The 288,358-nt window shown below is 44.0% G+C and overlaps 4 protein-coding genes across 7 annotated transcripts in view; 1 reads left to right on the forward strand and 3 right to left on the reverse strand.

Annotated features, from left to right (window-relative positions):
- Window positions 1-60,820: 60,820 nt before the first annotated feature.
- Window positions 60,821-168,093, forward strand: LOC139407212 (tyrosine-protein phosphatase non-receptor type 14-like). 2 transcript variants are annotated; one of them, XM_071150779.1, is made up of 19 exons: window positions 60,821-61,281; window positions 96,074-96,456; window positions 108,368-108,543; window positions 134,304-134,401; window positions 135,659-135,726; window positions 137,936-138,006; window positions 142,667-142,754; window positions 142,840-142,928; window positions 143,238-143,325; window positions 153,113-153,195; window positions 153,428-153,488; window positions 154,094-154,172; window positions 154,940-156,609; window positions 157,916-158,053; window positions 158,874-159,092; window positions 163,653-163,781; window positions 164,211-164,445; window positions 164,703-164,866; window positions 165,093-168,093. In XM_071150779.1, the coding sequence occupies exons 2-19, from the start codon at window positions 96,283-96,285 to the stop codon at window positions 165,219-165,221; spliced, it is 3,759 nt and encodes a 1,252-aa protein (XP_071006880.1). In that variant the 5' UTR covers window positions 60,821-61,281; window positions 96,074-96,282; the 3' UTR covers window positions 165,222-168,093. The 2 variants fall into 2 exon arrangements, with proteins under 2 accessions (XP_071006880.1, XP_071006878.1); XM_071150777.1 differs by having other exon boundaries at window positions 60,833-61,045.
- On the reverse strand, window positions 168,081-196,414 carry LOC139407213 (N-lysine methyltransferase SMYD2-A-like). Its single transcript, XM_071150780.1, has 12 exons — window positions 195,970-196,414; window positions 178,177-178,240; window positions 175,675-175,785; window positions 173,292-173,352; window positions 172,032-172,156; window positions 171,814-171,881; window positions 170,939-171,041; window positions 170,289-170,399; window positions 170,045-170,180; window positions 169,666-169,840; window positions 169,007-169,115; window positions 168,081-168,844 (listed from the first exon to the last, which is right to left on the reverse strand). The coding sequence occupies exons 1-12, from the start codon at window positions 196,137-196,139 to the stop codon at window positions 168,761-168,763; spliced, it is 1,317 nt and encodes a 438-aa protein (XP_071006881.1). The 5' UTR covers window positions 196,140-196,414; the 3' UTR covers window positions 168,081-168,760.
- Window positions 196,415-197,265: 851 nt separating this feature from the next.
- LOC139408043 (proline-rich protein 36-like) lies at window positions 197,266-205,445 on the reverse strand. The gene is made up of 7 exons (XM_071151871.1): window positions 205,136-205,445; window positions 202,564-202,741; window positions 201,669-202,113; window positions 200,926-201,068; window positions 200,349-200,756; window positions 199,053-199,843; window positions 197,266-197,489 (listed from the first exon to the last, which is right to left on the reverse strand). Exons 1-7 carry the CDS (start codon window positions 205,443-205,445, stop codon window positions 197,266-197,268), a joined length of 2,499 nt encoding a protein of 832 aa, XP_071007972.1.
- A 78,988-nt stretch (window positions 205,446-284,433) lies between these two features.
- Window positions 284,434-288,358, reverse strand: part of LOC139407214 (prospero homeobox protein 1-like) — a 39,635-nt gene continuing 35,710 nt past the window's right edge. For 2 of the 3 annotated variants that reach the window (XM_071150782.1, XM_071150783.1), the window contains exon 5: window positions 284,437-286,148. In XM_071150782.1, coding sequence (XP_071006883.1) covers window positions 285,963-286,148 — 186 coding nt within the window. In that variant the 3' untranslated portion in view covers window positions 284,437-285,962. Of the gene's footprint in view, window positions 286,149-288,358 lie in introns of all 3 variants that reach the window. The other variant, XM_071150781.1, reaches the window with a different exon arrangement.

Here is a 288,358-nt window from a genome sequence, read left to right on the forward strand (position 1 = left end):
AGTCATCAGTACACCACATCAGGGTTCAACTTTGGTTTTAGAAGTGGGGGTTGGATAAACACTCCAAACAGCCTACCCGACCGCTTGGAGAATTCCGAATGGTCCGAAAGCACCCGTTGCCTCATTTTGTATCACATTCCAATGATAAAACTGGTCAAAACTGGACAAAAATGCAATTTCAGAATGTGGGGTGGTGGTCCGTCCCTAGTGAATGTTGCGCCCCTGTATCACACGACCATGTTATTGTGCTTTCAAAACAACTGGGAATTTGGAAAAGAACGAGGTCAAATCATGACGTCAGTGATCTTCAGGTCAGAAAATCAGTGCTCTAGAAAGATGTCAGAGTTTCCAACTTGGAATTCTGAGTTGGAAGCTAATTTCTTTCTGAGTTCCCAGTTCTCTTGAATGCACTGAAGTTGGAGATTTCTGAGTTCCCAGTTCCCAGGCATCATAAACATGGCATTAGCTTCTGTAACAACCCCGTAGGTGGAAGTTAGTGTCACATGTGTGGTAGTGCAAAACCAAGATTTAATTTCCAGTTCGCAAATGGGGATATATTAACACATAAGGCTTAAGAGTTAGTTTGGGGAATCTTCATGTCCCAAAATAAAGTTCACTCAAACATGGCAAATACTCCCAAATCAAACATTGGCCCTTTAACACAATACCTAAAGTAAATGTAAGTACTGGGGAATATATTATTCAACCAGGGCAGACAGAGCTTCAAACCATCATATTGGGGTTCTGTTCTGGCTGGTCCAACGACCGCAACAGAGCTTTGGCTCCTTCAAGATCGCTCTCTCTCACCCATTTGAATACCACTCCATAGCCTTTGTGCTGCTGCTGCTGCCCTAATTGCAGCTCTTGGGGCATTGGCCACTACAACCCACAGGTTGAAGCTGAGGTGGGAAGTGTGTGAGCACCTGAGGTGTGTGCAACTGCAGTCAATTAAGTCACTGTGGAGAGCTGCCACACCTAGCCACCAGATGGGGACAAAAGCAGGGCTTTCCCATCCCTACATGCCTCGTGTCCTCGCACACCTCCGACCGAAGCTTCAACCTGTGGGTTGTAGCGCCCAATGCCTCTAGAGCATTCTCGCTTGAGGGCAATCTGATCCAAAGCCATTGAGGTACACCCCTGGACCTAGAGGGTCATACACTAAAGGCTGGTATTCAGCCTCACCCTGGTTCACCCTGGTTCACGAGTCGGGGTTACTGCCATTTTCTGTGAGACACAAATGATAACTAGTTATTGAGAGGGAGGAGCTTCTCACCTCCATGCGTCTGTGCCTCCTCACCAGCCTTCCTATTCTCCTTGAATGCCCAGCAGGTGTCCTCCTTGAGCAGCTTGACTTCATCCAATTGGGGCTTAGGGTTTCTGCAGAGTCTTGTTCTATCGTCACAGAACTGTTCTTTTTTAGCGCAAGGCTCTTTTCCTTAACAGATTATTTTGCTTTATCACCTCCTTCAAACTACTTCTCAGAGTAGAGCAGGTGTCTTCAACCTTTTCTTGCCCAGGGATCGCCTCCCAGGCAGCGACCCAGGAATCCCCCATCATATGTAAGCAAAGAAAACATTTTCATGTCTTGTCTTATCATCAGGTGAATGATAATGGAACATTCCCTTGTTGACGGGCAACAATTGCTCCTTCCATTTCGCTCTATCCTGTGGCACCCGGCAAGGCTGTTCACTCTCTCCTCTGTTATTTGCCTTATCATTGGAGCCTGTTGCCTAGACAGTCCGCCAATCCACTATTCACAAACCAATCATTATACAGGACACCAAGGATTACATCTACATATATGCTAACAATATACTGCTAATCCCCCAAAACACCCAGCATTCTCTACCTCATATTTTTGACATCTTTAATGAATTAAGCCAAATTTCAGGCAATGAAATCAATTGGGTCAAGTCTGCCCTTTTAACTATAATTGACATGGGAGATTATCCAATGGTAACACTTGGTACCACTGTAGTAAAACAGTTTAGATACCTGGGAAATTATATCCACTCACAATCCAATCCATAGTTGACCCTGCAAAGGCAAAAAAGCGGCCAAGGCCTTCCAAATTTGTGGTATTATTTCTGGTAATTTGTTCTCCGCCCTCTCTCCACATGGTTTGGTCAAGATGCTCAGGTTGCTTGGCGTCCCATAGAGGAGTGCCTAGTATATTTGCACAGGATCTGGTCAACTCCAACATCTCCTTGAGATACTCCCCAAAACAATTTGGCGCCTTAATAACACAGGCCTCTCTATGTAAGGGACCACCGAAAAGTTATCCAAAACCAATTGGCACAATCACGTATTATATATATTCACATAAGTCACTGTATTTAGATGACTCTCTAAGTTTGTGTAATTTAGAAAAAACAGCAGAGGTGGGACCAAGTCATTGTTTTACAAGTCACAAGTAAGTCTCAAGTCAAGACAGGCATGTCCGAGTCAAGTCTCAAGTCAAGACCGTCAAGTGTCAAGTCCTAAACTTTGAGTTTTGAGTCCTAAACAAGTCATAATGTGCTCTTCATCAAATGTAATACCATTTCATATTTTTAAAAGGGAGTAATAGTTAGTATATAACATTTACTCAAATCATGAACAATAAAAATAACTACCGTGGGGAGAACAAGTATTTGATACACTGCCAATTTTGTAGGTTTTCCTACTTACAAAGCATGTTGAGGTCTGTCATTTTTTTATCATAGGTACACTTCAACTATGGGAGACGGAATCTAAAACAAAAATCCAGAAAATCACATTGTATGATTTTTAAGTAATTAATTTGCATTTTATTGCATGACATAAGTATTTGATCATCTACCAACCAGTAAGAATTCCGCCATGACGGCGTAGTGTGTTACCTATGATAAAAAATTACAGACCTCTACATGCTTTGTAAGTAGGAAAACCTGCAAAATCGGCAGTGTATCAAATACTTGTTCTCCCCACTGTATATATTTATTACTTTCCATATAAATATTATATATCCATGGAAATACATGGGTAGCCATGAGAAAGACTAGTGAGAAAGCCCGTAGTGATGGACTATCGAGGATCGCTATGGGGCGCAATCGGGCAATGTAGGCTTGTGCACAATCACCCAACCTTAACACACACACACACTCTCTGTGTGGTTGCAGTATTACAGTCGGCTAACATATGTTAATGATTTTAGGAACAGCAGTAACATCAGGCAGGATTTAGGCTACCAACTGCCTAGCTAGTTGTAGCTCAATCTTTGGTGCAATGATCACGTTCCCACACTGACTGACTGTGTGGAGGCGCATTGATTTAATGTTAGGTTAGCCTACATGCTACGCTAGTAAACGTATAAATGATATAGCTGTTGGCTATATTAGCCACGACTTACCGTTCTTTGTGCAGCTTCAAATGTCGAACAAAGTTGGAAATTGTTGCGCCTACATCTGTCATTTTCTTCCCGCATGTTTTGCAAGTTGCAATCTGTTGTTTGTTGATACAGCATCCTCTTTATATCCAAAAATAATAATTTTGGCTATCATCTTTCCAAGGGCTCCATCTGAATTCACCTGCCGACATTCCTCTGCACTGCCACGCACAACTTTTTCTCAGCTGGCACAATTTGATTGGCTGCTGTCCGATTCAAACTGTAATCCGTTAAGTGAAGAGTTGATGCAATGCACACTTTTTTAATAGCATCATTTCATATTTGAGCTTGGGGAGGGTATCAAGTCAGGTCGGTGTCAAAAGGCTCAAGTCCAAGTTAAGTCACGAGTCATTAGTGTTAAAGTCAAAGTCGAGTTGCAAGTCATCATATGTGACTCGAGTCCACACCTCTGCAAAACAGTCACATTACCCAACGAGGTGCAACCCATGTCTAGGGCACAAATAAATATTGGATCCAGCTATGGTGGTACTAGCTAACTCATGTCTGACTACAACAGTATACTAACTAGCAGCAACAAATTCAAACCAACCCAGAGCCATAGCAAAACATGCCAAAGTTGGTTGCTTAGTGTAACGGCATGAATCTGGCCTGAATCTAATCCAATCTGGAGCCAGTCAGTCAACATCTGTAAAACATAGAATTAACTTCCAAAAGAGATTACGTTAAATCTCGAGCTATGCTTATAATTGAGGGATGGGAACAATCGTTGACCCTGTTTTTCTGTTAGACAAAGTACACAGTATGGTGCCAGACTGATCTCCTGGTCATGAATGGGTGCCGGGACGTGCCAGAAGGAGTAAAGGTGTGTCCAGCAATGTGATTGCAATAGTTTAGTGACCTCCAAAATTATTTTCACAGCTTGTCAGGTAAGAATAAAAGTGTGTCATGTGACACATCCTCTGTTGCTGCCAGTCTCCTTCAACTCCTATGAAAAGAACACGCCATCATGAGGCCTCTGATAGTGAACCGAGTTACAGCCCTGATGACACAGACAGCTTCATCAACAACGATAAGTAATGTGTTGTATGTGAAAAGTAAAAAGTTGTATTAAAAATATCAGTCTTGGTAAACTAGTAGGTTAATTCCCAAGCCAAGCAAATACAACTCGTCAAGTCATTTTGAATGTGAAGTGCATAAGCAAAAATCTTTGTCCTTTCTTTAGAACAAATGCAATTTACCACTTGGCTGCCTATTATATCACCCTGACACAGGCCCTCCTAGTCAACACCACTTCATAAGATTGCCTGCTGCAGTTATTCGATAGATGTCCAGTTTGCATCCGAACATGCAGCATAGAGAAGACCAGCAGGGGGGCCCTCATCAGCATCATGCAGACATGCCCTCACTGTGAGCATTCCTATGAATGCAACAGTCAGACACATGTTGGCAAGTATCCAGCCAGCAACCTTCACCTGTCAGTGCCAACGGCTTTCACAGACTCATCATTTGTACAGAAGATAACACATTTCATTACTTTGATACATTTGATAACCCAATTGTGAAACATAATTTATGTAAACAGACATTATTTGTTGCTTATTTTCTACTTTTTAGATGCATATAATATCCCATGTCTATTTAGCTATTTCTGAATGTGTTATTCAATGCGTTTCTATGGGCTATAGTAGTAAAGAAGAAATTCAATATTTTATCCCCAACAAATTACATATTTTTTGGGGATACCTAAAGGGGTTCCATGTTGATCCATGTGATCCATGTTATGACCGTCTTAAAATATTCCCCCTCCCCCAATGACTTACACTTTTAGAGGTTAACTGACAAACTGTATGGTCTAACTTAATTCTCTCTTTTAGAAATCCTAATCAACAAAATATCCATTTAAATTTTGTCCACAGATCTTATCATACCCGCAGAGACCAGGACCAGATTCCAGAACGGGCACACAGGACAAGCTCCCTGGAGGTTGTGGTCCCCTAGATAGCTTATAAACATGTCATAAGCAATGGCAAAATGTGTAGAAAAGCAGGACATTTGCTTTAAAACTGCACAGTTTTCTCTCATCCTCATGGCAAAATGTGTAGAATAGCATGAGATCAGCTATAAAACAGCAATTTTTTCACTAGAATTGCAGAAAACTATCTCTCAGCTGCATGACAAAATGTGTAGAATAACATTATTATAAAACTGCTTTTAGCTGTTTCCCCGCCCCCAAAAAATGAAATATTGGGGGGTTCAGGGGCCCCCTGGGGGTAGATGCCCTCCTGTCCCAAATGCAGTAGTCCGATGGTTCCAGATGTTTCCAAATGAAAATACATCCAACCCCGAAATGCTCTCTATGCCCTAAGGGTGCTCCCGGGACCTTTATTCATATGGTCTGGGAGTGCCCTGAGGTATCCCAATTCTGGAGACTCATCTCCAATGCTCTCCACAATTCTCTACACATATTCCATACTCAATGACACTCCAAATTGGATCTGTCTTTGCAGGAAAATCGATTATGTCTGGCTGGCCTCATGGCAGCCAAGAAAATGGTTACCTGTCGATGGAAACCTCCCCATTCACTGTCTAAACATGGTATTTTATTGACATACAGTATCTTAATTAGAGTTTTCGGTAGCTCAAATGCATGGCGCAAAAAGCCATACCATTCACTATTGGAGTTCCGCAGTGGTTAAGATAAAATCATACCTTTAATTACCTTGAGTACCTGTAGCGGTCCTGTGGGTGGTTGAGCCTGATACCTCCCCACATTATAATTGGAAGTTGATGTGTATACTTTAACATAGCCTATTAGCTAGAAAGGTAACTCCAAACACTTTTTCGCTAAGAGCAGCTGATTAGTTGGTTCAACAAAGGTTAGCAATGTGTTGGCAAAAATGTATGCCCATGTCAAGAAAGCTTACCAGCAGCCAGAGGCACTTGCTGCACTGGTTGCCTATTCACAGATGCTTCTTCAAAGCCTTTTCAGATACTCCAGTACTTGTAATTGGCTCCAATGAGTGTAAGTTGGACAGTAAATTAGTTAATAGATCAATAAGAAAGAGAGTTCCAAACCAATAACAGATAGTTTTCAGTTTCCTCTCCCCACTCAGACCACGGCCAGACAGTCCTAGCTAAATCCCTGCTTGAGAAATTGCTATTTGCTAAGAAGCTGCTTTTTGTTTCTTTTTGACCATTGAAGCAATCACAGTACGGTACTTAATTGTTAGTCAGAAATTATTTGACATTTAGATTTTTTTTAGACGGCTGCATTGGACCTTTCAGTTTACTTCAGTTGTTGCCTTAAAGGGCCAGTGTCTGATTTGGAGTGTTTGTCATGTTAGAGTGAGTACTTTCTTTTGGGAACTGTTAAGCCTTATTAAAGGGTAATTGCACCCGCTGGCCTTATTTTTTTTGGTCTTGCTCCTCAAGAAATGCTGCCAATCATGACAGAAGCCAAACGTGAGTTGGCTTGGGGATGTGGTCTGATGTGCGTGTTTCTTGTGTGTGTCCTTGCCACCACCAAGACACATACATCTGTCAGAACCTTGCCCGCAGCTGCTTCCCCCCACTCAATCACAACAAACAAACCTCCTGCATGTTGAATTCAGTAACTACATGCGGATGTATGGTGAGATGCCGGAGGAAGCTTTGAATAGATCAGAGTGATATGCAGTTTTTAATTTGAACAGCACCTCTCAGATTTGACTTTGTTTGTTCCGGCACCTATTTGTCTGGATCCGGTACCTCTCGCTGCATGATTATAAATTGTTTAACTGTTCGCATTGTAGACTTTCTAATAAAAGCGATCAGCGTTAAATCAAGTTGAACCCTGTTATTACTCCCGACCCCCAGAAAGAACATCATGTAAAAGCATGGTGATACTTCTGTGTAATCTTCTTATCCTGCCACAATGATTCCAGACCTGCTTTCTTATTAGTACATAGAGGTTTTGGGGAGGGCCGGTGGGGAAAGTAACTGATCTTGACACAGGTCTTGGTAGGGGGATTCAGCTGGTGAAGAGGTCCCTACGTAATCACGTCACGTAGCCTAGGCTAGTTCTCTCCCTACTGAATTTGAATCGTAGGAATGTCAAACAAAACATTTAGAAGAAAAAGCAACAGATTTTGATGACATTTTTCCAGTCCAAAAATCCAGAGGATGATGATGAATCGAACCCAGAACGAGCCAAAGAACTGTGCCGGAGGAGAGGAGTGAGGCAAACTGTTCCTGATGACGATGCTAATCCCGCCAGTTCAGCATCACCACTGGCACCCCCACTAGCTAGTAAGCCTACTAGCGAGGAGTCAGACTCGGGAGACGGGGAGCTGGGGGGCAGGGCATCCCCCGACGAAGTGCTCGGAGCAGGTGCAATTTGCAGTACAAGAACAAGCAAACCCTTGGCTTGTAATGCAGAATTCAAAGTTGGGCTTGAGTCTAGAAATGACTGGAGGGATTAAACTAGCAAAAGAGTGGGTGGAATGTACAGTAATTTACCATCCTATGCCTCAAAATAACAACAAAGAGCCCTCAGAAAAAAATGGGTTTTGAACATGCCCAAACCAAGGTGCATTTGGTGGCAGCAAGCCTTGTAGACGAGGCTAGAGAGGGCACCAGGTTATAGTTACCACTCAAAATGAAAAAAATAGACGCGACAGCTAGAGTCTTGAGAACAGCCTTAGGAGAAGGCTAAACATCACAGGCACATGCCCGCCCGCTCATGGCTTTGAGCAAGAAATTGACTTTCATGAGTTAAATGGACTTGACATGGGGAGAGTCATTGTGGGAGGTTTTAAAAACTAAGACAGGATTTTTTTTTCTTTACAAACTTGTTCTATACTGTGAAGGTAATTTGAATACGTGCTTCATATGATCACATAGGCAGGAGGCCTATATATTCTCATGTGTGTTCTGCTGTGATTTATTTTATTTGAAGTTATATTCCGATATTGTGATATTTGTTCTACTGCTACATTGATGTCTTGAAAATTATATGAAATTTGGGCCTTGTAAGCTCCACAGCTGAGTATTGTGCACATGCATGTTGTGGGTGTTCTTCAGTGTCGTCGAAAAGTGTTCCTGTACATTGATGTCTGGAAAATGAGGCTATAAGAAGTGTGGACTTGTGTAAGCCCCGCAGCTATACTAAAATATGTGGTCATACTGCAGTAACGTCTAAAATGCTTTGAATGAATCATCACCTTTGGAGAGTGCTGTCTGTGTCACAGCCATAGATAGTAGGCTACTTGGCTGTTCACTCTGTCTGCTGCACTGCTACGTTTTTCACAATGTGTTCTCGTACCTCAGGGCCCCCCGATACTCCCCCCCACCTCTCACGCTCACTATGTGTTCCGGGACCTCCTGATTTACAAATTAAGCACTGGTGATATGTGACCAGTTTCAGGAAGCTAGGCTTTTGTCGCACGTCACTACTTCACAGGAGAGGCATTTGAACGAAAACATGGCAAAAAATGCATTTTGAATGTAAACATAGCAGAAATGCATTCTGGAACATGTAAACTTTCACGTAGCTTAATAACAAACTTGCATGCCATCTGTAAATACGAATGCAATTTTGAATTATTCCTTTCCTCCTTTCCTTTGTTTGCTGAAGCTCGAAGGCCCACCTGAACAAATAAAAGCTGTGTCTAGTAAAATTGTAATTCCAAGTGCCAGGTCTCTCTTCATTTAGAGACATCAAAGATGTCTGTCAGTCTGGACTCCATCACATCATCTTGCAAGTATCCAAGTGCTGGCTCCATAGGCACATCTGTGAACACATACACTGTCACTGTTCTATTAGCTGTTAGGATAGGTGATATCTGACAAACAAACATATACTATGTTGAAGTTTGAAAAGGTCAGATTAAACCTACCTAATCCTGGTCTCCCCATCTATGACCTTTGGTGAGCAGGCAAGTGCTGAGGCTGGAGCTAAGGTCTTTGCCTGCATCCCATTGATTGGCATGGCAGCGTAGATCAGCTCCTGGCCCCTCATCAAAGATACTAGTTGGTCAAACACAACCACAAAAATTAATTTAGACAATACAGAATACACTTATATGAGCTACGAACTAAATTGCAAGTTGTAGGCTAACGTTAGCTAGCTAATGTTAGCTAGCCTGCCTCGCTACCATTATCAAATGATAACGTTACAAAACCAGCAGTATCTAGACAATACACAAACTTGTATGAGTTATGACCTAACTAAGTTGTAATGAGGTATCTAGCTAGCTATACTAACATTAACTAAAACATTAGCTAGCCTGCCTCATTGGAGTATGGTCAAGCAAGTAAAGATTGCCCGAAAGTTTTGGACCACTAAACAATTAGTGTTTTAGAACCACAGAGTTACGGCAAGTTGCAAAGAAAACAGGAGCTGCCTCCAGCACCTTTTCAACTTCAACATTTCATCAAATCACCTCTGCTTAGTCTAATACGGTGACAACTAAAATATAACAATTTTGTTCAATCAACATAAGCTAAATATGATGTGGCTGTCCATGGTTCTGATTTCTGTGTGTGTGTGTGTGTGTGTGTGTGTGTGTGTGTGTGTGTGTGTGTGTGTGTGTGTGTGTGTGTGTGTGTGTGTGTGTGTGTGTGTGTGTGTGCGTGCATGCGTGTGCGTGTGTGCGTGCGTGTGTGTGGGTAGAAAAACATGTTGACTCACACTACTTGTAGAGAAACGCCAATGCCATCCTCCTTTCTTTTATGTTGGCGAAACTGTCTATCACTCTGTCATACAGTGCGCACTTTTATTTTTTGTTGTCCTGGGCTACCTGGCTAAAATGCTAGCTTGCTAGCCTAACTTCCATTCATGGGGCAACATTAACTAGTTAACTAGTTAATAGCTACATATTGAACTTCCATCCTCTCAGGCCAGGGGCACAACAATGTATGAGTTAATGGTTGGATCAGAATCGCTGTTATAATCATTGGCCAGTACGGAGAATTAAGTAAAACCACAAGTCCAAATCCCTATCTCCATCCAGGAAAGAGAAAATCTTAGCTAGGGAGGACAACAACACAACCAGATACAACAATTCAAGTTTTTCTGTCAATGACTTATGCTCTCAATTGGATTTTATAGGAGTGAAGCCAAATCCAAGCTGGCTTCCCTTGACACTTTTTTTGCTGACCATTCACAGTTGAGCTTGCTCAGTTTAGCTCAACGCTGATTGGATAATTCTTTATACTTTTTTTTCAAGAGAGGCCAGATTCTTGCTGGCTTCGTTTGCCTTCAATGCTGTGGGTGGCAACAATGTAATACTCGTTTGGACCAGACAGCATCAGATAAATGGCCTAGACATAGAGAGACAGAGGGGCGCTGTTTCACTTACTCTGATGCTTTCTCCCATGATATACATTCAGCCTCTTGCGAATGGAAGGAAAATGATGAAATACAGAGAGATGAAAGATAAATCGTTTTGTTTTTATATTTTTCTTGGTAAATTTTGGGGGGAAGCCTGGCTTCCCTTGGCATCCATGTATACACAACACTGACAGAGAGGTCATTATATTTCAGTATCTCTGGTTATGCTCACCACCACCGGTTGTTGCCCACCAAGCTAGCGTTACTGGTGCAGATTTGGGGACCGACAAACTCCAAGCACCTATTCCACGTAGTAGCTCGGGTTCGTAGAGCTTGGCAAAAGGGGGTATGATTTGTTGGCACAATTGTAATCCAAACCCAACCTTTATCTACTCGCTGTGACGCCGAGGTTCCAAATTCCATTTTACACGAGACTGACTTTATGACCAAAATTTGTAGTCAATTTTGATGGTAGAATAAAGATGCCACATAGGCTGTTTTCAAAGGGATTAGTTGTTTTTTAGGGGAAGTCGCTCTTTAAGATTTTAATAATTTCCCATTTGAGAACTGAATTGCTTCTCCTGACTCTTGGTTACCACTACCAGACGTGACACACTCCTCCACATACGGAGTTGTTACACTTCCTAAAATAAAGCCTAGTTAACACCTAGTTTTTGGCATGTCTATTGAGGTACGTGGCTATTCATCACAACAGGTGATATGCAAGGAAACTCATCACACATGGCTGTAGTTATAGCTCCCCCAAACTACTGCCACTCTCTACCTCCACCACATACAGTGCCTTGTGAAAGTATTCAGCCCCCTTGAACTTTGCGACCTTTTGCCACATTTCAGGCTTCAAACATAAAGATATAAAACTGTATTTTTTTGTGAAGAATCAACAACAAGTGGGACACAATCATGAAGTGGAACGACATTTATTGGATATTTCAAACTTTTTTAACAAATCAAAAACTGAAAAATTGGGCGTGCAAAATTATTCAGCCCCTTTACTTTCAGTGCAGCAAACTCTCTCCAGAAGTTCAGTGAGGATCTCTGAATGATCCAATGTTGACCTAAATGACGAATGATGATAAATACAATCCACCTGTGTGTAATCAAGTCTCCGTATAAATGCACCTGCACTGTGATAGTCTCAGAGGTCCGTCAAAAGCGCAGAGAGCATCATGAAGAACAAGGAACACACCAGGCAGGTCCGAGATACTGTTGTGAAGAAGTTTAAAGCCGGATTTGGATACAAAAAGATTTCCCAGGCTTTAAACATCCCAAGGAGCACTGTGCAAGCGATAATATTGAAATGGAAGGAGTATCAGACCACTGCAAATCTACCAAGACCTGGCCGTCCCTCTAAACTTTCAGCTCATACAAGGAGAAGACTGATCAGAGATGCAGCCAAGAGGCCCATGATCACTCTGGATGAACTGCAGAGATCTACAGCTGAGGTGGGAGACTCTGTCCATAGGACAACAATCAGTCGTATATTGCACAAATCTGGCCTTTATGGAAGAGTGGCAAGAAGAAAGCCATTTCTTAAAGATATCCATAAAAAGTGTTGTTTAAAGTTTGCCACAAGCCACCTCGGAGACACACCAAACATGTGGAAGAAGGTGCTCTGGTCAGATGAAACCAAAATTGAACTTTTTGGCAACAATGCAAAACGTTATGTTTGGCGTAAAAGCAACACAGCTCATCACTCTGAACACACCATCCCCACTGTCAAACATGGTGGTGGCAGCATCATGGTTTGGGCCTGCTTTTCTTCAGCAGGGACAGGGAAGATGGTTAAAATTGATGGGAAGATGGATGGAGCCAAATACAGGACCATTCTGGAAGAAAACCTGATGGAGTCTGCAAAAGACCTGAGACTGGGACGGAGATTTGTCTTCCAACAAGACAATGATCCAAAACATAAAGCAAAATCTACAATGGAATGGTTAAAAAATAAACATATCCAGGTGTTAGAATGGCCAAGTCAAAGTCCAGACCTGAATCCAATCGAGAATCTGTGGAAAGAACTGAAAACTGCTGTTCACAAATGCTCTCCATCCAACCTCACTGAGCTCGAGCTGTTTTGCAAGGAGGAATGGGAAAAAATGTCAGTCTCTCGATGTGCAAAACTGATAGAGACATACCCCAAGTGACTTACAGCTGTAATCGCAGCAAAAGGTGGCGCTACAAAGTATTAACTTAAGGGGGCTGAATAATTTTGCACGCCCAATTTTTCAGTTTTTGATGTGTTAAAAAAGTTTGAAATATCCAATAAATGGCGTTCCACTTCATGATTGTGTCCCACTTGTTGTTGATTCTTCACAAAAAAATACAGTTTTATATCTTTATGTTTGAAGCCTGAAATGTGGCAAAAGGTCGCGAAGTTCAAGGGGGCCGAATACTTTCGCAAGGCACTGTATTCCTCTCCCCCATCTCAGATCCGTATCTCCTGCGTGACTCAGCGGCATGTCAGGATCCTCTGTTTGTCTTTCTCTCTCTCTGTAAATAACAGCTCCTTTCTCCTGTAAGTGGGTCATTTTGTGTTTTCCACACACGGCCCAGTAATTGAAATCTGTCCTGTTCATGTATTCACTCGTCAGTCCCTTTTTTTAACTTGCCTTGTAGCCAGAGAGAGAAAGAGAGAGAGAGAGAGAGATTAGAGAGAGGGAGAGAGGGAGAGGGAGAGGGAGAGGGAGAGGGAGAGGGAGAGGGAGAGGGAGAGAGAGGGAGGGAGGGAGGGAGGGAGGGAGGGAGGGAGGGAGGGAGGGAGGGAGGGAGGGAGGGAGGGAGGGAGAGAGAGAGAGAGAGAGAGAGGGAGGGAGGGAGGGAGGGAGGGAGGGAGAGGATGGGAGGGAGGGAGGATGGGAGGGAGGGAGGGAGGGAGGGAGGGAGGGAGGGAGGGAGGGAGGGAGGGAGGGAGGGAGGGAGGGAGGGAGGGAGGGAGGGAGGGAGGGAGGGAGGGAGGGAGGATGGGAGGGAGGGAGGGAGGGAGGGGGAAGGAGAGAGAGAGAGCGAGAGAGAGAGATGGGGGGGAGAGAGGGGGAGAGAGAGGGAGAGGGAGAGGGAGAGAGATCTTCCGTTATACAATGTTTATTTTTCACCCTGCATTACCTTGGTTTAATGGAAATGTGACACAGCCATTTCAGGGAATAGCTGAGAACATTGTGCCTTAGTGGATAATCAAACCCTGGTCTCCCAATTAAACCTGTACACCATCCAGCTTAACCCAAATTAGACTGAAGCATATCGTGACATATAGTTGAATTGGCTCCTTATTTGAACCAAGATGCAATACAGAGAGCCCCATCCCTCTGTCATTGCCTTACCATTATGTTTCTTTTTCAATATACAGGGTCCACTTGTAAATACTCAACCCTACTCCTTATTCGAGAAAAAATGGATGCCCATTACAGAGCGCTGCTCTCTGCTAAAGGTACAGTACTCACAGTTTCACCCTCACTACGGCACGCACAGTGCAAAACAGAACAGCTGGTCAGCACAAACACACTGTCTTGTTCTATTATGTTTTGCAGCTTGTGTGGACTCCTCCCCGCCTAGATCTCTCCTCACCAGTATCAAATGTAAGTGCTTTTGAAATAACCTCGCGGCTGATGTGCCATCTTAAATATACATATATACAGTAAATATACATACTGAATCTAAGTAGGTAGGACTGCAGAGGAGTCAAACAGATGGCAACATCACACTGGGTTCTAGAGCAGATCAACTTTAGAATTCTCTAAAGTGTATATCTCCTTTCTCTGCTTCCTCGCCAGAAGTCATTTAGAACCAGCGGAGGAGACATTCTGTCCGATTAGTGTAGTTCTGGTGTGGTGTTCACAACCCTGTCACTAATGCAGCGGTCTCTGCCACTGGCGGAGTCAGGACCTCTCTGAGACAATGTGGGCTAAAATTGCTCATACGTATATTCCCACAGATGCTACATTGTAGACACTCTCAAACAGCATTAGCTTGTTGGTAGTTGATTTAAGAGAGGATCAAGTAGGGATGTCCACTTTTGAGGAATTCTCTAGAGAATGATGGTATGTACTTTATCTTACACATTTGTTTCACGTTTGTAATTCCTACGTTTTATGCAATCAGCCATTTGGGAGTGACATTCCCTGAACTGATGTGAGTGCACTTATCCCAAGTATACTTGGGACGCCTTGGCTCATGATATGTTGATTGGGTCATCACTTCAGTATGATTGTGAATAGATTACTTCTATTTGGTATGATAACTGTCAAATGTAATAATATTGTTGTTGTCTATGCCACAGACTGTGACTGGCAGAGGAGAGAGAGATCCAGACAGAGGACAGGAGACCAGAATGACCACCATGCAAACCCAGCCAATCCCAGTGTACACACAGCTCTCAGGGTGAGACTTGTCTGTCTAGTCCCTTATCTAACACCAGACATGTATGGCCCAGACATCCTCAGACCTGGCTAACAGCTGCTTTTCAAAACAACTTCTCAAATCGTTCACGATGGACCAAGTTGACCGCAGGCATCATGTCTACACCTGGTATTACATTTGGTTTTTATCTAAATGCATCATCATCGAGATAAATACAATAGTGGTCCCCATGGACCGATCTCCATCCAGTCCCAATACCCCTTTGCCATGTACAGTTGAAGTCGAAGGTGACATACACCTTAGCCAAATACATTTAAACTCAGTTTTTCACGATTCCTGACATTTAATCCTAATAAGAATTCCCTGTCTTAGGTCAGTTAGGGTTACCACTTCATTTTAAGAATGTGAAATGTCTGAATAGTAGTAGGGAGAATGATTTATTTCAGCTTTTATTTATTTAATCACATTCCCAGTGGGTCAGAAGTTTACATACACTCAATTAGTATTTGGTAGCATTGCCTTTAAATTGTTTAACTTGGGTCAAACACGTTTTTTTGCCACAACTTTTGAAGTATGCTTGGGGTCATTGTCCATTTGGAAGACCCATTTGCGACCAAGCTTTAACTGATGTCTTGAGATGTTGCTTCAAAATATCCACGTAATTTTCCTCCCTCATGATGTCTTCTATTTTGTGAAGTGCACCAGTCCCTCCTGCAGCAAAGCACCCCCACAACATGATGCTGCCACCCCCGTGCTTCACAGTTGGAATGGTGTTCTTCGGCTTGCAAGCATCCCCCGCTTTCCTCCAAACATAATGATGGTCATTATGGCCAAACAGTTCTATTTCTGTTTCATCAGACGAGAGGACATTTCTCCAAAAAGTACAATCTTTGTCCCCATGTGCAGTTGGCTGTGCAGTCTGGCTTTTTTATGACTGTTTTGGAGCAGTGGCTTGCTGAGCGGTCTTTCAGGTTATGTTGATATAGGACTTGTTTTACTGTGTTTATAGATACTTTTGTACCTGTTTCCTCCAGCATCTTCACAAGGTCCTTTGCTGTTGTTATGGGATTGATTTGCACTTTTCGCACCAAAGTACATTCTCTAGGAGACAGAACGCGTCTCCTTCCTGAGCGGTATTACGGCTGCGTGGTCCCATGGTGTTTATACTTGCGTACTATTGTTTGGACAGATGAACGTGGTACCTTCAGGCGTTTGGAAACTGCTCCCAAGGATGAACAAGACTTGTGGAGGTCAACAATTTTCTTTCTGAGGTCTTGGCTTTCTTTTGATTTTCCCATGATGTCAAGCAAAGAGGAACTGCGTTTGAAGGTAGGCCTTGAAGTACATCCACAGGTACACCTCCAATTGACTCAAATTATGTCAGTTAGCCTACCAGAAGCTTCTAAAGCCATAACATAATTTTCTGGAATTTTCCAAGCTGTTTAAAAAGGCACAGTCAACTTAGTGTATGTAAACTTCTGACCCACTGGAATTGTGATAGTGAGTTATAAGTGAAATAATCTGTCTGTAAACAATTGTAGGCAAAATTGCTTGTGTCATGCACAAAGTAGATGTCCTAACTGACTTGCCAAAATTATAGTTTGTTAACAGGAAATTTGTGGAGTGGTTGAAAAACAAGTTTTAATGACTCCAACCTAAGTGTATGTAAGGGAATACCCCCCTGAATTGTACAAAAATGAATGGCAAGATATTGGCATTGGACAAACCATATACACGATGTCCAATACCACCCAAAGCGGCGTTGATTCGTGTAAAGTATATGGCAAATGCCATATGGCAATTGCCAATTGTAACACCTCAAAAATCCAACAGGGGGCGAGTGCGCTCCACCGGGGTTTTTCATATTGGAAATGTAACCCAAGTCAACATCCAAAAGAAAATTTTTGAAAAAAGGATATTTTTTTCAAAAACTTTTCACCCCTTAAAAAAGTGCTTTCTGGGCCTTTTTTCGAAATTCTTTCGATTTTTTTGTCAATTACACATGTGTAAGAGCTGTATGAATATACTTTTGTCCAATTTTTTTATCATATTTTTTTATTTTTTTAATTACATGCGCATAAGGCATATGTTTTGTACATTTGCAATATGATTTCATAGGAAGTCAAAAGTCAAAAGTCAAAAATGTCAAAATTTGGTAAAAAACTTCACACATCCTTAAAAAAGTGCTTTCTGGACCGTTTTTCAAAATTCTTTCAATTTTTATGTCAATTACACATGTATAAGAACTTTATCAACATACTTTAGTCATACTTTATTATCCTATTTTTTTTTTTTTTTACTTGTGCATAAGGCATATGTTTTCTCCATTTGGAATATGATTTCATAGGAAGTCAAAAGTCAAAAGTCAAAAATGTCAAAATTTGGTAAAAAACTTCACACATCCTTAAAAAAGTGCTTTCTGGACCGTTTTTCAAATTTCTTTCAATTTTTGTGTCAATTACACATGTATAAGAACTTTATCAACATACTTTAGTCATACTTTATTATCATTTTTTTTTTTTTTTTTTTTACTTGTGCATAAGGCATATGTTTTCTCCATTTGGAATATGATTTCATAGGAAGTCAAAAGTCGAAAATTTGATTTTTTTTTTAAACTTTAAAAACTAAAAAAAGTGCTTTCTGGACCGTTTTTCGAAATTGTTTCGATTTTAAGACAATTAATCATGTGTAAGAAGTGTATGAATATACTTTTGTAAAATGTTATTATCATAATTTTTTTTTTTTTACTTGTGCATAAGGAATATGATTTGTCTATTTGCAATATGATTTCATAGGAAGTCAAAAGTCAAAGTTACCCAAAAATGTTTTGGATGTTTTTTTGTTTATGTTTCCTTACTTTTTCAAAGTCACTGTGCATTTGCAATATGTTTCAATGGGCAGGTACCGTCACGAATTTGTCATGCTCAAAAATTTTTAGATGTATTTTTTTTTGTTTCTTACTTTTTCAAAGTCACTGTGCATTTGCAATATGTTTTAATGGGCAGGTACCATCACGAATTTGTCATGCTCAAAATTCAAGCTTTACTTTGCTCAAACTATACCTTTGTCATCTTGTGATCTAAAATATGCAACTGGTTACCCAAAAAATGTGTTGATGTTTTTTTGTTTATGTTTCCTTACTTTTTCAAAGTCACTGTGCATTTGCAATATGTTTCAATGGGCAGGTACCGTCACGAATTTGTCATGCTCAAAAAATTTTAGATGTATTTTTTTTTGTTTCTTACTTTTTCAAAGTCACTGTGCATTTGCAATATGTTTTAATGGGCAGGTACCATCACGAATTTGTCATGCTCAAAATTCAAGCTTTACTTTGCTCAAACTATACCTTTGTCATCTTGTGATCTAAAATATGCAACTGGTTACCCAAAAAATGTGTTGATGTTTTTTTGTTTATGTTTCCTTACTTTTTCAAAGTCACTGTGCATTTGCAATATGTTTCAATGGGCAGGTACCGTCACGAATTTGTCATGCTCAAAAAATTTTAGATGTATTTTTTTTTGTTTCTTACTTTTTCAAAGTCACTGTGCATTTGCAATATGTTTTAATGGGCAGGTACCATCACGAATTTGTCATGCTCAAAATTCAAGCTTTACTTTGCTCAAACTATACCTTTGTCATCTTGTGATCTAAAATATGCAACTGGTTACCCAAAAAATGTGTTGATGTTTTTTTGTTTATGTTTCCTTACTTTTTCAAAGTCACTGTGCATTTGCAATATGTTTCAATGGGCAGGTACCATCACGAATTTGTCATGCTCAAAATTTTTTAGATGTATTTTTTTTTGTTTCTTACTTTTTCAAAGTCACTGTGCATTTGCAATATGTTTTTTCACTATAGAATCATATTGCAAATGCACGTGCATCTGGTCACCCCCCCCAAAAAAATTTTTGATTTTTTTTGTTTATGTTTCCTTACTTTTTCAAAGTCACTGTGCATTTGCAATATGTTTTTTCACTATAGAATCATATTGCAAATGCACGTGCAACTGGTCACCTAAAAATAAAAATAAAATGTTTATGTTTCCTTACTTTTTCAAAGTCACTGTGCATTTGCAATATGTTTCAATGGGCAGGTACCATCACGAATTTGTCATGCTCAAAATTTTTTAGATGTATTTTTTTTTGTTTCTTACTTTTTCAAAGTCACTGTGCATTTGCAATATGTTTTTTCACTATAGAATCATATTGCAAATGCACGTGCATCTGGTCACCCCCCCCCAAAAAAATTTGATTTTTTTTGTTTATGTTTCCTTACTTTTTCAAAGTCACTGTGCATTTGCAATATGTTTTTTCACTATAGAATCATATTGCAAATGCACGTGCATCTGGTCACCCCCCCAAAAAAATTTTTGATTTTTTTTGTTTATGTTTCCTTACTTTTTCAAAGTCACTGTGCATTTGCAATATGTTTTTTCACTATAGAATCATATTGCAAATGCACATGCAACTGGTCATCCCCCCCCAAAAAAATTAGATTTTTTTTATGTTTCCTTACTTTTTCAAAGTCACTGTGCATTTGCAATATGTTTTTTCACTATAGAATCATATTGCAAATGCACATGCAACTGGTCATCCCCCCCAAAAAAATTTAGATTTTTTTTATGTTTCCTTACTTTTTCAAAGTCACTGTGCATTTGCAATATGTTTTTTCACTATAGAATCATATTGCAAATGCACGTGCAACTGGTCACCCAAAAATAAAAATTTTGGATTTTTTTTGTTTATGTTTCCTTACTTTTTCAAAGTCACTGTGCATTTGCAATATGTTTCAATGGGCAGGTACCATCACGAACTTGTCATGCTCAAAATTTTTTAGATGTATTTTTTTTTGTTTCTTACTTTTTCAAAGTCACTGTGCATTTGCAATATGTTTTTTCACTATAGAATCATATTGCAAATGCACATGCAACTGGTCATCCCCCCAAAAAAAATTTAGATTTTTTTTGTTTATGTTTCCTTACTTTTTCAAAGTCACTGTGCATTTGCAATATGTTTTTTCACTATAGAATCATATTGCAAATGCACGTGCAACTGGTCATCCCCCCAAAAAAATTTTAGATTTTTTTTGTTTATTTTTCCTTACTTTTTCAAAGTCACTGTGCATTTGCAATATGTTTTTTCACTATAGAATCATATTGCAAATGCACATGCAACTGGTCATCCCCCCCAAAAAAATTTAGATTTTTTTTATGTTTCCTTACTTTTTCAAAGTCACTGTGCATTTGCAATATGTTTTTTCACTATAGAATCATATTGCAAATGCACATGCAACTGGTCATCCCCCCCAAAAATTTTTAGATTTTTTTTGTTTATGTTTCCTTACTTTTTCAAAGTCACTGTGCATTTGCAATATGTTTTTTCACTATAGAATCATATTGCAAATGCACGTGCAACTGGTCACCCAAAAATAAAAATTTTGGATTTTTTTTGTTTATGTTTCCTTACTTTTTCAAAGTCACTGTGCATTTGCAATATGTTTCAATGGGCAGGTACCATCACGAATTTGTCATGCTCAAAATTTTTTAGATGTATTTTTTTTTGTTTCTTACTTTTTCAAAGTCACTGTGCATTTGCAATATGTTTTAAAGGGCAGGTACCATCACGAATTTGTCATGCTATAAAAATCTTGCAGGAATGTGAAATTGACTGGCCCGATGAACTCGGGATGGCTTTGCAGTGATTCTGGGTCATCTCAATCGCTCGTTTGGGTTGATTTCAGAATGTCGCTTTTGGTGATGTTTTTTCACTATAGGATCATATTGCAAATGTACAAGAGTCAAGTGGACAAGAGTCCATCAGTCAATTAGATATCATTCTGACCACCAAACTGATACAAACTGACACCAAACCCACTTTTTCCAACTCGTTTAGTAGCCAACTATTACATACTTCAGAGCTGGCCCAAAATTCACAACCCCTTCGGTTCAAACCATAAAAAAACCATAAAACACGTAGTTACGTTCTAGCTGCGGGTCCATTTCTTATGTTATGTGTTGGCCTAGCTGAGGCGACCCCGAATCCCAAGTTTCGGCTCGATAGGTCATTTGGTGTCCGAGAAAAACCCTAATTGGTGCTGAAAATCCACTATTTTCCATGACTTGCTACGGGGTCCTTGAATGAGCTATTGGACAGAAACGTTGGGGTCTGTCTATATGGGCCGAGACGTTTGCAATGCACCTAGTCTTGCGACTCTGGGACATTTCTAAATGTCGTCATTTTCGTGATGCAAAAATGAATTGAAGTTATTTCAAATGTACGAGGCTGTTTCTCGGTCCGAGAACCTTCTAGAGCCACGTAACTCACCACGCACCATCTACGGGAGGTCTAGAACAGGTTTCTAAAGTTTCGGAACTCTAGGTCCGACGGTTCTTTTTTAGCTCCAACAAAGCTAACTATTGGAGCCAGTGTCTGTCTCTACGCACCCCAATACGTCCCTCCTTCCAAGTTGTGTTTTAGTGTGATTTTTTTTTCCTTTGATTTTTTTTGGGAAAAATGACTGATTTACAGTTCATGGGGGTTGCCTAATCACACATATGAAGTTTTGGAAAGATCAGACTTTTTTAACCCTTCGAAACAGCCCCTAAGACACCAATTATGGCACTTCCGGTTGGCACAGGAAGTTATAAATCAACACATATCCTCATTGGGGTATGCTGTTACAGAATCCTGAGTTTTAAGTCCTTACGTTAAGAATTGACTGATCTACACAGGGTTGAATGCACTATGTCTATCAAACTGCATGCAGTGTATGGGTAAACACTTTTAGGGGCATTTTAACCACTTCCGGTTGGTCCAGGAAGCTTAGAATCAACACAGGTAGACCTCATAGTGGCCTGATGGACTGGTACCGAAGACAGGTTCATACGGCATTCATAACCCACATAGGCCTCAGGTTGAAATTAGGGGTGCAGGCAATGTATTCCTATGGGGAGAGATGACACTGTAATCTGTGAGATCAAAAAACACTGTTTTACTGTTAAGGGTTAATGCCACACGGTCAAGGTTAGGCTTGTTCAGATCGGGAGGACCTTAGGAACATTCATGTGGTGCAATTTTTCTTCTCACTCTAACGGTTCTCTCACTGTCACCCAAAAGCAAATGACATTGTGGTGCAGGCTTCATTTTGGGCCTACTATTCTAATGCTCGCTGCGCCTAGACCGAGCGAGCTACGGTCAAGCGGGATATCTCGCTGAACTCGGTACGGCCTAGGGATTATGGTAATGCCATTTCCTGCTCTCTGTGTCTTTAAGCACCGCACTTTATCACTCCATCCTTCCTGTGTGTGTGTGAGGGAGCTTTTCTTTGACATCTGTTGGGATTAATGACTGATTTACAGTTCAGAAGGGTTACCTAGTCACACATATGAAGTTTTGGAGAGATGTGACTTTTTTAACCCTTCGAAACAGAGAGTGTGACCCAATTAAAGGCACTTCCGGTTGGCACAGGAAGCTATAAGTAAACACATGTCTTGATTTACATAGCCACTTACAGAATCCCGAGTTTTAAGTCTTTACGTTAAGAATTGACTGATCTACACAGGGTTGAATGCACTATGTCTATCAAACTGCAGGCAGTGTATGGGTAAACACTTTTAGGGGCATTTTAACCACTTCCGGTTGCTCCAGGAAGCTTAGATTCGACACAGGTAGATCTCATAGTGGCCTGATGGACTGGTACCGAAGACAGGTTCATACGGCATTCATAACCCATATAGGCTTCAGGTTGAATTTTGTGGTGCAGGCTATGTATTCCTATGGGGAGAGATGTCACTGTAATCTGTGAGATCAAAAAACCCTGTTTTACTGTGAAGGGTTAATGCCACACGGTCAAGGTTAGGCTTGTTCAGATCGGGAGGACCTTAGGAACATTCATGTGGTGGAATTGTGCTTCTCACCCTAACGGTTCTCTCACTCTCACCCAAAATCAAATGACGTTGTGGGGCAGGCTTCATTTTGGGCCTACTATTCTAATGGTCGCTGCGCCTAGACCGAGCGAGCTACGGTCAAGCGGGATAGCTCGTTGAACTCAGCACAGTCTGGAGACTATGGTAATGCCATTTCCTGCTCTCTGTGTCTTTAAGCACCGCACTTTATCACTCCATCCTTCCTGTGTGTGTGTGAGGGAGCTTTCTTTGACATCTGTTGGGAGAAATGACTGATTTAAAGTTCAGAAGGGTTACCTAGTCACACATATGACATTTTGGAGAGATCAGACTTTTTTAACCCCTCGAAACAGCCCCTGAGACACCAATTATGGCACTTCCGGTTGGCACAGGAAGCTATAAGTCAACACATATCTTGAATGACATAGCCACTTACAGAATCCTGAGTTTTAAGTCTTTACGTTAAGAATTGACTGATCTACAAAGGGTTGAATGCACTATGTCTATCAAACTGCAGGCAGGGTATGGGTAAACACTTTTAGGGGCATTTTAACCACTTCCGGTTGCTTCAGGAAGCTTAGATTCGACACAGGTAGACCTCATAGTGGTCTGATGGACTGTCATAGAAGACAGGTTCATAAGGCATTCATAACCCACATAGGCTTCAGGTTGAATTTAGAGGTGCAGGCAATGTATTCCTATGGGGAGAGAAGTCAAAGCAAGCTGTTTCAAGTAAACACCTTCTTTTTACTGTGAAGGGTTAATGCCACACGGTCAAGCTTAGGCTTGCACGGATCGGGAGGACCTCAGGAACGTACCTGAGGTCGAATTGTGCTTCTCACCCTAACGGTTCTCTCACTGCCACCCAAAATCAAATGACATTGTGGGGCAGGCTTCATTTTGGGCCTTCTTTTTTTCAAGTTTGCTGCACTCAGAACGAGCTACGGTCAAGCGGGGCGTCTCGTTGAACTCGTCACAGTCTGGAGACTATGGTGATGCCATTTTTTGTGTTGATTTCAGAATGACATTTTGGTGATGGTCCCTCTCCGTTTAAACATATTGCAAATGCACAAAAGTCAACTAGCAAGTCAGTGTCCATCAGTCAATTAGATGTCATTATGACACCAAACGGATATCAATTGACACCAAACCCACTTTTTCCTACTCATTTAGTAGCCAACTATCACATATGTCAGAGCAGGCCCATAATTCACAGCGTCTTCAGTTTAAAACATAATAAAAAGGTAAAACACATAGTTACGTTCTAGCTGCGGGTCCAGTTCGGACATTATGTGAAGTCCTATGTGAGGCGACCCCGAATCCCGAGTTTCGGCTCGATAGGTCATTTGGCGTCCGAGAAAAACCCTAATTGGTGCTGAAAATCCACTATTTTCCATGCCTTCCTACGGGGTCCTTGAACGAGCTATCGGACAGAAACGTTGGGGTCCGTCTCTATGGGCCGAGCCGGTTTCAATGCACCTAGCCTTGCGTCTCTGAGACTTTTCTAAACGTCGTCATTTTTGTAATGGTCAAAATGAATTGAAGGTATTGCAAATGTACGAAGCTGTTTCTCGGTCCGAGAACCGTCTAGAGCCACGTAACTCACCACGCACCATCGACCGGAGGTCTAGAACAGGTTTCTAAAGTTTCGGAACTCTAGGTCCGACGGTTCTTTTTTAGCTCCAACAAAGCTAACTATTGCAGCCACTGTCTGTCTCTACGCACCCCAATACGTCCCTCCATCCAACTTGTGTTTTAGTGTGATTTTTTTTTCCTTTGAATTTTTTTGGGAAAAATGACTGATTTACAGTTCATGGGGGTTGCCTAATCACACATATGAAGTTTTGGAAAGATCAGACTTTTTTAACCCCTCGAAACAGCCCCTGAGACACCAGTTGTGGCACTTCCGGTTGGCACAGGAAGCTATAAATCACCACATATCCTCATTGGGTTATGCTGTTACAGAATCCTGAGTTTTAAGTCCTTACGTTAAGAACTGACTGATTTACACAGGGTTGAATGCACTATGTCTGTCAAACTGCAGGCAGGGTATGGGTAAACACTTTTAGGGGCATTTTAACCACTTCCGGTTGGTCCAGGAAGCTCAGAATCAACACAGGTAGACCTCATAGTGGCCTGATGGACTGGTACCGAAGACAGGTTCATACGGCATTCATAACCCATATAGACTTCAGGTTGAAATTAGGGGTGCAGGCAATGTATTCCTATGGGGAGAGATGACACTGCATTCTGTGAGATCAAAAAACACTGTTTTACTGTTAAGGGTTAATGCCACACGGTCAAGGTTAGGCTTGCACGGATCGGGAGGACCTTAGGAACATTCATGTGGTGTAATTTTTCTTCTCACCTAAACGGTTCTCTCACTGTCACTCAAAAGCAAATGACATTGTGGGGCAGGCTTCATTTTGGGCCTACTTTTCTAATGGTCGTTGCGCTTACACCGAGCGAGCTACGGTCAAGGCGGATAGCTCGTTGAACTTAGCACAGTCTGGAGACTATGGTGATGCCATTTTTTGTGTTGATTTCAGAATGCCATTTTGGTGATGGTCCCTCTCTGTTTAAACATATTGCAAATGCACAAAAGTCAACTAGCAAGTCAGTGTCCATCAGTCAATTAGATGTCATTATGACACCAAACCCACTTTTTCCTACTCATTTAGAAGCCAACTATCACATATGTCAGAGCAGTCCCATAATTCACAGCGCCTTTAGTTTAAAACATAATAAAAAGGTAAAACACATAGTTACGTTCTAGCTGCGGGTCCAGTTCGGACATTATGTGAAGTCCTATGTGAGGCGACCCCGAATCCCGAGTTTCGGCTCGATAGGTCATTTGGCGTCCGAGAAAAACCCTAATTGGTGCTGAAAATCCACTATTTTCCATGCCTTCCTACGGGGTCCTTGAACGAGCTATCGGACAGAAACGTTGGGGTCCGTCTCTATGGGCCGAGCCGGTTTCAATGCACCTAGCCTTGCGTCTCTGAGACTTTTCTAAACGTCGTCATTTTCGTAATGGTCAAAATGAATTGAAGGTATTGCAAATGTACGAAGCTGTTTCTCGGTCCGAGAACCGTCTAGAGCCACGTAACTCACCACGCACCATCGACCGGAGGTCTAGAACAGGTTTCTAAAGTTTCGGAACTCTAGGTCTGACGGTTCTTTTTTAGCTCCAACAAAGCTAACTATTGCAGCCACTGTCTGTCTCTACGCACCCCAATACGTCCCTCCATTCAAGTTGTGTTTTAGTGTGATTTTTTTTTCCTTTGATTTTTTTGGGAAAAATGACTGATTTACAGTTCATGGGGGTTGCCTAATCACATATATGAAGTTTTGGACAGATCTGACTTTTTTAACCCTTCGAAACAGCCCCTGAGACACCATTTAAGGCACTTCCGGTTGGCACAGGAAGCTATAATTAACCACATATCCTCATTGGGGTATGCTTTTACAGAATCCTGAGTTTTAAGTCTTTACGTTAAGAACTGAGTTATTTACGGAGGGTTTAGTATGTGTGTGTTATTTCAGAAAATCATAGAAAATCACAGAAATGTCGCAGAGCTCCGCAGCACACTTTAAAAAGATTCGTATGAACACCCTGCAACTGGATCTGTAACCGTTGAAAAAAAAAAACGCCTATTTGTGACCATCACCAAGATGTCATTGTTCCGTTTCTCTTAAATGACGATAGATAAATGGCTGTTTTTTTTTTTATTGACACCGGAGGCTCCTTGACTTTGACCTGAAGTGGAAAAATAATTTCTCTATTTCCATTTAGGACCTTTAATCCCAGAAAAACGGCCATAACTCAAAAACCGTCGAGGCCTAGACGCCATCTTGTTCGGGGCCAACTGCCCATTATGCCAAACCTACGCTCACCGAGTTTCGGCTTCGAAATATTTTCCGTTTTCGAGATAAGGCCCCGTCGTGATTCGTGATGTTTTGCCAAATTGCCATATGATTCCGTATGCCCTCTTGTGGGAAATTCCGGGACAGCGGAAAAACGGTCAAAAACTTGTTTATTTTTTAAAACGGAAACCGAATGTCCGACAAAGTTCATTTGATGACTTCCCGGTAGGTCTGGCCCTACCGCACGGCCCGACGCCGACCGCAAATTTTACAAACGATTTCGGACGTCTAGTAAGGGACCGTACATTTGCAATATGGACTTTCTCACTGATCATACACGAAATGCCGAAATGTTCCCTTAAGGTATGTAAACTTCCGACTTCAACTGTATACACCAAGTCAGAAACATCTAATCTCACTGAATGCAATGCCAACAATCCAATCACGGGATGCATTTTAATATAAATTGTAGGTGTTGCCTACTTGGCTGGGTCTAAACATTTTCAAGAATATACACACATATATATATATATATATATATATATATATTTATAGCCCTTTACCTTTGGGTTCTCTTCGGGGATTAAGCACATTGCCATTTTACGTCATTCATCTCATGTCAGTCATCCACCAATCCCTGCAGAGTCTCTTCCAATCTGCTTCTTGTGTCCTTCAATCAGTTGGTTGGGATTGAAATTGAGCATATGGAATGTTTCATATACACTGTACAGTACACAAGACCTCCCATGTTAGGAGTGTGTATTGGAGGTGAAGTCAAGTGCAGGAGAGCAGAGTATAGTGAACAGGCACACTATTTATTCCCGTCCAAAATGACAGCACAAAGTAACATAAAATGTGCCCAAACACGGAACATAGACAAAAAAGTGATGCGCGTAACAATATCCACAATTCCAAAATACATGTAACACAAACAATCTTACACAAAGACATGATGGGGAACAGAGGAATAAATACATATGGATTGATTGGGGAATGAAAACCAGGTGTGCAGGGAACAAGACAAAACAAATGGATAGATGAAATATGGAGTGGCGATGGCTAGAAAGCTGGTGACGTCGACTGCCGAACGGCGCCCAAACAAGGAGAAGAGACGACTTCTGCGGAAGTCGTGACACACCATATATTGTTGCATATTCTTATGAAGTGTACCTATGATAAAAATTACAGACCTCTACATGCTTTGTAAGTAGGAAAACCTGCAAAATCGGCAGTGTATCAAATACTTGTTCTCCCCACTGTATATATGCTGACTATTCTTAACCCGAAGTCCCCGCACGCACGCACGCACACACACACACAAACCCTTTCCAAGTCCCTGAGCACACATCAGTACGCTGAGGTCAACATTAAAACATGCAACAGCATCATTACGTGTCCTGCACAATCATCTCCCTATAGTACGGTAGCGTCTTGAAGTCCCATGCAGACGATGCAGAATGGAAGGGGAAGTGCTCAATGTTGCAGGTTGAAATTAAAATTAAAGACGGAAAAGAGATGCAGTTCTCCCCTCCTCTCTCCTGGTGTCATCCTTGTTATTCGTTCTGACTAACAATCCGCTTTCTTTTTTATTAGTCTTTTAGAGACCATATCAAGAAGTTCCACTGTTAGCTGTGTTGAATCAAATATGATCACTTTATAGTTTGATAATGCTGGGATTGTGCAGTGGTCTGGTCTTTCTCTCTCACACTTACTCACCCTCAATCCATCTCTCCCTCTCTCTCTCTATGTCTTCCTGTGGGACTGTTAGCTCATCCACTAGATTGAAGGGATTTAGTGACTCAACTGTGAGAGTCGGCTTGATTCTGTTCTGATAACTTGCTTTCCTTGATGTCCTTACGCCCTTGCAGATCTGAGAGAATACTTGCCATCATTTTCCTCCCTGAATGAAATTCATTTTTATATATCGGTTGAGAACACATTCTCATTTACAACAATGACTTGTAGCCAGCCATACTAGTCCTTTCAGACATTCTAGGGTCAGAAAGGCTCAGAAAATGTCGTTACCATCATACTGGAATCCAACCTTAGTAGCCATCTTTACACTCAGCATGACAAATTGAGTGTGCTATGTAATGGCCATACAGCGTTCCGTGCGAACAGAGCTGACCAGATGACAGTGACCGTTCAACCATGCAAGCGAGTGTTTGACGGTATCATAGGTGACCACGCTGAACACGTTGATTGAGCACGGTTGTGGTTATCGTGCATCGATTTCCATAGATAGCTTCACGCTACAAACCTTCTGCTGAGTGAGTGTGTGTGTGTGTGTGTGTGTGTGTGTGTGTGTGTGTGTGTGTGTGTGTGTGTGTGTGTGTGAGAGAGAGAGAGAGAATGAGTGAGTATCTTTCTGCCTGTGTATCAGGCCACATAGATGAGGAAGCTGCCACCCCCATAGTGAGGATTATACAGAACGACTTTAGTTCACTTCAAAGCTCACCCTCGGGCCACCCTTGGTGTGTCCTTTAAAGTGTTACTGTACAGTATACATCATTTCATTTATAGCCTACTATAGAATGAAACCATCATAATTGACAAATGTCTCAGACCAGACATACCCATGAGAACCTGTCTGACTGGAACTACTTCACCTTGACCTTCCCCATATAAAAAGAGTGGTATGACATACAGTAATGAAATAACATTAAACATTTCAGGTATGAGTTATTCCAAGACAAAGTGACGCTCCTCTTCTCCCTGTAGGCACCCCAGCCTGGCTACCTCACCTCTAGGGACCATCAACAGGCCCAGGGGCCCTACCAGGGCCCAGCTCAAAGGACCTACAGCGGGGACGTCCTGGACAGACACCCAGGGGTGTTCCACAGGGTCGGCCAGCAACCTTTCACCCCCAGGACCCACAGGAACCAGCATGACTCCTTCCTGTCTCAGTATCGCTACTACACCCCACCGCCAGGCCAGAAGAAGGGACAGACTGAGAGGTGATGTTAACTGCTTTTAGGAGACCATTGCTGCTGTAAAATATAAATGTACATAAGCCATGATTATAAAAGTGAACAAGCATATGCCTTACACCTCTGAGTCCATTGAATTATAGAGGTATTGAACGCTAGCCGCAGTGTTAAAATATATCTAACAAAAACACATTGTTCCGTAATCCTAATAGTTAGAGGCAGTAGAATGCATTAATTACAGAGTGAAAAGGAAGAGCGAGAGAAAAAAAGAGGGAGAAAGAGAGATAAAGACAAATGCATGCACAATTATTATCATAATGCAAATGCCAGTCCAGAATGCTTGCAGCGTGTTGTCGTTATTAGGCCCATCATCTACATGCAGTGTGCGATAAGCTTCATGCTAAGCAGACAGAGAGAGCTAGCTGCTAAACACTTCAAATGAATAAAAAGGACTGAGAATAAAAACAGTTCAAAGTACTTTATTTAGAACTGCAGTAGCAGAGCAAGTTAAAAACCACATGAAACTGGCACCTAAACACAGACATGGCTCACCGTAGTTAAAAGACATTCCACTGACAAACAATCTGGAAAAACTTCTTTAAGATGGCAGGTGACCCAATTACTGTACGGAAACACCTTTGTCAATGAACCACTTCCATTTGATGGACCAATAGAAAACAAGAAATCAATGAACACCTGATCGCAATTGGTTGAAAACGATGGAAAATATTTAGTAAATGGATTGTTTGATAAATGACAATGAAATAAGGACATACACAAACATATCTTGCTCTAAAAAATACTTGGAATAATTACGCGTTGAAATGTCTTTAGTGAAGGCCACTACTTCACACAGACCCAGAGGATTTTTTTAAAAATGTGAGGGATTAAGGAAACACACACTCACTTTCAATCATAAACACATAAACAGACGGAACTTGTTGGTACCTGTTGGTTTTCTCAATGGCTCATCACTATTCCTGTGCAGGCATCTGTCCTGACTCTCCTGACAATGATGATTAGCCCCCCCGTCATCTTCATTATCTCCATCTGTTTTCCATCTGTCTATTTCCTCCTCTCCCTCTTGACAGGAAGACGCATCCCTCTTCATCACAGAATACCTCTGGGGGTAGTTGCCATGGTCACAAGGTCAGGTCAACAAGGAAGCACCTGTGTTTTCTGTTACCGTTGCGTAATATGTTACGTTACATAACCACACACACCACCTTATATCTACAAGAGCTTGATTGACCCCATGTTGATATAAGGTCAATGATCCAGACATAGCATTGTGGCATACCGGCATAGCACCATCATCATTAATGCCCTTCTACCCTTTCTAGTATCCTGCACAGTGGTCTATGAAATACAGTGCGACAAACACAGGAGCCGATCAAGCTGGCAGGTTAGATAATAAGTAATTACTATGTCATTAATGAATAATTTACACAGTTATGTAATGTAATAGTGTATGTAGCCCAGACATGCATGGAAAAGCTGCTAATGCCCATAGCAGAAAGAGGTCCATCTGTATATGGAGTATTGAAGTTAAGACACCTGATAGACAGTAGAAGACACTGAGTTGTATCCCGTTACATTAAGCTGATATCAATATACATGAATACTGAAAATGTACAGATTTCCAATCCACTGTATTGATTGTGTGGAATTCTATTCATATTCCCTAGGGAGGGAGAGGAGAAAGAGGGGGATGAGGAGGAAGAGGAGGGGAAATATCTACAGTTCTTGGAAGATGTGACCAATGATATTTTACGCTACGGGTTCTACTCTGACAGGTGAAACGTTACATTCATGTTTTCCATTACATTTCCATGAATGTAAGGCGGGAGGGCCGACAAGCTTTGGAGTCCCCTCGGAGAGCGGGCCTCCCAGATGGCAAACAGTATGTACAGGTCATATGCCGTATTTTTTAATTTTTTATGACAGGACATAAGTTTTGAAACTCAAATTTCTTCCTCAACCTCATAATAATAATAATAATTTGTTCAGCTTCTATAGCTCTTTTCATTACAGAAAGAATCTCAAACCCCTTGAAAAGAAAAATAAACAAGCATTAAAAGAATAATAATAAAAATCAAATTGGATTGGTCACATACACGTGTTTAGCAGATGTTATTGTGGGTGTAGTGAAATGCTTGTGCTTGTGCAATAATATCTAACAATTTCAAACAATATCAAACAATTTCACAACAATACACACAATACACACAAATCTAAAGTAAAGGAATGGAATTAAGAATGTAAACATATTTGGACGAGCAATGTCAGAGTGGCATAGATTACAATGCAGTAGAATAGAATATAATACAGTATATACATTTGAGATGAGTAATGTAAAATATGTAAACATTATTAATGTTCCATTGTTAAAGTGGCCAGTGACTTAAAGTCTATGTATATAGGGCAGCAGCCTCTAAGGTGTTACTGTTGACTATTTAACAGTCTGGTGAACTTGAGATAGAAGCTGTTTTTCAGTCTATAGGTCCCAGCTTTGATGCACCTATACTGACCTCGTCTTCTGGATGATAGCGGGGTGAAGAAGTAGTGGCTCGGGTAGTTGTTGTACTTTAAGATATTTTTGGCCTTCCTGTGACATTGGATGCTGTAGGTGTCCTGGAGGACAGTTAGTTTGCCCCCCCCCCCCCCCCCCCCCCCCCCCCCCCCCCAATGATGCGTTGGGCAGACTGCATCACCCTTTGGAGAGCCCTGCAGTTGCGGGCGGTGCAGTTGCCGTACCAGGCGGTGATACAGCCCGACAGGATGCTCTCAATTGTGCATCAGTAAAAGTGTGTGAGGGTTTTAGGTGCCAAGCCAAATTTCTTCAGCCTCCTGAGTTTGAAGAGGCTCTGTTGTGCCTTCAGTTTGTCAGTGATGTGTACGCTGAGGAAATTGAAGCTTACAGTACTAGTCAAAAGTTTGGACACGCCTACTCATTCAAGGGCTTTTCTTAATTTGTACTATTTTCTACATTGTAGAATAATAGTGAAGCCATCAAAACTATGATATACACATAAGGAATCATGTAGTAACCAAAAAGTGTTCAACAAATCAAATATATTTCAGATTTCAGATTCTTCAAAGTAGCCACCCTTTGCAATAATGATAGCTTTGCACACTCTTGGCATTCTCTCAACCAGCTTCACCTGGAATGATTTTCCAATAGTCTTGAAGGAGTTCCCAAATATCCTTTAGTTGTGTTTTTTTGCAGCAATTCGACCAGGCCTGATTCATGCAGTCTCCTCTGAACAGCTGATGTTGAGATGTGTCTGTTACTTGGACTCTGTGAAGCATTTATCTGGGCTGCAATTTTTGAGGCTGGTAACTAATGAACTTATCCTCTGCAGCAGAGGTAACTCTGGGTCTTCCTTTACCCGTCACGGGTTTTCCGAATTGACTGACCTTCACGTCTTAAATTAATGACAGACTGTTGTTTCTCTTTGCTTATTTGAGCTGTTCTTGCCATAATATGGACTTGGTCTTTTACCAAACAGGGTTATCTTCTGTATACTACCCCTGCCTTGTCACATCACAACTGATTGGCTCAAACGCATTAAGAAGGAAAGAAAATCCACAAATTAACTTTTAACAAGGCAGCCCTGTTAATTGAAATACATTCCAAGTGACACCCTCATGAAGCTGGTTGAGAGAATGACAAGAGTGTGAAAGTTGTCATCAAGGCAAAGGGTGGCTACTTTGAAGAATCTGAAATAGAAAATATATTTTGATTTGTTTAACACTTTTTTGGTTACTACATGATTCCATATGTGTTATTTCATAGTTTTGATGTCTTCACTATTATTCTACAATGTAGAAAAGAGTAAAAATGAAGACAAACTCTTGAAGTTGTAGGTGTGTCCAAACTTTTGACTTATACTGTATATACAGTGCCTTTGAAAAGTTCTGACCCCTTGACTTATTCCACATACTTCTCATGAATCTACACATCAATACCTTCTAATGACAAAGCAAAAAGAGGTTTTTAGAATTTTTTGCAAATGTAATAAAAATATAAAAACGGAAATATAACATTTACATAAGTATTCAGACCCTTTAGTCAGTACTTTGTTGAAGCACCTTTGGCAGCGATTACAACATAGCATCATAGCCAAGAAAACTCTACAAGCAGCTTGGCACACCTGTATTTGGGGAGTTTCTTCCATTTGTCTCTGCAGATCCTCTCAAGCTCTGTCAGGTTGCTGCACAGCTATTTTCAGGTCTCTCCAGGTATATTTTATCGGGTTCAAGTCCGGGCTCTGGCTGGGCCACTCAAGGACGTTCAGAGACTTGTCCCGAAGGCACTCCTGCATTATCTTGGCTGTGTGTTTAGGGTTGTTGTCCTGTTGGAAAGTGAACCTTCACTCCAGTCTGAGGTCCTGAGCACTCTGGAGCAGGTTTTCATCAAGGATCTCTCTATACTTTGCTCCATTCATCTTTGCCTCGATCCTGATTAGTCTCCCAGTCCTTGCTGCTGAAAAACCTCACCACAGCATGATGCTGCCACCACCATGCTTCACCGTAGGGATGGTGACAGGCTTCCGCCAGACATGACGCTTGGCATTCAGGCTAAAAGAGTTCGATCTTGGTTTTATCAGACCAGAGAATCTTGTTTCTCATGGTCTGAGAGTCTTCATGTGCCTTTTGGCAAACTTCAAGCGGGCTGTCATGTGCCTTTTAATGAGGAGTGTATTCTGTCTGGCCACTCTACCATAAAGGCCTGATTGGTGGAGTGCTGCAGAGATGGTTGTCCTTCGGGAAGTTTCTCCCATTTCCACAGAGGAACTCTGTTGGAGCAGAGGAAGGGGTTTGTCAAAAGGGGGAATTTAGCAGGTCCTCTGCTGGCATGCAGGCAGCACAGTTCACTCTTCATTCAAGGCGTCCCACCAGTGCCTCGCAGTCCCCGCTGTCACCTTGCGGGGGGCCCCGCTACTGCTCAGACTTTTTACTCATTGAAGTGTTACATTTGAATTGAATTTGAGATTGTGTTGTAAATTCCAAAGTAGGCCACTGAGTATGACTGTCAAATAGGTAACTATAAGTGTCAAAAGTGATGCTCTCTCTTTTCCCAAAGTGTTCTGGAGTCCGTCTTCAGCTGGCAGATGACATGGAGACACGACCTGAGTCAGGTTAGTGCAAAGACACACACACACACAGAGAGCTTGACTGGGACTGAAATAGGTTCCCGGTACTCATTTTGGGTGCTGGTACTGTTTATATTTAGATGCAGGAGCTCAACAATACTTATGAGCTTATATTCTATAAGAGGAACAGGAGCTCAAACAGTAGAACATTTTAGGTGCCGGTACTCTGCTCCGGTGAGCTCCTGCCTCAGCACTGCACGCACACACACACACGCGCACGCACGCACGCACACACACACACAACTCTATCAAACACCTGTCTTACAAACTCCTCACATCTTTGCTGTGTAATTTAGTGCTTACTCTCATTTGCTTACTCTCATTTTGTATGCCAGTGCAGTATCAAAATCTGTTTCAGACTAGGCTAACTTGAGATACATACCAGTACCAGTCAAATGTTCGGACACACCTACTCATTCAAGGGTTTTTATTTGTTTTTACGATTTGCCACATTGTAGAATAATAGTGAAGACAACAAAAATATGAAATAATACATATGGAATCATATAGTAATCAAAAATGTTTTCAATGAATCAAAATGTAATTATTACTTCAGATTCATCAAAGTAGCCACCCTTTGCCTTGATGACAGGTTTGCACACTCTTGGTATTCTCTCAACCAGCTTCGTTAGGTAGCCACTTGGAATGCATTTCAAATAACAGGTGTTCCTTGTTAAAGGTTAATTTGTGGAATTTCTTTCCTTCTTTATGCGTTTTAGCCAATCAGTTGTGTTTTGATAAGGTATACAGAAGGTAGCCCTATTTGGTAAAATACCAAGTCCATATTATGGCAAGAACGGCTCAAATAAGCAAAGAGAAATGACAGTCCATCAATCCTTTAAGACATGGAGGTCAGTCAATCTGGAACATTTCAAGAAATGTAAAAGTTTCTTCAAGTGCAGTCGCAAAAACCATCAAGTGCTATGATGAAACTGGCTCTCATGAGGACTGCCACAGGAAAGGAAGACCCAGAGTTACCTCTGCTACAGAGGATAAGTTCATTAGAGTTACCAGCCTCAGAAGATGCAGCCCAAATAAATGCTTCACAGAATTCAAGTAACAGACACATCTCAACATCAACTGTTCAGAGGAGACTGTGTGAATCAGGCCTTCATGGTCTAATTGCTGCAAAGAAACCACCACTAAAGGATACTAATAATAAGAAGAGACTTGCTTGGGCCAAGAAACACAAGCAATGGACATTAGACCAGTGGAAATCTGTCCTAGCTGTGTCTTTGTGAGGTTCCTGTGTGGTTCCTATGCATGTGTGGTTCCTACTGTGAAGCATGGAGGAAGAGGTGTGGGGGTGCTTTGCTGATGACAATGTTGTGATTTATTTAGAATTCAAGGCACACTTAACCAGCATGGCTACAACAGCATTCTGCAGCAACATGCCATTCCATCTGGTTTGCGCTTAGTGGGGCTATCATTGTTTTTCAACAGAACAATGATCCAACACACATCCAGGCTGTGTAAGGGCTATTTGACCAAGAAGGAGAGTGATGGAGTGCTGCATCAGATTACCTGGTCTCCACAATCAACTGACCTCAACCCAATTGAGATAGTTTGGGATGAGTTAGACTGCAAAGTGAAGGAAAAGCAGCCAACAAGTGCTCAGCACATGTTGGAACTCCTTCAAGACTGTTGGAAAAGCATTCCAGGTGAAGCTGATTGAGAGAATGCCAAGAGCGTGCAAAGCTGTCATCAAGACTACTTTGAATAATCTAAAATCTAAAATGTGTTTTGATTTGTTTAACACTTTTTTGGTTAGTGCCTGATTCCATATGTTATTTTATAGTTTTGATGTCTTCACTATTATTCTACAATGTAGAAAATAGTAAAAATAAAGAAAAACCCTTGAATGAGTTGGTATGTTCAAACTTTTGACTGGTACTGTATGTGGAATTTAATGTCTCTACCAATAATTTACATGAACGTTTTGCATGCTTATCTAAGGTCAGGAGTCAGAGCCTAACGTGGTAGTATATGCAGACTTGACTTATTGTTTTACCAGCCCGTCTGTTGTGTGTGTGTGTGTGTGTGTGTGTGTGTGTGTGTGTGTGTGTGTGTGTGTGTGTGTGTGTGTGTGTGTGTGTGTGTGTGTGTGTGCTTTGTGAGTTAGATTAAATGTGTTGTGAGCCATCTGACCAGAACAGTTGGTTTGGCTCCACAGGAGTCCCTCAGGAACAGTGAAACATCTGCACTATCTGCCACTGTTTCAAATCAATAATTATCCCTGTCTTCAGTGTGAAACACACAGAGAGCAGGGAGTAAATAAAACCAAACAAAACTAAAACTGGAGAATTGATTTGGAATGGCTAGTTTGAAACAGATGGAAGTGTGTATGCGTGCCTGCGTGTTGTGCGTGAGTAGACAGGGTTAATTAGCGAGCAGGCAGAGATCCTATCTTTCAGTGACACAGTTTCTTCACTGTCTCGCTCTGATGCTCATACTGTTTACTTTTCTCTGGTGACAGAGCCAAGTTAGCATCAACACACACACACACACACACAATTTTCTGTGTGATCATATGACAGCAAGCTACTGCCCTGTTTAGGCCTGTACTTTGTTGTTGACTCATTCTTTATTTGTTATTTTATTATTAGTTGATCCCACTGACTGGAAATCTCTTCTACGTGTTCTAAGTTGGCAGCAAACAAACAGTGAGCTACAAGGCCTTTTTAGCCCTGAAGGAGAGAAAGAAAGCCACTTGACCCTGTTCTAAACATGTTTGTGATAAAGATTGAGCTAACGCGCTAGGCTCTGTGTTTGCCCATTCTTCCAGTTAGAAATTAGATGTTTGTAGTCAGAAAGCGAGATACTTGTTTGACAATGCGCTAGTTGGCCTTATTCTTTGAGCCAGAGTGTAAGAGATACGAGGCCCTGTTTGGTCGTATTACACGTGTCAGTAGTATATTACTGGACAGCATCACTTCCTTCTATATTGCCTTGCCCTCACCCCATTTGCCCTGTGTTAGTCTCTCTCTCTCTCCCTCTCCCTCTCCCTCTCTCTCTCTCACCCCATTTGCCCTGTGTTAGTCTCTCTCTCTCTCTCTCTCTCTCTCTCTCTCTCTCACCCCATTTGCCCTGTGTTAGTCTCTCTCTCTCTCTCTCTCTCTCTCTCTCTCTCTCTCTCACCCCATTTGCCCTGTGTTAGTCTCTCTCTCTCTCTCTCTCTCTCTCTCTCTCTCTCTCACCCCATTTGCCCTGTGTTAGTCTCTCTCTCTCTCTCCCTCTCTCTCTCTCTCTCTCTCTCTCCCTCTCCCTCTCTCTCTCTCGCCGCATTTGCCCTGTGTTAGTCTCTCTCTCTCTCTCTCTCTCTCTCTCTCTCTCACCCCATTTGCCCTGTGTTAGTCTCTCTCTCTCTCTCTCTCTCACCCCATTTGCCCTGTGTTAGTCTCTCTCTCTCTCTCTCACCCATTTGCCCTGTGTTAGTCTCTCTCTCTCTCTCTCTCTCTCTCCCCCTCTCTCTCTCACCCCATTTGCCCTGTGTTAGTCTCTCTCTCTCTCTCTCTCTCTCTCCACCTTTCTCTCTCACCCCATTTGCCCTGTGTTAGTCTCTCTCTCTCTCTCTCTCTCTCTCTCTCTCTCTCTCTCTCTCTCTCTCTCTCTCTCTCTCTCCCCCTCTCTCTCTCACCCCATTTGCCCTGTGTTAGTCTCTCTCTCTCTCTCTCTCTCTCCCCTCTCCCTCTCTCTCTCCCCATTGCTCTTTCTCTCTCTCTCGCTGACGACCATGTCTTATCTCTCCTCCGTAATCATACAGAGAAGACAAGGGAAGACAGTCGGTCCCAGAGAAAGATAAATGAATGACCCTGTATGGATAATAAATCAATTACAGTGGAAAGCCGGGAGAAGAACATGTGCAACACTTATGTCAGCGGTAGAGAGAGAAAACGGGAATGCTGTGTTCATAAAACATTTATTCAGCACTTCTGTCTGCTGGATGGGAGCTATAGCATTTATCCCTATATACACAGCCTTACTGTACCCTAATCTTACTTTCCCAAAAGTACAATTCTTGTTTTCCTGAATTTTTATGATATAGGCCATTTTTACTTTGTGGCTGTGGTATCTAGTGGACACCTTTTATCATCCTCACAAGGACATGAAAATCACACACCAGTTTAAGCACCATCTTTGCCCAATCCTGATTTGTCCAAATAATCAAAGCCGAAAACCCTAAAACAGGAACTATTTCTGCTCGTAATCACATAATTCTACATGCCTCTGAGAATCTGTCCACGAGAGATTATTGTAAGATGAGAGAGGTGTGTTCACTTTAAGATGGGGAGGTGTGTTTATTTGTGCTGCCTGTGCCAGTCTCATGGGATTTGTGTTTTTATGAGTTGTATTTGTTTTTCCATAAGGTGCACTATTACATTCTTTAATGATTTATGCGAGCAAACCTCCCACAGTTTTATCCTACATTATTACCCTGGATTTTGTATTGAGCTGTTTACCAACCAAACCAAAAAAAAGGTTGTTCATCAACATGTTGTCTTCAAATAGCCATAGTCTTCCTGCAGAAAATGAATAACTGTTTTCCAGACAATTCAGTACTTGAGGCTTTACTGGTCATGGGGAAACATACAGTGCCTTGCGAAAGTATTCGGCCCCCTTGAACTTTGCGACCTTTTGCCACATTTCAGGCTTCAAACATACAGTTTTATATCTTTATTTTTTTGTGAAGAATCAACAACAAGAGGGACACAATCATGAAGTGGAACAACATTTATTGGATATTTCAAACTTTTTTAACAAATCAAAAACTGAAAAATTGGGCGTGCAAAATTATTCAGCCCCTTTACTTTCAGTGGAGCAAACTCTCTCCAGAAGTTCAGTGAGGATCTCTGAATGATCCAATGTTGACCTAAATGACGAATGATGATAAATACAATCCACCTGTGTGTAATCAAGTCTCCGTATAAATGCACCTGCACTGTGATAGTCTCAGAGGTCCGTCAAAAGCGCAGAGAGCATCATGAAGAACAAGGAACACACCAGGCAGGTCCGAGATACTGTTGTGAAGAAGTTTAAAGCCGGATTTGGATACAAAAAGATTTCCCAGGCTTTAAACATCCCAAGGAGCACTGTGCAAGCGATAATATTGAAATGGAAGGAGTATCAGACCACTGCAAATCTACCAAGACCTGGCCGTCCCTCTAAACTTTCAGCTCATACAAGGAGAAGACTGATCAGAGATGCAGCCAAGAGGCCCATGATCACTCTGGATGAACTGCAGAGATCTACAGCTGAGGTGGGAGACTCTGTCCATAGGACAACAATCAGTCGTATATTGCACAAATCTGGCCTTTATGGAAGAGTGGCAAGAAGAAAGCCATTTCTTAAAGATATCCATAGAAATTTGTTTAAAATTTGCCACAAGCCACCTGGGAGACACACCAAACATGTGGAAGAAGGTGCTCTGGTCAGATGAAACCAAAATTGAACTTTTTGGCAACAATGCAAAACGTTATGTTTGCCGTAAAAGCAACACAGCTGAACACACCATCCCCACTGTCAAACATGGTGGTGGCAGCATCATGGTTTGGGCCTGCTTTTCTTCAGCAGGGACAGGGAAGATGGTTAAAATTGATGGGAAGATGGATGGAGCCAAATACAGGACCATTCTGGAAGAAAACCTGATGGAGTCTGCAAAAGACCTGAGACTGGGACGGAGATTTGTCTTCCAACAAGACAATGATCCAAAACATAAAGCAAAATCTACAATGGAATTGTTCAAAAATAAACATATCCAGGTGTTAGAATGGCCAAGTCAAAGTCCAGACCTGAATCCAATCGAGAATCTGTGGAAAGAACTGAAAACTGCTGTTCACAAATGCTCTCCATCCAACCTCACTGAGCTCGAGCTGTTTTGCAAGGAGGAATGGGAAAAAATGTCAGTCTCTCGATGTGCAAAACAGATAGAGACATACCCCAAGTGACTTACAGCTGTAATCGCAGCAAAAGGTGGCGCTACAAAGTATTAACTTAAGGGGGCTGAATAATTGTGCGCGCCCAATTTTTCAGTTTTTGATTTGTTAAAAAAGTTTGAAATATCCAATAAATGTCGTTCCACTTCATGATTGTGTCCCACTTGTTGTTGATTCTTCACAAAAAATACAGTTTTATATCTTTATGTTTGAAGCCTGAAATGTGGCAAAAGGTTGCAAAGTTCAAGGGGGCCGAAATACTTTCGCAAGGCACTGTGTTGCTGATCATTTGTCCCCGTCTTAGAAATCCTGCCCAGTCTTAGAAATCCTGCCCAGTGAACCTGTGGTTCAGGGTCTTTTGGGGTTCAGAGTGTGTGTCTGTGTGTGTGCGTGTGTCCGTGTGGGTGTGTCCCTCTGGGTCACGGTGTCCCTGAGGTGCCGTTGACCTGAGGGTGTGTATGAGTACAGGATCATTGACTAGGACAGAAATAGCAGCTAACCGATTCAATCAGCAGCCTTGATCTAATTTTAGTGCACGGTCTTAACTCTGTGTGAGTGTGTTTGTTGAGGTTGGGGGTAGGGAGTAAAGGTGTGTGTAAAAACTCCTTGTCCTAAAAAACGTTAATGGAGATTGTACTTCACATACAAAACCAATGTATCCAAAGTCAGTCTGTCATTTTTCCATGATAACAGAACATCCAGTTTATCGTACATCCCCTGTGCGACCACATCAGAGTGAAAACAGCAGGTTCAGAAAGGACATCCAAACTAATTCAACTGAACAACTAATAAGTCACAAAATCAATTACTCAGCCCTCAAATAGAAGCATAGCTTTAAAGTCATGGCCATCATGATTGGTCACACCCCTGACATCCCTAAATACCTTTTCTTTGCATGGGATGTTTTAGCTGTCAGGGAAGGGAGGAAAAGTCTCCAAAATGTTTTAATAAAACAGAAAAACTGAAATGAAATTGACCCAAAATGCTTCCATGCCACCAGTAGAACAGGTTTAAATTTATTCAAATTCACTCATTTGAAATCCATTTTATCACAGGGAAAAAGGGAGAGAAAAAAGTTTTCAATTTGTCAAGATGTTGCCAACAGGATCTCTATCCATTATTTATTTTTTTTACCTTCCTAGAATTGCTTCCTATTGGCATATTTCTCCTTTTTACAACTTCCATGGGGGCTTCCCACTTGGGACAGACGTCAAATCAATGTCTATTCCACGTCATTTAATATTGTTACGTTACAGCCTTATTCTAAAATGGATTAAATCGTTTTTTCCCCTCATCATTCTACACACAATACCCAATAATGACAAAGCAAAAACAGGTTTTTAGATATTTTTGCAACTATTTTTTTTTATTTTTTATAAAAATTAAATATTACATTTACATAAGTATTCAGACCCTTTACTCAGTACTTTGTTGACGCACCTTTGGCTGCAATTAGAGCATAGAGTCATTTTGGGTATGATGCTACAAGCTTGGCACACCTGTATTTGGGGAGTTTCTCCCATTCTTCTCTGCAGATCCTCTCAAGCTCTGTCAGGGTGGATGGGGAGCGTTGCTGCAGAGCTATTTTCAGTTCTCTCCAGAGATGTTCATGTCCGGGCTCTGTCTGGGCCACCTAAGGACATTCAGAGACTTGTCCCGAAGCCACTCCTGTGTTGTCTTGTCTGTGTGCTTAGGGTCGTTGTCCTGTTGCAAGGTGAACCGTCGCTCCAGTCTGAGGTCCTGAGCACTCTGGAGCAGGTTTTCATCAAGGATCACTCTGTACTTTGCTCCGTTTATCTTTGCCTCGATCCTGACTAGTCTCCCAGTCCCTACCGCTGAAAAACATCCCCACAGCATGATGCTGCCACCACCATGCTTCACCGTAGGAATGGTGCCAAGTTTCCTTCAGACGTGACGCTTGGCATTCAGACCAAAGAGTTCAATCTTGGGTTCAGCAGACCAGAGAATCCTGTTTCTCATAGTCTGACAGTCTTTAGTTGCCTTTTGGCATACTCCAAGTGGGCTGTCATGTGCCTTTTACTGAGGAGTGGCTTCCGTTTTGGCACGCTACAATAAAGGCCTGATTTTTGGAGTGCTGCAGATATGTTTGTCCTTCTGGAAGGTTCTCCCATCTCCACAGAGGAACTCTAGACCTCTGTCAGAGCTCTAGGAAGAGACTTGGTGGTTCCAACCACCACTTGGTGGTTCTTCCATTTAAGAATGATGGAGGCCACTGTGTTCTTGGGGACCTTCAATGCTGCAGAAATGTTTTGGTACCCTTCCCCAGATCTGTACATCGACACAGTCCTGTCTTGGCACTCTATGGACAATTCCTTTGACCTCGTGGCTTAGTTTTTGCTCTGCCATGCACTGTCAACTGTGGGACCTTATATAGACATGTGTGTGCCTTTCCAAATCATGTCCAATCAATTTAATTTACCACAGGTGGCCTCCAAGGATGATCAATAGAAAAAGGATGCACCTGAGCTCAATTTCGAGTCTCATATCAAAGGGTCTGAATAGTTATGTTAATAAGGTATTCCTGTTTTTTTTTTTAAATACATTTGCTAAACTTTCTAATACCTGTTTTCACCTTGTCATTATAGGATATTGTGTGTAGATTGCTGAGGATTTATTATTTTTTTAATCCATTTTAGGCCAGCATCCTGGAGTCGTTTCTTCACTGTTGAGCCAGGTGTTTTGCAGGTACTATTTAATGAAGCTGCCAGTTGAGGACTTCTGAGGCATCTATTTCACAAACTAGACACTCTAATGTACTTGTCCTCTTGCTTAGTTGTGCACCGGGGCCTCCCACTCCTCTTTCTATTCTGGTTAGAGCCAGTTTGCACTGTTCTGTGAAGGGAGTAGTACACAGCATTGTACGAAATCTTCAGTTTCTTGGCAATTTTTCGCATGGAATAACCTTCGTTTATCAGAAAAATAATAGACTGAGTTTCAAAAGAAAGTTCTTTGTTTCTGGCATTTAGAGCCTGTAATCGAACCCACAAATGCTGATGCTCCAGATACTCAACTAGTCTAAAGAAGGACAGTTTTATTGCTTCTTTAATCAGAACAACAGTTTTCAGCTCGGCCAACATATTTGCAAAAGGGTTTTCTAATTATCAATTAGCCTTTTAAAATGATAAACTTGGATTAGCTAACACAATGTTCCCTTGGAACACAGGAGTGATGGTTGCTGATAATGGGCCTCTTTACACCTATGTAGATTTTCCATTAAAAATCAGTCGTTTCCAGCTACAATAGTCATTTACAACATTAACAGTGACTAAACTATATTTCTGATCTCTTTGATGTTATTTTAATGGACAAAATATGTACTTTTCTTCCAAAAACAAGGACATTTCTAAGTGACCCCAAACTTTTGAACAGTAGTGTATATACTGAACAATTAGGCATATTTGGGCAGACTTGATACAACATTTTGAACAGAAATGTATTATATTTTACCAGATCGAATGTGTTTTATTCTCCTACAATAATTTCACATTTCCACAAACTTCAATGTGTTTCCTTTAAAATGGTATCAAGAATATGCATATTCTTGCTTCAGCTCCTGAGCTACAGGCCTATAAGATTTGGGTATGTCATTTTAGGCAAAAATTGATCCTTAAATTAAAGTCCCCGGCCACTAGCAGCCTCTGGATGAGCATATTCTTGTTTGCTTATGGCCTTATACAGCTCATTGAGTGCGGTCTTAGTGCCAGCATCGGTTTGTGGTGGCAAATAGACAGCTACATAGAATAAAAATAAAAATAATCTTGGTAAATAGCGTGGTCTACAGCTTGAGGTACACTAACTCAGGAGAGCAAAACCTTGAGACTTCCTTAATATTACAGACCACGCATCAGCGGATCTTATCAGAGGCTGCCGTTCTGTTTTGCCAATGCACAGAAAATACAGCTAACTGTGTATTATCAATGTACTTGTTTAACAATGACTCTAAAAAAATCAGATATTACAGTTGTTCATGTCCCATTGATAGGATAGTCTTGAACAGAGCTCATCCAGTTTATTATGCAGTGTTGGCACGTTCGCCATTTGAACAGAGGGTAAAGGTGGATTTTCCACTCGTCGACGCATTCTCAACAGACATCTGGCTTTTTGACCTTGATGAATAACACTTATGCAGAGTCTATATACAGTGCCTTCGGAAAGTAGTCAGACCCCTTCACTTTTTCCACATTGTGTTAAGTTTCAGCCATCTAGTGGCCAAATTCTAGAGTCCTAAGTCAGATAATGGCCTTTCTCTTGCATTAACATTAACAATGACTACAATGATCGATGTGATGTTATTTAAATGGCCAAAAAAATTGCCTTTCTTTCAAAAACAAGGACATTTCCAAGTGAACCCAAACTTTTGAACGGGAGTGTACATTTTAAAGTACATAACTGTGCACTCTTCTCAAACAATAGCATGTTTTCACTGTAATAGCAACTGTAAATTGGACAGTGCAGATAGATTAACAAGAATTTAACTTCTTGGCGCACCCATCCCATTAGCGGGATCATTTTCGTCAACATTCGCTGAATTGCAGAGCGCCAAATTCAAATTAAATTACAAAAATATTAAATTTTCATGAAATCACAGGTGCAATATAGCAAAACACAGCTTAGCTTGTTGTTAATCAACCTGGCGTGTCAGATAAAAAAAAAGCTTCACAGCAAAAGCTATCCAAGCGTTTACGTTAGGACATCTCTCTTAACAGACAAAACATTACAAACAGCTAGCAGCAAAGTAGATTGGTCACGAAAGTCAGAAAAGCAATAAAATGAATCGCTTACCTTTGTTGATCTTCGGATGTTTGCACTCACGAGACACCCAGTTACACAATAAATGTTCCTTTTGTTCGATAAAGATTATTTTTATCTCCAAAAACCTCCATTTGGTTGGCGCGTTTTGTTCAGAAATACACAGGCTCGTGCAGGTCATGACGGGCAGACTACATTTCCAAATAGTATCCGTAAATTTCATAGAAACATGTCAAACGTTTTTTATAATCAATCCTCAGGTTGTTTTTACAATAAATAATCGATAATATTTAAACCGGACCGTAGCTTTTTCAATAGGAGAGAGAGAAAATGTCTGCTCCAAGCTGTTGTGCATGCAAAACTCTGCTGGCACCCAGCCATCCACTGACACGATGTGATCCTTCACGCTCATTTTTCAGAATAAAAGCGTGAAACTATGTCTAAAGACTGTTCACACCATGTGGAAGCCATAGGGAACGGAATCTGGTTGATATCCCTTTAAATTGAGGGGAGGCATGCAATGGAACAGGGAGATTTGTTTCTTTTAGGCACTTCCTTGTTGGATTTTCCTTAGGTTTTCGCCTGCAATATCATTTCTGTTATACTCACAGACAATATTTTGACAGTTTTGGAAACTTTAGAGTGTTTTCTATCCTAATCTGACAATTATGTGCATATTATAGATTCTGGGCCCGAGAAATAGGCAGTTTCATCTGGGTACGTTTTTCATCCAAACATCAAAATACTGCCCCTACACTCAACAGGTTAAGCTTTCTGCCCATAAAGATATGTCTATGTCCTGGGAAATGTCCTTGTTACTTACAACGTCATGCTAATCACATTAGCGCACATTAGCTCAAACATCCCGAGGGTGAGACGTCGATCTGTAGAGATCTTTAAGAGGTTTAATACAGGAAAACTGAAATCCGTTTTAACTAATTTGTACCAGCATGTCACATGTGCAACTAGAGAAAAAAAAACTCTAGAACACCTTTACTCCACACACAGAGACGTGAATCATTCTACTTGACGCTGACAAATGACGCGAGCTAACCATACGAGCTAAAAGCCTTTGAAGTTCACTTCGAGGCAAGCAACACGGAATCATGCATGAGAGTACCAGCTGTTCAGAACGATTGTGTGATCACATTCTCCATAGTTGATGTGAGTAAGCCCTTAAACAGGTTACCATTCACAATGCCACAGGGCCAGATGGATTACCAGGATGCGTACTCAGAGCATGCACTGACCAGATGGCAAGTGTCTATCATTTTCACCCTCTCCCTGACCAAGTCTGTAATACCTAAATGTTTCAAGCAGACCAGAACAGTCCCAGTGCCCAAGAACACCAAGGTAACCTGCCTAAGTGACTACCGCCCCGTAGCACTCCAATCTGTAGCCATGAAATGCTTTGAAAGGCTGGTCTTGGCTCACGTCAACTCCATCGTCCCAGAAACCCTGGACCCACTCCAATTCACATACCGCAGATCCACAGATGACGCAATCTCTATTGCATTCCACACTGTCCTTTCCTACCTGGACAAAAGGAACACATACAGTTGAAGTTGGAAGCTTACATAAACTTATACTCGTTTTTCATACTCGTTTTGTTAACAAACTATAGTTTTGGCAAGTCGGTTAGGATCTACTTTGTGCATGAAAAAAAGTCATTTTTCCAACAATTGTTTACAGACAGATATTTTCACTTACAATTCACTGTATCACAATTCCAATGGATCAGAAGTTACATACACTAAGTTGACTGTGCCTTTAAACAGCTTGGAAAATTCCAGAAAATTATGTCATGGCTTTAGAAGCTTCTGATAGGCTAATTGACATAATTTGAGTCAATTGGAGGGGTACCTGTGAATGTATTTCAAGGCCTACCTTCAAATTCAGTGCCTCTTTGCTTGACATCATGGGAAAATCAAAAGAAATCAGCCAAGAACTCTGTTTGTGGACCTCTTGTGGACCTCCACAAGTCTGGTTCATCCTTGGGAGCAATTTCCAAACGCCTGAAGGTGCCACGTTCATCTGTACAAACAATAGTACGCAAGTATAAATACCATGGGACCACGCAGCCGTCATACCACTCAGGAAGGAGACGCTTTCTGTCTCCCAGAGATTAATGTATTTTGGTGTGAATAGTGCACATCAATCCCAGAACAACAGCAAGGGACATTGTGAAGATGCTGGAGGAAACAGGTACAAAAGTATCTATATCCACAGTAAAACAAGTCCTATATCGACATAACATGAAAGGCCGCTCAGCTAGGAAGAAAACCGCCATAAAAAGCCAGACTACGGTTTGCAACTGCACATGGGGACAAAGATCGTACTTTTTGAAGAAATGTCCTCTGGTCTGATGAAACAGAAATAGAACTGTTTGGCCATAATGACCATCGTTATGTTTGTTGGAAAGATGGGGATGCTTGCAAGCCGAAGAGCACCATCCCAACCGTGAAGCATGGGGGTGACAGCATCATGTTGTGGGTGTGCTTTGCTGCAGGAGGGACTGGCGCACTTCACAAAATAGATGGCATCATGAGGGAGGAAAATTATGTAGATATATTGAAGCAACATCTCAAGACATCAGTCAGGAAGTTAAAGCTTGGTCGCAAATGGGTCTTCTAAATAGACAATGACCCAAAGCATACTTCTTAAGTTGTGGCAAAATGGCTTAACGACAACAAAGTCAAGGTTTTGGAGTGGCCATCACAAAGCCCTGACCTCAATCCTACAGAACATTTGTGGACAGAACTGAAAACGTGTGTTAACAAGGAGGCCTGCAAACCTGACTCTGTCAGGAGAAATGTGCCAAAATTCCCCCAACTTATTGTGGGTAGTTTGTGGAAGGCTACCCGAAATGTTTGAACCAAGTTAAACAATTTAAAGGCAATGCTACCAAATACTAATTGAGTGTATGTAACCTTCTGACCCACTGAGAATGTGATGAAATAAATAAAAGCTGAAATAAATCATTCTCTTTACTATTATTCTGACATTTCACATTCTTAAAATGAAGTGGTAATCCTAACCGACCAAAGACAGGGAATTGTTACTAGGATTAAATGTCATGAATTGTGAAAAACTGAGTTTAAATGTATTTGGCTAAGGTGTATGTAAACTTCCAACTTCAACTGTATGTGTGAATGCTGTTATTTGACTACAGCTCAGCAATCAACACCATTGTGCCCTCAAAGCTCATCGCTAAGCTAAGGACCCTGGGACTGAACACTTCCCTCTGCAACTGGATCCTGGACTTCCTGACGGGCTGCCCCAGGTGGTGAGGGTGGTCAACAACACATCCGCCACGCTGACCTTCAACGATGGTAGGCCTGATCAATGACGACAATGAGACAGCCTATATGGAGGAGATCAGAGACCTGACAGAGTGGTGCCAGGACAACAATCTCTCCCTCAACGTGAGCAAGACAAAGAAGATGACTGTGGACTACAGGAAAAGGAAGGCAGAGCACTTTACTCATGCATGCATGTATATATTACCTCAATTACCTCGATAAACCCGTACCACTGCACATTGATTCGGTACCGGGTACTCCTTCAACAGTGGGGCAAATAAATTCATAAAAAATCCTACAATGTGATTTTCTGGATTTTTTTTCCTAATTTTGTCTGTCAGTTGAAGTGTACCTATGATGAAAATGACAGGCCTCTCTCATCTTTTTAAGTGGCAGAACTTGCACAATTGGTGGCTGACTAAATACTTTTTTGCCCCACTGTATATAGACTCGTTTTTGTTACTGTACATTATTTTGTTGATAGTTTTTTCTGTTTATTTAGCAAATATTTTGTACTTCTTTTTTACAACGTTGCATTGTTGGTTAAGGGCTCATAAGTAAGCATTTCATGGTTGTATTCGGTGCATGTGACAACTAAAATTGTATTTGAAATAGATGAGGTGTCGACTGCGTTTGTGCTGATCCTACACTACCACGCATCCATAATCAGGGATTGTTCTGGGAATATTATTTAAGAGACCAATATTTGTCATGGTACTTAATCTGTGGGATGTTGGGGCTCAGGCAACATTACTCTTATTCCTGAGAGTAACATTTTAGTGTGTGTGTGTGTGTGTGTGTGTGTGTGTGTGTGTGTGCGTGCGTGCGTGCCTGCCTCTAGGAAGTGCTAGACATTAGGTATGCTGTCTACCCCCTCTCTATATTCAATGTGTATGCGTTACATACAAATGACGTCACAGTTATCCATCACCTCAGTGTAGGAAGACATCTGTCTTTTATTCTGCTATCGGAAATCAGTAACTAAGGTCTGGAGGCCTCACTCCCCTGGTGACCTACTCAGACCACACAGGACAACTCAATCCATCTCAGAGCTCTTTTTTTTGTTGACCTATTAGTCTCTCTGTTAATTTATATTTTAAACCTTCGGCTATATAGTGCCCTGCTGTGAAAACCTTCCTTCCTGAGTTGTCTCAACACATTTGCAAAGTAAACTAGAAAGCGTATTGCAGCTGGATGCCTTGACTCAACTTTTGATTACGTCGTCACTACTTATGGATGTAAGGATATCATCAGCTGAACTATACAGAGTAAGTTGGATGAACTATACTGTAGATGTTTGCTCAACTGTGGAAATTATTTTGTTATCGACTGTTTAAAAAAATACAATTTCAGACAAGTATGTCAATTTTGCACATAGAGTCCCCTTTGACTCCTTTCCAGATTTAGACATGATCCAATTAATGGACTAAAATTAATTAAAAAACTTAAATACATGTTTTGTAGAATCATAGTGAAGACATCGAAACTATGAAATTACGCATATGGAATCATGTAGTAACCAAAAAAAGTGTTAAACAAATCAAAATATATTTTATATTTCAGATTCTTCAAAGTAACCACCCATTTCCTTGATGACAGCTTTGCACACTCTTGGCATACTCTCAACCAGTTTCATGAGGAATGCTTTTCCAAAAGTCTTGAAGGAGTTCCCACATATGCTGAGCACTTTTCCTTCACTCTGCGGTCAAGCTCATCCCAAACCATCTCAATTGGGTTGAGGTCGGGTGATTGTGGAGGCCAGGTCATCTGATGCAGCACTCCATCACTCTCCTTCTTGGTCAAATAGCCCTTACACAGCCTGGATGTATGTTTTGGTTCACTGTCCAGTTGAAAAACAAATGATAGTCCCACTAAGCACAAATCGGATGGGATGGCGTATCGCTGCAGAATGTTGTTGTAGCCATGCTGGTTTAGTGTGCCTTGAATTCAAAATAAATCAGAGACAGTGTCACCAGCAAAGCACCCCCACCACATCACAATTCCTCATCCATCACAGTGAGAACCACAGATGCGGAGATCATCGGTTCACCTACTCTGCGTCTCACAAAGACATGGCGGTTGGAACCAAAAATCTCAAATTTGGACTCATCAGACCAGAGGACATATTTCCAATGGTCTAATGCTTGTGAGTCTTGGCCAAAGCAAGTATCTTCTTCTTATTGGTGTCCTTCAGTAGTTCTTTCTTTGCAGCAATTCGACCATGAAGGCCTGATTCACGCAATCTCCTCTGAACAGTTGATTTTATTTTATATTTTAAAAATCTGAGATGACAGTGTGATTAACAAAAGGCTAAGCTGTGTCTCAATATATTTCATTTGTGATTTTCATGAATAGGAACATTTTCTAGGAAGATTTATGTCCGCTGCGTTATGCTAATTAGTTTGAGGCTATGATTACGCTCCCGCATGCGGGATGGGTAGTATCAAGAAGTCTGTTAAGCAATTCTTTGGACTGCAATTTCTGAGGCTGGTAACTCTAATGAACTTATCCTCTGCAGCAGAGGTAACTCTGGGTCTTCCTTTCCTGTGGCAGTCCTCATGAGTGCAAGTTTCATCATAGCACTTGATGGTTTTTGTGACTGCACTTTCCAGATTGTCTGACCTTCATGTCTTAAAGTAATGATGGACTGTTGTTTCTCTTTGCTTATTTGAGCTGTTCTTGCCATAATATGGACTTGGTATTTTACCAAATAGGGCTCAATAAATCCGATCACACCGCTACTGCTGATCAAATCAACAGCTGCAGTTCAATTAAGAAAATATAATAGGCAATAACCCTAAAATTAAAATGGAAATTCAAAATCCCCATCTCCATTACCTTGTCACAACACAACTGATTAGCTCAAACGCATTAAGAAGGAAATAAATTCCACAAATTAATTTTTAACAAGGCACACCTGATAATTGAAATGCATTCCAGGTGACTACCTAATGAAGCTGGTTGAGAGAATGCCAAGAGTGTGCAAAGCTGTCATCACGGCAAAGGGTGGCTACTTTGAAGAATCTAAAATATATTTTGATTTGTTTAACACTTTGGATACTACATGATTCCATGTGTTATTTCATAGTTTTGATGTCTTCACTATTATTCTACAATGTAGAAAATAGTAAAATTAAAGAAAAACCTTTGAATGAGTAGGTGTGTTCGAACTTTTGACTGGTTCTGTATATATCCTGACTAACCACAGACCAGATAAACAGGTACAACAATCTTACTAATGGTTAAAACAAATTCACTTATTTTTTTGGTATATCTCGTGTAATGCATCATATTTCAGCCTCTGAATACAACTTGCTGAAAGGCACTCTGGGAATTATGTTAATGAGGCACATGTATTTTAAGCCAACACAGTATTTTAAGTTGCGGGTCTCAGCAAACTAAATTCTCTTGTGTGATCACGCCCGAAATATGTGTTGCAAACGTAATTATTTACATTACTCACATTGTGCTAAAACATTGCGTTAGAGGAGAATTGCATGTCACCTCATCAATTTACCAAGTTAAGTCCAGCCAACTCCGTTTCATCCACAAAATAAAAACAATAACTAAGGTGCTGGGGCAGACAGCCTGCTGTTTCCCCTCATAAGGATTCCATCTTTAAGCTACAGTACATGGATTTTTTTCTTAGTTGCATGTTTTACAGTGTACTATATCAGGGTTTCCCAAACTCAACCCTTCCTCTCTTTTACTACTGTTTTCCTCTCATCACCCCTTTCCTAGCTCTCTCCCTCCTTTCTCACCTCCATCTTCGGTTAGCTGACTCTCTGTGTGTGTGTGTGTGTGTGTGTGTGTGTGTGTGTGTGTGTGTGTGTGTGTGTGTGTGTGTGTGTGTGTGTGTGTGTGTGTGTGTGTGTGTGTGTGTGTGTGTGTGTGTGAGAGAGAGAGAGAGAGTTTGTCGCTGGTTGAGGGTTGTGTGGGTGGCAGCTCAGAGCGTTTCCCAGCGTTTCCTGTGACCTACATGTATCCTAAGGAGCCTGTCTAACTGACAGACACAGCATGGTGTTAGTCCACACACGCACACACATACACACAAACACATAGGCACACACCCACTCATGCATGGACAGAGGATGAACTACACCCAACACACGCCAATCAAAAACATGCATATGCACTCACACACACATACTCGCTGGAGGTCAGTTGTATAGCTCAGAGCGCTGTTAAGCATGAAACCAGGAGATGGAACAGTTTTGTTATTTTAAGAACATGAACAATGAATAAAATCCATCAACTGACCAGATACAGGTATTTGACCTTTAACGATGGGGATTAGACTCTTATCTCCAACCATTTGGCCCTTAGAGACTAGTATGTAGCCCTTATCTATGTGCCCCCATCATAATGCATCGGTGTGACTGTTGGCACGAGAGGGAGATAATCAGCTCCTCTTCAGACCCTTGAGCTTCATCCGCCTCATCTGTCACTCGGACCACATCACACTGACTTAGCTTCCAGCCCTGTCACCATGGTGCATTATGTCTGTACCAGTGGAGGCTGCTGAGGGGAGAACGGCTCATAATAATGGTTGGAACGGAGCAAATGGAAGGGATCAAACACATGGAAACCATGGAAACCATGTGTTTGATGTATTTGATACAGTTCCACTGATTCCGCTCCAGTCTTTACCACAAGCCCGTCCTCCCCAATTAAGGTGCCACCAACCTCCTGTGGTCTGTACACTAGCTTAGCTTCTAGCCCTGTCACCATGGACCATAATGTCTCTACACTAGTTTAGCTTCTAGCCCTGTCACCATGGACCATAATGTCTGTACACTAGTTTAGCTTCTAGCCCTGTCATCGTGGATCATGATGTCTGTACACTGGCTTCACAGGGTGACAGCTTGACAGGGGGCTGATACTTACTCAGCGTCATATTGAATTTAAAAAATGCTCTGGCAAGATGCATGGAACTTCTATTTGATAGAAATACATACATTAGAGTTGTGATTGATGGTTGATGGTAAAGACTCAAATCACACAGACAGACAGACCTCTCTAGGTTGTTCTCCATGCTGGGTCCTGGAGGACTACAATTTTTTTTTTTTTTTTACCTTTATTTAACTAGGCAAGTCAGTTTAAGAACTAATTATTTTTAATGACAGCCTAGTGGGTTAACTGCCTGTTCAGGGGCAGAATGACAGATTTGTACCTTGTCAGCTTGGGGGTTTGAACTTGCAACCTTGCGGTTACTAGTCCAACACTCTAACCACTTGGCTACCCGGGCAGCCCGATGTGGGTAGCTTTTGTTCCAGCCCAGTCTAACACACCTGATGTTATTCAGCTTAATGAAAGTGTTGATGATTTGTTGACTAGTTCAATCAGGTGGTAAAGGGCAAGGCTGGGACAAACCCCTGGCCACACTGTAGCTCTCCTTGGTACCAGGAGAGAAGCACACTGTTGTAACTGTTTTAGTAGGTCACATCAGGCAACAGGAGCTCCAGTGGAGCTGTTTCATTTAGTTCAGAACACTTTAATCTAGTGTGTAGCCCAGCGCTGGTTTGCGTATTAACTGTACCTCGGGGGCATGTGTCTGTGGTTAGCCATTATTAGCAGTTAGCGGTGCTAGGAGATGAGAGGACTCCAGACCAGCCAGTCACTATTATGGTCTGTTTGGATGACTCAAACCCCTTCTCCCAACTCTTTATCAGATCAAACATGAGCACACAAACCGCCCAGGGCCTATGGGTGAATTAAGTATCTCTTTTTGATTTTATGAGCGTGTTATTAGTCAATTGTAACTGTTAAGTTAGTCTGCATGCAGGGAATAGCTGTTGATGCTTTGTTGTGTGCAACAGGGATATTTTATAAGCTGCTATGTGTTGCCTGTTCAACTGAGTCTGTTCACGGCTGTAGACTAATTAGATAGCAATGAAAAAAAGGCTATTTTCGAAGTTGTTTTGGTTGACATTAAAAGGGGAACTGGGAAAAGTAGAGAGAGAGAGGGGGGAGTGTGTGTGTGTGCGTGCGTGCGTGCATGCGTGCACATGTGTGTGTGTGGACCCCTAAAATGAGATTGGACCCCTTCAGCAATAAAGGTGTTCTCTCTCTCCTGTTTGGATTGATCTGTATTTCAAGGTCCAATGCAGACATTTTTATCTCAATATCAAATCATTTCTGGTTAAAATTAAGTACCTTACTGGGATTGTTACCAATTAAATTATAATAAATGTACAAAAATATCTTCTTAGTAAATATCAATTTATAAAGCAATAATGTAGCTAGGACTGTCTGGGAGTGGTCTGAGTGGGGAAGGGAAAACTGAAACCTAGCTTTTATTGTCCTTAAAACAGACAGCCCTGTGTGTGTGTGTGTGTGTGTGTGTGTGTGTGTGTGTGTGTGTGTGTGTGTGTGTGTGTGTGCGTGTGTGTGTGTGTGTGTGTGTGTGTGTGCTTGCGTGTGCATCAGAGCGTTGCAAAAGTGAATGAACAGTGAATAGAGGAAACAGTGAGACTATTTACTAGAACTTTATAGATTTTCTGGGAAAAACTATGCCTTTGGTTGTGATTTTATGGCCAGTTTCTCGGTTTGGAAAGGCCTTGGATATATACAGCCTCTGAGCATAACTGATGCTTTTCAGATTTAGCTGTATCATGGTACTGCACGCTTTTTAGAAGGCAGATAATAGTCACTGTATGGCAGACTACACTAATGTTGTCACTACACAGGTTCCAAAGGGGTTCTTCGGTTTTTGGTTTCAGGTAGAATACTTTTGGTTTCCATGTAGAACCCTCTGTGGAAATGGTTCTTCATGGAACCCAAAAGGGTTCTAACGGGAACCAAAAGGATTGTACTTGGAACAAAAAAGGGTTCTTCAAAGGGTTCTCCTATGGGGACAGCAGAAGAACCATTTTAGGTTCTAGATAGCACCTTTTTTCCAAGAATGTAGGATGATACATAGATTAATGGCTTCACACACATTTTTTTCAATAGGCACTATTCCTCCTGCCTCAGATTATCTCAAAGTGGCACCTGCCTCTCCATAATAGCTCCTTAGACGGTACACATGATACGGGTGTAGGTGATACCTTGATACTAGTGTACTACATCAAAACACTCACCTGTATAAGCATGTACTCTAAATCAAATTGAAGAGTTTTTGGCCAACTATAGTTGAATCAAATCTCACTTTAATATAAGTGTTTAGCATGTGACAGAGTTTCACGTTTTTGAAATACTCAAATCAAATCCAGCTGTGCAGATGGATTTGCCAGAGGCTAGACAGAGACGGTGGGCTAGTTGGCTTTTAATAAAGAGAATTTGGAATATCCTGAGATATTCATGTTATTACTAATGTCTTCAGAGCCAAATTGATTATTTCCTGTATGCTGTGGTGGTATTTCAACACATCATTCTCAATTATCCTTTTATCCTGAATACTTTTTATATTCTTATCTTCTTGCTTAACAGGTAAAGATGAGGAGGCTTACTGAGGAACTGAGAGCTTCCCTGAACTCCTGAGTCACCCTGGCTTGTCGTCGAGCAGAGCAGAGAAACCAGTGTTTTTGACGGCCCTTTTGGCTCATAGTTAAACATGGATCAGCAGCTAACACAATGCATGTAGTGCAGTAGAGAAGACAAATATCTGACCCTGTATCGGGAGAATGTCTGCCTACTGGAGGATGGAAATAATGACCTTTGGATTGCTAGGTTTAAAACCAAGGTGGAGTTGTCTGTTATTGTATGATACTTCAGTCAAATTTCATTAATAAAACTATTTTTAAGCTCAACCAAATTGCTATCTAGATTTCCTTTCTAATAGGTGTTCAAACGCTATTTAGAACAGTTTGAACGCACAGAAAGTACAAAGGCTATAAAGCCTAAATGTCTGCATTTTACCCCTTGCTGCACAATAAAAAATCATTAAAGAAGGATCTTTGATTCTTTGTACTTAATGTGTGTGAAATATTGGAGTATGTGAAGCTAAAACAAAACATTTGAATGATTTATATCTGAATCATTTCTGAATAATTTATTATGAAAATAAAGTAGAAAGTTGAAAATCGGTGATTCAAATGATTTGGTCTTGACAGGTAAGATGGTATTTGATTGGAGTCACTCCATCACTTCAACTTTACTTAAAGAGGGAGAGGGAGAAATATAGAGAGAGTAAGAGACAGAGACAACGAGAGAGAGAGAGAGAGAGAGAGAGACAGAGAGAGACAGAGCAAGAGCAACAGTGAGAAAGAGCGAGAGAAATAAGAAACATCCTGCCAGCTGCATTTGACACATCTCCACACATCCTCTTCTCTCTTGAGTTTTAATCAGGCACTGAGGACTGCCCTTAGCTCTCAGGGCTCAGAGGCTTGTCTGTCTACTGGGTGGTGAGAGGACATTTTTAACCCCTTTATCCTGTCCTCAACTCTGCCCTCTCCACTCCTCTTTTTCCTCCTCTCTTTTCCTCCATTTAGTAATATAATATATGCCATTTAGCAGATGCTTTTATCCAAAGCAACTTAGAGTCATAAGTGCATACATTTTACGTAAGGGTGGTCCCGGGAATCAAACAAATTATTCTGGCATTGCAAATGCCATTCTCTACCAATTGAGCTACAGAGGACCATCATTCTAAAGCAGTGAGTCAACCATTACAATTGCACGTAATGGGGCAAGAATTATGCACTCAGTAATGATCCAAATGAACCAGGGGGAACCAGACCTCAGTATAGATCCCCAGTATACACACCCGGGGAATATGTGGAGAAATATTCCATTGGGAAGCTGAGGGGATGAGTTGGCCAACTTCATTTACTAATCAAAATAAGAAACAGACAATGTGTTCGTTTTTCATGTTTATAATAATAATGAGAGTAAATAACACATGGTAAATGGTATATGTTTATATTATTATCTTGTACATATGACAAATAGCCTATACTTTAATTTGATTAACCACACAAAGACATGTAGACATCAATAAACTATAGGCTACTGGTGTACTACTTTTGGTTGAATTTACAAAACATTATACAGATTGGGACTCCACATAGTAGTTTTATACCTTCCCAACTAAATGTGCAATTATCTCCTAACACCAAAATAGACTCTGTAGTTAGCAGAGGTAGACCATTCTTTTGTCTTCTAGCTAGTGAAAATAAGTGCTTTGTCTCCCTCTGCAGGTACATGGGTGTTATCAAATCAAATAGTTTTTGTCAAGTACACATACAGTGCAGCAATACTAAACAACACAAAACAATACACGCAAACCCAAAAAAGAAAAAGAAAGGAATTAAGAAAGGTAGAAATATTAGAACACGCAATGTCAGAGTCCGGAATATAAATATATATGTATATGATGGTGTGTATAGAAAGTATGGACAGTATATGAATAGAAAAGGTGAGTACAGCAGTAGTTATATAGGATGAGCCTTGACTAGAATACAGTATATACATATGAAGTGGGTAAAACAGTATGTAAACATTATTAAAGTGACCAGTGTTCAATGACTATATACAATACAGGTGCAGGATTGAGTACCGGGTGGTAGCCGGCTAGTAACAGTGACTGAAGTTCAGGGCAGGGTATTAGTTCCAAATGTCCATGCTTACTTAAAAAAATAAAATGTCCTATGTGTTATATATATTTCCACATTATGAGGTTGGAATAATTCTGTGAAATTGTGAAAATTAGGATAATGCCCTTTTAGTGTAAGAGCTGTTTGAAAAGACCACCTGAAATTTCAACTTGTTTTGGTGGGATGGTGTTCTGGCCTGTCTGGTGACATCACCAGGTGGTAAATTAGTTAATAGACCAATTACAAAGAGAGTTTTAAACCTCTCTGCCAATAACAGTTTGTTTTCAGTTTTCAGTTTCCCCACCCAACCCAGACCACTCCCAGCCAGTCCTAGCAAAACTATTTGCTAAGAAGCAGTTTTGGTTTATTTTTTACCATTATATTTTAAAACAATCACAATAAGGTACTTAGTTGTTACCCAGAAATTATATGATATTGAGATAAAATGGCTGCAATGGACCTTTAAGTTGTCTACATGACCAGCATGTCACACAAAATGAATTGCCACCTAAAACAATGGAATTGGAATTGATCTCTAGAAAAAAAATATGTGAATGTTAGCTGTGTGTTGTTTTATGTTCCTTGTAGTCAGGGGCGGGCCTTAGGGGGCAGGACCTCCCTACCATACCTCCTTGCCCGTCCAAATAAAATATTGAAATATTGATCATTTATTTGACCGAGGTGCTCGCCAACAGAGGCGCATCAATCTCACATAAAGCATCCGAGCGAGCGAAACAACGCCCCTTCGTTATCCGTATGTGTAGACCGTATCTGATGCTGTCTGGACAAAATGAGTACGGCCAGACAGCATCAGATACATGGGCTACAAAAAGTAAGAAAGAGCCGCGCTTGTTTCGCTTGCTAGTTTCAGAAGAGAGGAAGAGGCAAAGCGAGAGGGATCACTCTCGCCTAAATCTGTCCTGAATAACCCAATGCGTTTCTATGCCAACTTCAGCTTGTCGCCTGCATTCCCGCCTTTGGAACGATTCGCATTGTTAGGGCAGAGACATGATAATCTCGTCATTATATTGAGATCTCTGGTTTCAGCCACTTGCAAATTAGAAAGGAAAGTTGGCGGGTGCACAGTGCACTGTTCTGATGCTGGCTTCCCTTAAAGTAAATTGATGTTTTGCCAAAATTATATAATTACTCCTGTCTAAGTAAAATCATTCAGAATACTTTACCAGAGAGCTTGAGTTAGCCACACAGGATCATAAGCTTATTTTAATTTTAAATAGCTGTGCAGTGTTTCAGAAGTGCGTTGGCCTATGTCCATTTGGGAAGCCAGCAATTTGGGCAGCGCACGTGGCAATATAGGGCTTGATTATTGAGTTGCGGTAGTCAGTGAAAAGCATCTAAAATGTGTGAAGATAAGGTGTGTTTGAGTATTATTACACATGTTGTGTGGCAAAGGTATGGGTGTCTCTCTGCAGAATGCATGCATTCAGCTCTCCAGAATGTGCTCGCCTGTCTCCCATCAATTCTTGCACATTCATTGTTTCATTGAATTGTTTGCCCTTTGATTGCTTGATCAATTTCACATTACATGTGTGACCAGTAGGCCTACATGTTTAACCGTCATTTGGTTACATTAATTTACACTACATGACCAAAGGTCATGGTGTTAGTTATCAATGTGTCCATATGGTAAAGTGCATGCACACAGGAGGCCCGTGAAAAAAAACGGGCCCGCCTATAAAAATTAAATAAAGTCCAACTGATTCGTTCTGGCGTCTGGCCTGCATGTACAGACCTAATGTTGTTTAATGCACTTAAATAGATATATTAATTCAATTGATTCTCAATGAATAGAGTCTAGGTAGTTTATATGACTGAAACTGAGTGAATATGCTTGGTAAGGCAATGATCAGGATTTGTTTTTCATCATATTATTGCTTTCCTCAAAGTCAATCTGAACCAGAAAGGATATGGCCACCAGAGGATGCAGTTTGGTTACTAATTCAAACTAACAGTCGCCAAAAGTCAGTTTTAGTTAATGGTGATACTAAAGCATCCGACCCATTTCTCATCAGATTATGTTGGGACATATGTTGATTTTAAAAAAGGCTAATGCCTATGACATATTAAATAAATAAATAGAGAAGTTCCAAATAAATTATAGTTTACTAAATTTCCTAAGAGAAATGTCTTTGTTGAATTGAAGGAGAAAAAGTAGCAGGAACTGTTCGGGAGAAAGGCTTTTTATATAGGCTAGACTACTAACAAAGGCGAAAGGACATAAATATATAAGCGGGTCCCCTTTGTTCCCAGTTTAGTCATCTCTCGCCTAAAACCATTAAACGAGGAGCCGCCACTTCTCCGTTAGCCTTGCATTCCTGAAATTCCTTGATGTGATGTCAGAAGGGACGGGACATAGGCTACGTATCTAAACCTATGCGCTGCTCTCGGCTGCTCCGGAGTTGTGGAGTCGACGTTATATCACAAAACCCAGGGTCTAAGGGAAAGTCGAACACCTACTTTTTTATATTTTTGGCACAACTTGGATAACTTTGCCGAATGTTGTTTTGCTTTTGGGGCTCATGAACTTCACTCAGTTGAAGACTAGGATATAGCCTACGACTCGCATCTTGAGGGGTAAAGTTCCTTTGGAGTTTTTTCTTTATTCTCCTTTTCGACAGATTTTGTGTATTCTGGAATAAAATACTTAATTAAAAAAAATTCAGACAGAATTTTGACAAATGGAAATGGAGAATAAAACTGTTTTGAGGATTAACTCAATTTTGCGGATTTGAGGAGGCCGTTCCACTCCGTCGAGCTCGCAGAATTTCCTCAGCGCAGACACAATTTCGGCATGTAGCAAAGGAAATACGGTGGGTGTCTCTACCAGCGATTGGCTGCTTTTTGTTGATTTGTTTCCTTTCAATGGAACGCTTTTAGTGCAATAAAATAACGGCGCTTTGTTACCATGTTAAAATCGCAATACTATTTTATGGGTTATTCTTCATTCAGCCAAGTCAAAAGCTTGCTTGGTAGGCTAAACCCATGTAAATAGTAGTTTTATGCAGGGTGCAGGCAAACTGAAGGCCATATGCGTTCGCCTCGCCTGCCTGCCTGTCCACGTAGAGCAACTTTTTTTCGTCAGCCAAACGGGAACATTCCAGGGGGTCTCGCGGCGGGGTTTCAGGGCAAGCCGCGACCTGCATTGGGAAAGGGTTCATCTGTTCAATGCGCTTTTGTGTTTGCTTCCAAAAACGAAAACTCATCAAAAACATCTGCTGTCTTGGGTAGGCCTAGGCTAGAAATAGGCTTTAGACCGTATTGCGTGTCTGGTTTTCTCTCCATGTAGGCTGCAATAGCTGTGTTATACCATGCATACAGCAGTTACCAGAGAGCACATTTTCAGAGAAGTGGAGAATTGAGATGATGAAACAGGCAAGGCAAGGCCACGAAAGAGAATGAAAGGAGAGGAGAGAGCAGATGAGTGTCGAGTCCAAGGTCTATGCAAGCGTCATATAGAAATACAAGCCAGCTCCATGGTGGCAACATCACTGTCTGCCTATGGCATGTCACATTACTGACCTCTGAAAAGAAGATAACATAATGAAGAAACCAATACTGTGTGTGCACGCAAGTGTTGATGCATGTGAAAAAGGGTTTGTATGCATGTGTGTTTGCATGTGTGTGTGTGTGGGTATGTAATTGTGTTTGTTTAAACATGTCTACCTCAGTCTCTGTCGTTTTCAAATTAAGGATATTTATTGGCATAGGAAACATTGCCAAAGCAAGTTAAATAGATAATAGACAAAAGTGTAATAAACACTAAAAAATGTACAGTAAACATCACACTTACAAAAGTTCCACAATAATAAAGACATTACAAATGTCATATTATGTCTATATACAGTGTTGTAATGATGTGCAAATAGTTAAAGTACAAAAGGGAACATAAATAAACATAAATATAGGTTGTATTTACAGCGGTGTTTGTTCTTCACTGGTTGTTGCCCTTTTCTTGTGACAACCGGTCACAAATGTTGCAGCTGTGATTGCACACTGTGGTATTTCACCCAATAGATATGGGAGTTTATCAAAATTGGATTTGTTTTCAAATTCTTTGTGGGTCTGTGTAATCTGAGGGAAATATGTCTCTCTAATATGGTCATACATTTGTGCAGCTCAGATTCCAACTCATTTTGTGGGCAGTGTTCACATAGCCTGTCTTCTCATGGAGCCAGGTCTACCTTTGGTGGCCTTTCTCAATAGCAAGGCTATGCTAATTGAGTCTGTACGTAGTCAAACATTTCTTTAATTTTGGGTCAGTCACAGTGGTCAGGTATCCTGGTACTGTGTACTCTCTGTTTAGGGCCAAATAGCATTCTAGTTTAGTTTGTCCTCCTGAGATGTACTGTCAGGACCCAGGTCTGACAGAATCTGTGCAGAAGATCTAGGTGCTGCTCTAGGCCCTCCTTGGTTGGAGATAGAAGCACCAGATCATCAGCAAACGGTGGACATTTGACTTCAGATTCTAGTAGGGTGAGGCCGGGTGCTGATTCGTTGATATATATGTTGAAGAGGGTGGGGCTTAAGCTGCATCCCTGTCTCACCCCCCAGCCCTGTGGAAAGAAATGTGTGTTTTTTGCCAATTTTAACTGCACACTTGTTGTTTGTGTACATGGATTTTATAATGTCGTATGTTTTTACCCCAACACCACTGTCCATCAATTTCTATAGCAGGCCCCTGAAATCAACAAAGCATGAGAAGACTTTGCCTTTGTTTTGGTTTGTTTGTTTGTCATTTAGGGTGTGCAGGGTGAATACGTTGTCTGTCGTACAGTCATTTGGTAAAAAGCTAATTTGACATTTGCTCAGTACATTGTTTCTGCTGAGGAAATGTACAAGCCTGCGGTTCATGATAAAGCAGAGGATTTTTCCAAGGTTTCTGTTGACGCATATCCCACGGTAGTTATTGGGGTCAAATTTGGCTCCAGTTTTGTGGATTGGGGTGATCAGTCCTTGGTTCCAAACATTGTATTTTTTATTTTATTTTATCTTTATTTAATTAGGCAAGTCAATATTGGGGAATATGCCAGAGCTGAGGAAGATGTTAAAGAGTTTAAGTATAGCCAATTGGAATTTGTGGTCTGTATATCTGATCATTTCGTTTAGGATACCATCAACCCCACAGGCCTTTTTGGGTTGGAGGGTTTGTATTTTGTCCTGTAGTTCCTTCCAATGTAGTTGGAGAATCCCGTGGGTTCGAGTAGTCTTTAATAGTTGATTCTACAATTTTTATTAGGTTATGTTTATGTTTTTCTGTTTGTTCTTTGTTATAGAGCCCAAAAGATTGGAGAAGTGTTTTATTGATATATCTCTGTTTTGGATAAATAACTCTTTGTGTCGTTGTTTGTTTTGAGTTTCCCAATTTCCCCAGGAGTGGTTAGATTCTATGGATTCTTCAATTGCATTGAGCTGATTTCTGTCTTTTTCCGTAGTGTATTTCTGTCTTGTTTTAATGATTCACCATAGTGAAGGCGTAGGCTCAGGTTTTCTGTGTCTCTATGTTTTTGGTTGGCTAGGATTCTCAATTACTTTCTTAGGTTTTTTCATTATTCATCAAACAATTTATCATTGTTACTCATTTTCTTAGGTTGTCTGCTTGACATTTTTAGATTTGATAGGGAAGCTGAGAGGTCAAATATACTGTTTAGGTTTTCTACTGCCAAGTTTACACCAAGTTTAAACATTTTGTCCAGGAAATTGTCTAGAAGGGACTGGGCCTCCAGCACTGTCTCCCACTCTTTAGTGATGGTGATGACATTAGCATTAGCACATTGCTGGGAAAAAGTAAGGCTCCAGCACTGTGTTCAAAATGGTGTTTGCGAGTGAGAGCAATCTGTTTGGACATGCACCTAGAATTACTACCACCGTAAAGTAGGAGAATACAGTAATGGCATATATAGCATAGCTGCAGGAGGCGTGCCCCCCACACACACATCTGGTCGCCTTTATAACCTCAATGGCATGCTGAGCAAATTATATGGTGCTAGCACAAGTGGACTGGGAATACACAACAGCAGCTTTTTAAACACTGGTAGAGGAGCTGAAGAGCTGGACTGTCAGTGGCTTTAAAGACATGCTCCAGAACATTGGTGACTAGCAAGTATTTTTTAAACCTCCCTCTTTGGGCTGGATGTATCAATGTGTCCTTCATACTGTACATGCATAATCTATGAGCAGAATAACTGTTTTACTTCAATTAGCCACAAAATCCCTATTTTGAAAGCTACTGTTTACTAAAAGCTGTGCTACGCCCCACGTGGGCCAGCCCCCTAGCAATTCGAGTTTCAACCAATGAAGCACAGCCCCTCACAATTTGATTGACAGCTAGCAGGATGCACACACAGCAGAGTATGTGGCGTAGTATGCAATTTTTGGGGACCACTTTTGGCTCTCGTGACCGCTACTTTCAAAACTACTGGCTTAAAAGTATTTTTAAAAAGCACAGGAGAATCTCTTTAAGAATGTTGCTAGTAGGCAGCTATATCTGTATGCTTGGGTTACCTACTTCTGTGCAGCCATATTCTTTATTTATTTTTATTTAACCAGGCAAGTCAGTTAAGAACAAATTCTTATTTACAATGATGGCCTACTTGTCAAGCCCCTCCGGCCAAACCCAGACGATGCTGGGCCAATTGTGTGCCACCCTATGGGACTCCTCTCACGGCCGGTTGTGACATAGCCCAGGATCAAACCCGGGTCTGTAGTAACACCTCTAACACTGTGATGCAGTCCCTTAGACTGCTGCACCACTCTGCGCTATTCGATTTCATTCTATCCTGTTATATTTTATTCTTTGGGAAGTGTACAGAGAGGATAGTACTGCTGTGTTTGTGAGTTGTGTAAGGCAGCTCTACAGCAGCACCTCACCTCAGACAATAACAGAGGCAGACATGTCTCAACCCGTCCCTCTGTATCCCAGGTACTCATTTCACTCACCTGCTGCTGCAAAGAAGCTGTCAGTCACTCTACAGCCCGCCCTTCTGGCCAGTCAGGTACACAACACACACACAAGCACACACACACACTCACTCACATACATTCACACACACATGCTCGCGCACACACACACACACACACACAAAAAGCCTCTTCTGTCATCATTCTCATTTCTTGCTACAGGTATCTCTGTATTGCAGAGAGAAATAGTAGACCGGAGAGAAAGCGGCATAGCAAAGTTGTATAGTGTTGTGTTGGGAAGCCCCTCGGAGGTTGAATGTTGACTGAGGGTTTGGCATGAGAAAGCACGCTTAGTGGTTTTTGGTGAGTGAGTTATTTTGTGTTGGGTGTGTGTGTGAATGTGCTCGTATGTTTCTGTGTGTGTTTGTGGGTTATTGCATTTGTGTGTGTATGTGTGGCCTACATGCTGCTTTTGTGTGTGTGTGATGTGGTTGGGGGGGGGCATGGAAAATCTAGCTGTAAAGTGGTGGCTGCTGAATTTCAGTAGACACAGCCTGTCCCATACTGTTGTGTTGGAGGTAGTTGCTCAGATACGGTTCCATGTTGATACTCCCTCCCTCCCTCTGTCCCCAACACTCCCTCAACCAACTGGACTAACATGATAAGAGCCTGGGATAGGGGTGACAGGGGTTTCACCAGCCCCCCTCTATCTGTTCTCTGTCCCTCTATCATTCTCTCCATTTTCTCATCCTCTCATTAGAAAGAATGTAGTGGTAGTGTTGGCTGGGTTAACTTTCTCTTTTCTCCAACTCTCTCTCTCTCACATACACAGACACACTTTCTCACTTGGCCTCCCCCCTTTTCTCTCTCTTTATCTCTCCCTCTCATCCGCTCCCTACTCTCTCCATGACATCAGCGACCGTTTCCTGTGGCACAGGATGAGTCGTGGTGCGGCGGTCCAGGTTCGGAAAAACGTCTCTGCCGAGTGTCACTGAGACTTATCCTCTTTGATCCTCCTCCTCCTGTCCATGTCAGGGTGACAGCTCTGTTTACATGGGAACTGCAGTCAGGAACGCTGAACATGACCAGTTCATTCCAGTCCAGAACACCAGGGCACTGATGCCAATATACACACAGGTTTCTGTTAGGAAAATATGGGGCCGGACATTTGACCGGCAGCATTTTAATTTCCCAGACATATGAGAAATTTACCGGACCCATATGCATTGGCTGTGTAACCTGATTAGGGCGTCCACCCACGGTGCTCAGAATGACAGAAATCACATTTAGATGATGGTCATTCATATTAACAGCACTTGTAAGTCGAGGATGCAACAATGTGCGGTTCTTCTTGCTGAGTTCTGACGCGCACTATGAAGATGTTAGAAGAACGGTCCACATTTACTCATATAGCAATGAGTCTGATGTAACAGGTCAGAACGGTCCACATTTACTCATATAGCAATGAGTCTGATGTAACAGGTCAGAACGGTCCACATTTACTCATATAGCAATGAGTCTGATGCAACAGGTCAGAACGGTCCACATTTACTCATATAGCAATGAGTCTGATGCAACAGGTCAGAACGTTTCGCTTAAAATGTCGATAAACTGTTATTTATTCACATTATAAGCGCAGAAGGCAGTAATGGAAAACACTTTTGTCAAAGCACACTGCACATGCGAGCGGTTTCATGTGACAGAGATTAAAATATCCCTTAGAAATGTAGAAAGAGGGGAGTTCTAATACGCAACAACTAGCGTGGGTTGCTAACAGTGTTCCCTCAAATGTTTAGTGGCACTGAGCAAATTTCTGGTCTGCTGAGTGCAAACTTGAACATTGTGAAAATGATGTGCAACTTCCGGCTCACGTTTACTGTGAACACTGAGGCTGTACCCGCTTTAAGTTACAGTTTTAACAGTGGCCAACTAGGCTACTGTGGCTATTTGATTATAATGTAGGTCTACTAGATTGGCTTCCATCAAAAACAATGTAAAAACACATCCCATAATATTTTGAACATGGAAATAGCTGCTCTATTGTTCAACCTACAGTAGCAGTCAATGTGTGGTGTTCAATGTAGGCCTACATTCCATGAGACTTGAAAAAAACATGCAGGGCTTGACATGAACCTGTTTATCCACTTGTTCTTCAGACGAGGAGGTGGCTGAAAATGTTGTTTTTGTGCTCTTGTTGGAAGCAACTACTCCTCCATTGTTGACTAGAAATGAGCTATAACTGGGCTAATAACTCACTAACTAGCGAAGAATATGAACCAAAGTTGCATTTGTGGCTACATGCAGATCTCAAAACAAGTGCATTTACTCATGACCGCGGTAGCCTAAACACAGTCCAGTTCAAAGTGAATGGCACAGATCCATATATGGCAAAGGCTATTTGCATATAGGCCTACTGCAGCTATGATTGGTTATGGCGCACTGGTCTGTGTAGAGTACTGCCTGAGTCATGCCTGTCAATGCAATAGAATCCTACTCCAATACGCTCTGCCTACAGGAACATTTCGTGCACAGTTAGTTCTGCATACTAAATCTTGCATAGTTGGCTTTCTTTCGGTATATTACATTGAAAGTGGCTAATATTGCATTGATTCTATCACAATTCCCACAGTAGAGCAAAACATTGATAGTGTTAAATACAATTTTCAGGTTTCAAACAATTAAGTATATTTAAAATAATAATCATAGTCTTACTGGCTTACTTACTGGCTCCAGCTCATTGCAAAGTGGTGTGTGCCGCGCTGATGAATCCGGCCTTCCGTTGCCTATGTTTGCTGTTTAAGATGCTGTAGCAGCAGCCTGACCGATTTTTATCTGCTCAAAGTCTCTGTGTCTGCATGCTTTACGAGTGTGATAAATAAGATACACAACTAATATACTGTATACTGTACACACGCCAATTTCATTCCACAAAATGATGCAAATGAACCTACAGACCAGTAAGCATGACTAGTCAAATGTATTTCCATCAACTGGTATGTCCATCAACGAATAGGCTAAGAAGTATTATTTCGCAATGGGATTTTTTCTTCTTCTCCCGGAAAATTGGCCTATTTATAGGGCGTTTCTAATTTTTCATCGGCCAAAAGACGGCTATTTCCGGCTAACAGAAACCCTGACGCAAATACACACACACACACACACACACACACAAATTCTATGTTTAGGGTTTAATTTAATTTTACAGTTCACTTATTTTCTTAGATTAGGTAGAATTCAAATCAAATGGGTAACTACATGATCATTGTGTAATAATCGTATTTTCATTTGTTTGAAATTAATCCACCGCTGGCACCAATGGTCACCACTACCATGGTCCCTAATGGCTAGCTACTTAATCACCGCTGGCACCAATGGTCACCACTACCATGGTCCCTAATGGCTAGCTACTTAATCACCGCTGGCACCAATGGTCACCACTACCATGGTCCCTAATGGCTAGCTACTTAATCACCGCTGGCACCAATGGTCACCACTGCCATGGTCCCTAATGGCTAGCTACTTAATCACAGCTGGCACCAATGGTCACCACTACCATGGTCCCTAAAGGCTAGCTACTTAATCCACCGCTGGCACCAATGGTCACCACTACCATGGTCCCTAATGGCTAGATACTTAATCACAGCTGGCACCAATGGTCACCACTACCATGGTCCCTAATGGCTAGCTACTTAATCACAGCTGGCACCAATGGTCACCACTACCATGGTCCCTAATGGCTAGCTACTTAATCACAGCTGGCACCAATGGTCACCACTACCATGGTCCCTAATGGCTAGCTACTTAATCACAGCTGGCACCAATGGTCACCACTACCATGGTCCCTAATGGCTAGCTACTTAATCACAGCTGGCACCAATGGTCACCACTACCATGGTCCCTAATGGCTAGCTACTTAATCACAGCTGGCACCAATGGTCACCACTACCATGGTCCCTAATGGCTAGCTACTTAATCACAGCTGGCACCAATGGTCACCACTACCATGGTCCCTAATGGCTATCTACTTAATCACCGCTGGCACCAATGGTCACCACTACCATGGTCCCTAATGGCTAGCTACTTAATCACCGCTGGCACCAATGGTCACCACTACCATGGTCCCTAATGGCTAGCTACTTAATCACAGCTGGCACCAATGGTCACCACTACCATGGTCCCTAATGGCTATCTACTTAATCACCGCTGGCACCAATGGTCACCACTACCATGGTCCCTAATGGCTAGCTACTTAATCACCGCTGGCACCAATGGTCACCACTACCATGGTCCCTAATGGCTAGCTACTTAATCACCGCTGGCACCAATGGTCACCACTACCATGGTCCCTAATGGCTAGCTACTTAATCCACCGCTGGCACCAATGGTCACCACTACCATGGTCCCTAATGGCTAGCTACTTAATCACAGCTGGCACCAATGGTCACCACTACCATGGTCCCTAAAGGCTAGCTACTTAATCCACCGCTGGCACCAATGGTCACCACTACCATGGTCCATAATGGCTAGATACTTAATCACAGCTGGCACCAATGGTCACCACTACCATGGTCCCTAATGGCTATCTACTTAATCACCGCTGGCACCAATGGTCACCACTACCATGGTCCCTAATGGCTAGCTACTTAATCACCGCTGGCACCAATGGTCACCACTACCATGGTCCCTAATGGCTAGCTACTTAATCACAGCTGGCACCAATGGTCACCACTACCATGGTCCCTAATGGCTAGCTACTTAATCACCGCTGGCACCAATGGTCACCACTACCATGGTCCCTAATGGCTAGCTACTTAATCACCACTGGCACCAATGGTCACCACTACCATGGTCCCTAATGGCTAGCTACTTAATCACCGCTGGCACCAATGGTTACCACTACCATGGTCCCTAATGGCTAGCTACTTAATCACAGCTGGCACCAATGGTCACCACTACCATGGTCCCTAATGGCTAGCTACTTAATCCACCGCTGGCACCAATGGTCACCACTACCATGGTCCCTAATGGCTAGCTACTTAATCACAGCTGGCACCAATGGTCACCACTACCATGGTCCCTAATGGCTAGCTACTTAATCACCGCTGGCACCAATGGTCACCACTACCATGGTCCCTAATGGCTAGATACTTAATCACAGCTGGCACCAATGGTCACCACTACCATGGTCCCTAATGGCTATCTGCTTAATCCTCCGCTGGCACCAATGGTCACCACTACGATGGTCCCTAATGGCTAGCTACTTAATCACCGCTGGCACCAATGGTCACCACTACCATGGTCCCTAATGGCTAGCTACTTAATCACAGCTGGCACCAATGGTCACCACTACCATGGTCCCTAATGGCTAGCTACTTAATCACAGCTGGCACCAATGGTCACCACTACCATGGTCCCTAATGGCTAGCTACTTAATCACAGCTGGCACCAATGGTCACCACTACCATGGTCCCTAATGGCTAGCTACTTAATCACAGCTGGCACCAATGGTCACCACTACCATGGTCCCTAATGGCTAGCTACTTAATCACAGCTGGCACCAATGGTCACCACTACCATGGTCCCTAATGGCTAGCTACTTAATCACAGCTGGCACCAATGGTCACCACTACCATGGTCCCTAATGGCTAGCTACTTAATCACAGCTGGCACCAATGGTCACCACTACCATGGTCCCTAATGGCTATCTACTTAATCACCGCTGGCACCAATGGTCACCACTACCATGGTCCCTAATGGCTAGCTACTTAATAACAGCTGGCACCAATGGTCACCACTACCATGGTCCCTAATGGCTAGCTACTTAATCACCGCTGGCACCAATGGTCACCACTACCATGGTCCCTAATGGCTAGCTACTTAATCACCGCTGGCACCAATGGTCACCACTACCATGGTCCCTAATGGCTAGCTACTTAATCACCGCTGGCACCAATGGTCACCACTACCATGGTCCCTAATGGCTAGCTACTTAATCACAGCTGGCACCAATGGTCACCACTACCATGGTCCCTAAAGGCTAGCTACTTAATCCACCACTGGCACCAATGGTCACCACTACCATGGTCCCTAATGGCTAGATACTTAATCACAGCTGGCACCAATGGTCACCACTACCATGGTCCCTAATGGCTATCTACTTAATCCTCCGCTGGCACCAATGGTCACCACTACCATGGTCCCTAATGGCTAGCTACTTAATCACCGCTGGCACCAATGGTCACCACTACCATGGTCCCTAATGGCTAGCTACTTAATCACAGCTGGCACCAATGGTCACCACTACCATGGTCCCTAAAGGCTAGCTACTTAATCCACCGCTGGCACCAATGGTCACCACTACCATGGTCCCTAATGGCTAGATACTTAATCACAGCTGGCACCAATGGTCACCACTACCATGGTCCCTAATGGCTATCTACTTAATCACCGCTGGCACCAATGGTCACCACTACCATGGTCCCTAATGGCTAGCTACTTAATCACCGCTGGCACCAATGGTCACCACTACCATGGTCCCTAATGGCTAGCTACTTAATCACAGCTGGCACCAATGGTCACCACTACCATGGTCCCTAAAGGCTAGCTACTTAATCACCGCTGGCACCAATGGTCACCACTACCATGGTCCCTAATGGCTAGCTACTTAATCACAGCTGGCACCAATGGTCACCACTACCATGGTCCCTAATGGCTATCTACTTAATCACCGCTGGCACCAATGGTCACCACTACCATGGTCCCTAATGGCTAGCTACTTAATCACCGCTGGCACCAATGGTCACCACTACCATGGTCCCTAATGGCTAGCTACTTAATCACAGCTGGCACCAATGGTCACCACTACCATGGTCCCTAATGGCTAGCTACTTAATCACAGCTGGCACCAATGGTCACCACTACCATGGTCCCTAATGGCTAGCTACTTAATCACAGCTGGCACCAATGGTCACCACTACCATGGTCCCTAATGGCTAGCTACTTAATCACAGCTGGCACCAATGGTCACCACTACCATGGTCCCTAATGGCTAGCTACTTAATCACAGCTGGCACCAATGGTCACCACTACCATGGTCCCTAATGGCTAGCTACTTAATCACCGCTGGCACCAATGGTCACCACTACCATGGTCCCTAATGGCTAGCTACTTAATCACAGCTGGCACCAATGGTCACCACTACCATGGTCCCTAATGGCTAGCTACTTAATCACAGCTGGCACCAATGGTCACCACTACCATGGTCCCTAATGGCTAGCTACTTAATCACAGCTGGCACCAATGGTCACCACTACCATGGTCCCTAATGGCTAGCTACTTAATCACCGCTGGCACCAATGGTCACCACTACCATGGTCCCTAATGGCTAGCTACTTAATCACCGCTGGCACCAATGGTCACCACTACCATGGTCCCTAATGGCTAGCTACTTAATCACCGCTGGCACCAATGGTCACCACTACCATGGTCCCTAATGGCTAGCTACTTAATCACAGCTGGCACCAATGGTCACCACTACCATGGTCCCTAATGGCTAGCTACTTAATCCACCGCTGGCACCAATGGTCACCACTACCATGGTCCCTAATGGCTAGCTACTTAATCACAGCTGGCACCAATGGTCACCACTACCATGGTCCCTAATGGCTAGCTACTTAATCACAGCTGGCACCAATGGTCACCACTACCATGGTCCCTAATGGCTAGCTACTTAATCACCGCTGGCACCAATGGTCACCACTACCATGGTCCCTAATGGCTAGCTACTTAATCACAGCTGGCACCAATGGTCACCACTACCATGGTCCCTAATGGCTAGCTACTTAATCACCGCTGGCACCAATGGTCACCACTACCATGGTCCCTAATGGCTAGCTACTTAATCACCGCTGGCACCAATGGTCACCACTACCATGGTCCACTACCAATGGCTAGCTACTTAATCACCGCTGGCACCAATGGTCACCACTACCATGGTCCCTAATGGCTAGCTACTTAATCACAGCTGGCACCAATGGTCACCACTACCATGGTCCCTAATGGCTAGCTACTTAATCACCGCTGGCACCAATGGTCACCACTACCATGGTCCCTAATGGCTAGCTACTTAATCACCGCTGGCACCAATGGTCACCACTACCATGGTCCCTAATGGCTAGCTACTTAATCACCGCTGGCACCAATGGTCACCACTACCATGGTCCCTAATGGCTAGCTACTTAATCACAGCTGGCACCAATGGTCACCACTACCATGGTCCCTAATGGCTAGCTACTTAATCACCGCTGGCACCAATGGTCACCACTACCATGGTCCCTAATGGCTAGCTACTTAATCACCGCTGGCACCAATGGTCACCACTACCATGGTCCCTAATGGCTAGCTACTTAATCACAGCTGGCACCAATGGTCACCACTACCATGGTCCCTAATGGCTAGCTACTTAATCACAGCTGGCACCAATGGTCACCACTACCATGGTCCCTAATGGCTAGCTACTTAATCACCGCTGGCACCAATGGTCACCACTACCATGGTCCCTAATGGCTAGCTACTTAATCACAGCTGGCACCAATGGTCACCACTACCATGGTCCCTAATGGCTAGCTACTTAATCACCGCTGGCACCAATGGTCACCACTACCATGGTCCCTAATGGCTAGCTACTTAATCACAGCTGGCACCAATGGTCACCACTACCATGGTCCCTAATGGCTAGCTACTTAATCACTGCTGGCACCAATGGTCACCACTACCATGGTCCCTAATGGCTAGCTACTTAATCACAGCTGGCACCAATGGTCACCACTACCATGGTCCCTAATGGCTAGCTACTTAATCACCGCTGGCACCAATGGTCACCACTACCATGGTCCCTAATGGCTAGCTACTTAATCACCGCTGGCACCAATGGTCACCACTACCATGGTCCCTAATGGCTAGCTACTTAATCACCGCTGGCACCAATGGTCACCACTACCATGGTCCCTAATGGCTAGCTACTTAATCACAGCTGGCACCAATGGTCACCACTACCATGGTCCCTAATGGCTAGCTACTTAATCCACTGCTGGCACCAATGGTCACCACTACCATGGTCCCTAATGGCTAGCTACTTAATCACAGCTGGCACCAATGGTCACCACTACCATGGTCCCTAATGGCTAGCTACTTAATCACCGCTGGCACCAATGGTCACCACTACCATGGTCCCTAATGGCTAGCTACTTAATCACCGCTGGCACCAATGGTCACCACTACCATGGTCCCTAATGGCTAGCTACTTAATCACAGCTGGCACCAATGGTCACCACTACCATGGTCCCTAATGGCTAGCTACTTAATCACCGCTGGCACCAATGGTCACCACTACCATGGTCCCTAATGGCTAGCTACTTAATCACCGCTGGCACCAATGGTCACCACTACCATGGTCCCTAATGGCTAGCTACTTAATCACAGCTGGCACCAATGGTCACCACTACCATGGTCCCTAATGGCTATCTACTTAATCACAGCTGGCACCAATGGTCACCACTACCATGGTCCCTAATGGCTAGCTACTTAATCACCGCTGGCACCAATGGTCACCACTACCATGGTCCCTAATGGCTAGCTACTTAATCACCGCTGGCACCAATGGTCACCACTACCATGGTCCCTAATGGCTAGCTACTTAATCACCGCTGGCACCAATGGCCACCACTACCATGGTCCCTAATGGCTAGCTACTTAATCACTGCTGGCACCAATGGTCACCACTACCATGGTCCCTAATGGCTAGCTACTTAATCACAGCTGGCACCAATGGTCACCACTACCATGGTCCCTAATGGCTAGCTACTTAATCACCGCTGGCACCAATGGTCACCACTACCATGGTCCCTAATGGCTAGCTACTTAATCACAGCTGGCACCAATGGTCACCACTACCATGGTCCCTAATGGCTAGCTACTTAATCACCGCTGGCACCAATGGTCACCACTACCATGGTCCCTAATGGCTAGCTACTTAATCCACCGCTGGCACCAATGGTCACCACTACCATGGTCCCTAATGGCTAGCTACTTAATCCACTGCTGGCACCAATGGTCACCACTACCATGGTCCCTAATGGCTAGCTACTTAATCACCGCTGGCACCAATGGTCACCACTACCATGGTCCCTAATGGCTAGCTACTTAATCACCGCTGGCACCAATGGTCACCACTACCATGGTCCCTAATGGCTAGCTACTTAATCACAGCTGGCACCAATGGTCACCACTACCATGGTCCCTAATGGCTAGCTACTTAATCACAGCTGGCACCAATGGTCACCACTACCATGGTCCCTAATGGCTAGCTACTTAATCACCGCTGGCACCAATGGTCACCACTACCATGGTCCCTAATGGCTAGCTACTTAATCCACCGCTGGCACCAATGGTCACCACTACCATGGTCCCTAATGGCTAGCTACTTAATCCACCGCTGGCACCAATGGTCACCACTACCATGGTCCCTAATGGCTAGCTACTTAATCACCGCTGGCACCAATGGTCACCACTACCATGGTCCCTAATGGCTAGCTACTTAATCCACCGCTGGCACCAATGGTCACCACTACCATGGTCCCTAATGGCTAGCTACTTAATCACCGCTGGCACCAATGGTCACCACTACCATGGTCCCTAATGGCTAGCTACTTAATCCACCGCTGGCACCAATGGTCACCACTACCATGGTCCCTAAGGCTAGGCTAGCTACTTAAATCACAGCTGGCACCAATGGTCACCACTACCATGGTCCCTAATGGCTAGCTACTTAATCACCGCTGGCACCAATGGTCACCACTACCATGGTCCCTAATGGCTAGCTACTTAATCACCGCTGGCACCAATGGTCACCACTACCATGGTCCCTAATGGCTAGCTACTTAATCACCGCTGGCACCAATGGTCACCACTACCATGGTCCCTAATGGCTAGCTACTTAATCACCGCTGGCACCAATGGTCACCACTACCATGGTCCCTAATGGCTAGCTACTTAATCACCGCTGGCACCAATGGTCACCACTACCATGGTCCCTAATGGCTAGCTACTTAATCACCGCTGGCACCAATGGTCACCACTACCATGGTCCCTAATGGCTAGCTACTTAATCACCGCTGGCACCAATGGTCACCACTACCATGGTCCCTAATGGCTATCTACTTAATCACCGCTGGCACCAATGGTCACCACTACCATGGTCCCTAATGGCTAGCTACTTAATCACCGCTGGCACCAATGGTCACCACTACCATGGTCCCTAATGGCTAGCTACTTAATCCTCCGCTGGCACCAATGGTCACCACTACCATGGTCCCTAATGGCTAGCTACTTAATCCTCCGCTGGCACCAATGGTCACCACTACCATGGTCCCTAATGGCTAGCTACTTAATCACCGCTGGCACCAATGGTCACCACTACCATGGTCCCTAATGGCTATCTACTTAATCACCGCTGGCACCAATGGTCACCACTACCATGGTCCCTAATGGCTAGCTACTTAATCACCGCTGGCACCAATGGTCACCACTACCATGGTCCCTAATGGCTATCTACTTAATCACCGCTGGCACCAATGGTCACCACTACCATGGTCCCTAATGGCTAGCTACTTAATCACCGCTGGCACCAATGGTCACCACTACCATGGTCCCTAATGGCTAGCTACTTAATCCTCCGCTGGCACCAATGGTCACCACTACCATGGTCCCTAATGGCTATCTACTTAATCACCGCTGGCACCAATGGTCACCACTACCATGGTCCCTAATGGCTAGCTACTTAATCACCGCTGGCACCAATGGTCACCACTACCATGGTCCCTAATGGCTAGCTACTTAATCACAGCTGGCACCAATGGTCACCACTACCATGGTCCCTAATGGCTAGCTACTTAATCACCGCTGGCACCAATGGTCACCACTACCATGGTCCCTAATGGCTAGCTACTTAATCACTGCTGGCACCAATGGTCACCACTACCATGGTCCCTAATGGCTAGCTACTTAATCACCGCTGGCACCAATGGTCACCACTACCATGGTCCCTAATGGCTAGCTACTTAATCACCGCTGGCACCAATGGTCACCACTACCATGGTCCCTAATGGCTAGCTACTTAATCACAGCTGGCACCAATGGTCACCACTACCATGGTCCCTAATGGCTAGCTACTTAATCACCGCTGGCACCAATGGTCACCACTACCATGGTCCCTAATGGCTAGCTACTTAATCACAGCTGGCACCAATGGTCACCACTACCATGGTCCCTAATGGCTAGCTACTTAATCACCGCTGGCACCAATGGTCACCACTACCATGGTCCCTAATGGCTAGCTACTTAATCCACCGCTGGCACCAATGGTCACCACTACCATGGTCCCTAATGGCTAGCTACTTAATCCACTGCTGGCACCAATGGTCACCACTACCATGGTCCCTAATGGCTAGCTACTTAATCCACCGCTGGCACCAATGGTCACCACTACCATGGTCCCTAATGGCTAGCTACTTAATCACTGCTGGCACCAATGGTCACCACTACCATGGTCCCTAAAGGCTAGCTACTTAATCACAGCTGGCACCAATGGTCACCACTACCATGGTCCCTAAAGGCTAGCTACTTAATCACAGCTGGCACCAATGGTCACCACTACCATGGTCCCTAATGGCTAGCTACTTAATCACCGCTGGCACCAATGGTCACCACTACCATGGTCCCTAATGGCTAGCTACTTAATCCACCGCTGGCACCAATGGTCACCACTACCATGGTCCCTAATGGCTAGCTACTTAATCACCGCTGGCACCAATGGTCACCACTACCATGGTCCCTAATGGCTATCTACTTAATCACCGCTGGCACCAATGGTCACCACTACCATGGTCCCTAATGGCTAGCTACTTAATCACCGCTGGCACCAATGCTAGCTACTTAATCCACCGCTGGCACCAATGGTCACCACTACCATGGCTAAAGGCTAGCTACTTAATCACCGCTGGCACCAATGGTCACCACTACCATGGTCCCTAATGGCTAGCTACTTAATCCACCGCTGGCACCAATGGTCACCACTACCATGGTCCCTAAAGGCTAGCTACTTAATCACAGCTGGCACCAATGGTCACCACTACCATGGTCCCTAATGGCTAGCTACTTAATCACCGCTGGCACCAATGGTCACCACTACCATGGCCCCTAATGGCTAGCTACTTAATCACCGCTGGCACCAATGGTCACCACTACCATGGTCCCTAATGGCTAGCTACTTAATCACCGCTGGCACCAATGGTCACCACTACCATGGTCCCTAATGGCTATCTACTTAATCACTGCTGGCACCAATGGTCACCACTACCATGGTCCCTAATGGCTATCTACTTAATCACCGCTGGCACCAATGGTCACCACTACCATGGTCCCTAATGGCTAGCTACTTAATCCTCCGCTGGCACCAATGGTCACCACTACCATGGTCCCTAATGGCTATCTACTTAATCACCGCTGGCACCAATGGTCACCACTACCATGGTCCCTAATGGCTATCTACTTAATCACCGCTGGCACCAATGGTCACCACTACCATGGTCCCTAATGGCTAGCTACTTAATCCTCCGCTGGCACCAATGGTCACCACTACCATGGTCCCTAATGGCTAGCTACTTAATCCTCTGCTGGCACCAATGGTCACCACTACCATGGTCCCTAATGGCTAGCTACTTAATCCACCGCTGGCACCAATGGTCACCACTACCATGGTCCCTAATGGCTAGCTACTTAATCACCGCTGGCACCAATGGTCACCACTACCATGGTCCCTAATGGCTATCTACTTAATCACCGCTGGCACCAATGGTCACCACTACCATGGTCCCTAATGGCTAGCTACTTAATCACCGCTGGCACCAATGGTCACCACTACCATGGTCCCTAATGGCTATCTACTTAATCACCGCTGGCACCAATGGTCACCACTACCATGGTCCCTAATGGCTAGCTACTTAATCACAGCTGGCACCAATGGTCACCACTACCATGGTCCCTAATGGCTAGCTACTTAATCCTCCGCTGGCACCAATGGTCACCACTACCATGGTCCCTAATGGCTATCTACTTAATCACCGCTGGCACCAATGGTCACCACTACCATGGTCCCTAATGGCTAGCTACTTAATCACAGCTGGCACCAATGGTCACCACTACCATGGTCCCTAATGGCTAGCTACTTAATCACAGCTGGCACCAATGGTCACCACTACCATGGTCCCTAATGGCTAGCTACTTAATCACAGCTGGCACCAATGGTCACCACTACCATGGTCCCTAATGGCTAGCTACTTAATCACCGCTGGCACCAATGGTCACCACTACCATGGTCCCTAATGGCTAGCTACTTAATCACAGCTGGCACCAATGGTCACCACTACCATGGTCCCTAATGGCTAGCTACTTAATCCTCCGCTGGCACCAATGGTCACCACTACCATGGTCCCTAATGGCTAGCTACTTAATCACAGCTGGCACCAATGGTCACCACTACCATGGTCCCTAATGGCTATCTACTTAATCACCGCTGGCACCAATGGTCACCACTACCATGGTCCCTAAAGGCTAGCTACTTAATCACTGCTGGCACCAATGGTCACCACTACCATGGTCCCTAATGGCTATCTACTTAATCACCGCTGGCACCAATGGTCACCACTACCATGGTCCCTAAAGGCTATCTACTTAATCACCGCTGGCACCAATGGTCACCACTACCATGGTCCCTAAAGGCTAGCTACTTAATCACCGCTGGCACCAATGGTCACCACTACCATGGTCCCTAATGGCTATCTACTTAATCACAGCTGGCACCAATGGTCACCACTACCATGGTCCCTAATGGCTAGCTACTTAATCACCGCTGGCACCAATGGTCACCACTACCATGGTCCCTAAAGGCTAGCTACTTAATCACCGCTGGCACCAATGGTCACCACTACCATGGTCCCTAATGGCTATCTACTTAATCACCGCTGGCACCAATGGTCACCACTACCATGGTCCCTAAAGGCTAGCTACTTAATCACCGCTGGCACCAATGGTCACCACTACCATGGTCCCTAATGGCTATCTACTTAATCACCGCTGGCACCAATGGTCACCACTACCATGGTCCCTAAAGGCTAGCTACTTAATCACCGCTGGCACCAATGGTCACCACTACCATGGTCCCTAATGGCTAGCTACTTAATCACCGCTGGCACCAATGGTCACCACTACCATGGTCCCTAATGGCTATCTACTTAATCACCGCTGGCACCAATGGTCACCACTACCATGGTCCCTAATGGCTAGCTACTTAATCCACCGCTGGCACCAATGGTCACCACTACCATGGTCCCTAATGGCTAGCTACTTAATCACCGCTGGCACCAATGGTTCTTTTGAATATCCAGTCTTGAAGTGTTTTTCATGAAATCGCATTGTCACACATTGTTATTGGTTTATTTTTAAATGTTTACCTTTATTTAACTAGGCAAGTCAGTTAAGAACAATTTTTAATTTACAATGACGGCCTACCAAAATGCAAAAGGCCTCCTGCGGGGACGGGGGCTGGGATTAGAAATAATAAATAAATACAATATAAATATAGGACAAAACACACATCACAACAAGAGAGACAACACAACACTACATAAAGAGATATCTAAGACAACAACATAGCAAGGCACCAACACATGACAACACAGCATGGTAGCAACACAACCTAACAACATGGCAGCAGCACAAAACATGGTACAAACATTATTGGGCACACCTACTTTATCATTAAGCAAGGCCTAACTATAGTAGCAGTATGTATCATATTATTGTGCATTCTTGTAAGTTATATCTGCTATGCAGTGCACTATAGATCACTATAAACACATTCCTTTATCTTTAACAGAGCTCTGTCAACCCTTAACTTGACCCTCTCATATGTTAACAAGGCTGAGGTGGCTCCCTGCTCCCTCCCTGTCTGAGTCTCACCTCAGTGTGAATGCTCAACACTGTGTTTGTCAGTGTCTCAGTGTTCTCACACACCAGAGCGAGAGAGGGAGAGAGAGAGAGAGAGAGAGAGAGACCAAATGAAGAGTGAAACAGCAGATGCGTTTCTAACAAGGACCCTGACTGTCTGGCTCTACAATCTGCTTGCAGCTGCTTGTGTCTGTGTGTGTGTGTGTGTGTGTGTGTGTGTGTGTGTGTGTGTGTGTGTGTGTGGTGTGTCTGTTTGTGCTTGTTTGTGTGTGTGATCTTTTGCACGGATGAGGAGAGTTAAAGCTATTGTCCTAACTGAGCAACATGATACGGCTAAACTATTAACAGAGAGTTTCTGAGTGGGTTTTCCGAGGCAGACAGAAACACACATGGCTAGTGTGTCAGGTAACAAAGGGGCACCCAGGGGTGTGTTGCATCGTCCAGTGAGGCATCCCAACACAACTCCTTCCTTCATTGCCCCTCAGGCAGTCTGGGGAATCTGAGATGCCGGAACCATAGTGTGTGTGTGTATGAGTCCACACGTGTCTGCTGGAATGTGTGTGTGTGATGGGTCCTTAAACTTTCCCCTTACTTGTTGAAGTCATATTTCTCTCAGGAGGTTTTTGAGCACTTCAACCAGCAATGAGCATCCAGACAGATTCAACACAACCCTTTGAAGAACAATCAGCAGAAACTGGAACCTGAAATAGTGAAGGTTCTTTATCTGAGTGAGGTGGCTTGTGGTTGTCTGTCTGTATGTGTTGTTAACAGTAGTCCTCAGAGGTACCGTAGCATCTGTGTGTGTGTTGGGTTGAAGAACACAGAACACGTAGTGAAAACGAAACTAGTGACAGACCAGCCACGGGCACTTAAGCACCAAACCTGTTTGTTTTGCTAAAGTGCTCGTGTGTAGCGTGGGACAGAGAGAGACTCAGACAGAGACTAAGAGAGAGAGAGAGAGGGAGACTCAGAGAGAGAGAAAGAGAGAGACTCGGAGAGAGAGAAAGAGAGACTCAGAGAGAGAAAGACTCAGAGAGAGACTCAGTAAGAGATACAGAGACTCAAAGAGAGAGAGCGAGAACAACCCGTATTTATGCTCATTTATTTTCCCTTGTATACCTTAACCATTTGTACATTGTTAAAACACTGTATATATATAATATGACATTTGTAATGTCTTTATTGTTTTGAAACTTCTGTATGTGTAATGTTTACTGTTAATTGTTATTGTTTATTTCACTTTATATATTCACTTTATATATTATCTACCTCACTTGCTTTGGCAATGTTAACACATGTTTCCCATGCCAATAAAGCCCTTGAATTGAATTGAGAGACAGAGAGAGACTCAGTGAGAGAGACAAGGAGAGACTCAGAGACAGAGTGACTCAGAGAGAGAGAGAGACAATGAGAGACTCAGTGAGAGAGACAGAGAGAGACTCAGAGACTCAGTGAGAGAGACAGAGACAGAGAGAGACTCAGAGACAGAGAGTGACTCAGTGAGAGAGACAGAGACAGAGAGTGACTCAGAGAGAGAGACAATGAGAGACTCAGAGAGAGAGACAGAGAGAGAGAGACAGAAAGAGACTCAGGGAGAGAGAGAGAGAGAGAGATTTAGAGACTCAGAGAGAGAGAGAGAGAGAAAGAGACTCAGGGAGAGAGAGAGAGAGAGAGAGATTTAGAGACTCAGAGAGAGAGACAGAGAGAGAGAGAGAGAAAGAGACTCAAGGAGAGAGAGAGATTTAGAGACTCAGAGAGAGGGAAAGAAGAGAAGCGCAAGAGATCAGATTGATTAAATTACACATGATACATTTACGTCCTCACTCCAAATGCCCTGCGTCTAATGGTTTTAACAGTAGGTGACAAAGTGCTGTTTTGTTCCCTCTTTTGTGTGAGCATGAATAGAGAAGAATTGTCAAAGGAGCCCTGCTTTGACAGAACACCCACATTACGTGTCTGAATTGAGCTTTTTGTAAGATGTGTTGTTTACTTTGGGGTGACTGGCGTTTTCCATCATGATACATCAAACAGAGTTTTTGAATAGCCACACAAGATTACTAGTTTTCTTCACTGTGTGTGATAGGGTTGTTTTACTACTGGTAACCTGATAGCTGGCGACTACAGAAATCATAACCTCTGTCCCTGTGTGTGGCATTAGGTTACAGATCCGATAAGATGCGTTTAATTCCTGAAGGAGTTGACATGGTTGACCGTCCAATTATCATAGGTCTGTTTACCTTACTTTTTCTGTTTAGTGGGGTATGAAGTTATAGCCGACTGGTGTGTATGGACACATTGTTCAGTAATAAGTTCACCGTGTGTATGTGTGTGTGAGTGTGTTGTTCATTTGACACTGAAGTGTTGTCATGTAATGGGAGTTACTAAAGACTTGTGCTGTCACTAGATTGAGTATGAGCATGGTATAGGACAGTGTTGTTCTTTGTTGACGTTCCAGGCGGTCTTTGTCTTGCGGGTGGAGAGAAAGTTGTATTGTATTCTACACAGCTGTAAGATGTCTGTCAGACAGATAGTATGATTTATGGTCAGTAGATTGATATGTGTGTGTGGGTGTTGGGGAAGTGTTTTACACAGTGTTTTACACTGTTACGCTACACTGGAAGCCAAACATCAAAAAGCTGTTGCTGCCTTTCTCTGTGTGCCTCTAGTAGTGGGGAGAAAAAAACATGCCCTAGACAAGATGGTCTCTGTTCTGCAGACTTGATTTTCCAACACACACACTACAGATCAGTATGCGTGGGGGCTGCCCAGAGTCTGCCTGTTTTTCAAAGTTCAGTGAAACACGATAATATGAATTGTCCTCGCTGCTTGTAGAGAACCAGTGTACAGGGTTTGGTCTGTATCATAACCATTTAAGACACTGCTTTGGTTTTCCAATATTAAAGGATTGTTATTTGCAGTATTCTGTAGAAAGCGTGTCAGTATGACTAGAATATTTAGGTGTGTAGTGAGACAGTAATACTGTGTTTTGGTTGTGCTATGTAAGCAGGTTTGGGTGTGTAGTGAGACAGTAATACTGTGTTTTGGTTGTGCTATGTAAGCAGGTTTGAGTGTGTAGCAGGCCGGTGTATTGGTTGTGTAATATTAGTCTGCTCTGGTGTGTAGGCTAGCGTGACTCTGTAAGAGCATTTTTTGTTTAGGATCATCTCCATAGGCCCTAACTGAAAATTAGCTGTTATTGGGAGAGAGGTTTGGAACACTCTTTGCTGTTGGTCTATTAACTAATGTACCTCGTGGTGATGTCACCATGCCACCCATGCAAATTCAACCAGCAACTTTTTAGGAAATAACACTGATCAATTTCTTTCACACTTTTACAGTGTTAGTTTCATCAGCTGTTGTACAATATGATACAACATTTTGACAGTACTGGACATTTAAACCAGTGGAAAGAGTTGTTAGCATCTTTTTGGGGCCTTTTTTGTTTGCCTCATGGTAGCTCCTGGTTGGGATGTGGATTCATATTTAGTCTCTTTTCACTGTAGTTAGGTTAGTTTGTCACTCATTCAATTCCAGAAAACTAAACAGCAGAGGAATCAATGATAAGACTATGTGAATATGACTCTCGTGTTTCTTTCTAAACAAATCCCCCATGAGGTCAGATAGACAACAAGCTGAGAAAGAGATAACTTCCACCCATCCTGTTTTTATTAGGATTTTACTCTCTTTTATTACATTGGAGCGACACCCCACAGTGGCACCTCGCGGTTCTCATCAAACTGACAGAGGAACAGCTGTCTCCCAGCCAGCACAGAGAGGGGGAGCGGGAAAAAGAGAGAGAGAGGGAAAAACTCTGGAAGGGTTTCATAGTAAACACTGCTATATTGGAAACAAAAAAACAACTCACTCTCGCGCTCTCTGTGTCTTCCTCTGCTACCCCTTGCATTTTGGGCACCGCAAAATTACAACGTGCAAATTCATAAATGTATAGGCTGTTTATGTGAGCCGAAGATAAACCCGCTGGCAGGGGGATGGTGTGGCTGCGTTTATGTAACGCTGTGCCTGAAGTGGGAAGGTTTGGTCTCAATCTATTGTCTGTCTGTGTATCTTCAACCACAGACAAAATGATGCAGTTGATTGCTAGTTTTATATTGCAATAACTGCTGTCTGGCCCCTTGGCTAACCTCTGAAGGGTGTGTTTACTGTGTGTATGTGTGTGTGTGTGTGTGTGTGTGTGTCGTTCGTGCCCGTGCACATGTGTGTTTGCTTGTTTGCTTAATCAGTTGCCATCCCCTAGTGATTTAGCTGGTCTGTGTGCGTGAGAACATTTCTATAGTGGTTTGGGTTAAGTGGGGTTTACTGTCAGCTGTTGATGTCACTTCCCCCAATCTCATGCCACAGTCAGGGTCAGAAGGACTGTGGCTCAGGTCCGGTGACCACAGTGCTTAACAGACCAAAGTCCACCAATCAGAAAACAAGGCCGATTTAGTCACCCATTGTTAACTAATTATAGTGAAAAACACATGAACAAGAAGCTACAATAGCAAGTGTTTGTTTTCTCAGTGAGATTCAGGATTCCAGGTAAGGAATGTGTAATGCCCCATCCATTTTGCCCAGTCAGGTTGGGGTTGTTGTTGTGATACCAACCTATTATTGGATTTTATTTTTACATTTTTTATTCACCTTTATTTAACCAGGTAGGCCAGTTGAGAACAAGTTCTCATTTACAACTGCGACCTGGACAAGATAAAGCAAAGCAGTGCGACACAAACAACAACACAGAGTTACACATGGGATAAACAAACGTACAGTCAATAACACAATAGAAAAAAATCTGTATACAGTGTCTGCAAAGGAAGTAAGGAAGTAAGGCAATAAATAGGCCATAGTGGCGAAGTAATTACAATTTAGCAATTGACACTGGAGTGATAGATGTGCAGATGAGAATGTGCAAGTAGAGATACTGGTGTACAAAAGAGCATAAAAACACTCAAATGTATTGTTCAGAAGTTCATACTGCACCTATTGGCCATACAGCCACCTCCACCAATCTCTCTCTTTATCTCTTACACACACACCATCCCTCCGCATACTTCTGTCAGGTGTGCTCTGTTTTTCTAGTCGGGGTAGAGAGGAATCTGGGCTTGGATCCAAACTGAGTATCAGCACCACACTGCCAGAGACCAGACAAGAAGCAACACATTCCCACTGTCTCTCCTCCTCCTCACCTTTTCCTCCTCTCCTTCTTCTCTCTCTTCCTTGCTCACTTTTACACTCCTTTTAATTCCTAGCCCACATCTTCTCCCCCCTTCCCTCTCTCTCTCTCTCTCTCTCCCTCTCTGTCTCTCCATCTCTCTCTCTCCCCCTCTTCCCTCTCTCTCTCTCTCCCTCTCTGTCTCTCCATCTCTCTCTCTCCCCCTCTTCCCTCTCTGTCTCTCTCTCTCTCCCTCTCTGTCTCTCTCTCTCCCCCTCTTCCCTCTCTGTCTCTCTCCCTCTCTGTCTCTCCATCTCTCTCTCTCCCCTCTTCCCTCTCTGTCTCTCTCTCTCTCCCTCTCTGTCTCTCTCTCCCTCTCTGTCTCTCCATCTCTCTCTCCCCCCCTCTTCCCTCTGTCTCTCTCTCTCTCTCCCCTTCCCTCTGTCTCTCTCTCTCTCTCTCTCCCTCTTCACTCTCTCTCCCCCTCTTCCCTCTCTGTTTCTCTCCCTCTCTGTCTCTCCACCTCTCTCACTCTCTTCCCTCTGTCTCTCCATCTCTCTCTCTCTCCCCCTCTTCCCCCTCTCTCTCTCTCTCTCTCCCCCCTCTTCACTCTCTCTCCACCTCTTCCCTCTCTGTCTCTCTCTCTCTCTCCACCTCTTCCCTCCTTGTCTCTCTCTCTATCTCCCCCTATTCCCTCTCTTCCTTCTGTCTCTATCTCCCTCTTCCCTCTCTGTCTCTCACTCTCCCTCTCTGTCTCTCTGTCTCTCCCCCTCTGTCTCTCTGTCTCTCCCCCTCTGTCTCTCCGTCTCTCCTTCTCTCTGTCTCTCTCTCTCACTCTGTCTTTTCGTCTCTCTCGTCCCTTTTTGTCTCTCCGTCTCTCTCTCCCTCTCCATCTCTCTCTGAGATCTTGGTTGACACTACTTCTCAGCATGTTTCGTTTTGGGCTGGAGGAGAGGTTGTAGTTCTCTACAGGAGGTTTGGGGGATTTTGATTGGTGTTGTGGGCCCTTTAGACTATCAATCCTGCATGAGGCCAGTTCATTCCACTGACTGGTTGCAGTTCCCAATTATCTGGAAGCCTCTAAACAATTGGAAAAAAATGTGCAGGATTCTATATTTTACGCACAGTCTCTTCTCTACTCCTTCGTCTGCCCATAGAACAGGCTACTGTCAAGTTTCAGTGATGAATAGAGAATGGTGCTAGTTTAATAAAATAAAAAACATGTCTGCAAGATCACATAATGATGGTATTCTACATAACAGAACCGATAATAGCATAGTATAACGTTACGTACTGCAAGACAAAAAACACCTCATTTTAGGATGATTGTGCGAATGTTCACATTTTTCTCTCATTTTCTATCATGCCAAAACTCCACAGTCCGCCACTAGGCAGAATATGTGCTTTGATTGAAACAAAACACAGGTATGCTACAGTTTGTTAACACCATCTGCTTTTACATTATTCAAAACAACACTGGGCTACTTCTAATCAACACTGTATAACACAAGAAGATCTAAATGCATATCCCCATGAAACTGATTGAGATCAAATGGTTGGTATGCAGATGCTGCATGGATGTTTTCAAAAACGTGTGTAAAGTACAGGTAAAGAAGCACATGTGCAGAATGTGATACATGTTTTTAGCTCTGGGGTAAAGACTTCCAGGGGGTCGGAACAGGGTGGTTACCTTTGGAACCGCAGCCTCTGCCTTAAACAGACAGTACTGTTAGTGATGCTAATGTTAATGCTAGCTCCCCACTACCTTTAGTGGTGCTAATGTTAATGCTAGCTCAGCTCCCCACTACTGTTAGTGATGCTAATGTTAATGCTAGCTCCCCACTACTGTTAGTGGTGCTAATGTTAATGCTAGCTCAGCTCCCCACTACTGTTAGTGATGCTAATGTTAATGCTAGCTCAGCTCCCCACTACTGTTAGTGATGCTAATGTTAATGCTAGCTCAGCTCCCCACTACTGTTAGTGATGCTAATGTTAATGCTAGCTCAGCTCCCCACTACTGTTAGTGATGCTAATGTTAATGCTAGCTCAGCTCCCCATTACTGTTAGGGATGCTTATGTTGTTGTTATCTCAGTTCCCGTCTACATCATGGAGGATTACCACTAGGTTTGTAACACTAGGATGGTTTGTAATGGACTTTTCCTAAATATGTGTATTTTACACTAGCAGAACTTTGAGATAAATATGCATATATGCATAGGTAATTAAAAACATGATACTAAGAATTTATTTCAAAAGAACAGAATAGCATGTTTTTAGTTTTTTTTAATCTGTGCTTAGTAGCCGAGGCTAAATGGCTTCGCCATGCCAATGAAATCAACTTGTTCATTTAGCAGACATCACATGTTTGTATTCCCCTGCCTTACCACAGTCAACGCACACATATTTTACAGTAATAATATAATGGAATATAGAAAGGATATTTAAACCCAAATGACTGTTGCTGATTGTCGCCAGTACTCACAAAGTTATATTTGGAAACAGAGCCCATCTGAGCAATTTTGATAGTTCATTAGAAACCTTAGATAGGGTATAGCAATCAAAACATCTGGCCTGCATGGACCTGTAAAAGTTGATTTGAAAAAGTGCTTTTTGGTAAGCTCCGTTCACTTCTATCCGAATGCACACTCGCTGGTCTCTTCGTTCTCAATTTGACAATTGACATTATTGTCACCCATCAGACTGTTGTCAATTTAATCGTGTCTTTAGGCCACATCTATTAATACATGTGTGATTATATGTGTTTAAATATAGTTTAGGTGTAGTTTGGACGGGCCATTAGCTGGGCAGGCAACTGTTGTCTTATAGTCAGAAAATACAGTATCGTCTTATTTTAATATCTACAGTCTATGCGCTTCTGGATCAATCAATAGATTTTCTTTCTCATTAAATTAACATTTGGTGTCCTGAGGTTTCTTATGACCTATTTTAACATAATAAATGCATTAATTTGACAATTTATTATTTATTATGGAATATTTACACAATTGAAATATCAAAGGTCAGAATGAACATCATGGCCATTCTAGTAGTTATGTAATTCCGGCTCTCCAAGTGTTAAGCTATATGATATTACCTCTAGGTGGTAACTATGTAATAACTCTTAACTTAATCATTACCAGTATGCTTTCAGTGTTGTTTATGAAATAGAGCTTGGTGAGAGCGTGCTTGTCCTAGGGTTATTTTGCTTGGCTTTGGAACATTCTCAGCATATTGAAGGAACTTCGTATATCAACACTTTAACATATAATTTCCTAAAAGTTCAAACATGGTTGCATTTAATACAAATGCTGGTAAGAAACATTCTCTAACTGGTTTGACATTGGGAATGTTCTCAAATAGTTCAGAGAACGTTAAGAAACAATTCCCTGCTGTGGGAATTTCAGTACTTCAGCATAACGTTTCCTCATGGTTTTATTTAAAGTCATGTTCTCAAATTGCTCCAAGAATATTAAGAAAACTTTACATAAAAACACAAGAAAACTGTAATAACATTCAGAGAATGTTCTAATGATGTTATTTAAAAACATATACTTTACATTCCATTCTCAGCATCAAAAAACCTCTATCCTCTATCTTCAAATCAAATTGTATTTGTCTCATGCGCCGAATACCGTGAAATGCTTACTTACAAGCTCTTAACCAACAGCGCAGTTCAAGAAATAGAGTTAAGAAAATAATTGCAAAATAAAGTAAATATAAAAAGTAACACAGTAGAATTAGTTAAGCATGTTCAAGTGTTTTGGCCGTTCCCATTAATTCTACACACCTGATCTTAATGAGAACTTATTTCCTTTTAAATGGGGTCGGTTTGAATAGACTCAAATGAACAGCTTTGTATGAGTAAAAAAACATGGAATTGTAGCTCCATCCTGGTGGCACAGCGGACTAATTCCATGGACAGAGGACAGAAGACAGGTTAGAATCTCACTGATGCTGTTTCACAATAAATAATACTTGTGTTTGTATGATTAATGCTTAAGGAAATTAATTTCCAAGTGTCCTATATCAGTGTTTGTTGTTCAAAGAGTTTACCCAAAATAGGCTAGCAGTGTTATTAAAAGTCTTATTGAAACATTCACTGAAACGTTTAAGGAAGTCGTTCAAAAACCTCAAAAAATAACCAATCATTTCTGTTCCCAGACCAACAAAATGTTAGCTTCTACCGGTCCGGAAATGTATGGCTTCGTTCCCACAACCAATGTGAAACCAAAAACATATGCTCCCAAATGTGCTAGCTGGGGTTTGTGTGTGTGTGTTTTTAGGGTTTCAGTTAGCCGGTAATAGCCGGCTTTTGACGGATTCAAAAAAATTGTCTGGAAGAAGGAAAAAAATCCCATTACAAAATAATAATTTTTAGGCTATTCATGGTTGTAAATACCAGTTGATGTAAATACATTTGACCGGTCATGCGTATCAGTCTATTGTTCAATGTGCCTAATTTAGTGGAATTAAATTGGCGCCTGTGTATATTATTTATCACGCGCACAGCATACAGATACAGAGCCTTTGAGCAGAGAATCTGTCAGACAGCACTTTTATATAACCAGGCAAGTCACTTAAGAACAAATTCTTATTTACAATGACGGCCTAAGAACAGTGGATTAACTGCCTTGTTCAGGGGCAGAACGACAGATTTTTATCTTGTCCGCTCAGGGATTCAATCCACCAACCTTTCGGTTACTGGCCCAACGCTCTAACCACTAGGCTACCTGCCACCCCAAGTAGCAAAGTGGTTGGGCTTTATAATCATTTTACAATCATTGTACAACAATTCTAAATGCAATCGGGTGTTAAAAATGTTTTTTGGACCATGATTAAAAATACATCATATTTTTATTTCTCAACTGGTAATTGAAGCGTGCTTCCCATTCGCCATTCAAATGCATAGGCAATGGAAGGCAGGCTTCAGCAACACATCACACACCACTGTGCAATGTGCTGGAGGCAGTATGTATTTTAAAAACATATAGCTTCTTAATTGTTTGAAACCTGAACGCTTTACTAGATTTTATGAGGCATGTTTTACCTTGCTTCAAAGTAGCCCAGGCAAAATCTGACCATATCTGTGGAGGCAATTCTTTTATAAAGACTTCCATATGCCATTGAAACCATTAGCCTATTTCTCTATCAGCTTTCTTTCATTGTCTGGTAGCCAAATGCACATTACCGCGTACCCTACTGCCTTGTGCACGTTGGTGCGCTAATTAGGTTTAGAATGAATAGTTTATCAATATTTTAAGCTAAATGATCTTATCTGTTGCAACGTACCTTTTTTATGTAGCCTAGGCCTACTGGTTGTATGAGTTTGGGATCTATCGTCCCACAAATGTCCTAGAGTCTGTTTGTGCTATTTCTTTCTCGACAAGCTGACCAATAGAATATGTCAACTTTTCTACTATGTTAGAGAGTAGATTGACATAGGCTCATAGGCGGCACGTCCATTGTTGGGTCAGTGCCACTGAAAAGTTTGTTTTTGGACATTAATTTCCTCCTCCAGTTTAGATGGGCGTCATATTCTATTTGTGTCTCCCCTTCTCGTAGGCTTATTATACATACGTCATTTTTATTGTCAGTGTCAGAAGAGTAGGCTACCCTGTAATTTGTCGTATTAATTAATATTATTCTAATGTCTGCAGTCATATAAAGTGTAGTTGAATTGCATGAAATGTGTTAAAAATGGCCCAATTTTTATCGTGCAAGGAAAGAAAACACTGCATCTAGGGACTAGAGGTGTCACTACAGACACCCTGGTTCGAATCCAGGCTGTACCACAACCGGCAGTGATTGGGAGTCACATAGGGAGGCGCACAATTGGCCAAGTGTCGTCCGGGTTTGGCCGGTGTTGGCCGTCATTGTAAATAAGATTTTTTTCTTAACTGACTTGCCTAGTTAAAAAAAAAAAAAAAATCTGATGTAGCCAAGGCCTCTACGCTATACGTTGTCAGCCATACACAGAACAGTCTTTTTTGCTAACAGTGATTGAGTTATGTTATTAGGCTACATTATGACTATCCAATCAACTCATCACATAAGATTTAGGGACATGACGATATAAACTCAGCAAAAAAAGAAACGTCCCTTTTTCAGGACCTTGTCTTTCAAAGATAATTAGTTAAAATCCAAATAACTCCACAGATCTTCATTGTTAAGGGTTTTAACACTGTTTCCCGTGCTTGTTCAATGAACCATAAACAATTCATGAACAGTCACTTGTAGAATGGTCGTTAAGACACTAACAGTTTACAGACGGTAGGCAATTAAGGTCACAGTTATGAAAACGTAGGACACTAAAGAGGCCATTCTACTGACTCTGAAAAACACCAAAAGAAAGATGCCCAGGGTCCCTGTTCATCTGCGTGAACGTGCCTTAGGCATGCTGCAAGGAGGCATGAGGACTGCAGATGTGTCCAGAGCAATAAATTGCAATGTCCGTGAGATGCTTAAGACAGCGCTACAGGGAGACAGCATGTATAACAGTATAACTTTAGACCGTCAACATACCCGGGCGCGAACCAGGGACCCTCTGCACACATCAACAACAGTCACCCACGAAGCATCGTTACCCATCGCTCCACAAAAGCCACGGCCCTTGCAGATTAAGGGGAACTACTACTTCAAGGTCTCAGAGCAAGTGACGTCACCGATTGAAACGCTATTTAGCGCGCACCGCTAACTAAGTTTGGGGCGGTGTGTCACAGCATCATCGGACTGAGCTTGTTGTCATTGCAGGAAATCTCAATGCTGTGCGTTACAGGGTAGACATCCTCCTCCCTCATGTGGTACCCTTCCTGCAGGCTCATCCTGACATGACCCTCCAGCATGACAATGCCACCAGCCATACTTCTCGTTCTGTGTGTGATTTCCTGCAGGACAGAAATGTCAGTGTTCTGCCATGGCCAGCGAAAAGGCCGGAACTCAATCCCTTTGAGCACATCTGGGACCTGTTGGATCGGAGGGTGAGGGCTAGGGCCATTCCCCCCAGAAATGTTCGGGAACTTGCCGGTACCTTGGTGGAAGAGTGGGGTAATATCTCACAGCAAGAACTAGCAAATCTGGTGCAGTCCATGAGGAGGAGATGCACTGCAGTACTTAATGCAGCTTGTGGCCACACCAGATACTGACTGTTACTTTTGATTTTGACCCCCTTTGTTCAGGGACACATTATTTCATTTCTGTTAGTAACATGTCTGTGGAACTTGTTCAGTTCATGTCTCAGTTGTTGAATCTTGTTATGTTCATACAAATATTTACACAGGTTAAGTTTGCTGAAAATAAACGCAGTTGACATGAGTTTATATCTTGTGCCGATAGATGTTTGTCTATCATTTCATATTATGCTCTATCGTTTATTTCGTTGTGTCGCAAATCACTCTTTACGGCAAATTTTTTCGCCTATTGGACGACTCTTTGCCGCGTGGAAGGAAATTTGCAACACAAACAAACATGGAGGAGAATGAACGTGACACAGAGCACGGAGACACTCAGCTCGCACCTAAAAGAGGGGCTACTTCAGTCGCATGGATGTCGTTAGGGTATGAAACATCTGACACGGACCAGAAAACCGTCCTCTGCAAAATATGCCGCAGGCCGGTCCTGACAACAGGCTCAAACACCACTAACCTCTTTTACCACCTACGCAAAAATCATGTGAAACAGTACAGAGAGAGTCTACGGATGAGACCCAAAAAAGTACAGTCGAGTGCTCAAAACAAACCTCAGACGTTGCAAGAGGCTTTTGCCCGCGACACACCATATGGCAAAGAATCACGAAGATGGAAGGAGATAACAGCTGCAGTTATAACTTACATCTGCAAAGACATGGCCCCAATTTATACGGTCGAGAAACTGGAGTTTCGTGAGTTGGTGCTAACACTCGACCCGAGGTACCAAATGTAAATTGATATGTGACACGTATTAATGCCAAAATAACATGCAAAACAGGCAAGCCCCCAAATATATATATATATATTTTCGGCCTATATTGATTTAGTTTTTCACCTATAGTTGAAGTGTTTTCTATTTACCTTTTTAGATTTTATACATTAATATTTTATATTTTGTTACATGCTTAATTGAACATTTGCGCCAAGGTTCTAAATAAAAGGAGAAATAATCAAATATGAGTAAGTATCTTTTTATTTGTTGAGTATAATTCAAAATGTAATAAGAAATAGGCCATTACATGTGGTAATTTTATATAAACTATTTATTCATTGAATTGACAGGAAATGACCTTTATCAGGATATGAGATTTTACATAAGTCAGCAAATGATTCAAATGATGCTTTATAAAGGTGGATGGTGAATATTAGCTTCCCAAAACTTTAAACTCATGTGTCGCTTATGCATGGGATAGTCATTTTGCTGTTTGTTACTCGTCTTGTTGGCTGAGGTAAAGTAAATGTGGAAAGTTGTTCTAACATCTTCAAAGTGCGCTGTAAGAAGGACACCAATTATTGCGTACTCGACGTGCATGTTCTGTGAAGAATAATTACCATCATCTGAAGTGATTTCTGTCATTCTGAGCACCGCGAGGGAACGTCCTAATCAGGTTATGCACCCTATGCAAAGGCCTGTGGGCCCAGTAAATTTCTCAAATTAAAATTCTGCTGGTCAAATGTCCAGCACCACATTTTCATAACGGAGACCTTGGTGTGTCTGTCTCTGTCTGTCTGTGTGTGTGTTGAACAACTTCAAAGCCCTTTTTCTCTCCTGATGGTAGGCTCTTCTACAGAACATGAAAGCCCAGACCTGATCATTAATCCAGGCATAGTGTTCAAACAGTTCCCATTCTAGTACTCTCTGAACCCTACTTAACCACACACTGAGTGTGTAAGTGTGTGTGCACGTGTGTGCGTCTACTTCGTCTAAAATATTCACGTTAGGGAGTCTACATGTACTTCTAAGCTGTAGGAATTGTTTGTTAGTGTATGAGAGTTATATTTGGAGTAGAGATCGCGTGTGTCTATAATGTAATGCTACACTGTATAATGTCTGGTGTGCTGTCCTCTTTGGCTGAGCCAGATAAAAAGGAAAGGACTCCCACTCAGGAGATATGAGAAGAGAAGCTCCATTAGTTCCTCCAAAGCCAGCTGCTGCCTCGCATTAATTCCTCTTTCTACTGTTTGAACTTGATCCATCCATGTCTTCACATCTTCCCCCAGACACAAACAACTCTCAAATGGAGGTTTAAAGAAGCCAGCTGCGTGGCTTGAAGCACCAGTACTTCTACTAGTTGGTTGTGCCATTTCATTATTATTTAGGCAGCTTACCCTCACCTAAAGCTTACCCTCACCTAAAAGATGTTGGGTTCTTTTGGTTCAGGGCTTTTGAGTTACATCAAAAGACATCTAGGGGAATCTATAACTGCTCAATCACTCACATGTACTGCACTGTCCTGTATTGTTATTTTAGCTGGTATATTTTTTTCTGATATTAAATCTTTCTTCTTTCCCATCTCTCCCTGCAGCTCCCAGTGATCTTCCTCCAGTCCTCCTCTCCTCTTTCTCCTCTTCCAGACGTCTCAGGGAATGGGCCAGCGCCTTCCCAGAGAGCACTGCTTCACCCTGGGGTGTGGCTGCCACGCGAGGGTGGGAAGAGCAGCATCAACGTCCTAAAGCCCCACCCCCTCATTCTCTCGTGACCTTTCACCTCTCACCGTACTGTGACCTCTGAGCCATGCCGTTCAGGCTGATGCTGCGTCGGACACGGCGCTACAACGTGCTAAGCAAGAACTACTTTGTGACGCGGATTCGTCTGCTGGACAACAATGTGATCGAGTGTACTCTGTCTGTGGAGAGTACGGGGCAGGAATGTCTGGAGGCCGTGGCCCAGAGACTGGAACTACGAGAGGTGAGGGGAAAACACACACTAGCTCTGCAACTACATTCATCTCTCTATCGCTAGCACACCTCTCCCACAGCTTACAGTACATTATGTTGATTCCACATAAACAGAAAGATATGCGTACACAAGCACACACACAATACTGTCCACAATGAGCAACGCTGAAGATCAGAAAGTGTTCGCACACCTTGACTTGTTCAACATTTTGTTGTGTTACAGCATGAATTTAAAATGAATTAAATATGTATATTTTAATATTTTTTCTCACCCATCTACACATAATACCCCATAATGACATAATACCCCATTATTGGATATGAAATGCAGAAATATCTCATTTACATAAGTATTCACACCCCTGAGTCAATACATGTTAGAATCACCTTTGGTAGTGATTACAGCTGTGAGTCTTTCTGTGTAAGTCTCTAAGAGCTTTCCACACCTGGATTGTACAACATTTGTCCATTATTCTTTAAAAAATATTCAAGGTGTGTTAAGTTGATTGTTGATCATTGCCATACAGCCACTCAGGGACATTCAATGTCATCTTGGTAAGCAACTCCAGTGTATATTTAACATGTTTTAGGTTATTGTCCTGCTGAAAGGTACATTAGTCTCCCAGTGTCTGTTGGAAAGCAGACAACCAAGTTGCCTGTGCTTAAAGCTGTATTCTGTTTATTTGTATCCCCCTAAAAACTCCCTATTCCTTGGCCACATTATATTCAGTTTTACTTTAGTGCCTTGTTGCAAACATGATGCATGTTTTGGAATATTTTATTCTGTACAGGCTTCTTTCTTTCCACTCTATCATTTAGGTCAGTATCCTCAGTTTTCTCCTATCACATTAAACTCTAACTGTTTTAAAGTCACCATGGTGAAATCCCTGAGCGGTTTCCTTCCTCTCTGGCAACTGAGTAAGGAAGGACTCCTGTATCTGTGTAGTGCAGGGTGTATTGATACACCATCCAAAGTGTAATTAAAAACTTCACCAGGCTCAAAGGAATATTCAATGTCTGCTTTTTTTTTTTACCCATCTACCAATAGGTGTCCTTCTTTGCGAAGCATTGGAAAACCTACCTGGTCTTTGAGGTTGAATCTGTGTTTGAAATTCACTGCTCGACATATAATTGTGTAGGGTACAGAGATGAGGTAGTCATTCAAAAATCATGTTAACCACTATTATTGCACTCAGAGGCCATGCAACTTATTAAGCATATTTTTACTCCTGAACTTATTTAGGCTTGCCATAATGAAGGTGTTGAATACTTATTGACTCAAGACATTTCAGCTTTTCATATTTGATTAATTTGTAAAAATGTATCAAACATAATTACACTTTGACATTATGGGGTATTGTGTGTAGGCCAGTGACACAAAATCTCAATTGAATCCATTTTAAATTCAGGCTGTAACACAACAAAATGTGGACAAAGTCAAGGGGTGGGAATAATTTCTGAAGGCACTGTAGGTGTTGTGTGTGTTTGACAGAGCCAGAGGACTGTGTGTGTGTAACTCTGCCACGCGTCTCTCTGCAGGCCCTGTGTATTTTTCTCTGCCCTCCGCTCCGTCTCTCCATAGGGGCTCTTGTCTTTCTCTAACGAAGCATAGCATCCCTTTGTCCTCCACTGCAGGAGAAAGAGATACCCGTCCCCAGACCCACTACCCCCACCTCCCCCCTTCCATCCCCCTCTCTCTAACTCTCACCACCTCCTCGTCATTCGATGATAAATATCTGCTGGTTTAGAGATTGAACTCGTGTTTTTATTGTCATTCCCTTCCTTTCTTGTTCTCTCCTTCCTCCCTCCTTTTCTCACTCTCTTTTTTTTTCATTTTCTTTGACCTCGGCAACTTTTCTCTCGCTCTCCTCTCTCCTCCTTTGCTCCTTTTCACACTATCTAATTTTTTCTCTCTCACTCTCTCCCCCTCCTCCATCTCCCTCACCCTCTCCCCCTTCTCATCCTGTTTGACTGTTCTGGCCTATATGGAGGTTTTCCTCATTACAGCCCAGTTCAGAGTTAACAATGCTTGTTAAAGCTTCAAACCCATTTAAGACAGACTTGGGCTTGGTCTGCAGTGTTAAGTATGTGTATGTTTGTTTGTTCACTGTTGTAAACACAGATGTATGTGTATGCCTGTGTGAACCTGTGTGTACTTGTGTGTGTGTGTGTGTAAGTGTGAATGCCTGCGTTGTGCATGCATGTATGTGAGAGAGGCAATGTAGTGCGTACTCACACAATGTTGTGATATTTCCCAGGCATCAGATATGTCATAAATACAGGGTACAGTCACACCCCCGCTTCGGCCTCTGTTTAACCCCCTTTCCCCTCCATTTACCCCCCTACCTCTATCTAACCCCCTCTCTTCCCCACCTACCCAAACACTACACCTACACGGCAGGCCTGACTATGGTCAAAATATAACTATCTTTCTCTCTTTCGCTCTCTTTCTCTCTCCTTTCATTGCTGATGTGTCTTTCACCACAGCTCATCCTGACAGTGCCAGGAGTGTGTGATTGATGGGTGTCTGAGACTGTGTGTATGTGTGTGTATGTACAGTTGAAGTCTGAAGTTTACATACACTTAGGTTGGAGTCATTAAAACTCGTTTTTCGACCACTCCACAAATTTCTTGTTAACAAACTATAGTTTTGGCAAGTCGGTTCGGACATCTACTTTGTGCATGACACAAGTCATTTTCCAACAATTATTTCACTTTTAATTCACTGTATCACAATTCCAGTGGGTCATAAGTTTACATACACTAAGTTGACTGTGCCTTTAAACAGCTTGGAAAAGTCCAGAAAATGATGTCATGGCTTTAGAAGCTTCTGATAGGCTAATTGACATCATTTGAGTCAATTGGAGGTGTACCTGTGGATGTATTTCAAGGCCTACCTTCAAACTCAGTGCCTCTTTGCTTGACATCATGGGAAAATCAAAAGAAATCTGCCAAGACCTCAGAAAAAAAAATTGTAGACCTCCACAAGTCTGGTTCATCCTTGGGAGCAATTTCCAAATGCCTGAAGGTACCACGTTCATCTGTACAAACAATAGTACGCAAGTATAAACACCATGGGACCACGCAGCCATCATACCGCTCAGGAAGGAGACGCGTTCTGTCTCTTAGAGATGAATGTACTTTGGTGCGAAAAGTGCAATTCAATCCCAAAACAACAGCAAGGGACCCTGTGAAGATGGTGGAGGAAACTGGTACAAAAGTATCTATATCCACAGTAAAACGAGTCCAATATCAACATAACCTGAAAGGCCGCTCAGCAAGGAAGAAGCCACTGCTCCAAAACTGCCGTGAAAAAACAGACTACGGTTTGCAACTGCACATGGGAACAAAGACTGTACTTTTTGGAGAAATATCCTCTGGTCTGATGAAACAAAAAGGGTACTGTTTGGCCATAATGACCATTGTTATGTTTGGAGGAAAAAGGGGGAGGCTTGCAAGCCAAAGAAGACCATCCCAACCGTGAGGCACGGGGGTGGAAGCATCATGTTGTGGGGGTGCTTTGCTGCAGGAGGGTGTGGAGCACTTCACAAAATAAGCAACATCTCAAGACAAGTTAAAGCTTGGTCGCAAATGGGTCTTCCAAATGGACAATGACACAAGGCATACTTCCAAAGTTGTGCCAAAATGGCTTAAGGACAACAAAGTCAAGGTATTGGAGTGGCCATCACAAAGCTCTGACCTCAATCCTATGGAAAATTTGTGGAAAGAACTGAAAAAGCGTGTGCGAGCAAGAAGGCCTACAAACCTGACTCAGTTACACCAGCTCTGTCAGGAGAAATGGGCCAAAATTCACCTAACTTATTGTAGGTAGTTTGTTGAAGGCTACGTTAAATGTTTGACCCAAGTTAAACATTTTAAAGGCAATGCTACCAAATACTAATTCAGTGCATGTAAACTTCTGACCCACTGGGAATGTGATGAAAGAAATAAAAGCAGAAATAAATTATTCTCTCTACTATTATTTTGACATTCTTAAAATAAAGTGGTGATCCTAACTGGCCTAAGACAGGGAATTTTTACAACGATTAAATGTCAGGAATTGTGAAGAACTGAGTTTTAATGTATTTGGCTAAGGTGTACGTAAACTTCCGACTTCAACTGTATGTACACCACATTACCAAAAGTATGTGGACCTGCTCGTTGAACATCTCATTCCAAAATCATGAATATTAATATGGAGTTGGTCCCCCCGTTACTGCTATAAAAGCCTCCACTCTTCTGGGAAGGCTTTCCACTAGATGTTGGAACATTGCTGCAGGGACTTGCTTCCATTCAGCCACAAAATCATTAGTGAGGTCGGGCACTTATGTTGGGCGATTAGGGCTGGCTCTCAGTCAGCTTTCCATTTCATCCCAGAGGTGTTTGATGGGTTTGAGGTCAGGGCTCTGTGCAGGCCATTCAAGTTCTACCACACCGAACTCGACAAACAATTTCTGTGTGGACCTCACTTTGTGCATGAGTGCATGCTGAAACAGGAAAGGGCCTTTACCAAACTGTTGCTACACAGTTGGAAGCACAGATTTGCCTAGAATGTCATTTTATGCTGTAGCGTTAAAATGTCCCTTCACTGGAGCTAAGGTGCCTAGCCTGAACAATGAATAACAGCCCCAGACCATTATGCCTCCTCCACTAAACTTTTCAGTTGGCACCATGCATTGGGGCAGTTACCGTTCTCCTGGCATTTGCCAAACCCAGATTCGTCCATCGGACTGCTAGATGGTGAAGTGTGATTCATCACTCCAGAGAACACTCCAGAGAACACGTTTCCATTGCTCCAGAGTCCAATGGCTGGAGCTTTACCGGCTCCAGCCATGGAAACCCATTTCCTGAAGCTGCCGACGAACAGTTATTTTGCTGAAGTTGCTTCCAGAGGCAGTTTGGAACTCTGAAGAGAGTGTTGCAACCGAGGACATACGATATTTACGCGCTGCGCACACTCAGCTGTCCCGTTCTGTAAGCTTGTGTACCCTTCTATTTTGCGGATGAGCCATTGTTGCTCCTAAAGGCTGAGACAAATTTTACGAACGGACTTTTTGGAAAGGTGGCATCCTATGACGGTGCCACGTTGAAAGTCACTCAGCTCTTCAGTTAGTCCATTCTACTTCCAATGTTTGTCTATGGAGAATGCATGGTTGTGTGCTCGATTTTATACTCATGTCAGCAACAGGTGTGGCTAAAATAGTCAAATCCACTCATTTGAAGGTGTATTCACATACTTTTGCGTGGATCTGGAATGTAATTTATTTAAATTCAATAGGCTGTGTGGAAGTGGATGGACTTGTGTGTTCTGTGAAGTGTGTGAGTGTGTGTGTATCACCTAAAGCGATACAGCAAGTTGAGGATTCCAGGTGACACATGCACACTCCACATATACAATTACTTTAAGGTCACACTCTGACGCACATAGCAAATAATTACTTTGCACCTGGTCCTGGCCTTTAGAAACAGGTGTGCTGAACACACACACACACACACACACACACACATAGAGGTATTTTTTTTAAATTTCAACAGCAGTACTGTTGGATTTGGAACATTCTATTCTCAATCCAACTGAAGTCCAACTAGACACTCCTGGGGCCTCATTTATTAACCATGTGTATATACACATCTGTGCGTGAACCATGTGTGGGGTTATTTCCATACAAAGTGTGAAATGTATCAATATGAACGTAAATGTATGCACTGCCATGAGCATGCAGAGGCACAGTGCCAAGTGGTAGAAGCTGCTTGTCAAGCATTGGGAAATATATGTTGAAATTGGGAGAGTATTGATTCAATTATTTTTCTATTTAATCGTATATCCACTTTGAATTCGTGAAACATCTTGAAAGGCTAGATATATTTTGTCCACGTCAGTGCATTTGTTACGATAATAATCCATATAAAGTACAGTAATTTGTTGAATTAGAGGCACATGTGAAAGTGAAACCTTTGTTGAAATACTATAAAAGACTGAGATAATGGAAATGGAAAGAGAGATGGCTGATCTTGCTGTGTTGGCAGATTTGTCACACGATGCTTTTTGCACAGTGCGTTTTTTAAAGATCGGTAGGACTTTTCTTCCAGAAAGTACAGATTGGCTCATCAGATATTGTTTCACAAAACCAATCATATAGGATCTTTGCGAGTATTTAATTCCTACTTTAGAAAGAGAGAACACACGCCATTCCAGTGCACATCAATTTGGGAACCATTTGATGTTTGTTTTACCATCAATTGGTTCAGAAATGCGAACGGAGCAATAGACTCAAGAGTCTACACACAGCCATAAAAGCACCATACCAAAAAGAGTTAAAATATGTGAACAGAAAAGGCTTCCACTCTTGAGGTGCTGGTGATAGGTTATGTGATGCGCAAAAACACTGCTCAATGTGGTGGCAAGGTGGAATGCACAACTTCATTCTGCAGAACAGCAACGTTGGCCTATAGGATGGATGGCTTGGGGGGGGGGGTGTTAACCTCAACTGAATCCTAATAAAACCTTGTGGTTGTATTCAGTTTCTTACACTAACACCTCACCGTTGTAGGCTATTTCATGGCATAGTGTTGTATTTTCCCACTGTCTTTAAAGGGATGGTTTTGACTCCCTGTTCACTCATGGTTAATTAGGGGCATTTTGAAATGCAAATAGCCAAGGACATTTGGTATTTATTAACATTTACCTCCTACCGATGTGCGCATGACGTGGATAGGATTGTTTGATAAATCACAATTGTCATTTTTTACGAACATTTAAAATTCAGATTTTTAAGTAGTATTGTAGAATAGTTTCTACACAATATTGATAAATGACCTGCCACTTTTTCCACATTTTGTTACATTACAGCCTTATTCTAAAATGGATTAAAATAATGTTTTCCTCATCAATCTACACACAATTCCCCAACTGACAATGCGAAAACAAGTTTTGAAATATTTTTTTGCAAATTAATCAAATATAAAAAACAGATATCGAACATTACAGGCTTCGAATCGTACTACCCCGGCTCCGACTCTCGTCGGTGTGGCAGGGCCTGCAAACTATTACAAACTACAAAGGGAAGCACAGCCGAGAGCTGCCCAGTGACCCTAGCCTACCAGACAAGCTAAATAACTTATATGCTCGCTTCAAGGCAAGTAACACTGAACCATGCATGAGAGCATCAGCTGTTTCAGACGACTGTGTGATCACGCTCTCCGCAGCCGATGTGAGTAAGACCTTTAAACAGGTCAACATTCACAAGGCCGCAGGGCCAGACGGATTACAAGGACGTGTACTCCGAGCATGCTCTGATCAACTGGCAAGTGTCTTCACAGACATTTTGCCACCTCTCCCTGTTTGTAATACCAAAATGTTTCAAGCAGACCACCATAGTCCCCGTGCCCAAGAACACTAAGGTAAAATGCCTAAATGACTACCGACCCGTAGCCCTCACGTCTGTAGAAATGAAATACTTTGAAAGGCTGGTCATGGCTCACATCAACACCAGTATCCCATAAACCCTAGACCCACTCCAATTTGCATACCACACCAACAGATCCACAGATGATGCAATCCCTATTGCACTCCACACTGCCATTTCACACCTGGAAAAATAAACACTTATGTGAGAATGCTATTCATTGACTACAGCTCAGCATTCAACAACATAGTACCCTCAAAGCTCATCACTAAGCTAAGGACCCTGGGACTAAACACTTCCCTCTGCAACTGGATCCTGGACTTCCTGATGGGCCGCTCCCAGGTGGTAAGGGTAGGTAACAACACATCTGCCACGCTGATCCTCAACAACGGGGCCCCTCAGGGGTGTGTGCTCAGTCCCCTCTTGTACTCCCTGTTCACTCATGACTGCATGGCCAGGCACGACTCCAACACCATCATCAAGGTTGCCGATGACACAGCGGTAGGCCTGATCACCAACAACGATGACACAGCCTATAGGGAGGAGGTCAGAGACTTGGCCGCGTGGTGCCAGGACAACAACCTATCCCTCAACGTGATCAAGACAAAGGAGATGTTTGTGGAGGACCGAGCACGCCCCCATTCTCATCGGCGAGGCTACAGTGGAGCAGGTTGAGAGCTCCAAAATTCCTTGGTGTCCACATCACCAAAAAACTAACATGGTCCAAGCACACCAAGACCGTCGTGTAGAGGGCACGACAAAGCCTATTCCCCCTCAGGAGACTGAAAAGATTTGGCATGAGTCCTCAGATCCTCAAAAGGTTTTACAGCTGCACCATCGAGAGCACCCTGACAGGTTGCATCACAGCCTGATATGGCAACTGCTCGGCCTCCGACCACAAGACACTACACAGGGTAGTGCGTACGGCCCAGTACATCACCAGGGCCAAGCTTCCTGCCATCCAGTACCTCTATACCAGGCACTGTCAGAGGAAGGCCCTAAAAATTGTCAGACTCCAGCCACCCTAGTCATAGACTGTTCTCTCTGCTACCGCACAGCAAGCGGTAACGGAACGCCAAGTCTAGGTCCAAGAGGCTCCTGAATAGCTTCTACCCCCAAGACTCCTGAACAGCTAATAAAATGAGTACTGAGAGTATTTGTATTTGTTTTGAAATACCTTATTTACATAAGTATTCAGACCCTTTGCTATGAGACTCTAAATTGAGCTCAGGTGCATCCTGTTCCCATTGATCATCCAAGAGATGTCCACCTGTGGTCAAATCAATTGATTTTGACATGATTTGGAAAGACACACACCTGTCTATATAGGGTCCAACAGTTGACAGTGCATGTCAGAGCAAAAACTAAGCCATGAGGTTGAAAGAAGAGCTCCGAGACAGGATTGGGTCGAGGCACAGATTTGGGGAAGGGTACCAAAAAATGTCTGCATCATTGAAGGTTCCCTGGAGCAAAGTGGCCTCCATCATTATTAAATGGAAGAAGTTTGGAACCACTAAGACTCTTCCTAGAGCAAGATGCCCAGCAATAATGAGCAATTGGGGAGAAGAATCTTGGTCAGGGAGGTGACCAAGAACCCGATGGTCACTCTGACTGAGCTCCGGACTGCCTCTGTGGAGATGGTAGAACCTTCCAGAAGGAGAACCATCTCTGCAGCACTCCACCAATCAGGCCTTTATTGTAGAGCGACCAAACGCAAGCCTGGTTTGATGAAACCTAGATGAAGTCTTTGGCCTGAATGCCAAGCGTCACGTCTGGAGGGAACCTGGCACCATTGCTACGGTGATGCATGGTGGTGACTAGAGGTCGACCGATGAATCGGAATGGCCAATTAATTAGGGCCGATTTCAAGTTTTCATAACAATCGGGAATCGGTATTTTTGGGCCCCGATTTGCCGGTTAAAAACTATAAAACTAGGCAAGTCAGTTAAGAACACATTCTTATTTTTAATGACGGCCTAGGAACAGTGGGTTAACTGCCTTGTTCAGGGGCAGAACAACAGATTTTCACCTTGTCAGCTCGGGGGATCCAATCTTGCAACCTTACAGTTAACTAGTCCAACGCAATAACGACCTCCCTCTCTCTCGTTGCACTCCACAAGGAGACTGCCTGTTACGCGAATGCAGTAAGCCAAGGTAAGTTGCTAGCTAGCATTAAACTTATCTTATAAAAAACAATCAATCATAATCACTAGTTAACTACACATGGTTGATGATATTATCAGGCGTGTCCTGCTTTGCATATAATCTGACTGAGCATACAAGCATACAAGTATCTGACTGAGCGGTGGTAGGCAGAAGCAGGCGCGTAAACATTCAAACAGCACTTTAGTGCGTTTTGCCATTGCCAACAGCTCTTCGTTGTGCGTCAAGCATTGCGCTGTTTATGACTTCAAGCCTATCAACTCCCGAGATGAGGCTGGTGTAACTGAAGTGAAATGACTAGATAGTTAGCGCGCGCTAACTAGAGGGACGGAAGCTATGCTGTTACACTGGCAATACTAAAGTGCCTATAAGAACATCAAATAGGTTAATGGTTAAAAGGTTAATGAAAGACAAATGGTATAGAGGGAAATAGTCCTATAATTCCTATAATAACTACAACCTAAAACGTCTTACCTGGGAATATTGAAGACTCATGTTAAAAGAAACCACCATATGTTCTGAGCAAGGAACTGAAACGTTAGCTTTCTTACATAGCACATATTGCACTTTTACTTTCTTCTCCAACACTTTGTTTTTGCATTATTTAAACCAAATTGAACATGTTTCATTATTTACTTGAGGCTAAATTGATTTTATTGATGTATTATACTAAGTTAAATTAGTGTTCATTCAGTATTGTTGTAATTGTCATTATTACAAATAAAATCGGTATCTGCTTTTTTGGTCCTCCAATAATCGGTATCGGCATTGAAAAACCATAATCGGTCGACCTCTAGTGGTGACAGCATCATTCTGTGGGAATGTCTTTCTGTTACAGGGAGTCTCGTTATGATCAAGGGAAATAATAAAGTACAGAGAGATCCTTGATGAAAATCTACTCCAGAGCACTCAGGACCTCAGGCTTGGGCGAAAGTTCACCTTCCAACAGGACAATGACCCTAAGCACACAGCCAAAACAATGCAGGAGTGGCTTGAGGACAAGTCTCTGAATGTCCTTGAGTGGCACCGCCAGAGCCCGGACTTGAACCTGATCTAACATATCTGGAGAGACCTGAAAATAGCTGTGCAGAGATGCTCCCTATCCAACATGACAGAGCTTGAGAGGATCTGCAGAGAAGAATGGGTGAAACTCCCCAAATACAGCTGTGCCAAGCTTGTATCCTGCCTGGTTGGCCCTTTCCTGATGTATCGTCGGACGGGGCCACAGTGTCTCCCGACCCCTCCTGTCTCAGCCTCCAGTATTTATGCTGCAATAGTTTGTGTCGGGGGGTAGGTACAGTCTATTATATCTGGAGTATTTCTCCTGTCTTATCCGGTATCCTGTGTGAATTTAAGTATGCTCCCTCTACTTCTCTCTCCCTCTCCTTCCCCTTCCGGAGGACCTGAGCCCTGGGACTATGCCTCTGTCTATGACTCCTTGCTGTCCCCAGTCCACCCTGTCGTGCTGCTGCTCCAATTTCAACTTTTCTGCCTGCGGCTATGGATCCCTAACCTGTTCACCGGACGTGTTACCTTGTCCCAGACCTGCTGTTTTCGACTCTCTCACTCTACCGCACCTGCTGTCTCTAACTCTGAATGCTCTGCTTTGAAAAGCCAACTGACATTTACTCCTGAGGTGCTGACCTGTTGCACACTCTACAACCATGGATTATTATTTGACCGTGCTGGTCATCTATGAACGTTTGAACATCTTGGCCATGTTCTGTTATAATCTCATCCTGGCACAGCCAGAAGAGGACTGGCCACCCCTCAGAGCCTGGTTCCTCACTAGGTTTCTTCCTAGGGTCCTGCCTTTCTAGGAAATTGTTCCTAGCCACCGTGCTTCTCAATTTTCATTGGTTGCTGTTTGGGGTTTTAGGCTGAGTTTCTGTAAAGCACTTTGTGACATCGCCTGATGTAAAAAGGGCTTTATAAAAACATTTGATTGATTGTAGCGTCATACCCAAGAAGACTCAAGGCTGTAATTGCTGCCAGATGTGCTTCAACAAAGTACTGAGTAAAGGGTTTGAATGCTTACATAAAGGTGATATTTAAGTTGTTTTTTTTATATACATTTGCTAAAATTTGTAATAACCTGATTTTGTTTTGTCATTATGGGGTATTGTGTGTAGATTGATGAGGAAAAAACGATTGAATAAATTTTAGAATAAGGCTGTAACGTAACAAAATGTAGAAAGATACTTTCCCAAATGCACTGTATCTCAAGCAGGACCACCATACCTTTCTCGACATGCTGCTGCTGTCTCTGTGGTAACCCTCTTTCAGATGCAATAATAATATGTATGTCTGTAATGTGTAATCATTACTTTCTTCCTCTGTCTCTCCCCCCAGACCCATTATTTTGGCCTGTGGTTCCAGGGGAAGGCCCAGCCCCAGTCCCAGCGCTGGGTTGAGCTGGAGAAGCCTCTGAAGAAACAGCTGGATAAGTTTGGCAACGAGCCACTGCTCTTCTTCGGGGTCATGTTCTACGTCCCCAATGTTTCACGCCTTGAGCAGGAGGTCACCAGGTAACACTATGTACTACAGCCTAAACCCTACATCCTACACACTAAACCCTTCACCCCAACGTTTCCTGCCTGAGCAGGTGACCAGGTAACGCTGCAACCGAAACCCATTCTTGCCTTAGCATCTACTGGTAGATATCATAACTTGGAACGTCTTTCCTACCGCTGTCGTTCTTTGCGCCATGCATCAACCAGCTGTTTGAGATCTGTGCGCTCTCTCTGCCTCACAGATTATCTCGGCTATACTGTATGTGTGCAGTGCACGTGTGATAAATAATCAACATAACGAACAGCTTTGGAATCAATCAGTTTTTAAAAATCAATGATATAGCCTAGATTTAAAAAAAATAGCATTATTACAATATTTTTTTCGCTGGTACAAATGGGCCACAGGCGGGGATGATTGACTGGCCCGGATATCGAGCCTTGACACACACAGACAGGGGCATTCCCATGCCATCCCATGGCATTCCCGTGCCGTTTATTTTGGTCAATTGCGCATTACCGTTTGAATAAAATTGTGAACCAAAAACTAACGTGACCAGGTCATTCTTTCACTGGCGTCCTTGAGACTAATTAAAAATGTGTGTCGCACTGCCAAGTCAAACAGTCGCAAATGTGGCTGTTTTGGTCGTAGTATCGAACTCTGGGTCACCAGATGACACTACAGCCTGAACCCTACACACTAAACCCTACACCCTCAACCAAACACTACCATGGCTCCATACCATACCCATCCACTGTCCCTGGCCTGTACCTTTTTGTATGTGCTCAATGTGTCCCACCTGGAGTAGGTCACCAGGTAACATACACTACACCCTATACCTTAATACCTTACACTCTACCTCTATCCTCTATCATGGCCCAATACCATACGGATTATCTGTCCCTGTTCCAAGGCCTCACATGCCTCATGACAGGCCACATGACAGTACCATACCACACCCTCTATTAGATGGTGTTGTATCACACCCTAGACACTGGTTAAGTAGTGTTATTGTGATGTGTTTCCTCTATAACCCAGGCTTGTTGTTGAGCCTGCTTCAGAGGACTGACTGTTAGTTTGGAGTGGCAGGGCAGGCAGTGGGTATCATAACAATGTCTAGACAGACAGAGAGAGAATGCTTATTAAAACAGGCCTCAGATCCTAGTTATAGGAACACATACTGACACACACACCACACATTCCTCCCTCTGTTTACTACGAGACATGAAACCGCAACCTAATTTGTCTAGCGTATTGTCTGCTGCAGTAGCAAGTGGTTTGCTCCCTATTTGAGAGAAAAATGTTTTCTCTGTGAGTGGTTTCATTGAATCTTATGCTACAGAGGCATAGCAGAAGATCAACCATTTCACTAACGGCTTTAGAATCGGCCTGGGGGCATTATGAAATGACATTCGATGTGTGTGGCTCTGGATGAGCAGATTGAGCTTGTCTAGATTTAGGTACAGTACAGTAGCTGCCTGGCTCTTTGAAGAGTTGGACTGAAAACTACACCAAATTCCTGTATATGTAAAAAGCTGCATGGCTTATTAAAGATGTTCTGTTGAGCTCTCTAAAGCCAGGCCTGGAGGTTAACTGGCAGGGGGCAGACAGACTTGTGATGTCGGTGAAATGTGTCCCTCTGATGTTGCCGTAGTGGGCTTGACCTCTGTGTAGAATTTCTCGGGGTCAGATACAGATGGGTCTATATCACCACAGGCCATTTTCAACTTACCATCAAAACATCAAGAGGTGTGTGTAGGGAAGGTAGGGAGGGGGGATTGTGTGTGTGTGTGTGTGTGTGTGTGTGTGTGTGTGTGTGTGTGTGAGATAATCTTGTCCAAAGCAACTTCAGCTAAGAAAAACAGTGTCCGACAGTGGTGGAAGTGGACACCAGCGCTTGAGTGAGATTGAGGGGTTTGTGTGTGTGTGTGAGAGAGAGAGGTGGGGTTTGTTGATTATCTATTTCACTTGCTTTGGCAATGTAAACATGTTTCCCATGCCAATAAATATAATTGAATTGAAAGAGAGAGAAAGAGACGGAGAAGGAGTGTTTGTGTGTGTGAACGACCTGAGAGACAAGGCAAGAAGGGACTTCTATGCCATCAAAAGGAACATAAAATTTGACATACCAATTAGGATCTGGCAAAAAATACTTGAATAAGTTATAGAACCCATTTCCCTTTATGCTTATGATGTCTAGGGTCTGCTCACCAACCAAGAATTCACAAAATGGGACAAACACCAAATTGAGACTCTGCATGAAAAATTCTGCAAAAATATCCTCAGTGTACAACGTAAAACACCAAATAACCCCACAGCCCCAGGACAGCAACACAATTAGACCCAACAAAATAATGAGAAAACAAAAAGGAGATAACTTGACACATTGGAAATAATTTACAGAAAACCCAGAGCAAACTAGACTAATATTTGGCCCTAAACAGAGAGTACCAGTGGCAGAATACTGTGACTGAGCCAAAATTAAGTAAATATTTTTACTATGTACAGACTCAGTGAGCATAGCCTTGCTATTGAGAAAGGCAGCTGAAGGCAGACCTGGTTCTCAAGAGACGACAGGCTATGTGCACACTGCCCACAAAATGAGGTGGAAACTGAGCTGCACTTCCTAACCTCCTACCAAATGTATGACCATATTAGAGAGACTCATTTCCCTCAGATTACACAAACACACAAAGAATTTGAAAACAAATCCAATTTTGATAAACTCCCATATCTATTGGGTGAAATACCACAGTGTGCCATCACAGCAGCAAGATTTGTGACCTGTTGCCACAAGAAAAAGGGCAACCAGTGAAGAACAAACACCACTGTAAATACAACCTATATTTATGTTTATTTATTTTCCCTTTTGTACTTGAACTATTTGCACATCACAGTGGCCTGCGAAAGTATTCACTCCCCGTGGCATTTTTCCTATTTTGTTGCTTTAAAACCTGGAATTAAAATAGATTTTTGGGGGGTTTGATTTACACAACATGCCTACCACTTTTAAAGATGCAAAATATTTTTTATTGTAAAACAAACAAGAAATAAGACAAAAAAAACTGAAAACTTGAGCGTGCATAACTATTCACCCCCCCAAAGTCAATACTTTGTAGAGACACCTTTTGCAGCAATTACAGCTGCAAGTCTCTTGGGGTATGTCTCTATAAGCTTGGCACATCTAGCCACTGGGATTTTAGCCCATTCTTCAAGACAAAACTGCTCCAGCTCCTTCAAGTTGGATGGGTTCCGCTGGTGTACAGCAATCTTTGAATCATACCACTGATTCTCAATTGGATTGAGGTCTGGGCTTTGACTAGGCCATTCCAAAACATTTAAATGTTTCCCCTTAAACCACTCAAGTGTTGATTTAGCAGTATGCTTAGGGTCAGACTGAATCAGGTTTCCCTCAAGGATTTCCCTGTATTTAGCGCGATCCATCATTTGTTCAATTCTGACCAGTTTCCCAGTCCCTGCCGATGAAAAACATCCCCACAGTGAATGAAGCATGGTGGTGGCAGCATCATGCTGTGGGAAACTGGCCAGCATCCCAGAGTCGCCTCTTCACTGTTGACGTTGAGACTGGTGTTTTGCGGGTACTATTTAATGAGGCTGCCAGTTGAGGACTTGTTTCTCAAACTAGACACTCTAATGTACTTGTCCTCTTGCTCAGTTGTGCACCGGAGCCTCACACTCCTCTTTCTATTCTGGTTTGTGCTGTTCTTTGAAGGGAGTAGTACATAGCGTTGTACAAGATCTTCAGTTTCTTGGCAATTTCTCGCATGGAATAGCCTTCATTTCTCAGAACAAGAATAGACGGATAAGTTTCAGAAGAAAGGTCTTTGTTTCTAGTCATTTTGAGCCTGTAATCGAACCCACAAATACTGATGCTCCAGATACTCAACTAGTCTAAAGAAGGCCAGTTTTATTGCTTCTTTAATCAGAACAACAGTTGTCAGCTGTGCTAACATATTTGCAAAAGGGTTTTCTAATGATCAGTTGACTTTTAAAATTATAAACTTGGATTAGCTAACACAAAATGCAATTGGAACACAGGAGTGATGGTTGCTGATAATGGGCCTCTGTACGCCCATGTAGATATTCCATAAAAAATCTGCCGTTTCCAGCTACAATAGTAATTTTACAACATTAACAATGTCTACACTGTATTTCTGATCAATTTTATGTTATTTTAATGGACCACAAAAATTGCTTTTCTTTCAAAAACAAGGACATTTCTAAGTGACGCCAAACTTTTGAACGGTAGTGTATATAAGTCACAAGGACTTATACAGGATACTACCCGCTACATCAAAACCTTTACTCCAAATCAAAATTCCAAACTGTATAGCAAACCAAAACCTGCAGAAGAAACATAGCAGAAACCTGGAAATACCATCTAACCCAAAACTGAGTGAGTAATATTCAGTCTGAAGCTACTTCTGAAGCCAAAAATGAAAAGACAATAATCTTTAGATATTTTGTTATATATAATGACTTGATGCTAATTGTAGGCTACTAAGCTACAAAGCTTGCTAGAACAGCACAGACGTCCCGTCCCGGCTGCAACTTCAATTTGCTCTGAGGTGTGAAGTGAGAGGTGTGAAACCCTTGAACCCAACAAAGGCAGCAGAGCATCACAGCCTCCCCCACCCAAATGCAGAGGCCTCTGATGCCCTCTGCTCCATACCTTCCTCCCTTACAGAGGTCATCACAGTACAGTACCCCTTAGATATAAAAAAAGAACACTGCATGGAATAAGTGTAAAAAGAAGCTCCTCAAGGACAATTCAGAGACACTATTTGCTGATTGTTAGAAAGAGGGGAAAATATGCAGTTTAATTTTCCACCCCTTCCCCTGGCATGGCACAGTGCTAAAAGAGCACACTACCCCTCTGTCAAGACAAACAGAGTAAAATCTATGAAAAGCTCAGTCACACAAATACATCTGTATACAGTACCTTCCAACTAGGCAGTCATCTCCTTGCATGTCTAAGATAGACACTCCTTCTCTGTTGTTAGGTTCATTTTACTGGTATTGTCATGGCCCTGCCTAAGTATAGGACCCTCATGGGTTTAGAAATGTGTGTGTGTGTGGCCCCCCCTCCGAGCAGTGTCTTCTCTCTTTAACTGTTGACCTTATCTCGAGTTGAGTTCCACGTCCCACATGGTCCTAGATCCTCAGCAACTGACCTGCCTTATCAGGAACTGAAACTAGACTGTTGCTCTTTGCCTCCTTCCAAATATTCAATTTGAACAGAATATTAACTTTCTACACTTCCCCTTGTCTCACTCAGTAACTTTCCATACAGCAAGTTCCTATTCACCCTTCATTGACTCCAACATATACATTTCTTATACATGTAAAGTACTCAATAAATTCTGAACATGAATAAGTATATTTTAAGCTATAATCCAACAGATTCTACAGATTTCCATGGTGGAAACTCAGAATAGTAGACATTGAGTACGTGTACAAGGCTTGAACAGGGATGGTGCATGGCAAACTCAAACAGTTTCAGCATGACTTTTATGGGATCAAAGAGAGAGCGCAGCAGGAGAAGCTCACTCTTGGTGACGACTCCCCCATCCTGAGCGAGTCTAATCACACCCCCACCGCAAATTGCCCCGCAGACGTGCAGCCCCAAAAGGAGAATCAACCTATAGCACTGAACAGACCCACTACTGCACTGCTCCTCTATTGTTGAGAGATAAATCCACAGAGCTGGAGAGAGAGATGGTGGAGCTCAGCGAGCTAGTCCACACACCCCAGACAGCACAGACTAGGGTTGAATAGCAGGAACCGGTTTACTGAGATTTACAGAAATTTCCCACCCAAACCCACTCCCATTTCCTGTGATAAATAACTGTGGGAATCCAGTAAATTCGAATAAATTATTTATATGAACGGCATGACATGAAATGTAACTGCTAAATGATATGTGATGTCTAAATCTGGCTTCTCTACAGCCCTCTCTCTGCTTTCTGCGTGATCAATCATCAACGCTCAGAGTGGGGACAGACAGCCCATCTCAGTGTGGAATGCAGTTCACAATGCATGTAGACATATCTCATCATGGGAACTTTTTGTCTTGTAACAGGTAGACCTACATTTGCTGCAGCACAGCCTATGCTACATTAATATAATGACTGAATGTGCATCTAATTTACCCATATCCATCTGGCTTTCCATCTAATTTACACATCTCCATCTGGCTTTTGGGGGTAACCTTATTTTTTAATTGTAAAGATGAACTAACGTGACCAGGTCACTTTTGTAAAGATAACGTCTTTTTAAATTGAAGCTGCATAGTTTTAAAACAGCCTATCACTCTAATGTCTTGCTTTAAATCCAACCGCCCAGTTTAAATTAGTGCATACGTGAGCACTCTCTCCCAGTCATTCTCTCTCTCCATCAATTCCATTCAGATTGCATCCAAAATAGAATTACAAAATAGATTACAAAAACACCCATCAATGGAGGAGAGGGTCCTCCATCACACCACCGTTCTTCACCGGATTGGGTCCGCCAAGGATCAGATGATGGAGAGGATGGACCAATGGGAGAGGGCCCCCTCCACCAGCACCACCTACCCCTGCTTCAGCATCCGGCTCCGGGGCCCTGCGTCTGGCGCTCCCCAGGGAGTATGATGGGACGGCGGGGGGTTTCTCCTCCAACTGGAAATATACCTAGCTACCGTCCGTCCGACTCCCTCAGGGGAGGAGAGCGTGAGCGTCCTCATCTCCTGTCTGACGGGGCGAGCCCTGAAGTGGGCAAATGCAGTGTGGAATGGCCCAGACTCGGCGAGGGATCACTACCCAGAGTTTACCCGCCGCTTCCGGGCAGTGTTTGATCACCCACCGGAGGGCAGAGCGGCGGGTGAACGGCTGTTCCACCTGCGACAGGAGACGAGGAGCGTGCAGGACTTTGCCCTGGAGTTCTGGGACCTTGGCTGCAGGAGCGGGGTGGAACGACAGGACTTTGCCCTGGAGTTCCGGGACCTTGGCCGCAGGAGCTGGGTGGAACGACAGGACTTTGATGGACCTCTCTGCTCTCTGCGCCTGATTCCTATCTACACACCTAGTCTGCCATGACAGTTACAATGAAAATGTGTACTTGTTGGGGGTACTGGAGGACTAGGGTTGGAAATCGCTGTCATAGACTGACCAGGTGAATTAAGGTAAAAGCTATGATCCTTATTGATGTCACTTGTTAAATCCACTTCAATCAGTGTAGATTGGGGAGTAGACAGATTAAATAAGGATTTTTAAGCCATGAGAGAATTGAGACAAGGATTGTGTATGTGTACCATTCAGAGAGTGAATGGGCAAGACACAATTTAAAAATATATATATTTAACTAGGCAAGTCAGTTAAGAACAAATTATTATTTACAATGACGGCCTACCCCAGCCAAACCCTATAACGACGGTGGGCCAATTGTGCGCCGCCCTATGGTACTCCAAATCACAGCCGGTTGGGATACAGCCTGGAACCGAACCACGGTCTGTAGGGTCTCTAGCACTGAGATTAAGTGCCTTAGACTGCTGCTCCGCTCGGGAGCCCCACAAGATTTAAGTGCCTTTGAACGGGGTATGGTAGTAGGTGCCAGGCGCACCGGTTTGTTTAGACTGCTGCTCCGCTCGGGAGCCCCACAAGATTTAAGTGCCTTTGAACGGGGTATGGTAGTAGGTGCCAAGCGCACCGGTTTGTTTAGACTGCTGCTCCGCTCGGGAGCCCCACAAGATTTAAGTGCCTTTGAACGGGGTATGGTGGTAGGTGCCAAGCGCACCGGTTTGTTTCAAGAACTGCAACGCCGCTGGGATTTTCATGCTCAACATTCATCCAGCATGGGATCTACAGGGTGTCGAAAGCATTCCACAGGGATGCTGGCACATGTTAACTCCAATGCTTCCCAAAGTTGTGTCCCGGTGTATAAAAAAATGGTCCACCACCCAAAGGACATCCAGCTAAATCGACACAACTTTGGGAAGCATTGGAGTCAACATCTGCCAGCATCCCTGTGGAATGCTTTCAACATTAGATCCCATGCTGGACGAATTGAGGCTGTTCTGAGAGCAAAAGGGGCGTGTGCAACTCAATAATAGGAAGGTGTTCTTAATGTTTTGTACACTCAGTGTATTTATATGCTTTTGAAAGACTCTTCCAGTTTTGGCGGGAAATACCTGTGCTATCCTGGTGCACGAGTACAGGACATTACAAGCCTGCTTCCTACCATTCTGCGACAGATGCTGGGGGCTGATGTTGTTGTAGTCCATGTGGGGTCTAACTACATTTGGATGGCTAGCTCGGAACTGCTGTAAATGGATTGTAAAAAACTGATACTATCGCTGAAAGTTTTCAGGCCCTGTTCCATTGTTGGGCCACAGCTGTGAAAGATTCAGCAGGCTACTGGCATTACTGTAAGATTACTGTAGCTCTGTTGGCAAAACTTTTATATATAACTTTCTGGAAACAGTAGATGCTCTACAGGAATGACAGAGTCCATCCAAATCATCTTGGCTCTTGGACTCTGTCCACGCATTTCAAGGCTGCGTTGAGACAATGATTTATCATCAATGACCCAAGCCCTGCTCAGATAATCCCTACCATTGTGTGACTGAGTTGTCGTAGTGCTGCAGCAAATGTACATTGTCCCAAGAGCGTTTGAAGTCATATTGTAAGTAACCTAATTTATGTCACTCTAACTCCCCTGAATGCCTCTGTCGATCCTATATCAATTGTATGTAGTAATCATGCATCTACGGTGTGCCCTAGTAGGAAGTTTGCTGTGTGCAGCTTACCCCTGCACAATCATAAATATCAGTGTGTGTACTTCCGATAAGCAGTTCAGTATAGCAATGAAAACGAACAAGCATCCCAGAAAAGTGCAAAAAATAGCCCACCTTAACATATGTCACCTAAGAAACAAGGTTCATGAGATCGATAACGTGCTAATAACAGATGACATTCATATACTGACTATCTCTGAAACACACTTAGATAACACCTGTGATGATAAACTGGTAGCAATACATGGTTATAACATCTGCAGAAAAGATAGAAATGCTAACAGGGATGGTGTTGCGGTCTATATTCAGAGCTACATTGCAGTAAAGCTTAGAGGGAACTCATGTTAAATACTGTTGAAGTAATATGGCTACAGGTTCACTTGCCTTACCTAAAGCCCATTCTGGTCAGTATCTGGATAATGTGTGAAATGCTTGATAATGTATCACCAGAGAGGTATATTTTCCGGGTGACCTAAATATTGACTGGCTTTCATCAAGCTGCCCACTCAAGGAAAAGCTCCGAACTGTAACCAGTGCCTCAAACCTGCTTCAGGTTATCAGTCAACCTGCCAGAGTATTTACAAACAGCACAGGTATGAAATCATCCACATGTATTGTTCACTTCTTTACTAATGCTGCAGAAATCTGCTTTAAAGCAGTATCCAAAGGCATTGGATGTAGTGATCACAATATGGTAGCCATATCTAGAAAAACCATAGTTCCAAAGGCTGGACCTAATATTGTGTAAAAGAGGTCCTACACAAGGTTTTGTAGTGATTCATGTGTTGATGATGTAAATCATATTTGCTGTTCTGTGGTCTGTAATGAGGAGCAACCAGATGCTGCACTTGACACATTTCTGAAATTGCTTACTCCAGTTACTTATAAGCATTCAGAAAATGACTGTAAAAACTGTTATATCCCCGTGGATTGATTGACACATTTTATGGTTGCGAGGGATGTGGCTAAAGGAATGGCAAACCTAGCTGCATAACTGATTTGCAAACCTACTGCATATTGAGAAATCATGTGACTAAACAGAACAAAAAGAAGAAGAAACTACAGTGGTTGCTCCACTAAATGTTTTGTGATTATGCTGCGGGACATAGAGGTCATTTGTGGTTTAGTACGGTACCCTGCGTCATCTCTTCATTGCGCCAGACCACCACAAGGGGGAGTGAGGGCACTGATTATGCTTTTGGGTTCTACTGTGTCTCTAACTGACATTGAATGGGTGACATAAACCAAAATAGAAACTGATAATTGTGCAAGACTTCAGTATTACTTACTAAAACTGCTGTTACACTAAAGTTTTTTTATTATTTTATATCTTACTGTAGTACTGTAGGCCACTCCCAACCGGTCACGTTATACAGCGCCTGAGTGGCGCAATGGTTGCTACAGATGCTGGTTCAATACCCGTGCTGCCCTCGACTGGGAGACCCATGAGATGATTCTAGGTTTTTGGTTTCTCACCCTCTAAAAACAAAAACAAATCATTCTAAATATCAAACTGGCTTTATTTACAAATTAGTAACAATGTCTTACCCCATGTCCAAGAATGGTATTTGTATCACTAATTTTACCTTATTTGAAAACAAAATAATCTCCAAAATATTGTTATTTTTTAAACAAAGCGATTATTATTATTATTATTAATTTAGAATGATATAAAAGCCCGTTGGATATTCTCACAGATATATTATTAACCCTGTTATTAGCAGGACAATATATATTGGTTATATTGTACATGGCTCCCGAGTGGCGCACAATGGGATTGCCTTGCCGTTCTCCAGCTGTATGCACTGATATGTATGCAGTGCGTGAGGTTCAAGGCACGAGGGCAGGGGGCACGGGATGGTCCGCGCACAGAAGACCGACCTAGCCCATGGGGAAGGGAGGAGGAGAAAGGGGGAGGAGCATTGCTGGCAACACTTTAAGGGGCATTGCACTAATAATGGAGCTGACTAGGGAAACGTTCCCGCTGTTCTGTTCTTAGTGCCAGTCTGCACGTTCAAACTAAAACAATGTAACTAATAATGGCATCTTTATGCTTTCATTAATAAAATAATGATAAAAATACTCTTTCCAAATGATGATGTTTATTTAGTTGTGGATCCATAACACACCTACTCATTCCAGGGTTTTTCTTTATTTTTGCTATTTTCTACATTTTAGAATAATAGTGAAGACATAACTATGAAATAACACACATGGAATCAGTTAAGAACAAATTCTTATTTACAAGGACAGTCTACTCCTTCCTCCCCATCGGGGAAATGAACCCTGGTCTACCGCGTGCCTGCATTCTCTAGTACAGCCACTATTGAAGGCTATCAAATGCTTTTCAAAGATGCCCTCTGGTGGTCAAAGTAGCACTAATTAGCATTATTGGTACCAGAGGTTCACGCTTAAATAACATGCCATAGAATTCTGCGGCACCACGCTAGCTGCGCCGCAGTACGCTGCAACTTTTAAGGGTCGAACCACTGTACACTATGAAATGAAGATAAATTATATCAAGAATGATATTAAATGCTTTGGGGCACCTTAAATAACATTTTGGCCAAAAAGGCAAACTCAGCTCTATCATTCATTGAATCAGTTCGCTCATTCCTCACAAAACCCACTGACTGATATTGCCAACTGTAATTTGAATTCAGTAAAATGAGTGTGGAAGAAATGATTGTTGTCTATCAACAATGACAAGCCACAAGGGTCTGACAACTTGGATGCCTCTCCTATTTGCCATCGCTTCAATGGCGGGGCGGCAGGGTAGCCAAGTGCAAATCCCTGAGCTGACAAGGTACAAATCTGTCGTTCTGCCCCTGAACAGGCAGTCAACCCACTGTTCCTAGGCCATCATTGAAAATTAGAATTTGTTCTTAACTGACTTGCCTAGTTAAATAAAGATAAAATAAAAAAAATCTACAGTAAAATGTGTTCCCTCAGGCCTGGAGGGAAGCAAATAGCCAGCCAATCAGCCTGTTACCAACCATTACTAAATCTTTGGGAAAAAATCTGTTTTACCAGATACAATGCTATTTTACAATGCTATTTTAACAACAGATTTTCAGCATGCTTATAGGGAAGGTCAATCAACAAGGACGGTGCTTACACAAATGACTGATGATTGGCTGAGAGAAATTGATAAAAAAGACTGGGAGCTGTTTTGTTAGACTTCAGTCTTTAGACTTTATCGATCATAATATGCTGCTGGAAAAACCTATATGTTATGGCTTTATACCCCCTGCTATATTGTGGATTGAGAGTTACCTGTCTAACAGAACACAGAGGATGTTCGTTAATGGTAGCGTCTCCAACATAATCCAGGTAGAATCAGGCATTCCCCAGGGCAGCCCCTTACTATTTTCAATGTTTACTTATGACATCCCACTGGCTCTGAGTAAAGCCAGTGTGTCTGTACACGTCAGCTACTACAGCGAGTTAAATCACTGCAACATTTAACAAAGAGCTGCAGTCCAGGGTTACTCCAAGCAGTTTAGTCACCTCGACTTTCTCAATTTCCATATTATTAATTACAAGATTTAGTTGAGGTTTAGGGTTTAGTAAATGATTTGTCCCAAATTATTTCTTGCCACCTATTCTGAAACTGACTGCAGCTCTTTGTTATGTGTCGCAGTGATCTCACTCGCTGTAGCAGCTGACGTAGTGCTGAGACCACTGTTATGGTCAAAACATATTGATATAACAGTAGCTAAGCTGGGGAGAAGTCTGTCTATAATAAAGCGCAGCTCTGCTTTCTTAACAGCAGTATGAACAAAGCAGGTCCTGCAGGCCCTAGTTTTGTCGCACCTGGAATACTGCACAGTCATGTGGTCAGGTGCCACATAGAGGGACAGGGCAGCATGGCTGGCCCTTAAATGTACATGTAGAGCTAACATTAATAATATGCATGTCACTCTCTCATGGTTCAAAGTATAGGAGAGAAGTGTTGACATGCTGAATGTACTGAGCTGTCTGTTTAAACTACTAGCACACAGCTCGGACATCCATGCATACCCCACAAGACATGTCCCCAAGTTCAGAACAGAACTATGAGAGGCACACTGTACTACATAGAGCCATAGCTACATGGAACTATATTAGAGGTCGACCGATTATGGTTTTTCAACTCCGATGCCGATTATTGGAGGACCAAAAAAATTAATTGATTGATTTTTATATACACTGCTCAAAAAAATAAAGGGAACACTTAAACAACACAATGTAACTCCAAGTCAATCACACTTGTGTGAAATCAAACTGTCCACTTAGGAAGCAACACTGATTGACAATATATTTCACATGCTGTTGTGCAAATGGAATAGACAACAGGTGGAAATTATAGGCAATTAGCAAGACACCCCCAATAAAGGAGTGGTTCTGCAGGTGGTGACCACAGACCACTTCTCAGTTCCTATGCTTCCTGGCTGATGTTTTGGTCACCTTTGAATGCTGGCGGTGCTTTCACTCTAGTGGTAGCATGAGACGGAGTCTACAACCCACACAAGTGGCTCAGGTAGTGCAGCTCATCCAGGATGATACATCAATGCGAGCTATGGCAAGAAGGTTTGCTGTGTCTGTCAGCGTAGTGTCCAGAGCATGGAGGCGCTACCAGGAGACAGGCCAGTACATCAGGAGACGTGGAGGAGGCCGTAGGAGGGCAACAACCCAGCAGCAGGACCGCTACCTCCCCCTTTGTGCAAGGAGGAGCAGGAGGAGCACTGCCAGAGCCCTGCAAAATGACCTCCAGCAGGCCACAAATGTGCATGTGTCTGCTCAAACGGTCAGAAACAGACTCCATGAGGGTGGTATGAGGGCCCGACGTCCACAGGTGGGGGTTGTGCTTACAGCCCAACACCGTGCAGGACGTTTGGCATTTGCCTGAGAACACCAAGATTGGCAAATTCGCCACTGGTGCCCTGAGCTCTTCATAGATGAAAGCATGTTCACACTGAGCACATGTGACAGACGTGACAGTCTGGAGGCGCCGTGGAGAACGTTCTGCTGCCTGCAACATCCTCCAACATGACTGGTTTGGCGGGTGGGTCAGTCATGGTGTGGGGTGGCATTTATTTGGGGGGGCCGCACAGCCCTCCATGTGCTCGCCAGAGGTAGCCTGATTGCCATAAGGTACCGAGATGAGATCCTCAGACCCCTTGTGAGACCATATGCTGGTGCGGTTGGCCCTGGGTTCCTCCTAATGCAAGACAATGCTAGACCTCATGTGGCTGGAGTGTGTCAGCAGTTCCTGCAAGAGGAAGGCATTGATGCTATGGACTGGCCCGCCCGTTCCCCAGACCTGAATCCAATTGAGCACATCATGTCTCGCTCCATCCACCAACGTTGCACCACAGACTGTCCAGGAGTTGGCGGATGCTTTAGTCCAGGTCTGGGAGGAGATCCCTCAGGAGACCATCCGCCACCTCATCAGGAGCATGCCCAGGCATTGTAGGGAGGTCATACAGGCACGTGGAGGCCACACACACTACTGAGCCTCATTTTGACTTGTTTTAAGGACATTACATCAAAGTTGGATCAGCCTGTAGTGTGATTTTCCACTTTAATTTTGAGTGTGACTCCAAGTCCAGACCTCTATGGGTTGATCAATTTGATTTCCATTGATAATTTTTGTGTGATTTTGTTGTCAGCACATTCAACTATGTAAAGAAAAAAGTATTTAATAAGAATATTTCATTCATTCAGATCTAGGTTGTGTTATTTTAGTGTTCCCTTTATTTTTTTGAGCAGTGTATATATAATGACAATTACAACAATACTGAATGAACAATGAACACTTATTTTAACTTAATATAATACATAAATAAAATATATTTAGTCTCAAATAAATAATGAAACATGCTCAATTTGGTTTAAATACTATCATTTAGAAAACAAAACATTTATTCTTTCAGTTAAATACGGAACCGTTCCGTATTTTATCGAACGGGTGGAACCCAAATTCTAAATATTCCTGTTACATTGCACAATCTTTAATGTTATGTCATAATTATGTACAATTCTGGCAAATTAGTTAGCAACGAGCCAGGAGGCCCAAACCGTTGCATATACCCTGACTCTGCATGCAATGAAAGCAAGAGAAGTGACACAGTTTCCCTAGTTAATATTGCCTGCTAACATGAATTTCTTTTAACTAAATATGCAGGTTTAAAAATATATACTTCTGTGATTTTAATAAAGGCATTGATGTTTATGGTTAGGTACATTTGTGCAACGATTGTGCTTTTTTTGCGAATGAGCTTTTGTTAAATCATCACCTGTTTGGCGAAGTAGGCTGTGATTTGATGATACATTTACAGGCACCGCATTGATTATATGCCACGCAGGTCAAGCTAGTTAACCTAGTAATATCATTATACATGTGTAGTTAACTAGTGATTATGTGAAGATTGATTGATTGTTTTTTATAAGAAGTTTAATGCTAGCTAGCAACTTACCTTGGCTCCTTGCTGCACTCTCGTAACAGGTGGTCAGCCTGCTACGCAGTTTCCTCAAGGAATGCAATGTAATCGGCCATAATCGGCGTCCAAAAATGACGATTACCGATTGTTATGAAAACTTGAAACCGGCCCTAATTAATCGGTCGACCTCTAAACCTTATTCCACATCAAGTAACTTACGCAAGCAGTAAAATCTGATTTTTAAAAACCGGATAAAAATACACTTTATGGAACAGCGAGGACTGTGAAGAGACACACACGTAGGTGCAAATACACATATAACATCCACACTATACACACATGTACACCTGGATTGTGTGTTGTAGTGGCCTGAGGGCACACACTTAATGTCTTGTGAAATATTTTGTCAAATGTATTTTAATGTTAACATTTTTTTATTGTAATGTATTATACTGCCTTAATTTTTGCTGGACCCCAGGAAGAGTAGCTGCTACCTTGGGAAGCATGGTGATGGCTGTATCATGTTATGGGTATGCTTGTCATCAGCAAGGACTGGGGGATATAAATATACGAAATACAGCTATAAGCACAGGCAAAATCCTAGAAGGAAAACTTGGTTCAGTCTGCTTTCCAACAGACACTGGGCGACCAATTCACCTTTCAGTAGGACAATAACCTAAAACACTAGCTGAAGCCTACACTGGAGTTTCTTACCAAGATGATTGAATGTTCCTGAGTGGCCTAGTTACAGTTTAGACTTAAATCGTCTTGAAAATCATCTATGGCTTGACTTGAAAATGGCTGTATGGCAATGATCAACAATCAACTTGACAGAGCTTGAAGAATTTTTTAAAGAATAATGGACAAATGTTGTACAGTCCAGGTGTGGAAAGCTGTTAGACTTACCCAGAAAGACTCACAGCTGTAATCACTACCAAAGGTGATTCTAACATGTATTGACTCAGGGGTGTGAGTACTTGTAAATTAGAAATGTATGTATTTAATTTCCAATACAAAAACTTCTAAAAACATGTTTTCACTTTGTTATTATGTGGTATCGTGTGTAGATGGGTGAGAGAGAAAAACATATTTAATCGATTTTGAATTCAGGCTGTAACACAACAAAATGAGGAATACGTCAAGGGGTGTGAATACTTTCTGAAGGCGCTGTATTTGTCTATTTTCTCTTTCATATTTCACATTTTTGCATATTGTTAAAACACTGCATATTGGCATTGTGTGAGTGTTATGTTTAATGTTCATTACTGATTGTTGATTTCACTTTTGTTTATTAGCTATTCCACTTGCTTTGGCAATGTAAACATGTTTCCCATGCCAATAAATCCCTTTGAATTGAATTGAGAGAGGGAGAGAGAGAGCGAGGTAGAGAGAGTGGGAGAAAGAGAGAGGGAGTGTGAGCTAGCTGTGAAAAGGGCATGCAGGGGTCAGGGTGTAGACAGGGCAGCAGTGTCTGCCATCTCAGATTCACACACACACACACACACACCCTACGTTCCCACCGTGAGTCTGATAGCACTGAGCTGCTGAATTTGCGGCTGCTGCTTGACTGGATGTGGGAAAGGTTGTTCGTAAGTGAGAGTGTGCTGTTTGACATGGGAGTCAGGCGTATAAACAGTTGAAGTCGGAAGTTTTACATACACCTTAGGCAAATACATTTAAACTCAGTTCTTCACAATTCCTTTTACTACAATCCTAGTAAAAATCCCCTGTCTTAGGTCAGTTAGGGTTACCACTTTATTTTAAGAATGTGGAATGTCAGAATAATAGTAGCAAGAATAATTTATTTCAGCTTTTATTTCTTTCATCACATTCCCAGTGGGTCAGAAGTTTACATACACTCATTTAGTATTTGATTGGCATTGCCTTTAAATTGTTTAACTTGGGTCAAATAGCTTTCCACAAGTAGCTTTCCACAAGCTTCCCACAATAAGTTGGGTGAATTTTGGCCGATTCCTCCTGACAGAGCTGGTGTAACTGAGTCAGGTTTGTAGGCCTCCTTGCTCGCACACACTTTTTAAGTTCTGCCCACAAATATTCTATGGGATTGAGGTCAGGGCTTTGTGATGGCCACTCCAATTCCTTGACTTTGTTGTCCTTAAGCCATTTTGCCACAACTTTGGAAGTATGCTTGGGGTCATTGTCCATTTGGAAGACCCATTTGCGACCAAGCTTTAACTTCCTGACTGATGTCTTGAGATGTTGCTTCAATATATCCACATCATTTTCCTCCCTTATGATGCCATCTATTTTGTGAAGTGCACCAGTCCCTCCTGCCGCAAAGCATCCCCACAACATGATGCTGCCACCCCTGTGCTTCACGGTTGGAATGGTGTTCTCAGGCTTGCAAGCCGCTTCCTTTTTCTTCCAAACATAATGATGGTCATTATGGCCAAACAGTTCTATTTCTGTTTTATCAGACCAGAGGAGATTTCTCCAAAAAGTACGAGCTTTGTCCCCATGTGCAGTTGAAAACCTTAGTCTGGCTTTTTTATGGCGGTTTTGGCTTCTTATTTGCTGAGCGCCCTTAAAAGGTTATGTCGATATGGGACTCGTTTTACTGTGGATATAGATACTTTTGTACCTGTTTCCTCCAGCATCTTCACAAGGTCCTTTGCTGTTGTTCTGGGATTGATTTGCACTTTTCACACCAAAGTACGTTCATCTCTAGAAGACAGAATGCGTCTCCTTCCTCAGTGGTAAGACGGCTGCGTGGTCCCATGGTGTTTATACTTACTATTGTTTGTACAGATTAACGCGGTACCTTCAAGCATTTGGAAATTGCTCCTAAGGATGAACCAGACTTGTGGAGGTCTACAATTTTTTTTTGAGGTCTTGGTTGGTTTCTTTTGATTTCCCCATGATGTCAAGCAAAGAGGCAATGAGTTTGAAGGTAGGCCTTGAAGTACATCCACAGGTACACCTCTAATTGACTCAAATGATGTCAGTTAGCCTATCAGAAGCTTCTAAAGCCTTGACATAATTTCCTGGAATTTTCCAAGCTGTTTAAAGGCACAGTCAACTTAGTGTAAACTTCTGACTTCAACTGTGTGTATGTGTGTGAGTGAGTGTGTGTGTGTGTGTGTGTTCACAGCAATCATTCTATGAAATCACTTCAGTGTATTTACATGTAGTTAGGGGTTGAGCAGTGGACAGGACTGAACATGCTACACATACTCTAGTATTATAGTATGAAATACCTCGTCAACAGTTCAATTCAAAGGGCTTTATTGGTATGGGAATCAAGTGAAATAGATAATACACTAAAGTGAAATAAATCATCAAAAATGAACAGTAAACAGTAAACATTACACAGTTTCAAAGGAATAGACATAATATAATATTAGTGCTATGTACATTGTTATAATGGCGTGCAAATAGTTAAAGTTCTCTCTCTCTGGTGTGTGGTTAGGAGTCCATGTGGAATGTTGGCACAGCCGTAGGAGGAGAGGAGGGAGTGGAGGAGGGAGGAGGACCACACATTCCTCCCAGCAGAAGTGCTAGGCAGGGGTTGGGGAGTCGGGTTGAGGTGGGGGGCCGTGGTAAATGTCTCCCTGACACACACACACCCTCCCGCTCGTCTCCAAGAATCTGTTCAGTAAAGCCAGACGATCAATTCACTTTCTTTAACAGCCTTCAGCAGCATCATTTGTAACTCCTCACCCCTTCCTTCTACTGTCATTATAATGCGTAGAACAGGTATGAGTGCCTTAGCAGCCAGCTGGGTCCTCCTGGCATCAGTCTGCTGCTCCAGGTACAAGTTGCCCTTGGCACAGATCCAAGATCAGTTTACCTTAGCCCAATCCTAACATTAATCATTAGGGAGGGGGTACACAAACTAACCTTAGATCAGTGCCCTGGGGCAACTTTATACAACTTTTAATCTGTTAGAAAGGCTTACAGATTCATTCACAGGATGAGAGTAAAACCAGTGACCCATGTCTTTGGTGTCGTGGCGTCTCCCATAGCAACGAGCTGGGCGGTCATTCTATTGCTTACACACCTGGCCTGGGGGGGGGGGAATAGAGGGTGAGGGGGGAGAGGAGTATTGAGGGAATGAGAAAGAGATGGAAAGAGGGAGAGGAGGAAGGGAAAAGGGAACTAAGGTTGTAACACACAGATAAGATTGGTTGGCTTCAGTTCCGGCAATGGTTTCAGTTGTGAATAGTGTCTTTGAAGTGAAGCAGGGTGCTTTTGATGTGAAACCTGATACTAATGCCCCAAAACCTCCCTCCTTCATTCCATCTCTCTCTGCAGCTGTGAAAATCACAGAGGCAGGGTTAACTAGGGTTAGGAGGTGGGGATGAGGTGTTGGGGCATTGGCTAATGTGAGAGTTCCTCTCATAAACCATGTTATGTGTAAACTCAGTCATCTCAGAGGAAAAGGGAGAAGTGTTCAACAGCATGGGTTGTGTCTGTTTGTCTTTTCCCCTCTATCTGTCTCCCTCTGCCTGAAGGAACCAAACTCACGATACACCAAATCACATTAGCTTCTAACTCTGCTAATGTCAGCCACTGTGTGTTCTCCAAACCCTATACACCATGCTGGAAATGTCCAACCCCTTAATCCAGACCAGACCTCATCACCTGGCCCCAGTGAGCCATGGGGGCAGCAGCATATATGGCCTTGAAATCCCATCTTTGTTCAGCTTGTTATCAGAGCTGTTCCCCCACAGACACACATTTTACCCTCTGTCGGTTCAATGATAATACCATGTAAAAGCACGGAATCCCCCCACCTCCCACACACACCGGCTGGCCCCATCTGGGGGTGCGGTGGTGTACGCGGCCTCTCTGTGTGAGGAGGTTGTCTGGATGTTTTTTTTGCGTCGAGGGGGAGTAGGCCTCTTGAGTTGAGGATACACTAGAGCAAACTGTGAGCTGAAGACAACAAACCTGTCTTTGCTGAAGGAGTGTGGTGAGGTGAAACAGACACATCTGATATTTGGGGGGCTGAGAACGTATGGGAATATAAGTATGGGAAAATAAGATTACCATAAATCTCTGAACACTGAATATCCACATTTTCAGGGCTGCTTTTATGGGAGTAAACAAACACATTATTGTGAAATCTTAAACCATTGCCAGAACACACGTGGGCATATAACGGGTCTTTGCGTTGTTATGTTGGGGGTTGGAACTCCAGTGATGTCAGTCCTACACTCTAACATTGTACAAGTCATCTGTAACTCTTATAATAGTGTCAGGGAATGTCCCAGTGTATGTTCAAGTATTATTACACCACTATGACATCATAATTGAGTTCAGGTGCATCCTGTTTCCATTGATCATCCTTGAGATGTTTCTACAACTTGATTGGAGTTCTCTTTGGCTTTCAGGCCAAATAGTTCGATCTTGGTTTCATAAGACCAGTGAATTTTGTTTCTCATGGTCTGAGAGTCTTTAGGTGCCTTTTGGCATCTCCAAGCGGGCTGTCATGTGCCTTTTACTGAGGAGTGGCTGAGGTCAGTCTGAGGTCCTAAGCGTTCATCAAGGAGCTCTCTGTTCTTCACTCTGTTCATCTTTGCCTCGATCCTGACTAGTCTCCCAGTCCCTGCTGCTGAAACTCATCCCCACAGCATGATGCTGCCACCACCATGCTTCACTGTAGGGATGGTGACCAGTTTCCTCCAGATGTGACGCTTGGCATTCAGGCCAAAGAGTTCAATCTTGGTTTCAGACCAGTGAATTTTGTTTCTCATGGTCTGAGAGTCTTTTGGTGCCTTTTGCCATCTCCAAGCGGGCTGTCATGTGCCTTTTACTGAGGAGTGGCTTCCATCTGGCCACTCTACAATAACTGCTTGATTGGTAGAGTGCTGCAGAGATGGTTGTCCTTCTGGAAGGTTCTCCCATCTCCCGTTCTCCCATCTCCACAGAGGAACTCTGGAAATCTGTCAGAGTGACCATCTGGTTCTTGGTCACCTCCCTGACCAAGGCCCTTCTCCCCCGATTGCTCATTTTGGCTGGGCGGCCAGCTCTTGGAAGAGTCTTGGTGTTTCCAATCTTCTTCCATTTAAGAATGATGGAGGCCACTGTGTTCTTGGGGACCTTCAATGCTGCAGACATTTTTTGTACCCTTCCACAGATCTGTGCCTTGACACAATCCTGTCTCGAAGCTCTATGAACAATTTCTTCCACCTCATGGCTTGGTTTTTGCTCTGACATGCACTATCAACTGTGAGACCTTACATATACAGGTGTGTGCCTTTCCAAATGATGTCCAATCAATTGAATTGACCACAGGTGAACTCCAATCAACTCCTTCTCAAGAATGATCAATGGGAACAGGATGCACCTGAGCTCAATTATGATGTCATAGTGGTGTAATAATACTTGAACATACACTGGGACATTCCCTGACACTATTATAAGAGTTACAGATAACTTGTACCATGTTCACCTTCTAACAAGACAATGACCCTAAACACACAGACAAGACAACGCAGGAGTAGCTTTGGGACAAGTCTCTGAATGTCTTTGAGTGGCCCAGCCAGAGTCCGGACCTGAACCCAATCAAACATCTCTGGAGAGACCTGAAAATAGCTGTGCAGCGACACTCCCCATCCAACCTGAAACTCCCCAAATACAGGTGTACCAAGCTTGTAACATCATACCCAAGAAGGCTTGAGGCTGTAATCACCACATCAATAATATGGCTTGATATCTTCAGATAAGGCCATCATTTTTGGAATAAAGAAGTGTACCAATGCATCATCAGGGTTTCAAACGTGGGGCAAGACACATCACATGGGAGTTGACCACTGGTCTGAAAACCAAAAATGTCTGTTCCTGGGACAGAGCAGCAATGCATCACATCAAAAGTGAGAAAATAGCTATTGTTTAACTGTGCAACCATTGAAAATAAGGTTGAATGAAGATACATAAGAGTTCAATATTATGCACATTTGTAAGTGCATTTATAAATGGTTAATAGCTGGAGGTAAATAGTGGCTCACTATTTAGCAAGCACTGACTGGCAATCGCACTATTTTGACCAATTTGTTATAATGCATTTACAAATGATTAATTAACCGTTAATAATGTAATTAAAAACCCTTTACAAATGGAAACATATTGTAAAGTGTTACCAATTTTGGTACATGTTTTTTAATACGAATAAAAATAATTTTGTTATCAAAACTATTCTTTGTTATGGGGTGGTTATCATCCTAATGTTAAATAAAACCCCAATTAGAAGTTAATTGGAATCTTAGCTGAGAATGTTCCCGGTTTGCTGGGGAATAATTTAAGTTACATTTTTTCCCAAAATAGAGGCATACAAAGACAAAACAAACGTGGTACAGTGGGGAAATGATAACACCTGAGTGAAGAAAATGCAGAAATGGTTGAAAATGCTGAAAATAATTTCGAGTTGAAGTTTGATGAACAGTATAAATTAGACCAGAAGAGAGAAAGACCCATTAAAATGACTTAACATATATGTGTTGCCACCTTAGTGTCATGCACTGCTCATTAAGTATATTTAGAACTTTATTATTATTATTATTATTATTAAAACATAAAATACCGTCATGCCGTCAAAAATGAGAAAAATATTGAGATAGGATATTTTGGCCGTATTGCCCTATACCAGGTGTGTCCTAAACACCCGGTTTTCTAAGCATGAGTAACCGACCGGGTGAGATAAAAATCAACCAGCAGACACTGTTGACTCTAAGGACTGTACAGGACCATTTCATGCTCTCTTTCAGTCTGATTCAATTCAAATCTATAAAACTTAATTTATCCTTGAAGAGATGTAATTGTGCTGAAGATGGTTTACTTTAAGAGGCCTGGCTTGCTTCTCAATCATCATGTCTACAGTTTACAGTCTGCCACTCTACCATGGCTGCTCACATATATAAATATAAACATCATAATGTTGTTATCCTTCTGCCTAAGAGAAAGAGACAACCACACCGAGACACCATTTCCCCTCTGACCCAAGAGGGTGTTAAGCATTGAGGGAACATTCACGCAACATAACTAGAACCCATTCCAGAACCTCTGCAGTGTGTTCCTGCTGAAGCACCGCCCACTTGACCACTGTGGGCTCCTCCCCATCCAGGGGTTAGCTAATTAGAGGGTTGCCAGGGGAACGGAATGGCAGCTCAGCCAGCCGGTGTAATGACAGGGTGAGAGAGAAGGGCGCGGTCAGATTATAGACCCCGAGTACACACAGTGGAGCTAAAAAAAGAACCAGAGAGACGAGAGGAAGAGTGCGAGGAGAGAGAGGGGGGAGGAGGGAGAGATAGGTGAGAAAAGAAAGAGAGAAAGAGAGATAAGGCAGGGGGGAGAGAGAGAGAGAGAGAGGGGAATAGAGAAGAGTTTGAAAATTATTAAGTAAGGTAGAGAGACAAAGATATGACCGTGCCATATTATAGTGGTTTCTAGTTTACAGGTGACTTTAGCAAGTGTTGCTCATGACATTCTCTCTCTATGGGTTATCACTGGACTTCCCCTGTGTGGCTGACTTCAACAGAACTCCACTTGTCTATAGCAGGCTGGAGTGACTAAGCATGCAGGGATGGCTTGGTGATTCCCAGACCACAGTTTGTAGACTCTGGCATGACCAACCTGATGCATGTTCCCCTATGAACTGCCGTGTGTGTGTGTGTGTGTGTGTGTGTGAATGTGTGTGTGTGTGTGTGTGTGTGTGTGTGTGTGTGTGTGCGAGTGTGTGTGTGCGAGTGTGTGTGTGTGTGTTTGTAAAGGTGTCTCACAGCCTCCAGTGGAAACACTCACTGTGGTAGCCATGGTAACAAACAGGAAACCAGCAAGTTCTTTGCAGCTGAAACTGGTCAGCTGGACTCACCCCTGACACTGCTCTGTTTTGATAATGGACCGTTTAGACTTTCCCTCACACTTTCCTTCTCTCCCCCTCCCTCTCATTAACTACCCTCTCTCTTTGCCTCATTCTCTCACTCTCTCTCTCTCTTCTCTCTCTTCTCTCTCTTCTCTAATGTGTGGCCTTGTGTGACTACTTCACCCTGCCCAAAAGTCAAACACAAAATTGAATCAAGGCCTAAAATGGGGGGGAAATGGTTTGGAATCCCTGAAAAGCTGGACGTTTCGTCCTGTTCTTTCACTTTATTTTGGCACTCTAACCACACGCTGTGAAGGTCGCTCTGGGCCAAGTCTGAAAAGTATCATATCAACTTACCTCTGGCAAACCAGTGGCCGAGCCACCCACAGTCATAACACTAGCCCAGCCCCACCGAGCCCTAGCTAGTAGTCTTTTTAGACCAGTGTTATTCAAACTTGTTCAGTGGGGACTCCACTTTTTCACAAAAGATTCTCACAACCCTACCCAAATCTAATAAAACAACCTTAAAATTGGTACATTTCAATTTTTACCCCCCCCCCAAAAAACCTTCAATGCATTACATTTTCATCATCATCAAAATGCAAAGAAACCAATAAATACATGTATTCAATAGAAGTGATCTTTCACAAAAACGTTGTATATTGGTCCCGTACATGAATATGTAATTTTCATTTTGTTTTGTTTTGTGACCCCACTGCAGTTCCTCCGTGACCCCGACTTTGAATACCAGTGCTCTAGACAGATGTCTTGTCTCCAATGTACCAATGTTCCAGCTTTGCTGCCCTAGGTTTGGGATTTCAGAGATGACCTAGCAAGCACTCTGCTCCAACCCCCAGTCATAACTCTAGTCCAGTCACAGCTAGACATAGCTGGTTCACTACTCTAACCCCCAGTCATAACTCTAGTCCAGTCACAGCTAGACATAGCTGGTTCACTACTCCAACCCCCAGTCATAACTCTAGCCCAGTCACAGCTAGACATAGCTGGTTCACTACTCCAACCCCCAGTCATAACTCTAGCCCAGTCACAGCTAGACATAGCTGGTTCACTACTCCAACCCCCAGTCATAACTCTAGCCCAGCCACAGCTAGACATAGCTGGTTCACTACTCCAACCCCCAGTCATAACTCTAGTCCAGTCACAGCTAGACATAGCTGGTTCACTACTCCAACCCCCAGTCATAACTCTAGCCCAGTCACAGCTACACATAGCTGGTTCACTACTCCAACCCCCAGTCATAACTCTAGCCCAGCCACAGCTAGACATAGCTGGTTCACTACTCCAACCAAGAACATGAGTCAGTACAACCCTCCATAGTAGTGATTCACTTATTCCTAGTATCAGTGTGGTAATATTTCCATTGCTAGTACTACCGGAGTTTACAGGTAACATTTCTACAGGATCCTCATTTGATCACCCTGTTGCAGGAGAACGTTCTTGCAATGCAGGAAATGTAAAACGTGTGTTTGAGGTTTCAAATGGCTTCTGATGTTTGTAATTTCCACTTAGAAATGTCAAATTTGATGAAGACCTACAATAAACGTTCATGAATTATAATCCACATAATAACTCACATTTCCTGTTGCTGCAGGATAATTTTCCTTCTGTAGCCAAACTGCCAGATCCTACATCTGTATGTTGCTTACTGTAAGTCTTTAAGTCCCTTACTGTGTGTTTTGTGCTCTCAGTATGTGACACTTCTCTTCTCGCTAGGTATCAGTACTACCTGCAAGTGAAGAAGGAGGTGCTGGATGGACGTCTCCACTGTACCGTAGAGCAGGGCATCAGACTAGCAGGCCTAGCAGTGCAAGGTAAGACAGAGTACACACAGGAGTATACCCCATAGCTTTACCACTAACCTCGTTTTATGTCCTACTTAAACCCTAAGTCCAGAGGGAGATACAGAGAGCGAGAGACTCACACTTTCTTAGCTCATCCTGGGTTCACTACCTAATATGGCTGCATACCGCCAGAAGAGCTGAGTCCACTTGAGTTCCTATCAGGATTCCTTTCCATAACACACACAGACACGCACACACACTTTCTTGGCCTTGTTGGTGACCCTGTAATCTTCCAACCCCGCAACACAAACACACACACTCTCTCTCTCTCTCCTGCTGTCCCTGGGCCCTGTGTCTCGGGGGAATGTAAACAGTCGTTAGCTTATCGCTAACACCAAGGTTAGCCATGGCAGGAAGAACCTTATCTGTAGGGAGGATGGATTCTACACTACACCCCTCTATATCAGACATACATTACATTACATTAGAGCAGCCCTAAAGGATGTAGCTACCTCTGTGTATCTGTAGATAGTACTCTACATTGTCCAGGCAGACAGTAGCTGTATGTCATTTCCTTTTATCAATGGAGGGTTGGGTAGGATGAACCAGGATAGACCCAAACCCCAACATGACATCACAGGGCCAGGGATATGTGTGTATTGCTGGGTTGACATGAGCATGCCTGCTACAGATACTGTAGGTGCTATTAGGGTTTCTGCTTTCTATGTTTGCTTTCTCTGCTTTCTTTGAGGTCATCCATCTACAGTTCCTGTCCATGCCTATTGAAGGTGTTTCTCCCTTGTGTTACATAGTTCATATATCCTTAAGAGTACACTCTTAGGGGGCAAAAAGAGTTCCAAAAGGAAAGGGTTCAACATGAAACCCAAAATAGTTCTAACTGGAACCAAAAGTGTTCTACCTATTGGGGAGAGACGAAGAACCCTGTAAGGTTCTAGATAGCACCTTTTTTTTCTCAATAACATCCTTAGATGATGTATGTGTTCCATGTGTAGGGTAGAAAAAGTCCATGAACTTTGCCTGAATTCCCAGGTTTTCCTGAAAACCCAGTTGGAAGATTGGAGGGAATAAGCAGGAAATCTGTCATTTTCCAACAAGGATTTCTGCAACCCTGGGAATCTGGTGGAAGTTACTGGAGCTCTATCCATGTGTTTCATGTCAATAAGTTGGTTAGTTGAGTGTAGATCTCAGTGTGGGTAGAGTTGAGTGTAGATCTCAGTGTGTGTAGAGTTGAGTGTAGATCTCAGTGTATTCTCTCCTCTCTTCTAGCTGACTTTGGGGATTTCACACAGTTCCTGTCTCAGGACTTCCTCAGGGAGTATGTGCTCTTCCCAGTGGTGAGTCAACTGTCACACTACACCTCTCAGTGTGTGTGTGCATGTGCTTGTGCATGCATGCGTGTGATCTTTTGTGTTTTTCAGTGCTCAGGTGTGTGTGCTCTCAGTCGGTTTTCTCAGGTGTGTGTTTGATGTTGCCTGTCTCAGATGTTTTTCAAGATCAGGAGAGAGTGAGTGAGTGAGTGAGTGCTTGCATGTGTTGCCGGAGGCCACAGATTCCTAGCTCTCCTGTGTACGTCCTCCTCCTGTATTCTACCTGAATCCCTGACTGACACAGAGACAAGACAGACAAGAGGCCCTGCTTAGAGAGGGGGAGAGAGGGAGAGAGAGAGGGAGAGATTAACTGAAAGGGAGGAAGAGGTGAGGGAGTGTGTGGGGAGTAAGGAGAGGTAGTAGAGAGTGAGGGATGAACTGAGAGGGAGGAAGAGAGGAAGAGGTGAGGGAGTGTGTGGGGAGTAAGGAGAGGTAGTAGAGAGAGTGAGGGATGAACTGAGAGGGAGGAAGAGGTGAGGGAGTGTGTGGGGAGTAAGGAGAGGTAGTAGAGAGAGTGAGGGATAAACTGAGAGGGAGGAAGAGGTGAGGGAGTGTGTGGGGAGTAAGGAGAGGTAGTAGAGAGAGTGAGAGATGAACTGAGAGGGAGGAAGAGAGGAAGAGGTGAGGGAGTGTGTGGTGAGTAAGGAGAGGTAGTAGAGAGTGAGAGATGAACTGAGAGGTAGGAAGAGAGGAAGAGGTGAGGGAGTGTGTGGGGAGTAAGGAGAGGTAGTAGAGAGAGTGTGGGATGAACTGAGAGGTAGGAAGAGAGGAAGAGGTGAGGGAGTGTGTGGGGAGTAAGGAGAAGTAGTAGAGAGAGTGAGGGATGAACTGAGAGGTAGGAAGAGGAAGAGGTGAGGGAATGTGTGGGGAGTAAGGAGAGGTAGTAGAGAGAGTGAGAGATGAACTGAGAGGTAGGAAGAGAGGAAGAGGTGAGGGAGTGTGGGGAGTAAGGAGAGGTAGTAGAGAGAGTGAGGGATGAACTGAGAGGGAGGAAGAGGTGAGGGAGTGTGTGGGGAGTAGAGAGAGTGAGAGATGAACTGAGAGGTAGGAAGAGAGGAAGAGGTGAGGGAGTGTGTGGGGAGTAAGGAGAGGTAGTAGAGAGGGAGAGATTAACTGAGAGGGAGGAAGAGGTAAGGGAGTGTGTGGGGAGTAAGGAGAGGTAGTAGAGAGAGTGAGGGATGAACTGAGAGGTTGGAAGCGAGGAAGAGGTGAGGGAGTGTGTGGGGAGTAAGGAGAGGTAGTAGAGAGAGTGAGGGATGAACTGAGAGGGAGGAAGAGGTGATGGAGTGTGTGGGGAGTAAGGAGAGGTAGTAGAGAGCGTGAGGGATGAACTGAGAGGGAGGAAGAGAGGAAGAGGTGAGGGAGTGTGTGGGGAGTAAGGAGAGGTAGTAGAGAGAGTGAGGGATGAACTGAGAGGGAGGAAGAGAGGAAGAGGTGAGGGAGTGTGTGGGGAGTAAGGAGAGGTAGTAGAGAGAGTGAGGGATAAACTGAGAGGGAGGAAGAGAGGAAGAGGTGAGGGAGTGTGTGGGGAGTAAGGAGAGGTAGTAGAGAGAGTGAGGGATGAACTGAGAGGGAGGAAGAGAGGAAGAGGTGAGGGAGTGTGTGGGGAGTAAGGAGAGGTAGTAGAGAGAGTGAGGGATGAACTGAGAGGGAGGAAGAGAGGAAGAGGTGAGGGAGTGTGTGGGGAGTAAGGAGAGGTAGTACGTCTGAGGCCTGCACAGAGTCATTTTTCTCTCCCGCTCTGAAACACACACACTCACTCACACACTCAGTGATGGAGTGTTCTAATGGAGGGGTAGTGAGTGGGTGTTGAAGGGGTGAATATGAAGGCTGTGTGTGTAATCTGATATAGCTCATTCTCTCTGTTCACTCAAATCCTGCAGAGATTAATGTCCACTTTCTTTTTCACCCCATCACTTCTTTCCCTGTCACCCCCCTTTACCTCCCTGGCTTGCTTTCTCTTTCACTTCTTCTATTGATCTCTCTCCCCATCTCTCCCTTTCTCTCCACCCTCTCTCTTTCTCTCCACCCTCTCTCTTTCTCTCCACCCTCTCTCTTTCTCTCCTCTCTCTCTCTCTCTCTCTATCTCTATCTCTCTCTCTCTCTCTCTCTCTCTCTCTCTCTCTCTCTCTCTCTCTCTCTCTCTCTCTCTCTCTCTTTCTCCCCACCATCTCAGAACTGGCCTCATGTAGATGAGGTGCTGGAGGAGTGGACTCAGAAGGTGGCGGAGGAACATAAGAGTCACTGGTAGGCTTCCTGTTCATAACACCAGCCTACAGTCTACCAAGCCCTACTATAAACTACACTACTCCTACAGGCTTCCTGTTCATAACACAACCCTACAGTCTACCAAGCCTTACTATAAACTACACTGCTCCTACAGGCTTCCTGTTCATAACACCACCCTACAGTCTACCAAGCCCTACTATAAACTACACTGCTCCTACAGGCTTCCTGTTCATAACACCATCCTACAGTCTACCAAGCCCTACTATAAACTACACTGCTCCTACAGGCTTCCTGTTCATAACACAACCCTACAGTCTACTAAGCCCTACTATAAACTACACTGCTCCTACAGGCATCCTGTTCATAACACCAGCCTACAGTCTACCAAGCCCTACTATAAACTACACTGCTCCTACAGGCTTCCTGTTCATAACACAACCCTACAGTCTACTAAGCCCTACTATAAACTACACTGCTCCTACAGGCTTCCTGTTCATAACACAACCCTACAGTCTACCAAGCCCTACTATAAACTACACTGCTCTTACAGGCTTCCTGTTCATAACACCAGCCTACAGTCTACCAAGCCTTACTATAAACTACACTGCTCCTACAGGCTTCCTGTTCATAACACCATCCTACAGTCTACCAAGCCCTACTATAAACTACACTGCTCCTACAGGCTTCCTGTTCATAACACTATCATAAAGACAACAAAGCCCTACACTCTTTGAAAATGGGTTCCAAAAGGGTTCTTTGGCCATCACCATAGGATATATAACTATTTTTGGTTCCAGGTTGAACCCTTTTTGGTTTTAGGAAGAACCCTTTTGGGTTCCATGTAGAATTCTGAGGAAGGGATTCTACATGAAATCAAAAGGGTTCTACCTAAAACCAAAAAGGCTTCTCCTATGGGGACAGTCGAAAAACTCTCTTAGGTTCTCTTTTAGGTTATTTTTCTACACTACACTGCTCATGTGTCCACTGCTTACCCCCTTTTCTCCCCAATTCCGTGGTATCCAATTGTTAGTAGTTACTATCTTGTCTCATCGCTACAACTCCCGTACGGGCTCGGAAGAGACGAAGGTCGAAAGCCATGCGTCCTCCGAAACACAACCCAACCAAGCCGCACTGCTTCTTACCACAGCTCGCATCCAACCCAGAAGCCAGCCGCACCAATGTGTCGGAGGAAACACAGTGCACCTGGCGACCTGGTTAGCGTGCACTGCACCTGGCCCGCCACAGGAGTCGCTAGTGCGCGATGAGACAAGGATATCCCTACCGGCCAAACCCTCCCTAACACGGACAACGCTAGGCCAATTGTGCGTCGCCCCATGGACATCCCGGTCGCGGCCGGCTGCGACAGAGCCTGGGCTTGAACATGTACAGAATGCGATGCAGTGCCCTAGACCACTGCGCCATGCGGGAGGCCCTTCACTGCTTATTAGTATTTGTATAGAATACCTGTATGTATATTAGTATAATGATTGTATGTCATATAAATTGAAATTGTATATCATTAGAATGATATAAGCAGTATCAATGTCTCATGAGGAGTTACTTGGTCCAAGCATGTGACCGGCCCTTAAAATCTTTTTATTTGGGTCCAATGTTTCAGTGCAATGCAGTGTTTTCAGAAAGTATTCACACCCCTTGACTTTTTCCACATTTTGTTGTGTTACAGCCTGAATTTAAAATGTATTACATATAGATTTTGTGTCGCTGGCCTACACACAATAACCCATAATGTCAAAGTGGAATTATGTTTTCAGAATTTTTACTAATTCATTAAAAAGGAAAAGCTGAAATGTCTTGAGTCAATAAGTATTCAACCCCTTTATTATGCCAAGCCTAAATAAATTCAGGAGTAAAAAAGTTTCTTAACAAGTCACATAATAAGTTGCATGGACTCACTCTGTGTTCAAAAATAGTGTTAACATTTTTTTGAATGACTTCCTCATCTCTATACCCCACACATACAATTATCTGTAAGGTCCCTCAGTCAAGCAGTGAATTTCAAACACAGATTCAACCTCAAAGTCCAGGTAGGTTTTCCAATGCCTTGCAAAGAAAGGGCACCTCTTTGTAGATGGGGGGGAAAACAGACATTAAATATCCCTTAGAGCATGGTGAAGTTATTAATTACACTTTGGATGGTTTATCAATACACCCAGTCACTACAAAGATGCAGGTGTCCTTCTTAACTCAGTTGCCGGAGAGGAAGGAAACCACTCAGGGATTTCACCATGGGGCCAAAGGTGACTTTAAAACAGTTACAGAGTTTAATGGCTGAAGTTATGAGAAAACTGAGGATGGACCAACAACATTGTAGTTACTCCACGATACTAACCTCAATGACAGAGTGAAAAGAAGGAAACCTGTACAGAATAAAAAAAACAAGGCAATAAGGCAATAAACTGCCAAAAATGTGTCAAAGAAATGTACCTCATGTCCTGAATACTAAGCGTTATGTATGGGGAAAATCCAACACACCCCTGAGTACTACTCTTCATATTTTCCAGCATGGTGGTGGCTGCATCATATTATGGGCATGCTTGTCATTGGCAAGAGAGTTTCTGAGGATAAAAATAAATGGAATAGAGCTAAGCACAGGCAAAATCCTAGAGGAAAACCTGGTTCAGTCTTCTTTCCAACAGACACTGGGAGACAAATTCACCTTTCAGCAGGACAATAAACTAAAACACAAGGCCATATATACACTGGAGTTGCTTACCAAGACGACATTGAATGTTCCTGAGTGGTCTAGTTACAGTGTTGATTTAAATTGGCTTGATAATCTACTACTTGAAAATGGCTGTCTAGCAATGATCAACAACCAACTTGACAGAACTTGAAGAATTTTATAAAGAATAATGGACAAATATTGTACAATCCTGGTGTGCAAAGCTTTTAAATACGTACCCTGAAAGGTTCACAGCTGTAATTGCTGCCAAAGGTGATTCCAACTTGTATTGACTCAGGATTGTAAATACTTATGTAAATGCGATATTTCTATATTTAATTTTCAATAGATGGGGTATTGTGTGTATATGGGTAACGAAAAAAATTGCAATTTAATCCATTTTGAATTCAGGCAGTAACACAACAAAATGTGGAATATGTCATGGGTATGAATACTTCCTGAAGGCGCTGTATAAGTATTCCGTGTGTGTGTGTGTGTGTGTGTGTGTACGTGCGTGCGTGTGATATTTTTATGATATGTGTGTGTATAAGGGGTGATATGGGGACTAAATAGAGCCTAACGTAGCTATTGATACATCTCACCCAGTCACCTAATGTGTCACTTAGTGCCTAAAAAGACATGTTGAGTTGACATGGACTGTCAATGGAGACACGTTGACACGTTCATACACCTTGTTGAACGCGTAAACGTGGCAGCGCACGTGTGACAGCTAGAATTGCCTCTGCCTTGTGTTTTTCATGTCACTGTTATCAGGGCTAAATCACAGTACAGGGTAGGAACAGACAGACAGACAGACAGACAGACAGACAGACAGACAACTTCGGGATTATATATTTTTTTGTCCCATCTTTCTATTCTTGTCATTATATTCCAGGCTATAAAATTACCCAGCTACACAGGCATTTAAAGTGATGGATAAAAGGCCTATAGCCTATGCACTGTGGTCGTTTCATTGTGTTTAGCTCTGTTAGGCTATATGTTGCTTGAGATGGTTTGTTTTGTTATAGCGAACATGGTTTTGATATAACATGGAAATAAAGGATATTGTTTCATTAAACAAGAGCCGTCGTGTTTAAATGAGATGACCTGTTATATCGAGATAGAAAAAAACAATTGAATATGTTTTTATTACATGTTCATCTCAATTACATAAAGGTGAAATATCTGTTTAAATAAAAGTAATCAAACTGTTTAAATAAAAAACTAAGCTTAAATTCAATTATATGAATGGTCTCTGTGTACGGCAACATGCGCTTTCATTATTATTGCTTTCAATTAAATATGTTTTACTTTAGTGGGAAACTAACAAATTGTTTGTGGGCACAGTTCGTTACACGTGCACTGATAACGTTTTACAAGTTTTACGTTTGAATGGGCTAATAAGCAGTTATTCTCATGTTCATTCAACAGTAGTCTAACCTGAAAATTGCAAAGAAAGTTGCATTTAGGCCTACGTTTACTTTCAAATGAAGTCCATTTGTCTGTCCTTATATCACTGATTGGTTCAATCAAATCATTCTGGATTGTGTTGGATGTATCCGAAAACATATACAATCACTCTAAGAATGTAGCCGCCGTTAGCTCAGCTGACACCGGAGGCCTGTCTCTTTCCTAAACAATATTACATTTCTCCGATGTGCTCACCAGAGATGGGGTAAATTATAAACAATTCTAGCTATTAGGTCGCTAACCAATTTTTTAGTTTTCTGTCATTGCAACCTATAATTTAGACTGGTTTATATTTACTTTCATAAAGCTGCCAAAATGTTGGTTTCGATTTATGGACACTATTTCTTGGATGCGTTGGATTTATCAAGATAGAATTCCGTTGTGATGCGACTCGTTCAACAAGGTGTTAGTAAGGCGTTCCCTTCGGTTTGTTTATGGCCTTTCTCACCCCCCCCCCCGTGTGTGTGTGTGCGTGCAAGTTTTTGTGTGTGGGTGTGTGATATTTATGATGTGTGTGTGTTTCAGTCGAATGCAGCTTGCAGAAGCAGAGTTGCTCTATATCAAGGAGGTAGAGAAGCTGGATGGCTTTGGACAGGAGAGCTTTGCTGCTAAGGTGTGTCTACATGCACACACACACACACACACACACACCACTACATGATTTCCCATACTTTAATACATAAGTATGTCTTTCACAGGACACCTACACCAATGACATCTTCATTGGTGTGTCCTTCATCGGAGTCTTCGTCAAACACAGGAATGGCAGGTCCATCATGCACCACAGGTGGGTCTTCCTCTCACCCCTCAACACCTTTTGCTATTGGTTGGGTTTGCCTTGCTAAAGGAAATGAAGTAACATTAACCTCTACTAAACTGTATGCATATGTGTCTCTGTGTGGGTGTGTGTGTTTATTTGTGGGTGTGCGTGCGTGCGTGCCTGTGTATCTGTGCACATGCATTGTGTGTGTGTGTGTGTGTGTGTGTGTGTGTGTGTGTGTGTGTGTGTGTGTGTGTGTGTGTGTGTGTGTGTGTGTGTGTGTGTGTGTGTGTGTGTGTGTGTGTGTGTGTGTGTGTGTGTGTGTGTGTGATACAGATGGAAAGACATTGGTAACATAGCGCACAACAAGTCGGCCATCACAGTAGAGATAACCAGTAAAGATGACACCATCATGTTTCACACGGTGAGTGTCATATCTAACAACGGAACAGGCCGTCTCACGGGACACGGATAAACATACACACACACGCACTCGGATACGATTTGTATCACATTATACAATCAAAATCATTTCCGAATGGGCCAGTCATAACACCCAATGTTGTGTGTAACCCTCCAATAAAGAAGCTGAGATGTTGACGTTGTGTGTTGTGGCGTGTTGACATTGTGTACGTGTGCTGACATTGTGTACATGTGTTGTGTGTTGACATTATGTACATGTGTTGACATTGTGTACATGTGTTGTGTGTTGACATTATGTACATGTGTTGACATTGTGTACATGTGTTGTGTGTTGACATTGTGTACTTGTGTTGTGTGTTGACATTGTGTACATGTGTTGTGTGTTGACATTGTGTACATGTGTTGTGTGTCATGGTGTGTTGACATTGTGTATGTGTGTTGACATTGTGTACATATGTTGTGTGTCGTGGTGTGTTGACATTATGTACATATGTTGTGTGTCGTGGTGTGTTGACATTGTGTATGTGTGTTGACATTGTGTACATATGTTGTGTGTCGTGGTGTGTTGACATTGTGTACATGTGTTGTGTGTTGACATTGTGTACATGTGTCGTGGTGTGTTGACATTGTCTACATGTGTTGTGTGTTGACATTGTGTACATGTGTTGTGTGTTTACATTGTGTACATGTGTACATGTGTTGACATTGTGTACATGTGTTGTGTGTTGACATTGTGTACATGTGTTGCGTGTTGACATTGTGTACATGTGTTGTGTGTTGACATTGTGTACATGTGTTGTGTGTTGACATTGTGTACATGTGTACATGTGTTGACATTGTGTACATGTGTTGTGTGTTGACATTGTGTACATGTGTTGTGTGTTTACATTGTGTACATGTGTACGTGTGTTGACATTGTGTACATGTGTTGTTAGTCGTGGTGTGTTGACATTGTGTATGTGTGTTGACATTGTGTACATATGTTGTGTGTCGTTGTGTGTTGACATTGTGTACATGTGTTGTGTGTTGACATTGTGTACATGTGTTGTGTGTTGACATTGTGTACATGTGTTGTGTGTCGTGGTGTGTTGACATTGTGTACATGTGTTGTGTGTTGACATTGTGTACATGTGTTGTGTGTTTACATTGTGTACATGTGTACATGTGTTGACATTGTGTACATGTGTTGTGTGTTGACATTGTGTACATGTGTTGTGTGTTGACATTGTGTACATGTGTTGTGTGTTGACATTGTGTACATGTGTACATGTGTTGACATTGTGTACATGTGTTGTGTGTTGACATTGTGTACATGTGTTGTGTGTTTACATTGTGTACATGTGTACGTGTGTTGACATTGTGTACATGTGTTGTTAGTCGTGGTGTGTTGACATTGTGTATGTGTGTTGACATTGTGTACATATGTTGTGTGTCGTGGTGTGTTGACATTGTGTACATGTGTTGTGTGTTGACATTGTGTACATGTGTTGTGTGTCGTGGTGTGTTGACATTGTGTACATGTGTTGTGTGTTGACATTGTGTACATGTGTTGTGTGTCGTGGTGTGTTGACATTGTGTACATGTGTTGTGTGTTGACATTGTGTACATGTGTTGTGTGTCGTGGTGTGTTGACATTGTGTACATGTGTTGCGTGTTGACATTGTGTACATGTGTTGTGTGTTGACATTGTGTACATGTGTTGTGTGTTGACATTGTGTACATGTGTACATGTGTTGACATTGTGTACATGTGTTGTGTGTTGACATTGTGTACATGTGTTGTGTGTTTACATTGTGTACATGTGTACGTGTGTTGACATTGTGTACATGTGTTGTTAGTCGTGGTGTGTTGACATTGTGTATGTGTGTTGACATTGTGTACATATGTTGTGTGTCGTGGTGTGTTGACATTGTGTACATGTGTTGTGTGTTGACATTGTGTACATGTGTTGTGTGTTGACATTGTGTACATGTGTTGTGTGTCGTGGTGTGTTGACATTGTGTACATGTGTTGTGTGTTGACATTGTGTACATGTGTTGTGTGTTTACATTGTGTACATGTGTACATGTGTTGACATTGTGTACATGTGTTGTGTGTTGACATTGTGTACATGTGTTGTGTGTTGACATTGTGTACATGTCTTGTGTGTTGACATTGTGTACATGTGTACATGTGTTGACATTGTGTACATGTGTTGTGTGTTGACATTGTGTACATGTGTTGTGTGTTGACATTGTGTACATGTGTTGTTAGTCGTGGTGTGTTGACATTGTGTATGTGTGTTGACATTGTGTACATATGTTGTGTGTCGTGGTGTGTTGACATTGTGTACATGTGTTGTGTGTTGACATTGTGTACATGTGTTGTGTGTCGTGGTGTGTTGACATTGTGTACATGTGTTGTGTGTTGACATTGTGTACATGTGTTGTGTGTCGTGGTGTGTTGACATTGTGTACATGTGTTGTGTGTTGACATTGTGTACATGTGTTGTGTGTCGTGGTGTGTTGACATTGTGTACATGTGTTGTGTGTTGACATTGTGTACATGTGTTGTGTGTTGACATTGTGTACATGTGTTGTGTGTTGACATTGTGTACATGTGTTGTGTGTTGACATTGTGTACATGTGTTGTGTGTCGTGGTGTGTTGACATTGTGTACATGTGTTGTGTGTTGACATTGTGTACATGTGTTGTGTGTTGACATTGTGTACATGTGTTGTGTGTTGACATTGTGTACATGTGTTGTGTGTTGACATTGTGTACATGTGTTGTGTGTCGTAGTGTGTTGACATTGTGTACATGTGTTGTGTGTTGACATTGTGTACATGTGTTGTGTGTTGACATTGTGTACATGTGTTGTGTGTTGACATTGTTTACATGTGTTGTGTGTTGACATTGTGTACATGTGTTGTGTGTCGTGGTGTGTTGACATTGTGTACATGTGTTGTGTGTTGACATTGTGTACATGTGTTGTGTGTTGACATTGTGTACATGTGTTGTGTGTTGACATTGTGTACATGTGTTGTGTGTTGACATTGTGTACATGTGTACATGTGTTGACATTGTGTACATGTGTTGTGTGTTGACATTGTGTACATGTGTTGTGTGTTTACATTGTGTACATGTGTACGTGTGTTGACATTGTGTACATGTGTTGTTAGTCGTGGTGTGTTGACATTGTGTATGTGTGTTGACATTGTGTACATATGTTGTGTGTCGTGGTGTGTTGACATTGTGTACATGTGTTGTGTGTTGACATTGTGTACATGTGTTGTGTGTCATGGTGTGTTGACATTGTGTATGTGTGTTGACATTGTGTACATATGTTGTGTGTCGTGGTGTGTTGACATTGTGTACATATGTTGTGTGTCGTGGTGTGTTGACATTGTGTATGTGTGTTGACATTGTGTACATATGTTGTGTGTCGTGGTGTGTTGACATTGTGTACATGTGTTGTGTGTTGACATTGTGTACATGTGTTGTGTGTCGTGGTGTGTTGACATTGTCTACATGTGTTGTGTGTTGACATTGTGTACATGTGTTGTGTGTTTACATTGTGTACATGTGTTGACATTGTGTACATGTGTTGTGTGTTGACATTGTGTACATGTGTTGTGTGTTGACATTGTGTACATGTTTTGTGTGTTGACATTGTGTACATGTGTTGTGTGTTGACATTGTGTACATGTGTACATGTGTTGACATTGTGTACATGTGTTGTGTGTTGACATTGTGTACATGTGTTGTGTGTTTACATTGTGTACATGTGTACGTGTGTTGACATTGTGTACATGTGTTGTTAGTCGTGGTGTGTTGACATTGTGTATGTGTGTTGACATTGTGTACATATGTTGTGTGTCGTGGTGTGTTGACATTGTGTACATGTGTTGTGTGTTGACATTGTGTACATGTGTTGTGTGTTGACATTGTGTACATGTGTTGTGTGTCGTGGTGTGTTGACATTGTGTACATGTGTTGTGTGTTGACATTGTGTACATGTGTTGTGTGTTTACATTGTGTACATGTGTACATGTGTTGACATTGTGTACATGTGTTGTGTGTTGACATTGTGTACATGTGTTGTGTGTTGACATTGTGTACATGTGTTGTGTGTTGACATTGTGTACATGTGTTGTGTGTTGACATTGTGTACATGTGTACATGTGTTGACATTGTGTACATGTGTTGTGTGTTGACATTGTGTACATGTGTTGTGTGTTTACATTGTGTACATGTGTACGTGTGTTGACATTGTGTACATGTGTTGTTAGTCGTGGTGTGTTGACATTGTGTATGTGTGTTGACATTGTGTACATATGTTGTGTGTCGTGGTGTGTTGACATTGTGTACATGTGTTGTGTGTTGACATTGTGTACATGTGTTGTGTGTCGTGGTGTGTTGACATTGTGTACATGTGTTGTGTGTTGACATTGTGTACATGTGTTGTGTGTCGTGGTGTGTTGACATTGTGTACATGTGTTGTGTGTTGACATTGTGTACATGTGTTGTGTGTCGTGGTGTGTTGACATTGTGTACATGTGTTGTGTGTTGACATTGTGTACATGTGTTGTGTGTTGACATTGTGTACATGTGTTGTGTGTTGACATTGTGTACATGTGTTGTGTGTTGACATTGTGTACATGTGTTGTGTGTCGTGGTGTGTTGACATTGTGTACATGTGTTGTGTGTTGACATTGTGTACATGTGTTGTGTGTTGACATTGTGTACATGTGTTGTGTGTTGACATTGTTTACATGTGTTGTGTGTTGACATTGTGTACATGTGTTGTGTGTCGTGGTGTGTTGACATTGTCTACATGTGTTGTGTGTTGACATTGTGTACATGTGTTGTGTGTTTACATTGTGTACATGTGTACATGTGCTGACATTGTGTACATGTGTTGTGTGTTGACATTGTGTACATGTGTTGTGTGTTGACATTGTGTACATGTGTCGTGTGTTGACATTGTGTACATGTGTTGTGTGTTGACATTGTGTACATGTGTACATGTGTTGACATTGTGTACATGTGTTGTGTGTTGACATTGTGTACATGTGTTGTGTGTTTACATTGTGTACATGTGTACGTGTGTTGACATTGTGTACATGTGTTGTTAGTCGTGGTGTGTTGACATTGTGTATGTGTGTTGACATTGTGTACATATGTTGTGTGTCGTGGTGTGTTGACATTGTGTACATGTGTTGTGTGTTGACATTGTGTACATGTGTTGTGTGTTTACATTGTGTACATGTGTACATGTGTTGACATTGTGTACATGTGTTGTGTGTTGACATTGTGTACATGTGTTGTGTGTTGACATTGTGTACATGTGTTGTGTGTTGACATTGTGTACATGTGTACATGTGTTGACATTGTGTACATGTGTTGTGTGTTGACATTGTGTACATGTGTTGTGTGTTTACATTGTGTACATGTGTACGTGTGTTGACATTGTGTACATGTGTTGTTAGTCGTGGTGTGTTGACATTGTGTATGTGTGTTGACATTGTGTACATATGTTGTGTGTCGTGGTGTGTTGACATTGTGTACATGTGTTGTGTGTTGACATTGTGTACATGTGTTGTGTGTTGACATTGTGTACATGTGTTGTGTGTCGTGGTGTGTTGACATTGTGTACATGTGTTGTGTGTCGTGGTGTGTTGACATTGTGTACATGTGTTGTGTGTTGACATTGTGTACATGTGTTGTGTGTTGACATTGTGTACATGTGTTGTGTGTTGACATTGTGTACATGTGTTGTGTGTTGACATTGTGTACATGTGTTGTGTGTCGTGGTGTGTTGACATTGTGTACATGTGTTGTGTGTTGACATTGTGTACATGTGTTGTGTGTTGACATTGTGTACATGTGTTGTGTGTTGACATTGTGTACATGTGTTGTGTGTCGTAGTGTGTTGACATTGTGTACATGTGTTGTGTGTTGACATTGTGTACATGTGTTGTGTGTTGACATTGTGTACATGTGTTGTGTGTTGACATTGTGTACATGTGTTGTGTGTTGACATTGTGTACATGTGTTGTGTGTCGTGGTGTGTTGACATTGTGTACATGTGTTGTGTGTTGACATTATGTACATGTGTTGACATTGTGTACATGTGTTGTGTGTTGACATTGTGTACATGTGTTGTGTGTTGTGGTGTGTTGACATTGTGTACATGTGTTGTGTGTTGACATTATGTACATGTGTTGACATTGTGTACATGTGTTGTGTGTTGACATTGTGTGCATGTGTTGTGTGTCGTGGTGTGTTGACATTGTGTACATGTGTTGTGTGTTGACATTGTGTACATGTGTTGTGTGTTGACATTGTGTACATGTGTTGTGTGTTGACATTGTGTACATGTGTTGTGTGTCGTGGTGTGTTGACATTGTGTACATGTGTTGTGTGTTGACATTGTGTACATGTGTTGTGTGTCGTTGTGTGTTGACATTGTGTACATGTGTTGTGTGTTGACATTGTGTACATGTGTTGTGTGTTTACATTGTGTACATGTGTACATGTGTTGACATTGTGTACATGTGTTGTGTGTTGACATTGTGTACATGTGTTGTGTGTTGACATTGTGTACATGTGTTGTGTGTTGACATTGTGTACATGTGTTGTGTGTTGACATTGTGTACATGTGTACATGTGTTGACATTGTGTACATGTGTTGTGTGTTGACATTGTGTACATGTGTTGTGTGTTTACATTGTGTACATGTGTACGTGTGTTGACATTGTGTACATGTGTTGTTAGTCGTGGTGTGTTGACATTGTGTATGTGTGTTGACATTGTGTACATATGTTGTGTGTCGTGGTGTGTTGACATTGTGTACATGTGTTGTGTGTTGACATTGTGTACATGTGTTGTGTGTCGTGGTGTGTTGACATTGTGTACATGTGTTGTGTGTTGACATTGTGTACATGTGTTGTGTGTCGTGGTGTGTTGACATTGTGTACATGTGTTGTGTGTTGACATTGTGTACATGTGTTGTGTGTCGTGGTGTGTTGACATTGTGTACATGTGTTGTGTGTTGACATTGTGTACATGTGTTGTGTGTTGACATTGTGTACATGTGTTGTGTGTTGACATTGTGTACATGTGTTGTGTGTTGACATTGTGTACATGTGTTGTGTGTCGTGGTGTGTTGACATTGTGTACATGTGTTGTGTGTTGACATTGTGTACATGTGTTGTGTGTTGACATTGTGTACATGTGTTGTGTGTTGACATTGTTTACATGTGTTGTGTGTTGACATTGTGTACATGTGTTGTGTGTCGTGGTGTGTTGACATTGTCTACATGTGTTGTGTGTTGACATTGTGTACATGTGTTGTGTGTTTACATTGTGTACATGTGCTGACATTGTGTACATGTGTTGTGTGTTGACATTGTGTACATGTGTTGTGTGTTGACATTGTGTACATGTGTCGTGTGTTGACATTGTGTACATGTGTTGTGTGTTGACATTGTGTACATGTGTACATGTGTTGACATTGTGTACATGTGTTGTGTGTTGACATTGTGTACATGTGTTGTGTGTTTACATTGTGTACATGTGTACGTGTGTTGACATTGTGTACATGTGTTGTTAGTCGTGGTGTGTTGACATTGTGTATGTGTGTTGACATTGTGTACATATGTTGTGTGTCGTGGTGTGTTGACATTGTGTACATGTGTTGTGTGTTGACATTGTGTACATGTGTTGTGTGTTTACATTGTGTACATGTGTACATGTGTTGACATTGTGTACATGTGTTGTGTGTTGACATTGTGTACATGTGTTGTGTGTTGACATTGTGTACATGTGTTGTGTGTTGACATTGTGTACATGTGTACATGTGTTGACATTGTGTACATGTGTTGTGTGTTGACATTGTGTACATGTGTTGTGTGTTTACATTGTGTACATGTGTACGTGTGTTGACATTGTGTACATGTGTTGTTAGTCGTGGTGTGTTGACATTGTGTATGTGTGTTGACATTGTGTACATATGTTGTGTGTCGTGGTGTGTTGACATTGTGTACATGTGTTGTGTGTTGACATTGTGTACATGTGTTGTGTGTTGACATTGTGTACATGTGTTGTGTGTCGTGGTGTGTTGACATTGTGTACATGTGTTGTGTGTCGTGGTGTGTTGACATTGTGTACATGTGTTGTGTGTTGACATTGTGTACATGTGTTGTGTGTTGACATTGTGTACATGTGTTGTGTGTTGACATTGTGTACATGTGTTGTGTGTTGACATTGTGTACATGTGTTGTGTGTCGTGGTGTGTTGACATTGTGTACATGTGTTGTGTGTTGACATTGTGTACATGTGTTGTGTGTTGACATTGTGTACATGTGTTGTGTGTTGACATTGTGTACATGTGTTGTGTGTCGTAGTGTGTTGACATTGTGTACATGTGTTGTGTGTTGACATTGTGTACATGTGTTGTGTGTTGACATTGTGTACATGTGTTGTGTGTTGACATTGTGTACATGTGTTGTGTGTTGACATTGTGTACATGTGTTGTGTGTCGTGGTGTGTTGACATTGTGTACATGTGTTGTGTGTTGACATTATGTACATGTGTTGACATTGTGTACATGTGTTGTGTGTTGACATTGTGTACATGTGTTGTGTGTTGTGGTGTGTTGACATTGTGTACATGTGTTGTGTGTTGACATTATGTACATGTGTTGACATTGTGTACATGTGTTGTGTGTTGACATTGTGTGCATGTGTTGTGTGTCGTGGTGTGTTGACATTGTGTACATGTGTTGTGTGTTGACATTGTGTACATGTGTTGTGTGTTGACATTGTGTACATGTGTTGTGTGTTGACATTGTGTACATGTGTTGTGTGTCGTGGTGTGTTGACATTGTGTACATGTGTTGTGTGTTGACATTGTGTACATGTGTTGTGTGTTGACATTGTGTACATGTGTTGTGTGTTGACATTGTGTACATGTGTTGTGTGTTGACATTGTGTACATGTGTTGTGTGTCGTGGTGTGTTGACATTGTGTACATGTGTACGTGTGTTGACATTGTGCACATGTGTTGTGTGTTGACATTATGTACATGTGTTGACATTGTGTACATGTGTTGTGTGTTGACATTGTGTACATGTGTTGTGTGTCGTGGTGTGTTGACATTGTGTACATGTGTACGTGTGTTGACATTGTGCACATGTGTTGTGTGTTGACATTATGTACATGTGTTGACATTGTGTACATGTGTTGTGTGTTGACATTGTGTACATGTGTTGTGTGTCGTGGTGTGTTGACATTGTGTACATGTGTTGTGTGTTGACATTGTGTACATGTGTTGTGTGTTGACATTGTGTACATGTGTTGTGTGTTGACATTGTGTACATGTGTTGTGTGTCGTGGTGTGTTGACATTGTGTACATGTGTTGTGTGTTGACATTGTGTACATGTGTTGTGTGTTGACATTGTGTACATGTGTTGTGTGTTGACATTGTGTACATTTTTTGTGTGTTGACATTGTGTACATGTGTTGTGTGTCGTGGTGTGTTGACATTGTGTACATGTGTACGTGTGTTGACATTGTGCACATGTGTTGTGTGTTGACATTATGTACATGTGTTGACATTGTGTACATGTGTTGTGTGTTGACATTGTGTACATGTGTTGTGTGTCGTGGTGTGTTGACATTGTGTACATGTGTACGTGTGTTGACATTGTGCACATGTGTTGTGTGTTGACATTATGTACATGTGTTGTGTGTTGACATTGTGTACATGTGTTGACATTGTGTACATGTGTTGTGTGTCCACAGGATGACATAGAGCTGTCCAAGTACATCGCTCGGCTCTTCACGGCCAGACACAAGTTCTACAAACAGAACAAGATCTGTGCAGAGTGAGTCTTAACATTAAGTTATACTGTCAGGTTTCCACAGTGGCGAACGTGCATGAAGATGGAAGAATTCAGATATGACGTCATTGTTTTAGCACTATCCACTGAGTTTTATAACTATGGTTCAAGGTGCAAATAAATCAGCATTATCTACTTTTTCTCTGTCTCTCTTTCTCTATATATATCTCTGTTTCTCTCTTTCTCTCTCTCTCTCTCTCTGTCTCTCTTCCCTTAGACCCGCCCACTCCCCTGCACCTATCAGGAGGCGCCCCACCTGGACCCACCGCCTCTCTCTGGTACTGTCAATCACTCAGTCATGTCTCGTTTGTTTGGCTCCTCTTGCATGTTAGATATATTAATTAGAAATGCAATAGAAGTTCCTTGCCATCTTTGCTTGCCACTGGTTGAGCTCTGAAGAGTAGCTTGTGTATTATAGGGTTAAAGTTTGAATTCAGACTCTAGGATGATTTAAAGCCCCTCTCTATCAGCCCTAACCCAGGCGGTGGTGGTGGTGGGTGGTTAGGGCGTTGTTTGAGTGTTGTGTGGCCGTTGTGTGGGCGTTGTTGGGGCGTTGCGTTTCCGATGTGACTGACAATAGAGTCAGTGATTTCCCTCTCTCCCTCCCTGCTGGTGGGACAATGAGGAGGCTATATGTGGCACAATGGTGGTACAGTCCAAATCAGACTCTCTGGAGGACCACAGTCCACTGTCCACCCTTAGATCACAGGTTTGAATTAACTTCTCTCTCTCTCTCTCTCTCTCTCTCTCTCTCTCTCTCTCTCTCTTTCTCTCCATCTCTCTCTCTCTGTGTCTCTCTCTCTCTCTCTGTCTCTCTCTCCATCTCTCTCTGTCTCTCTCTCCATCTCTCTCTCTCTCTCTCTCTCCCTCTCGCTCTCTCTAGCCACGGCCACAGTCCTGTATCCTCCAGCCAATGCACTCTCAGTATGCAGAGCATTACCAGGACACACAGAGCTCTCAAGGTACTGGACAAAAACACATTTCCATTACTTTTACATTTTGGTCATGTAGGTTACAATTCAACATGGTGCTCATGTATGACGTATATCTCCTTTATACTGAATAACATTCACTTATATCATCAGTTACAATCACTGCTCCATCTCTCCATATGGCGTGTAACCTGAAGTGGTCTTGATATGATTTAACTCATTCAAGTGTTTTCTCCTTCCACACTTTGTAGATGTATCCATCTACACAGGAAGTCCTTGTATGGTCATAAAAGTAAACCGTTAAATCAAGCTAACTATGCATTTCCCAGCAGTAGTATGAGTCCGTGTCTATTTCGGTTTCAACAATCTCTCAGCCAATCAGATCACTTTGATTGGAGTGCTGAGAAACTGAGAAATGTGGTGGCGTTCACTCTTTCATTCTCTCGTTCACCCACTTCCTCTGCCCTCTAATCCAGAACACTTCCATCATGATCTCTGACACTTCGGAGAGAGTGGGAGAAAACACTGTGTATATGTTACCCAGTGTGGGTAACCCAGTGTGGGTATCTCTGTGTGGGTAACCCAGTGTGGGTAACTCTGTGTGGGTAACCCAGTGTGGGTAACTCTGTGTGGGTGTGTAATAAGCTCTTATTTGATGGGTGGCATTGATCATTTTGATCTGAGTGTGTTTGATAGTGTATGAAAACAGTATGTGAATATGTGTGTTTGGATTCTTTCTGTATGTGTGTGAATCTGTAACGCATTGCTTCTCCTATGTCTCCCCCCTCTCTTTACAGACAGCATATTCCATGAAGACCCCTACTACAAGTCTGAGACTAGTCTGGACCGGTGTCCGGTCGAATTCGGCTTCCGCAATGGAACTGTTCCCAATGGCAGCATGTACAGTAGTCCTAGCCTCAGCTCCCTTAACCACTCCCAAACCTTCGTACAACCTTCACCCATCTCCTCTAACCTCAGTATCCCTGGCAGCGAGCTGATGCGCCCCGACTACATCCCGAGTCATCGCCATAGCGCCATCATCGCCCCTTCCTATAGGCCCACGCCAGAGTATGAAGCTGTGATGCGCCAGAAGTGCCACATGCTCCCCGCCCACCATGACCTTCACAGCCAATCACTGAGGAGTCTCAATATTAGTAATGCCTATGCATATCGTCAGCCAGAGGCGTTGGTTTATAGCCAGCCAGAGATGAGAGAGAGGGGCCCCTATCCAGGACCTAACCCTTATGGCCCTCAGGTCAGCTACAGTAAGCCTGTGAACCCTGCTCCTCACCTGGGCCCCGGAGCCAGTCAGGGCCACTGCCAGTCTGCATGTGGAGGAGGAGGGGGTGGGAGCTCCATCTCTCACACGGTCAGCACGCCTGAACTAGCCAACACCAAACAGGGGGCTACTACAGGGAGCTACGGCGCTACGGCTAACATGCTGAGGAACCACATGTCGCGGCCGCCCCCACCCTACCCATCCTTCCGACCCGCCACAAGTACCCCGGACCTGGCCAGCCACCGGCACCGCTGCATGGGCGGCAGCAGCCCCGAGCTGGTCACCCGCATGGTGCAGCTGTCGGTGAAGACTTTCCAGCCGGACAGCTCTGCCGTGGTGCACCAGTCTCTGCAGGAGGTTAGCGAACCGCTAACTGCGGCTAAGCACCGATCAGCCCTGGGGAAGAGACACAGCATGGAAGTGACCAGCAGCATGAGGGGGGGAGGAGGGGGAGGAATGGAGGGCATGGTGGTTCTGAAGGGGATGGCTGCCCCACTAAACAGGAGGAATACTCTCAGAGAACACGTGATGCCACCCCAGACCCAGCCTCAATCACAACCCTCCCAATCCCAATCTCACCAGCCCAAAGAGCTGCCTGTGCAGAGAGCCCCAGAGACCCCCATCCCGTCCTCCACGGCGCAGGGAGTGGGCGGGGCCTACCAGCACCAGAAGACCCTCTCCAACGCCACCATGCTGATTCACAGCAGTGAGAGCGAGGAAGAGGAGGAGGAGGAGGAAGAGGAGAGGCCTGAGCTGGACGTTCAGATCCCAGGTCTGAACGAGGACATTAATGCCCAGCTCCAGGCCGCCCTTGCCAAGCTCCCCAACAAGCCCCCTCCGGAGTACCCCGGACACCCTAGACCATCCACCAACGCCCCCCTCCGCTCCCGCGATCACAGCCACCCTCACCACCACAACCAGGGACACCAGACCCAGGGAACCAAGGACCCAAGCCAGGCCCGGGTGCTGAAAGCTGGGCAGAGTCAGGGCGGTGTAGGGGGTGGTGGTGGTACCCTGACCCGTGGGGATCAGGCTGGAATGAATGGGGCAGTGCTGGGGCCGTCAATCTCTGAGCCAGACCTGACCAGTGTGAAGGAGAGGGTCCGGAAGGAGCCAGTCAAAGAGAGGCCAGTGTCTGAGATGTTCTCTCTAGAGGATAGCATAGTGGAGAGAGAGATTGCACAGAGGGTAAGATACACGTTACTCCAATCTATTCTATTCAATCTTTTCTATTCAATCTATTCTATTCAATCTATTCTATTCAATCTATTCTATTCAATCTATTCTATTCAATCTATTCTATTCTATTCTAGATTCCATTCTGGTGTGTTCGATACTGAAACATACCGTATGTCTATTATGTGGGGAACATGTATTCTGTATGAACCCATTGCTATAGCATGGCTTTACAAATTGTTACAACCATCACATGTCCACTTCATCAATTCACTTCATTAAGTCCTCCTCAACAGTCCAAGGCTTTGAGGAGGTAAACACAGTGAACAGTGCCTAAAAACAAGATTTGTTAAAGATGTGTCTAAAACATCATCCTTGCTGTAAACAAACAGTTTGGGTTTTGTCTGCGGTGTACTTTCCCAGTAAGTGATTAACACAGTAATCTGGAGTTCAGCACCTGAGGGTAACATTAGGTTCCAGTCCTTACAGCTTACCACCATTAATCCATTAGATTACCCTTTTTGTGGGGGGGGGGGGTGCATGCGTGTTTGTTAGCATGTTGAAAGCATGTTGAAAGTCCCAATTTTAAAGCCTCCCTGTCCAGTCAGCCTTTAATTTCCATATGGCTATATGCCCCTATATGTTTTCCCCATTATACTTACCCCCTCTCATCCGTAAGCCTATAGCGCCCATACGTCTACCCACCCCCATTCTCCCCTACCTGCTCCCCTATAGATTTCGGTCCAGACCCTAAGGGTTCCCCCCTGACCCCCAAGCTGTTGTTTGGGCTGATCCAGGAGGGCTGAAGGGGGGAGAGGTGGAGGGGTGGAGGGAAGATTAGGATAAGTAATCCTGGAGGGAGGGACCAGGCAATGTGGGCCAGGGTTTGGTGTCTCAGAGAGAAGGAGGAAAAGAAAGGAAAAACGAGAACGAGAGAGAGAGAGAGGGAGACACAGAGAGAGACAGGGAAAGAAGGGGCGAGAGGGAGAAAGAAAAGGTGAGAGAGAACAAAGGAGAGAGGGAGAAAGAAAGAGAGACAGAGAGAGAGAAGAGAAGCAACAGGTCTAGTCTGTAACGAGCTCAGACAATGTGGTCAGATAGATCAGGGGTGTGAGTGTTCTGTAGGATCCACAGACAGACAGTCTACAGCTAGCAAAGCATCACTTCTACTCCCCCACCAAGGGCACCCAGGACAGATCAAGCAAAGTTTAGCGACAAACAGACCTAATCCACACACTCACCAGGGCGGGTACGGTTCAGTCTTTGCATCGCTACGGTAACCTTAACCATGACAGCGGGCTTGTCCTCTTTCCTGAAGACGCTGGAGAGACAGAAGATGTCGGTGGACTCAATAAAGAGACCTCTGATGATGGCGGCCCTCAACGGGCTCTATGTCGCCAGGGTGCCTGTACCAGAGAACCCCCGGGAGGATGGGGCCAAGGCTGCTGATGAACGGGTAAGACAACACCACCACTATGCCCAACAGGGGAGGGGGGGACAATGTCAGAAAGTACCTGAGATTCCAGGCGTCTGGTTTTCTACTTACTATACGTAAGCCCCATAGTTCTGTTTTTGCTATTTCATTAGGATCCCCATTAACGGTTGTGAAAGCACCTGTGCACATTATCAACCACCTTGGCTAGTGTTATTAACTAACATATTGTTGTCCTTTACCATTGTTTGTCTATGTAAGTGTAGGTTAGGCTACAGTAGAGCAGTATTTCATGACTAACACAGCTAGCTGTGGTTGTCGGTCTTCTTCATCAGTCCAGACAGTTGTGCTGGGAGGTGTGAAACACAGCCTTTGTCCCAGGCGTTGCTAGGCTAGCGGGGGCTAGCAGAGCGCTAAGTGGGCTGTGGAACGTGTGGCATGACCGTGCTTATCGCCTCTAGGCCCGCTAATATGTCAGGAATGTGACCCAGGGGGGAGAGAGAGAGACAGACAGACTCCCCCAGCCCCTGGCTGCATACCCTCTCACTCACAGCCCAGCCACAATAAGCCCCAGCCCAACAACACATTCCACTGACTCCACTACACATAGACGACTGTGGGGATGGAGAACAGGAATTCATAGTGTAGGTAGGGTCATATGGGTTGGAATGTTTTAGGGTGGATGATCAAAAAGTTGCATTATAGACATTTTGGAATTGAGTGAGAGTCCTATCACTCTTGAATTCAACTAACTAATTCCACGTCCTTTCCTCTCTCTTTTATGAACTCTTTCGACCCCCCTCCTCTTCTATCTCTCCCGCTCTCACCCTCTCTCTCTCTCCAGTGTAAGACCCTAGAGTTGAAGTTGGAGGAGGAGAGGGTCTTCACGGAGTACGAGCAGATCCCAAAGAAGAGGGCCGACTGCGTGGTCACCACGGCAACGCTGCCCGACAACGGCGAGCGGAACCGGTTCCGTGACGTGGTTCCGTATGAGGAGAACCGGGTGGAGCTGGTTCCCAACAAGGAGAACAACACAGGCTACATCAATGCTTCACACATCAAGGTGGGGTCAGGACACAGAGTCTACACAAGTAGACTGATCAGAGTTAACCAAAGCCCTTTTCTCTGACGCTCACTCAGCTATTGTTTAGTGTGCTGCTGTCACCAAGTATAAGTGTGGAAAAACACCACTGCTTTTCATCTATCCAGGCCATTTACAGTTGAAGTGGGAAGTTAACATTCACTTAGGTTGGAGTCATTCAAACTCATTTTTCAACCACTCCACACATTTCTTCTTAACAAACTATTTTTTACATTTAACTTGGCAAGTCAGTTAAGAACAAATTCTTATTTTCAATGAAGGCCTGCGTATTCAGGGGCAGAACGACAAATTTCTACCCTGTCAGCTTGGCGATTTGAACATGAAACCTTTTAGTTACTAGTCAAACACTCGAACCCCTAGGCTACCCTGCCCTATAGTTTTGGCAAGTCGGTTTGGACACCTACTTTGTGTATGACACAATACGTTTTCCAACAATTGTTTACAGAGAGATTATTTCACTTATAATTCACTGTATCACAATTCCAGTGGGTCAGAAGTTTACATACACTAAGTTGACTGTGTCTTTAAACAGCTTGGAAAATTCCAGAAAATTATGTCATGGCTTTAGAAGCTTCTGATATGCTAATTGACATCATTTGAGTCATTGCCTGCAGCATACCACCCTGCACACTGCACACTGGCTTGCTTCTGAAGCTAAGCAGGGTTGGTCCTGGTCAGTTCCTGGATGGGAGACCAGATGCTGCTGGAAGTAGTGTTGGAGGGCCAGTAGGAGGCACTCTTTCCTCTGGTCTAAAAAAATTAAATTTTGAGGTTTACCTGTGGATGTATTTCAATGCTTACCTTAAAACTCAGTGCCTCCTTGCTTGACATCATGGGAAAATCAAAAGAAATCAGCCAAGACCTCAGAAAAAAAATTGTAGACCTCCACAAGTCTGGTTCATCCTTGGGAGCAATTTCAAAATGCTTGAAGGTACCACGTTCATCTGTACAAACAATAGTACGCAAGTATAAACACCATGGGACCACGCAGCCATCATACGGCTCAGGAAGGAGACGCGTTCTGTCTCCTAGAGATGAACGTACTTTGGTGAGAAAAGTGCACATCAATCCCAGAACAACAGCGAAGGACCTTGTGAAGATGCTGGAGGAAACAGGTACAAAAGTATCTATATCCACAATAAAACGAGTCCTATATTGACATAACCTTTTAAGGGCGCTCAACAAGGAAGAAGCCACTGCTCCAAAACCGCCATAAAAACCCAGACTACGGTTTGCAACTGCACATGGGGACAAAGATTGTACTTTTTGGAGAAATATCCTCTGGTCTGATGAAACAAAAATAGAACTGTTTGGCCATAATGACCATCGTTATGTTTGGAGGAAAAAGGGGGAGGCTTGCAAGCCGAAGAACACCATCCCAACCGTGAAGCACGGGGGTGGCAGCATCATGTTGTGGGGGTGCTTTGCTGCAGGAGGGACTGGTGCACTTCACAAAATAGATGGCACCATGAGTGAGGAAAATGATGTGGATATATTGAAGCAACATCTCAAGACATCAGTCAGGAAGTTAAAGCTTGATCGTAAATGGGTCTTCCAAATGGACAATAACCCCAAGCATTCTTCCAAAGTTGTGGCAAAATGGCTTAAGGACAACAAAGTCAAGGTATTGGAGTGGCCATCACAAATCCCTGACCTTAATCCCATAGCAAATTTGTGGGCCGAACTGAAAAAGTGTGTGTGAGCAAGGAGGCCTACAAACCTGACTCAGTTACACCAGCTTTGTCAGGAGGAATGGGCCAAAATTCACCCAACTTATTGTGGGTAGCTTGTGGAAGGCTACCCAAAACGTTTGACCCAATTTAAACAATTTAAAGGCAATGCTACCAAATACTAATTGAGTGTATGTAAACTTCTGACCCACTGGGAATGTTATGAAATAAATCAAAGCTGAAATAAATCATTCTCTCTATTATTATTCTGACATTTCATATTCTTAAAATAAAGTGATGATCCTAACTGACCTAAGACAGGGAATTTTTACTTGGATTAAATGTCAGGATTTGTGAAAAACTGAGTTTAAATGTATTTGGCTAAGGTGTATGTAAACTTCCGACTTCAACTGTAGATTAGGGGTCACCTTTAAGGAAGGAGGGAGGGAAGGAATGAATCAAGGAAGGAAGTAAATAGGTCCTTTAAAGACTATTTATACATATCGCCTACATCTACAAATTATAGACTCAATGGAATTCCCTGGGAATGTGGTCCAAACCCCAAACCCTCTTAAATGAGCTTGAGCTGTTCTCTCACTCTGTGCCCATGCTCTTAGCTCCTTGTGTGTGTGTGTGTGTGTGTTTGTGTGTGTGTGTGTGTGTGTGTGTGTGTGTGTGTGTGTGTGTGTGTGTGTGTGTGTGTGTGTGTGTGTGTGTGTGTGTGTGTGTGTGTGTGTGTGTGTGTGTGTGTGTGTGTGTGTGTGTGTGTGTGTGTGTGTGTGTGTGTGTGTGTGTGTGTGAATGGAATGGAATGCTAACTCAGTACTGAACCATGGCCTAATAATGTGTAACCCTCTTATTTCAGTCATCTGAGGAAGTTGAGGACAAAACCCCTGTTTGTTCCTGAACACTGTGTTTATGGTCACGAGGTGGCCTGATCACTCAGCTGGTTGCATTGGGTTTGGGTTGTGTTGGGTTGGGGTTGTGTTGCGTTAGGGTTGTGTTGGGTTGGGGTTATGTTGGAGTTGTGTTGGGGTTGTGTTGGGTTACAGTTGTGTTGGGTTGGGTTGGGGTTGGGTTGTGTTGGGTTGGGGTTGTGTTGTGTTGGGGCTGTGTTGCGTCGGGGTGGGGTTGCCTTGCGTTGGGGTTGCGTTAGGGTTGTGTTGCGTTGGGGTTGCGTTGCATTGGGGTTGCGTTGGGTTGGGATTGTGTTGGTTTGGGATTGTGTTGGGTTGGGGTTGGGTTGTGTTGGTGTTGTTTTGGGTTGGGGTTGTGTTGCGTTGCGTTGCGTTGGGGTTGGGTTGAGTTGCGTTGGGGTTGTGTTGGGGTTGTGGTTGGGTTGGGGTTGTGTTGGGTTGGGTTGTGTTGGGTTGGGATTGTGTTGGGTTGGGTTGTGGTTGGGTTGGGATTGTGATGGGTTGGGGTTGTGTTGGGTTGGGGTTGTGTTGGGTTGGGATTGTGTTGGTTTGGGGTTGTGTTGGGTTGTGGTTGGGTTGGGATTGTGATGGGTTGGGGTTGTGTTGGGTTGGGGTTGTGTTGGGTTGTGGTTGGGTTGGGATTGTGATGGGTTGTGTTGGGTTGGGGTTGTGTTGGGTTGGGGTTGTGTTGGGTTGGGGTTGTGTTTAGTTGGCATTGTGATGGGTTGGGGTTGTGTTGGGTTGGGGTTGTGATGGGTTGGGATTGTGATGGGTTGGATTTGTGTTGGGTTGGGATTGTGATGGGTTGGGGTTGTGTTGGGTTGGGGTTGTGTTGGGTTGTGGTTGGGTTGGGGTTGTGTTGGGTTGGGTTGTGGTTGTGGTTGTGTTGGGTTGGGTTGGGGTTGTGTTGGTTTGTGGTTGGGTTGGGGTTGTGTTGGGTTGTGGTTGTGTTGGGTTGGGGTTGTGTTGGGTTGTGGTTGGGTTGGGGTTGTGTTGGGTTGTGGTTGTGTTGGGTTGGGGTTGTGTTGTGTTGGGTTGGGTTCATGGCCTTTACGTAATGGCACTCCATTTCCAGCCCTTAGTTAATATGGGCTTCCTGAAGTGTTAAGGGTGAAAGTGTATTAAGGAATATACACTACATGTCCAAAAGTATGTGAACGCCTGCTCGTTGAACATCTCACTCCAAATCATGGGCATTAATATGGATTTGGTCCCCCTTTGCTGCTAGATGTTGGAACATTGCTGCAAAGACTTTCTTGCATTCAGCCACAAGAGCATTAGTGAGGTCAGGCATTGATGTTGGCCGATTGGGCATGGTCACTGTCGGCGTTCCAATTCATCGGCCATGGAAACCCATTTCATGAAGCTCCCGACGAACAGTTCTTGTGCTGACGTTTCTTTCAGAGGCAGTTTGGAACTCGGTAGCAAGTGTTGCAACAGAGGACAGACCATTTTTACGTGCTTCAGAACTCGGCGGTCCCGTTCTGTGAGCTTGTGTGGCCTACCACTTTGCGGCTGAGCTGTTGTTGCTCCTAGATGTTTCCACTACACAATAACAGCACTTACAGTTGACCGGGGCAGCTCTAGGAGGGCAGAAATGTGATGGACTGACTTGTCCTATCCACTAATTTGAAGGGGTGTCAACATGCTTTTGTATATATAGTGTACCACCAAGCCCTATGTGAAACATGGCAACATTGCCCTCCTGTGGTAGACCATTATATTGTACAGCTCTCTTTGTGCTCAATACACTTTCTGAAAAATGAATATGATAGTATAGTCTTAACTGGTTTGGTTGTTTGTTGTCTATTTGTGTGCATGTGTTTTTTGTTTCAGAAGATGGATGTGTGAGGGCATTCCTGTGTGTGTTTAATTGATTCTAACCGTGTGTGTGTGTGTGTGTGTGTGTGTGTGTGTGTGTGTGTGTCATGCAGGTGATGATCAGTGGGGAGGAATGGCACTATATCGCCACCCATGGACCGCTGGCCAACACCTCTGCAGATTTCTGGCAGATGGTCTGGGAGCAGGGAGTCAACGTCATCGCCATGGTTACTGCCGAGGAGGTACACTACACACACACACACACACAGTATGAAGAGAAACATCAGTGGATTGAAGGCCTTGCCAGGTTTCAGAACAGTGAATTATTGAATGCGTGAATGTGTGTGATGTATTATTGATATGCAGTGAGAACACAGTGGTGTGTGAATAATGAAGGAACAGAGCTTGGCGGATGTTTTAATCCATACACACCCTGTGACCTCTGTCTTCAGCCCCTCAGAAGTCGTTTCATTTTGTTCTCTATGTTTCAAAAGGGAGTGATATGGCACCAATATCTCATAGTAGAATGGTGTTTGTGCCTGCATGCATGCATGTGTGTGTGTGTCTGTGTTCCTGTGACCATGTACGTTTTTCCTTGTCGGTGTCCACCCCACATGTACACAAACCTTCCATTCAACCTGTCTCTGCCTCCTCCCTCTCCTCTCTCTCAGGAGGGTGGTAGGTCAAAGAGCCACCGGTACTGGCCCAAGCTGGGCTCCAAGCACAACTCAGCCACCCACGGCAAATTCAAGGTGACCACCAAGTTCCGTACGGACTCAGGTTGCTACGCCACCACAGGGTTAAAGGTCAAACACCTGCTGTCGGGCCAGGAGCGCACCGTGTGGCACCTGCAGTACACTGACTGGCCGGACCACGGCTGCCCCGAGTACGTCCAGGGATTCCTCTGTAAGTCACACCTAAAGGACTTTAAAAGTCTTGAAAAAATGTAGATTGTTTTGTTAATTCCACAAAGCTAATGGAGTAAAATGGAGGCTTCTGCCCTGTGTAGTGGTCCAAAGGCAACACTGAAACTTAGATGTGAAAACTGAATATTGATGAATATGCATTGTCCCTGACAACTAAATGAGATAAGTATGAATTAATAGGACTGTTCTGGCCTGAAATATGGACCACACTAACCCCCTCCCCCTTCTCCCTCCCAGCTTACCTGGAGGAGATCCAGTCAGTGAGAAGACACACTAACAGCATGCTGGACACCTCCAAGAGCCTCAACCCCCCTGTGGTGGTCCACTGTAGTGCTGGGGTGGGCCGCACCGGGGTCGTCATCCTCACCGAACTAATGATCAGCTGCCTGGAGCACAACGAGGTGAGGGGCCTCCTGGCACTGACATGAACTCTGTCACTTACTCTCCAAAATGTTACACTGTTACAACAGCATGTATTGTATATCATCGCCTCCTGATATTTTGGTATATTTGTGAGTGAACGCCTCTCATATGGGCTAAAGTATGTTCCTGGTTTATAATGCTATTGCACTGTACTTAACTTGACTGGGATTCTTCTCTCTCTCTCTCTCTCTCTCTCTCTCTCAGAGGGTAGAGGTCCCTATGATGTTGAGTCACCTGAGGCAGCAGAGAATGCTCATGGTCCAGACCATCTCCCAGTACAAGTTTGTTTACCAGGTCCTTATCCAGTTCCTCAAAAACTCCCGCCTCATCTAAACCCTCACCTCTGACCTTGTCCCACATGAGCTGACACAAGGGCAATGGAATACTGGTGCCGCAAATAACCCTCCTCCCCGCAGTCCTAGAGGGCTGGGTAAGTGTGAGTAGCATGGTGATGGCCTCACTCAGCCCTCTGGTATGGTAGGAGTTTCTGACATATTGCTTACATCTATCTAGTCCTATCAAATGTTTTCAGATTTGAACACAGCCAGGGACAACTAATATATCCTAACAGTAATTATACAGTGTGTATATTTCAGACCTCCAAATTTAATCTGAAAAGTGACCTACTATTCAGTCTGTCTCTCTTCTTTATCTTGGAGAGTGAGGCTTTTCCGTTGTATTAGTGATGGCCTCTCTGTCCTATGTCTTGTCAATGGAGAAACCTGAGAGAGATACAGACCAGACTAGCATTCTAGATGTTAGTGTTTAAAGTCACATGCTAAATGATGAGTGTTGGTCGTTTCTTACCTGAGTTTAAACCAGGTAAACCCAGGAGACAATTATCTCAGCATTTTCACATTTATTCCTTTAAAACAAATGCTAATTGAATAACTTTTTGGAATATGGTTCCCCATATTAATAATGGCATTTCAAATGTAAGGCTAATGCACCCTTGTTAATCAAATTGAACTGAAATCTAGGAAAAGGTTCATGACATGGCATTGTTTTTCATTGAATATAATGCAGAGCTGAGAAACTGTCATTTTGTCCACTAAATTAGATGATAAAGCTAACGTTACATAAATGTTTTTTCAGGTGCCACTTAGAAAATTAAAAAAAACAGGACATGGCACTGTTGGTTGTTATTTCAAGTGTTGTAGAATCATATGTTTTTCTAAGCTGTCAGAAACCTTTCTAAATCTATGGTGAGGCAGACAATTGTAAGATACAGTGAAGACTTGTCTCAACATTTCAATATTTAATATTGTTGTATTTTTTTTATTTTTGACTTTTATTTATTTATCCTAACACCATCCTCATATTTTTCCTGAATGTGGCTCATTGGAGTGCATGTTGACAGTCGGATGATCTTTGCAAATAGTTCTGTGGACATTTGAGTAGGATGTGTCTAAAATTGTCATTGCCCTTCAAGTATTCCACTCTCCACTCACCTACTTCCAGATATCTCAAATTCCTCATTGTCTTGACTGGTAGTACATCTATTGTTCTTTTTCATCCTCAGCCAACTTTTCATGTACATTACAGTATGTCCATTTACAGAGGCATGTCAAATACATATATGTTTATCCCAGACATTTCCATTGTGATTATCTCCTGTGTTCTCTCCCAAGTAGTTTGACATATTGTAGGCATTGCTTTGCCTTTCTTTTCATGAGTCTAATGTACAACGCCCAAAGGTATTTTAGTTCTAGATCCTACATGTGTGTAGCCCCAGATGCCAGTATGTCTCTGCTCTAGTTGGCTAAAGCAGACTGACACTCAGGCTGCTGAATGTTATGTAGGCCCCAGTGTGTCACACTGTGCCACTCTACAGAGGGGTCCATGAAAGTTCATGTGGAATAGAGAAGTTTGTGTTCTGATATGGTGGCAGTGAGCCACATCCAGAAGGACAGATAGAGCTGATCCCTAAGACGGAGGACAGCGCAGGGATGGGCTACCCGGATGTTTGTTTCCATAGGGAGGGACTGGTAGAGACCAATCAGATTCAGAGCTATAGATCTACAGTTTGGCAAACTTCCATCTTGGCACCAAAGTTTCCATTTAGATTTGGTCTATTTGATATAATGTTATTGTCTCTTGGTGCCAATATAGTGTCCAATGTGTTTTTTAAGTTTGCCAAACGGTATATCAATGGCTCTGAATTGATGTTATAAATCTATTTTGATATTATAGACCAGCTAGATATGATCTGTTTTAGACCGTATATTTATCGACCAACGTGGGTTGTGTCTAGGGTTACAAAATTCCGGGAACTCAATAAATTCCCTGGTTTTCCAGAAATCATGGTTGGAGGATTTCCTGCTTATTCCCTCCTTATTCTGTGGATTTCTGGAAAACCAGGGAATTTATTGAAAGTCCCAGGAATTTTGCAACCCTAGTTGTGTCCCAAAAAGGTTTCAGTGACCAACCAGTCAAAGCCTCAATGGCTGCCATTTGTTTTTGTATAACTGTCAAATCTATCCCTGTAAGGATCTTAGGGCTCAATTCATTCTGTATCGCTGAAGCTCTACAGATGGCGTGATTGAAATTCAATTTCCGATTGAGCCGAAATCTGCAGCGTTTACCGTGAATGCAGTCTCCTCTAAAGCAGGAAAATTGCCATTAAATTTCAATCACGCAGTAATGCTGAACATCCGCACTACAAATTGAATCCAGCCGTTAGTGTTCCTATGTGCCTAAACCCAGCTATGGCTGCATCCTCCATAATCTGTGTTGTGTTGTTTTTCTATATCTGTGAGAGTTGTGATGCAAAGCCAGCCATGTCTAAATGAATGTGTGTATACCGGGCATGCCAGAAACATTTCTACAAATGTTTAGATTTTTTTTGACTTGGTACCCTTAAAATACCGTAAGATAATGAACTATGCATGCTTTTTTTTAATATTCCAATGTATATACCTATACTCAAGATACGTATATACGCTTTATGTTCTCTTGACATATGAGTGTTCTATTGCATTCTCTTCTGTTTGTGAGTATTTTCCCACATTGCATTCATGTTAATGTGTTATTTTCCATTTCATGTTTCTGGCATAATTCCTGAGAAACTTTCAATATATGTCGTGTATATATGTTTTGTATATGCTTTTGCCAGTGCATCAAGTCTTTTTTTCCCTCCTACTCCCAGTTATGTATGAAGCTGTCATACTTGCTTATTATGCAATAAAGCATTATTTTCTCTACATGCCTGTTCTTGCCGAGGACATTTCTGTACAGTAACTATGACATTGTTTATGTGATTTTAAAATCCTCCGTTGCTAACAGACATGTGTTTTCTCCTCTCACACCATTTGAAATGGTAGTTAACACCAACCAACCACACACAGCGTAAGAACACGGGGCGACGTGCTAATGTTTTCTAACCGCCCTCCATTGTGACAGGGTCACTTTCACCAGCGTTCTTTAGACCCACCACGACAAAGCAGCGGTCACCACCCAGGCAACGGCTCATCTCATTGGCTAAGAATAACTTTGTTGACACGCAGAGCCCGCCCACATGTAAACAATTGGTGAAAGACCACAAACAGCTGAGATGTCTATTTAATGGCAATTCTGTGGATGATCTATTCTCATAAAACGCGTATCAAACAGTTTGACAGAAATCAAAAATCTGCTCAGTACAAAGGTATTCCGTATTTAATAACTGCACTCGTAGTCAAGACCTCAAATGTATAAAATATTTTAACCACATAATTAAATAGATGATATCTCCATGACTTTACCATTCTCCTCCTAATGTGCTTTAAAACCAAGGAGAAGGGAAAGTGCCATACACTGTAGCCCTTTGTGTGTGAGAGAGAGACAAAGAGAGACTTCATTTCTGTTACTCCCAGTGTGTGAGGTCACGTTGTTTATTTCTGCATCTCGATCTCTTTACGAAGCTCTATCAGATACTGATGATCCTTCCCATGAGCCACCTCCATTATGGCCATCGCCTGGACGCACGCACACACACAAAGAGAAGAGTTTAACGGTCTGCTATGTCTTTCACTCAAATTGACAGATTCAATAGAAGCATATATGTTCATATCTCTCACTACATGTTATAACAAGTAGCCGCTATGGAAATGGAACTAACAGGCTTCTAGTAATGTTACCTTCTTCAGGGCGTCGATGCCAGATAACTTTCTCTCCAGGCCCAGGTACAGACGGCCCAACTTCAGATACATGGAGGCCACATTCATGGAGTAGGGAGGGTACAGTATGCTAGAGAGGTCAAGAAAAGGTATATGGTTACTATACAGCCATCAGCTGACCTAGACAGGTAAGAATCATCACGGTACAAACCTGGGGAGATAAACATTACAGCTATACTGTATCAATTTGACAGGTGAGGAAACGGATCATAACCTAAAGGGTTCTAGGTGAAAATGGATCAGTTTCTGTAGGGTTCTAGGTGTTTGTATGGATCAGTCCTTTAAGGGTTCTATGTGTATGTATGGATCAGTACTTGAAGGGTTCTATGTGTATGTATGGATCAGTCCCTGAAGGGTTCTAGGTGTATGTATGGATCAGTCCTTTAAGGGTTCTAGGTGTCTGTATGGATCAGTACATGTAGGGTTCTTGGTGTATGTATGGATCAGTACTTGAAGGGTTCTAGGTGTAAGTATGGATTATTCCTTGAAGGGTTCTATTTGTATGTATGGATCAGTCTTTGAAGGGTTCTAGGTGTATGTATGGATTAGTACGTCAAGGGTTCTAGGTGTAAGTATGGATTATTCCCTGAAGGGTTCTATGTATATGTATGGATCAGTACCTGTAGGGTTTGAGGACCTTCTCTCCATAGCGGATGGCTTCGTCCCAATCCCCCATGTAGAGACACACTCCCATGGCCTGGTACATCATGTGCAGCATGTACACGTTGGAGTCCTCAAACACCTCACCCATCTTGTCCAGGCTCAGCTGGCACATCTCCATCAGCTCTCCAGGGGGTGCTCAAGAGTCAAGGTCAAGACTCAATTTACAGAATCAGGAACTTAGCCAGTGAAACTGTAAGCCAACTTCCACGCTGTAGATATTTGAGCTGTTGGGCAGAAATTAAAACCTATAATATAAGACACTTATTTGCATCTCTAAACTCGTCCACTTTAACCCAGATTGAGAGGCTACATGGAGAGAAGGACCACAAAGGATATTTTTCTGATGTTTTTCTGCTATTTGTTTGGCAGAACGGAACTCTTTGATGGTGTTCCTAGCGTAGCGCATCATGCTACTGATCTCCTCCGGTCCTGGAGGCTTGTTTCTCTTACGCACCTTCAGCTTCAACTTGTCCTAAAACAATTAACATTTGGGTTTAAAATCTTAATTATTATATTATTCAAATATGAATATTCAAGGTTTAGGAAGTAACTGATGATCATACATCAATCAGCCTCTTACTTTAGATTTGGTTTTACACTCTTTGCAGTCGCAGGTGAAATAGTAGGCGTCTCTCAACCTCTCATTTCTGTCTGCTGTAGGGTAGAGGAGGTCTATGTAGCTGGTGAACACCTGGGAACACACACAATACATGTATAAACATTCACCATTTAAGTTACTATTCATACAAGTCGTATATTGAGATCAGTGAGATCTATTTCATATCGGCTCAGCTTTTTTGATCAGCAGTCCTCAGAACAGGTTTTAAAATAACCCTGCAGAGCTGTTTATTCAGCTGCTGCTGTGTCTGCTCCTTCTCGTCCTCCCTCCCTTCATCTTCTGAGACGCCACTAAGCCACACACTCCACTATCTACAGTATGTTCCTCAAAAGCCTCCTTGCCAAGATGAGAGACACAGACGAGACTACTGCAAGCCACCTATGACCTAACTTCCTGTCACCTGTCTACAACCAACCCCGGTCATGACAAGGTTCATTCCCACTATGCACTTCTCTGACTCAGCAGCGTACTAGCAATTCAATACATGACACTGTTGCCCACTTCTACCTGCCCCTTCCCTTAACCCCTCAATACTCTCCCCCTTCCTACCTGAAACATTGAACCTTGACACCAACCCACCACTGCCTTCCAACAGCTGTCCCCATCCTTACCTCTTCCCCAGGGGTCATGTCCTGCACAGCCCGGACCTCGGCCACATTCCCCTTGTACGTCACTATGACGTTAGGGCAGCAACTGTGGTTTACCAGGGCCACACTGAGAGAGACAGAAAAGGAGATAGATGGGGGGTGAGCATGGGAACAAAGAGGGAGAGAAATGGGAAATAAATGGGAGACAGAGAGAAGGGGAAAAATACGGAAGAGAGATGCTAATAACATCGCCATAGGAACGACAAACACTCCCAGAGGGAACAACTTCATCATAACTGTTTACATGTATTTTTTTGTGTTAACATTCACTATATAGACTATACTGAGGTCACAGAGGCCTCTCTTTTTGGTTAGCGGTCTAGTTTACCCAGATGCGAATAAAATAAACTCTCTCATAGCTAGCCAGCTGTGCCATGGCACTGGCCCACTCATCAAAGGGAGTGGGATATTATTTCTTCCAATGCCTTAAGAGTATGCGCTTAGCTGTTGTGGTGGCCAGGATAAGCCATCTCTTTTCAAAGGAAACATACAGTAGGCCTCTCTTAAATGTGTCGGGCCCTAAATAGTGAGCTAGGCATGGGCCTATGGAGAGAACGAAGGACTGAAAAGAACTACCACAGGCTGAGTGGGCAAATACAGACACTTTACTACACACTCACTATCCAAGGAGATTTATAACCAAACAGCCCGTGTGTGCGTGACACCATTTTCAAATTGCCCACCACCACAGAAGGGAGTTTCCTTTTTATGCAGGTCTAGGATTCGCTTTCCCTTGTGTGTGTGTGTGTGTGTGTGTGTGTGTGTGTGTGTGTGTGTGTGTGTGTGTGTGTGTGTGTGTGTGTGTGTGTGTGTGTGTGTGTGTGTGTGTGTATTCTTACTCAGGGTAGACTGCTGAGCCCATTTTCGACAACTCCTCATCCTCCACTGTGAAGCCATTACAATTGACCTGGAAGACAGAATATAGGGAAGGAGTCCCAGAATGGGTACAGACCTACAATAAGACAGAAACTAGAGGGATACTGAGGTGATATGAAAGACAATAGTTTTTCTTTGTAATTAAAACTGCAGAGAAAATGTGAGGGTGTGTGTGTTTTACCTGTGAGAAAAGTGTGAGGAGGGCTGTTTTGCTGGGGAAGTCCAGGTTTTTGGAGTAGAACTGGTGCAGGCTGGCTATGTCTCCCTCGTTCATCTCCCTCTTCTCAATGTCTACATCGTCTATGTCTGAGAGACACAATGAAGGAGGGATGGATAGAAGGAGAGAGACAGAGAGAAACTCACTTAAAGATTGTGTAAAATATTACAAATGATGGTGTCTCCACAAACCTTATTGTCGAAGAGATGTATGAATAAAGTTGGATATAAACTTCTGCTGCTCTTACTGCTCTGGACTCCCTGAGAGGGTCTTTCCTTCCATGCTAATCCTTGTGGGCTCCCTGAGAGGGTCTTTCCTTCCATGCTAATCCTTGGACAACTGCAAAGAGCTTCCAATCAAGAGTCCCTCCCAAACCATTCATATTTTGAAAGTTTATTTCACTAGGAAAGTCAGTTAAGAACAAATTCTTATTTTCAATGACGGCCTAGGAACAGCGGGTTAACTGCCTTGTTCAGGGTCAGAACGACAGATTTTTACCTTGTCAGCTCGGGGATTCGATCTTGTAACCTTTCAGTTACAAGTCCAATGCTCTAATTAATTGTATGTTCAATGTATGTAAAGCTGCTGTGCATTCAGGATGAATGGATTTATTCTATAAGGGGGACATTCGTTGGGAGGCTCTAGTAAAGGCCTGGTAGAGGAGAGTGTCGGGTAACATTTCTCACTAATGTATAAATAGAGAGGGCCAGCTTGACAACACTACTCTGTCTCTCTGAAGACTAGGTTTGAAGATAAGATGTTGTTCAAAAGCAAACAGTATTAGGGCCAAAAACATGGGATGAATGACAATTACACTAGATTACATTATACTGTACATACAGTATATTGTAGCGACCTAAACCCAACACCTAACAACCTTCTCATTAGTTTTGGATCTCTAGGCTTAACAGCTAAGGGGTTGGGTTGACAGTCACTGGACCCGGATTCGGGTCCCGATCGGGGCCACACCCCAGATTTGCTACATTGGTGGTACTGAACGTGACACAAAGTAAAGGAAGATGCAACGATAGTGTAATGAATTCGGAACCCCCCCCCCCCCCCCCGAATTCATTACACTATCGTTGCATCTTCCTTTACTTTGTGTCACGTTCAGTACCATGATGAAAGAGATGTATGTCTCTCACACAGAACGACAGTAAGCAGACAACACAATGGAACACTCAGTGTATTGACTCATTCTCTCTGTGGGTGTTTTGTTAGTACGTGATTCCAGCTCTCCAATCAGCAGCAGCTTCTCTGATGTACTCCTGTCTTTCTGGGCTTTCTGCAGAAACAGACAAGAGACAGTTGAGTTAACACCCTCTGTCTGCCAAAATAAGCATCCCAAAACAACGAGCAGCACTAACAACACAGATACCATACAGACCTTAAGCTTTTACTGCAGTGGTCTAAATCAGGATCACACAGAGTGTTTCTTGGTAGTCTTAAACAAATCTACTTTGAAACACCTCACACACATGGTTATGGGCTTAAAAAAGAAGACACCTGTACCATGTCAGATATAGAGTTAAAATGTATTACATTGAGTTTGCATCCCAATATGACACTTTAAATACATCACAGAAGACTGAAACATAACAAAACCATTTGACATAAGAAAAAAAGTGATTTTGGCGTTTATTAATTATGAAATTAGGCAGCCACTACTCTTCCTGGGGTCCGGCAAAACTAAGGCAGTTATACAATTTGAAAAATATTACAGTAAATTCTGTAATGAATTTATAACAAACTAAGTGTGTGCCCTCAGGCCCATACTCTATGTTGCTTCATAGTCCTCGCTGTTACATAAGATATATTTTTATATATTTTTTAAATCTTATTCTACTGCTTGTATTAGTTACCTGATGTGGAAAAGTTTCATGTAGTCATGGCTCGATCTAGTACTGTGCACCTCCCATAGTCTGTTCTGGACTTGGGGACTGTGTGCTAGTCGTTTAAACAAAGCTCACTGCTTTCAACATGTCAATACCTCTCTCAAATACCAGTAGTGATGAAGTAAATCTCTCCTCTACTTTGAGCCAAGAGAGATTTACATGCATATTACTAATGTTTGCTCTCTGTGTACAACCAAGGGCCAGCTGTGCTGCCCTGTTCTGAGCCATTTACAATTTCCCTAAGTGTCACAACTCCTACCGAAGGGGGCTCCCTTTCCTGTTCGGGTGGCGCTCGGCGGTCGTCGTCACCGGCCTATTAGCTGCCACCTTTTTTCCCCTTTTCTGTTTATTGGTTTCACCTGTGTTTGGTTTAGGCTGATTGGTTGGGCTTTATTTACCAGCCGGCCCACCTGCTGGCTGTGCGGGATTATTCGATGTACATGTGTACACGTCTGTGTGTCACGGTTGTCCGTGTGTTTGGGTTTTTTGCTGGACTGTTTAAGTCCCCCGTGTTTGGGGCATTTGTTTTGGTTGGCGTATGTTCACCGTTGTGGTGCATTAAAAGAACACCCTCTGTGTTCTGTTAGACAGGTAACTCTTTATCCACAATATAGCAGGGGGTGTAAAGCCATAACACATACGTTTTCCATCAGCAGACTATGGTCGAAAAGGTCAAAAGACGCACTGAAGTCTAACCAAACAGCCCCTAAAATATTTGTATTACCAATTTCTCTGAGACAATCATCACTCATTTGTGTAAGTGCTGTGTTTGTTGAATGTCCTTCCTTATAAGCGTGCTGAAAGTCTGTTGTCAATTTGTTTACTGTAAAATAGCATTGTATCTGGTCAAACACTCCAAAACTTTACTAAGGATTGGTAACAGGCTGATTGGTCAGCTATTTGAGCCAGTAAAGGGGGCTTTGCTTCCCTCCAGGTCTGAGAGCCCTTAGGCATAAATTGAAGATATGGCAAATAGGAGTGGCAATATCGTCCATTCCTCAGTAATTTTCCATTCCATTTGTTGCTGGCATGTCATGCCTAAGTTTGCTAATATTGCCAATGAAAAAATCATTGAAGTAGTTGGCAATATCAGTTGGTTTTGTAATGAATGAGCCATCTGATTCAATGAATGATGGAACTGAGATAGCCTTTTTCCCCAAAATGTAATTGAAGGTGCTCCAAAGCTTTTTACTATCATTCTTTCAGTGTAGTTTCTTCTTCTTTTTACTCAGTTTAGTCACATGATTTCTCAAATTGCAATATGCTTGCCAATCTGTTGTGTAGCCAGACTTATTTGTCATTCCTTTAGCCTCGTCCTTCTCAATCATGCCATTTGTAAAAAATTCCTCATCAATTCATGTGGGATTTAACCGTCCTTTTCTTTCTCTTCTTAATGTGTGCATGCTTATTAGTAATTGGAATAAGCAATTTCATAAATGTGTCAAGTGCAATGTCTGTTTACTCCTCATTACACACCACGGACTAACAAATATGTTTTACATCAACAACATTGGAATCACTACAAAAACGTATTGTACGACCTCTTACAATCTTCGGCAAAATCATTCGCAAGGAGATTCCTGCAAAAAGGTTGTCCTAGATATGGCTACTATATTGTGATCACTACATCCGATGGATCTGGATACTGCTCATCATCACACTGGTAGAGTTACTGGTAGTGACTGTGGAATAGAGCTACTTCTCTCTCTCACCTGTTTGGCGATTATCCTAGCCACCAGTCGGACGGACTCAGACGGACACCAGTTCTCCCCGTACGCTATCATGGCCCCACACTCCAGCTTGTGCATGGCCCAATCCCCTTTCTGAGGAACACACACAGGAGTTATGTTTAAGAATGTTGGACCACTAAAGGTGTCCATTTGATACCACCACTGTATAATTTGTGCTAGCCTCCACTCATACTCCGTTTGATGTCATTGAGTGATTGGATGGAGCGTGCTAAAGAGATATAGTCAGACAGCATGCAACTCCACAGACTTTGGATCATATTACCCCCTACATATTTGCCCCTCTATTACAAGCTACCTCCCCGTCTCCAATTACATTTACATTTTAGTCAATTAGCGGAAACTCTTATCCATAGCGACTTGCATTCATCTTGAGATAGATAGGTGGGACAACCACATATCACAGTCATAGTAAGTACGGCAAAGTCAATGCTAGTTGGGGGGGGGGGGGGGGGGGGGGTTCTGTGGGATATTTAAGATACTCTTTGAAGAGGTAGGGTTTCAGAAGTACACCCCCATTACTCATGCCCGACAGAAAATATCTCCGACCACATTAAGCCACAATTCGAAACAACCAGTCTTTAGGGATGACCCTAACCCAAACTATATGCTTTCCCCTAACCCTGCTGATATAGTATATCCTCTACCCCCTTAACTACCCACTCCAAAACTAACTCCACTACCAAAGCCCCATCCATGCCCTCAGCCATTCCTGGAACTATAGGCATTCTGCCTACAGGATATTAGTGACACATTATCTGCCCTCTAATATAAAACACACAGGACTTCACATTCAGAACTGAGAGTATACAGTATACACACTGATGCTGGAAGATAATGCAATGTTAGGTACTTGTCTATAGCTGTATGCATGTACAGTACCAGTCAAAAGTTTGGAGACACCTACTCATTCAAGGGATTTTTTTTAAAACTATTATCTACACTGTAGAATAGTAGTGAAGATATCACAACTATGAAAAAACACATATGGAATTATGTAGTAACCAAAAAAGTGTTAAATAAATCAAAGTATATGTTATATTTGAGATTCTTTAAAGGTTATTTTCCTTTGCCTTTATGACAGCTTTGCACACTCTTGGCATTCTCCCAACCAGCTTCATGAGGAATTTACCTGGAATGCATTACAATTAACAGGTGTGCCTTAAAAAAAAGTTAATTTGTGGAACTTCTTTCCTTCTTAATGCGTTTGAGCCAATCAGTTGTGTTGTGACAAGGTAGGGGTGGTATACAGAAGACAGCCCTATTTGGTAAAAGACCAAGTCCATATTATGGCAAGAACAGCACAAGCAAAGAGAAATGACAGTCCATCATTACTTTAAGACATGATGCTCAGTCAATCCTGAAAATTTCAAGAACTTTTAAAGTTTCTTCAAGTGCATTCGCAAAAACCATCAAGCGCCATGATGAAACTGGCTCTCATGAGGACCGCCACAGGAAAGGAAGACCCAGAGTTACCTCTGCTGCAGAGGATAAGTTCATTAGAGTTAAAAGCACCTCAGATTTCAGCCCAAATAAATGCTCCAAAGTTCAAGTAACAGACATCTCAACATCAACTGTTCAGAAGAGACTGCATGAATCAGGCCTTCATGGTCTAATTGCTGCAGAGAAACCACTACTAAAGGACACCAATAATAAGAAGAAGCTTGCTTGGGCCAAGAAACAATAGCAATGGACATTGGAAAGATTTCCATCTGTCTTTTGGTCTGATGAGTCCAATCTTAAGATTTGTAGTTCCAACCGCCATGTCTTTGTGAGACGCAGAGTAGGTGAACGCATGTGTGGTTCCCACGGTGACGCATGGAGGAAGAGGTGTGATGTTTGGGGGTGCTTTGCTGGTGACACCGTCTGTGATTTATTTAGAACTCAAGGCACACTTAACCAGCATGGCTACCACAGCATTCTGCAGTGATACGCCATCCCATCTGATTTGCGCTTAGTGGGACTATCATTTGTTTTTCAAAAGGATAATGACCCAAAACACACCTCCAGGCTGTGTAAGGGCTATTTGACCAAGAAGGAGAGTGATGGAGTGCTGCATCAGATGACCTGGCCTCCACAATCACCCAACCTCAACCCAATTGAGATGGTTTGCAATGAGTTGGACCTCAGAGTGAAGGAAAAGCAGCCAAGTCCTTCAAGACTGTTGGAAAAGCATTCCAGGTGAAGCTGGTTGAGAGAATGTCAAGAGTGTGCAAAGCTGTCATCAAAGCAAAGGGTGGCTACTTTGAAGAATCTAAAATCCAAAATATATTTTGATTTGTTTAACACTTTTTTGGTTACTACATGATTCCATATGTGTTATTTCATAGTTGAGGTCTTCACTATTATTCTACAACGTGGTAAATAGTAAAAATAAAGAAAAACCCTTGAATGAGTAGGTGTGTCCAAACTTTGACTTGTACTGTATGTACGTGCAATGTCATCACCACCATCATCATGTCTTACCTGGCATTTCACATTGCAATACAACGCTTTTTTGCACTTCCCGCATTTTGCCAAGCCCTCCTTCCTATGGGTGACAAGACAATGGGTTAGTGGGGAATGAGTACTAAAACATCCATAGCTTCTAGTCACATTTTCACCTAATACTGTTACAAACAGGGCATTACAGCCAGGTAAATACTGCTTCACAGAGCCCAGTGGTATGCTATCATGACACAGTTTAGCAGCCACTGCCAAACATAGTAAGGAGTCAATTCCATTTCAATTAACTTCCTTTATTGACTGAGTTGAAATGGATTTGGCCCCAACCCTGAATATGGTTCCTGATGAACATGGCATACACAACTGCTGTAGATACACACACATGACATGTATGGCTGAGACATGCCAGTCTGTAGTTGATCTTCACAGTCACATTTTGAGTGCCGGTTCAAAGAGAGAAAAAGGCAAGACAACTGGTGTCTTCATCACTGTGTGTTGTGTGTATCTGTCTGTGTGTGTTGTCAGTTTTACGGAGCAACCCATTCCTCCTGAGGTGGGGGCAGGAGTTGTTAATGGGGTTTCTCCCGACCTAACCGAGGGGGACTGTAGCCTTTGAAACATTCTGGGGTATTAATAGATGTGCCCTTTGAGTTGGACCAGCTGCCATTTCAGACACAGAGAACAAGAACAGTAGAAAACACCAAACACGCCACTGATACTGCAGGGAGTCTATGGAGCTGGGAGTCAAGACCTCCCGTTGCAGTGGGTTGTAGGCTATCTAGTTCCTTTAGGGTTATGGCTAAAGACTGAACCATTGGTCTCAAGATGAACTTACTAATCCCGCAGGTGTTGTCTACAGCCAAAAAGGGGTTGCAACTTCCAAACGGTTATTTTTTACTCTCCTTTTTGACTAAAGAGCAGCATCGTCAATCCATCTATTGCATAATAGTGACAGACTACATTACAGCAATTAAAGCAGCTGGATATCTCAAATGTCTCATGTATGAGAGAAGAGATAAAAAATCAATAAAAACTTGCTACAGATGTAGGATCTTAATTTTAATTTTAATTTTTCTGCACAGCAGGAAATGCAAACTTGCAGTGTAGTCGAGGTTTAAAAAAGCTACTAAAGTTTGTAATTTAAACTTTAAAATATCAGACTTGATTTGCCCTAGTAAAAAAACTGATCAACCCCTAGAAAAAATTTCCATTAATTATAATCTACACTACCGTTCAAAGGTTTGGGGTCACTTAGACATGTCCTTGTTTTCCATGAAAACATACATGAAATGTGTAGGACTTATAGTGAAGACGTTGACATGGTTATAAATAATGATTTTTAATTGAAATAATAATTGCGTCCTTCAAACTTTGCTTTCGTCACACACGGTATATAGATTTTTTTCTATTCTGTTAATGACTGTATGTTAGTTTATCCCATGTGTAACTCAGTGTTGTTGTTTGTGTCGCATTGCTTTATCTTGGCCAGGTCGCAGTTGTAAATGAGAACTTGTTCTCAACTGGCCTACCTGGTTAAAAAAACTTTTTTTAATGTTTAATATTCCACTTGCAGCAATTACAGCCTTGCAGACCTTTGGCATTCTAGTTGTCAATGTGTTGAGGTAAGAGATTTCACCCCATGCTTCCTGAAGCACCTCCCACAAGTTGGATTGGCTTGATGGGCACTTCTTACGGTCAAGCAGCTCCCACAACAGCTCAATAGCGTTGAGATCCGGTGATTGTGCTGGCCACTCCATTACAGACAGAATACCAGCCGACTGCTTCTTCCCTAAATAGTTATTGCATAGTTTGGAGCTGTGCTTTGTTTCATTGTCCTGTTGTAGGAGGAAATTGGCTCCAATTAAGCACAGTACACAGGGTATGGCATGGCGTTGCAAAATGTGATAGCCTTCCTTCTTCAAGATCCCTTTTACCCTGTACAAATCTCCCACTTTACAACTACCAAAGCACCCCCAGACCATCACATTGCCTCCACCTTGCTTGACAGATGACGTCAAGCACTCCTCCAGCATCTTTTCATTTTTACTGCGTCTCACGAATGTTCTTCTTTCTGATCTGAACACCTCAAACTTAGATTTGTCTGTCCATAATACTTTTTTCCAATCTTCCTCTGTCCATTGTCTGTGTTCTTTTGCCAATCTTAATCTTTTCTTTTTATTAGCCAGTCTGAGATATGGCTTTTTCTTTGCAAGTCTGACTAGAAGGCCAGCATCCCAGAGTCGCCTTTTCACTGTTGATGTTAAGACGGGGACTTCTGTTTCTCAAACTAGACACTCTAATGTCCTCTTGCTCAGTTGTGCACCGGGGCCTCCCACTCCTCTTTCTATTCTGGTTAGAGACAGTTAGTACTGTTCTGTGAAGGGAGGAGTACACAGCGTTGTACGAGCTCTTCAGTTTCTTGGCAATTTCTCACGTTAATTTCTCAGAAAAAGAATAAACTGATGAGTTTCAGAAGAAAGTTATTTGTTTCTGGCCATTTTGAGCCTGTAATCGAACCCACAAATGCTGATGCTCCAGATAATCAACTAGTCTAAAGAAGGCCAGTTTTATTGCTTCTTTAAATCAGAACAACAGTTTTCAGCTGTGCTAACATAATTGCAAAAGGGTTTTCTAATGATCAATTAGCCTTTTAAAATTATAAACTTGGATTAGCTAACACAACGTGCCATTGGAACACAGGAGTGATGGTTGCTGATAATGGGCCTCTGTACGCCTACGTAGATATTCCATTAAAAAATCTGCCATTTCCAACTACAGTAGTCATTTACAACATTAACAATGTCTACACTGTATTTCTGATCAATTTTATGTTATTTTAATGGCCAAACATGTGCTTTTATTTAAAAAACAAGGACATTTCTAAGTGACCCCAAACTTTTGAAGGGTAGTGTATATCCTCCTTGTTAATATGCATTGACTTCCCATTCGCCAGTCTCTAATCAACTATCTGCTCCTGTTGCGCCTGTTATGCACAGCAGGTGTCTTCTTCAGTACGTGTCTTCTTAATTTGTTTGTACCGCACTGATGAAGGCATAAGGCTGAAACATACGCCCTGTTCCATTTTATATATATATATATATATATATATATATATATATATATAGCACCTTCCACTTGTGAGAGTACTTTTTCAACTCTACAGATATTTTCTCTCCCACGCACCGGCCACCTTTCATTTTAGCCTGAGCGCAAACCCTCATACTGGCTTTCCCCATTAATTATAATCTACATTCACATTTCCTATTGCTGCAGGATTATTTTCCTGCTGTAGCAAACTGGCACAAATTAAGGGAAAGGTTCACCCATTTTGGATGTTAAATTATTGTTGTGCATGCCTAAGTGATGTTTTATCGATTCCCTGGGTAATTTCATGTGTTCATGTGTATCTCAGTTACTGACATTCAAGCAGGCAGAAATCAATGACGTATGACGTAGCAATGTGATAAAATTGCTCTCACCACACTGGAAGTTAATAGGAATATGACTTTTAGATCGTGAAAACGTCTATAATACATGTCAGATTTCAATACTGTCCGATGTCATAACTCGGGAGGATGTCTTCTCTCAAATGAGAAATGTATCATATTTTTGCGATATTCCTACCTCGAGAAATTTGTAATTCACATTGTCATGCTGCAGCACACGGTTGCTAAATTAATAATTTTTCAATTTTTTTATCATCACGCAATCCCTTCTCAAAGTCCGTATATGTGTTGAGAAGCGTGCCTATTTTTCTCTAAAGTACATCATGTCACAATTCCAAAGCTATGCGATATTATAGATAGCAAGTTCGTCATCTCATATCTCAGAAAATATTTGTAATGTTGTACTTCTTGTTGATGAGATTCGTGCTAATGTTGGGTTTTTGAGCTAGCGCCCAATAGACTCCCATTCACTCCTTGAAGGAGAGCGCTCTTTGTCCCAGAATCGCCCAGAATGCACCGTATGGCCCACTGATGTAGCATGGGCAACGTTTCCCATCTCCTCAAAAAGTATATGTGCCAATTGTAAATGTTTGATTCCACTCTGTGAGGCACATCAATCTGCAGGTTGAACATGATGAGATTGTAGACTAATAAATTGATAGGTGATTTTACAACTAACTAGATACTTTACCAGCTGATATTGTCTTTGATATTATTGTGTGTAGCTATGTTTGCTAGCTAGCTAGCTACCTAGCCAGCCCATAAAGAGAGCATTGCATTGTGGATTTTGTAGTCAACTTGAGCTGCAACAGATTTCCACAACGATCTTTCACGTTGCTACCAACATTATAACCCCCAAATGACATATTTCTTCACAAAAAATATTGTTCTCACATATTAGTGTTATTTAACACCAGATAATTAAAGGAATGAGTGGATTTGGTGGGTTTTTCCTTTAAGATCCTACATCTATAGCATTTACAAAGAGATGTCTTGTCTTCCTGCAGTGAAACATCTCTTTTTTTATTTTTCTCAGATAGAAGCACAAAAGTTTACTTGAACTTTTATACTTGTCTCTAAAAAGGACAGGGATAAGAGAAAAGGTTAAGGTTTAATGAATAGCACACAGTATATTCTCCTTTGAAAAGTCTCTCTTGATAAAATGAACAGACACTTTGGCATTTCAGAAAGAGAACATGATACAGATCTAAGAGCATAACAACATAAGACATACGCTACATATGAGAACCAAAGGCAAAGGGGTTCTTATCCCATAAATAAATGGTGCCCTTCATGACAGATGCTGATCATACAGCAATATAATAGAGAATGCAAATGCAAATCATCCAAATATAGCAGTAATCTGTAAGAACAAATTGTTCTTCATGTGACTTCTAGGAGAGGTTATTTTCTGCCAAGTAATTAAATGAAGTGAACCACCACCAAATGCATAAACAAGGACACAGGTCAGTAGTTCAGCTCACAAGGGCACATTTTTAATTGCACAGAAAGAGAACTGAACTGTTAGAATAATTGAATAGGCATTCATATTTGCTATGTTATCCATTAAGGGTGAGCATTTAAAAAGGTCTCACGCATGTATTTACTACTAGGCTATTGCAAAGACAAGCAGCCAGCCCCGGAGAAACGGTCACAAAGACAGAGACAAGCAGCCAGCCCCGGAGAAACTGTCACAAAGACAGAGACAAGCAGCCAGCCCCAGAGAAACTGTCACAAAGACAGAGACAAGCAGCCAGCCCCGGAGAAACTGTCACAAAGACAAAGACAAGCAGCCAGCCCCGGAGAAACTGTCACAAAGACAGAGGCAAGCAGCGAGCCCCGGAGAAACTGTCACAAAGACAGAGACAAGCAGCCAGCCCCGGAGAAACTGTCACAAAGACAGAGACAAGCAGCCAGCCCCGGAGAAACTGTCACAAAGACAAAGACAAGCAGCCAGCCCCGGAGAAACTGTCACAAAGACAGAGACAAGCAGCCAGCCCCGGAGAAACTGTCACAAAGACAAAGACAAGCAGCTAGCCCCAGAGAAGCTGTCACAAAGACAAAGAGAAGCAGCCAGCCCCAGAGAAGCTGTCACAAAGACAAAGACAAGCAGCCAGCCCCAGAGAAACTGTCACAAAGACAGAGACAAGCAGCCAGCCCCAGAGAAACTGTCACAAAGACAGAGACAAGCAGCCAGCCCCAGAGAAGCTGTCACAAAGACAGAGACAAGCAGCCAGACCCAGAGAAACTGTCACAAAGACAGAGACAAGCAGCCAGCCCCAGAGAAACTGTCACAAAGACAAAGACAAGCAGCCAGCCCCAGAGAAACTGTCACAAAGACAAAAACAAGTAGCCAGCCCCAGAGAAGCTGTCACAAAGACAAAGACAAGCAGCCAGCCCCAGAGAAGCTGTCACAAAGACAAAAACAAGTAGCCAGCCCCAGAGAAACTGTCAAAGACAAAGACATTTTCTGCCTTCGGGACGATGGAATGATCCCTCTCGACGGGAAAAAAGAAGGATTGGAGAAAGAGAAGATAGTATCTAGATCTTTCAAGGTGTTGACTGGGGATAAATTGGTTGAATCAACGTTGTTTCCATGTAATTCCAACCAAAAAATGCAATGTGATAACGTAGAATCAACGCGGAGAAGAAGAAAAAAAGAGTCGTAAGAGAATGTCGTATTTTTTTCACCCAACATTTAACTTAAATCCAATGAGATGGTGAAATGTTTTGTTTATTTCACGTTGAATTCACGTAAGTTGAGAACTCAACCAAATATAGATCAAAACTAGACGTTGAACTGGCATCTGTGCTTAGTGTGCAGGTGATCTTGCAGATGACAGCACATCTGTACTTACGGGGACCTCACCTCAGGACTACTCCAGTTTCAGGTGTATAGAAAGAGTGTGTGCTGCAACATAGAGTGTCTGTTAAAATAATAAATTAAAATTGACATTAATATGTGTGTATCTAGAAATCGCAATGAAATTATGAACACAGCACCCCCTACCTCCAAGAAACTGACTTGATTTGAATGACAAAGTTGACTGACAAATATATCCCAAAACTCTTAGAAATCTTAGAAAGTTCCCATCTTGAAATATGTCAGATCATGTAGCTGTTTGTTAACCACCCATTTGATTAAAAGCTGTTATTTTACTGTACTACAATTTGTGAATGATAATTCTCTTAAGTGTTGCCACATGGACCAGTTATGTGGAATAGGCCTACAGAAAAACAAGCCCCTCCACTGCAAGCATACAGAAATAGATTTTATAGATTGGGCCTGTCATTCCAAATAGTGCCTCTATTTTTGCCTCTATTTTACCTCGTAGTGGTCACGAAGGACGGAGGATGTGGGCAGTTCTAGTTCTATTTCACCTTATAAGCGCTCGCTCAGGCTGCACAACATTTTTACCTCAGAATTGCTCTCCAATCATGGTGTTTTTGACGGTGACAACCTGCTGACTACCTGCTGCTTCAGAGGACCGAAAAGACTGGAAAGAGAACACTATTTCTTTACCATATATTTGTCTTCATATAAGAACATATTGTTAAATAAGAATAAATAATTTAAGATGTTTTTAGAATGACGTTGCTAGCTACTGTACTTATTTACCTTAACCTGCATACTCAGCTAGCCAACTACAGTAGCTGTCTAAGCAGGCTGTGACTCAGAGGGGGACACATTTTGCCCGGGGGACATTATTTGTCATGACAGCCCCATCATGACAAACTAGAGCACAAACTGTTCTGGAAAAGAGCCCTGGCCACGCTACAAGCTCATTATTGTGGTAGTAGGAGAGCAGGGCATCAATGAATGGACCATACAGTGCCTTGCGAAAGTATTCGGCCCCCTTGAACTTTGCGACCTTTTGCCACATTTCAGGCTTCAAACATAAAGATATAAAACTGTATTTTTTTGTGAAGAATCAACAACAAGTGGGACACAATCATGAAGTGGAACGACATTTATTGGATATTTCAAACTTTTTTAACAAATCAAAAACTGAAAAATTGGGCGTGCAAAATTATTCAGCCCCTTTACTTTCAGTGCAGCAAACTCTCTCCAGAAGTTCAGTGAGGATCTCTGAATGATCCAATGTTGACCTAAATGACTAATGATGATAAATACAATCCACCTGTGTGTAATCAAGTCTCCATATAAATGCACCTGCACTGTGATAGTCTCAGAGGTCCGTTAAAAGCGCAGAGAGCATCATGAAGAACAAGGAACACACCAGGCAGGGCCGAGATACTGTTGTGAAGAAGTTTAAAGCCGGATTTGGATACAAAAAGATTTCCCAAGCTTTAAACATCCCAAGGAGCACTGTGCAAGCGATAATATTGAAATGGAAGGAGTATCAGACCACTGCAAATCTACCAAGACCTGGCCGTCCCTCTAAACTTTCAGCTCATACAAGGAGAAGACTGATCAGAGATGCAGCCAAGAGGCCCATGATCACTCTGGATGAACTGCAGAGATCTACAGCTGAGGTGGGAGACTCTGTCCATAGGACAACAATCAGTCGTATATTGCACAAATCTGGCCTTTATGGAAGAGTGGCAAGAAGAAAGCCATTTCTTAAAGATATCCATAAAAAGTGTTGTTTAAAGTTTGCCACAAGCCACCTGGGAGACACACCAAACATGTGGAAGAAGGTGCTCTGGTCAGATGAAACCAAAATTGAACTTTTTGGCAACAATGCAAAACGTTATGTTTGGCGTAAAAGCAACACAGCTGAACACACCATCCCCACTGTCAAACATGGTGGTGGCAGCATCATGGTTTGGGCCTGCTTTTCTTCAGCAGGGACAGGGAAGATGGTTAAAATTGATGGGAAGATGGATAGAGCCAAATACAGGACCATTCTGGAAGAAAACCTGATGGAGTCTGCAAAAGACCTGAGACTGGGACGGAGATTTGTCTTCCAACAAGACAATGATCCAAAATATAAAGCAAAATCTACAATGGAATGGTTCAAAAATAAACATATCCAGGTGTTAGAATGGCCAAGTCAAAGTCCAGACCTGAATCCAATCGAGAATCTGTGGAAAGAACTGAAAACTGCTGTTCACAAATGCTCTCCATCCAACCTCACTGAGCTTGAGCTGTTTTGCAAGGAGGAATGGGAAAAAATGTCAGTCTCTCGATGTGCAAAACTGATAGAGACATACCCCAAGCGACTTACAGCTGTAATCGCAGCAAAAGGTGGCGCTACAAAGTATTAACTTAAGGGGGATGAATAATTTTGCACGCCCAATTTTTCAGTTTTTGATTTGTTAAAAAAGTTTGAAATATCCAATAAATGTCGTTCCACTTCATGATTGTGTCCCACTTGTTGTTGATTCTTCACAAAAAAATACAGTTTTATATCTTTATGTTTGAAACCTGAAATGTGGCAAAAGGTCGCATAGTTCAAGGGGGCCGAATACTTTCGCAAGGCACTGTATATGAAGAGTTTAATTCAAAAACCCAATAAATCCATTGTCAGAAATGTTGGTAAATGAGCTTTTATTGTTGAAATAAATTATGAAAGAGAGATGTGATTTTTTTTTACTATATAATCATGGCATGGGGTTGTTCAATGACAGACATGTACTTGTTTAAACTGTATCACTTGTTGGTTTCATTTCAGACAGGCAAATAATCATGTTTTTTTGCTAAATGATAATGTTTTACACAGTGAAATGTAACAACTATCTACGTTTGTTATAAAGAAATGCACAATCAATACATATGTGCCATCAATTATAAAAATATATACTTAGTAATGTGAGATCTGTATGTAAAACATTTACATTTGACATTTTCGTAATTCAGCAGATGCTCTTATCCTGTGCGACTTTGCGACTGTGTTGTCATGTTTTGCTGCCTTGTTATGTTGTTGTCTTAGGTCTCTCTTTATGTAGTGTTGTGTCAACTGGAGTGATCTTTGGCAAATGGAGGCAAGCAACATCAGCTTCATCATAAGAGCTGTTTATGATGTGCTTCCATCACCAAAAAACCTACATCAATGGTATGACGAGGACCCGACCTGCCCTCTCTGCCCAGCTCCAGCGACTCTCAGGCATATAATGACAGGTTGCAAGACCAGCCTCTCACAAGGCCGCTACACCTGGAGGCACAATCAGGTCCTCAAGAGCCTGGCTGCAGCACTTGAGACCAAGAAGAGTGCAACCAATTCATTACCTCCAAAAACAAGCAATCTCGTCAAAACAACAACATTCATCCGGGAGGGACAGAAAAGGCATCCTCCTACGAAGTGAGAAACTGGACACCTAGCCATGGCCCGGGACTGGAAGATGCTTGTCGATATTGGCCAACAACTCATTTTTCCACCTGAGATTGCTTCTACCAACCTTAGGCCAGACATGGTACTCTGGTCCCCTTCATGAAAGGCTGTGTACATCATACAGCTCACAGTCCTGTGGGAAAACTCTGTTGAAGAGGCCTACGAGCGTAAGAAACTGCTTTACACAGAGTTGGCAGCAGACGCAACTCAGCGTGGCTGGAATGCAAAAGTCTGGCCAGTTGAAGTGGGATGCAGAGGATTAGTGGCTTCTTCCACCATCAGGTTGCTGAAAGAACTTGGAATCCATGGACAGGCTCTGCGGCAGACCGTCAGAGCAGTTTCTCAAGCAGCTGAAAGAGGCAGCCAGTGGATCTGGTTCAAACGGAAGGACCCTTGCTGGGCTATAAATTCATGACCCCCCACCCCCACCTGAGAACCCAATTCAGATCCCTCCAACTTGAGGAGAGCATATGAGGTATGCGGTCAGCTGTAGGGCTGGCTCAGGGAAGAGGACGCCCCTGCCTTGCATAGTCCCGTGGGACATCTTAATTGGGCATCGGACACAAGCTAAGGCTTGATCACCCTTTGGCTGGCCACCTTTGATGAGGGTGTTTAGTGATTACAGGCCGAAACACCCACTGATTCGAAGGCACACTACTGAGGATGTGTCCCATAATTGACATCTTAACCCAGTCTAAGAAATAAACCTCCCATGCCACACTGTCAACATCACGGCAAATCTCATGTGAGTGCATTCCATCTATTGGCACAATGGACAGTTTTTAACATCTCGTCCCGTGTTTTATGATTCTCTCTTGTTGTGATGTGTGTTTTTTCCTGTATTTATACTGTATTTCTTTTTATATGTTTTTAATCCCAGGCCTCCGTCCCCGCAGGAGGCCTTTTACCTTTTGGTAGGCCGTCATTGTAAATAAGAATATGTTCTTAACTGACTTGCCTAGTTAAATAAAAGGTTCAATAAAATAAATAATACTTACAGTAAGTGCATTCATATTTAGATAGCTAGGTGAGACAACCACATACAGTATCAATGTCAAATATACAGGATACGAAACATTCCATTGCAGCCGAACAACGGACATAAAGCATTTGCCACAAAAAACAACATTTTCATACACATCTAAAATCGATGAAACAAAAATCTGAGAACAGCAATATTTTACACACATAAAGGTACCCATAAGCAATCATTTCTGATATTAAAAAAACACAAGTATTACTGGATATAGTGTTTTGGAAATAAACTATTCATATTCAGAGTAGTGTAAGCCAATACTGTCAGTCTGAATATATGGCAAATACTCATTAGAAGGCTATGATATATAAATCAATCCTGATATCACAGATCTAAGGCAGAAACAGTGGGGCATGTCGACCTGGGTGGATATGTGATTCAGATGTAGGATCTAAATCTTATCACTCTTTTGTTGCTGAGAATGTTCCTGCACAGTAGTGTGTTTGACTTGTAGTACGTCTGAGTTCTAAAAAGGATTCTAAAGTTTGTCATTTCAACTTTGAATTTTCAGACTTGATTTGCCATAACGACAAATGTATCAACCCCTTCATTATAATCCACATAATAATTCACATTTCCTGATACTGCGGGATTATTTTCCTGCTATAGCAAACTGTCTCAAACTAAGAGCTGACATCTTTATGTAAGGGTGTTGTATTTGTATTTATTAGGGATCTCAATTAGCTGCTGCCAAGGCAGAAGCTACTCTCCCTGGGGTCCAAACACATTAAGGCACTTACTGTACATCACACATCAAACAAAATATAAAACAGTACATCATATAACATTATTACACCACTACATATCTACAATATAAAATGTATACCACTATACAATAGTCGATTGTTTGGTCGACAGGCTGTTGGTTGACAAAGATTTTTTTAGTCGATCAGTAGCAATTTTTTTTTTAAATGATGGCACACAAGACACGTGTCTGATTCACTAGTACATGTACCGTTAATTCCCAGAATTTCTCATCTACAATGCTTGTTTGGTAATGGTACTTTCTGTTAATGCATTCAGTATATCATTATTACAGTCTTACCGTTGTTTGCAGAACACACAACCTAGGCTGAGAAGAAAGTTTGATAAGGTGTATATTCATCTGTGTTTTAAATCTGATTCTACTGCTTGCATCAGTTACCTGATGTGGAATAGAGTTCCATGTAGTCATGGCTCTATGTAGTACTGTGTGCCTCCCATAGTCTGTTCTGGACTTGGGGAGTGTGACGAGACCTCTGGTGGCATGTCTTGTGGGGTATACATGGGTGTCTGAGCTGTGTGCTAGCAGTTTAAACAGACAGCTCGGTGTGTTCAGCTTGTCAACACTTCTTACAAAAACAAGTAGTGATGAAGTCAATCTCCTCCACTTTGTCAATGAGAGATTGACATATATATTATTAATGTTAACTCTCCGTGTACATTTAAGGGCCAGCTGTGCTGCCCTGTTCTGAGCCATTTGTAATTATCATAAATCCCTCTTTGTTGTACCTGACTGAACAGTCCAGGTGCCTGTAGGACCTGCCTTGTTGATAGTGTTGTTAAGAAGGCAGAGCAGACTTCTCCCCATCTTAGCTACTGTCAGATTTGTATTTTTATTTTACCAAGTCAGTTAAGAACAAATTCTTATTTTCAATGACAGCCTAGGAACAGTGGATTAACTGCCTGTTCAGGGGCAGAACGACAGCGACCTTGTCAGCTCGGGGGTTTGAACTTGCAACCTTCCAACGCTCTAACCACTAGGCTACCCTGCCGCCCCATTTCTTTTGACCATGACCAGTTTACAATGCAGGGTTACTCCAAGCAGTTTAATCACCTCAACTTTCTCAATTACCACATTATTCATGACAAGATTTAGTTGAGGTTTAGGGTTTAGTGAATGACTTGTCCCAAATACAATGATTTTAGTTGTTTTTTATATTTAGGACTAACATATTCCTTGCCACCCATTCTGAAACTAAATGCAGCTCTTTGTTAAGTGTTGCAGTCATTTCAGTCACTGTAGTAATTGACGTGTATAGTGTTGAGTCATCCGCATACATACAGTGGACACACTGGCTTTACTTAAAGCCAGTGGGATGTCATTAGTAAAGATTGAAAAAAGTAAAGGGCCTAGACAGCTGCCCTGGGGAATTCCTGATTCTACCTGGTGTCGTGTCGTTGGCATCATTAAAAGTGAAGACTGTTATTTTATCAAATCAATTCTCTGTAATGATTATTACGTGATTAAACTAATCATGTAAATGTAATTAACTAAGAAATTGGGACACCAAGGAAAATCTTCAGATTACAAAGTTATAATTTTCCCAATATAACTCTTCCGATGTTTTAATATCTGATCAATTAGTCTTCTAATTAATGAATTATTCTTTACCTCACGTTAGTCTCATTTCAAGTGTTGTAAATTATTGGTTATCTGCACGAACCCAGTCTTTACTATGAATCATCCATACACCAATTGTCTTAATCATTTATTTACTAACTAACTAAATAATCACAGAAATGCATAAACAAACAAACAGTAGATCTGTTACTACCAAATGATCGGGAAGATTCCCTAGTGGGCTAAGCCGATATGACGGCTTGGTGGACAAAGGGACGTGGGTGTGGACTGAGCGAGAGTGGGAAAGACAAAAGGGATCACTACACAAACACAGTTGACAATTATATTAATTTAAATGCTAATCCTTTGCACATGAACGCTCACTCATTCGGGAATAATTGCAATCAATATATATTTACGCCCAGGTGTCATCGGGATCTCTGTTGGAATCGTCAGTCCATCTGCTGGAGAGTCAGTTCATCTGCGTCTCTTTCTCTCTTTCCGGTTCCCTGAAGATCAAAGTCTTTCTTGGTTAGAATGGATACTTCAGAGTACCATTCAGAAATGTTCTCATACAATACATCTTTCGGAGGTTGTCGGTAATAGCATCCCAAGGTTACATAATTTATTGCTGCAGACTAGCAATTAGTATCTAAGATTTGCTCTTATTCTGTCAGGATCGAAAGTCTGAGTTTAACCATTTCCAGCCGTGTAGCCAATTTTTATTTTTTTATTTCACCTTTATTTAACCAGGTAGGCAAGTTGAGAACAAGTTCTTATTTACAATTGCGACCTGGCCAAGATAAAGCAAAGCAGTTCGACACATACAACAACACAGAGTTACACATGGAGTAAAACAAACATACAGTCAATAATACAGTAGAAAAATAGGTCTATATACAATGTGAGCAAGTGCGGTGAGTTAAGGGAGGTAAAGGCATAAAAGGCCATGGTGGCGAAGTAAATACAATATAGCAAGTAAAACACTGGAATGGTTGATTTGCAGTGGAAAAATGTGCAAAGTAGAGATAGAAATAATGGGGTGCAAAGGAGCAAAATAAATAATACAGTAGGGAAAGAGGTAGTTGTTTGGGCTAAATTATAGATGGGCTATGTACAGGTGCAGTAATCTGTGAGCTGCTCTGACAGCTGGTGCTTAAAGCTAGTGAGGGAGATAAGTGTTTCCAGTTTCAGAGATTTTTTAGTTCGTTCCAGTCATTGGCAGCAGAGAACTGGAAGGAGAGGTGGCCAAAGGAAGAATTGGTTTTGGGGGTGACCAGAGAGATATACTGTACCTGCTGGAGCACGTGCTACAGGTAGATGCTGCTATGGTGACCAGCGAGCTGAGGTAAGGGGGGACTTTACCTAGCAGGGTCTTGTAGATGACCTGGAGCCAGTGGGTTTGGCGACGAGTATGAAGCGAGGGCCAGCTAACGAGAGCGTACAGGTCGCAGTGGTGGGTAGTATATGGGGCTTTGGTGACAAAACGGATGGCACTGTGATAGACTGCATCCAATTTATTGAGTAGGGAATTGGAGGCTATTTTGTAAATGACGTCGCCGAAGTCGAGGATTGGTAGGATGGTCAGTTTTACAAGGGTATATTTGGCAGCATGAGTGATGGATGCTTTGTTGCGAAATAGGAAGCCAATTATAGATGTAACTTTGGATTGGAGATGTTTGATGTGAGTCTGGAAGGAGAGTTTACAGTCTAACCAGACACCTAGGTATTTGTTGTTGTCCACATATTCCAATGCTCCACGTGGTATGGTTAGGATTTCAATAACTATTCACAATCACAACTCACGCTGTGGGTATGCTTAGTCTAAACTATTCACAATCACAGCTCACGCTGTGGGTTTGCTCAGTCTTGGTACTCAAACCTGTGCCACCTCAGCTGACACCGAGGTATGCATGGTCTCAAGAGGGTCTCAAGAGGGTGGTCTCAAGAGGGTTTCCTCCGGGGGGGGGGGGGAGTTATTCGTAACAGTAGAAAAGGTGGTTCTATGATGCCTGATCATGTCTGTGCTTACAGGGGCAGGCCAATGACTTAGTTAAACTTGAAAGGAAATAGAATTCTCTCACATTTAATATCACATTACATAATTTTACAAATAGTTTCATCTTTACTCAGTCATTTTATACAAGAATTAGATGCAAACCTCATAATTGAGAAATATACACATTCAGAGATTTAGTTGTGTGTGTTTTCTGTCCTCTCTAAGGTCACCAAATGAAACACACTCGTCATACCCGTTCCTTAAGTGTCCACGGGCCATTCATTCCCCCGTTTCTCACAAGTGGACATTTTGTTTCATATTCTCATTTTGGGAATTTAGGAGTTTGCCATGTAAAATCATTTTTTCTCTCTGTGTCTCTCTTTCTGCATGGCCAGGGGGGGAGAGTCTCTGCCAGGAATTTACGACCTGAGATAACAGAAACTGGGTGTAGGAGAGAGTGGGAAGCCATGATCTATACCCAGAAAGGGCCACGTAAAGACACTGGATTATGTTGACTTGCCTAGTTAAATAAAGGTTCAATAAAATAAAGAAATAAAAAATGTTGGAGAGGTTTCCATTAAAGAACACCATGTGTGTTCTGTTAGACAGGTAACTCTTTATCCACAATATAGCAGGCGGTGTAAAGCCATAACACATACGTTTTTCCAGCAGCAGACTATGATCGATATGGTCAAAAGCCACACTGAAGTCTAACAATACAGCCCCCACAATCTTTTTATCATCAATTTCTCTCAGTGCTGTGCTTGTTGAATGTCCTTCCCTACAAGCGTGCTGAAAGTCTGTTGTCAATTTGTTTACTGTAAAATAGCATTGTATAAGGTCAAACACAATTTTACTAAGGGTTGGTAATAGTCTGATTGGTCGGCTATTTGAGCCAGTAAAGGGGGCTTTACTATTCTTGGGTAGCGGAATGACTTTTGCTTCCCTCCAGGCCTGAGGTCATATACTTTGAAGTAGGCTTAAATTGAATATATGGCGAATAGGAGTGGCAATATCATCCGCTATTCTCCTCAGCAATTTTCCATCCAAGTTGTCAGACCCCGATGACTTGTCATTGTCGATAGACAACAATATTTTTTTGTAAGTGTCATTTCAGTCACATATAAATCCAAGAGATTTACAATAATTCTTCAAATTAAATTATTTCTTTCAAGAATGCAATATTTAATATGATGGTGCATTGTTTAATTCCTAATATATCAAGTCCACTAATTAAGGGTTCAAAGCAAACATTTTAAAAAATCCTTGACACGGTCAAATAACTCCAGCATAGAATGATAACTTTAAGAATTTGGCACAGAAACTACAGACCATGAGTAACTTGGTCAAATAATAAGGGCACCATTTGGCCTATAGGTGGCGCTGTTGTAAACAGTCTCACTTAAACGTTCATATTCGCCCCCTCATTGGACCTAGAGAACATTTTTATGTAGGTGTCTTTCTTCATGCTAAACAAATTTGCCTCAAGGACCCGTAAGGTCCATCAGGATAGATTTTCCTCCATCTTGGAAATTTTTTGAAACCTTTGAATAAATGTATTTTCATTAACTATAAGTCTAAATATCACCACATTCGGTATGTAGACCCAGGGTACATCTCTTTGCTTTAAAAAAGCTAATAAAAAGTTACATGATCTAGAGCATGGTCAATCAAGTTAATGTTTCAACATTTTCAGAACACTAATCAACTATTGATTTATAACACTGGAGAGTTACCACACGGATGCTTTCTCCTGTGAGATACATTCCTCTTGCGAATTGAAGGAAAATGATGAATCACAGAGAGAAGAGAGATGCATTATTTTATATATGTGTTTTTATTGTTCCATTTTTTTGGGAGATGCCTGGCTTCCCCTGGCCTCCATGAATACAAGGCACTGAAGGGATTGGTTAAGAGATGGCTGAGTTATTGCTAAATCAGGAAATCAGATTTTACATGTCCATTATAATCCTTTGTAAATCCACTTGCCATCACTATCCTGAACATCCCTAAGATGAACCTCACTTGGTTTAGTATTGATATCTCAAAAAACAAGGAAACTATTAACAACTCATAATTTGCACATGTAAAGCATATGCTAATGCTCAAAATCATCTGCAATCATTTTCTCCTCAAGAACCATATATCAGATACACTGCAGATTTAGTATTTTAGGCTCATGATTGCACATAAAATAAAACAGTTAGTACATGATAGAATGCTTGCTTTGTTACCCAACTGATCCTGTCCTTTTCTGTCATCATGTGAAACCGGGCATGGCTGCTTGCAGCTATACACATTTACATTGTAGCTATTAAGCAGACGCTCTTATAAAGAGTGACAGGATGAATGTACTAACTGTAGGCCTAAGGTAGCTAGCTAGGTGAGCAAACCACATATCACAGTCATAACAAGCTCATTTTCACTAAATAAAGCAGCTATCAGCAAAGTCTAAGAAAAGACAAGTGGGAGTGTTAGTCCAGTAACGTTAATTACTGTTTCTCTTCTTGCAACAATTGTGAGCTCACACTGGTTGCTGTGATGAACTCACCTGTGATACACAATCACAGTCAAATACATCCGTTATGGAGATGAATAAAAAATATATGACACCAATCAAACAAATAGGCTAAATGACGAATCAGTTCACCACCACATGCAAGACATGAGAAAAGTGGTTGACACTTGTCACCGTGGAGTGATAGATAGCCTACCTTGTGAAGCAGAATTCACAGTTAGAGCCTCTCTCGCTGGCAGTCAGTACGTAAGTATATGGAAGACTAGCGAAGAGAAGCTCCCCAACTTTGAAGGGTTTGGTGACCCGGAGTCCTCGCCCTTTGCCCGGACTGACGAACCTCTCAATTCCCTCAATGCTCTCCTTCATTCTGTCGCTTATATAGTAGGTCCGCCGAAATAACTTCCTTCCGAATTCCACTATTCACCAAGAATCAGCTACAATAAACCCACGTTTGGCACTGCAATTGCCTACGTGTCGTTAGAATTACACCGGTATGGTTTAGTGCCCCTTTCCTATAAAAGCGACATCGTCACCGCCCCCAATAACGGTTCATACATGGTAACATCATCGCCGCATCCCTCACGGAAATCCGGAGGGGTCATAAAGTCCGCCCAAAATAAGCTTCTCTGAGCATCGGACATAGATCTGCGGCGCGGTGCAACTCATTGTCGTTAAGAATATGATGACACATTTCTATCATGTGCAATACACATTTTAAATTCCGACTGAGAAGTGGGTAAAATATGTATTAATGATTTGATTCTAATCTGGATAGAACAAATTATATTAGTCTTCATTGATTATGAATAATAACGATAGGCTAATAAAAATAATTTCATTCAGTTTTTTTTCTTCAGAATTCTCATGACATATCCTGATGATGGTAAAGTTCTAAACAACCTTACATCAATCTTATCAGAGTCACAAATCAACAACGATCTATTTCATGCGCTGAGATATTAGCACGATTTAAATGACCGTCATGGTCCTCATGTGGCAGGAGGTTCATAGGGAAGACCGGGATGGTTCTAACACTTTTCACATTTTCGTCAGTTTCTCAGAGATCGTTTATGGTAGTGTTTTCAAAACTTGATACAAACAACCTACATCTGTCCTTTATAACGTGGTTATTATATGTGTAAATCAAACTGCAAATGCATGGTGTTGTCTTAAATACAAGGAGTGAATTGTTACAATTTACCCGATGATCTTGTAACATAAAAAAAGGGCATAAATTATGACATGCAACTAATTATTGAATGCCTTTATTTAGACCATGAGAGCATCATTGCCATGTTTTACATTTTGTTTGGCAGAAATAATAATACATGTTTATTATTTTACCCTCTACTAAATGGTCTTTCTCAAACAAACAAAATCTAAGCTTATCATCTGAACTCTGTGGTGTGTGTGTGTGTGTGTGTGTGTGGGGGGGGGGGGGGGGGTTGTCTGTGTGTGTGACTGAATGTTGGACATGTTCACTTAATCAGAGTCACAGTTCCTGGGGTACAGACTTGGAATGAGATGGAGAGTTAGCCTGGAAGGCAGCTGGAGAGGTAGCCTGGAAGGCAGCTGGAGAGGTGGCCTGGAAGGCAGCTGGAGAGGTGTTTTGGAAGGCAGCAAGAGAGATGTACTGGAAGGCAGCTAGAGAGGTGTACTGGAAGGCAGCTGGAGAGGTGTGCTGGAAGGCAGCTGGAAAGGTGTACTGGAAGGCAGCTGGAGAGGTGTGCTGGAAGGCAGATGGAGAGGTGAACTGGAAGGCAGTTGGAGATGATTTGAAAGTGCCAAATCAGGATGTTATGTCCATTTGCCATGTGCGATCACTGGAAGTCGGTTTACACACCCAAAAGTCAGTGAACCATGTCCAAAAAGCATTTACACTGCCAAAATGATATATAGCACTATGTTAAGCCATGAATCAACCTAGATGGTCTATTTGTCATGTATGGTGAGGGAGAAGTGGGACTGTTGTTTTTTAACTATATTTTGAAATACGTCCAAAATGACAAGGGGCGCGGGTGGGGGGTGCTACTTACCCAATCGTGGACCCCTTGCTACCCTGTAATGGCATTAAAAACCATTTAAAAAATGTGCTCCTGGTAACCCGTTCCAATAGCCAGGTGCACAGCTGTGCATTTGCAGTATGTTTCAATGGGCATTTACCATCACGAATTTGTCATGCTCAAAAGTACTGCAGAAATGCAAATTTGACTGGCCTGATGAACTCGGGATGGCCGGGCAGTGATAGTGGTTCCTCTCCATCGCTCGTTGTGTTGATTTCATCATGTCCATTTGGTGATGTTTTTTCACTGTTGAATCATATTGCAAATGCACAGTGCAAATTTGACATCTGTTGGGAGACATGACTGATTTACTGTTCATGAGGGTTGCCTAATAACACATATGAAGTTTTGAAAAGATCAGACCTTTTTAAACCTTCAAAACAGCACCTATGACACCATTTTAAGGAACTTCCGGTTTACACAGGAAGCTGAAAGTGACGTCCTTTGGGTAGGCACTTATAGAATTTTGAGTTTTAAGTCTTTATGTTAAGAACTAATTTATTTACAGAGGGTTGAATGTGTGTGTGTTATTTCAGAAAATCACAGAAAATCACAGAAATTTCGCATAGCTCGGAAACACAATTCAAAAAGATTCGTCTGAACACGCTGCAACTGGATCTGTAACTTTTTTTTTAAACACCTTTTTTTGAACATCACCAATTTGACATTGTACGATTTGTCTTAAATTATGATAGATAAATGGCTGGTTCTTTTTTTTATTGAAACCGTAGGTTAATTTACTTTGATGTGAAGTGGAAAAATGATTGCTATATTTTCATTTTTGACCTTTAATCCCAGAAAAATGGCCATAACTCAAAAACCGTAGAGGCCTGGACGCAATCTTGCTCGGGGCCAACTGCCCATTATGCCAAACCTATGCTCACCAAGTTTCGTCTTCGAAGTCTTTTCCGTTTAGGAGAAAAGACCACGTCGTGATTGGTGATGTTTTGTACATTTGCAATATGATTTAATTCGCCCTCTTGTGGGATCTGTCCCGGAAAAAATTACCAACATTTTTTTTAATTTTATTTTTAATTTTATTGAACGGAAACCGAATGTCCGAGAGACTTCGTTTGATGACTTCCTGGTAGATCCGGCCCGGGTGCACGGCCCGCCACCGTCCGCAAATTTTAGAAACGTTGTCGTCTAGTAAGGGACTGTACATTTGCAATGTGGATCTTCCCTTAAGGTATGGAAGGCAGTTGGAGAGGTGTACTGGAAGGCAGCTGGAGAGATGGCCTGGAAGGCAGCTGGAGAGGTGCCTGGAAGGCAGCTAGAGAGGTGGCCTGGAAGGCAGCCGGAGAGGTGGCCTGGAAGGCAGCCGGAGAGGTGGCCTGGAAGGCAGCTGGAGAGATGGCCTGGAAGGCAGCTGGAGAGCTGCCCTCGAAGGCAGCTGGAGAGGTGTACTGGACGGCAGCTGGAGAGATGGCCTGGAAGGCAGTTGGAGAGAGGGCCTGGAAGGCAGCTGGAGAGATGGCCTGGAAGGCAGCTGGAGAGATGGACTGGAAGGCAGCTGGAGAAGTGGCCTGGAAGGTAGCTGGACAGTTGGCCTGGAAGGCAGTTGGAGAGAGGGCCTGGAAGGCAGCTGGAGAGATGGCATGGAAGGTAGCTGGAGAGGTGGCCTGAAAGGCAGCTGGAGAGTTGGCCTGGAAGGCAGCTGGAGAGATGGCCTGGGGAGGCAGCTGGAGAGGTGGCCTGGAAGTTAGCTGGAGAGGTGGCCTGGATGTCAGCTGGAGAGGTGGCGAGGAAGGTAGCTGAAGAGATAGCCTGGAAGGCAGCTGAAGAGTTGGCCTGAAAGACAGCTGGAGAGCTGTGCTGGGAGGCAATTGGAGAGGTCTACTGCTAGGCAGCTGGAGAGGTCTACTGCTAGGCAGCTGGAGAGGTGTCCTGGAAGGCAGCTGGAGAGGTGTACTGCTAGGCAGCTGGAGAGGTGTACTGGAAGGCAGCTGGAGAGGTGGCCTGGAATGCAGCTGGAGAGGTGGCCGGGAGGTCACCTGGAGAGGTGGCCTGGAAGGGAGTTGGAGAGGTGGCCTGGAAGGGAGCTGGAGAGGTGGCCTGAAAGACAGCTGGAGAGCTGTGCTGGGAGGCAATTGGAGATGTCTACTGCTAGGCAGCTGGAGAGGTCTACTGCTAGGCAGCTGGATAGGTGTCCTGGAAGGCAGCTGGAGAGATGTACTGCTAGGCAGCTGGAGAGGTGTACTGGAAGGCAGCTGGAGAGATGGCCTGGAAGGCAGCTGGAGAGGTGTACTGCTAGGCAGCTGGAGAGGTGTACTGGAAGGCAGCTGGAGAGGTGGCCTGGAATGCAGCTGGAGAGGTGGCCGGGAGGTCACCTGGAGAGGTGGCCTGGAAGGGAGTTGGAGAGGTGGCCTGGAAGGGAGCTGGAGAGGTGGCCTGGGAGGCAGCTGGAGAGGTGGCCTGTAAGGCAGCTGGAGAGGTTGTCTGGAAGGCAGCTGGAGAGGTGGCCTAGAAGGTAGCTGGAGAGGGGTGCCGGAAGGCAGATGGAAAGGTGTACTGGAAGGCAGCTGGAGAGATGGCCTGGAAGGCAGCTGGAGAGTTGTGCTGGAAGGCAGATGGAGAGGTGGCCTGGAAGGCAGCTGGAGAGATGGCCTGGGGAGGCAGCTGGAGAGGTGGCCTGGAAGTTAGCTGGAGAGGTGGCCTGGTTGTCAGCTGGAGAGGTGGCCTGGAAGGCAGCTGAAGAGATAGCCTGGAAGGCAGCTGAAGAGGTGGCCTGAAAGACAGCTGGAGAGCTGTGCTGGGAGGCAATTGGAGAGGTCTACTGCTAGGCAGCTGGAGAGGTGTCCTGGAAGGCAGCTGGAGAGGTGTACTGCTAGGCAGCTGGAGAGGTGTACTGGAAGGCAGCTGGAGAGGTGGCCTGGAATGCAGCTGGAGAGGTGGCCGGGAGGTCACCTGGAGAGGTGGCCTGGAAGGGAGTTGGAGAGGTGGCCTGGAAGGGAGCTGGAGAGGTGGCCTGGGAGGCAGCTGGAGAGGTGGCCTGTAAGGCAGCTGGAGAGGTTGTCTGGAAGGCAGCTGGAGAGGTGGCCTAGAAGGTAGCTGGAGAGGGGTGCCGGAAGGCAGATGGAAAGGTGTACTGGAAGGCAGCTGGAGAGATGGCCTGGAAGGCAGCTGGAGAGTTGTGCTGGAAGTTAGCTGGAGAGGTGGCCTGGTTGTCAGCTGGAGAGGTGGCCTGGAAGGCAGCTGAAGAGATAGCCTGGAAGGCAGCTGAAGAGGTGGCCTGAAAGACAGCTGGAGAGCTGTGCTGGGAGGCAATTGGAGAGGTCTACTGCTAGGCAGCTGGAGAGGTCTACTGCTATGCAGCTGGAGAGGTGTCCTGGAAGGCAGCTGGAGAGGTGTACTGCTAGGCAGCTGGAGAGGTGTACTGGAAGGCAGCTGGAGAGGTGGCCTGGAATGCAGCTGGAGAGGTGGCCGGGAGGTCACCTGGAGAGGTGGCCTGAAAGGCAGTTGGAGAGATGGCCTGGAAGATAGCTGGAGAGGTGGCCTGAAAGACAGCTGGAGAGCTGTGCTGGGAGGCAATTGGAGAGGTCTACTGCTAGGCAGCTGGAGAGGTCTACTGCTAGGCAGCTGGAGAGGTGTCCTGGAAGGCAGCTGGAGAGGTGTACTGCTAGGCAGCTGGAGAGGTGTACTGGAAGGCAGCTGGAGAGGAGGCCTGGAAGGCAGCTGGAGAGGTCGCCTGGACAGCAGATGGAGAGGTGGCCTGGAAGGCAGCTGGAGAGATGGCCTGGAAGGCAGTTGGAGAGGTGTACTGGAAGGCAGCTGGAGAGATGGCCTAGAAGGCAGCTGGATATTTGTGCTGGAAGGCAGATGGAGAGGTGGCCTGGAAGGCAGCTGGAGAGGTGGCCTGGAAGGCAGCTGGAGAGATGTGCTGGAAGGCAGATGGAGAGGTGGCCTGGAAGTCAGGTTTAGAGGTGGCCTGGAAGGCAGCTGGAGAGGAGGCCTGGAAGGCAGCTGGAGAGGAGGCCTGGAAGGCAGCTGGAGAGGTGTACTGGAAGGCAGCTGGAGAGGAGGCCTGGAAGGCAGCTGGAGAGGTTGCCTGGAAAGCAGCTGGAGAGTTGGCCTGGAAGGCAGTTGGAAAGAGGGCCTGGAAGGCAGCTGGAGAGGTGGCCTGAAAGGCAGCTGGAGAGGTGTACTGGAAGGCGGTTGGAGAGGTGTGCTGGAAGGCAGATGGAGAGGTGTACTGGAAGGCGGTTGGAGAGAGGTACTGGGAGTCAGTTGGAGAGATGGCCTGGGAGGCAGCTGGAGAGGGGTGTACTGGAAGGCAACTGCAAATCAAATCAGATCAAATCAAATGTATTTATATAGCCCTTCGTACATCAGCTGATATCTCAAAGTGCTGTACATAAACCTAGCCTAAAACCCCAAACAGCAAGCAATACAGGTGTAGAAGCACGGTGGCTAGGACAAACTCCCTAGAAAGGCCAAAACCTAGGAAGAAACCTAGAGAGGAACCAGGCTATCTGCAGAGGTTTACTGGGAGGTAGCTGGAGAGATGGCCTAGAAGGCAGCTGGATATTTGTGCTGGAAGGCAGCTGGAGAGATGGCCTAGAAGGCAGCTGGATATTTGTGCTGGAAGGCAGATGGAGAGGTGGCCTGGAAGGCAGCTGGAGAGGTGTACTGGAAGGCAGCTGGAGAGATGTGCTGGAAGGCAGATGGAGAGGTGGCCTGGAAGTCAGCTTTAGAGGTGGCCCTGGAAGGTAGCTGGAGAGGTGTACTGGAAGGCAGCTGGAGAGGAGGCCAGGAAGGCAGATGGAGAGATGGCCTGGAAGGTAGCTGGAGAGGTGTACCTGAAGGCAGCTGGAGAGGAGGCCTGGAAGGCAGCTGGAGAGGAGGCCTGGGAGGTAGCTGGAGAGGTGTACCTGAAGGCAGCTGGAGAGGAGGCCTGGAAGGCAGCTGGAGAGGTGGCCAGCGTGGGAAAACATAAGTTTGGGGGATTGAGTTTCATATTGCATTTATAGCACATGCCATTGACACTAGTGTACCCCTTTCTGCTTATGCTATTGCTCCAACTTGTTTGGTGCCCTGTTTCACAACCACTCTATCATGTGTTTGTGCTGTGGTTCTTCCTGTCTCATCAACATTCCATGTCATTGGCATCAAAGCTTTATTTCTTTATCACCTCTCCTAGTTTGCTGAAAAACTCTGCCACATTTGTTCTGTTGAAACTTGTGGCCCGCGACAGACTGGTTGCTTCAGAACTCCTACTGGAGCAGGTAGGGTGTCGCTTTAGGTAAGATGAGAACCAGTCTGCTCCTGCCATAGAGGTCTCATCCCTTGACTGAGGATGCCTGTAACCATACTGTACAGTGGTAGGCACATTTCCTGACCTGTAATAGTATCTTTTCAGAGTGTCTTCCCCAACATTGGTTATAGGTTAAGATATGGGTGTGGCCATGGGAATATTTTCTTTCAATTTATTAAGTGGCTGTTTCCATTATTGATGACATCTATTGGTTCTCACAGATCAAAGAATGATCTGCAATGGAGAAAACTGGTGGTAAATGTACCACTTATGCAAAGTGTTCTGCTCCATCAAACAGTTTATTCTCTGGGCGTTTGCTCCAACAAAAATAAAACATGACAAGACAGAACCAGCAGAAGATAGCTGTTTCTTTACGTTCTCACAGGGCCAACTAGGTCCATCTACTGGTGGTTATGAAGAATGCACTGAAGTAAAAACCACAGTATTATATTAGCAGAGCAACAGCCACAGAGATCCTACTGAATTCTATATGTAATTCTCTGGCAACAGCTCTGTGGAGAAATTGGTTCACAACTATTCCTATTTGTGTGACCTCTTGACCTTAAGAGAGAGAGAGAGTCAGTTAGAGCTTCTCTTTCCTTACCCACATATACGAGGCTGTCGACAGACAGATGTCGTCCTGTCACTTAGTCTGGATTAATGTAACCCATTTATCATGCACTCACTGCCCTCTTGTGGTGTTTCATTGTAAGCGATAACTGTGTGGACAGACCTCACCGACAGTCTGCAATGTCATCAGAGGAAGTTGACTCAGTGCCTCAATCATTAATCAGCTTACATTTGCCACAGAATATAGTCTGCTATATGACATGACAAAATATAGGATGATCATCTTAATTGTCCCCAAGGTGAATGTTGTCTTGGACACACAATATTATTTTGTGTTATAACTACTGACATAAACATCACAGTTGCATAGTGCATCATGACAGCACTATAGAATCAGGTGTATCATCAGTTGCTATTAATGGTGTCTGTTATTATCTCACAACAAATCCAATTGTAGCAGTTGTCTGTAGATTATGTTGCCACTGGACTAAGACAAAAAAAAATCCCACTCAGATTGGGGAAAAAATATGGTTTCTGCAGTTGAGTTGAGCTGTGCAGATTTCTTTGCACTCCCCTTGCTCTGTAGACAATATGATATTTCATTCACACACGCATGCGCGCACGCAAACACACAAACACGCGCACACACACACACTGTGAAGATTTGTCTCACATCTGTATCAGAGGGCTTTAGCCAACCTTGCCCCAGTTTTACCCTGATTTACTGTAATTCCATTTTTTCAATCTTTCAATCTAAAGACTTGTTTCTCCCATTTTTAATAATATCTAGGCAAGGCAGGCATGTCCCTTAGTGATTATGCCGTGGTCTCTGCCGTCTCGTCTTGATTACATCAGAGGAATCTGATTTGTTTCAGAAGAAAAACAGTGTATCTCTTCAGACCTCTCCCCAACAGTGATTTCTTGATCTGTCAGTGAGGATGCTCTTGATGAATATGATTTGAAAAAGAGGGAGGGAGAGAGGGATTAGATGAACCGGATTATAATTTGGAATGAAGGGAGATGATAAGGAACGATAAATCGTAAGTAGATTTAGTTCTCAAGGAAACCCTGTTAGGTGGAATTGAAAGAATGCAAAAAAGAAACATTTGAAATACACCCGCACGTACGCATGCATGCGCGCGCGACTGTCTGTCCACAAATGTGTGTGAGCACGTCTACATGACCTGTGTGTGCATTTGCACTTGACTATTTGTCTATGTGAAGACATATGTATACGTGCATGTCAAGAATCAACAGCAGAAGATCTTCCCCTATTCCCTCAGGCCCAGCCCACGTATGTACTGTGATGAACCCAGTGACTTCACTGAGACAATGTCTATCATCCACCGCCATTCAGCCATCCCTGTCAGGGAGCCATGCCTTAAGCCTATCCCCTCCCCTGTCTCCCCTGCTCACTGGAGAGGGGGGGGGGGGACGTGTCGCCGGCCTGGCCGTCTTAGCCCAGCCGCCTTTACAGGCGTGGAGTGTCATCTGGGCCTGTTTATCCATGTGTCTTTGCTTTGGCCTGGGCTCTGTGCTGAGGACCGTGTGGGCCGGAGAGGGGCCATTGCCCTGTGTCACTCCCGTAAGCTCTGCTTTCACTGTGAGGCTTAACGCCTCAGACCTCAGCCTCTTTATCAGCCGACAGCTGGAGCCCTCAGTAACCCACCACCCCACCGACGTCGCCGACTCCCGTCTCGTGTCTGTCTCCTGTCTTCCATCCACTACCCCTCCATTCCCAGCCAGGTCACCCGTAATACAAGTCAGTAATCGACATCCATCCATGTGTGAGGACGTCGGGAGATGACACATAAACTTGCCACTAGGGGCAACAGTGAGCTCTGTTACCTTCAAGTAGGTTTAGTTTTTTTGCTAAAGTGTTGTGGATGGGAATGGAGGCATTCTCATCTGGTGTTCCAAGTTCCAATCCAGCGATATAAAGTTGTTTTTTAGATAAAACATTTAGAGTTAATTCCTAAACTTAACCTTAAACACTTAAAATGTTGACATTTGGAACAACTTTTGAGAAACATGGATGAACGTCTAATTCTGACGTGAGACTGTGAGAGCTTGTTGCCATTCCCTCCTGTCTTCATGTCTCCTTCATCTTCTCCTTCCTCCCCTTGACACACTCTGTCTTCTCCTTTCCCCCTTGTCTTTCCGTGTCGCCCCCCACCTCAGTCTTGCCTCCCTCCCCTTCCTTCCACCAGGCGAGCCGTCCAGCTAAACTTAGAAGTGACAACAGTTGCACAGTGACACCAGGGCTAAATCAGAGGAGAACAATAGCCTCCCTCCATCTCCCCTCTCCCCCACTCCTTCCCTTTAATAGACTGATACTGTTCTCTCCCGCTGTTGCTCTTTCTGGGTTTGTTAGCTATGCTAATGACCGCTGGCCGGTGTGGATTTAGCACACAGGAGTTTATGCTCTTTAACTGGGCACTTTTAGAAAGGAGAGAGTGTGATCGTCTCTCACAGTCTCACGTCAAAATTAGTTCATCTATGTTTCTCAAATGTCAAGTTTCGAAGTTGTTTCAAATGTCAAATTTCAAATTGTTTAAGGCATTAACTCCAAATTCTTGATGAATATGATTTGAGGTAAGGGTTAAGGTTTGGGATAGACTTAAAACCAAAACATCTGAAACTTTCTAAGCCTGGATTCAAACTTTCAACCTGTGGAGTAAGAGGCTGGAGCTTGAACCCATTCACCATCCCTGCACACAACAGCCTAGCGAAACCAAAACTTACTTGATGATAACAGCGCTCAATGTTGCCCCAAGTGGCTGGTTTACACACAATCTCCCGGCATCCTCAGACATGGATGGATGTTGAATACTGGCTTGTATCATGAGCGACCTTGCTGTTGTAATACCAACAGTGTGATACCAATACCTGTTAGAATGTACTTAAATAAATGATGACATGGGAATAAGAACACTGTAATGTGTTACTCCTAGTCCAAGACAGCAGAAGCAGGGTCAATAATAAATACGAGCTAAGTAGATCTTAAAGACTAAAATATATATTACTACCAGGAAGTATAGAGTAGTGTTCACATACTAATGCCCAGTAAACAGTATCTCTGTATAGTGAATCTGTAAATAGAGTGGTCACTAGCTACCTCCTCTGAGCCTTCCTCTCCTCTCCTCTCCTCTCCTCTCATCTCATCTTAGAGGAATTTTCTTTCTCCATTACTTATTAATAGCTCATGTGCATTGTTTCCTACCCTAACATTGTTTCCTACCCTCACACTGCAGCAATCAAAGGAAGTTGGCCTGCCAAGTATACACAAATACTTTCCTTTGTCCCTATGTTTAGCTGGCATGTGAAAGCGAGGTGTGTTTGTGTGGTGTGTGGGTGTGTGTGTGGTGTGTGTGTGTGCGTGCACATGCGTGATTGTGTTTTATGAGCCAGTGAGTGAACTTAACCTCCAAATGACCTACCTTGTTATCGCGCCCTGAGAGATGTAAGATCATGGGCCGGGGTCATTGCCCTCAATGCTGTGGTATGATTAGCCCTGATGAGGACCAGTCCCTGCTTTTAGACTGCTTTCATAGTCATGTCAGAGGAGAGACACCCTGGTTGCCTTCTTATTGCTTATCTCTGTAACAGCTGCATACCATTGTCTTGCAGTACATGTATTGTAATGTTTGATTGCGTTGCTTCAGTAATACTTGGATCTATATTTTGGATCATTTCATACAGTCACCCTTTGAATGAACATTCAAGTAAAGATATCAGTCATGTTGCACTGTGTTATGCTGATGAATATAGGCATTATGATTAGATTTGTCTGATTGCTTTATAAATGCTCTTGATGAATGTGATATGTGAGAAGTAACCTTTTGATAGTGCAGTGACTTTCTCCTTTATTATGAAAATACTGCCCTCTGACACCCTCAATGGTCCAATTTCCTTATCCAATCATCAATACCAGCCAAAGCATGATTTGTCCAGTATGCAGAAATGATCAGACCAAAGTCACAGGTAAATGAAAACCTTATTTAAACAGCACAAGGTTTGACATGTAATTTTTCCTAGTCTTTTCATGAACAATAATCAATCCCTAATAACCCCAAGCCTTAACCTTACCTATTATGAGCCAAACCTCCAAACTGTGAGTGATTAAGAGCACCCGCCGTGACCCACACACAAAAACGCACTCACACATGCACACACAGAGTAAAGAGCAGGCTGGTCGTCTGGTGGCCAAGTGGCGGCGTCAAGGCATCATCGGTCACTCGGAGCCCATCAGTGACACGCCAAGGGCACGGTGGAATTAGTGGGATTCTCTGCTATGTGACAGCTTGCTCTGGCTAAATGGTATAATAATCTACACTCCCCCCCCCCCCCCCTCTCCACATTCAGCATCCGCACGCACGCACAAACGCACACACACACACACATATACACACAAATATACACACACACATGTGCACGCCTGCACACAAACTAACACACACACACACACACACACACACATATACACACAAATATACACACACACGTGCACGCCTGCACACAAACTAACACACACACACACACACACACACACACACACACACACACACCCCTCCCATCACCAACTGGCACAGATAACATTGTCTTAAGCTATAAAAATAATAAAATCCCCCCATTGCATTGCAGTAATTATTGAATTAATGCAGATGAAGAGAGACATCTGCATGTTAAAGTGTTGGCCCCTCTCTTATGCACAGCAGATGTTCTCCTGTCATTTACTCCAATTACACTGCTGAGATGCACAGCCATGGAGAGAGAGCAAGAGAGAGAGAGCACCAATACCAGATAGACACCAATTTAGGAGTCTTTGAATTAATCAATGAAGGTGAATAGCAGCTGGAAATGGACTGTAAAGTACCAGTTTATTGACAATTATGTAATGTTTGACTGGGTTGATTCATCCTAACTCCTGAATAAGTGAATCTTACAGTTCATCATTTCTAAGTTCAAGCAGAGCTATCATCAACCATACTGTATATTTATAGATATACCAACAACCATACTGTATATTTATAGATATACCAACAACCATACTGTATATTTATAGATATACCAACAACCATACTGTATATTTATAGATATACCAACAAGCATACTGTATATTTATAGATATACCAACAACCATACTGTATATTTATAGATATACCAACAACCATACTGTATATTTATATATATATACAAACAACCATACTGTATATTTATATATATACAAACAACCATACTGTATATTTATATATATATCACCAACCATACTGTATATTTATAGATGTACCAACAACCATACTGTATATTTATATATATACAAACAACCATACTGTATATTTATAGATATACCAACAACCATACTGTATATTTATAGCTATATCATCAACCATACTGTATATTTATAGATATACCAACAACCATACTGTATATTTATAGATATACCAACAACCATACTGTATATTTATAGATATACAAACAACCATACGGTGTATTTAGAGATATACCAACAACCATACTGTATATTTATAGCTATATCATCAATCATACTGTATATTTATAGATATACCAACAACCATACTGTATATTTATAGCTACAGTATATCAACAACCATACTGTATATTTATAACTATACCAGTCTTCAGGGGTGGACTGGCCATCTGGCATTTCTGGCAAATATCCTAGTGGGCCTGTCTGACTTATTTGTGCAAAATGATCATTATCTGGCTGATAATGGGTGACTCAAGGAAAGAAATGGGCTGTTGAGTGGACCCCAAGGAAAAAAATGGTCTTGTGTATTAGAAATGCTGGAGCCGATTTCTAGTCCCAGTCCACCACTGACAGTCTTGTTGGAGTAAAGCTATGGCCCAGTTGGCCTTTGAACCCCTAAAGCAGGGATCATCAACTAGATTTAGCCGCGGCCCGATTTGTTCTTGAGCGGATGGTCATGGGGCCGGAACATAAATACAAATAATTTGTAGACTGCAAATTGACCGCAAGATGCCCAAACAGATATAATATTTGACTAAAACATAATAATTTCAAACCTTGCTGTCATTTGTATATGATCACATGTACACTACATGACTAAAAGTATGTGGAGACCTGCTTGTCGAATACCCCAAATCATGGGTATTAATATGGATTTTGTCCGTCGGACTGCCAGGTGGTGAAGAGTGATTAATCACTCCAGAGAACACGTTTCCACTACTCCAGAGTCCAATTGCGATGAGCTTTACACCACTCTGGCCGACGCTTGGCGTTGCGCATCGTTATCTTAGGCTTGTGTGTGGCTGCCAGGCCATGGAAACCCATTTCATGATGCTCCTGACAAACATTTATTGTGCTGACATTGCTTCCAGAGGCAGTTTGGAACTCGGTAGTGAGTGTTTCAACCAAGGACAGACGATTTTTACGCTCTACGCGCTTCAACACTCTGCAGTCCTGTTATGTGAGCTTGTGTGGCCTACCACTTTGAAACTGAGCCATTGCAGCTCCTAGACATTTTCACTTCACAATAACAGCACTTACAGTTGACCTGGGCAGCTCTAGCAGGGCAGACATTTGAGGAGCTGACTTGTTGGAAAGGTGGCATCCTATGACGAGGACGTTGAAAGTCACTGAGCTCTTCAGTTAGGCCATTCTATTGCCAATGTTTGTCTATGGAGATTGCATGGCTGTGTTTTATACACCTGTCAGCAACGGCTGTGGCTGAAATAGCCGAATCCACTCATTTGAAGGTGTGCCACGTACATTTGGATATACAGTATAGTGTATCTCTCTATTGTGAGTGGGAATTTTCAAAAGTAAAATCACTTGGCGCTGATTTGCTGGTGTTTTCACAGTATTTTATGTCCAGCAATATACACTACTGGTCAAAAGTTTTAGAACACCTACTCATTCAAGAGTTTTTCTTTATTTTTACTATTTTCTACATTGTAGAATAGTAGTGAAGACATCAAATCTATGAAATAACACAAATGTAGTAACCAAAAAATTGTTAAACAAATATAAATATATTTTATATTTGAGCTTCTTCAAAGTAGCCACCCTTTGCCTTGATGACAGCTTTACACACTCTTGGCATTCTCTCAACCAGCTTCATGAGGTAGTCACCTCAAACGTATTTCAATGAACAGGTGTACCTTATTAAAAGTTAATTTGTGGAATTTCTTTCCATCTTAAGGCGTTTGAGACAATCAGTTGTGTTGTGACAAGGTGGGGGTGGTATACAGAAGATTGTCCTATTTGGACCAAGTCCATATGGTGGCAAGAACAGCTCAAATAAGCAAAGAGAAACGACAGTCCATCATTACTTTAAGACATGAAGTTCAGTCAATACGGAAAATGTCAAGAACTTTGAAAGTTTCATCAAGTGCAGTAGCAAAAACCATCAAGCGCTATGTTGAAACTGGCTCTCATGAGGACCACCACAGGAAAGGAAGACCCAGAGTTACCTCTGCTGCAGAGGATAAGTTCATTAGAGTTTCCAGCCTCAGAAATTGCAGCCCAAATAAATGCTTCACAGAGTTCAAGTAACAGACACATCTCAACATCAACTGTTCAGAGGAGACTGCGTGAATCAGGCCTTTATGGTCGAATTGCTGCAGAGAAACAACTACTAAAGGACACCATTAAGAAGAAGAGTCTTGCTTGGGCCAAGAGACACAAGCAATTTACATTAGATCGGTGGAAATGTGTCCTTTGTTCTGCAGTCCAAATTGGAGATTTTTGGTTCCAACCGCTATGTCTTTGTGAGACATGGTGGGTGAATGGACAGTCTCTGCATGTGTTTTTCCCACCGTAGAGCATGGAGGAGGTGTTATGGTGTGGAGGTGCTTTGCTGGTGACAGTGTTTGTGATTTATTTAGAATTCAAGGCACACTAAACCAGCATGGCTACCACAGCATTCTGCAGCGAAACGCTATCATTTGTTTTTCAACAGGACAATAACCCAAAACACACGTCCAGACTGTGTAAGGGCTGTTTTACCAAGAAGGAGAGTAATGGAGTGCTGCATCAGATGACCTGGGCTCCACAATCACCCGACCTCAACCCAATTGAGATGGTTTGGGATGAGTCGGACTGCAGAGTGAAGGAAAAGCAGGAAAAGCTACTAAAAGTTACTACATGATTCCATAGGTGTTATTTCATAGTTTTGATGTCTTCACTATTATTCTACAATGTAGAAAATAGTAAAATAAAGAAAAACCATTGAATGAGTAGGTGTTCTAAAACGTTTGACCGGTAGTGCACATATATTTTAAGAATTGTTTTTGCTGAGAAATGCTGGAAACTAAATAAAATTACCTGCTGGCCAAATTCAGCCTACAGGCCAGTTGGGAACTCTGTCCCAAAGCTTTAAAACAGCTGTCTGTTGTGGAACACTTCACTAAAATGGACCCGTTGTTATCTTATTTATCTATCTTTGTGGTGAGTGCAAGTCTCTGCTTCATGGTCTATAGGTCAAATGTCATAGCGCAGATTTGAATGAAGTGACATGCTCTTAAAGATTATCTGTTGATTTAATAAGCGGGGATGAGATTGTAAGAGAGTGTGTGTGTGTGTGTGTGTGTGTGTGTGGGGGGGGGGGTTCACCAGGGCCTATGAAAGATAACCAGGAGAGCTCCTTGGGATTATATTCCCAGGTTGGATCGGCCTCATCTCTCAGGATTATGTTCATAAAAACATCCTTGTATTATATTTTGTGTGCTTATTGTATTAATGCTCTGAGCTAGTTCCCGGAAAAACCTCCGTCCCACGCCTGCTTTAAGGTAATCTTCTTCCACTTGAGCTTTTAAAATGTTTGGGTTCTCTGTCTTCCTAAAACCCCTTTTTCCAAAAGATATGCTACAAGGGTTATTCTCATCCTGGACGTCTGATGTGGGGAAAATAAGTATTTGTTACATTCACCTGTTTACATTGTAACACTGTACTCAGACAATACACACACAATGCTGCATATAATAGTCATCATATATAGTTTCTAGTCATCTTGTACCTCTCTTCCATGTATGTCTTCATCTGGTTTTACTGTGTTCCCCCCTGACTGCTTGTGTAGTTTACCTACCAAGACATAGGAATCCAACATGTCTACCTATCAAGGCATCCTCCATTTTCTTAAGCCACAACATGGACAGAAGTTATCCTGTCTACTGTGAAGCTGATCTCTCATATGTACTAATGTATAATGTAACTTTTTATTCAATTTCCTTAGAAGCATTCTGTGACATCTGACAGACCAATGTGATTCAGAGTGAGCCCCCCCCCCCCCCCCCCCCCCCCCCCCCCCCCCGTCACCCGACCATACGGACTGCTTCTGTTCAGCCCTCAAATCACAACCTTTATAACAACAGATGCTTCCATACTCATTATCTATCTGAGTGGCTATCGAGACTTGACGTTCTGACCCACATGCTAAGGAGTTCAATTTATTAGATGCAATGGACAGGAGGGAGCATCCAGAATGCCGATGCCTGATAGAAATAATATTTCATTTTTTCCCTTGTTGTTCTGAAATCCCGTCGGCAGCGCAGTAAGGAGCTCAGCGTCTAAAGAGGCTTTGGTGCATTCAGGGGAAAGATGGGCCATATTACAGAGGAACAGAAGCCTGCTTGATTAATGGGCAGGATAATCACCTCATCAAATCACTCTCACTTATTAAATCTTGTTTAATATCGTAATGAGGGCCTCCTGAGCAGCTTTGGTAAATTCCCACTCTCTCTCTTTCGCTCTCTCTCATTCTCTCTCTCTCTCTCTCTCTCTCTTTCTCTCTCTCTCCCTCTCTCTCTCTCTCTCTCTCTCTCTGTCTCTCTCCCCCCTCCTCCTTTCACTCCGAGTGTTTGCAAAGCCAAACCGTGAGGCTTGAAGGAAGCTATTCACTCTAATTCTCATGGTCCCTCTCGTTCTCGCTCTCTCTCTCTCTGTCATTTTATAATTCTCTTGCCATTTTATCTGTTCTAACCTCTTTCTCTCTTGTTTCTTCCTCTTACCTTGCCATTACTTCACTTGAAGAACAAGTGATTGGAAAAGAGGGAGAAAAGAGAGTGCCTCCTGTTTCATCAGTATGTTTCTCTGTGCTTCTATCTCCCAATAATGTTGAGCACCCTGAGTTAGGATATGATAGGGACTGTTCTGTAGTGTAGGGGTTAGGGACATGAACAGTTCTGTAGTGTAGGAGTTAGGGACATGAACTGTTCTGTAGTGTATGGGTTAGGGGTTAGGGACATGTACTGTTCTATAGTGTAGGGGTTAGGGACATGGCCTGTTCTGTAGTGTAGGGGTTAGGGACATGGACTGTTCTGTAGTGTAGGGGTTAGGGACATGGCCTGTTCTGTAGTGTAGGGGTTAGCGACATGGACTGTTCTGTAGTGTATGGGTTAGGGGTTAGGGACATGGACTGTTCTGTAGTGTAAAGGTTAGGGAAACAGACTGTTCTGTAGGGTAGGGGTTAGGGACATGGACTGTTCTGTAGTGTAGGGGTTAGCGACATGGACTGTTCTGTAGTGTAGGGGTTAGGGACATGGACTGTTCTGTAGTGTAGGGGTTAGCAACATGGACTGTTCTGTAGTGTAGGGGTTTGGGACATGGACTGTTCTGTACTGTGACCATATCTGGTTGGTTTTCCAATCCATCAGTGGGAGTAACTGATCCATCAAGTTTGCTCCAAGTAGCAGGGGTACAGTTTCGAGGCTGGTAACATACACAGGGTGAATGAGCAATAAGTCCTGGAAGTGTAGTTTCAGCATGACTCTCAATGTGAGAGGCGAGGTAGTCTGAGTGACCCCTCGAAGTGTAGTATGGCATCGTTCCACTTTTAACCAATGTTTAGTTGGTTCCAAAGCCCTTTTGAGATCATTGAACAATGCTTGAGAGATGAGTGATATTGTCGCAACCAAATCAATTAGCGCATGACAAGTTAAGCAACCCTCCAGGACTGTTTCCAGGTATGGGCGTTTAGATTCGTGTTTAATGGACATATTCCCCACAAAGTGGAGTGGTCGTTCGCAATGACGTGATGTGCCATTTCTGTTCAAGATGTAAGCAGATCGACTTTTCAGATTTTGAGTGGGCTTGGCTTTAACGAAGCGTTTGACCTTTTTCTTCGCAACCTTTGTATCAGAGTTTATAGACAAATCCCATGGGCTTGTTTCTTGATCAAGCAGGCCCTGGATAGGGTCTCGAGTGAGAGCGGGAGAGATTTGAATTTTAACGTCCTGTGTCCTATGGGTGTTAATTCCTGTGGACCTGGTGTCCGGTAATTCCTCGTCTAGTCCTTGTGACTTATCTTTTACCCCTTTCTCAAATGTTTCTTGCTTTAGTTCTTCACGTAGTGGAACTTCTGGAGAACATTGGTCTACGTTTTGATCATCCTTCAACCCTTTGTTACCCTTGTGCTCCGGCACTTTGTGTGGGTTGGGTGCAGGAACGTAGTGAACAGGTCGATTGTAGCGATAGTCGTTTTGATGGCGACGTGCTTTACAGTTATTTCGACCACAGAGGTTATTGGAATCATGGTTTCGTGGTAGAAACCATTGTTGTCCGTCATCTCTCAACGCTCTAATACCTGATAATGCACCCTGGAACTGGAGTGAGTGCTCCTGGTCAAACTTCAAAACCGAGTGGTCAGGGCTCTTAGCGTTGTGAACTTTTGATGCCTCAAAAGCTGTGCTTGCAAGCTCTCTGAGTTGTAAGATAGGCAAGCCAACGTAGGCTGCAGGGCCCAAGTAGGTAATGAAGGTGGGATACATGTTCGACAGAATCATTTGTTTGGATGGTAACAGCTCTTCCATTCCTATTTCAGTGAGTAGGCCAAAGTAAGCTGAACGAAGCCTATGATTGTAAGCTTGTGGGTGTTCGTTCCAAGCTTGTTTGACGGTGTTAGCCAGTGAGCTATCGTGTTTGCGAGTCGCAGAACCACTCAATTCTAATTTCAAAGCTGTGGCAAGTTTAGCGTAGTCATTTAGCACATGTTGCTGTTGTAAATGAATGAACCTCGTCACGTATCTATTCGACGTTCGCGTCAACAGGTAAACCCTGTCAGAACCCGTAGCATTCAGGTAGCCATCCAATGCACCCTCTATGTCAGCTAGGAATGTCTCAGAATCATTTGGCTGACCTGGAACAGGGTCAAAGGTGGGGAAATTCTTGACGAGTTTGTCAAGGTATTATGCGCCAAGTGGGCGGAGAGGGTTGGCCTCATCCTGTGGGGAAATTGGAGCTAAAAGGTCAAGAGGAGAAGTCAAGCTTTGGCTTTGTTGGCCAAGAGGCGCCATATTACTCAGTGCCGAATGGACAAGAGGAGAAGACTGAGGGACACATGAGGGAGGCAAAGTCTGAAACCTATCGTCTTTACTCCTTTGAGTACAGGGCTCCGGTTGCTTGGATGGGAAGTCACCCTGTAGAGCGTGATCATTCTGGACTCCCTCCAGATGGTACTTAAGGGTGGTATTCTGCTGCATTGCAGAGTCCACTGGAACACTTAGAGTACTGATTTTGGACACGTGAGTGTCGCACTTGCTCCTTTCGGTCTCAAACTTATCTGTCATGGTTTGCCGATAGAGGTCTTGAGAAGGGAGCGAGAGATTCAGTGATGAGATTTCCTCCGCTTAGAAATCAATATTTCCATCTTCATCACCCGAGTTCTCTCATCATTCATTTGGTCAGCGACTTCAATGAGTTCTGCTGATTTGTCATTCAACTTAGTCATTGTGTTCATTAACTGATCGTCTTTGGTCTGCCGCATTTTGAGTAGAATCGTGTTACTTTGAGTAACATTCAACAAAACTGCATGCATGTTATCAAGTTGAGCGCGCCTGTTTGTAGATAACTCGTCAGACTTATCTAGTTTGGCGTGGACATCATCGTATTTAGTTTTGGCTAAATCGAGATGTTCCTGTAGAAGGCGTTGAAGAGTTTGTGCTTGTTCATCGTCATAAGTTTTTCAATTACATTTAATTGTTCAGTTTTCAAATGCAGTTCCATAGCTAGCAGAATTTTCTGCATTTGTCATTGGTTTCCTGGTTCTCTCCACCTGTCTATGTCTACCGTTACCTGCGCTTACCTGTGCTTCAGCAGTGCACTGCGGTATTGGACCGATGCCAATCTCGGGTGGCAAGACATCAGGGCTAGACTGGAGAGAACCTTTACGAGGCCTGAGCCCGATGGTTGATTTTGGAGAGCGTTGTTGTCTGCTGTTTTTCTGCTAATGGCATAATTAGGGTTGGTATCGCTGCTGAGGTCAGAGGTCAATCCATTTGCGGGTGGAGGTTCACTAATTAGCAGGTGAGTGGGGACTACCCCCTCTGATAGCTTGCACATTATTAGAACATTTGAAATAAAAAATGTTTTTCCTAATTTTCCAATGTTTGGTTTTGGAATATGTTGGAAGCTGCAAAGACAGTTTTAATCTATTTATAAGCGTTAATGAACCATCAGTACTGCACCAGTACAGTGGGAGTTGGACATGAATTAATTTGCAAAAGCAAATTGAATGAATTAATCAATGATAATGATTTATACTACCCGGATAGGCTTTCTGGGAATAAAACTTTACTTAACCTGGGAAGTTGTTTCATCTAGGTTACTATTGCAAAGTTTAAAATGTCTCATTTAATTGGAAGAACCTAGAAAGGTATGTTCAACAATTTAACTTATTAAATTGAATGAGACGATGATATTGGGATTGTCTGGATTATCATAAAAGTAACCAGTAGTTTAAATGTTAGGTTACATTCACCACTAGGTTCACCTCTCTCAGGCTGAAGCCACATGGGATTCCGTCAGTACTGGGGTTTACTGAATGTGCTTTGCAAAAGCAGATTTTACTGATTGATCAATTTGAATGATAACACAAACTGGTATAGGCTATCTGGGAATTAAACTTTAAGGATAGGTGGGACGGTCGCGTCCCACTTGGGCAAAAAACAGGGAAAATGCAGCGCGGCAAATATTTTTTTTTTTTATATAAAAATCTAACTTTCATTAAATCACACATGTTAAATGCTCAATTAAAGCTACACTCGTTGTGAATCCAGCCAACATGTCAGATTTTAAAAAGGCTTTTCGGCGAAAGCATAAGAAGCTATTATCTGATGATAGCACAACCAGTAAACAAAGAGGGTAGCATATTTCAACCCTGCAGGCACTACACAAAACGCAGAAATAAAATATAAAACATGCATTACCTTTGACGAGCTTCTTTTGTTGGCACTCCAATATGTCCCATAAACATCACAATTGGTCATTTTGTTCGATTAATTCCGTCCATATATATCCAAATGTCAATTTATAAAGCGCGTTTGATCCAGAAAAAAACAGCTTCCAAAAAAACGCAACGTCACTACAAAACATTTCAAAAGTTGCCTATAAACTTTGCCAAAATATTTAAAACTACTTTTTTAATACAACTTTAGGTATTTTTAAATGTTAATAATCGATCAAATTGTAGATGGGTCTATCTGTTGTTCAATACAGGAAGACAACAAACCAGCGCTACTTTTCACGTCTTGCGCAACTCTCAACAGTGTTGCCCAGTTCCTAGTTGGCCTACTTCTTCATTGCACAAATGAATAACCTCAACCAAATTCCAAAGACTGGTGACATCCAGTGGACTGAAAACCAGTTCCTAAGAAATATTGCCGAGAACTCACTGAACAGACAGAGACCTCAAAAAAAAATTCTGAACGGTTAGTCCTCAGGGTTTTCCCTGCTACATAAGTTCTGTTATACTCACAGACATGATTAAAACAGTTTTAGAAACTTCAGAGTGTTTTCTATCCAAATCTACTCATAATATGCATATCTTATATTCTTGGCATGAGTAGCAGGAAGTTGAAATTCGGCACGCTATTTATCCAAAAGTGAAAATGCTGCCATCTAGCCCCAAGAGGTTATTAATTAAATTAACCTGAGAGTGTTTCTTCATCTAGGTTAATGTGGAAAAAGTTTAACTTGTCTCATTGTAGAAACCCAATCAATTTGGATATTATTTAAAAGATCCACTTGAAAGGGAAATCTGGCAATTTCACTTGTTAGTTAAAATTGAATGAGACATCGATATCTAGTCAATTGCGATTGGCTGGATATCTTAATGTGATCCACGTTTGGGTGTCACCTAATTCTTTTTTCAAGAAATGTACTGGGGATTCTTCACCATCGCAGAAAGCAAACAGAAGTACAAAGTGTGGACTTCCGCTGAGGAATTTCAACGTGACGTTGGAAAAATAGGAAAAATAAATACTGTTTCCCTTTGTTAGCTTAGCATCTCGTGCAAGCTAATCCTACTTTGTACAGAAATCTCACTTCCAAGCACAAAATAGGGTCCCCTTCACCATGGAAAGGGGTGTATACTAGTGACGTCTCACATTAACCCATTCGGCATACTTTGCTAGCATTATGTTGACCAGAGCGACACGGTACATAAATACAGATACGTCTGTGGCCTACCCACACTGTCTTAGCGCGATACGTCGGACAATACTTTGGCTCGGTCGCAGAACAGATCTATCCTCTAATTTATAACCTTACTGCCTCTATGCCCTTGCTCTAGAAATTAATATTGACAAAGAGAAATCGTACCGTTTGGCCTAACGGACTAAATCTGGAATTTACAACTCATTGCTATGACTATTGACACATGACCGGAGGCACTCTCCGTACCTTGTTCAAATGGAAACACACACACAACCAATTTGTGTACAAAGCAGTCTGTTTGTACAAGTCCTTTTGCACAATTGATATATATATAATTCAACAGCAAAGTACAATTCTATCTTAGATTCCTCACACGGGGCACCACATACGTTGTGTCTTTGGCATCATTAACTTCTTGGTGACAGGGGGCAGTATTTTCACGTCCGGATGAAATGCATGCCCAAATTCAACTGCCTGCTACTCATCCCCAGAAGATAAGATATGCATATAATTAGTAGATATGGATAGAAAACAATCTAAAACTGTTTGAATCATGTCTGTGAGTATAACAGAACTTATTTAGCAGGCGAAACCCCGAGGACAAACCATTCAGATTTCTTTTTGAGGTCACTCTCTTTTCATTGGGTTTTCATTGGGAATCCAGATTTCTAAGGAACCTATCACTTCCACTGGATGGCAACAGTCTTTAGAAGTTGGTTGAGGTTTTTCCTTTGTGTAATGAAGAAGTACGGCCATCTTGAACGAGGGTCACTTGAAGTGTACTGTTAGATAGAGGCGCGTGACCAGAATGCTAGCTACAGTTTGTTTTCCTCGTGTATTGAACACAGATCATCCCATCTTCAGTTTATTCGAGTATTTACGTTAAAAAAATACCTAAAGTGGTATTACAAAAGTAGTTTGAAATGTTTTGGCAAAATTTACAGGTAACTTTTGAGATATTTTGTAGTAACGTTGCGCAAGTTGGAACCGGTGTTTTTCTGGATCAAACGCTCCAAATAAATGGACATTTTGGATATATATCGACGGAATTAATCGAACAAAAGGACCATTTGTGATGTTTATGGGACATATTGGAGTGCCAACAAAAGAAGCTCGTCAAAGGTAAGGCATGAATTATAGTTTTATTTTTGCGTTTTGTGTCGCGCCTGCAGGGTTGAAATATGCTTTTCTCTCTTTGTTTACGGAGGTGCTATCCTCAGATAATAACATTGTTTGCTTTCGCCAAAAAGCCTTTTTGTGCATTTGCAATATGTTTCAATGGGCATTTACCATCATGTTTTTGTCATGCTCAAAAATACTGCAGAAATGCGAAATTGACTGGCTTGATGAACTCGGCATTGATAGTGGTTCCTCACCATTGCTCGTTGTGTTGATTTCATCATGTCCATTTGGTGATGTTTTTTCACTGTTTAATCATATAGCAAATGCAATGTGCATTGACTGATCTACACGGGGTTGAATGCAGTCATTTTCACATTTGCAGGTTATGTACATGTACAAGCGGAACATCTCGTTGAACTCGGCACAGCCTAGAGATTATGGTAATGCCATTGCAGGCTCTGAGTGTCTTTAAGCACCGCACTTTATCACTCCATCCTTGCTGTGTGTGTGTGAGAGAGAGAGTGCTTTTCTTTGACATTTGTTGGCAGAAATGACTGAGTTACAGTTCATGAGGGTTGCCTAATAACACATATGAAGTTTTGAAAAGATCAGACCTTTTTAACCCTTCAAAACAGCACCTCTGACACCATTTTAAGGGACTTCCGGTTTACACAGGAAGCTGAAAGTGAACACACCCTCCTTTGGGTAGGCACTTGTATAATATTGAGTTTTAAGTCTTTATGTTAAGAACTGACTTATTTACAGAGGATTGAACGAGTGTGTATTATTTCAGAAAATCACCGAAAATCGCATAAATCTCGCATAGCTCGGAAACACAATTCAAAAAGATTCGTCTGAACACACTGCAACTGGATCTGTAACTCTTTTTTTTTAAACACCATTTTTTTTTAACATCACCAATTTGACATTGTACGATTTCTCTTAAATGACGATAGATAAATGGCTGGTTCTTTTTTTATTGACACCGTAGGTTCATTTACTTTGACGTGAAGCGGAAAAATTATTGCTCTATTTTCATTTTTGACCTTTAATCCCAGAAAATGGCCATAACTCAAAAACCGTTGAGGCCTGGATGCCATCTTGTTTGGGGTCAACTGCCCATTATGCCAAACCTATGCTCACCAAGTTTCGTCTTCAAAGTCTTTTCCGTTTAGGAGAAAAGGCCACGTCGTGATTGGTGATGTTTTGTACATTTGCAATATGATTCCACTCGCCCTCTTGTGGGATTTACCGGGACAGCGGAAAAATGACCAAAATTAGAACATTTTATAAAACGGAAACCGAATGTTAGGGACATGGACTGTTCTCTTGTGTAGGGGTTAGGGACATGGACTGTTCTGTAGTGTATGGGTTAGGGACATGGACTGTTCTGTAGTGTAGGGGTTAGGTGTTAGTGACATGGACTGTTCTGTAGTGTAGGTGTTAGGGACATGGACTGTTCTGTAGTGTAGGGGTTAGGGACTTGGACTGTTCTGTAGAGTAGGGGTTAGGGGTTAGGGACTTGAACTGTTCTGTATTGTAGGGGTTAGGGACATGGACTGTTCTCTAGTGTAGGGGTTAGGGACATGGACTGTTCTGTAGTGTATGGGTTAGGGACATGGACAGTTCTGTAGTGTATGGGTTAGGGACATAGACTGTTCTGTAGTGTAGAGGTTCGGTGTTAGGGACATGGACTGTTCTGTAGTGTAGGGGTTAGGGGTTAGGGGTTAGGGACATGGACTGTTCTGTAGTGTAGGGGTTAGGTGTTAGGGACATGGACTGTTCTGTAGTGTAGGTGTTAGGGACTTGGACTGTTCTGTGGAGTAGGGGTTAGGGGTTAGGGACTTAAACTGTTCTGTAGTGTAGGGGTATGGGTCATGGACTGTTCTGTAGTGTAGGGGTTAGAGGTTAGGGACATGGACTGTTATGTTGTGTAGGGGTTAGGGACATGGTACTGTTCTGTAGTGTATGGGTTAGGGACATGGACTGTTCTGTAGTGTAGAGGTTCGGTGTTAGGGACATGGACTGTTCTGTAGTGCAGGGGTTAGGGGTTAGGGGTTAGGGACATGGACAGTTCTGTAGTGTAGGGGTTAGGTGTTAGGGACATGGACTGTTCTGTAGTGTAGGTGTTAGGGACTTGGACTGTTCTGTGGAGTAGGGGTTAGGGGTTAGGGAATTAAACTGTTCTGTAGTGTAGGGGTATGGGTCATGGACTGTTCTGTAGTGTAGGGGTTAGAGGTTAGGGACATGGACTGTTATGTTGTGTAGGGGTTAGGGACATGGAACTGTTCTGTAGTGTAGGGGCTAGGGACATGGACCTGTCTGTAGTGTAGGGGTTAGAGGTTAGGGACATGGACTGTTCTGTAGTGTAGGGGTTAGGGACATGGACATGGATTGTTCTGTAGTGTGGGGGTTAGGGACATGGACTGTTCTATGGTATAGGGGTTAGGGACGTAGACAGTTCTGTAGTGTATGGGTTAGGGACATGGACTGTTCTGTAGTGTAGAGGTTCGGTGTTAGGGACATGGACTGTTCTGTAGTGCAGGGGTTAGGGGTTAGGGGTTAGGGACATGGACTGTTCTGTAGTGTAGGGGTTAGGTGTTAGGGACATGGACTGTTGTCTAGTGTAGGTGTTAGGGACATGGACTGTTCTGTAGTGTAGGGGTTAGGGACTTGGACTGTTCTGTAGAGTAGGGGTTAGGGGTTAGGGACTTGAACTGCTCTGTATTGTAGGGGTTAGGGACATGGACTGTTCTGTAGTGTAGGGGTTAGGGGTTAGGGACATGGACTGTTATGTACTGTAGGGTTTAGAGACATGGACTGTTCTCTAGTGTAGGGGTTAGGGACATGGGCTGTTCTGTAGTGTATGGGTTAGGGATATGGACTGTTCTGTAGTGTAGGGGTTAGAGGTTAGGGAGATGGACTGTTATGAGTGTAGGGGTTAGGGACATGGACTGTTCTGTAGTGTCGGGGATAGGGGTTTGGGACATGGACTGTTATGTAGTGTAGGGTTAGGGGTTAGGGGTTAGGGCCATGGACTGTTCTGTAGTGTAGGAGTTAGAGACATGGACTGTTCTGTAGTGTAGGGGTTAGGGGTTCGGGGCATGGACTGTTATGTAGTGTAGGGGTTAGGGACACGGACTGTTCTCTGGTGTAGGGGTTAGGGGTTCGGGGCATGGACTGTTATGTAGTGTAGGGTTAGGGGTTAGGGGTTAGGGCCATGGACTGTTCTGTAGTGTAGGAGTTAGAGACATGGACTGTTCTGTAGTGTAGGGGTTAGGGGTTCGGGGCATGGACTGTTATGTAGTGTAGGGTTAGGGGCATGGACTGTTCTCTGTTGTAGGGGTTAGGGGTTCGGGGCATGGACTGTTATGTAGTGTAGGGGTTAGAGACATGGACTGTTCTCTTGTGTAGGTGTTAGGGACATTTAGGGGTTAGGGGTTAGGGACATGGACTGTTCTGTAGTGTAGGGGTTAGGTGTTAGGGACATGGACTGTTCTCTAGTGTAGGTGTTAGGGACATGGACTGTTCTGTAGTGTAGGGGTTAGGGACTTGGACTGTTCTGTAGAGTAGGGGTTAGGGGTTAGGGACTTGAACTGCTCTGTATTGTAGGGGTTAGGGACATGGACTGTTCTGTAGTGTAGGGGTTAGGGGTTAGGGACATGGACTGTTATGTACTGTAGGGTTTAGAGACATGGACTGTTCTCTGTTGTAGGGGTTAGGGGTTCGGGGCATGGACTGTTATGTAGTGTAGGGGTTAGAGACATGGACTGTTCTCTAGTGTAGGTGTTAGGGACATTTTCCTCGTGTATTGAACACAGATCATCCCATCTTCAGTTTATTTGAGTATTTACGTTAAAAAAATACCTAAAGTGGTATTACAAAAGTAGTTAGAAATGTTTTGGCAAAATTTACAGGTAACTTTTGAGATATTTTGTAGTAACGTTGCGCAAGTTGGAACCGGTGTTTTTCTGGATCAAACGCTCCAAATAAATGGACATTTTGGATATGGACTGTTCTGTAGTGTCGGAGTTAGGGACATGGACTGTTCTGTAGGGTAGGGTTTAGGGACATGGACTGTTCTGTAGTGTAGGCGTTAGGGGTTACAGACATGGACTGTTGTGTAGTGTAGGAGTTAGGGACATGGACTGTTCTGTAGGGTAGGGGTTAGGGGTTAGGGACATGGACTGTTCTGTAGTGTAGGAGTTAGGGACATGGACCTGTCTGTAGTGTAGGCGTTAGAGGTTAGGGACATGGACTGATATGTAGTGTAGGGGTTAGGGATATGAACTGTTCTGTGGTGTAAAAGTAAGGGACATGGATTGTTCTGTAGTTTAGGGGCAAGGGACATGGACTGTTCTGTAGTGTAGGGGTTAGGGACATGGACAGTTCTGTAGTGTAGGGGCAAGGGACATGGACCTGTCTGTAGTGTAGGGGTTAGGGGTTCGGGGCATGGACTGTTATGTACTGTAGGGTTAGGGGTTAGGGGTTAGGGCCATGGACTGTTATGTAGTGTAGGGGTTAGGGACATGGACTGTTCTCTGGTGTAGGTGTTAGGGACATGGAATGTTATGTGGTGTAGGGGTAAGGGACATGGACTGTTTTGTAGTGTAGGGGTTAGGGACATGGACTGTTCTGTAGTGTAATGGTTAGGGACATGGACTGTTCTGTAGGGTAGGGGTTAGGGGTTAGGGACATGTACTGTTCTGTAGGGTAGGGTTTAGGGACATGGACTGTTCTGTAGTGTAGGCGTTAGGGGTTACAGACATGGACTGTTCTGTAGTGTAGGAGTTAGGGACATGGACTGTTCTGTAGGTTAGGGGTTAGGGACATGGACTGTTCTGTAGTGTAGGAGTTAGGGACATGGACTGTTCTGTAGGGTAGGGGTTAGGGGTTAGGGACATGGAATGTTCTGTAGTGTAGGAGTTAGGGACATGGACTGTTCTGTAGGGTAGGGGTTAGGGACATGGACTGTTATGTGGTGTAGGGGTTAGGGACTTGGACTGTTCTGTAGGGTAGGGGTTAGGGGTTAGGGACATGGAATGTTCTGTAGTGTATGGGTTAGGGACATGGACTGTTCTGTAGGGTAGGGGTTAGGGACATGGACTGTTATGTGGTGTAGGGATTAGGGACATGGAATGTTATGTGGTGTAGGGGTTAGGGACATGGACAGTTCTGTAGTGTATGGGTTAGGGACATGGACTGTTCTGTAGTGTAGAGGTTCGGTGTTAGGGACATGGACTGCTCTGTAGTGCAGGGTTTAGGGGTTAGGGGTTAGGGACATGGACTGTTCTGTAGTGTTGGGGTTAGGGACATGGACTGTTCTGTAGTGTAGAGGTTCGGTGTTAGGGACATGGACTGTTATGTAGTGCAGGGTTTAGGGGTTAGGGGTTAGGGACATGGACTGTTCTGTAGTGTTGGGGTTAGGTGTTAGGGACATGGACTGTTCTGTAGCGTAGGTGTTAGGGACTTGGACTGTTCTGTGGAGTAGGGGTTAGGGGTTAGGGACATGGACTGTTCTGTAGTGTAGGTGTTAGGGACATGGACTGTTCTGTAGTGTAGGGGTTAGGGACTTGGACTGTTCTGTAGAGTAGGGGTTAGGGGTTAGGTACATGGACTGTTATGTACTGTAGGGTTTAGGGACATGAACTGTTCTCTAGTGTAGGGGTTAGGGACATGGACTGTTCTGTAGTGTAGGGGTTAGGGACATGGACTGTTTTATAGTGTTGGGGTTAGGGACATGGACTGTTCTGTAGTGTAGGGATTAGGGACATGGACTGTTCTGTAATGTAGGGGTTAGGGGTTAGGGACATGGACTGTTCTGTGGTGTTAGAGTTAGGGACATGGACTGTTCTGTAGTGTAGGGGTTATGGACATGGACTGTTCTGTAATGTAGGGGTTAGGTGTTAGGGACATGGACTGTTCTGTAGGGTCGGAGTTAGGGACATGGACTGTTCTGTAGGGTAGGGTTTAGGGACATGGACTGTTCTGTAGTGTAGGCGTTAGGGGTTACAGACATGGACTGTTCTGTAGTGTAGGAGTTAGGGACATGGACTGTTCTGTAGGGTAGGGGTTAGGGGTTAGGGACATGGACTGTTCTGTAGTGTAGGAGTTATGGACATGGACTGTTCTGTGGTGTAAAAGTAAGGGACATGGATTGTTCTGTAGTTTAGGGGTTAGGGGTTAGGGCCATGGACTGTTATGTAGTGTAGGGGTTAGGGACATGGAATGTTCTCTGGTGTAGGTGTTAGGGACATGGAATTTATGTGGTGTAGGGGTTAGGGACATGGACTGTTTTGTAGTGTAGGGGTTAGGGACATGGACTGTTCTGTAGTGTAATGGTTAGGGACATGGACTGTTCTGTAGGTTAGGGGTTAGGGACATGGACTGTTCTGTAGGGTAGGGTTTAGGGACATGGTCTGTTCTGTAGTGTAGGCGTTAGGGGTTACAGACATGGACTGTTCTGTAGTGTAGGAGTTAGGGACATGGACTGTTCTGTAGGGTAGGGGTTTGGGGTTAGGGACATGGACTGTTCTGTAGTGTAGGAGTTAGGGACATGGACTGTTCTGTAGGGTAGGGGTTAGGGGTTAGGGACATGGAATGTTCTGTAGTGTAGGAGTTAGGGACATGGACTGTTCTGTAGGGTAGGGGTTAGGGACATGGACTGTTCTGTAGTGTAGGGGTTAAGGGTTACATACATGGACTGTTCTGTAGTGTAGGGGTTAGGGGTTAGGGACATGGATAGTTCTGTAGTGTAGGGGTTAGGGGTTAGGGGTTAGGGACATGGACAGTTCTGTAGTGTATGGGTTCGGGACATGGACATGGACTGTTCTGTAGTGTAGGGGTTAGGGGTTAGGGACTTGGACTGTTCCGTAGTGTAGGGGTTAGGGGTTAGGGACATGGACTGTTCTGTAGTGTAGGGTTAATGGGTTAGGGACATAGACTGTTCTGTAGTGTAGGGGTTAGGCGTTGCAGACATGGACTGTTCTTTAGTGTAGGAGTTAGGGACATGGACAGTTCTGTAGTGTAGGGGTTAGGTGTTAGGGATATGGACTGTTCTGTAGGGTAGGAGTTAGGGGCATGGACTGTTCTGTAGTGTAGGGGCTAGGGACATGTACCTGTCTGTAGTGTCGGGGTTAGAGGTTAGGGACATGGACTGTTCTGTAGTGTAGGAGTTAGGGACATGGACTGTTCTGTAGTGTAGGGGTTCGGGGCATGGACTGTTATGTAATGTAGGGGTTAGGGAAATGGACTGTTCTCTGGTGTAGGGGTTAGTGGTTCGGGGCATGGACTGTTATGTAGTGTAGGGTTAGGGGTTAGGGCCATGGACTGTTATGTAGTGTAGGGGTTAGGGACATGGACTGTTCTCTGGTGTAGGTGTTAGGGACATGGACTGTTCTGTGGTGTAATGGTTAGGGACATGGACTGTTCTGTAGTGTAGGGGTTAGGGACAAGGACTGTTCTGTAGTGTAGGAGTTAGGGACATGGACTGTTCTGTAGTGTATTGGTTAGGGACATGGACTGTTCTGTAATGTAGGGGTTAGGTGTTAGGGACATGGACTATTCTGTAGGGTCGGAGTTAGGGACATGGACTGTTCTGTAGGGTAGGGTTTAGGGACATGGACTGTTCTGTTATGTAGGCATTAGGGGTTACAGACATGGACTGTTCTGTAGTGTAGGAGTTAGGGACATGGACTGTTCTGTAGGGTAGGGGTTAGGGGTTAGGGACATGGACTGTTCTGTAGTTTAGGGGCAAGGGACATGGACCTGTCTGTAGTTTAGGCGTTAGAGGTTAGGGACATGGACTGATATGTAGTGTAGGGGTTAGGGACATGGACTGTTCTGTGGTGTAAAAGTAAGGGACATGGATTGTTCTGTAGTTTAGGGGCAAGGGACATGGACTGTTCTGTAGTGTAGGGGTTAGGGACATGGAATGTTCTGTAGTGTAGGGGTTAGGGACATGGGCTGTTCTGTGGTGTAAAAGTAAGGGACATAGATTGTTCTGTAGTTTAGGGGCAAGGGACATGGACTGTTCTGTAGTGTAGGGGTTAGGGACATGGAATGTTATGTAGTGTAGAGGTTAGGGACATGGACTGTTCTCTTGTGTAGGGGTTAGGGGTTCGGGGCATGGACTGTTATGTAGTGTAGGGTTAGGGGTTAGGGGTTAAGGCCATGGACTGTTATGTAGTGTAGGGGTTAGGGACATTGACTGTTCTGTAGTGTAGGGGTTAGGCACATGGACTGTTCTGTGGTGCAGGGTTAGGGACATGGACTGTTCTGTAGTGTATGGGTTAAGGACATGGACTGTTCTGTAGGTTAGGGGTTAGGGACATGGACTGTTCTGTAGTGTAGGGGCAAGGGACATGGACTGTTCTGTGGTGTAAAAGTAAGGGACATGGATTGTTCTGTAGTTTAGGGGCAAGGGACATGGACTGTTCTGTAGTGTAGGGGTTAGGGACATGGACTTTTCTGTAGTGTAGGGGTTAGGCACATGGACTGTTCTGTGGTGCAGGGTTAGGGACATGGACTGTTCTGTAGTGTATGGGTTAAGGACATGGACTGTTCTGTAGGTTAGGGGTTAGGGACATGGACTGTTCTGTAGTGTAGGGGCAAGGGACATGGACTGTTCTGTGGTGTAAAAGTAAGGGACATGGATTGTTCTGTAGTTTAGGGGCAAGGGACATGGACTGTTCTGTAGTGTAGGGGTTAGGGACATGGACTTTTCTGTAGTGTAGGGGCAAGGGACATGGACCTGTCTGTAGTGTAGGGGTTAGGGGTTAGGGCCATGGACTGTTATGTAGTGTAGGAGTTTGGGACATGGACCTGTCTGTATTATAGGCGTTAGAGGTTAGGGACATGGACTGATATGTAGTGTAGGGGTTAGGCACATGGACTGTTCTGTGGTGCAGGGTTAGGGACATGGACTGTTCTGTAGTGTATGGGTTAAGGACATGGACTGTTCTGTAGGTTAGGGGTTAGGGACATGGACTGTTCTGTAGTGTAGGGGCAAGGGACATGGACTGTTCTGTGGTGTAAAAGTAAGGGACATGGATTGTTCTGTAGTTTAGGGGCAAGGGACATGGACTGTTCTGTAGTGTAGGGGTTAGGGACATGGACTTTTCTGTAGTGTAGGGGCAAGGGACATGGACCTGTCTGTAGTGTAGGGGTTAGGGGTTAGGGCCATGGACTGTTATGTAGTGTAGGAGTTTGGGACATGGACCTGTCTGTATTATAGGCGTTAGAGGTTAGGGACATGGACTGATATGTAGTGTAGGGGTTAGGGACATGGACTGTTCTGTGGTGTAAAAGTAAGGGACATGGATTGTTCTGTAGTTTAGGGGTTAGGGGTTAGGGCCATGGACTGTTATGTAGTGTAGGGGTTAGGGACATGGACTGTTCTGTAGTGTAGGGGCAAGGGACATGGACCTGTCTGTAGTGTAGGGGTTAGGGGATGGGTCATGGACCTGTATGTAGTTTAGCGGTTAGGGACATGGACTGTTCTCTGGTGTAGGTGTTTTGGACATGGAATGTTATGTGGTGTAGGGGTTAGGGACATGGACTGTTTTGTAGTGTAGGGGTTAGGGACATGGACTGTTCTGTAGTGTAATGGTTAGGGACATGGACTGTTCTGTAGGGTAGGGGTTAGGGGTTAGGGACATGTACTGTTCTGTAGGGTAGGGTTTAGGGACATGGACTGTTCTGTAGTGTAGGCGTTAGGGGTTACAGACATGGACTGTTCTGTAGTGTAGGAGTTAGGGACATGGACTGTTCTGTAGGTTAGGGGTTAGGGACATGGACTGTTCTGTAGTGTAGGAGTTAGGGACATGGACTGTTCTGTAGGGTAGGGGTTAGGGGTTAGGGACATGGAATGTTCTGTAGTGTAGGAGTTAGGGACATGGACTGTTCTGTAGGGTAGGGGTTAGGGACATGGACTGTTATGTGGTGTAGGGGTTAGGGACTTGGACTGTTCTGTAGGGTAGGGGTTAGGGGTTAGGGACATGGAATGTTCTGTAGTGTATGGGTTAGGGACATGGACTGTTCTGTAGGGTAGGGGTTAGGGACATGGACTGTTATGTGGTGTAGGGATTAGGGACATGGAATGTTATGTGGTGTAGGGGTTAGGGACATGGACAGTTCTGTAGTGTATGGGTTAGGGACATGGACTGTTCTGTAGTGTAGAGGTTCGGTGTTAGGGACATGGACTGCTCTGTAGTGCAGGGTTTAGGGGTTAGGGGTTAGGGACATGGACTGTTCTGTAGTGTTGGGGTTAGGGACATGGACTGTTCTGTAGTGTAGAGGTTCGGTGTTAGGGACATGGACTGTTATGTAGTGCAGGGTTTAGGGGTTAGGGGTTAGGGACATGGACTGTTCTGTAGTGTTGGGGTTAGGTGTTAGGGACATGGACTGTTCTGTAGCGTAGGTGTTAGGGACTTGGACTGTTCTGTGGAGTAGGGGTTAGGGGTTAGGGACATGGACTGTTCTGTAGTGTAGGTGTTAGGGACATGGACTGTTCTGTAGTGTAGGGGTTAGGGACTTGGACTGTTCTGTAGAGTAGGGGTTAGGGGTTAGGTACATGGACTGTTATGTACTGTAGGGTTTAGGGACATGAACTGTTCTCTAGTGTAGGGGTTAGGGACATGGACTGTTCTGTAGTGTAGGGGTTAGGGACATGGACTGTTTTATAGTGTTGGGGTTAGGGACATGGACTGTTCTGTAGTGTAGGGATTAGGGACATGGACTGTTCTGTAATGTAGGGGTTAGGTGTTAGGGACATGGACTGTTCTGTAGGGTCGGAGTTAGGGACATGGACTGTTCTGTAGGGTAGGGTTTAGGGACATGGACTGTTCTGTAGTGTAGGGGTTAGGGACATGGACTGTTCTGTAGTGTAGGGGTTAGGGACATGGACTGTTCTGTGGTGTAAAAGTAAGGGACATGGATTGTTCTGTAGTTTAGGGGCAAGCGACATGGACTGTTCTGTAGTGTAGGGGTTAGGGACATGGACTGTTCTGTAGTGTAGGGGCAAGGGACATGGACTGTTCTCTGGTGTAGGGGTTAGTGGTTCGGGGCATGGACTGTTATGTACTGTAGGGTTAGGGGTTAGGGCCATGGACTAATATGTAGTGTAGGGGTTAGGGACATGGACTGTTCTGTGGTGTAAAAGTAAGGGACATGGATTGTTCTGTAGTTTAGGGACAAGGGACATGGACTGTTCTGTAGTGTAGGGGTTAGGGCCATGGACTGTTCTGTAGTGTAGGGGCAAGGGACATGGACTGTTCTCTGGTGTAGGGGTTAGGGGTTAGGGCCATGGACTGTTATGTAGTGTAGGGGTTAGGACATGGACTGTTCTCTGGTGTAGGGGTTAGGGACATGGACTGTTCTGTAGTGTAGGAGTTCGGGACATGGACCTGTCTGTAGTGTAGGCGTTAGAGGTTAGGGACATGGACTGTTCTCTGGTGTAGGGGTTAGGGGTTCGGGGCATGGACTGTTATGTACTGTAGGGTTAGGGGTTAGGGCCATGGACTGATATGTAGTGTAGGGGTTAGGGACATGGACTGTTCTGTGTTGTAAAAGTAAGGGACATGGATTGTTCTGTAGTTTAGGGGCAAGGGACATGGACTGTTCTGTAGTGTAGGGGTTAGGGCCATGGACTGTTCTGTAGTGTAGGGGCAAGGGACATGGACCTGTCTGTAGTGTAGGGGTTAGGGGTTCGGGGCATGGACTGTTATGTAGTGTAGGTTTAGGGGTTAGGGGTTAAGGCCATGGACTGTTATGTAGTGTAGGGGTTAGGGACATGGACTGTTCTATAGTGTAGGGCTTAGGGGTTACAGACATGGACTGTTCTGTAGTGTAGGAGTTAGGGACATGGACTGTTCTGTAGGGTAGGGGTTAGGGGTTAGGGACATGGACTGTTCTGTAGTGTAGGAGTTATGGACATGGACTGTTCTGTGGTGTAAAAGTAAGGGACATGGATTGTTCTGTAGTTTAGGGGTTAGGGGTTCGGGGCATGGACTGTTATGTAGTGTAGGGTTAGGGGTTAGGGGTTAGGGCCATGGACTGTTATGTAGTGTAGGGGTTAGGGACATGGACTGTTCTCTGGTGTAGGTGTTAGGGACATGGACTGTTCTGTGGTGTAATGGTTAGGGACATGGACTGTTCTGTAGTGTAGGGGTTAGGGACAAGGACTGTTCTGTAGTGTAGGAGTTAGGGACATGGACTGTTCTGTAGTGTATTGGTTAGGGACATGGACTGTTCTGTAATGTAGGGGTTAGGTGTTAGGGACATGGACTATTCTGTAGGGTCGGAGTTAGGGACATGGACTGTTCTGTAGGGTAGGGTTTAGGGACATGGACTGTTCTGTTATGTAGGCATTAGGGGTTACAGACATGGACTGTTCTGTAGTGTAGGAGTTAGGGACATGGACTGTTCTGTAGGGTAGGGGTTAGGGGTTAGGGACATGGACTGTTCTGTAGTTTAGGGGCAAGGGACATGGACCTGTCTGTAGTTTAGGCATTAGAGGTTAGGGACATGGACTGATATGTAGTGTAGGGGTTAGGGACATGGACTGTTCTGTGGTGTAAAAGTAAGGGACATGGATTGTTCTGTAGTTTAGGGGCAAGGGACATGGACTGTTCTGTAGTGTAGGGGTTAGGGACATGGAATGTTCTGTAGTGTAGGGGTTAGGGACATGGACTGTTCTGTGGTGTAAAAGTAAGGGACATGGATTGTTCTGTAGTTTAGGGGCAAGGGACATGGACTGTTCTGTAGTGTAGGGGTTAGGGACATGGAATGTTATGTAGTGTAGAGGTTAGGGACATGGACTGTTCTCTTGTGTAGGGGTTAGGGGTTAAGGCCATGGACTGTTATGTAGTGTAGGGGTTAGGGACATTGACTGTTCTATAGTGTAGGGCTTAGGGACATGGATTGTTCTGTAGTGTAGGGGTTAGGGACATGGACTGTTCTGTAGTGTAGGGGTTAGGCACATGGACTGTTCTGTGGTGCAGGGTTAGGGACATGGACTGTTCTGTAGTGTATGGGTTAAGGACATGGACTGTTCTGTAGGTTAGGGGTTAGGGACATGGACTGTTCTGTAGTGTAGGGGCAAGGGAAATGGACTGTTCTGTGGTGTAAAAGTAAGGGACATGGATTGTTCTGTAGTTTAGGGGCAAGGGACATGGACTGTTCTGTAGTGTAGGGGTTAGGGACATGGACTGTTCTGTATTGTAGGGGCAAGGGACATGGACCTGTCTGTAGTGTAGGGGTTAGGGGTTAGGGCCATGGACTGTTATGTGGTTTAGGAGTTTGGGACATGGACCTGTCTGTATTATAGGCGTTAGAGGTTAGGGACATGGACTGATATGTAGTGTAGGGGTTAGGGACATGGACTGTTCTGTAGTGTAGGAGTTATGGACATGGACTGTTCTGTGGTGTAAAAGTAAGGGACATGGATTGTTCTGTAGTTTAGGGGTTAGGGGTTAGGGCCATGGACTGTTATGTAGTGTAGGGGTTAGGGACATGGAATGTTCTCTGGTGTAGGTGTTAGGGACATGGAATGTTATGTGGTGTAGGGGTTAGGGACATGGACTGTTTTGTAGTGTAGGGGTTAGGGACATGGACTGTTCTGTAGTGTAATGGTTAGGGACATGGACTGTTCTGTAGGTTAGGGGTTAGGGACATGGACTGTTCTGTAGGGTAGGGTTTAGGGACATGGTCTGTTCTGTAGTGTAGGCGTTAGGGGTTACAGACATGGACTGTTCTGTAGTGTAGGAGTTAGGGACATGGACTGTTCTGTAGGGTAGGGGTTAGGGGTTAGGGACATGGACTGTTCTGTAGTGTAGGAGTTAGGGACATGGACTGTTCTGTAGGGTAGGGGTTAGGGGTTAGGGACATGGAATGTTCTGTAGTGTAGGAGTTAGGGACATGGACTGTTCTGTAGGGTAGGGGTTAGGGACATGGACTTTTCTGTAGTGTAGGGGCAAGGGACATGGACCTGTCTGTAGTGTAGGGGTTAGGGGTTAGGGCCATGGACTGTTATGTAGTGTAGGAGTTTGGGACATGGACCTGTCTGTATTATAGGCGTTAGAGGTTAGGGACATGGACTGATATGTAGTGTAGGGGTTAGGGACATGGACTGTTCTGTGGTGTAAAAGTAAGGGACATGGATTGTTCTGTAGTTTAGGGGTTAGGGGTTAGGGCCATGGACTGTTATGTAGTGTAGGGGTTAGGGACATGGACTGTTCTGTAGTGTAGGGGCAAGGGACATGGACCTGTCTGTAGTGTAGGGGTTAGGGGATGGGTCATGGACCTGTATGTAGTTTAGCGGTTAGGGACATGGACTGTTCTCTGGTGTAGGTGTTTTGGACATGGAATGTTATGTGGTGTAGGGGTTAGGGACATGGACTGTTTTGTAGTGTAGGGGTTAGGGACATGGACTGTTCTGTAGTGTAATGGTTAGTGACATGGACTGTTCTGTAGGGTAGGGGTTAGGGGTTAGGGACATGTACTGTTCTGTAGGGTAGGGTTTAGGGACATGGACTGTTCTGTAGTGTAGGCGTTAGGGGTTACAGACATGGACTGTTCTGTAGTGTAGGAGTTAGGGACATGGACTGTTCTGTAGGTTAGGGGTTAGGGACATGGACTGTTCTTTAGTGTAGGAGTTAGGGACATGGACTGTTCTGTAGGGTAGGGGTTAGGGGTTAGGGACATGGAATGTTCTGTAGTGTAGGAGTTAGGGACATGGACTGTTCTGTAGGGTAGGGGTTAGGGACATGGACTGTTATGTGGTGTAGGGGTTAGGGACTTGGACTGTTCTGTAGGGTAGGGGTTAGGGGTTAGGGACATGGAATGTTCTGTAGTGTATGGGTTAGGGACATGGACTGTTCTGTAGGGTAGGGGTTAGGGACATGGACTGTTATGTGGTGTAGGGATTATGGACATGGAATGTTATGTGGTGTAGGGGTTAGGGACATGGACAGTTCTGTAGTGTATGGGTTAGGGACATGGACTGTTCTGTAGTGTAGAGGTTCGGTGTTAGGGACATGGACTGCTCTGTAGTGCAGGGTTTAGGGGTTAGGGGTTAGGGACATGGACTGTTCTGTAGTGTTGGGGTTAGGGACATGGACTGTTCTGTAGTGTAGAGGTTCGGTGTTAGGGACATGGACTGTTATGTAGTGCAGGGTTTAGGGGTTAGGGGTTAGGGACATGGACTGTTCTGTAGTGTTGGGGTTAGGTGTTAGGGACATGGACTGTTCTGTAGCGTAGGTGTTAGGGACTTGGACTGTTCTGTGGAGTAGGGGTTAGGGGTTAGGGACATGGACTGTTCTGTAGTGTAGGTGTTAGGGACATGGACTGTTCTGTAGTGTAGGGGTTAGGGACTTGGACTGGTCTGTAGAGTAGGGGTTAGGGGTTAGGTACATGGACTGTTATGTACTGTAGGGTTTAGGGACATGAACTGTTCTCTAGTGTAGGGGTTAGGGACATGGACTGTTCTGTAGTGTAGGGGTTAGGGACATGGACTGTTTTATAGTGTTGGGGTTAGGGACATGGACTGTTCTGTAGTGTAGGGATTAGGGACATGGACTGTTCTGTAATGTAGGGGTTAGGTGTTAGGGACATGGACTGTTCTGTAGGGTCGGAGTTAGGGACATGGACTGTTCTGTAGGGTAGGGTTTAGGGACATGGACTGTTCTGTAGTGTAGGGGTTAGGGACATGGACTGTTCTGTAGTGTAGGGGTTAGGGACATGGACTGTTCTGTGGTGTAAAAGTAAGGGACATGGATTGTTCTGTAGTTTAGGGGCAAGCGACATGGACTGTTCTGTAGTGTAGGGGTTAGGGACATGGACTGTTCTGTAGTGTAGGGGCAAGGGACATGGACTGTTCTCTGGTGTAGGGGTTAGTGGTTCGGGGCATGGACTGTTATGTACTGTAGGGTTAGGGGTTAGGGCCATGGACTAATATGTAGTGTAGGGGTTAGGGACATGGACTGTTCTGTGGTGTAAAAGTAAGGGACATGGATTGTTCTGTAGTTTAGGGACAAGGGACATGGACTGTTCTGTAGTGTAGGGGTTAGGGCCATGGACTGTTCTGTAGTGTAGGGGCAAGGGACATGGACTGTTCTCTGGTGTAGGGGTTAGGGGTTAGGGCCATGGACTGTTATGTAGTGTAGGGGTTAGGACATGGACTGTTCTCTGGTGTAGGGGTTAGGGGTTAGGGACATGGACTGTTCTGTAGTGTAGGAGTTCGGGACATGGACCTGTCTGTAGTGTAGGCGTTAGAGGTTAGGGACATGGACTGTTCTCTGGTGTAGGGGTTAGGGGTTCGGGGCATGGACTGTTATGTACTGTAGGGTTAGGGGTTAGGGCCATGGACTGATATGTAGTGTAGGGGTTAGGGACATGGACTGTTCTGTGTTGTAAAAGTAAGGGACATGGATTGTTCTGTAGTTTAGGGGCAAGGGACATGGACTGTTCTGTAGTGTAGGGGTTAGGGCCATGGACTGTTCTGTAGTGTAGGGGCAAGGGACATGGACCTGTCTGTAGTGTAGGGGTTAGGGGTTCGGGGCATGGACTGTTATGTAGTGTAGGTTTAGGGGTTAGGGGTTAAGGCCATGGACTGTTATGTAGTGTAGGGGTTAGGGACATGGACTGTTCTATAGTGTAGGGCTTAGGGGTTACAGACATGGACTGTTCTGTAGTGTAGGAGTTAGGGACATGGACTGTTCTGTAGGGTAGGGGTTAGGGGTTAGGGACATGGACTGTTCTGTAGTGTAGGAGTTATGGACATGGACTGTTCTGTGGTGTAAAAGTAAGGGACATGGATTGTTCTGTAGTTTAGGGGTTAGGGGTTCGGGGCATGGACTGTTTTGTAGTGTAGGGTTAGGGGTTAGGGGTTAGGGCCATGGACTGTTATGTAGTGTAGGGGTTAGGGACATGGACTGTTCTCTGGTGTAGGTGTTAGGGACATGGACTGTTCTGTGGTGTAATGGTTAGGGACATGGACTGTTCTGTAGTGTAGGGGTTAGGGACAAGGACTGTTCTGTAGTGTAGGAGTTAGGGACATGGACTGTTCTGTAGTGTATTGGTTAGGGACATGGACTGTTCTGTAATGTAGGGGTTAGGTGTTAGGGACATGGACTATTCTGTAGGGTCGGAGTTAGGGACATGGACTGTTCTGTAGGGTAGGGTTTAGGGACATGGACTGTTCTGTTATGTAGGCATTAGGGGTTACAGACATGGACTGTTCTGTAGTGTAGGAGTTAGGGACATGGACTGTTCTGTAGGGTAGGGGTTAGGGGTTAGGGACATGGACTGTTCTGTAGTTTAGGGGCAAGGGACATGGACCTGTCTGTAGTTTAGGCATTAGAGGTTAGGGACATGGACTGATATGTAGTGTAGGGGTTAGGGACATGGACTGTTCTGTGGTGTAAAAGTAAGGGACATGGATTGTTCTGTAGTTTAGGGGCAAGGGACATGGACTGTTCTGTAGTGTAGGGGTTAGGGACATGGAATGTTCTGTAGTGTAGGGGTTAGGGACATGGACTGTTCTGTGGTGTAAAAGTAAGGGACATGGATTGTTCTGTAGTTTAGGGGCAAGGGACATGGACTGTTCTGTAGTGTAGGGGTTAGGGACATGGAATGTTATGTAGTGTAGAGGTTAGGGACATGGACTGTTCTCTTGTGTAGGGGTTAGGGGTTAAGGCCATGGACTGTTATGTAGTGTAGGGGTTAGGGACATTGACTGTTCTATAGTGTAGGGCTTAGGGACATGGATTGTTCTGTAGTGTAGGGGTTAGGGACATGGACTGTTCTGTAGTGTAGGGGTTAGGCACATGGACTGTTCTGTGGTGCAGGGTTAGGGACATGGACTGTTCTGTAGTGTATGGGTTAAGGACATGGACTGTTCTGTAGGTTAGGGGTTAGGGACATGGACTGTTCTGTAGTGTAGGGGCAAGGGAAATGGACTGTTCTGTGGTGTAAAAGTAAGGGACATGGATTGTTCTGTAGTTTAGGGGCAAGGGACATGGACTGTTCTGTAGTGTAGGGGTTAGGGACATGGACTGTTCTGTATTGTAGGGGCAAGGGACATGGACCTGTCTGTAGTGTAGGGGTTAGGGGTTAGGGCCATGGACTGTTATGTGGTTTAGGAGTTTGGGACATGGACCTGTCTGTATTATAGGCGTTAGAGGTTAGGGACATGGACTGATATGTAGTGTAGGGGTTAGGGACATGGACTGTTCTGTAGTGTAGGAGTTATGGACATGGACTGTTCTGTGGTGTAAAAGTAAGGGACATGGATTGTTCTGTAGTTTAGGGGTTAGGGGTTAGGGCCATGGACTGTTATGTAGTGTAGGGGTTAGGGACATGGAATGTTCTCTGGTGTAGGTGTTAGGGACATGGAATGTTATGTGGTGTAGGGGTTAGGGACATGGACTGTTTTGTAGTGTAGGGGTTAGGGACATGGACTGTTCTGTAGTGTAATGGTTAGGGACATGGACTGTTCTGTAGGTTAGGGGTTAGGGACATGGACTGTTCTGTAGGGTAGGGTTTAGGGACATGGTCTGTTCTGTAGTGTAGGCGTTAGGGGTTACAGACATGGACTGTTCTGTAGTGTAGGAGTTAGGGACATGGACTGTTCTGTAGGGTAGGGGTTAGGGGTTAGGGACATGGACTGTTCTGTAGTGTAGGAGTTAGGGACATGGACTGTTCTGTAGGGTAGGGGTTAGGGGTTAGGGACATGGAATGTTCTGTAGTGTAGGAGTTAGGGACATGGACTGTTCTGTAGGGTAGGGGTTAGGGACATGGACTGTTCTGTAGTGTAGGGGTTAAGGGTTACATACATGGACTGTTCTGTAGTGTAGGGGTTAGGGGTTAGGGACATGGATAGTTCTGTAGTGTAGGGGTTAGGGGTTAGGGGTTAGGGACATGGACAGTTCTGTAGTGTATGGGTTCGGGACATGGACATGGACTGTTCTGTAGTGTAGGGGTTAGGGGTTAGGGACTTGGACTGTTCCGTAGTGTAGGGGTTAGGGGTTAGGGACATGGACTGTTCTGTAGTGTAGGGTTAATGGGTTAGGGACATAGACTGTTCTGTAGTGTAGGGGTTAGGCGTTGCAGACATGGACTGTTCTTTAGTGTAGGAGTTAGGGACATGGACAGTTCTGTAGTGTAGGGGTTAGGTGTTAGGGATATGGACTGTTCTGTAGGGTAGGAGTTAGGGGCATGGACTGTTCTGTAGTGTAGGGGCTAGGGACATGTACCTGTCTGTAGTGTCGGGGTTAGAGGTTAGGGACATGGACTGTTCTGTAGTGTAGGAGTTAGGGACATGGACTGTTCTGTAGTGTAGGGGTTCGGGGCATGGACTGTTATGTAGTGTAGGGGTTAGGGAAATGGACTGTTCTCTGGTGTAGGGGTTAGGGGTTCGGGGCATGGACTGTTATGTAGTGTAGGGTTAGGGGTTAGGGGTTAGGGCCATGGACTGTTATGTAGTGTAGGGGTTAGGGACATGGACTGTTCTCTGGTGTAGGTGTTAGGGACATGGACTGTTCTGTGGTGTAATGGTTAGGGACATGGACTGTTCTGTAGTGTAGGGGTTAGGGACAAGGACTGTTCTGTAGTGTAGGAGTTAGGGACATGGACTGTTCTGTAGTGTATTGGTTAGGGACATGGACTGTTCTGTAATGTAGGGGTTAGGTGTTAGGGACATGGACTATTCTGTAGGGTCGGAGTTAGGGACATGGACTGTTCTGTAGGGTAGGGTTTAGGGACATGGACTGTTCTGTTATGTAGGCATTAGGGGTTACAGACATGGACTGTTCTGTAGTGTAGGAGTTAGGGACATGGACTGTTCTGTAGGGTAGGGGTTAGGGGTTAGGGACATGGACTGTTCTGTAGTTTAGGGGCAAGGGACATGGACCTGTCTGTAGTTTAGGCATTAGAGGTTAGGGACATGGACTGATATGTAGTGTAGGGGTTAGGGACATGGACTGTTCTGTGGTGTAAAAGTAAGGGACATGGATTGTTCTGTAGTTTAGGGGCAAGGGACATGGACTGTTCTGTAGTGTAGGGGTTAGGGACATGGAATGTTCTGTAGTGTAGGGGTTAGGGACATGGACTGTTCTGTGGTGTAAAAGTAAGGGACATGGATTGTTCTGTAGTTTAGGGGCAAGGGACATGGACTGTTCTGTAGTGTAGGGGTTAGGGACATGGAATGTTATGTAGTGTAGAGGTTAGGGACATGGACTGTTCTCTTGTGTAGGGGTTAGGGGTTAAGGCCATGGACTGTTATGTAGTGTAGGGGTTAGGGACATTGACTGTTCTATAGTGTAGGGCTTAGGGACATGGATTGTTCTGTAGTGTAGGGGTTAGGGACATGGACTGTTCTGTAGTGTAGGGGTTAGGCACATGGACTGTTCTGTGGTGCAGGGTTAGGGACATGGACTGTTCTGTAGTGTATGGGTTAAGGACATGGACTGTTCTGTAGGTTAGGGGTTAGGGACATGGACTGTTCTGTAGTGTAGGGGCAAGGGAAATGGACTGTTCTGTGGTGTAAAAGTAAGGGACATGGATTGTTCTGTAGTTTAGGGGCAAGGGACATGGACTGTTCTGTAGTGTAGGGGTTAGGGACATGGACTGTTCTGTATTGTAGGGGCAAGGGACATGGACCTGTCTGTAGTGTAGGGGTTAGGGGTTAGGGCCATGGACTGTTATGTGGTTTAGGAGTTTGGGACATGGACCTGTCTGTATTATAGGCGTTAGAGGTTAGGGACATGGACTGATATGTAGTGTAGGGGTTAGGGACATGGACTGTTCTGTGGTGTAAAAGTAAGGGACATGGATTGTTCTGTAGTTTAGGGGTTAGGGGTTAGGGCCATGGACTGTTATGTAGTGTAGGGGTTAGGGACATGGACTGTTCTGTAGTGTAGGGGCAAGGGACATGGACCTGTCTGTAGTGTAGGGGTTAGGGGATGGGTCATGGACCTGTATGTAGTTTAGCGGTTAGGGACATGGACTGTTCTCTGGTGTAGGTGTTTTGGACATGGAATGTTATGTGGTGTAGGGGTTAGGGACATGGACTGTTTTGTAGTGTAGGGGTTAGGGACATGGACTGTTCTGTAGTGTAATGGTTAGGGACATGGACTGTTCTGTAGGGTAGGGGTTAGGGGTTAGGGACATGTACTGTTCTGTAGGGTAGGGTTTAGGGACATGGACTGTTCTGTAGTGTAGGCGTTAGGGGTTACAGACATGGACTGTTCTGTAGTGTAGGAGTTAGGGACATGGACTGTTCTGTAGTGTAGGCGTTAGGGGTTACAGACATGGACTGTTCTGTAGTGTAGGAGTTAGGGACATGGACTGTTCTGTAGGTTAGGGGTTAGGGACATGGACTGTTCTGTAGTGTAGGAGTTAGGGACATGGACTGTTCTGTAGGGTAGGGGTTAGGGGTTAGGGACATGGAATGTTCTGTAGTGTAGGAGTTAGGGACATGGACTGTTCTGTAGGGTAGGGGTTAGGGACATGGACTGTTATGTGGTGTAGGGGTTAGGGACTTGGACTGTTCTGTAGGGTAGGGGTTAGGGGTTAGGGACATGGAATGTTCTGTAGTGTATGGGTTAGGGACATGGACTGTTCTGTAGGGTAGGGGTTAGGGACATGGACTGTTATGTGGTGTAGGGATTAGGGACATGGAATGTTATGTGGTGTAGGGGTTAGGGACATGGACAGTTCTGTAGTGTATGGGTTAGGGACATGGACTGTTCTGTAGTGTAGAGGTTCGGTGTTAGGGACATGGACTGCTCTGTAGTGCAGGGTTTAGGGGTTAGGGGTTAGGGACATGGACTGTTCTGTAGTGTTGGGGTTAGGGACATGGACTGTTCTGTAGTGTAGAGGTTCGGTGTTAGGGACATGGACTGTTATGTAGTGCAGGGTTTAGGGGTTAGGGGTTAGGGACATGGACTGTTCTGTAGTGTTGGGGTTAGGTGTTAGGGACATGGACTGTTCTGTAGCGTAGGTGTTAGGGACTTGGACTGTTCTGTGGAGTAGGGGTTAGGGGTTAGGGACATGGACTGTTCTGTAGTGTAGGTGTTAGGGACATGGACTGTTCTGTAGTGTAGGGGTTAGGGACTTGGACTGTTCTGTAGAGTAGGGGTTAGGGGTTAGGTACATGGACTGTTATGTACTGTAGGGTTTAGGGACATGAACTGTTCTCTAGTGTAGGGGTTAGGGACATGGACTGTTCTGTAGTGTAGGGGTTAGGGACATGGACTGTTTTATAGTGTTGGGGTTAGGGACATGGACTGTTCTGTAGTGTAGGGATTAGGGACATGGACTGTTCTGTAATGTAGGGGTTAGGGGTTAGGGACATGGACTGTTCTGTGGTGTTAGAGTTAGGGACATGGACTGTTCTGTAGTGTAGGGGTTATGGACATGGACTGTTCTGTAATGTAGGGGTTAGGTGTTAGGGACATGGACTGTTCTGTAGGGTCGGAGTTAGGGACATGGACTGTTCTGTAGGGTAAGGTTTAGGGACATGGACTGTTCTGTAGTGTAGGCGTTAGGGGTTACAGACATGGACTGTTCTGTAGTGTAGGAGTTAGGGACATGGACTGTTCTGTAGGGTAGGGGTTAGGGGTTAGGGACATGGACTGTTCTGTAGTGTAGGAGTTATGGACATGGACCTGTCTGTAGTGTAGGCGTTAGAGGCTAGGGACATGGACTGATATGTAGTGTAGGGGTTAGGGACATGGACTGTTCTGTGGTGTAAAAGTAAGGGACATGGATTGTTCTGTAGTTTAGGGGTTAGGGGTTAGGGCCATGGACTGTTATGTAGTGTAGGGGTTAGGGACATGGAATGTTCTCTGGTGTAGGTGTTAGGGACATGGACTGTTTTGTAGTGTAGGGGTTAGGGACATGGACTGTTCTGTAGTGTAATGGTTAGGACATGGACTGTTCTGTAGGTTAGGGGTTAGGGACATGGACTGTTCTGTAGGGTAGGGTTTAGGGACATGGACTGTTCTGTAGTGTAGGCGTTAGGGGTTACAGACATGGACTGTTCTGTAGTGTAGGAGTTAGGGACATGGACTGTTCTGTAGGGTAGGGGTTAGGGGTTAGGGACATGGACTGTTCTGTAGTGTAGGAGTTAGGGACATGGACTGTTCTGTAGGGTAGGGGTTAGGGGTTAGGGACATGGAATGTTCTGTAGTGTAGGAGTTAGGGGCATGGACTGTTCTGTAGGGTAGGGGTTAGGGACATGGACTGTTCTGTAGTGTAGGGGTTAAGGGTTACATACATGGACTGTTCTGTAGTGTAGGGGTTAGGGGTTAGGGACATGGATAGTTCTGTAGTGTAGGGGTTAGGGGTTAGGGGTTAGGGACATGGACAGTTCTGTAGTGTATGGGTTCGGGACATGGACATGGACTGTTCTGTAGTGTAGGGGTTAGGGGTTAGGGACTTGGACTGTTCCGTAGTGTAGGGGTTAGGGGTTAGGGACATGGACTGTTCTGTAGTGTAGGGTTAATGGGTTAGGGACATAGACTGTTCTGTAGTGTAGGGGTTAGGCGTTGCAGACATGGACTGTTCTTTAGTGTAGGAGTTAGGGACATGGACAGTTCTGTAGTGTAGGGGTTAGGTGTTAGGGATATGGACTGTTCTGTAGGGTAGGAGTTAGGGGCATGGACTGTTCTGTAGTGTAGGGGCTAGGGACATGTACCTGTCTGTAGTGTCGGGGTTAGAGGTTAGGGACATGGACTGTTCTGTAGTGTAGGAGTTAGGGACATGGACTGTTCTGTAGTGTAGGGGTTCGGGGCATGGACTGTTATGTAGTGTAGGGGTTAGGGAAATGGACTGTTCTCTGGTGTAGGGGTTAGGGGTTCGGGGCATGGACTGTTATGTAGTGTAGGGTTAGGGGTTAGGGGTTAGGGCCATGGACTGTTATGTAGTGTAGGGGTTAGGGACATGGACTGTTCTCTGGTGTAGGTGTTAGGGACATGGACTGTTCTGTGGTGTAATGGTTAGGGACATGGACTGTTCTGTAGTGTAGGGGTTAGGGACAAGGACTGTTCTGTAGTGTAGGAGTTAGGGACATGGACTGTTCTGTAGTGTATTGGTTAGGGACATGGACTGTTCTGTAATGTAGGGGTTAGGTGTTAGGGACATGGACTATTCTGTAGGGTCGGAGTTAGGGACATGGACTGTTCTGTAGGGTAGGGTTTAGGGACATGGACTGTTCTGTTATGTAGGCATTAGGGGTTACAGACATGGACTGTTCTGTAGTGTAGGAGTTAGGGACATGGACTGTTCTGTAGGGTAGGGGTTAGGGGTTAGGGACATGGACTGTTCTGTAGTTTAGGGGCAAGGGACATGGACCTGTCTGTAGTTTAGGCGTTAGAGGTTAGGGACATGGACTTATATGTAGTGTAGGGGTTAGGGACATGGACTGTTCTGTGGTGTAAAAGTAAGGGACATGGATTGTTCTGTAGTTTAGGGGTAAGGGACATGGACTGTTCTGTAGTGTAGGGGTTAGGGACATGGAATGTTCTGTAGTGTAGGGGTTAGGGACATGGACTGTTCTGTGGTGTAAAAGTAAGGGACATGGATTGTTCTGTAGTTTAGGGGCAAGGGACATGGACTGTTCTGTAGTGTAGGGGTTAGGGACATGGAATGTTATGTAGTGTAGAGGTTAGGGACATGGACTGTTCTCTTGTGTAGGGGTTAGGGGTTCGGGGCATGGACTGTTATGTAGTGTAGGGTTAGGGGTTAGGGGTTAAGGCCATGGACTGTTATGTAGTGTAGGGGTTAGGGACATTGACTGTTCTATAGTGTAGGGCTTAGGGACATGGATTGTTCTGTAGTGTAGGGGTTAGGGACATGGACTGTTCTGTAGTGTAGGGGTTAGGCACATGGACTGTTCTGTGGTGCAGGGTTAGGGACATGGACTGTTCTATAGTGTATGGGTTAAGGACATGGACTGTTCTGTAGGTTAGGGGTTAGGGGTTAGGGACATGGACTGTTCTGTAGTGTAGGGGCAAGGGACATGGACTGTTCTGTGGTGTAAAAGTAAGGGACATGGATAGTTCTGTAGTTTAGGGGCAAGGGACATGGACTGTTCTGTAGTGTAGGGGTTAGGGACATGGACTGTTCTGTAGTGTAGGGGCAAGGGACATGGACCTGTCTGTAGTGTAGGGGTTAGGGGTTAGGGCCATGGACTGTTATGTAGTGTAGGAGTTCGGGACATGGACCTGTCTGTATTATAGGCGTTAGAGGTTAGGGACATGGACTGATATGTAGTGTAGGGGTTAGGGACATGGACTGTTCTGTGGTGTAAAAGTAAGGGACATGGATTGTTCTGTAGTTTAGGGGTTAGGGGTTAGGGCCATGGACTGTTATGTAGTGTAGGGGTTAGGACATGGACTGTTCTCTGGTGTAGGGGTTAGGGGTTAGGGACATGGACTGTTCTGTGGTGTAAAAGTAAGGGACATGGATTGTTCTGTAGTTTAGGGGCAAGGGACTTGGACTGTTCTGTAGTGTAGGGGTTAGGGACATGGAATGTTCTGTAGTGTAGGGGCAAGGGACATGGATTGTTCTGTAGTGTAGGAGTTCGGGACATGGACCTGTCTGTAGTGTAGGCGTTAGAGGTTAGGGACATGGACTGATATGTAGTGTAGGGGTTAGGGACATGGACTGTTCTGTGGTGTAAAAGTAAGGGACATGGATTGTTCTGTAGTGTAGGGGTTAGGGGTTCGGGGCATGGACTGTTATGTAGTGTAGGGGTCAGGGACATGGACTGTTCTCTGGTGTAGGGGTTAGGGGTTCGGGGCATGGACTGTTATGTAGTGTTGGTTTAGGGGTTAGGGGTTAAGGCCATGGACTGTTATGTAGTGTAGGGGTTAGGGACATGGACGGTTCTATAGTGTAGGGCTTAGGGACATGGATTGTTCTGTAGTGTAGGGGTTAGGGACAAGGACTGTTCTGTAGTGTAGGGGTTAGGTACTTGAACTGTTCTGTAGTGTAGGGGTTAGGCACATGGACTGTTCTGTGGTGCAGGGTTAGGGACATGGACTGTTCTGTAGTGTATGGGTTAAGGACATGGAATGTTCTGTAGTGTAGGGGTTAGGGGTTAGGGACATGGACTGTTCTGTAGTGTAGGGGCAAGGGACATGGACCTGTCTGTAGTGTATGTGTTAGAGGTTAGGGACATGGACTGATATGTAGTATAGGGGTTAGGGACATGGACTGTTCTGTGGTGTAAAAGTAAGGGACATGGATTGTTCTGTAGTTTAGGGGCAAGGGACATGGACTGTTCTGTAGTGTAGGGGTTAGGGACATGGACTGTTCTGTAGTGTAGGGGCAAGGGACATGGACCTGTCTGTAGTGTAGGGGTTAGGGGTTCGGGGCATGGACTGTTATGTAGTGTAGGGGTTAGGGACATGGACTGTTCTCTGGTGTAGGGATTAGGGTTTAGGGCCATGGACTGTTATGTAGTGTAGGCGTTAGGACATGGACTGTTCTCTGGTGTAGGGGTTAGGGGTTAGGGACATGGACTGTTCTGTAGTGTAAAAGTAAGGGACATGGATTGTTCTGTAGTTTAGGGGCAAGGGACATGGACTGTTCTGTAGTGTAGGGGCAAGGGACATTGACCTGTCTGTAGTGTAGGGGTTAGGGGTTCTGGGCATGGACTGTTATGTAGTGTAGGGGTTAGGGACATGGACTGTTCTCTGGTGTAGGGGTTAGTGGTTCGGGGCATGGACTGTTATGTACTGTAGGGTTAGGGGTTAGGGCCATGGACTAATATGTAGTGTAGGGGTTAGGGACATGGACTGTTCTGTTGTGTAAAAGTAAGGGACATGGATTGTTCTGTAGTTTAGGGACAAGGGACATGGACTGTTCTGTAGTGTAGGGGTTCGGGGCATGGACAGTTCTGTAGTGTAGGGGCAAGGGACATGGACCTGTCTGTAGTGTAGGGGTTAGGGGTTCGGGGCATGGACTGTTATGTAGTGTAGGTTTAGGGGTTAGGGGTTAAGGCCATGGACTGTTATGTAGTGTAGGGGTTAGGGACATGGACTGTTCTATAGTGTAGGGCTTAGGGACATGGATTGTTCTGTAGTGTAGGGGCTAGGGACAAGGACTGTTCTGTAGTGTAGGGGTTAGGTACTTGAACTGTTCTGTAGTGTAGGGGTTAGGCACATGGACTGTTCTGTGGTGCAGGGTTAGGGACATGGACTGTTCTGTAGTGTATGGGTTAAGGACATGGAATGTTCTGTAGTGTAGGGGTTAGGGACATGGACTGTTCTGTAGTGTAGGGGCAAGGGACATGGATTGTTCTGTAGTTTAGGGGCAAGGGACATGGACTGTTCTGTAGTGTAGGGGTTAGGGACATGGACTGTTCTGTAGTGTAGGGGCAAGGGACATGGACCTGTCTGTAGTGTGGGGGGGTTCGGGGCATGGACGGTTATGTAGTGTAGGGGTTAGGGACATGGACTGTTCTCTGGTGTAGGGGTTAGGGGTTAGGGCCATGGACTGTTATGTAGTGTATGGGTTAGGACATGGACTGTTCTCTGGTGTAGGGGTTAGGGGTTAGGGACATGGACTGTTCTGTAGTGTAGGAGTTCGGGACATGGACCTGTCTGTAGTGTAGGCGTTAGAGGTTAGGGACATGGACTGTTCTCTGGTGTAGGGGTTAGGGGTTCGGGGCATGGACTGTTATGTACTGTAGGGTTAGGGGTTAGGGCCATGGACTGATATGTAGTGTAGGGGTTAGGGACATGGACTGTTCTGTGGTGTAAAAGTAAGGGACATGGATTGTTCTGTAGTGTAGGGGTTAGGGACATGGAATGTTCTGTAGTGTAGGGGCAAGGGACATGGACCTGTCTGTAGTGTAGGGGTTAGGGGTTCGGGGCATGGACTGTTTTGTAGTGTAGGTTTAGGGGTTAAGGGTTAAGGCCATGGACTGTTATGTAGTGTAGGGGTTAGGGACATGGACTGTTCTATAGTGTAGGGCTTAGGGACATGGATTGTTCTGTAGTGTAGGGGTTAGGGACATGGACTGTTCTGTAGTGTAGGGGTTAGGTACTTGAACTGTTCTGTAGTGTAGGGGTTAGGCACATGGACTGTTCTATGGTGCAGGGTTAGGGACATGGACTGTTCTGTAGTGTATGGGTTAAGGACATGGAATGTTCTGTAGTGTAGGGGTTAGGGGTTAGGGACATGGACAGTTCTGTAGTGTAGGGGTTAGGGGTTAGGGGCATGAACTGTTCTGTAGTTTAGTGGTTAGCGGTTAGGGACATGAACTGTTCTGTAGTGTAGGGGTTAGCGGTTAGGGACATGGACATGGACTGTTCTGTAGTGTAGAGGTTAGGGACATGGACTGTTCTGTAATGTAGAGGTTATGGGTTAGTGGTTAGGGACATAGACTGTTCTGTAGTGTAGGGGTTAGGGACATGGACTGTTCTGTAGTGTAGGGGCAAGGGACATGGACCTGTCTGTAGTGTAGGGGTTAGGGGTTCGGGGCATGGACTGTTATGTAGTGTAGGGGTTAGGGACATGGACTGTTCTCTGGTGTAGGGATTAGGGGTTAGGGACATGGACTGTTCTGTGGTGTAGGCGTTAGGAGTTAGGAACATGGACTGTTCTGTGGTGTAGGGGTTAGGGACATGGACTGTTCTGTAGTGTAGGGGTTAGGGGTTAAGGACATGTACTGTTCTGTAGTGTAGGGGTTAGGTGTTAGGGACATGGACTGTTCTGCGGTGTAGGGGCTAGGGACATGGACTGTTCTGTGGTGTAGGGGTTAGGTGTTAGGGACATTGACTGTTCTGCGGTGTAGGGGCTAGGGACATGGACTATTCTGCGGTGTAGGGGTTAGGGGTTAGGAACATGGACTGTTCTGTGGTGTAGTGGTTAGGGACATGGACTGTTCTGTGTTGTACAAGTAAGGGACATGGATTGTTCTGTGTGGTAGGGGTTAGGAGTTAGGGACATTGACTCTTCTGTGGTGTAGGGGTTAGGGGTGAAGGACATTGACTTTTCTGTTGTGTAAGGGTTAAGGTTAGGGACATTGACTCTTCCGTGGTGTAGGGGTTAGGGGTTGGGGACATGGACTCTTCTGTTGTGTATGGGTTAGTGGTTAACGACATGTTCTGTTCTGTAGTGTAGGGGTTAGGGACATGAACTGTTCTGTAGTGTAGGGGTTAGGTGTTAAGGACACAACTGTTCTGTAGTGTAGGGGTTAGGGACATGGACTGTTCTGCGGTGTAGGGGTTAGGTGTTAGGGACATTGACTGTTCTGCGGTGTAGGGGCTAGGGACATGGACTGTTCTGCAGTGTAGGGGTTAGGGTTTAAGGACATGGACTGTTCTGTGGTGTAGGGGTTAGGGGTTAGGAACATGGATTGTTCTGTGATGTAGGGGTTAGGGGTTGGGGACATGGACTTTTCTGTTGTGTATGGGTTAGGGGTTAAGGACATGGACAGTTCTGTAGTGTAGGGGTTAGGGGTTAGGGACATGTACTGTTCTGCAGTGTAAGGGTTAGTGGTTAAGGACATGTTCTGTTCTGTAGTGTAGGGGTTAGGGACATGTACTGTTCTGTAGTGTAGGGGTTAGGTACATGGACTGTTCTGTTGTGTAGGGGTTAGGGGTTAAGGACATGTACTGTTCTGTAGTGTAGGGGTTAGGGACATGGGCTGTTCTGTAGTGTAGGGGTTAGGTGTTAAGGACACAACTGTTCTGTAGTGTAGGGGTTAGGGACTTGGGCTGTTCCGTAGTTTAGGGGTTAGGGACATGGACAGTTCTGTAGTGTAGGGGTTAGGGACATGGACTGTTCTGCGGTGTAGGGGTTAGGTGTTAAGGACATGTACTGTTCTGTAGTGTAGGGGATAGGGACATGGTCTGTTCTGTGCTGTACGCTCAGGGACATGGACTGTTCTGTGGTGTAGGGGTCAGGGACATGTACTGTTCTGTAGTGTAGTGGTTAGAGACATGGACTGTTCTGTAGTGTAGGAGTTAGGGAAATTGACTGTTCTGTGGTGTTTGGGTTTGTGACATGGACTGTTCTGTAGTGTTTGGGTTAGGGACATGGACTGTTCTGGTGTGTAGGGATTTGGGGTTAGGGACATGGACTGTTCTGTGGTGTAGGCGTTAGGAGTTAGGAACATGGACTGTTCTGTGGTGTAGGGGTTAGGGACATGGACTGTTCTGTAGTGTAAGGGTTAGGGGTTAGGGACATGGACTGTTCTGTAGTATAAAAGTAAGGGACATGGATTGTTCTGTGGTGTAGGGGTTAGGGGTTGGGGACATGGACTTTTCTGTTGTGTATGGGTTAGGGCTTAAGGACATGGACTGTTCTGTAGTGTAGGGGTTAGGGACATGAACTGTTCTGTAGTGTAGGGGTTAGTGGTTAAGGACATGTACTGTTCTGTAGTGTAGGGGTTAGGTGTTAGGGACATGGACTGTTCTGCGGTGTAGGGGCTAGGGACATGGACTGTTCTGTAGGGTAGGGGTTAGGGACATGGACTGTTATGTGGTGTAGGGATTAGGGACATGGAATGTTATGTGGTGTAGGGGTTAGGGACATGGACAGTTCTGTAGTGTATGGGTTAGGGACATGGACTGTTCTGTAGTGTAGAGGTTCGGTGTTAGGGACATGGACTGCTCTGTAGTGCAGGGTTTAGGGGTTAGGGGTTAGGGACATGGACTGTTCTGTAGTGTTGGGGTTAGGGACATGGACTGTTCTGTAGTGTAGAGGTTCGGTGTTAGGGACATGGACTGTTATGTAGTGCAGGGTTTAGGGGTTAGGGGTTAGGGACATGGACTGTTCTGTAGTGTTGGGGTTAGGTGTTAGGGACATGGACTGTTCTGTAGCGTAGGTGTTAGGGACTTGGACTGTTCTGTGGAGTAGGGGTTAGGGGTTAGGGACATGGACTGTTCTGTAGTGTAGGTGTTAGGGACATGGACTGTTCTGTAGTGTAGGGGTTAGGGACTTGGACTGTTCTGTAGAGTAGGGGTTAGGGGTTAGGTACATGGACTGTTATGTACTGTAGGGTTTAGGGACATGAACTGTTCTCTAGTGTAGGGGTTAGGGACATGGACTGTTCTGTAGTGTAGGGGTTAGGGACATGGACTGTTTTATAGTGTTGGGGTTAGGGACATGGACTGTTCTGTAGTGTAGGGATTAGGGACATGGACTGTTCTGTAATGTAGGGGTTAGGTGTTAGGGACATGGACTGTTCTGTAGGGTCGGAGTTAGGGACATGGACTGTTCTGTAGGGTAGGGTTTAGGGACATGGACTGTTCTGTAGTGTAGGGGTTAGGGACATGGACTGTTCTGTAGTGTAGGGGTTAGGGACATGGACTGTTCTGTGGTGTAAAAGTAAGGGACATGGATTGTTCTGTAGTTTAGGGGCAAGCGACATGGACTGTTCTGTAGTGTAGGGGTTAGGGACATGGACTGTTCTGTAGTGTAGGGGCAAGGGACATGGACTGTTCTCTGGTGTAGGGGTTAGTGGTTCGGGGCATGGACTGTTATGTACTGTAGGGTTAGGGGTTAGGGCCATGGACTAATATGTAGTGTAGGGGTTAGGGACATGGACTGTTCTGTGGTGTAAAAGTAAGGGACATGGATTGTTCTGTAGTTTAGGGACAAGGGACATGGACTGTTCTGTAGTGTAGGGGTTAGGGCCATGGACTGTTCTGTAGTGTAGGGGCAAGGGACATGGACTGTTCTCTGGTGTAGGGGTTAGGGGTTAGGGCCATGGACTGTTATGTAGTGTAGGGGTTAGGACATGGACTGTCTCTCTGGTGTAGGGGTTAGGGGTTAGGGACATGGACTGTTCTGTAGTGTAGGAGTTCGGGACATGGACCTGTCTGTAGTGTAGGCGTTAGAGGTTAGGGACATGGACTGTTCTCTGGTGTAGGGGTTAGGGGTTCGGGGCATGGACTGTTATGTACTGTAGGGTTAGGGGTTAGGGCCATGGACTGATATGTAGTGTAGGGGTTAGGGACATGGACTGTTCTGTGTTGTAAAAGTAAGGGACATGGATTGTTCTGTAGTTTAGGGGCAAGGGACATGGACTGTTCTGTAGTGTAGGGGTTAGGGCCATGGACTGTTCTGTAGTGTAGGGGCAAGGGACATGGACCTGTCTGTAGTGTAGGGGTTAGGGGTTCGGGGCATGGACTGTTATGTAGTGTAGGTTTAGGGGTTAGGGGTTAAGGCCATGGACTGTTATGTAGTGTAGGGGTTAGGGACATGGACTGTTCTATAGTGTAGGGCTTAGGGGTTACAGACATGGACTGTTCTGTAGTGTAGGAGTTAGGGACATGGACTGTTCTGTAGGGTAGGGGTTAGGGGTTAGGGACATGGACTGTTCTGTAGTGTAGGAGTTATGGACATGGACTGTTCTGTGGTGTAAAAGTAAGGGACATGGATTGTTCTGTAGTTTAGGGGTTAGGGGTTCGGGGCATGGACTGTTATGTAGTGTAGGGTTAGGGGTTAGGGGTTAGGGCCATGGACTGTTATGTAGTGTAGGGGTTAGGGACATGGACTGTTCTCTGGTGTAGGTGTTAGGGACATGGACTGTTCTGTGGTGTAATGGTTAGGGACATGGACTGTTCTGTAGTGTAGGGGTTAGGGACAAGGACTGTTCTGTAGTGTAGGAGTTAGGGACATGGACTGTTCTGTAGTGTATTGGTTAGGGACATGGACTGTTCTGTAATGTAGGGGTTAGGTGTTAGGGACATGGACTATTCTGTAGGGTCGGAGTTAGGGACATGGACTGTTCTGTAGGGTAGGGTTTAGGGACATGGACTGTTCTGTTATGTAGGCATTAGGGGTTACAGACATGGACTGTTCTGTAGTGTAGGAGTTAGGGACATGGACTGTTCTGTAGGGTAGGGGTTAGGGGTTAGGGACATGGACTGTTCTGTAGTTTAGGGGCAAGGGACATGGACCTGTCTGTAGTTTAGGCATTAGAGGTTAGGGACATGGACTGATATGTAGTGTAGGGGTTAGGGACATGGACTGTTCTGTGGTGTAAAAGTAAGGGACATGGATTGTTCTGTAGTTTAGGGGCAAGGGACATGGACTGTTCTGTAGTGTAGGGGTTAGGGACATGGAATGTTCTGTAGTGTAGGGGTTAGGGACATGGACTGTTCTGTGGTGTAAAAGTAAGGGACATGGATTGTTCTGTAGTTTAGGGGCAAGGGACATGGACTGTTCTGTAGTGTAGGGGTTAGGGACATGGAATGTTATGTAGTGTAGAGGTTAGGGACATGGACTGTTCTCTTGTGTAGGGGTTAGGGGTTAAGGCCATGGACTGTTATGTAGTGTAGGGGTTAGGGACATTGACTGTTCTATAGTGTAGGGCTTAGGGACATGGATTGTTCTGTAGTGTAGGGGTTAGGGACATGGACTGTTCTGTAGTGTAGGGGTTAGGCACATGGACTGTTCTGTGGTGCAGGGTTAGGGACATGGACTGTTCTGTAGTGTATGGGTTAAGGACATGGACTGTTCTGTAGGTTAGGGGTTAGGGACATGGACTGTTCTGTAGTGTAGGGGCAAGGGAAATGGACTGTTCTGTGGTGTAAAAGTAAGGGACATGGATTGTTCTGTAGTTTAGGGGCAAGGGACATGGACTGTTCTGTAGTGTAGGGGTTAGGGACATGGACTGTTCTGTATTGTAGGGGCAAGGGACATGGACCTGTCTGTAGTGTAGGGGTTAGGGGTTAGGGCCATGGACTGTTATGTGGTTTAGGAGTTTGGGACATGGACCTGTCTGTATTATAGGCGTTAGAGGTTAGGGACATGGACTGATATGTAGTGTAGGGGTTAGGGACATGGACTGTTCTGTAGTGTAGGAGTTATGGACATGGACTGTTCTGTGGTGTAAAAGTAAGGGACATGGATTGTTCTGTAGTTTAGGGGTTAGGGGTTAGGGCCATGGACTGTTATGTAGTGTAGGGGTTAGGGACATGGAATGTTCTCTGGTGTAGGTGTTAGGGACATGGAATGTTATGTGGTGTAGGGGTTAGGGACATGGACTGTTTTGTAGTGTAGGGGTTAGGGACATGGACTGTTCTGTAGTGTAATGGTTAGGGACATGGACTGTTCTGTAGGTTAGGGGTTAGGGACATGGACTGTTCTGTAGGGTAGGGTTTAGGGACATGGTCTGTTCTGTAGTGTAGGCGTTAGGGGTTACAGACATGGACTGTTCTGTAGTGTAGGAGTTAGGGACATGGACTGTTCTGTAGGGTAGGGGTTAGGGGTTAGGGACATGGACTGTTCTGTAGTGTAGGAGTTAGGGACATGGACTGTTCTGTAGGGTAGGGGTTAGGGGTTAGGGACATGGAATGTTCTGTAGTGTAGGAGTTAGGGACATGGACTGTTCTGTAGGGTAGGGGTTAGGGACATGGACTGTTCTGTAGTGTAGGGGTTAAGGGTTACATACATGGACTGTTCTGTAGTGTAGGGGTTAGGGGTTAGGGACATGGATAGTTCTGTAGTGTAGGGGTTAGGGGTTAGGGGTTAGGGACATGGACAGTTCTGTAGTGTATGGGTTCGGGACATGGACATGGACTGTTCTGTAGTGTAGGGGTTAGGGGTTAGGGACTTGGACTGTTCCGTAGTGTAGGGGTTAGGGGTTAGGGACATGGACTGTTCTGTAGTGTAGGGTTAATGGGTTAGGGACATAGACTGTTCTGTAGTGTAGGGGTTAGGCGTTGCAGACATGGACTGTTCTTTAGTGTAGGAGTTAGGGACATGGACAGTTCTGTAGTGTAGGGGTTAGGTGTTAGGGATATGGACTGTTCTGTAGGGTAGGAGTTAGGGGCATGGACTGTTCTGTAGTGTAGGGGCTAGGGACATGTACCTGTCTGTAGTGTCGGGGTTAGAGGTTAGGGACATGGACTGTTCTGTAGTGTAGGAGTTAGGGACATGGACTGTTCTGTAGTGTAGGGGTTCGGGGCATGGACTGTTATGTAGTGTAGGGGTTAGGGAAATGGACTGTTCTCTGGTGTAGGGGTTAGGGGTTCGGGGCATGGACTGTTATGTAGTGTAGGGTTAGGGGTTAGGGGTTAGGGCCATGGACTGTTATGTAGTGTAGGGGTTAGGGACATGGACTGTTCTCTGGTGTAGGTGTTAGGGACATGGACTGTTCTGTGGTGTAATGGTTAGGGACATGGACTGTTCTGTAGTGTAGGGGTTAGGGACAAGGACTGTTCTGTAGTGTAGGAGTTAGGGACATGGACTGTTCTGTAGTGTATTGGTTAGGGACATGGACTGTTCTGTAATGTAGGGGTTAGGTGTTAGGGACATGGACTATTCTGTAGGGTCGGAGTTAGGGACATGGACTGTTCTGTAGGGTAGGGTTTAGGGACATGGACTGTTCTGTTATGTAGGCATTAGGGGTTACAGACATGGACTGTTCTGTAGTGTAGGAGTTAGGGACATGGACTGTTCTGTAGGGTAGGGGTTAGGGGTTAGGGACATGGACTGTTCTGTAGTTTAGGGGCAAGGGACATGGACCTGTCTGTAGTTTAGGCATTAGAGGTTAGGGACATGGACTGATATGTAGTGTAGGGGTTAGGGACATGGACTGTTCTGTGGTGTAAAAGTAAGGGACATGGATTGTTCTGTAGTTTAGGGGCAAGGGACATGGACTGTTCTGTAGTGTAGGGGTTAGGGACATGGAATGTTCTGTAGTGTAGGGGTTAGGGACATGGACTGTTCTGTGGTGTAAAAGTAAGGGACATGGATTGTTCTGTAGTTTAGGGGCAAGGGACATGGACTGTTCTGTAGTGTAGGGGTTAGGGACATGGAATGTTATGTAGTGTAGAGGTTAGGGACATGGACTGTTCTCTTGTGTAGGGGTTAGGGGTTAAGGCCATGGACTGTTATGTAGTGTAGGGGTTAGGGACATTGACTGTTCTATAGTGTAGGGCTTAGGGACATGGATTGTTCTGTAGTGTAGGGGTTAGGGACATGGACTGTTCTGTAGTGTAGGGGTTAGGCACATGGACTGTTCTGTGGTGCAGGGTTAGGGACATGGACTGTTCTGTAGTGTATGGGTTAAGGACATGGACTGTTCTGTAGGTTAGGGGTTAGGGACATGGACTGTTCTGTAGTGTAGGGGCAAGGGAAATGGACTGTTCTGTGGTGTAAAAGTAAGGGACATGGATTGTTCTGTAGTTTAGGGGCAAGGGACATGGACTGTTCTGTAGTGTAGGGGTTAGGGACATGGACTGTTCTGTATTGTAGGGGCAAGGGACATGGACCTGTCTGTAGTGTAGGGGTTAGGGGTTAGGGCCATGGACTGTTATGTGGTTTAGGAGTTTGGGACATGGACCTGTCTGTATTATAGGCGTTAGAGGTTAGGGACATGGACTGATATGTAGTGTAGGGGTTAGGGACATGGACTGTTCTGTGGTGTAAAAGTAAGGGACATGGATTGTTCTGTAGTTTAGGGGTTAGGGGTTAGGGCCATGGACTGTTATGTAGTGTAGGGGTTAGGGACATGGACTGTTCTGTAGTGTAGGGGCAAGGGACATGGACCTGTCTGTAGTGTAGGGGTTAGGGGATGGGTCATGGACCTGTATGTAGTTTAGCGGTTAGGGACATGGACTGTTCTCTGGTGTAGGTGTTTTGGACATGGAATGTTATGTGGTGTAGGGGTTAGGGACATGGACTGTTTTGTAGTGTAGGGGTTAGGGACATGGACTGTTCTGTAGTGTAATGGTTAGGGACATGGACTGTTCTGTAGGGTAGGGGTTAGGGGTTAGGGACATGTACTGTTCTGTAGGGTAGGGTTTAGGGACATGGACTGTTCTGTAGTGTAGGCGTTAGGGGTTACAGACATGGACTGTTCTGTAGTGTAGGAGTTAGGGACATGGACTGTTCTGTAGTGTAGGCGTTAGGGGTTACAGACATGGACTGTTCTGTAGTGTAGGAGTTAGGGACATGGACTGTTCTGTAGGTTAGGGGTTAGGGACATGGACTGTTCTGTAGTGTAGGAGTTAGGGACATGGACTGTTCTGTAGGGTAGGGGTTAGGGGTTAGGGACATGGAATGTTCTGTAGTGTAGGAGTTAGGGACATGGACTGTTCTGTAGGGTAGGGGTTAGGGACATGGACTGTTATGTGGTGTAGGGGTTAGGGACTTGGACTGTTCTGTAGGGTAGGGGTTAGGGGTTAGGGACATGGAATGTTCTGTAGTGTATGGGTTAGGGACATGGACTGTTCTGTAGGGTAGGGGTTAGGGACATGGACTGTTATGTGGTGTAGGGATTAGGGACATGGAATGTTATGTGGTGTAGGGGTTAGGGACATGGACAGTTCTGTAGTGTATGGGTTAGGGACATGGACTGTTCTGTAGTGTAGAGGTTCGGTGTTAGGGACATGGACTGCTCTGTAGTGCAGGGTTTAGGGGTTAGGGGTTAGGGACATGGACTGTTCTGTAGTGTTGGGGTTAGGGACATGGACTGTTCTGTAGTGTAGAGGTTCGGTGTTAGGGACATGGACTGTTATGTAGTGCAGGGTTTAGGGGTTAGGGGTTAGGGACATGGACTGTTCTGTAGTGTTGGGGTTAGGTGTTAGGGACATGGACTGTTCTGTAGCGTAGGTGTTAGGGACTTGGACTGTTCTGTGGAGTAGGGGTTAGGGGTTAGGGACATGGACTGTTCTGTAGTGTAGGTGTTAGGGACATGGACTGTTCTGTAGTGTAGGGGTTAGGGACTTGGACTGTTCTGTAGAGTAGGGGTTAGGGGTTAGGTACATGGACTGTTATGTACTGTAGGGTTTAGGGACATGAACTGTTCTCTAGTGTAGGGGTTAGGGACATGGACTGTTCTGTAGTGTAGGGGTTAGGGACATGGACTGTTTTATAGTGTTGGGGTTAGGGACATGGACTGTTCTGTAGTGTAGGGATTAGGGACATGGACTGTTCTGTAATGTAGGGGTTAGGGGTTAGGGACATGGACTGTTCTGTGGTGTTAGAGTTAGGGACATGGACTGTTCTGTAGTGTAGGGGTTATGGACATGGACTGTTCTGTAATGTAGGGGTTAGGTGTTAGGGACATGGACTGTTCTGTAGGGTCGGAGTTAGGGACATGGACTGTTCTGTAGGGTAAGGTTTAGGGACATGGACTGTTCTGTAGTGTAGGCGTTAGGGGTTACAGACATGGACTGTTCTGTAGTGTAGGAGTTAGGGACATGGACTGTTCTGTAGGGTAGGGGTTAGGGGTTAGGGACATGGACTGTTCTGTAGTGTAGGAGTTATGGACATGGACCTGTCTGTAGTGTAGGCGTTAGAGGCTAGGGACATGGACTGATATGTAGTGTAGGGGTTAGGGACATGGACTGTTCTGTGGTGTAAAAGTAAGGGACATGGATTGTTCTGTAGTTTAGGGGTTAGGGGTTAGGGCCATGGACTGTTATGTAGTGTAGGGGTTAGGGACATGGAATGTTCTCTGGTGTAGGTGTTAGGGACATGGACTGTTTTGTAGTGTAGGGGTTAGGGACATGGACTGTTCTGTAGTGTAATGGTTAGGACATGGACTGTTCTGTAGGTTAGGGGTTAGGGACATGGACTGTTCTGTAGGGTAGGGTTTAGGGACATGGACTGTTCTGTAGTGTAGGCGTTAGGGGTTACAGACATGGACTGTTCTGTAGTGTAGGAGTTAGGGACATGGACTGTTCTGTAGGGTAGGGGTTAGGGGTTAGGGACATGGACTGTTCTGTAGTGTAGGAGTTAGGGACATGGACTGTTCTGTAGGGTAGGGGTTAGGGGTTAGGGACATGGAATGTTCTGTAGTGTAGGAGTTAGGGGCATGGACTGTTCTGTAGGGTAGGGGTTAGGGACATGGACTGTTCTGTAGTGTAGGGGTTAAGGGTTACATACATGGACTGTTCTGTAGTGTAGGGGTTAGGGGTTAGGGACATGGATAGTTCTGTAGTGTAGGGGTTAGGGGTTAGGGGTTAGGGACATGGACAGTTCTGTAGTGTATGGGTTCGGGACATGGACATGGACTGTTCTGTAGTGTAGGGGTTAGGGGTTAGGGACTTGGACTGTTCCGTAGTGTAGGGGTTAGGGGTTAGGGACATGGACTGTTCTGTAGTGTAGGGTTAATGGGTTAGGGACATAGACTGTTCTGTAGTGTAGGGGTTAGGCGTTGCAGACATGGACTGTTCTTTAGTGTAGGAGTTAGGGACATGGACAGTTCTGTAGTGTAGGGGTTAGGTGTTAGGGATATGGACTGTTCTGTAGGGTAGGAGTTAGGGGCATGGACTGTTCTGTAGTGTAGGGGCTAGGGACATGTACCTGTCTGTAGTGTCGGGGTTAGAGGTTAGGGACATGGACTGTTCTGTAGTGTAGGAGTTAGGGACATGGACTGTTCTGTAGTGTAGGGGTTCGGGGCATGGACTGTTATGTAGTGTAGGGGTTAGGGAAATGGACTGTTCTCTGGTGTAGGGGTTAGGGGTTCGGGGCATGGACTGTTATGTAGTGTAGGGTTAGGGGTTAGGGGTTAGGGCCATGGACTGTTATGTAGTGTAGGGGTTAGGGACATGGACTGTTCTCTGGTGTAGGTGTTAGGGACATGGACTGTTCTGTGGTGTAATGGTTAGGGACATGGACTGTTCTGTAGTGTAGGGGTTAGGGACAAGGACTGTTCTGTAGTGTAGGAGTTAGGGACATGGACTGTTCTGTAGTGTATTGGTTAGGGACATGGACTGTTCTGTAATGTAGGGGTTAGGTGTTAGGGACATGGACTATTCTGTAGGGTCGGAGTTAGGGACATGGACTGTTCTGTAGGGTAGGGTTTAGGGACATGGACTGTTCTGTTATGTAGGCATTAGGGGTTACAGACATGGACTGTTCTGTAGTGTAGGAGTTAGGGACATGGACTGTTCTGTAGGGTAGGGGTTAGGGGTTAGGGACATGGACTGTTCTGTAGTTTAGGGGCAAGGGACATGGACCTGTCTGTAGTTTAGGCGTTAGAGGTTAGGGACATGGACTTATATGTAGTGTAGGGGTTAGGGACATGGACTGTTCTGTGGTGTAAAAGTAAGGGACATGGATTGTTCTGTAGTTTAGGGGTAAGGGACATGGACTGTTCTGTAGTGTAGGGGTTAGGGACATGGAATGTTCTGTAGTGTAGGGGTTAGGGACATGGACTGTTCTGTGGTGTAAAAGTAAGGGACATGGATTGTTCTGTAGTTTAGGGGCAAGGGACATGGACTGTTCTGTAGTGTAGGGGTTAGGGACATGGAATGTTATGTAGTGTAGAGGTTAGGGACATGGACTGTTCTCTTGTGTAGGGGTTAGGGGTTCGGGGCATGGACTGTTATGTAGTGTAGGGTTAGGGGTTAGGGGTTAAGGCCATGGACTGTTATGTAGTGTAGGGGTTAGGGACATTGACTGTTCTATAGTGTAGGGCTTAGGGACATGGATTGTTCTGTAGTGTAGGGGTTAGGGACATGGACTGTTCTGTAGTGTAGGGGTTAGGCACATGGACTGTTCTGTGGTGCAGGGTTAGGGACATGGACTGTTCTATAGTGTATGGGTTAAGGACATGGACTGTTCTGTAGGTTAGGGGTTAGGGGTTAGGGACATGGACTGTTCTGTAGTGTAGGGGCAAGGGACATGGACTGTTCTGTGGTGTAAAAGTAAGGGACATGGATAGTTCTGTAGTTTAGGGGCAAGGGACATGGACTGTTCTGTAGTGTAGGGGTTAGGGACATGGACTGTTCTGTAGTGTAGGGGCAAGGGACATGGACCTGTCTGTAGTGTAGGGGTTAGGGGTTAGGGCCATGGACTGTTATGTAGTGTAGGAGTTCGGGACATGGACCTGTCTGTATTATAGGCGTTAGAGGTTAGGGACATGGACTGATATGTAGTGTAGGGGTTAGGGACATGGACTGTTCTGTGGTGTAAAAGTAAGGGACATGGATTGTTCTGTAGTTTAGGGGTTAGGGGTTAGGGCCATGGACTGTTATGTAGTGTAGGGGTTAGGACATGGACTGTTCTCTGGTGTAGGGGTTAGGGGTTAGGGACATGGACTGTTCTGTGGTGTAAAAGTAAGGGACATGGATTGTTCTGTAGTTTAGGGGCAAGGGACTTGGACTGTTCTGTAGTGTAGGGGTTAGGGACATGGAATGTTCTGTAGTGTAGGGGCAAGGGACATGGATTGTTCTGTAGTGTAGGAGTTCGGGACATGGACCTGTCTGTAGTGTAGGCGTTAGAGGTTAGGGACATGGACTGATATGTAGTGTAGGGGTTAGGGACATGGACTGTTCTGTGGTGTAAAAGTAAGGGACATGGATTGTTCTGTAGTGTAGGGGTTAGGGGTTCGGGGCATGGACTGTTATGTAGTGTAGGGGTCAGGGACATGGACTGTTCTCTGGTGTAGGGGTTAGGGGTTCGGGGCATGGACTGTTATGTAGTGTTGGTTTAGGGGTTAGGGGTTAAGGCCATGGACTGTTATGTAGTGTAGGGGTTAGGGACATGGACGGTTCTATAGTGTAGGGCTTAGGGACATGGATTGTTCTGTAGTGTAGGGGTTAGGGACAAGGACTGTTCTGTAGTGTAGGGGTTAGGTACTTGAACTGTTCTGTAGTGTAGGGGTTAGGCACATGGACTGTTCTGTGGTGCAGGGTTAGGGACATGGACTGTTCTGTAGTGTATGGGTTAAGGACATGGAATGTTCTGTAGTGTAGGGGTTAGGGGTTAGGGACATGGACTGTTCTGTAGTGTAGGGGCAAGGGACATGGACCTGTCTGTAGTGTATGTGTTAGAGGTTAGGGACATGGACTGATATGTAGTATAGGGGTTAGGGACATGGACTGTTCTGTGGTGTAAAAGTAAGGGACATGGATTGTTCTGTAGTTTAGGGGCAAGGGACATGGACTGTTCTGTAGTGTAGGGGTTAGGGACATGGACTGTTCTGTAGTGTAGGGGCAAGGGACATGGACCTGTCTGTAGTGTAGGGGTTAGGGGTTCGGGGCATGGACTGTTATGTAGTGTAGGGGTTAGGGACATGGACTGTTCTCTGGTGTAGGGATTAGGGTTTAGGGCCATGGACTGTTATGTAGTGTAGGCGTTAGGACATGGACTGTTCTCTGGTGTAGGGGTTAGGGGTTAGGGACATGGACTGTTCTGTAGTGTAAAAGTAAGGGACATGGATTGTTCTGTAGTTTAGGGGCAAGGGACATGGACTGTTCTGTAGTGTAGGGGCAAGGGACATTGACCTGTCTGTAGTGTAGGGGTTAGGGGTTCTGGGCATGGACTGTTATGTAGTGTAGGGGTTAGGGACATGGACTGTTCTCTGGTGTAGGGGTTAGTGGTTCGGGGCATGGACTGTTATGTACTGTAGGGTTAGGGGTTAGGGCCATGGACTAATATGTAGTGTAGGGGTTAGGGACATGGACTGTTCTGTTGTGTAAAAGTAAGGGACATGGATTGTTCTGTAGTTTAGGGACAAGGGACATGGACTGTTCTGTAGTGTAGGGGTTCGGGGCATGGACAGTTCTGTAGTGTAGGGGCAAGGGACATGGACCTGTCTGTAGTGTAGGGGTTAGGGGTTCGGGGCATGGACTGTTATGTAGTGTAGGTTTAGGGGTTAGGGGTTAAGGCCATGGACTGTTATGTAGTGTAGGGGTTAGGGACATGGACTGTTCTATAGTGTAGGGCTTAGGGACATGGATTGTTCTGTAGTGTAGGGGCTAGGGACAAGGACTGTTCTGTAGTGTAGGGGTTAGGTACTTGAACTGTTCTGTAGTGTAGGGGTTAGGCACATGGACTGTTCTGTGGTGCAGGGTTAGGGACATGGACTGTTCTGTAGTGTATGGGTTAAGGACATGGAATGTTCTGTAGTGTAGGGGTTAGGGACATGGACTGTTCTGTAGTGTAGGGGCAAGGGACATGGATTGTTCTGTAGTTTAGGGGCAAGGGACATGGACTGTTCTGTAGTGTAGGGGTTAGGGACATGGACTGTTCTGTAGTGTAGGGGCAAGGGACATGGACCTGTCTGTAGTGTGGGGGGGTTCGGGGCATGGACGGTTATGTAGTGTAGGGGTTAGGGACATGGACTGTTCTCTGGTGTAGGGGTTAGGGGTTAGGGCCATGGACTGTTATGTAGTGTATGGGTTAGGACATGGACTGTTCTCTGGTGTAGGGGTTAGGGGTTAGGGACATGGACTGTTCTGTAGTGTAGGAGTTCGGGACATGGACCTGTCTGTAGTGTAGGCGTTAGAGGTTAGGGACATGGACTGTTCTCTGGTGTAGGGGTTAGGGGTTCGGGGCATGGACTGTTATGTACTGTAGGGTTAGGGGTTAGGGCCATGGACTGATATGTAGTGTAGGGGTTAGGGACATGGACTGTTCTGTGGTGTAAAAGTAAGGGACATGGATTGTTCTGTAGTGTAGGGGTTAGGGACATGGAATGTTCTGTAGTGTAGGGGCAAGGGACATGGACCTGTCTGTAGTGTAGGGGTTAGGGGTTCGGGGCATGGACTGTTTTGTAGTGTAGGTTTAGGGGTTAAGGGTTAAGGCCATGGACTGTTATGTAGTGTAGGGGTTAGGGACATGGACTGTTCTATAGTGTAGGGCTTAGGGACATGGATTGTTCTGTAGTGTAGGGGTTAGGGACATGGACTGTTCTGTAGTGTAGGGGTTAGGTACTTGAACTGTTCTGTAGTGTAGGGGTTAGGCACATGGACTGTTCTATGGTGCAGGGTTAGGGACATGGACTGTTCTGTAGTGTATGGGTTAAGGACATGGAATGTTCTGTAGTGTAGGGGTTAGGGGTTAGGGACATGGACAGTTCTGTAGTGTAGGGGTTAGGGGTTAGGGGCATGAACTGTTCTGTAGTTTAGTGGTTAGCGGTTAGGGACATGAACTGTTCTGTAGTGTAGGGGTTAGCGGTTAGGGACATGGACATGGACTGTTCTGTAGTGTAGAGGTTAGGGACATGGACTGTTCTGTAATGTAGAGGTTATGGGTTAGTGGTTAGGGACATAGACTGTTCTGTAGTGTAGGGGTTAGGGACATGGACTGTTCTGTAGTGTAGGGGCAAGGGACATGGACCTGTCTGTAGTGTAGGGGTTAGGGGTTCGGGGCATGGACTGTTATGTAGTGTAGGGGTTAGGGACATGGACTGTTCTCTGGTGTAGGGATTAGGGGTTAGGGACATGGACTGTTCTGTGGTGTAGGCGTTAGGAGTTAGGAACATGGACTGTTCTGTGGTGTAGGGGTTAGGGACATGGACTGTTCTGTAGTGTAGGGGTTAGGGGTTAAGGACATGTACTGTTCTGTAGTGTAGGGGTTAGGTGTTAGGGACATGGACTGTTCTGCGGTGTAGGGGCTAGGGACATGGACTGTTCTGTGGTGTAGGGGTTAGGTGTTAGGGACATTGACTGTTCTGCGGTGTAGGGGCTAGGGACATGGACTATTCTGCGGTGTAGGGGTTAGGGGTTAGGAACATGGACTGTTCTGTGGTGTAGTGGTTAGGGACATGGACTGTTCTGTGTTGTACAAGTAAGGGACATGGATTGTTCTGTGTGGTAGGGGTTAGGAGTTAGGGACATTGACTCTTCTGTGGTGTAGGGGTTAGGGGTGAAGGACATTGACTTTTCTGTTGTGTAAGGGTTAAGGTTAGGGACATTGACTCTTCCGTGGTGTAGGGGTTAGGGGTTGGGGACATGGACTCTTCTGTTGTGTATGGGTTAGTGGTTAACGACATGTTCTGTTCTGTAGTGTAGGGGTTAGGGACATGAACTGTTCTGTAGTGTAGGGGTTAGGTGTTAAGGACACAACTGTTCTGTAGTGTAGGGGTTAGGGACATGGACTGTTCTGCGGTGTAGGGGTTAGGTGTTAGGGACATTGACTGTTCTGCGGTGTAGGGGCTAGGGACATGGACTGTTCTGCAGTGTAGGGGTTAGGGTTTAAGGACATGGACTGTTCTGTGGTGTAGGGGTTAGGGGTTAGGAACATGGATTGTTCTGTGATGTAGGGGTTAGGGGTTGGGGACATGGACTTTTCTGTTGTGTATGGGTTAGGGGTTAAGGACATGGACAGTTCTGTAGTGTAGGGGTTAGGGGTTAGGGACATGTACTGTTCTGCAGTGTAAGGGTTAGTGGTTAAGGACATGTTCTGTTCTGTAGTGTAGGGGTTAGGGACATGTACTGTTCTGTAGTGTAGGGGTTAGGTACATGGACTGTTCTGTTGTGTAGGGGTTAGGGGTTAAGGACATGTACTGTTCTGTAGTGTAGGGGTTAGGGACATGGGCTGTTCTGTAGTGTAGGGGTTAGGTGTTAAGGACACAACTGTTCTGTAGTGTAGGGGTTAGGGACTTGGGCTGTTCCGTAGTTTAGGGGTTAGGGACATGGACAGTTCTGTAGTGTAGGGGTTAGGGACATGGACTGTTCTGCGGTGTAGGGGTTAGGTGTTAAGGACATGTACTGTTCTGTAGTGTAGGGGATAGGGACATGGTCTGTTCTGTGCTGTACGCTCAGGGACATGGACTGTTCTGTGGTGTAGGGGTCAGGGACATGTACTGTTCTGTAGTGTAGTGGTTAGAGACATGGACTGTTCTGTAGTGTAGGAGTTAGGGAAATTGACTGTTCTGTGGTGTTTGGGTTTGTGACATGGACTGTTCTGTAGTGTTTGGGTTAGGGACATGGACTGTTCTGGTGTGTAGGGATTTGGGGTTAGGGACATGGACTGTTCTGTGGTGTAGGCGTTAGGAGTTAGGAACATGGACTGTTCTGTGGTGTAGGGGTTAGGGACATGGACTGTTCTGTAGTGTAAGGGTTAGGGGTTAGGGACATGGACTGTTCTGTAGTATAAAAGTAAGGGACATGGATTGTTCTGTGGTGTAGGGGTTAGGGGTTGGGGACATGGACTTTTCTGTTGTGTATGGGTTAGGGCTTAAGGACATGGACTGTTCTGTAGTGTAGGGGTTAGGGACATGAACTGTTCTGTAGTGTAGGGGTTAGTGGTTAAGGACATGTACTGTTCTGTAGTGTAGGGGTTAGGTGTTAGGGACATGGACTGTTCTGCGGTGTAGGGGCTAGGGACATGGACTGTTCTGTGGTGTAGGGGTTAGGTGTTAGGGACATTGACTATTTTGCGGTGTAGGGGCTAGGGACATGGACTGTTCTGCGGTGTAGGGGTTAGGGGTTAAGGACATGGACTGTTCTGTGGTGTAGGGGTTAGGGGTTAGGAACATGGACTGTTCTGTGGTGTAGTGGTTAGGGACATGGACTGTTCTGTGGTGTAAAAGTAAGGGACATGGATTGTTCTGTGTGGTAGGGGTTAGGGTTTAGGGACATTGACTCTTCTGTGGTGTAGGGGTTAGGGGTGAAGGACGTTGACTTTTCTGTTGTGTAAGGGTTAAAGGTTAGGGACATTGACTCTTCCGTGGTGTAGGGGTTAGGGACATGGACTGTTCTGTAGTGTAGGGGTTAGGGACATGGACATGTACTGTTCTGTAGTGTAGGGGTTAGGGACATGGACTGTTCTGTAGTGTAGGGGATAGTGACATGGTCTGTTCTGTGCTGTACGCTCAGGGACATGGACTGTTCTGTGGTGTAGGGGTCAAGGACATGTACTGTTCTGTAGTGTAGTGGTTAGAGACATGGACTGTTCTGTAGTGTAGGAGTTAGGGAAATGGACTGTTCTGTGGTGTTTCGGTTAGTGACATGGACTGTTCTGTAGTGTTTGGGTTAGGGACATGGACTTTTCTTGTGTGTAGGGATTGGGGTTAGGGACATGGACTGTTCTGTGGTGTAGGGGTTAGGAGTTAGGAACATGGACTGTTCTGTGGTGTAGGGGTTAGGGACATGGACTGTTCTGTAGTGTAGGGGTTAGGGGTTATGGACATGGACTGTTCTGTAGTGTAAAAGTAAGGGACATGGATTGTTCTGTGGTGTAGGGGTTAGGGGTTGGGGACATGGACTTTTCTGTTGTGTATGGGTTAGGGCTTAAGGACATGGACTGTTCTGTAGTGTAGGGGTTAGGGACATGAACTGTTCTGTAGTGTAGGGGTTAGGTGTTAAGGACATGTACTGTTCTGTAGTGTAGGGGTTAGGGGTTAAGGACATGTAATGTTCTGTAGTGTAGGGGCTAGGGACATGGGCTGTTCTGTAGTGTAGGGGTTAGGTGTTAAGGACACAACTGTTCTATAGTGTAGGGGTTAGGGACATGGGCTGTTCTGTAGTGTAGGGGTTATGGACATGTACTGTTCTGTAGAGTAGGGGTTAGAGTCATGGGCTGTTCTGTAGTGTAGGAGTTAGGGAAATTGACTGTTCTGTGGTGTAGGGGTTAGGGGTTAGTGACATGGACTGTTCTGTAGTGTTTGGGTTAGGGACATGGACTGTTCTGTGGTGTAGCGTTTAGGGACATGGACTGTTTTGTGGTTTAGGGGTTAGGGACATGGACTGTTCTGTGGTGTAGGGGTTAGGAAACATGGACTGTTCTGTGGTGTAGGGGTTAGGGACATGGACTGTTCTGTGGTGTAGGGATTTGGGGTTAGGGACGTTGATTGTTCTGTGGTGTAGGGGTAAGGGATATGAACTGTTCTGTGGTGTAGGGATTTGGGGTTAGGGACATGTACTGTCCTGTGATGTAGGGGTTAGGGAGATGGAGTGTTTTGTGGTGTAGGGGTCAGGGACATGGACTGTTCTGTGGTGTAGTGGTTAGGGGTTGGGGACATGGTCTTTTCTGTTGTGTATGGGTTAGGGGTTAAGGACATGGACTGTTCTGTAGTTTAGGGGTTAAGGGTTAAGGACATGTACTGTTCTGTAGTGTAGGGGTTAGGGACATGGGCTGTTCTGTAGTGTAGGGGTTAGGTGTTAAGGACACAACTGTTCTGTAGTGTAGGGGTTAGGGACATGGACTGTTCTGTGCTGTAGGCTCAGGGACATGGACTGTTCTGTGGTGTAGGGTTTAGGGACATGTACTGTTCTGTAGTGTAGTGGTTAGAGTCATGGACTGTTCTGTCGTGTAGGAGTTAGGGAAATTGACTTTTCTGTGGTGTTTGGGTTAGGGACATGTACTGTTCTGTAGTGTTTGGGTTAGGGACATGGACTGTTCTGTGCTGTAGGCTCAGGGACATGGACTGTTCTGTGGGGTAGGGGTTAGGGACATGGACTGTTCTGTAGTGTATTAGTTAGGGAAATGGACTGTTCTGTGGTGTTTGGGTTAGTGACATGGACTGTTCTGTAGTGTTTGGGTTAGGGTCATGGACTGTTCTGGTGTGTAGGGATTTGGGGTTAGGGACATGGACTGTTCTGTAGTGTAAAAGTAAGGGACATGGATTGTTCTGTGGTGTAGGGGTTAGGGGTTGGGGACATGGACTGCTTTGTGGTGTAGGGGTTAGGGACATGGACTTTTCTGTAGTGTAGGGGTTAGGGGTTAGGGACATGGACTGTTCTGTAGTGTAAAAGTAAGGGACATGGATTGTTCTGTGGTGTAGTGTTTAGGGGTTGGGGACATGGACTTTTCTGTTGTGTATGGGTTAGGGGTTAAGGACATGGACTGTTCTGTAGTGTAGGGGTTAGTGGTTAACGACATGTTCTGTTCTGTAGTGTAGGGGTTAGGGACATGAACTGTTCTGTAGTGTAGGTGTTAGGTGTTAAGGACATGCACTGTTCTGTAGTGTAGGGGTTAGGGACATGGACTGTTCTGTAGTGTAGGGGTTAGGGGTTAAGGACATGTACTGTTCTGTAGTGTAGGGGTTAGGGACATGGGATGTTCTGTTGTTTAGGGGTTAGGTGTTAAGGACACAACCTTTCTGTAGTGTAGGGGTTAGGGACATGGACTGTTCTGTGGTGTAGGCTCAGGGACATGGACTGTTCTGTGGTGTAGGGGTTAGGGACATGTACTGTTCTGTAGTGTAGGGGTTAGAGACATGGACTGTTCTGTAGTGTAGGAGTTAGGGAAATGGACTGTTCTGTGGTGTAGGGGTTAGGGGTTAGTGACATGGACTGTTCTGTAGTGTTTGGGTTAGGGACATGGACTATTCTGTGATGTAGGGGTTAGGGACATGGACTGTTCTGTGGTGTAGGGGTTAGGAACATGGACTGTTCTGTGGTGTAGGGGTTAGGGACATGGACTGTTCTGTGTCGTAGGGATTTGGGGTTAGGGACGTTGACTGTTCTGTGGTGTAGGGGTTAGGGACATGAACTGTTCTGTGGTGTAGGGATTTGCGGTTAGGGACATGACCTGTTCAGTGATGTAGGGGTTAGGGAGATGGACTGTTTTGTGGTGTAGGGGTCAGGGACATGGATTGTTCTGTGGTGTAGTGGTTAGGGGTTAAGGACATGTACTGTTCTGTGGTGTAGGGGTTAGGAACATGGACTGTTCTGTGGTGTAGGGGTTAGGGACATGGACTGTTCTGTGGTGTAGGGATTTGGGGTTAAGGACGTTGACTGTTCTGTGGTGTAGGGGTTAGGGACATGGACTGTTCTGTAGTGTAAAAGTAAGGGACATGGATTTTTCTGTGGTGTAGTGGTTAGGGGTTGGGGACATGGACTTTTCTGTTGTGTATGGGTTAGGGGTTAAGGACATGGACTGTTCTGTAGTGTAGGGGTTAGGGACATGAACTGTTCTGTAGTGTAGGTGTTAGGTGTTAAGGACATGCACTGTTCTGTAGTGTAGGGGTTAGGGACATGGACTGTTCTGTAGTGTAGGGGTTAGGGGTTAAGGACATGTACTGTTCTGTAGTGTAGGGGTTAGGGACATTGGATGTTCTGTAGTTTAGGGGTTAGGTGTTAAGGACACAACCTTTCTGTAGTGTAGGGGTTAGGGACATGGACTGTTCTGTGGTGTAGGCTCAGGGACATGGACTGTTCTGTGGTGTAGGGGTTAGGGACATGTACTGTTCTGTAGTGTAGGGGTTAGAGACATGGACTGTTCTGTAGTGTAGGAGTTAGGGAAATGGACTGTTCTGTGGTGTAGGGGTTAGGGGTTAGTGACATGGACTGTTCTGTAGTGTTTGGGTTAGGGACATGGACTATTCTGTGATGTAAGGGTTAGGGACATGGACTGTTCTGTGGTGTAGGGGTTAGGAACATGGACTGTTCTGTGGTGTAGGGGTTAGGGACATGGACTGTTCTGTGGTGTAGGGATTTGGGGTTAGGGACGTTGACTGTTCTGTGGTGTAGGGGTTAGGGACATGAACTGTTCTGTGGTGTAGGGATTTGCGGTTAGGGACATGAACTGTTCAGTGATGTAGGGGTTAGGGAGATGGACTGTTTTGTGGTGTAGGGGTCAGGGACATGGACTGTTCTGTGGTGTAGTGGTTAGGGGTTAAGGACATGTACTGTTCTGTGGTGTAGGGGTTAGGAACATGGACTGTTCTGTGGTGTAGGAGTTAGGGACATGGATTGTTCTGTGGTGTAGTGGTTAGGGGTTGGGGACATGGACTTTTCTGTTGTGTATGGGTTAGGGGTTAAGGACATGGACTGTTCTGTAGTGTAGGGGTTAGGGACATGAACTGTTCTGTAGTGTAGGTGTTAGGTGTTAAGGACATGCACTGTTCTGTAGTGTAGGGGTTAGGGACATGGACTGTTCTGTAGTGTAGGGGTTAGGGGTTAAGTACATGTACTGTTCTGTAGTGTAGGGGTTAGGGACATGGGATGTTCTGTAGTTTAGGGGTTAGGTGTTAAGGACACAACTGTTCTGTAGTGTAGGGGTTAGGGACATGGACTGTTCTGTGGTGTAGGCTCAGGGACATGGACTGTTCTGTGGTGTAGGGGTTAGGGACATGTACTGTTCTGTAGTGTAGGGGTTAGAGACATGGACTGTTCTGTAGTGTAGGAGTTAGGGAAATGGACTGTTCTGTGGTGTTAGGGGTTAGTGACATGGACTGTTCTGTAGTGTTTGGGTTAGGGACATGGACTATTCTGTGATGTAGGGGTTAGGGACATGGACTGTTCTGTGGTGTAGGGGTTAGGAACATGGACTGTTCTGTGGTGTAGGGGTTAGGGACATGGACTGTTCTGTGGTGTAGGGATTTGGGGTTAGGGACGTTGACTGTTCTGTGGTGTAGGGGTTAGGGACATGAACTGTTCTGTGGTGTAGGGATTTGCGGTTAGGGACATGAACTGTTCAGTGATGTAGGGGTTAGGGAGATGGACTGTTTTGTGGTGTAGGGGTCAGGGACGTGGACTGTTCTGTGGTGTAGTGGTTAGGGGTTAAGGACATGTACTGTTCTGTGGTGTAGGGGTTAGGAACATGGACTGTTCTGTGGTGTAGGGGTTAGGGACATGGACTGTTCTGTGGTGTAGGGATTTGGGGTTAAGGACGTTGACTGTTCTGTGGTGTAGGGGTTAGGGACATGGACTGTTCTGTGGTGTAGGGATTTGGGGTTAGGAACGTTGACTGTTCTGTGGTGTAGGGGTTAGGGACATGGACTGTTCTGTGATGTAGGGGTTAGGGAGATGGACTGTTTTGTGGTGTAGGGGTTAGGGACATGGACTGTTCTGGTGTGTAGGGATTTGGGGTTAGGGACATGGACTGTTCTGTGGTTTAGGGGTTAGGAGTTAGGAACATGGACTGTTCTGTGGTGTAGGGGTTAGAGACATGGACTGTTCTGTAGTGTAGGAGTTAGGGAAATGGACTGTTCTGCGGTGTAGGGGTTAGGAACATGGACTGTTCTGTGGTGTCGGGGTTAGGGACAAGGACTGGGGACCATACAGGTTTTGGGGTTACTCCTCTTTTTTCTGTGCTTCCAGATTCTTTGTTCATCAATCATCTCAATTTATAGATGAAAAACAACAACTTTATGAATCAATTCAGATTCTGTTTTGTGGTGTAGGGGTTAGGGACATGGACTGTTCTGGTGTGTAGGGATTTGGGGTTAGGGACATGGACTGTTCTGTGGTTTAGGGGTTAGGGGTTAGGGACATGTACTGTTCTGTAGTGTAGGGGTTAGAGACATGGACTGTTCTGTAGTGTAGGAGTTAGGGAAATGGACTGTTCTGTGGTGTAGGGGTTAGGGGTTAGTGACATGGACTGTTCTGTAGTGTTTGGGTTAGGGACATGGACTATTCTGTGATGTAGGGGTTAGGGACATGGACTGTTCTGTGGTGTAGGGGTTAGGAACATGGACTGTTCTGTGGTGTAGGGGTTAGGGACATGGACTGTTCTGTGGTGTAGGGATTTGGGTTAGGGACATGGACTGTTCTGTAGTGTTTGGGTTAGGGACATGGACTGTTCTGTGATTTAGGGGTTAGGGACATGGACTGTTTTATGGTGTAGGGGTTAGGGACATGGACTGTTCTGTGGTGTTGGGGTTAGGAACATGGACTGTTCTGTGGTGTCGGGGTTAGGGACAAGGACTGGGGACCATACAGGTTTTGGGGTTACTCCTCTTTTTTCTGTGCTTCCAGATTCTTTGTTCATCAATCATCTCAATTTATAGATGAAAAACAACAACTTTATGAATCAATTCAGATTCCAGTCTGATCCAGTTTTAGTTGTGATGTAAGTTGCCAGGGTTAATATAAGCACTTCAACCTGTGAGGTAATATTTCTCCTGTCTGCTTACGGGTGAATTGTATCTTCTGTATCACAATGTTCCCTATCTAACTCTGATCCTCCTCCACAGTGTGTGTGTGTGTGTGTGTGTGTGTGTGTGTGTGTGTGTGTGTGTGTGTGTGTGTGTGTGTGTGTGTGTGTGTGTGTGTGTGTGTGTGTGTGTGTGTGTGTGTGTGTGTGTGTGTGTGTGTGTGTGTGTGGGTGTGTGTGTGTGTGTCCGTCAGGGAGCTGGATGGGGCCGACATCTCCTTCACACGACCTCCAGAGAGGCTTCCAGACGATCTCCCTCTGAAAAGAACAACATGCCATTGTCTTATTTACGTCCGTCCATGTGTCACAGCGCCATCTTGGTGGCACAAACCACACCACGCGCTTCTCAGAAGGAAGTAAGGGAAAATATTTCCCCACTGTTCCGTCCACCCATCCCTCCCTTCTCTCTCCCTCCCTCCCTTCCTCCTCTCTCTCTCCCTCTTCCACATTGTGAGTTATAGGTGTCCCTCTAGAGCCATCCCCCCGAGTTAGGTTCCAACTGCCGATGTCGCCGCGGGCAACAACTGGCCCAAGGTGACCAGTGGGGACAGGGAGGGAAGTTAGGCAGCATCTTCTCCAAGTGCCTCCCATTTTTCTGCCTTTATTGTTGGGGAGCAGCTGTTGTGTACCTGGCCCCATATGTAGAGTGTATGCCGGCCATCCTGGCAGCCAGCCTCCCTAGGCTTTAGACACCAGAGTCAATCAATTCTTAAAGATGACTCGCCTGTCACATGGTGAGGGAGTCGGGGCTTAGGGGCTCTGGGGCTGGAATGCTCTTTGATGGGGGGGGAAGGAGTGCGGATCTCATTGTTGTGCCAAGGAGTGCCCTTGGTGGGGAGGAGGGCATTGTTCTGTTGAGATGGATTGTTAGGATGGCTTTTCAGGCTGTGTCTGTAGCTGGGTCGTTGGTCCTACATAAACACAAAATCCCCCTTAACGAGTAGTGTCTGTTGTCAGCTCCGTCCTTCTGCTGTTTACTGTCTGTTTAGAAGTCACCGTTTGCTGTGGAATGTGTGAACGGCTGATCATTCACACCATGTCAGAGTGCAGAGGTGGGCTAATTATTTGATAGCCACACTATCCATAGACTCATTAATTACAGTTGGTGGTCTGGAGTGTCTAAGTGAACGGAATATTGGTCATTCCTACCTGTCTCACGCTGCTAACCTGTCTAACCTTCCTGCCTGTCTCACGCTGCTAACTTGTCTAACCTTCCTGCCTGTCTCACGCTGCTAACCTGTCTAACCTTCCTGCCTGAGGTTCAACCTGAGACTGAAGACAGCCGATCATCAGGGAAGACACTCACAGACAGGCACGAACAGTAACATTCTCTCTCTCTCTCTCTCTCTCTCTCTCTCTCTCTCTCTCTCTCTCTCTTTCTCTCTCTCTCTCTCTCTCTCGCTCTCTCTCTCTCTCTCTGTCTCTCTCTCTCTCTCTCTCTCTCTCTCTCTCTCTCTCTACACCTTTCCATTTATCTCTCTACCTCTGCTTCAGTCTCTCTGGAAAACAATACCCTTCAGATCTGGCTTGCTGCTGCTGTACCTTGGGAAATGTGTGGTTATTATTAGTCTAGCCACAGGGGCCTTTGTTAGCGGTTAAGGAGGAGAGGAGGGGGCAGCAGGCTCATCCCAGGGTCTTTTTTGGAGAGCCCTGTGTCCGTCCGTCCCGTATCCATTTCATGACAAATGAAATTCCTCGGGCCCTGCCAGAAACAATGAGCTGTTTGGCTGCTTGGCCCACCCCGCCTGATCACCGGTTGGGTTGTAGGGGAGCTTGCCTTGCCGAGACCGGTTTCCAACTCATGCAGCTGTCCTGGTTGTCACTCCTTGTCTTAAGGCTCTCCCTGAGCTCAGGGCTAGAGCCCATGGATCAGAGAGCTAGGGGGTGGTGGGGCTCCGGGGGGCCCCGAGAGGCGATTCTCAGTACTCAACAGTGTCTGAAAAATGGCCCCAGACACAAAGGGAGTTGGATGGTGTTAAGACCCCTCGGAACGGAACAGAATGGACCTGGCACCCTGGCATGAGGTCACAGAACCCATTTTAGATCCCTTCGTCCTGCTCTTTGATTGACAAGAGGAGGTGCTTTCAGATGGAATCATGATGTGATTTACTGTACACTGCTGCTTGAGACCACTACGCATAAATAGTATTTTTCTACAACTTCAATACAATTTTGCATACACTTTGAATAGATAAGACAACAGGCCACATACTGTAGGGAGGCCCATACAGTCGCCTACATTACATTGCAATATGTTCATATTCAAAGGGGAATCTGTTCCCTGTTATGCTGTTAACACAGTGTGTATCTGTGTTAGTGAATGTATGTCATCTGTGTTGATAACAGGTGGTAAACTTGAATATGGTGCTAATATTCAATGAATAACCCTCTGTGTGATGTGTGCTTTATCTGTTTTGGAGGAGAATACAAAGACAAATGCATCTCTGCACTTCTCTCCCTCTCTCTCTCTCTCTTTGTCTCTCTCTCTCTCTCTCTCTCACTCGCTCTCTCTTTGTCTCTCTCTCTCTCTCTCTCTCTCTCTGAGTCTATCGCTTATGTCTCAGAGATTAACATTTGCTAAAACACCTCCTGTTCATCTAAGTAATTAAAACATTAGAATTACTCAGGATTATATAGTGCTTTATATTTGATCCAGCTCGCTATGCATGGCCCTGTATCCAAATGGGTCAGTAGGAAATATAATGGGTCAGTAGGAAATATAATGGGTTAGTAGGAAATATAATGGGTCAGTAGGAAATATAATGAGTCAGTAGGAAATATAATGGGTCAGTGGGAAATATAATGGGTAAGTGGGAAATATAATGGGTCAGTAGGAAATATAATGGGTCAGTAGGAAATATAATGGGTCAGTGGGAAATATAATGGGTCAGTAGGAAATATAATGGGTCAGTAGGAAATATAATGGGTCAGTGGGAAATATAATGGGTCAGTGTGAAATATAAATGGGTCAGTGTGAAATATAATGGGTCAGTGTGATTTCTGATTCAAGGATCTAGAAGAGGTGAACGATGCCAATAATGGCACCAAAAGACTGGATAGGGTACGTGCGTGCCTGTGTGTTTTGGGAGGACAATCCAGCCTTGCCCTGAGTGCCATCTGCCTTGGACTCACTGGAACCAGTTTAAACTGGGAAGGCCAAGACCAGTTCAGGGTCTCCCTCTCTCTCTCTCTCTCTCTCTCTCTCTCTCTCTCTCTCTCGCTCTCTCTCTCTCTCGCTCTCTCTCTCCTTCGCTCTGTCTCTCTCTCGCTCACTTTCCATCTGTCTCTCTCTCTGTAACTGGCTCCTCTCTCCTCGTATCTCTCTTGCCCAGAGCCATAGATGACAATACTGATGAGATTATAGAGAAACACTGACAACAGAGAAAATACTATTCAAGGTGTGCTGGGAGGCCCAGGGGCAAACACCTGTTAGAGGGTCTATCATGAGACACACATACACACACACCACTTGGCGCTGCGGTTTCACACCACACACAGCACACACACCCTTCTGACCGCAGATGTGCCTTGCTGTACAGTAGGAGACTATTTGATTCAGTGTGACCCCAACACACATACAGGCATAACTAATAATCCTCCACACATACACGCCGGCCGCCCTCTCCTCTGTGTGTGACCCCCTTTCTCATAGTCACTAATACTCCCTCACCCCCCTCACCTCCCCTCCCACTCTAAAGGAGCACCATGTGGATTAACAGCTGTCACAGGACACTCACTGTAACAAACACACGCACACAAGTATCTCCCCCTGTGTGTGTGTGCCTGCATACGTGCTGGCATGAGTGTGTTCATGCATATGTGTGTGTGTGTGTGTGTGTGGTTGACACACTAACAGTTCCTCACGGAACCAGCGAGGGCCCATGCTTTCCAACAACGACTGCTTTGTGATGCAGCTCCTCTTGGCGTGTTACAGAGTTCCTTTTCACCCCCCCCCCCCCCCCCCCCCCCCCCCCCCCCCCCCCCCCCCCCCCCTCCCTCTCACTTACTTTCTCTCTGTGTCTCATTCATCCCGGGTAGCGGGCCCATTTTCCTCGTCTGAAGTCTTAATTTGGAGCGCCCGGCAATGGGTAGGATAGGAGGAGGAGGGGAGGGGAGGGGAGGGGAGGGGAGGGGAGGGGAGGGGAGAAGAGAAGAGAAGAGAAGCGGAGGCGGTGGCAGGCGGCTGCAGACGGACGAGCGGTCCTTTGTTCTGCTGTTCCCAGGCTCCTCTCCTGAGCCTTGGAGGCTCCAGTTGCGTCGGGGGCCGTCCAGAGACAGAACCTCGGCAAGAATCAGAGAGAGGACACAATGATCTGTCCAACTGGAATCTGGCTCCAGAAAACACACACAGAGGAGGGGGAACTGAGGGAAAGGGGAGAGAGATTGGGAAAGGTAAAGATGCACGGGAGAGAAGGACATGAAAAGGAGAGGCGAGAGGGAAAGGATGAGAGTATGTGAAAGGAAAAAATTATGTAACATATTATGAATGTGGGAAAGAATTTATTGTAAATGTTACAGCCTACTATTTGGTCCAACCACACACAGACACCGATGCACACCACGACTCCCACCAGGCAAGACCTAGCTCACTGAATGCACTACACATTCTGACCACTAGATGTCCCTATACCTAATGCCTTCCCTTGATGAGACACTAAGATCTGTCTATCTATTCATCCCACATCATCAGCATCTTCACTCTCTCTGTCCATAGACTCAACCCATGATATGATAACAATGATATGATAATGCAATTATATTCTAATAATACAGTCTAAAAACCACTCTAGATGTAAAAGTTCAAATAAATGTAAAAAACATGACATTTTGGAAGATATGTTAAAAGTAAAGTATTTCATCAAAGAGACAGCTTGCATTCTAGTTGAATAGTAGATGTTATTCCGTGAAGACTCCTAGGGCTCTATTCCGTCTGTGGCGCTGAAGCTTTACAGATTGAAAGGTCATTTCCGATTGAGTCGACATCCGTTTACCGTGAATTAGGTCTCTGCTAAATCAGGAACATTGCCTTCAAATATCAATCACGCTGTAATGCTGAACTTCCGCAATATGGATTGAATAGAGCCCTAAGTCAATCTTATTGCATAAACTGTGAACTTGGGTGCACAACAACAAGCTAACCTTGAGAAGGAGGGACGTGGAGGACCTTGGTGGTCATGTCAAAGTTTTGTGTGCAAGAGCAGAGGTAGCTTTCTGTCAACATTGGGAAACATTTGCTGCTTTGAGATAGTGGGCCGTTGATCCAAGGCTGGGAGTAAGGCTGTGAATAAAGTCCACTAACTCCTCTGCTGGGAAGAGCAGAGATGGGAGCCAATGTCTGCATGACACAGATACACACAGGCCCCAGAACAAACATGGATACCTGAAGACAATGACCTCTGAACTCACTGTGGAGACATAAAAAAAACAGGAACCTACTGATATGACCCAGCCAACTTCCTCACCAGGCCAGGGGCCGAGTGAATCTTGATTGTAAGCACACACACACACACACACACACACACACACACACACACACACACACACACACACACACACACACACACACACACACACACACACACACACCAAGATCATGACCAGAGAGTGAAGCACAGATGTGTGTGTGTGTGTGTGTGTGTGTATGTTCCCGTCTGAGTGTGTGTGAGTCTTCAGATGTAGCGACAGATGGTATTTGATTACAGAGCAGACGGTTCGTGTTGTACAAAGATGCTGCCTCAGCCCTACCTAAGGAGCCGTAGGCTCCGGTTAAGGCTTGCAGAGAGAGAGAGAGATAGAGAGAGAGAGAGAGACATAGAGAGAGAGAGAGAGAGAGAGAGCGAGAGAGAGAGAGAGAGAGAGACATAGAGAGACATAGAGAGAGAGAGAGAAAGAATCCAATTTTGAAAAACTCCCATATCTACTGGGTGAAATTCCACAGTGTGCCATCACAGCAGCAAGATTTGTGACCTGTTGCCACGAGAAAAGGGCAACCAGTGAAGAACACACACCATTGTAAATACAACCCATATCTATGCTTATTTATTTTATCTTGTGTCCTTTACCATTTGTACATTGTTAAAACACTGTATATATATAATATGACATTTGTAATGTCTTTATTGTTTTGAAACGTCTGTATGTGTGATGTTTACTGTTAATTTGTATTGTTTATTTCACTTTATATATTCACTTGATATATTATCTACCTCACTTGCTTTGGCAATGTTAACACATGTTTCCCATGCCAATAAAGCCCTTGAATTGAATTGAATTGAGAGAGAGACAGAGAGAGAGAGAGAGAGAGAGAGAGAGAGACATAGAGAGACATATATATAGAGAGAGAGAGAGACAGAAAGAGAGAGAGAGAGACATAGAGAGAGGGAGAGAGAGAGAGAGAGAGAGAGAGAGAGAGAGAGAGAGAGAGAGAGAAGATAAATACAGACATGAGAAATTGTGAATATGCAAAGTATCATGTTCATAACGAACACGTGTGTGTGTGCGCGCACAAGATATCAGAAGGCTGTGTTCAATGCTGTAAATCCTGATCTGTGTCTTTATTGCTGCATTTATCCTGATGAGGCGGCTTCTGCAGTCATCTGTGATGCTTGTGGAGGGCAGCAGGGGTCCGAGGTCACGAGAGAGGCCTCCGCTCAGCTCTCCACCCAATCCTCTGGTTTAATTTTGATTAAAAGCATCATGGAGAACGCACACATACACACGCTAGGTTGGTCGAATTTACTGTAAAGATTTGTTTGGTGAGTCAGACATTCTGTAATCTTTTTCTTTCATTTTTATTTAAATGTTTCATAATTTTGCACAAGCTTGCATATATACTGCACATACATTCAGTTCATAGAGGATGAAGGCACGAAAGGCAATTCAACTACTGTCTTTGGGGAGGCCCACAACAGTAGAGGGGGAAAAGCCTGGAGAAAAAAAAGAAAAATACTTGTCTTTTTTTTTCTTTTATGTCCTCTACCTCTCCCCAAACAAAAAGTACCTTTTATAACATTTTCCAGTTCAATTTAGCTGCCAAAATCCCCATGTAACAATTTCTGAGAATTGATTGAGTATCCTTTATAAAATCTGTTTTTTTCGGCTTAATATTTAAATGGGTTGGTTCTACTTCATGATAAAATACAGTACAGCCTTCATTGGTTGAAAAAAAATACAACACTGAATAAATTAGGATAAATTAAACCAATAAATTACATAAAATCTGCAAGACAAATAGACACCAACAACAACAGAAAAAAAGCTAAAATCAGCCATATTTGATTTTTATTTTTTCTATAACTTACTAAACTCTGTATGTAACAAATTACACTGTATATATGAGCCATGGCAACTTCAGATGGAATTACTGCACTAGGTCTGATTAATAATGTTATACAAAAAGCATAAACAAAACGCTATATACAACATATTGCTAAATAATACAAAGGCAGTATTTATCACTTTAAATTCCACGTCATTGATATTTACAAAAGAAGAGCCCCCCGAAAAACTACTAGTGAAAACCATTGAGAAACAGACCCCCTTAAAGCAGGTCATAAAATGAATGGAAATTTACTTCGCAAACACACACACACATGTCGCCCAGCCGTTAATGAGAATCATTTACATTTTGGGATGGTACTCACAGGGGTGGGGGAGAGTACCATCCCAAAATGTAAGCCTCTGTGTTGAGAATTGTGTCACTCACTGGTTCACAGGTTCTCATTCTCACACACAAACACACACGCATGCATGGAACCTCAACATTATCTTAGCCCTTTTTCCACAAAGATGAAAACTCTTGTTAAATCTGTATACCTCCAGCATTTAGACTAGTTCTATTATATCCCAAAGACACAATGCATAGTGTAGGGTAACTGACTGCTGTACAGTATGTTTACAGGAGTGTTTTCCCCTCCACTCCTACACCAGTCGTCTATGGGGACAGTAAGTTCCAGTTTTTCTCTCACTAAAGTCTCTCTTGGTTCGTAAAGAGGGAGACACCACGCCATTGTGTGGGCCAGTCTGGATCCACTGCCAACAGGGAACTATGACATCATAATGAAGGGACAACTACGCCATGTTCTGTCAGCAGAAAGGGGATGCTGACTCAGATTGAAGGGCATCGCCCACAGAGGGGAACATATATTCCCTTCGGGGCATGGCGGGGCGTTCTTTGGGAAAGACAGGTTGGAGAGCATGTAGTGAGAGTCTATGTCATATCTCACTCGCTCTCTCTGTCTCTCTATTTGTCATCCCTCCCTCACGCTCTCCCCTTCCAAGCCATGTTAGACTCGGGAGCGATCGTTCCCTTCTTCAACATGTACAGTTACAGCATCACATTTCATGCCGCCCAAAAAAGGATTCAAAAACACAAGTCTGTTTTTATCTCCAAAACACACCCAACACAAAATGCGAATAAATCAAATGAAAAGTCTTCACAAAACCCGCACAAACTACTTCTATTGCTTGTATTCTACTTTTAAGAGACCAACGAATCGCTTTTTTCCGTAACAGATCGGAAAAAGAAAGAAATCACAAAAAATACTCTCAAAACGTCCTGCTTCATGACACAATTCCTGACAGAGATCCTTCCCAAAAGTTCACTCCTATTAGCTTTTTTGTAATCAATTTGTATTTTACAATTTAAAAAAAAAAGATATATATGCAGTTTGATATCAATTGAAACCAAACAAAGATCCTTCTAATCCAGTTAAAGAAGAGTTGTTATTAACCAGCAGTAATCTGTTTAGAAATAAGAGTCAGGAATAATCTGTTCAGCTGCACAATGCACAGGAACTCCTTCTTAGGGTGGGGCTGTAGGGGGAAGGGAGAGGGGATGGGGGGTGATATTAATCCGTGTATCAGATAAAAGTGTCCTTCCTATCCTTTGTTTTGTGTTACAGGTTCTTTTAAGCCGTTGGCTGGTGCTTTGAAACGCAGACAAACCCATCATCCCCGCTCTCAGGACTTGGATCTTAAGAAGAACCGTGTCTGCGGGTGAACATAATGAAGGGAGTAGCTCTCCGCCTTTCTCTCCTCCTTTTGTCAGGCGCTTTGTGCCGCCTTTACAAGTCAGCAGGTTAACCTGCTCCTTTTCATCTTGTGGCACACCAAACCAAAGCCGCCGTGGCTGAGGTCGGGGCGATGACCAGCGAGCACACACACACACACACACACACACACACACACACACACACAGCACGCACGCACACACACACACACACAGCACGCACACACACACACACACACACACACACACACACACACACACACACACACACACACACAGCACGCACACACACACACACACACAGCACGCACACACACACACACACAGCACGCACACACACACACACACAGCACACACACACACACACACAGCACGCACACACACACACACACACACACACACACACACACACACACACACACACACACACACACACACACACACACACAGCACGCACACACACACACACACAGCACGCACACACAGCACGCACACACACACACACAGCACGCACACACACACGCACACTCACTCACACTCACACTCACACACACACACACACACACACTCACTCACTCTCACACACACACACACACACACACACAGTAGCTAATGTGATCTTTCAGTGCTTAGAATGTACTTCAAAGGACAAGTAACTACTATTTGCTATATTGTATTCGTAGCAAATTCAGTGCCGGTAGCTTCAAACAAAACAAGATAACAGGATTCAACTAGATCAAAATGTTGAATGTCAACATATTTCACTGGTATGAATCAAGGAATGGTGTTTCTGTGTGAATGCATCAATACCTGAATAAACTGCATAGGGACTCTCATGGAATTATACTGTATCATTGTCAGAATCTTTAAGTATACAATCTATAGATGCGCCTGTTTGGAATTGAGAGGATCATGTGAGTTTTGTTCCATGTTTAGAGTCTTTGGGCTCTATTGAATCTGTTTTGTTGAAGCGTTACAGATTGCAAGATAGACATTTAAAGGTAATTTCCTATTGAGCTGACATCTGCAGTGCGGGAACATTGCCTTTAAATTTCAATCACGCTGTAACGCTGAATTTCCACAGACGGATTGAATAGAGCCCTTTTGTCTCTGTCTTTATGGTTCTGAGAGGTTCATTTCCCTCTAGGCTGAGTGGTGACCTCTAACCTTGCATTGTTCAGGGAGAAAGGAGCAGCTAGCACTGAGCCAGGTGAATATTGCAGAGAAGAAGACATAGGAGGGGAAAGGTGTCTGTGTCCATACAATTACTATTAATGAACATCTGTGTGTCTCTATTCTCTCAGTTTTTCCCTGACCTTGTGAGCTGACAAGGTAAGACTCGAGGCCACCGTTTTAGGCTGTAGCTAGAATCTGTTTTTTTCTGGTCAGCTGACATGGTCTGGAAAATATACATCTCTCCTCACTTTAATATTTGGCTATCTATTTGTTTATTTACCTAGCTATCTATTCGTTTCACTGTTTTTAAATACAATTCCATCAAATATTAGTACAGTGCTTTGTAGTAAAATATTATATAAACTTTTAATTTGCTTGGAAAGTAGCTTCATATTTGTTCTCATAGTTAACCTTGTCATTAACTTCATCACAGAAATAAATAGTTTTACTATTTATGTTGCTGAGATAAATTGCAAAAAGCCATTATCACAGAGAAAACTGGGGCCTTCTGGGTTACACTTTATTTTTCAGTACTTTTATTAAACTCCTATGTTTACTTGGTATTAAAGTACCTGGCAATGGTAACAACAGAATAATGAGCTAATAATTATACTTTAGTTTGTCTGGGATTTATGCACCACTGCATACCATTTAATCCCTGGTCATAACCACATGTCTTTCATTTTGAATAAATGAAGTAGCAGTAAGTAGCTTCCGCTCCTCATTGGACGGTAAAATAAAGTATTACCGCCTTCCCTTTCATCCATACATACCATGTCCCACCAACTGTGTAGTATGTATGAATGATGAAATCCTGACTGAATGGCCCGTAAATGTGCGGGGCTAACATGTGCGACATTGCTATTTCAACGCTGGAGTCGATGTGGATGGCCTTGAAACAATGACAAGTCATAAAGTCAGACAGTAACCGGTCTGTCTTAATGCACTCAACAGCGCCAAAAGGTCACACGCTGCGTGTTTCTGTGTGTGTGTTTCTCTGTGCGCGTGTGGTATGTATTTGTGCATGTGTGTGTGTGTGTGTGTGTGTGTGTGTGTGTGTGTGTGTGTGTGTGTGTGTTTCTCTGTGCGCGTGTGGTATGTATTTGTGCATGTGTGTGTGTGTGTTTCTCTGTGCGCGTGTGGTATGTATTCGTGCATGTGTGTGTGTGTGTGTGTATGTGTGTGTGTGTGTGTGTGTGTGTGTGTGTGTGTGTGTGTGTGTGTGTGTGTGTGTGTGTGTGTGTGTGTGTGTGTGCCGCTGCCCACAGACCTTCAGTTTTACAGCATTGTTTTCTATTTGTGTAAAGCCTAGGGTTGAGACTCATGTTCCCCTTCTGTTTTTACTTGAGCCTCAGGACTGAGGCCTACTCCCTCCGCCAGTGTCTGCCTTATCAGCAGAGAAGATCAAACACAACTTGGACCCACACAAACAGACAGGGGGGGGGGTATGAAATGAGAAAGAGGCTTGTGGCTAAATTGCTCAGAGAAAAGTAATTATATGTAGAGAATTTATACTCTTTCGGAATATTAATAATAATTTATTTTCTGTAACGTTGTCAAGAGACAAACAAATCTGTGCCAATCTTTAGCAAGCAATGATGACAAATAATAATAATAACAACAACAAGAATAAGAATAATATACACTCAATAAACACAATACCCTACTCGCAGAAAACACACTTCAAAACATCATGGTAGAGCTCATTAGGTGGCTGATACCAGTCCAGACCAGTACTAGTAGTCCAGACCAGTATACCAGTCCAGACCAGTACTAGTAGTCCAGACCAGTACTAGTAGTCCAGACCAGTACTAGTAGTCCAGACCAGTACTAGTAGTCCAGACCAGTATACCAGTCCAGACCAGTACTAGTAGTCCAGACCAGAATACCAGTCCAGACCAGTATACCAGTCCAGACCAGTACTAGTAGTCCAGACCAGAATACCAGTCCAGACCAGTACTAGTAGTCCAGACCAGTATACCAGTCCAGACCAGTACTAGTAGTCCAGACCAGAATACCAGTCCAGACCAGTACTAGTAGTCCAGACCAGAATACCAGTCCAGACCAGTACTAGTAGTCCAGACCAGTATACCAGTCCAGACCAGTACTAGTAGTCCAGACCAGTATACCAGTCCAGACCAGTACTAGTAGTCCAGACCAGTATACCAGTCCAGACCAGTACTAGTAGTCCAGACCAGTATACCAGTCCAGACCAGTACTAGTAGTCCAGACCAGTATACCAGTCCAGACCAGTATACCAGTCCAGACCAGTATACCAGTCCAGACCAGTATACCAGTCCAGACCAGTACTAGTAATGCAGACCAGTATACCAGTCCAGACCAGTATACAAGTCCAGACCAGTATACCAGTCCAGACCAGTACTAGTAGTCCAGACCAGTATACCAGTCCAGACCAGTATATCAGTCCAGACCAGTACTAGTAGTCCAGTATTGTCCAGCAGTTAATAAAGTCATTAGGCTGCAGGCAGCATGGTGTAGTGTGTTGTCCTCCCTGGGACAGCCATAGTAGTGGGAACCACCTATTAGGGAGCAACCTTGCACAGTGGGGTGAGCCTATTGAGCACCCCAGTAACATAGGGCCCCTCTGTAGTGTAGTGGCCAAAGTCTATTGGTGACCACACTAGGATTGTAGGGTCCTCCTTAGAGTAGGTAGGGTACAGGCTAGTGGGAAGCCCCTCCCTGCGCATAGTGGGGATCCCTCCCTAGTGTTTCTAGTCAATCAGGGCAGAAAGGTCAGGGTTCACACAGTCCAAAACACCCAATAGGATCAACGTCTCTTCAGATCAGCAGAATCATTTAAAAAACAAATAATAATCCTAATCATGGGAATAACAACAACACAATAGTTAGATCATTTAGGAACAGGCCAGGAGGCTTCAGATGGGGCGGAATGCTACTTCATACTTCATACATGAACAAAAAAACAGGAAAATCATAGAATAGGGAAAGAAATAAAAATATGAAAATCTGAAAAAGCAGAAAGCGTCGGGCGGGGGGGGGGGGGGAGGCGGAGCAGGGATGGTTACTCATGTAGAAGCTCCTGGAGACAGTTGGGTGACTTGAAGACCTCGGGCACATCGCTGTCCAGCTTGCAGATCACCTTGTAAATGGCTTTTTTCCAAGATGGGTCCACGTCTTTGCCTGCCACGATGGCATTGAAGAACTCACGCAGCGTGATCTGAGCCACCTCCAGGAACCTCTCTGGAACCTGCACCAACACAGACAGAAGACAGGGGGCGTTACTTCTGGTTCTCCTGATGGCTTGGTGAGGTAGAGCACAGTGAGAGCAACACCCTAACAGTGGGTTTGATGACTACAACAGCCATATATACTGTACACTGAATATATGGATGAACTGTAACAAACATATTAGAATATTATCAGACCATAATATTTTCTCGTCCTAATATTTATATATTTCTTAACTCCATTCTTTTACTTTTAGATGTGTGTATTGTTGTGTATTGTTAGATACTACTGCACTGTTGGAGCTAGAAACACAAGCGTTTCGATACACCCACAATAACATCTGCTAAATGTGTGTGTGACCAATTACATCAATGAACGGTCTCACATTTTGCAAAAATTGTAGTTGTGGGGTGGGAAGTCATTGTATCATTTACAGTAACACACTGTTTTTATGTGAAACAGAATAAAGGGTTTAGTTAGTGGCTGTGATGAGAAGCCCTGTGGTGTTCTGTAATGTTGTGTATCTCCTGCCTCTTCAGTCGCTACTTCCTTAAAAAGCCCACTGAAATCCACACTTGTATTGCGACTTATGACGGCTCATTTCTTGTCAATTCTGAGGTTTATATCACCACCTTCCTCCTCCCCTCCTCCCCCCAGCTTCAGAAAGACGTCTTTATGAGTGTACTGTAAATCTGAACCCAAACAACCGCATGCAGGGAGCCTGAAAAGAGGAAGTGAAATGCTTTGGGAACACACAGACACACAGGCTCTTTAGTGTCCCTCACAGCTCTGCTCACTGACACCACAGAGATTATTAGTCTGGCAAAGATCTGTGACACCTTCCACCAAGCCAGCACTCACACACACATATGCACGTCTGCACACATAGACACACACCTCTTGAGCCAAGGAGATGACACATCCCACACTGTGAGAGAGAGAGACATGACGCACACACGTGTGCATGCAGGCACGTGCATGCACACACACGCACACGCACACGCACACACACACACATACACACACACACACACACACACACACACACACACACACACACACACACACACACACACACAGCCCTGGTGTATTTGGCTGATCCTCTCTCCTTCACTCAAAGCCCCAGAGCGATGCAGCCTTCAGGGGTCACCTGCTTGGATAATGCTGACTGCCTCCCTGCCTGTCCGCCTCCCTCTGCAGCCACAGACACACATACATACAGAAGCACACACAGGCAGACATGCGGGTAGACTCACACACACACACACACACACAAACACACACACACACACACGCACAGGCACGCTCAGACACACTCACACACCCAGCAGCTTGCCCAAATGCCTGACTGTGCGCACTCGACTCCTCTCCTCCTGTGTCCTGCAGATACTCATCAGGAGTGTCAGGACACAGCAAGGTTAGTGGCCACCGGAACACACACACAGACAGCACTGGACAGCCAAACACCCCCCTCAGGGTGATGAATGGAGTGTGTGTGTGTGTGTGTGTGTGTGTGTGTGTGTGAAAAGGTGAATCATGAATAAGAAAGTGTATGACTGATTTGTTGTTGTAATTGTGTGCTAGAGCAGTGAAGGGTCATCCAGGGCTACAACAGTTCATTCAACCTACCGTACAAAACACCTAATCTTATTCATGTAGAACTACTTAACGACACAATCTAAAAAACAGACTCAATTCTGTTTGGGCTTGTGCCACTGAAAAACAGTGACACATTGACCTGGGAAGCAGCAGACTGTGACCCTATAGACACCAGCCCGGCAGGCAGGAAGGCAGGCAGCGGTCTAGTGCAGTGCGAGACGCAGGGAGTGCTGCATTACTAAGAATATTCCTGCATGGAATTTCTCCTGACGTTTTGACTATAAAAGGACAGTAAAACGCTGACTGCAAGGAGAAGGCAATGTCAAGGAGAAAAGGGTATTGGTATTTCAGATCCTCTTGACTGAGAGAGCGAGAGGGAGGGGGGAGGGAGAGCCGAGTGAAGGAGTGGCGAGGGAAGGGGAGAGAGGAAGGGAGAGAGAGGGTGTGAGGAGAAAGAGAGGATGAGGGAGGAAGAGGGTGCAAGTGAGAAAGTAAAGACTGAAGAGAAGCAGTGAAAGGGTGAGAGGAGAAGTTGAGAGGAGAGGTTGAGAGGACAGGAGACGGTGAGAGGACAGGAGACGGTGAGAGGACAGGAGAGGGTGAGAGGACAGGAGACGGTGAGAGGACAGG

This window comes from Oncorhynchus clarkii, chromosome 4 (assembly GCF_045791955.1).
Source record: "Oncorhynchus clarkii lewisi isolate Uvic-CL-2024 chromosome 4, UVic_Ocla_1.0, whole genome shotgun sequence".
Lineage (NCBI taxonomy): Eukaryota > Metazoa > Chordata > Actinopteri > Salmoniformes > Salmonidae > Oncorhynchus > Oncorhynchus clarkii.

Bases quoted from the DNA above. Each gene is read 5' to 3' on its own strand.
- LOC139408043 (XM_071151871.1), bottom strand. From the start codon at position 205,445: ATGGATGGATGTCGATTACTGACTTGTATTACGGGTGACCTGGCTGGG. The intron at 201,069-201,668 runs GCCACCTCTCCA...GCTGTCTTTCAG, and splicing joins CCTCTCCAGCTGCCTTCCAG to GCCACCTCTTCAGCTGCCTT. The intron at 197,490-199,052 runs GTACACCTCTCC...ACACCTCTCCAG, and splicing joins ATCTCTCCAGCTGCCTTCCA to CTGCCTTCCAGTACACCTTT.
- LOC139407213 (XM_071150780.1), bottom strand. From the start codon at position 196,139: ATGAAGGAGAGCATTGAGGGAATTGAGAGGTTCGTCAGTCCGGGCAAA. The intron at 170,400-170,938 runs GTAAGGATGGGG...GTGTGTTCCCAG, and splicing joins ACATGACCCCTGGGGAAGAG to GTGTTCACCAGCTACATAGA. The intron at 170,181-170,288 runs GTAAGAGGCTGA...TAATTGTTTTAG, and splicing joins AGTGTAAAACCAAATCTAAA to GACAAGTTGAAGCTGAAGGT.
- LOC139407212 (XM_071150779.1), top strand. From the start codon at position 96,283: ATGCCGTTCAGGCTGATGCTGCGTCGGACACGGCGCTACAACGTGCTA. The intron at 134,402-135,658 runs GTAAGACAGAGT...CCTCTCTTCTAG, and splicing joins AGCAGGCCTAGCAGTGCAAG to CTGACTTTGGGGATTTCACA. The intron at 159,093-163,652 runs GTGGGGTCAGGA...TGTGTCATGCAG, and splicing joins TCAATGCTTCACACATCAAG to GTGATGATCAGTGGGGAGGA.